The following is a 288358-nucleotide window of genomic DNA, read 5'->3' on the forward strand; positions in this document are numbered from 1 at the left end:
ACTTTATATTAAAGCGATTACGACATCCCTTTTACAAGTATGAGTATTATTGACCTCTGATGAGAGACTTGTCTCCTTTTAGGACCAGACTGCAGGTAGAACATACATGACAGTATCAGAGACTCACTATCCTCTTATTCTGTAGTAAAGAGTTCAGTTTACGAGGAATTAACCAGACTGTCCCCCTGCTGCGGCAGACACAGGTGCCTGGCCCCACTCGGCCCTCTGCTGGCTGGCCTCTGCACTGCGGGGAGAGCAGGGTGGAACATGCTTACAGGGCTCATCTGCTCACAGCTCCCTTTGCTCCCCGGAGGCTGTGTGGAGGAGCCTAGAGGACTGTGTCCACCAGGGAACAACAAGGGGCAGCTGTTCACTGAGTCTGACCATGAGTCATCATGTCTTTGAGCTCTCACAGTCACAGGCTGACCACTAGGCCTGCAAGTTCTGCCCTTTATTCTCTGTTCTGAGGCAGGGTTGAGGTAGGATCCATGGGTGGTTACTGTACTAGCAGAGGGGACCAGGGGCGGTAGGTAGCTGTCCCTGGCTTGAGCGGTGGTGATGGGTTCTCTGTTGCAGGGGTGGGAAGCCTCAGAGCTCTGGCTATGAGTCCTTGGATGTTTTTGTTCAGAGGTTTGGAGAGGGCTGGATACTCTGGTGTTGGGTGAGCTGCATGGTTGGCCTCTCATCCTGTCTAACGGAGGAGTCCTCCTTACTAGATGTACTACTAGTGGTGGACTGGGCCTGGTATGTGGAGGATGCAGTCTGGGGGCCACCACAGGGGTCAAGTGTCTCTGTGTCTCATCCGCAGACAAACCTGTCCATCCTATCGACCTGGGAATAACAACATTGCCATTAACACCATTCATGACAGCAAAGATCAACTAGGTTGCAATTAGCTACCGTAAATACTTTCACCAGATACTGTAAGTGATGACCTTGGGCTAGATTCCATCAGATCTGCGCTAGCCGACACCCGCTTAGAGGTTGTTTTGATGGTGTCAGAGCGCTCAAATCCACAGGCGGCCCCCAGCATTATACCTAAAGCGGACATTGCCATTGGCAGTCGCAATATTAGAAATCCCATGCAGCCTTGTTAACAAATTCAAACATTGGAATGTGAGACGTAATCTACACCTCAATTAGGCTGATAGAAATCCTAATTATTTTGTTGAATGATATTCAATTTGAGCGTCATTATCGTTATATACAGTTGATGTCAGAAGTTTACATACATTGAGGTTGGAGTCATTAAAACTCATTTTTCAACCACTCCACAAATTTCTTGTTAACAAACTATAGTTTTGGCAAGTCGGTTAGGAAATATACTTTGTGCATGAAACAAGTAATTTTTCCAATAATTGTCTACAGACAGATTATTTCACTTATAATTCACTGTATCACAATTCCAGTGGGTCAGAAGTTTACATACACTAAGTTGACTGTGCCTTTAAACAGCTTGAAAATTCCAGAAAATTATGTCATGGCTTTAGAAGCTTCTGATAGGCTAATTGACATAATTTCAGTCAATTGGATGTGTACCTGTGGATGTATTTCAAAGCCTACCTTCAAACTCAGTGCCTCTTTGCTTGACATAATGGGAAAATGAAACGAAATCAGCCAACACCTCAGAAAATAAATTGTAGACCTCTACAAGTCAGGTTCATCCTTGGGAGCCATTTTCAAATGCCTGAAGGTACCATGTTCATCTGTACAAACAATAGTACGCAAGTATAAACACCATGGGACCACGCACCGTCACACTGCTCAGGAAGGAGACACGTTCTGTCTCCTAGAGATGAACGTACTTTGGTGCGAAAAGTAAAAATCAATCCCAAAGGACCTTGTGAAGATGCTGGAGGAAACAGGTACAAAAGTATCTTTATCCACAGTAAAACAAGTCCTATATCGACATAACCTGAAAGGCTGCTCAGCAAGGAAGAAGCCACTGCTCCAAAACCGCCATAAAAAAGCCAGACTACGGTTTACAACTGCACAGGGGGACAAAGATCGTACTTTTTGGAGAAATGTCCTCTGGTCTGATGAAACAAAAATATAACTGTTTGACCATAATGACCATCGTTATGTTTGGAGGAAAAAGGGGGAGGCTTGCAAGCCGAAAAACAGCATCCCAACCGTGAAACACAGGGGTGGCAGCATCGTGTTGTGGGTGTGCTTTGCTGCAGGAGGGACTGGTGCACTTCACAAAATAAATGGCATAATGAGGATGGAAGATTATTGAAGCAATATCTCAAGACATCAGTCAGGAATTTAAAGCTTGGTCGCAAATAGGTCTTGCAAATGGACAATGACCCTAAGCATACTTCCAAAGTTGTGGCAAAATGGCTTAAGGACAACAAAGTCAAGGTATTGGAGTGGCCATCACAAAGACCTGACCTCAATCCTATAGAAAATTTGTGGGCAGAACTGAAAAGGCGTGTGTGAGCAAGGAGGCCTACAAACCTGACTCAGTAACACCAGCTCTGTCAGGAGGAATGGGACAAAATTCACCCAACTTATTGTGGGAAGCTTGTGGAAGTCTACCCGAAACGTTTGATCCAAGTTAATCAATTTAAAGGCAATGCTACCAAATACTAAATGAGTGTATGTAAACTTCTGACCCACTGGGAATGTGATGAAAGAAATAAAAGCTGAAATAAATCATTCTCTCTACTATTATTCTGACATTTCACATTCTTAAAATAAAGTGGTGATCCTAACTGACCTAAGGTAGGGAATTTTTACGAGGATTAAATGTCAGGAATTGTGAAAAATGGAGTTTAAATGTATTTGGCTAAGGTGTATGTAAACTTCCGACTTCAACTGTATATAGACTACACTTTCTCATTCTAAACTTTTAACGCGAGTGGGAAGGGTGTGGCTTCAAGACAATGACTGCAAGAGGAGCTGCTCACCAATTTGACGACTCCCAACGCAGTTACCTCCGACACCACCAAAACATCAGTTTTTTTCAGCTCTGCTTCTTCAGATCCAACTGGATGGCTCTCCTCTCTTCCTTCAGCTCTGCAAATCAACCAACACCAGGAGAAAATCACTCACATTTCTACAATACTATTCTGCGGCAGTCAGACAGATTGGAAATGGTGAGAAGACTGACAGCCTGGTAGGCCTGTTTGAAATAAGCACCAGCATCCAAAGTCCAAGATAACGGAATATTGAGAGGTTACACCTGTTGACGGAGTGATGTAGTTCAATTACCACTCTAAAGTGACATCTATTAACCATAATCTTTTTCACCCAATTATTTGTGTGCAATGTTTTTCAATATTTGTAGCAGATGAGAACTTGACAACACTGGAAAAAAGGAGAAGTAAAAAGTATTTTTGCAACAATAAACCACTAGATGGTAGTAAGGATCAATTGATCTGATTTTGTTCCAGATATAGGAGAACATGTCAGTCATTTATGTCAGGTCAATACAAGAAGAAAGAAAAGCGACCAACTGTGTTTTTTAGGAAGCTTTTTTGGTAAGTGTCGTTTTTAGGAAGTGTTCATTGAATAAATAAATGTATGTCGTTCTGTCCTTGTTATTTGTCTATTAATGTTCTGTATTATGTAACGTTGTGTGTTTTGTGTGGACCCCATGAAGAGTAACTGCTGCTTTAGCAGTAGCTAATGGGGTTCCTAATAAAATACTAACGTCAAAAGACTTAGGACACATGTTACCAATTTATTTGCCTGGCTACACAGACTCCTTGCTCCGGCCAAACGCTATGCCACGCCCACGGACATTAGTTTCTTCTCTGCAATGAGTCTGGATCTGAGTAACTCCTGACCCTTCACCGAATACGAACCCGTTCGGGCCGTCTGATGGGTCCAGAAACTGATGGGTTGGGCCAGAGCCAGAACACACGCGGGTAAAGTGGTGGTTTGAAAATGGATCATTGGCTTTGATACTCCTATTGATACTCCTACTCCTATACTCCTATATATAAAACAAATGTACAACACCCCTCGTGCCCCTCGCCACCACAAACGGCTTTAATGATGGCAGTCTCAGACTAAAGTATGTAGCGAACTACAGATCAGCAAAATAATTTAGTGTGAGTCGTCAGGCTACCAATTTATACCTCCAAAGGGAGCGATAGTCATTGTCAGTGCAGTGTAGTTCACAGGTTACTGAAGACACCAGAACTCATGAAACCATTATGGATCAGAGTACAGTCACCTCTATTAACTCTGGGCTCTGATGTTCAGCTGGCTCAATACAGATCAGTTATGTGGACCAGGAAAGTATATTACTGTTAGGTTGCAAAATGCTTTCCCAAAATGTCCAGGTTTTTCAGAAATCCCAGTTAGATGATTCCTGAATGTTCTTGCTTTTTACATCTTGATTCCAGGAATGTTCCAACCAGGATTTTGGGAAAATCTGGGAATGCTGGTAAAGGTATAGTAATTTTCCCACCCTAATACTGTATGACTGTACTGTAACTGTATCACCCACCTGTTACAGTTGGCTCTGGAGCCTCAGTGACATCACACCATGTCCGGTGTTCCTGTTCTACACTCTCCTGCAAGAAGCGAATCACAGACAAGACAAAACACCACAGAACAGGTCAACTACCGGAGACAGCTACTGGTGAGTTGGAGTCATGTACCCCAACGACACAGCTGACAAATGAGAAATAAGGAAGATGGTGGGAGACGGGAGGGGGTGTTAAGACGTGAGCGACGAAACGATTCAGCAGCAGCAGTGTTCGTTCCATGCGGATTTGGACTCTCGTTTTACATCTATATCCAGACTCAGGACATAAACCACAGCTTCAACCACCAGGCTCTTTTCTCCGCTGGCAGCCGGGTCATATCTGTCCTGGTTTTCCAATACCACTGGTAATAGATGATCATTAGCTAGGAGTCCCACCCACCCACCCACAAGCCCTGCTATTTGCTTTGAGGTATTTACGTAAAGTCTCACTGTCTGCCACTGGCATACCATGGAGCTATGCCTCGTCTCGACTCCCCACTGTGTAGCTAACGGAGGGGTGCCGAGTGCCTAGCGCCGCCAGCTGATCGTCTTGGTTTTTTGAAATGCAAACAAACAGAAGTGGAGAGTGATCTAGTTACAGAGGAGGGTATTAATTTTAGATGTGAGGTCTGACTGATGGAAGGGTGGTTAGACTATCCTGGCGCAGGCTGCTACCAAGGGAGACGGAATACCAGACTGGTTCTGCATCCCTAATGGCACTCTTTTCCCTATGTAGTGCACTACTTTTGACCAGGGCCTATTGGGGGAATATGGTGATATTTGGGATGGGGACTGGGAGCTACACAGCCCACTGCTTCTCAATGGAGTGTTGACTCAAAACCCAAACTTTGCTTCGCAGAAACGGCTGGCCTTTTACTCTGAAAATAAAACAGCCTATTTTTTCACTGTGGTGCAGTGGTAAAATGATAACTCTCCACACCTCCTTCTCAGTCTATTCTTTCTCCTACTTAAAGCAGTGTTATATGGGCTCTATTTGGGACCATGCCTACTAGTCTACAAACTTCCAAAGCTTGATAATAATGAGATATTGCGGTAATTTAGTCATTACCGTGGACTGCCTGACTGCTAAAATTGCAGATTCCTTTCCTGGTCCACGACCAAGTCTATCAATTAATTCCAACAACCCCCATTCGAGGAAATGGGACATTATACCTATGTTTGTAAAAATGGATGATTGATTGCTGCATGCTAAATGTGAATGAGATCATACAGTACTCTGGCTTGGTTCTGGCTGACTAGACTATGTTTCTGGCTGTAATGGGAAATTATTTGATTAATTGTCCTCCACAAGGAAATCTGAGAGGGAATTGTGGATCTCTCTCCGCCCGTTAGTACATTCATACATTAGTCACACTTTTATATCTCAGCCAAAATGTATTTTGACTAAACTTGCCATAGATATCCGGCATTTACAAAATTACACTGATTGGCCAAATGGCAAACTTTGAAAGGTCACACCTCTCACCCCGTTTCACCTAAAGTCATGAAATTGAGTGAATACTGCAGGTCCCTCACCTCATAAGGAACACATTTGCGTCAGGGACCCATAAGTTCTGCCATGATGGATTTTCCGCCATTTTGAATTTTCTGAAGAACACTTAAAAAGCTACTTTTCTGACACCGGATGACCAATCTGCACAAAACTTGATTTGTGATAGCTATGGACAAAGGTCCATAGAGGTCCAGCGCAATATTTTCCAGACTAGTACCTAAAACAATATGGCTGCTATTGACCATGAACATTCACGTGGGCGTGTTCTGGCACATAAATGCATATAAATTAGTCCAGGATATTTGTATTGTAACAAAAATTCAGTAAACATGTTGCAAACACTGTCAAGACTCAACATATGCAAGAACATTTATATCAGAGGCGCTATAGTAATCACATGTGATATCACCACTGGCCCGATTTTGACAAATCGCTCTCCCTCTCTGGCGCTCGAGGGCGCCAGGCTACCCTTCATTACGCACACCTGTCACCATCATTATGCGCAGCTGCGCAATATTGGACTCACCTGGACTCCATTACTTTGTTGATTACCCCCTCTATTTCAGTCTGCTCCTCAGTTTGTTCCCTGTGTCAGCATTGATGCCATTACTTTTCCCCTGTCCAGAAGCTATTCCTGTTTCATGTCTGTTGTTTATTAAATGTTTATTAAACTCTCTGTACCTTCTTCTCGTCTCCAGCGCCAATCCTCACATATGTGTCTTGCCATAGAGGTGCATAATTTACAAAATTACACGGATTGGCCCAAGGGTGGGTGCTGTATCATTCGTGGGGGATGACATGTTTACTTTTACCTTGTTATTTTCCTGTATTTCAGTCTATAATTATCTGTTGTAACGAAGTACTGATGTTCCTACCTTTGACCTGTTTAACTGACAGTATCAAACGTCTGCCAGTGTTGAATGTGATGGTTAAAGTTTGACGCCAGACGGAGCTGAGGTCACACTGATAATGTCTCTGTGACACTATGTGATTCTATAGCAGCTGAGGTTGTGACTTCCTACAAGTCTCTTGGGATGGCGTTTACAGAACATTCAGTGCTATGTGATTAATATAGAAGGGCCTTCACAGAGGAGGCCTTTAGACATTTTCTTTGCTGAATTCTTGTAATAAACCAGATGGATTTTTGATTTGATATTATCTACGACCGCTATCCTTTTTATTCACCTGAAAATCTCCTTTACACTGGCTAAGCATTTTGCTTCTGTTCATTATGCCTTTGAATTGCACTTTACATACTACAAAAATGCTAGTAGCAGAAACAGAAACATCCCTAACAGACACGGTGCAATCCCATCCTAGTCCCTACATCTCAGGAGACGCGAGTTGGAGATGTGTGACACGGCACATAAAAAGATCAAAATCAAATCAAATTTATTTGTCACATACACATGGTTAGCAGATGTTAATGCGAGTGTAGCGAAATGCTTGTGCTTCTAGTTCTGACAATGCAGTAATAACCAACGAGTAATCTCACTAACAATTCCAAAACTACTACCTTATACACACAAGTGTAAAGGGATAAAGAATATGTACATAAAGATATATGAATGAGTGATGGTACAGAGCGGCATAGGCAAGATGCAGTAGATGGTATCGAGTACAGTATATACATATGAGATGAGTAATGTAGGGTATGTAAACAAAGTGGCATAGTTTAAAGTGGCTAGTGATACATGTATTACATAAAGATGCAGTAGATGATATAGAGTACAGTATATACTGTATACATATGATATGAATAATGTAGGGTATGTAAACATTATATTAAGTAGCATTGTTTAAAGTGGCTAGTGATATATTTTACATCAATTCCCATCAATTCCCATTATTAAAGTGGCTGGAGTTGAGTCAGTGTGTTGGCAGCAGCCACTCAATGTTAGTGGTGGCCTTGAGATAGAAGCTGTTTTTCAGTCTCTCGGTCCCAGCTTTGATGCACCTGTACTGACCTCGCCTTCTGGATGATAGCGGGGTGAACAGGCAGTGGCTCGGGTGGTTGTTGTCCTGTATGATCTTTATGGCCTTCCTGTGACATCGGGTGGTGTAGGTGTCCTGGAGGGCAGGTAGTTTGCCCCCGGTGATGCGTTGTGCAGACCTCACTACCCTCTGGAGAGCCTTACGGTTGTGGGCGGAGCAGTTGCCGTACCAGGCGGTGATACAGCCCGACAGGATGCTCTCGATTGTGCATCTGTAGAAGTTTGTGAGTGCTTTTGGTGACAAGCCGAATTTCTTCAGCCTCCTGAGGTTGAAGAGGCGCTGCTGCGCCTTCTTCACGATGCTTTCTGTGTGGGTGTGGGTGGACCAATTCAGTTTGTCTGTGATGTGTATGCCGAGGAACTTAAAACTTACTGGCTTCCCCATCTGTTGGGCAGGGAACACCTACATCTGGTGTTCCGTTCTCTCTCCTTCAGTGCCAGAGGAGCAGGACAGAGGGGCAGCCAACCCAGCACCAGAGTATAGAGACTAGACTACTCAGTACAGTAGGAACTTGGACTGATTGAAAGAGGATCAATCTTGTGCAGCAGTGTGTTTGGCCAGATCCCTGGAAAGACTTAGTGCCTCTGGCCTCAGCAGTAACCTTAGATTGAGGCTTTGCAGACTGGGTGTACACAAGGAATAATTTGCAGATTGCCAACAGCGGTTGAAGGCAGAAGGTAATCAGGTCCATCTGAGGGGTGGCTTGGTGATGACTGTCCTAGGTCAACAACAGGTCACATTGGTTCTCGCTGTGTTAACCAGGCGGCTGTACGTGTCGGTAGCAGCCAGCTCTCGGTTTTTGGAGGAGCGAAAGGCTTGTTCTCTCTGTGGGGTCTTTCACATATTATATTATATTTTTCATGGCCTTGTCTATAGCTCAGACCCGAGGTGTTGAAGGCTTATTGAAGGACATCCCAAAGAAAACGCTGACAGAGAAGAACGGACCTTTTTACTTACAAGTCTTCCGTGAATTCTGTATCTCAGTCCAAGCACATAGGGTACTGCAAGTGCAGTATATTTTCTGAGAGCACAGACCAACATTTAAACTGGAACAATAGTGTGAATTTCCAAAATATCAACCTCTCTGGTATTTTGATTGGAATCAAACCCAACACTTACCTGCAGAAAGTCCACTTGGCTTTTCAGCACCTCGCATTCTTCAGTCAGAACTGATCTGGTAGTGAGGAGAGAACACCATTTTTAGGTTGAACTCTAAAACTCTTTTGCATTTCTTGACCTTTTACAAATGAGAATAGATTATAACACATTTTAGTAAAATTATTCAACTAAAGAAAATTGCATAGTGTTAAACACAAACCAATTCAAATGTATTCATAGCATGATATCAAGGTGCAATTTTCCAGGAACTCGGCTGCCGGTTTTCATCGAATACCGCCTTGAATCCTAAACAGGCAGCCAAATGCACAACAGCATGTACTACATCCATATCTATTATAGAACTTTTCTTATGGTATTGAGGGAGCCGTGGCCTATTTCTCTTTCTCGGTTATGTAACTATTGTAGACTTAATTCCCTTCTTTCTTTTTTTAGAAGCAAAGGAATCTTCTGCATGCTGAGGTCTGGTATTCATTTTCTTACAATGGGGGCTTTTGTTCTGTGCAGGGATGGAGAGAGGAGAGGGCTGGCTGGTCTCCATCCTCCGCCCTCCATCCCCTCCTCCTCTCCCCCAGCTCCCCACCAAGGCAGGCCCCGTGTTTGCAATCCCCTGCAGGCCTGGTTGGGTAGGGAGCTCCAGATGCCTGGCTCTTTCTGCCACAAGGCCAGGGGGAAAGGGAGCCAGGTTGGAGGACACAGGCGGGAGAGAGGAGTGCAAGACAGGAGAACAGGGGAGAGGAGAGAGGAACTATGACCAGGAGAGAGAGGGCAGGGATCTATTCACTGTAGATGACAGGACAGGAATACACTTTTATGGAGAGAAGGAGAAAAGAGGAAGGTAGAAAGAGACAAAGCAGGGTGATGTCCTCGTATCGTAAAGCTACCCCCTTTCTCTTTACTGTAATGCCATGTTTGTACAATGATGAGGACATGTCTGGTCTGTCCAAACAGGCAGATTGAGAGAGGGCCAGAGTGGCAGAGGTCTGAAGAGAAATCTGACTCTGCACAGAGGAATGTGTGAGGAGGAAAAGGGGTCCCATTCCCACAGTCCCACAGCTGTATTCATTTCATTACAGCACTTCGCTGACTGTGGCTCAAATTTACCCCATGGCTCATGGTCTTTCCTGTCTGGGACTCTTCATGGATGCAGACTAAGGTCTTGCAGTCACATATTCTGCAGAATTTCAACTGGCTGCATTTTATAGGGCGCATTACCGAAACATTAGTCTGTAATTGACATTTTTGGAAATGTTGCTCAGTGACATACTTGAGGTGGGCCACAACATCATCTATGTGGGTGACATTCAGCTTGTGTCTCACGCCATCAATGCCATCTTGGCTGGTAGTAGAGCTGACTGAGCTCTGGGAACAGGACCTGTCGGACCAGAAATGCATGTCTAAGATGCCTCCACGTGACTAGAAATACACAATGACAATGTATGTTTGCAACTGTCCTTTTCCCTCTTGTGTTGTAGCAGTTGTATTACAGTATGTGAATGTATGTATGTGAATGTACCTCCTAACAGTCAGACTAACCTTTCTGCATGTTGGCTCTGGCTGAATTGTATTCCACTAGAGGGAGGCCTACTATTCACAGTGTCACAACAGTTGTTATGGACACCCAAGGCGTAATTCACCACACTAGGACTGTACCGGAATATGTCTGCATCTCCATCCCTGAAAATCAATAGATACATACAAATAACCCCCAACGTAGTGTGAAGGAGTCAGAGAGGAGGGAATAAGATGACAAAGGAAGGAGAGAAATAGTGAGCCAATAATCTGGCCCCCCAGTTTTGACCCGTTTGGGCAACACAAAGTGAGTGTTGTATGTCTGTCAACCCCGACGGGCCGGGTGGCCAGCAGGCCTGTCCTGCTTTCTGAAGTCCCCTTGTCCTAATCTTAATACTACCACGCTGAAAATATTAAAGCAGTGGAGCAGAGAGAGAGATGGGGAGAGAGAGGGAGAGAGAGAGATGGTAGAGAGAGGGAGAGATGGAGGGAGAGATGGGGAGAGAGAGGGAGAGATGGAGAGAGAGAGAGAGAGAGAGAGAGAAAGAAAGAGAGAGATGGGGAGAGAGAGAGAGAGAGAGAGAGAGAGAGAGTAGAAAGAGAGAGAGAGAGATGGGTAGAGGGAGAGAGAGAGAGAGAGAGATGGGTAGAGAGAGAGATTGGATGAGAGAGAGAGAGATGGGGAGAGGGAGAGAGAGGTGGGATGAGAGAGAGAGAGAGAGAGAGAGAGAGAGAGGTGGGATGAGAGAGAGAGACAGGTGGGATGAGAGAGAGAGAGGTGGGATGAGAGAGAGAGAGAGAGAGAGAGAGAGAGAGAGAGAGGTGGGATGAGAGAGAGAGAGAGAGAGAGAGAGAGAGAGAGAGAGAGAGATGGGATGAGAAAGAGAGATGGGGAGAGGGAGAGAGAGATGGGATTAGAGAGTGAGAGAGAGAGAGAGCGAGAGAGAGAAGAGAGAGAGAGAGAGAATCAATGAGAATGGTACAACAGCAGCAGTCCTGCAGCCTCCAAGAGTCACCAGCCATGGAACAAGGCCTGTTGAATGAGGGGTGAGGGGGGTGAGGAGAACACCCCAGCAGTGTCAAAGTAGAGATATTATGTTACTAGGCTGAGGGATTTAAATCAGGAGGCTGGCGCAGAGTGGACACTCCCATTTAACTGCACCTGCCGAAACTCTTTTGATCTCCAGGAAAAAGGATGTTGCAGATGCTGGCCAAGGATGCCCAACCCTTTTTTAAATCACAAAGGGTTGCGTAATTACGGAGCGATACTGCTCAATCCAAGTGGAAAATAGGAAGATAGGCTACTCCCCCATGAAATGAAGGACCGGAAAAGCTTACAGAATGCATCCTCCCTTTTTGGTCAAAGCCAACATCTAGGCTATGGCCTGTTGTGGATAGCTAACTCTGACCCATACATCAGCAAACTTGATTATCGATGGAATACGAAATACTGACTGTATTGAAGCTTGCAGCTCTTGAGTCCCATGCCTGAGTCTTACACCACAGTGCACAACTTCTGGTGAACAAGACCGTGTGCAGGGTGAGTAGAGGTAAGAATCCCATTTCAGTGGCAGGCTGCTAGTGGAGCTACCGGGTCTAGCTGTAATGACAGGAACAGAGGCTACATTGTGAGGCAGTGTAGTACATATCACTAAGTAGCTTACTCCCAGAGAGAGGAGGAGCCCTGATCTCAGCTAACAAAGATGGCATAGACGCCTGCCGCAACATCAACAACCACACCAGACCATTCAAAAACTCCTCCTGTCCTGGAAGATTGATAAACTACAGACGTAAAATAAGTTACACCACAACCACAGTCACTTTTAACATTTCCCACTTCCCAGCTCCTCCCGCTCCAATTATTATGCTAGTTCCGTTCAGAGATTTAGGACGTCCTTGGGCCCGTTTTCAGAAAGCCTATTTATTCAGAGTACCTTTACTCACTGGGCATTCAGCGTACCCCCTATTTCTCTCCAGAATGGGACAGGTGCAGCTGCACTGAGGACGCCGACCACAAATAACTAAGACAATGGCATGGAGAGAGGACCACACAATGGGACAGGTGATCTGAAAAGTTGCCAACCAGCTCCATTAAATCAGTTCCCTTTCAAAGCAAGATTAATCTTAGCTGCTAAAGTCAGACACCCTTGTTCATCAAACCCCTCAGCTGTAGGGTATTTAGTCAACTCAACAGTTTCCTGCTTTGGGTAGGATCGATTGGTCAAGGATAAAGAGAAAGCTCCAAACCTGGAGCGATATTAAAGCGAAATGAGCCAGCAGCTTTGTCCTGAAAGCAGATCAGCTGATTTACAGTGAGGCCCTTAATTTGCTAATCAAAGAGAGGGGGATCATGGAGGATATACACACAGACTATATTCCAAAGGGTACCCTATTCCCTACATAGTGCACTACTGAGCCCTATGGGCCATGGTCAAAAGTAGTGCACTATATAGGGCAGTGGCAGAGACCAACAGGACCAACCAGCAGGCAGCAGCGTGGTTGGCACTTGGCAGGGGTTCAAAGCAGAACGTAGTATCAGGGATAACATGGTACTGATACCCAAAGTCTTAGCATTACCTTGTTGATTTGTCCACAGGACGTCTGGACGTGCCAGCAGAGTTTGTTTGAAGTGGGTTTAAGATGAAATCATTCCTGAATGATACACAGTCCTAGACTACTCCTAGTCTACCCTTTAATAGTCCCATAGTCTTAGCTAAATCTGATCTGATTTAAAGTAACAATAAAGCTATGAATGACAGTTTTTGTAAGATAGCCACTGCCAATACATTTCTAACTGGTGCATCACATTTATTGGATACAATCTTCAGTGATTTCTGTTTTTCCTGAATGGCAACAAAAACTCCAATTATAGGGGCAGAGTTGAGGCGGAGCTACATTCTTCAGAGCCTCCAACCAGTTGCTGAGGGACGGACACGCCTCCCCTTCAAATAGGTACCTGTAAATTACTGCCTTTTGTTGGACAAACGGGCTCATCCGGATGCAGGCCTAGTGTTGGGTGGGCAGTATAAAAAGTGGGCAGTATCTGGGTGATTTGTTGCTTTAGGCTACACAATATAAAACAATATTTGAATGTAGGAGATTGTGAAACCTCAAATTCTGCCTTGTGCTTTTACCATTAGGACCATAACATTTACAGCCATTTTGGAACCTGACTATCTTCTTTGATCTAATTATTACCAAACCATTTGTAACTGACTGAAAACACAGTAAGCATTTAAAGATATCATTGTTGAAGAAAACTAAAGGTACAAAGTGTGAAACAAGGGTCCTGACCCCTAGGCCCAACCCTTTCCCAGTGGAAAGAAAAGTCTCAATGGTTTTACTGGGGTCAGAATATTTATCACCTGGAACTAAAAGAAAACAGGCAGGGAGGGAGAGACAGGGAGAAGAAGCCTGGTCTGGGAAACGAGATCGACAGACATCCCAACAATGTTGGTCCTCTGTCTGATGAATGAAAACCTAAACATATATATGTTTTCTCTCAAAATTCAACCGTTAGGCAATCATGGCGTAAGAAGAAGTGTTGGTGTTTGACCATTTGATAAATGCTTTATCAATTCCAAACTAAATAGCAAACTAGAAGAGGAAGGGAAAGGAAAGCCAACAGGGTTATGGTAGTAGTTTCTTCCAAAACGTTTTATTGTTGCTGATATTCAAACAAGTTGCCACCAATGATTAATAGGCTACGTTGTATTAACATGTTGGTGTTGCATAGTTCTTAACTAACTGCTTTGTAATTGCATAGTATTGGCCTGTGTCCCAAAATGGCTCCCTATACCCTACATAGGGCACTACTTTTGACCAGAGCGCTATGGGCCCTGGTCATAAGTAATGAACTCTATAGGGAAAAGAATTCCATTTGGGACACAGGCATGGAGTTCAGTAATCACACAAGAGTCTTCTCCTCACCTGCCCTCCAAGGCTGCTCTCTCCCTCACGGTCGCCAGCAGCAGTTGGATCTCAGCTTTCAGCAGCTCCTTGATGGCAGGGGGTCAGCCAGGGGGGAGTGAGGTGTCTTCAGCCTGTTACCCAGTTTATGGCGCACCGTCTGCCAAATCTGCTGCCACATAGTGACCTGGAAGTAGGAAACATGGGGATACATGGGATAGGACATCAGGAGACAACGCTGTGTAACTTTAGGCTTATAATGAGTGATGAGTCATTATGAATGATGAGATATCAGAAAGACCTGTGAAATGTACATGACATTCAATTGAGACCCTGGCCCATCAAAATCTTATAATATAAGTGTTCTATTTAATAATGTCCCCTGGCCACTGTTGGGCATAGAACTACTGCATGTGTTTTTCAGTTGGCTGGTTTCCCCCAACAAGTTTGCACACTACTCTTTAAAAAAACTACCTTCAGGCAAAAAACTATTAAAGGGGCTACTGCTGAAGAAGAAAAAAGTGGAAGTGTTATGAAACTGTAGCCAGACAGGAAATAAGTGGAAGTGTTATGAAACTGTAGCCAGACAGAAGAAAAAAGTGGAAGTGTTATGAAACTGTAGCCAGACAGAAGAAAAAGGGGAAGTGTTATGAAACTGTAGCCAGACACAAGAAAAAAGTGGAAGTGTTATGAAACTGTAGCCAGACAGAAGAAAAAAGTGGAAGTGTTATGAAACTGTAGCCAGACAGAAGAAAAATGTGGAAGTGTTATGAAACTGTAGCCAGACAGAAGAAAAAAGTGGAAGTGTTATGAAACTGTAGCCAGACAGAAGAAAAAAGTGGAAGTGTTATGAAACTGTAGCCAGACAGAAGAAAAAAGTGGAAGTGTTATGAAACTGTAGCCAGACAGAAGAAAAAAGTGGAAGTGTTATGAAACTGTTGCCAGACAGAAGAAAAAAGTGGAAGTGTTATGAAACTGTAGCCAGACAGAAGAAAAAAGTGGAAGTGTTATGAAACTGTAGACAGACAACAACAAAAAAAGAGGAAAGAGAAAAAGTCAAGCAAATATTCTGGCTGACAGCAGAGGCACAGTGTTGGTGAAAAAGTTTAAAGTCTGGAGTCTATTCTATTTGTTCTGCACCTGGTCCCTGACATTCAGTGTCTATGCTCCATGGAAAGGTCAGCTTCAAAGCCCCACTGCTGTCCAGAGGAGAACGTTTAAACACGGTCGTTCCCTGTGTCTTTCAATCTGGCTGTGCCCTCACATACGCACACACACACACACACACTACCACTATGTCTAGCTGAACTCCAGCCAGGCAGCCACACACTGCTTCCCATAAAGCCCCAGAAAGCCATTCTCTATGCAGGTGTTTATGGTGTGAGCCCCCTAGGATGCTAACAACAGTAACAAGCTGTTCATTGTTTAATTCATCTCCAAGTGAAACCCATCAGATGACATGGGGAAGGAATTACAGTGTGGTTAACCTGAGTGGTTGACTCATTGCTGTTATTGTAACTTCACAATGGAGATTGAAGATCTGAAATGTGAAACGTGATAAACATTTGAAATAGGCTAATCTAATAATACATTATTCGTGTTTGCCATCCACAAACCAAACATTGACTGAATCCTATGCAATATCCAGTTGCACAGGCATTACTAATGTCCGGAGAATATATGATAGCTCAAACCCACATGGTTTGGCAGAGATCCAAGGAAACGTGCCCTGGCCTCCTCATATCCTGTGTTAAACTTAAAAGGAACTGCTGCAGACAATGGTGACCTTGATGGAGAGAAGGCCAGTCTGGGAAGTATTATTATGATTCTCATCCAGAGATTTAACGCTGAGGGAAAGCATTAATTTACTACAGGGTAGAAAGCAACAACAACAAAGAATACTGAGGGAAATGTAAGGCTGGTTGAGTGAATAGGGCTCTAGAAGTCCTTCCTTCTCTACCTACATGTACAAATGACCAGGACTAACCTGTACCCCCGCACATTGACTCGGTACCGGTAGCCTCGTTATTGTCATTTTATTGTTACTTTTTACTTTAGTTTACTTAGTAAATATTTTCTTAACTCTATTTCTTGAACAGTGTTGGTTAAGGGCTTGTAAGCATGTGACAAATAAAATGTGATAACTAAAGAGTTTTGAACCATTCGGCGCATAGAAATGATGTCATGTATATGCTCATAATGATCTTATCAACAAGTCAGGGTTAGCCCTCTTAACCCCTAGATTGGCCCCTGACGTGCTAAGCTAATTTGAGGGCCTGTGTCATTTTTCTTCTATTACGCAACTATTCCTGGGGTCTCCTTCATTAGATGTTTGTCCTGTAGAGTGTGACTGTATTTACACTACTGAACTGATCTAATATGGACATTTAAAACATGGCCCCTAGCAGAACATAACTGTAGGATGACATCACTGGGGAGAGTTAAGACTGGAGACCCAGACAGGAAATGGGTGGTTTCATACATATTTATTTTTCCTTTTTGAATATGAACCCTATATTATCTACTTCAATTGACGTTACTCCTGCATTGCTAATGGGGTGGTAATTCCCTAGCCAGCCTGGCATAATATTATGCAAATTACACATAGCCTGTTGACCTGTTGTATGCTACTTGATAACATTTTCAGACGGAGAAGTTGGCTTCAGAATAAACAGATTAAAGCAGTAGGTGGCACGTGGGCCAAATACGTCCCGTGGGTGATTTTATCTGCCTCTACCCCCCTATATCTGTTTGGGATTGTTGCTGTTAATTTGCAGTGTACAAATTATTTATATCTATGTTCCGGCCCCCAACCATCAGCTCAAGAAAAAAATTGGCCCACGGCTGAATGTAATTGGGGACCCCTGGTATGAAGAAAGTCTCGAGTCACAGTGTGAATGAGTTGTTTTGGAACAATCTGAGGACCTCGTCTTGAATGCATGCATAGCCTCACTTAACTAGAGCTCCTTGTGTTTTACACAACACCTCATTCTACATTGTGGAACCTATCTAAAGCTTTCATGTCTTTGTTGTGATTACTTGCTGTAATTGTGGCATGTTCACAGTTTAATGTAATCTATTTAAAGTACTAATGCATAGCATTTGCCAACTATATAATATTATCTAGTAGTTACTTCTATCTTGAGTTGTTAGGAGAGTTTATTGAGTCAAGGGAACTTGCTCAAGTGATTTCCAGTCCACCCTTATTGTTTTGGCCAAATGTAATGTGTCAGCTATTGCTGATTGCTACCTAAAGACAGATATTTGAACAATGCAGGACCATGGTTAGTTATTCCTCCAACATGAACAGCACCCGTAAAGTGACAACCAGAAGTTGAAACAGTAACAATGCTCTCCCCACCACTGTTTCGGTAAAAAGCTGAGGGATGGGGATGGATTTATGTAACCACTCTCAAATTAAAATTCATAGACAGAGCTATGGATGCAAGGAGTGACCATCCATGATATCAAAAGTATAGATTTAACCATATTTTAAAGCTATGCCGTTTTAGCTTACATTTACTTTGTTGGCAAACATTGGATTAAAACAAGTTCATATTCTGGGTTCTAGTGGGGTATGACAGTTGAACTAGCTAAAGCCATATGAGGCATTTAATAATCAATGGATATAGCTAGCTATATCATTCATGTATAAGTTTAAAAATGTATGTAGCAACTGCAGATTGTCCCTTTAAAATGACTTGGTCCTCACCTCAGTATGAATCTCTGTGTACATGTCAATCAAAGCATCTCCAAACAAGCCCCGGATGTCTGGGAGCTCTGGCGCCGGGACTTGCTCCACGATAACATTCCACACCGAGAGTGGACATTCGGATTCTTCCATGAAGACACCTAGGAGTTTAAACGGTCTAACTGAGGGGAGAATTGAAACTAGTCATTGACATATGTCTGGTCTAGAAGTCATTTGCTTCATAATAATAATAATTTGCCGGTTTTGCCAGCAGTAGCAGAAGTCTGCACGTCGTGGGTTGTCTGTCTCATTTGGCTGCTGTAGATAGCTAAGTTAGTTAACGTTAGCTATCTAGTTAGTATTTAGATAGCATCTCAGTAACATTAATTGAATAATTTAATGCACATTATATTTGTGCTTAAATTTAAAATTGTAAAACTTGAGAGAAATGTGAGCTCACCTGCTAGTTAGTAAATCAAAGACTAAACTTACCTCGTTGTTGCTTCCTGTATCCAGTGTAAACATTATTGTATCCAATGAAGACATATCGCGAGATCAGTATCCCTCCATCTCTGCTTAGAATAAACTATTTCTGGTGTAAATAAAATGTTGAATAGTTTAATTTTGTCGCCTGGAAAATCCATGGGAACATTATTTCAGCTTCATATTATAGTCTACAGTTTTATTGTTGTACTATTATTAGTGCATTAACCCGGTTGAATACAAAGTCAAACCAGATGTATTGTCTATAATAACCACACATTAATATCTTATTTCATACAAAGGAACGATAACAAAAAGAGAGCAATGTTAGTTAATCTTATCTCAAAGGCAGTTAAAATATTGTGTCTAGCTAACGAATATCCGTAGCCATAGTTATTTATATAGGGGAAAACCCCTTCTCATAATTTTGACTATAGTGAGTAGGAGGTTATAGCTCACAGGCAATTTACTAGGGGACGGACCAGAGTCGAAGCACTAAACTGGGTAGTCACGTGTATATTGAAACATAACCCCCGTAGAGGCGTAATAACTTTCCCTCTCTTTGCAAGTTTCAGCTTCGGATCTGTGCGAAAAAGGCTGGGCAATCGAGAATATAGCCTCAATTGTAGGCTAGATGCACATCTGAAAATGTTATGAGTATTTTATATTCTTCAACAATGTGGCAGAAACTGCTAAATGACCATAAACAATAAAGCACACTTTGTATTTTTTTTAAATCCTGGACACTGGAACAAACACAATCTCTTTCGTCTTGTTTTGGATATTTTTTTGGTCATAAAAATGGTTTCAAATCAGCACTATTCGATGGGGGTTATGCATTCCGCGTTGTCTCTACTGTTCTGTGTCCAGTTCGGTCTGTCTTTCTCTGTGGCTGGACATGAGAACACCTGTGATGCGAACGGCAGCGTCTACTATGTGGGAGAATGGTACTTTCTAGAATCGGACCACTGCACGCAGTGTGAATGCACCACAGAGGGGTCGTCTTGTGCACGGACGGAGTGTACCTCTTTGCCGGCCGCTTGCATCCATGTCAGCCACTATCCCACTGACTGCTGTCCAAGATGTGAGAAAATAGGCTGCGAGTACCGGGGAGTGGTGTACGAACTGGGACAAAACTTCCAGGTAGGCTACAGCAAGCATTATCCCCTACTTGGCACATATGATCAAGTTAAACTTTACCTGGAATGAATAAACATAATATGTATGTGATGTAATTTACTTCTCAAATGTCTATTGAGTTGACGAATATTGATTTTCCTCTTACTATAATAAGCGTTGTGCTACCTCCTGAAATCGTCTCTCCAAAGTCTCTCTGTGCGCAATTACGCATCAGCAATTATGGATATATTTTTTTCAAAAGTAACGTATTTGATTTACTGTTAACATGTCTGTTAATATATCACTGCATAAGCGTCTTATGACTCAGAATAACTGACAAGCAGCACATTTAATTAAATTAATTAATTAATTCTTTCTTTTCGGAAACATCTCTGGGCGTCGGACTGTTTCTGGCACTGTATGCAGATCAATTTTCGAATATGGCTAAATTGCGCCACCCTGTGGTTTGTTGTTGAACTACTAACTGCTATGAAATCTTGTTCTTTCAAGTTTCAAATCAAATGTTATTTGTTACATGCGTCGAATACACTCGGTGAATACTTTACCGTGAAATGCTTACTTACAAGCCCTTAACCAACAATGCAGTTCAAGAAATAGAGTTAAGAAAAATATTTACTAATAAACTAAAGTAAAAAATAAATAAAAATAACACAATAAAATAATAACGAAGTTATATATAACGGGTACCGGTACTCCCTGTATATAGACTTGTTTGACACAGTAGCAGCTGAAGCTTTTACTGACAGGGGTTGTAACTGGTGAAGATACTGCCACATGGGGGCAGTATGATACTTTTGAATGCTACACTTACAGCAAGTCTATTCAAGTGTGACAGTGCATATGTAAATTGAGAGAACAGATATAGATACAAATCCCTCTTTTGATATTGAGGTTCTTCTGGAAGCTCATTGTAAATATTTGTAAATACTTTCCTTCTTGGTCCTCAACCGTACTATTAGAATGAGTTTTTCAGTTATGTTTGCTGTTTGTTTTCTTCTAATTTACATCTGTGTTTCTTGTTTCTGATTATGTTGCTGTGCTTGTGATTACGATTCATGTAGTCAGCAGAGTCATTAGCCACAGTTCAACCCCCTTGAAGAATAAACTCAGCCCTCTGATTTGTTTCATTTGATTCAATGGATAGTGGAGACCAAAGCCAACCAAGCTAAGCAGTATTTTAAGACCCCCTAAGTCAATGAATTAGATTATGAAACAACTCTGGCAACAGAAAGCCACACAGAGAGATTGACTTGTGGCTCATTATCCTCTTGATGAAGTTATTATATAGGCCTCTGATACAGTACTGGATGAGCTCAGAGACATTTAGCCCAGGGCCTGATAGAGTTTTCTTTTTCCACTTCATTTAACCCACCCTCTGTATCTGAACCTCAGATATGCTGATAAACATCCAATACCACGACAGAGGAAAACATCTGGCAACAGTTTAAATGAACTGTATACCATAAAGCATATACTACACATATATAAGCACACCTTAAACATGGCATTATGGTTATATGTCAGACTTCTCTTTTTCAGATATATCTTGAAATGGGCTAAAGGCTAGCATCTGCACTAATGCTTATAGCTCAGGAAAATCAACATGCTGTCACAGTTACATTTGTCACAGTTAAACTGAAGGCACCTGCATAAGTCAATCTTATCGTTGTAGAATCAATCGATTGCCCTGTCTCTTTGAATGAGCACTTTTTTTCTGTCCAACTGCTCATGTTTAACAGTGATATCTGCCAGTGGCAGTCTAAAGAACACTAGGAGGCCAATGTACTGTATGTGGTTGCATCCCAAATGTCACAACATTCCCCTTTGGGCTCTGGTCAAAAGTAGTGCACTATAAAGGGAATAGGGTGCCATTTGGGATGAAGCCTCTGTCTCTGACAGCCTGTGTTTTGTTCTGTGTGATTGGCAGCCCAACGAGTGCGAGCAGTGTACCTGTGACAGTGATGGCATCGCCCGCTGCCTGGTGGCAGACTGCGCTCCCCCGCCCTGCATCAACCCTATCTACACCAAAGGGAAGTGCTGCCCAGAGTGCCCAGAGGGTAAGTAAACTGACCTGTATACATCTCATGGATGTTTATGACATAGAACCCCCCCGCCATACTCAGCAGAACCACCTTGTTAAAAAATCCTGGGGAAAACCCTGAGAAGTATTTCGTTCCATTCTATTCGAGCCAAAGGGAGATGAGAGAGGGCTAGAGACAGGGAAGATGATGTTCTGACTCCTCACATTGTCTATTCTCTTCATAATTTACCCCTTAGAGAGATGCATGCCGTTAGTTTTGTCACATTACTGTTGTCAGCACCACAAGCAACAATACATGAAGGTGATCATTTATCCAAACAAATGAAAGTAGAGGTAGTGGGGGGCAGAATTAGCAATTTATGCATGAAGTAATCCGCTTCACGCACCATTATCAATGACTGATTCTCTCTCTCCCGTTCTGCTGAGACACTCATTAGCTTTTAAAAGGAAGTTTATCGAGTTGGAAAATAGCCAAATGAAGATGCATTCATTGTTTGAGTTTAGGTGGTCTATGACCGCATAATTAGGAGTATAGTGTTTTTTCAAACACAGTACTTCGGAGGTAATCAATATTTGTCTGAAATTCAACTGATCATAAAACTACCCTCTCCTCTTTATGGTAGAGGTGACCGTTTATCCTCATAGAAAGAGAAACGCATTGGAAAATATCACAACCATATAGCAAGTTAACAGAAATGATTGTGTGTGATTCCCCAGGGCCCAACTGCTATGTGGATTCAACCCGGAGCCAGGTGATTCCAGGACATGAACCACTGTGGGTGGACTCCTGCACCAAGTGCCGCTGTCACGACTCAGGTGACGCTGGCTACTGGGAGGGCAACCGCTTGGCCACCTGTTCCCGCGTACGCAACTGCACCCCTGGAGAGACTAGCCAGAAAAACTGATTAAGTAGGACCAGTCATTTGCCCCGGTATAGGGTGAAGTTGCCGCTAGACACTGATCTTGGGTCAGTTTTGAATTTACCCCCACTAATGGTTAATGTTAAGATTGGAGGAGGGGAAGCTGATCCTAGAACTGTACCTAGAGGAAACTTCTCCCCAGAGCGATTTGCCCCTGAATGCTTGGTGGTTATCAGCAGGACGGTTAGAGTGTTGGGCTAGTAACTGAAAGATCACTGGTTCGAAATACCCAAAAGAACCGGTCGATGTACCCTTGAGCGAGGCACTTATCCCTCATTTTCTCCATAGGCACCATACTACTATGGCTAACCATGTAAAACAACACATTTCACTGCACTTATCCGGTGTATGTGGCAATAAAATATATTTTTACATTTGTACTGACATGTACTGTAGCATGTATCACAAACACTTCTACAGCAGAAAAATCCAACTGTAACTACTATGTGAATGTATTGTTCGCTCCCATTCCAAAGAGACTGGAGTTGTTTTGCTGGCATTATATTGCAATATTCATGTTCATGTATTATCAATCAATGAACATGTCAAGAGGCAGTTCACTCTCAAATCGAAGTTTGCCTGAGGTTTTCAGACTTAAAAAGTGGTCTAATGTCAAGATGAGTACACGTCCCACACCATCTGCTGTCAAGATCCAACAATCAGCCTCAAACTCAAATATTTCCTATTCATTTAAGATGGAAGCCTTTATCTGTTAGGGACCATCTCATGAATCTCTTCTTGATATTAGACCACTTTTGAGATCTGAAAACACATCCGCATAACTTTGATTTTGGAGTGAACTATCTTTTTAACATTCCTTGCCCAAAACATTTCCGAATATAGCTGAAGGAGGGGTGCAGTTTGACCCAACTGAGCCTGAAGACCTCTGCTTTCGTGTGTGTACTCTAAACAAGGATTACGCAGGTGAAGTAGCCACATATTTCTACACTAGTACAAATGTTTCAATGTGGTGTAGATGATAGGGACTATCCTACATTTTGGGATGTTATACTTCTCTAGTAGTGTTATTGGAAGATTTTGACCAACTTCGATGGATATTAATTGAGGTATACCGTCTCCATCTTATTTGAATTGGTCATGAATGGAACATTAAATATATGAAAATAATTGAGAGGCTCTGAAAGCTAAAGGCTAGTTAGTGTAAGCAACATTACATTTTTTGAATGAATGCTATAGGTTTGTAAACTATAAGCAACTCACTATCAGAATGTCCGAGATTCTGTTCACTTTCTTCCTTTACATCCGTTCTTAAGGGACCATTGCATGAAAACCATTAAAGGCAAGAAACCGTTCTTCTTGTGTATGTTGTTGTGTAGCATATTGGTCTATGCTGGCATGGATAGGATGCCAACATCCAAGCTTTGTCATTTCAGGCAAGGCTCTCATTACACTTCTCTAGTCGACTCTCCTAATACCGTGTCTCTTGATTATGTTATTGAAGATGTTGTATGTTGTTTATCTTTTATCCATACCTTTAGAAACTCCCTCCATCTTTCATAAAAAAAAACTATGTAAACTAACAGTAAGTGAAAACAAAGTGTCCTTGTGTGTCCATTAACTATACTGTTCACTACAGTGTGCTGCCATTGTTGTGTAGAAGGATGTTTGTTTATTACACACTGGATGTCTTGTCACTAAGGGGATGCCAGCGGTTCATTGTTCAATTTCCCCAAATCCCTCTTGTCGACAGTTTGGGGACAGCGCTCGCCCCTCAACAATAACTGTTAGGTTTTCTGTTCAAATGAGGGTTGGGGTAGATTTATCTCTGAGACAGTATGAACATAATTTAACACTGCCTAGAAAGGATCCTTTCTTTGTAATGCATCCACTGATGCATTTATTTGTCACATACACATGGTTAGCAGATGTTAATGCGAGTGTAGCAAAATGCTTGTGCTTCTAGTTCCTACCATGCGGTAATATCTAACAAGTAATCTAACAATTTCACAACAACTACCTTATACACGTGTAACGGAATAAATAAGAATATGTACATATAATATAATAATATAATTATATGGAGGAGCGATGGCCGAACGGCATAGGCAAAATGCAGTAGATTGTATAGAGTACCGTATATACATATGAGATGAGTAATGTAGGGTATGTAAACATTATATAAAGTGGCATTGTTTAAAGTGACTAATGATACATTTATTACATTTATTATCAAAGTGGCTAGAGACTTGAGACAGTATGTTGGCAGCAGCTACTCAATGTTAGTGATGGCTGTTTAGCAGTCTGATGGCCTTGAGATAGAAGCTGTTTTTCAATCTCTCGGTCCCCGCTTTGATACACCTATACTGACCTCGCCTTCTGGATGATAGTGGGGTGAACAGGCAGTGGCTCGGGTTGTTGTTGTCCTTGATGATCTTTTTGGCCTTCCTGTGACATCGGGTGGTGTATTTGTCCTGGAGGGCAGGTAGTTTGCCCCCGGTGATGCGTTGTGCAGACCTCACTAAATGGTGGGTGGACCATTTCAGTTTGTCCGTGAGGAACTTCAAACTTTCCACCTTCTCCACTACTGTCCTGTCGATGTGGATAGGGGGGTGCTCCCTCTGCTGTTTCCTGAAGTTCACAATCATCCCCTTTGTTTTGTTGACGTTGAGTGTGAGGTTATTTTCCTGACACCACACTCCGAGGGCCCTCACCTCCTCCCTGTAGGCCGTCTCGTCATTGTTGGTAATCAAGCCTACCACTATAATGTAGTCTGTAAACTTGATGATTGAGTTGGAGGTGTGCATGACCACGCAGTCATGGGTGAATATGGAGTACAGGAGAGGCCCCTTGTGGGGCCCCAATGTTGAGGATCAGCGGGGTGGAGATGATGTTTCCTACCCTCACCACCTGGGGGCGGCCCGTCAGAAAGTCCATGACCCAGTTGCACAGGGTGGGATCGAGACCCAGGGTCTCGAGCTTAATGACGAGTTTGGAGGGTACTACGGTGTTAAATGCTGAGCTGTAATCGATGAATAGCATTCTTACATAGGTATTCCTCTTGTCCAAATGGGTTAGGGCAGTGTGCAGTGTGATGGCGATTGCATCGTCTGTGGACCTATTGGCGCAGTAAGCAAATTGGAGTGGGTCTAGGGTGTCAGGTAGGGTGGAGGTGATATGATCCTTGACTAGTCTCTCAAAGCACTTCATGATGACAGAAGTGAGTGCTACAGGGCGATAGTCGTTTAGCTCAGTTACCTTAGCTTTCTTGGGACAGGAACAATGGTGGCCCTCTTGAAGCATGTGGGAACAGCAGACTGGGATAGGGATTGATTGAGGACGCGGTTAGGGATGCCGTCTGGGCCGGCAGCCCTGCGAGGGTTAACACGTTTAAATGTTTTACTCACGTTGGTTGCGGTGAAGGAGATCGGATCCCAGTAGGGGATCCAAAACAACGGCGCCGCAAAAGGGGCAGATGGAGCGATCTTCTGGTCAGGCTCCGTAGACGGGCACATCGCTCACCACTCCCAAGTGTACTACTCGCCAATGTCCAGTCTCTTGACAACAAGGTAGAAAATCGAGCAAGGGTTGCCTTCCAGAGAGACATCAGAGATTGTAACATTCTCTGTTTCACGAAAACATGGCTTACTCGGGATACGCTATCAGAATCGGTACAGCCACCCGGTTTCTTCACGCATCGCGCAGACAGAAACAAACATCTCTCTGGTAAGAAGAGGGGCGGGGGTGTATGCCTTATGATTAACGAGTCGTGGTGTGATCATAACAACATACAGGAACTCAAGTCCTTTTGTTCACCTGACCTAGAATTCCTTACAATCAAATGCCGACCGCATTATCTACCAAGAGAATTATCTTCGATTATAATCACAGCCGTGTATTTTCCCCCCAAGCAGACACCTCGACGGCCCTGAAAGACCTTCATTGGACTCTGTGTAAACTGGAAACCACATATCCTGAGGCTGCATTTATTGTAGCTGGGGATTTTAATAAGGCTAATCTGAAAACAAGGCTCCCTAAATTTTATCAGCATATCGAATGCGCGACCCGGGCTGGCAAAATTCTGGATCATTGCTACTCTATCTTCCGGCGAAAGCATACAAAGCCCTCCCTCGTCCTCCTTTCGGCAAATCTGAGCACGACTCCATTTTGTTGCTCCCAGCATATTGACAGAAACTAAAACAGGAAACACCCGTGCTCAGGTCTTTTCAACGTTGGTCCGACCAATCTGATTCCACGCTTCATGATTGCTTCGATCACATGGACTGGGATATATTCAGGATAGCCTCAGACAATAACATTCATGAATACGTTGCTTCGGTGAGCGAGTTTATTAGCAAGGGCATCGGTGATGTTGTACCCACAGCAACTATTAAAACCTTCCCCAACCAGAAACCGTGGATTGATGGCAGCATTCGCGCAAAACTGAAAGCGCGAACCACTGCTTTTAATCATGGCAAGGCAACCGGAAACATGACCGAATACAAACAGTGTAGCTATTCCCTCCACAAGGCAATCAAACAAGCTAAGCGTCAGTATAGAGACAAAGTAGAGTCGCAATTCAACAGCTCAGACATGAGATGTATGTGGCAGGGTCTACAGTCAATTACGGATTACAAAAAGAAAATAAGCCCCGTCGCGGACCAGGATGTCTTGCTTCCAGACAAACTAAACAACTTCTTTGCTCGCTTTGAGGACAATACAGTGCCACTGACACCATAGACAGAGATATGTATTACAGGTTTCTTTGAATGCCATGGCAACTGGACACAATGGAGGGAAGAAAGAAAGTATCAGCCCCCTCATCAGGATGGGTACATCCCAATGGTACCCTATTCCCTACATAGTGCACTACTCTTAACCAGAGCCCTATGGGCCCTGTTGAAAATTAGTGCACTATAAAGGGAATAGGGTGCCATTTAGGACACATTTGACAACTCAGGTGAAACATATTTTCTCATCTGGCAAGGAAAAACAAACCAATCACGTGAGTGTATCTCATTTACCATTAGATTTATTGATTGTATAGAAAAGGTTGGTTTGATATAACATTATGCATTCTATATAAGATATAACATTTTCAACATTCAATGTACAAAACCTAGATACAGTACATCTTTAAAAATGCACTCCAGCTTGAAGGCCCGAGGCAGTCAGTAGGTGATGTTCTCCAATGCCCTCATCCTATCCTGTTTCTCTTTCAGTTACCCACCACTTCCTTGAAATGACTGCTCTGACAGTGAGGGAAAATATTGCTTAATGGGCATTAGGTTGAAACGTATAAGTAGAAGGGGGAAGCCATGCAGTGTCTGCCAACAGATGGATGAAGAGAACTTCAGACACACTCCAAAGGGTGGACAGTACCTTAGTATGCCACCTGTCTGCTTTTCTTATTCAAGGATGCATCAAACACATGGTCAATAAAGAAAGCTGATGCCCAGCAATTATCAATTTCCAGGACAAAATTGAACACAATAATAGTTGACTGTGGGGAGGGAGGGTGCAGAGGGATGCATCCCATATGGCACCCACTTTCCTATAAGGGCCCTGGTCAAAAGTAGTGCACTAGATAGGGAATAGGGTGCCATTTGGGACGCAAACGAGGAGCGGTGCTTTATCACTGGTTTATAGCTGGCGAGCTGTGTGGGAGAGACACAGTCCTGGGCAGGATGCCTCTAAGCTTGTGCTGAAAGGTCCCCCTGTCAATACCATCATATCAAATCTGTATTATACAGTACCTACAATGTGACACCACAGTCACTATAAGTGGGGTAGTGGGGCAGAATATAGCCAATAGGCCAAACAAGATAATACGATGGATATACCAATATGATGTATGACTAAATGGATATAATAGTACCAATAGGATGGATTATTCCTGTACTAGCATACTTGGGAATGATCTCCATATAGATATCAAGTTAACAGAACAGACTGAGTTCTATTGGACGTTTTCTCTGTTCACAACACAAATGATATGGTAATGCCTGTTCATGCACCTGTAATACATGATAGCTAGCACTTGATGTCTGATACAAGTCTGATATGTACAGAAATCACATCCTGTAGTCTACTCTACAGTAAACCAAATATCCACCAATTGTACAGTAAGATCTTTGACTGGAGTTCTGATAAAAAGCCCAGTCTGTAGACCTAACCAGCCGATTTGACAATCACTGGCAAAAACATTGTTTTTATCAAAGCATTTCATTTAATGAAACCATTGACTAAAACTTCAGTACCAAATATTTTCAGGGTTGTGTGCTACTGCATCAGTAGTAAGCTCATTCTGCTAAGCAGATTTTAGGTAATGATGCTAGCTATATATAAAAGCTTCTTCTCACAGTTCCAAGTAGTATATTTAGCCTTTAGGAAAATGATTCCCTCAACATGGAACATAAAAGCAGGAGCTTGGCAGGATGATGAATCATACTGTACTGGGACCATAGGCAGTAATATGTCAAACTCTTATGGTCCACAGCCATCAGAAAGCAGTACATACACAGCATTCACCCATTTGACAGAAGTAATGACATCCAGAATGCAGTAGCGTAAAAGTACATTGGTCTCCAGTGTAGAATGAGGAGTAGAGTATTCTCTTTGCGAGGTGCTCTCACACCAGTAGTAGTGCACTCAAAAATGAAAAGGCAGCAGAATGAGATAGAGAGAGAGAGAGAGAGAGAGAGCAAGAGAGAGCGAGAGAAGAGTAATGATTTTTTAAGTCCTCCTGATATTTCGATAGAGGAGCAGTGTGCTTCAGACACAGCTGTCTGTGTATTCATCAGATGGTCAAGTACAGAAACACACTGTGGTGTTCACACAGACACACACGGAGAGAGGGATGGTAGAGCCAGGGAGTGAAATGAAAGGAAATGGAGGGTGTTGTAAAAAAACAAAAAAAGAAGGGAAATGCAGTCAATGCACTTGAAAAGGCTCTTTAAAATAAACAGAGGGGAAACGGGTTGGTTGGGGCATCTCTAAATACTCACTGTCTCAAGCCAGGCCAAGAAAACCATTGATATTACAAAAGAGAGATTTCCACATCACTTCACACAACAGAATGCAGCATTCCTTATCATTGCCCCTCATAACAATTCTGAAGGCATCAATTTGGTGTTTAGGCAGTACACAAAGGAAAAGGAGAAGAAAATGACAGAAGAAAAAGCTTACTGACGTTAAAAGGCTTTTATATATTGGTGGTGTTAATAGCGAATTATATATTTCATATTTTTTTTATTATATGTGGGCTGGTTTTCCATTTATTCGAGGGGACTCAATAAATAACTAACTTCAGTTCTGTTCTTATCACCTCAGTGCTTCAGTGCCTCTGATTTTGAATGGATGAAATGAATGCTACAATGCAAATATTCACCATACTAGACCGTCCTTACAGTATTCACAATTTAAACCACTAGGTTATCAATGCCTTATCATTTTCTTTTCCAAAAACGTGGATGGCATTTTGAAATAGAAATTAAAGAAAAAAGTGGAGCAAAGAGTCTTGTATTTGAGCAATAGAGGATCCTCTTCTAAAACTGTCTGGGACACATTGTCATACAGCAAACGTTTACACTTTCATCAGTATCTAATGTAACCTTCTCTGTGCGTGAGAACACGTCAACAAAATAGTCTCTAATAATCACCTGTCAGAACCATGCCAGAAGTCCATCTTCTCTTCTATTTGCTGGACCTTTCTCCTCCACAAACAGGTCAAAACTAGTTCCTTGAATAGCCATATCCATCCACTACCAGGTCTTTGTTCACTCAACCTTGATTCTCTCCACAGAAAGTCACACTTCTTTGTCTTAATAAAACGTGTTGGTGCACATTGTTGCTCTCCTCCAGCACCGTTTGTCAACGTCATGGGAAATGGGGAAAGCCTGCATTGGATGCAGGCACAGACAGTACACATTCATTTTGCGCCGATATAGTGTTCTGATTGACAGATTCTCACAGAGAGATCAGGGCAGTTCTTCTTGGTTCTGCTCAGAATCCCAAACCCAACCCCCAGTATATCAACAACCCAATATAATATGACTGCTCTTGAACCCCCGTTGCTTTGTGTTATCAGGACCGAGACACCAGTAGCACTGGACTTATTGCTGTGTGTTTCATGTACAGTGTGTGCATTTCCAGAGCAGCACTGTCGCCAGGGGAATGAATCTGAATCGAATCTGATATATCCTCTGTCCTCATCTATTCCTTAGAGCTAGTCAGTCAGTCAGGGTCCCAGCCATGCTGTAGGCCTTCCGTAACCGTCGAGCCTGTTGGCAGGGTGGGAGGGCAACGAGTGTGTACCAGTATCCCCACACAGACTGGGCTGTGAGAGGCCAGGGCAGACTCCTAGCGCAGGTCGGTGGGGGGTATCTGAGTCAGGCTGAGGGAGGTAGAGGAGGAGATGAAGGCTCTCTGCTGTGTATTATAGTTCTCTCCCCCATCTCCCTTCCTCCTCCTCCATCCTTCCCTCTCCATGTCAAGGCCGGGGCTCTATCTGTCTAGCCCCTGAAAGGCCGGGGCGGGGGCTTGCCGATCTCCACAGAGATGTTGGTGTAGAGAGGGTACTTCTTAAACTGGAGCACGCGGTATGTTAACGTGCTGATCCCGTCTCTCTTCATAGTGTTCTTGGTGTTCTGGATCTTGTTGAATCTGGAGAAGAGGAGAAAAATCATTATTATTACTAGGAAATGTTTTCATTGTAGCAAACAGTGAAATATTATTGCATGTTTTTTATCACAATCATCATGGCTAACATTTTGATTTTGCATGTTTCTTGTTAATCCCATATTGGCCAACAGGGGGTGCTATGAGCATGTACTGGAACTCAGAGGACAAATACAGGAATCATCCATCTGTAACAGTCATCCATTGTCCAATGCCAAGGCTACAATACCCCATGGTTTTCTCAGATTTCCTTTTACTGTTTGAGAAGAGGCAGGGATTCAGAGTACATAAACTGCTTCAGTAGCCAACAGTGCATATCCAATCTTCAAAGAGCAGTGAATGGATCAAACAAGATGTATTTTTATGTGCTTGGACATAAACCCACTACGACACAATCCAAGTCAACCTAAGAAGAACCCTGCAGCAGCACCTTGTCACTTACAGCTAAACAGAGATTTCTCTACACGCAGATCTAGTCAGGAATCTAAATTAAAGCTAAATTACTTTTAGACTAAGAGAGAAAGGAGGGGGTAGCGAGAGACAGAGAGAGTGAGAGGAAGGGAGAAAGAGAGGGGGAGGGAGAGAGAGATTTATCTATAAATCTATCAAGAGGAGAGAGGATTAAAGGCAATAGCCTGAATGTGCTCTACTACTATACTTTATCATAGTCTCTCAATGATCTCACAATGAGATCGGAGATATTCTCACGTATTACATAAATATGGACTGTAATAGCATGCAACTTTCAGAGTAAGCTTCCCCTATTCATGTTTTGGTATCAACTTACAAGACATCAGCCCCCAAAAAGCCATAAAACCACTATTTCAGCATGAGATGATGATTCATAATGCATGTTTGATGACGATGCTACTCTGTGGAAGGAGGAAGCCTTGTATTCATTGAGTTAATATGCATGAGTCCACGGAGTAAGGCAGTGCCAACTAATCTTTGGGAATAATGATGAATGGTAGTCTTTCTTCTTTTGACAAGCCTTATGTCTCATTATTATGCCTAAACCACATCTCCTACTTCCTACTGACCAAACAGAGCAGAATGGGTGGCAGTAACAGAGCTGTAGAGGTGGTCAACATTAATCATCAAAAACATGCGCTTTGGTAAACAGTAAACACTGGTCGTGGTAGGAGATTAGAACCACTCTCTCCTGGATACGCTGAAGAATGCCCTGGAATGTCTGGTGGGTAAGACTGGGTTTGCAACGGAAGCTGCATAATTATGGTAAACTAGGCTAATTTGTTGACCTAAGAAACATTTCTGGAGGCATAATGCGTTTTCCTACGAGGACAGATACAACATAATAATTAGAGTGCCAGGATAGAATAATTAGTTTTTTTTCAGGAAATAGGCTAATCCAGGTTTTTAGGACAGTGATTTGACACTTAATGCTCTTCTTGTGCAGCCTTTCTCTAAGTACTACACACATCGTGAGTATATGAGCATATTAGGATCTTTTAATTAAAGGGGCAGTGAAGTCAAAAACGTGATTTACCTTGTGGAAGAAGGGTGTCGCATCCCTCCAATAGAGTGCAAGACACTAGTAGAATCTATGCCAAGGTGCATTGAAGCTGTTCTGGCCCGTTGTGGCCAAACGCCATACCAAGACACTTTATGTTGGACTTTCCTGTATTTAGGCAGTTACCTGTATATTGCCACACTATGAGGTTGGAATGATACTGTGAAATTGTGAAAATTATGATCATGAACTTTTAGTGTAAGAGCTGTTTGAAAAGACAGCCTGAAATGTCAGCTTGTTTGGCTGGGTGGGGTTTAAGTTAATAGACCAATAACAAAGAGAGTTTTCCCTCCTTTATGCCAATAACAGCTAGTTTTCAGGTTACACATCCTTCCCACTCCAATTAGGCCCCTCGCTCTGACCACTCCCAGACTGTCCAAGACTTCTTTGAGAAATTGCATTTTTGCTAAGATGCTATTTTTGCTTCTTTTTGACCATTTTAATTGAAAACAATCACAGTAAGGTATTTAATTGTTACCCAGAAATAATTTGGTATTTAGATAACAAAGTCAGCATTGGACCTTGAAAACATCAGCGACCTTAATAACTTAACTCCAGGGAACCGGGCTAAAGGCCCTAACCATAAAATCTGCCGCTCTGCCCTTGAGCAAGGCAGTTAACCAACCAACAACACCTGCTCCCCGGGCGCTGATGACATGGACGCCAATTAAGGCAGCCCCCTGCACCTCTCTGATTCAGATGCGGAAGACACATTCCCCTTTCCCTTTCCCAATACGCTGTTAGAATTTTGAGAAGCGCTCTCTCGCTAAAAGGTTTGGCTATAAAAGCCCAGACCCTTCAAGGGCTTTCTACTTCCCTCTATTTTAAAACCCAAATGTATTATTTTATGAATCAAAACACTTCAAATAATCCCCAAAGGAGGAACAAAAAACTATTTTAGGGAGGTTTCCCTAATAGGGGTATCTCTGTCTATCTTTCCTCTTCCTGGCATTTATTAATTATTTATTGGCCCAAAATAAATTCTGTCCATGACAACTTTCGCGAAAGCCGAGGCTCATGGATCAGGCTGGAGAATAAAGTGCTGGAAATATCAGTCAAAGGATGAATCTCTCTCTCTCTCTCTCTCTCTCTCTCTCTCTCTCTCTTTCTCACACACAGCAAGTCAGCGACAGATTCCTTAAAATTAGTCCCTGATGTATTGGTTGTCATAAAGCCAATGGCACCGGATGTCGACCCTGCTCTTGTTGTCTATAGAACTCAACTGGTGTCAATTCAGCAAGTAATAACTCTGACCCATATTAGAGTAGCCTAGGTGACATGACACACTTTAATTTCTACAAAAACAAGCCTTGTAATTCATTTCTGATAGCATGTCCTATACTAAATGACCCAAGACTGTACAAACATCACAGTGTGTTCATGCAGGACAGCTACATATCTAAGAAATATGTTACAAGTGACGGTACATATTAGGCACATGTTAGGTTCAAGGCACCCTATTCCCTATAGTGAACTACTTTAGACCAGGCCATGTGGCAGTGCACTATAAAGGGAAGAGGGTGCCATTCGGATTCATGTTGATTGTGGATTGCATGGTAAGTACTTAGATCAGTATCTATCAACCCATCCACCTGCCACACAGCCACAAGCCAAACAGACAACAGCAAGCTTCCCTGGCTATGTCAGCACAGCAAACCCCTCTTACATCAACATGTTTCAATTCATTAGGCGCAGCAACAACAACTAATTCATTTACATTCTCCCATGGAAATTTGTTTATTAGGCTCTCGTGCTAGCCATGCACGGGCTCTTCATTGGTTCATTATTAGTATTGTCTGAGGCACTCATCAAAATGAGCGTTGTCTTCTGTGGCTGTTATCTTCACACACTGGAAATCATAGGGAGTGGGAGTTCATGGAAAACTAACAGAACCAAGATCAGGCCGAGGATGAAATGGCCTCCCCATGGTTATTTAGCCTTCAGAGCATGGTAAGAGGCAGCAACGGAGCTGGATGTGATCAATAACAGTCTGTAACTTCTACAGTGTGTGCACTCATGCTATGCAACAATAATGTTTTGCAAATTGCAGCTCAGCTCTGTAGGGTTCTGGGGTTTGGCAACAATCACAACTAACAGCGCTGCATATAGCCATGCAGTTATCGATCTGCTCTTTTTAGAGTCATTGATGGGCTGTCTATTCATGTATGAAAGAGCCCTCTTAGCAGTGAATAAACAATGATAATCCATTTCTATGATAAGTGTTATGAGTTGTTATTTTCCAGCCAAATCTATGGGATATGACATGGGGGATTCATCTTAGAGTGGCCTTATAACCGCGAGCTGGTATTATAATGTGTTGAGTGTGAGACAACCTTTATCAAAAAGACAACTTTGGAAACCAGGCAAACAACAGCTACAGTACCTGTACTTTCTGTACCTTCGGGAAAAAGATCCCAAGGAAAAGCCTGATCCCAGATCTGTTCTATGCTGTCATGACAACTCCTATGTCATTGTTGGCAAGACAGCACAAGCAGATCTGGAACCAGGCTTGTGTCTAGAGAGGAAAATATAGAAATCAAATACAAAACCTTTGTGGGTTGGGTTCATTGTGCTTGTCTCTTTCGTGTTTGATCATCCTGTAGCGGCCGATCCGGACGTCCGGTCGAACCACCTTCATCCCGTTAAGGGTGATCCTACAACAGAGTCATGGTTTAGAAAGGATCCGAGTTTTCATCCCAAACGGCACCCTATTCCCTACATAGTGCACTACTTTTGACCAGAGCCCTATTGACACTGGTCAAAAGCAGTGCACTACATAGGAAATAGGTTTCCAATTGGGAACCATAATCACACTTACAGCCATAGAAATATAAGTCATAACCGCTCCAAAACTGCTGTAGCAATGCCAGCCATGACCAGACACTGTCATAGCAAACTCAAGTTAAGCTTCAGCTGTAATGCGACAAAAATGGGTTAAAGCAAAGCACTGACTGTAGACAACCAGTACAAACTAAAGCCTATTCTAGAATTAGAGGGAGGAAAATAGGAAATGACTGTATATTCCTTTACGCAGTGATATGGAACCTTGTGTGTGTTTGGATGTTTACAATGTTAGGTTCCCAAGATGGGATGAAATGGTTTTACTTCTCTCTGTAATGCTCTGATTCATGCTGGATCTCCTGTGTTATTGGTGCAGCCAACCTTGATATTACAGTTTGTATCTGTGGGCCTCGCTCTTACTGACTGACAAACAACCAGCAAAACACATTGCTTCTGCATCCCGCCATCAAAGCCTCATTAGAACATATGAGAAGAAAATGCCAAGCGAGTCAAAAAAACATTTTTGAATACAAATTCAGTAGAACATATTGAAGAAAACTCAGACTCTTCCCATTAAGTGTCTCTTAGCGTTCCTGAAGGGACCAGCCAAAGCAGCCTTGCTAACTGTCTTGGAAAACAAAGCCATTTGTTTGAGTAAAATGCTGCTTCCAGCTGCTTGACTGCTTGAACAATCGGGTCATTATAATCTCCCCATTCGGCTCTTTATCTGTGTGGAACCCCTGGAGACAACAATCGGTCATGTGAGCATCCCGCTGCTCCAGCTTAAGCGATAGGCTAGCTGCTGCTTCCGTCTCTGGACCTTCCTCTTCCTTCCTAGTACATGACGGAGATCGATAACATAATGTCTGTCTGTCTGTTTCCGTGTGCTAGGGCTTGCAGGTTTTTTCTTCCATTAACACCAGCGAGGAGGCCTGGTAATGCAGAGAGTTGATTTGAAATAATCTCCTTGTGTATTCCTGACCCAGAAACAACATCACTAAGGATTAATTGAGGGAAATATTGGAGGAAAAAAACAGCCCGCATCCCAAATGGCACCCTATTCCAAGTTCTGTACACCTACATGATTACCATCCACTTCAGGCCAGTTACATACTAGCTGGAAACTGAACTATTCAGTGACTTCTTTGGCTTCAAGGCATTCTGCAGTGTTAACTGTGGTTTCAAGGTATCAGGTGGAAAAAGCTCCAACCAACTGCAGTGATTTCAAGGATATAAGAGGGCAGGTAGAGGGATGGGCACAGAGCTCAGTCTCAGCTCTATCTCTCAATCAATGGTTAGCCTCGCCTGGGTAATCCATGTGTGAGTTAATCAATACTATGGCACTTAGTTTGTACTGTAAGCTGAAGATATTGGGCCCAAAGGACTACCCTAGAGTTAAATTAAGACAAGTGTCTGGATGTACATTCAAAATCATTTATTTCACTCGATTCTTTCTAACAAAAGAAAATGTACAGACATCAGCAGGAGGTTAGGCATACATCCTTTTTGACCATTTCTTTACTTTAGGACAAGTTGAGGAGAAAGAAATATGACACGTTCCGGGAACATCCTTCACCAGAAACCTTGATTGATTGTAAGATGTGATTGTAGGATGTCGTGTCCATGACCTGAGATGTACTGTATGAGACAACATGGCTGTCTGACAGGATTCTTTGTCATCATTTACTGTTCTGTTTGGTCATACGCCATGGGACTCCACGTGGTGCTGCTGCGCCCTTCCATCCATTAGCCTGACTTCTTTCCTCCATGTTTTAACATCCTGCTGTCTCAGCCCAGTGAGCACACAAAATTGGCTCAATCGTATTGAACAGCGTTGTGTGCCAAGGATCTGTGGGCGCTTTCATTCCGAACCAGATTCCTTGAACTCCATCAAACCTTTTGAAACCAATCAGAGGGGGAAGGATGAAGCGAGAGTATTGAGCGATATAATATAATAATATAATCAAAAGCATTTCTGGAAGAAAATAGAGAGGGGAAGTCTTTGACCTTGCACAACAAAACTCTGAAAACGCTGAAGATTATTTTCAGATGTGATGTTAATTCCTCTCAGGCACAATGAGATAAAATTATCGTTGTTGAAGAGTAAGATATCTGTTGTCCTAGATTTTACATTGCCCTTGGTAACAAAGTAGTATTCAGGCTCAGAGAAAGGAGGAGAAACAGAAGTATGATTACATTGTCAGTTTTGTGTATGGTTGACAGTGGAGGCTGCTGAGGGGAGGATAGCTCATAATAATGGCTGGAATGGAGTGTAACGGATGGAATAGAACGAGTAGAATGGTATTGAAAACATGAAAAGCATGTGTTTGATACTATTCCCTTCAGTCCCTTCCGCCCATTATTATAAGCTGTCCTCCCATCAGCAGCCTCCACTGCTGCAAAATGGTTGCTCTCTCGCAATGCATACAGTACATACATTGCAATGCTTGTCCCTTCGTTGACTTCCTTACTATTCTCACATTGCCACTGATATCATTCACTCTCTATGTAGCTGTTAAATATTACAACAAACATTTAACAAGAAATCATTGTTTTCCTGAGGCCCAGTGGTAGTATTGATATGACTGTCTGGACAGCTAATTTGGCCTCGCGTGCCCTTCTGATTGGATTAAGAATGTCTCCATCTTTTTTTTTCATTTCTCAACAGTCTTTCTTAATTGCATTAGACTCTTGGAATCGAGGGGAATTGGAATCTGCGGCATCCCCTCATTTCACTCTGTCAGAGCCGAAATGAGAGGGATGCTGCTGAGAAAGAAGCCAGTGGGGAGAGACGAGGAGATGAGAGGAGCGAAGCTGAAATCGCTCATGTTGGATTGAGAGTGTGTTTGCACTGTCTGTGATGGTCTTGCTGACTGCGGTGGTTCTATCTCTCTGCTGCCTGCCAACCCTCTGTCCACTCCCTCCTGTCTCACTCTAATTAGAAATAGCCACACGAGGGCAATAGAGAAATGAGAGTCCTGCCAGGGCTGGCATTTTTCTCCTCTATCTCCCTCCCTCTTTTACAGACAGACCAAATGTAGACTTGATAGTCTGCCCGTGTTTAAAATAGAAAATATCACAATTTGAAATAGGCTATGACTTGGGATTGTATATTTCTTGAGTAATCTTCCTTGAAATTGTCTCCCCTCTATCTGTCTGTCTCTATCTGCATCAGTATCAGCTAGGTGTATATTTAGGTCAGGGAGAGCCTGTCTGTCTGTCACCAGAGACAGTCAGTCACCTAGCTTAGTAGTAGAAGTAAATATGAGGGCACTGACTGTCCCTCCAGGGCCTTGTGTTTCACTGCACAGATGCTGACAGTCAAGGAGTTGCCCATCCAAGACACTGGATGGATCTGCTACTCTTCAGTTGTACGTACATGCCCAAGAGGGGTGACAAAGACAGAGCTTTTTAAGTTGCATTCCATTCCGGTTGCTGGTCTCAGGGTGAATGGGCTCTAAGGGAAGCAGGGAAAACAGTGTCATCTATCTGTTTCCCTACTACTGCCAACATCACCTCCAGCTATTTCTGTCTACCCTCCCGTCCTTCACTCAATGAAACTGTATAGTGAGGACCTTCAACAAAGTTCAAGGTAAGCCCATCAAAAAAGGCTTGAAAATCACCACTTTTTTCCTCTTTAGCTGTTTATTTGGGTGGGGGGTAAATCAATCCAGACATATTTATGAAGAGGTACGATTGTTAAAAAGGGGTCATCGTTGTTGGAGAAGTTGGCACTGTCTGTAACGCGAGTTATTCCCTCCAAGCAAATCATAAGGGATTTTTCCCAGCAGGTTCTGACAGCATGGCACAGAACCAAAAACACTACAATAAACTCCCCACAATATTTTGTTGTCCTGCTTGCAACCTTAAATCAATTATGCAGTTCACACAAGGTTGTGTGTGCACTACCGCACCTCACCACTAATAGTGCTATACAACCACTGTAGTTACAGTATAGCCTATGCAAATAACCAAGATATGATGTTAAAAAAACATCAAATGCAAATATCACAAAATACACTTTGAACTCTTAACATATTCTAGAGCAGAGTGCATCATGATTCATGAAAAAAAAACTAATCCAGTTTAGTCTCTAGTCCTTACTGCTCTAAGGAGAGATTCTTGGTGACTGTCCTCTTCTGAACTACAGTGGGTCAACACACTACTCCCCTTAATCACTCTAATCCCAGTAAGCCTCCCTCTCATTGCTGGAAGATCTGTTGTGTTACATCACAATGTGTGTGAGGCATCAGCTATTATTACCATCTGGGATTGTGTGGCCACTGAATCGTACAGTCATTAAAGGAAGCACTCTCTCGCGCTTTCTCTCTCCACAAGTCATAGGTTAGCCTACATAGAGGATGTGATTTTAACACAAGAAAAGCCTGGCCTCAAGCCATCCCGTTCTGATCCAATGACCAGTCATTTTGACTGCAACATTCTAACAGTCTAATAAATACATGTATGTTATCAGAAAAAAATAATTGATGAAGGTCCTGGTGAACATTAGAATACGAAGAAAAAAACATATTTAAAAGAACACAACAGCATTTTCATTAGTTTATGTTACTGTAGGCCATGGAACATTAACTAGATTCAGCGGCGGGCCGATTTTTTCTTGAGGGGGCTGGTCGGGGGGCCTGAACATAATCACAAATAATTTCTACACTGCAAATTGACCGCAAGAAGCCCAAACAGATATAATATTTGACTAAAACATAACCACAATTCAAGTGTTAAATCCATCACAAAGAAAGTACTATAATTTTGTCAGGTCTTAGGAAACAAAAGAACAGAATAGCATATTTGAAGTTGTATTATGTTACTGGTCTTTGAGTAGTAGCCTGAGCTATATGCTGCTGCAAGCTCACGTGTGGAGTGCACCCAACAGCTGTTATTCTTGGAAAAAGTTATATTTTTAAATAAAACTCATCTCTTCAATTTTATATTTGGCAAAGGTAAGTGTTTTGGAAACCTCGGAATCTGATCTTTCTCTTCAAGGTCATTATAGTTTCGTTTTTTTATACTCTTTTTTATACTCTTCTCTTCGATTTTATTTGGAATTTAGTTTAGTTTCAATTAGTTTACAGACTTGATTTGCTAGTTGTTATTTAGATTCAGTTGTATAAAAAATATTTATAATTCGTTTTAATATGATTTAGTTTCAGTTTTAGTTTTAGTCTTAGCGACAGAAATCATGAGTGGGCCAGGCTAGAAGCAGTATTTGTTGCATAGTTGTCAGTGTGTTTGTTATGTCAATTCTTGCAACAGTAACAATACGGTGATGGGTCAGGTCATAGGTTAAATTAGGTTTAAAGTGGCAATCTGCAGTTGCTACATCCATTTTTGGACATATAAATTAATGATATGTACCCATTGATTCTTGAAGAATATAACTTAGAAATGCTTCTTGAGCGTAGCTCATGTGTCGTTCCCCATCAGAACCCAAAATATAAGCTTGTTTTACTCCAATGTTTGTAAAAACAAAGTAAACGGACACTGTAAAGCCTCAAAACATGGGGCTCTACTCCGTCTGTATCGCTGAAGCATTACAGATGGTACGATAGAAATGTAAAGGTAACTTCCGATTGAGTCGACATCCGCAGCGTTTATCGTGAATTCAGTCTACCAACATTGCCTTTACATTTCAATCATGCTGCGACGCTGATCTTCCGCGATATGGATTGAATACAGCCCATGGTTAAATCTTTTTTTATATCATAGATGGTTAGTCCTTGCAACAATACTTCTGTCTATGATATATTAGAGTGGTTACAAGTCAGTTAAGAACAAATTCTTATTTACAATGATTGCTGATTGGCCCTTTCAATTATAAACTCATTCTCAATGTGGCTTGGATTTAAAAGGAATAGCGCTGACTCTGGTGCAATAAATATGATGGAAGGAAACCCTATCTCGCCCTTGTTTACACCAATCCAAGTTAGCTACCTAGCCGATACTTTACCTGTTAGCTAGTGATAGTAATGTAGACTCGTATATTCCATACCTTGGAGCATCGTAAGCTAGGCAAATAAACCATCTGTCTCGAGAAACTAATAGTGATGCATAAACTAGCCCTATTTGTAACATCGCCATCTCCTGGTAGTATTTACTCACCAGATTCAGTAGCTTGAAAAAAAACAAAAAAAACATTTAAAACCCCATTACATTTTTGCCCAAATTATTTTATTTTACTTGACTAAATACATTTTTTTGTAATTAGTTTTTGTTTTAGCTTCAGTTTACTATAATAACCTTGTTTCTCACTTTCTCTACATAGATATAAAATGTCTTACCTGCTTGTGACTGTAGGAGGATTTTAAATGGTCACTTTTTGACGCTCCGTTTCCCTGCCTCTGTGCAATTCCAAGCTGCACTGGACCAAATCTTCAATTTGACAATTGATAATATTGTCATCCATCAGACTACTGTCAATTCCATCTTGTCTTTAGGCTAATTCTATTGTTATACTGTATGTGCGAAATTAGTTTCAATATGGTTAAGATGTAGTTTTGATGGGCCATCAGCTAACTGCCGGTGAACGAGGGGCAGGGGGGGACACGTCCTCTTAAAACTACTTTAAATACAAATTCTGTCCGTGACATTGAAATTCTAACAACATTAAATAGACTCATTAAGGAAAAGTCAAGGGTGGAGGGGGCATGATTTTTCTATTTTAAATTCATACACAATCAAAATGACTGCCTCGGTGCTTCTAGTGTTAGAGGGAAGAGTGCTGTCACTGACATCCCTTCACTCCGGCACCCATGGACCTCCGATCAACAGACTGTGGGCACGGCCGCATAGTACTCAACAGGGACATGGACTCCCGCGAGCTGTGATTGTGTTGGCTGGCCACAATTTGGGCGAAGATGCCGTGTATTGTTGCAGCGAACCCAGGGGAAGGAGCCAGTGGAACAAGAGAAAGAGAGACACTAGCAACAGACCCCATCACTCACACATCACCATCTCCCTGGGTGCTTGGGGAAGAGACCTTCACCACCACCTCAGTCACAGACCAGTTTGAGTCCTGCATCCCAAATGGCACCCTATTCCCTATATAGTGCACTACTTTTGACCAGAGCCCTATGTGCCCTGGTCAAAAGTAATGCACAACGTGTATAGGGAATAGGTTGCCATTTGGGACGCAGCCGGAGTCTACACACTGCTGCATGCTAGCCTAACACCAGGCTTCACCATCAGTCCCTGCCTGGCCATGACACCCAGTGTATATTCAGGGGCATTTCAAATTGCTTTATATAAAACAGCTTTAAAACAAGTGAGCCTTGAAAAGGTTCTGGATTTCAATGAAAGACAACCTTCATGCTCTTTTTATATGCTTATTTTGGTGTCTACAACGTTGACTTTAGCCTTCACACTCATGTATTGGGTGCAGCATGGGGCAGGATAATATCCCAGCGCATTTCACATCATCTACTGAAAGAAATTGGTCTGTTGAAGGAAGCATCTCTGGGGAAATCTTAATGGATCAACTCTACTGCAGCTACTATCAAGCTGTGAAAGATTTTACTCCCCCAATATCCTCCCTCCAATCATGTCTTCTCTTCAGATGTGAGGGCTCGGGGCAGACACACACAAAGAAAGATTCCTTTTATCGCATAACGCACATCCTGCCAGACTCTATCTGTGATGCAGTAATCACCCGTATACCGTCCCACATCCCACGGAAAGGGGCCAATTCCAAACACTCTATTTACCTATTTTGTGTTTTGTGTTATCACAACAGAGTTGGGTTCGTAGATGGAATGGTGGAAGTCACATATCTCGCGAGCTAGAGGGTAGATGATAGATGACATGAAAGAGCGATCTATTCTCCTCTAAAACAAGTGTCAGTAAAATGAGAAACTGCTGCTCTATCGTTTGACAAAAACGTGTACTATGAAATCGAGACCGTCTGCAAGCAGCACTGAGAGATAACGTGGTCGGGATGAACAATGACTTTCTGTCTTGACATTCAAGAAAAAAATCTACTTAAATGATAAAGTCAAATGACAGGCCAAGCATACATTCTGCGTTTAACAAGACATGTACCTGTGCCTACTTCACTCTTGTAATATATAATCTGTGCCTTTAAAATGTTATCAGCATTAAATAATTCAAAGCTTCTAAAGTACAGGCACTTTGTAGCAATGACTAATACTGGCGCAATGACCTTGGTAGTGTAGTTTTTCTGCCTAATATACAAACTACTGAATCAGCTACATGTATAATCGAAATGTCAACTATAATGACTGCATTCATTTTCTGGTATGGTGCTGGGATTGATGGGAGTTTTTATAAATGTTTTTTTCTGCCCTGCAGTCTTACCTGTTATAGATGTCGTCATCTTCTCCTCCCCAGCCCCAGTACTCGTTGGGGAAGCCATTGATCTTGAGAAACTGTTTTTTGCTCAGCCCGGAAACCCCGCCAAAGTACCCCGCATAAGGAAGCCTGCAAGAGAAAAGAACTGTCAAAGAATTGAGGCAGTTGTCAGTTTTGAATTTCACGACAGATCCTGGCATTTCAAAACAACAATCCTGTCAAATATGGATACTCTACTGTATTGCATTCAAGACAAGTGAAAATTAGAACAAGACATGTATTCGTGCATTTCATGTGCATAGTGTAACAATGGAACAGTATAAACAAAATACAAGTATATTAACAATGTATTGCTTCTACAGCTAGCTCAGATAGCTTTTTTTAAGAAGTAGGGAACAATCGCATGATGTGAAGCACTCTAGTTTACGCACATGACTTAAAGCTAACAATATATTGGGAAAGTGAGAAAGAGACTCAATTCCCTATGGGCCCTGGTCAAAAGTAGTGCACTCTATAAGGAATAGGGTTCCATTTGGGACACACAGAGCCTTTCTACAGAGCCCTTCTACAGAGCCCCACTGTAATGTTCCAGTACAGTGCTGAAGGTTAGCAGTGGCATGTCGGGTCCCTGAAGTCTGCCTCAGGCCAGTGGTGATTGGTGTGCGACAGGCAGCTTCATGTTTAAAGACGACAAGCACAACACTAATGAGGCCATCTGCTTTAGCAGCAGCCTTCACACAAACAGTGTGGAGAGAGAATCCTTCTGTTTGTGTGTGTGTGTGTGTGTGTGTGTGTGTGTGTGTGTGTGTGTGTGTGTGTGTGTGTGTGTGTGTGTGTGTGTGTGTGTGTGTGTGTGTGTGTGTGTGCGTGCGTTCGTGTGTGTCTGTGTCTGTGTGTGTGGGTGTGTGTGCATGTACACTACCATTCAAAAGTTTGGGGTCACTTAGAAATGCCCTTGTTTTTTAAAGAAAATCCAATTTTTGTCCATTTAAAATAACATAAAATGCATCATAAATACAGTGTAGACATTGTTAATGTTGTAAATGACTATTGTAGCTGGAAACAGCTGATTTTTAAGGGAATATCTACATAGGTGTACAGAGGCCCATTATCAGCAACCATCACTCCGGTGTTCCAATGGCACGTTGTGTTAGCTAATCCAAGTTTATCATTTTAAAAGGCTAATTGATCATTAGAAAACCCTTTTGCAATTATGTTAACACAGCTGAAAACTGTTGTTCTGATTAAAGAAGCAACAAAACTGGCCTTCTTTAGACTAGTTGAGTATCTGGAGCATCAGCATTTGTGGGTTTGATTACAGGCTCAAAATGGCCAGAAACAAAGACTTTTGTCTGAAACTCGTCAGTCAATTCTTGTTCTGAGAAATGAAGGGTATTCCATGTGAGAAATGTCCAAGAAACTGAAGATCTGGTACAATGCTATGTACTACTCCCGTCACAGAACAGCGCAAACTGGATCTAACCAGAATAGAAAGAGGAGTGGGAGGCCCCATTGCACAACTGAGTACATTAGAGTGTCTAGTTTGAGAAACAGACGCCTCACAAGAGGCTATATACAGGGGGTATTGTTACCGAGTTAATATGCGGGAGTACAGGTTAGTCGTGGTAATCTATAGATGTAGGTAGGGGTAAAGTGACTATGCATAGATAATAAACAGCGAGAAGCAGCAGTATAAAAACAAGGGCTGGGGGGGTCAATGCAAATAGTCTGGGTAGCCATTTGATTAATTGTTCAGCAGTCTTATGGCTTGGGGGTAGAAGCTGTTAAGGAGCCTTTTGGACCTAGACTTGATGCTTCGGTACCGCTCGCTGTGCAGTAGCAGAGAGAACAGTCTATGACTTGGGTGACTGGAGTCTTTGACAATTTTTTGGGCCTTCCTCGGACACCACCTAGTATATAGGTCCTGGATAGCAGGAAGCTTGGCCCCAGTGATGTACTGGGCTGTACGCACTACCCTCTGTAGCACCTTACGTCCGGATGCCGACCAGTTGACATACCAGGCGGTGATGCAACTGGTCAGAATGCTCTCAATCGTGCAGCTGTAAAACTTTTTGAGGATCTGGGCAGGTCGCAGCTGGGTTTCCCTTTGTAGTTTGTAACATTTTGCAAGCCCTGCCACATCCGACGAGCATCAGAGCCGGTGTAGTAGGATTCAATCTTAGTCCTGTATTGATGCTTTGCCTCTGATGGTTTGTCTGAGGGCATAGCAGGATTTCTCATAAGTGTCCAGATTAGTGTTCCGCTCCTTGAAAGCGGCAGCTCTAGCCTTTAGCTCGGTGCAGATGTTACCTGTAATCCATGGCTTCTGGTTGGGGTATGTACGCACGGTCACTGTGGGGACAACATTGTCAATGCACTTATTGATGAAGCCGGTGACTGAGGTGGTGTACTCCTCAAAGCCATTGAATGAATCCCAGAACATATTCCAATCTGTGCTAGCAAAACAGTCCTGTAGCATAGCATCTGCGTCATCTGACCACTTACGTATTGAGCGAGTCACAGGTACTTCCTGCTCTGGTTTTTGCTTGTAGGCAGGAATCAGGAGGATAGAATTATGGTCAGATTTTCCAAATAGAGTACGAGGGAGAGCTTTGTATGCATCTCTGTGTGTGGAGTATAGGTGGTCTATTGTTTTTTTCCCTCTGGTTGCACATGTGACATGCTGGTAAACATCTGGAAATGTGCATGTACACTGTTGCCCATCTACTGTTGCTAGCCCCAAATCTGATTCACTGATTTCTGCTCTCATAAAAGTCTGGGTTTTCTGAACGTTAACACTAGAAGCTTATTACCTAAAATGGATTAATTGAAAGTGTGGGTTCACAGCCCCAATCCAGATGTGTTGGTCTTTACTGAGACGTGGTTAAGGAAGAGTGTTTTGAATACTGATGTTAACCTTTCTGGTTATAACTTTTTTCGTCAAGACAGATCTTCCAAAGGTGGGGGAGAGGCAATCTTTACCAAGGATCACCTTCAGTGTTCTATTGTCTCCATCAAGTCTGTCCCAAACACTTTTATTTGCTGGTTTTAAGCATTAAACTTTCAAATAGCTCTTTGTTGACTGTTGCTGGGTGCTATTGTCCTTCATCAGTACCGGCCTGTACCCTACCTGCCCTAAGCTCTCTCCTGGCCCCTTAGACTAAGTCTGAATTTGTCCTGCTAGGTGACCTAACCTAGGACATGCTTTAACCACTGGGACATGCTTAAAGTCCTAAAGCAATGGGACTCCCTAAATCTTTCTCAGATTATTACCAATCCCACAAGGTATGACTCCAAACACCCAGAAAAGGCTACTCTCCGCGATGTTATCCTCACAAATAATCCTGACAGGTTTCAGTCTGGTATTTTCTGTAATGACCTGATCTATGTCAGATGGTTTAGACCCTTTCTTCTTAAAGGTTGCTGCCCCTATCATCGCCAAGCCTATTTCTGACCTTTTTAACCTGTCTCTGGGCTCCCATTGCTTGGAAGGCAGCCACGGTTCGTCATAAGCCTATTTCTATTTTGCCCTGTTTATCAAAAGTGTTGGGAAAACTTGTCAATAATCAACTGACTGTCTTTCTTGATGTCCATACTATTCTCTCGGCAATCTGGTTTCCGCTCAGATTATGGATGTGTCACTGCAACCTTGAAGGTCCTCAATGATGTCACCATTGCCCTTGATTCTAAGCAATGTTGTGCTGCTATTTCTATTGACTTGGCAAAGCTTTTGATATGGTAGACCATTCCATTTTTGTGGGCCGGCTAATGAGTATTGGTGTCCCTGAGGGGTCTTTGGCCTGGTTTGCTAACTACCTATTTCAAAGAGTGCAGTGTATAAAGTCAGAACATCTGCTGTCTCAGCCACGGCCTGTCACCAAGGCGTTACCCCAAGGCTCGATCCTAGGCCCCACGCTCTTCTCAATTTACATCAACCCCAAAGCTCAGGCAGTAGGAAGCTCTCTCATCCATTTATATGTCTTATACTCAGCTGGCCCATCCCTGGATTTTCTGTAAAACGCTCTACAACAAAGCTTTCTTAGTGTCCAACAAGCTTTCTCTGCCCTTAACCTTGTTCTGAACACCTTCAAAACAAAGGTAATTTGGTTTGTTAAGAAGAATGCCCCTCTCCCCACAGGTGTGATAACTACCTCTGAGGGTTTAGAGCTTGAGGTAGTCACCTAATACAAGTACTTGGGAGTATGGCTAGATGGTACACTTTCCTTCTCTCAGCACATATCAAAGCTGAAGGCTAAAGTTAAATCTAGACTTGGTTTGCTCTATTGTAATCGCTCCTCTTTCACCCCAGCTGCCAAACTAACCCTGATTCAGATGACCATCCTACCCATGCTAAATTACGGATACTTAATTTATAGATCGGCAGGAAAGGGTGCTCTCGAGCGGCTAGATGTTCTTTACCATTCAGCCATCAGATTTTCCCCCAATGCTCCTTATTGGACACATCACTGCACTTTATACTCCTCTGTAAACTGGTCATCTCTGTATACCCGTCGCAAGACCCACTGGTTGATGCTTATTTATAAAACCCTCTTAGGCCTCACTCCCCCCCCATCTGAGATATCTACTGCAGCCCTCATCCTCCACATACAACACCCTTTCTGCCAGTCACATTCTGTTAAATGTCCCCAAAGCCCTCACATCCCTGGGTCGCTCCTCTTTTCAGTTAGCTGCAGCTAGCAACTGGAACGAGCTGCAACAAACACTCAAACTGAAAAGTTTTATCTCAATCTCTTCATTCAAAGACTCAATCATGGACACTCTTACTGACAGTTGTGGCTGCTTTGTATGATGTATTGTTGTCTCTACCTTCTTGCCCTTTGTGCTGTTGTCTGTGCACAATAATATTTGTACCATGTTTTATGCTGCTACCATGTTGTGCTGCTGCCATGTGTTGCTACCATGTTGTTGTCGTGTTGGTAGCTTACCAAAAGGCAAAAGGCCTCCTGCAGGGGGGCGGGGGCTGGGATTAAAAATATATCTTGACAAGATATTAAAGCAATAGCTTTGTCCAGTTCAAGGTGAGTAATCGCTTTTCTGATATACAGAATCTCTTTTTGGTCATAAGAGATGGTAGCATCAACCTTATGCACAAAATAAGTTACAAACAATGCGGAAAAAAACACACAAAATAGCACAATTTGTTAGGAGCCCGTAAAACAGCAGCCATACCCTCCAGCGCCATTCTTAAAAAAAAATGTATATTAGCCTATAGTTGCATCATGCAGCCCATACTGTTTACGTTTTGATTTCTAAGTCTTTCTAGTGTTTGTATCATGCACACTAACATTGCCAAATAACTCTAAAACTAGTGTATAGGACCTGTTTCAAATTATCACTTTTACGCTCAACATAGCCACTTCATATGTGCATTTGCTCCATGATGTGAAAAATATCCTTTCTATTTTATTCAGCTAAGTTCAATTATATTCTTCTTAGCATAAAAAATAATATAATATAAAATAATCACACTGGACTGATAACATATTTTGTCAGCTAAAAGAACAAGCCTATGGCATGACACATAGCGAGATAGCATACAGTATGACAACTCATGTTCTGTTCTTCTGAAATACATTTTCTTCATATCATAATGTTTCTTTAAACCTCCCTAAAATGGAAGTGTAAGCATTAGACACTTGTGTCCCCACACATTGACTCTGTAAAGGTACCCTCTGTATATAGCCTCCACATTGACACTGTACAGGTACCCCCTGTATATAGCCTCCACATTGACTCTGTACAGGTACCCCCTGTATATAGTCTCCATATTGACTCGGTACAGGTACCCCCTGTATATAGTCTCCACATTGACTCTGTACAGGTACTCCCTGTATATAGTCTCCACATTGACTCTGTACAGGTATCCCCTGTATATAGTCTCCAGGTACCCCCTGTATACCCCAGGTACCCCCTGTATATGGTCTCCATATTGACTCTGTACAGGTACCCCCTGTATATAGTCTCCACATTGACTCTGTACAGGTACCCCCTGTATATAGCCTCCACATTGACTCTGTACAGGTACCAACTGTATATAGCCTCCACATTGACTCTATATACAGGGGGTACCTGTACAGTCTCCACATCGACTCTGTACAGGTACCCCCTGTATATAGTCTCCACATTGACTCTGTACAGGTACCCCCTGTATATAGTCTCCACATTGACTGTACAGGTACCCCCTGTATATAGTCTCCACATTGACTGTAAATAGTCTCCACGTCGACTCTGTACAGGTACTCCCTGTATATAGTCTCCACATTGACTCTTTATAGGTACCCCCTGTATATAGTCTCCACATTGACTGTACAGGTACCCCCTGTATATAGCCTCCACATTGACTCTATATACAGGGGGTACCTGTACAGTCTCCACGTCGACTCTGTACAGGTACCCCCTGTATATAGTCTCCACATTGACTGTACAGGTACCCCCTGTATATAGTCTCCACATTGACTCTGTATAGGTACCCCCTGTATATAGTCTCCACATTGACTGTACAGGTACCCCCTGTATATAGTCTCCACATTGACTCTGTATAGGTACCCCCTGTATATAGTCTCCACATTGACTGTACAGGTACCCCCTGTATATAGTCTCCACATTGACTCTGTATAGGTACCCCTTGTATATAGTCTCCACATTGACTCTGTACAGGTACAGGTACTCCCTGTATATATAGTCTATAGTATATAGTCTCCACATTGACTGTACAGGTACCCCCTGTATATAGCCTCCACATTGACTCTATATACAGGGGGTACCTGTACAGTCTCCACGTCGACTCTGTACAGGTACCCCCTGTATATAGTCTCCACATTGACTGTACAGGTACCCCCTGTATATAGTCTCCACATTGACTCTGTATAGGTACCCCCTGTATATAGTCTCCACATTGACTGTACAGGTACCCCCTGTATATAGTCTCCACATTGACTCTGTATAGGTACCCCCTGTATATAGTCTCCACATTGACTGTACAGGTACCCCCTGTATATAGTCTCCACATTGACTCTGTATAGGTACCCCCTGTATATAGCCTCCACATTGACTCTGTACAGGTACCCCCTGTATATAGCCTCCACATTGACTCTATATACAGGAGGTACCTGTACAGTCTCCACATCGACTCTGTACAGGTACCCCCTGTATATAGCCTCCACATTGACTCTATATACAGGGGGTACCTGTACAGTCTCCACATCGACTCTGTACAGGTACCCCCTGTATATAGTCTCCACATTGACTCTGTACAGGTACCCCCTGTATATAGTCTCCACATTGACTGTACAGGTACCCCCTGTATATAGTCTCCACATTGACTGTAAATAGTCTCCACATTGATTCTGTACAGGTACCCCCTGTATATAGCCTCCACATTGACTCTATATACAGGGGGTACCTGTACAGTCTCCACGTCGACTCTGTACAGGTACTCCCTGTATATAGTCTCCACATTGACTCTTTATAGGTACCCCCTGTATATAGTCTCCACATTGACTGTACAGGTACCCCCTGTATATAGCCTCCACATTGACTCTATATACAGGGGGTACCTGTACAGTCTCCACGTCGACTCTGTACAGGTACCCCCTGTATATAGTCTCCACATTGACTGTACAGGTACCCCCTGTATATAGTCTCCACATTGACTCTGTATAGGTACCCCCTGTATATAGTCTCCACATTGACTGTACAGGTACCCCCTGTATATAGTCTCCACATTGACTCTGTATAGGTACCCCCTGTATATAGTCTCCACATTGACTGTACAGGTACCCCCTGTATATAGTCTCCACATTGACTCTGTATAGGTACCCCCTGTATATAGCCTCCACATTGACTCTGTACAGGTACCCCCTGTATATAGCCTCCACATTGACTCTACATACAGGGGGTACCTGTACAGTCTCCACATCGACTCTGTACAGGTACCCCCTGTATATAGTCTCCACATTGACTGTACAGGTACCCCCTGTATATAGTCTCCACATTGACTCTGTATAGGTACCCCCTGTATATAGTCTCCAAATTGACTGTACAGGTACCCCCTGTATATAGTCTCCACATTGACTGTACAGGTACCCCCTGTATATAGCCTCCACATTGACTCTGTACAGGTACCCCCTGTATATAGTCTCCACATTGACTGTACAGGTACCCCCTGTATATAGCCTCCACATTGACTGTACAGGTACCCCCTGTATATAGCCTCCACATTGACTCTGTACAGGTACCCCCTGTATATAGTCTCCACATTGACTGTACAGGTACCCCCTGTATATAGCCTCCACATTGACTCTGTACAGGTACCCCCTGTATATAGTCTCCACATTGACTGTACAGGTACCCCCTGTATATAGCTCCGCTATTGTTATTTTACTGCTGCTCTTTAATTATTTGTTATTGTTATCTCTTACTTTTTTTTTTGGTATTTTCTTAAAACTGCATTGTTGGTTAAGGGCTTGTAAGTAAGCATTTCACTGTAAGGTCTACTACACCTGTTGTATTCGGCGCATGTGACAAATACAATTGGATTTGATTTGATTAGAAAGGGACATGATTGGGTTGCCCTTTGGACATCACCGTGCAATATGCACGTTGTCTGGAATCCAATGAAAGGCAAAGTGAAAGTTCATCTCAAACTCAGTCAAAAGAAGTGGAGACAGTACTTTTGCTTTTACTTTTGGTTAATTTCACCATTATATTCAGCAAAACAGGTTGCGTCATCCTGTAAAAATCATGTGTGCAGTCCCGAAAAAATATCTTCAAACTTTTATATAAGAACTATCCATTTAAAAGCATCCACCTGACCAAATCAATAAACATAAGATTCTAGGAGTTTGGAGAATATAGGCTTGAAAAACGAATAACAGATTTCACTCAGAGTAGATATACGTGTGAGTGACAGTACATAATAGAGTTGACCTACCTGAAGCCAAACTTGTCCATAGCGATGGCAAAGTGTCGTGGCTGGTCGTAACAGTGGTAGAGGTTACGGTCGTCCATAGGGATGAGGTCCACGTCGCTGAAGATGAAGCAGTCATACTCTGCATCCTTCAGGGCCTCGGTGTAGCCCACATTCAGGAGCTTGGCTCTGTTGAAGGTGTCCTCGCCAAGCTGCAAGATAACATAGAAAAAACACTGGTCAGAAACTGATGGACATACTGAGATCTACTGTAGGGGGATTAAGTTACATTTGCCATAGTTCTAGCAAAAATGCTAGACTTAACATATCGGGTTCTGTAGGTGGTATTTGCAAGCCTAAATAGCAAGCTTGTGCTGATGTAACTCACAGATCATTGTGTGTATCATGGTCACAGATCATTGTGTGTATCATGGTCACAGATCATTGTGTGTATCATGGTCACGGATCATTGTGTGTATCATGGTCACAGATCATTGTGTGTATAACACAGCATATTGACAAAGAAACATGTTGTAAAGAACCCCACAGGAACAATGGCCCACATCAGATATCCGACAACTAAGATTAAACTACGCTACGTTAAAAATACTGCATCACAACTTGCTTCCCTTATTTTGATAACAGAACCAATCACAGTGGCTCAGGTAAAGTAACGTATCAGTTTTAACATTTGAGCTCATAATGTACATCACGTAATCCTTTGTAATCCTGTAATACCTGAGATTCAAACAAATAATCCACAGGTAAAATGTTAAGGTTACTTGCGTAACCCCTGTTCTCTGATAATAGAGTGAGCTGTCTCACAACGGGAATTAGCTGGATAAGCAAACAGCGTCTGTCGTAGACAGACAAATCGTGTGGCAAAGGAGGGGGGGACCCTGCTCAATATAAGCAGAGAGGAAGAGGCTAAGCGAGAGGTTTTAATCCACCAAAAACTGACCATGTTTTTTGTATGAAGGTCAATGAGTGTGTAGAATTTGGTCAACAACATTTTTTATTGGTAATTTGCTACATGAGGTTTATTTGATTGAATAAAAGTTTCATAATGCTTAGGTTGTTAACGAATACACTGATATAAGTGGATGCACATGGCATTTCGGGCAACTTTTATTTAAAAACAATTATATCAGAGATGTGCCTGTTTTCATTAAGATAAGAGGGCTCATCATGGATATAACACGTTTTAGCATGGACATTGCCATTGAGGGCTTCCACCATTTTAAAGTGGTCAACTGGGTGGAGATTCCTATGAGTTGGGAGCAATCAGCCAATGAAGAAGAATACAATTGTCTACTTTAAAATCAAGATAGCCTCAATGGCACTTTAATGGCACAGAAACAAAGATGAGTCCTCTATCTATCTCTATGGCCTGTTGTCACACATGTCTGCCCTCTCATTGGCTAGAATGGTCTCACCTGATCTCGCCTCCCCCTGTCTGCCTTCATCTTTGAGGACATGTATTTCCATTGTTAGAGCGAGTGGTCACTTGACTATCTTGTCAATATAAAATACAATCTTTGATCTAAGGCACTCTGGTCATTCATGTCTCTCTTCCTTGAGGTCTTGAGAGCACTCTATTGTATGGGACCAAATTCTAAACTTTCAACTACTTTAGTACAATATAAGTGAATTTATCCAAATACTTATGACTATTTGAAACTTCAAATGGGGGAACTAGATATAAAGTGCTTTTATTTCTAAAAGGTAAATCAGATACGTATGAAAATACCCCCAAAAAAGTGACATTATGTACGGCCGCCTCATATAAAACATTTGCCAAAATGCAAATGAATATAGACACATTTTAAAAAATGTAGCTTGACTGTCCATATAAATACGGAGGGGGGTGTATATTGGCTTTATGCAAATCTTTATTTTTATTTTTTATTTTTTATTAACTGTAGCTTTTCTTCTTTATCCGAAAAACATACTGTACATCATTTAAAAGTAGGAGACTAAAACAATCTGTTTCAAAAAGTTTCTCATTCCACTTCCTGCAGGGGAGATGATGCATTCTGCATCCTCTGGTTCCAATCAATACTTATGTTAATTTGAATATTTTCAAAGGCACCAAGAAGAGAACATTAGAGACTTCAATATGTGCCTTTATCAGACCAACGAAGACAGATAAGGTGATATATCTATAAAAAAAACAAATTGCCTTTTTTCTCTCCAGTTGGTGAGCTCATTAAACATTATTGGAGTCATTTTTATTGCTTTAATAAGATGTGTTCCCCCTGAACCATCAGGCATCTCTAGCAAATGGAGCTGTACATCTTGTGTAATCACACGGCTGTGAAGAAAGTTCACATCCATAATAGGGATGATATGTTGACAACTACACACCCACCATTACAACACCACAGAATAAGAGAGCTGGTGTTAGGATGATAGGATTAGGAGACATGGGTTTCAAACAGATGATTTGAGAAGTTGAATGGGACCTGCTAATTAAGAGGTCTCATCCATCAGCACAACAGAAATTGGAAGACATTATTCTGGGTTATTCTTGAAATATTCATCCTCCATGCCTGTCAGCTTCAGGATGGAAAATATTTTGACATTAGGCTAATTATTGTGTTTTAAACTTCACCAACAGATATGTCTGCTCTACGTTGTGTTGCCAATCTACAACAAGACAGTATCCTTCCAAGGATGATGTCAAAGGATTCCATAACCACTTCCGTCATCATGAAGTGCTTTGAGAGACTAGTCAAGGACCATATCACCTCCACCCTACCTGACACCCTAGACCCACTCCAATTTGCTTACCGCCCCAATAGGTCCACAGACGACGCAATCACAATCACACTGCACACTGTCCTAACCCATCTGGACAAGAGGAATACCTATGTAAGAATGCTGTTCATCGACTACAGCTCAGCATTTAACACCATAGTACAATCCAAACTCGTCATTAAGCTCGAGACCCTGGGTTTTGACCCCGCCCTGTGCATCTGGGTCCTGGACTTCCTGACGGGCCGCACCCAGGTGGTGAGGGTAGGTAACAACATCTCCACCCCGCTGATCCTCAACACTGGGGCCCCACAAGGGTGCGTTCTCAGCCCTCTCCTGTACCCCCTATTCACCCATGACTGCGTGGCCATGCACGCCTCCAACTCAATCATCATTGATTACCAACAACTACGAGACGGCCTACAGGGAGGAGGTGAGGTTGCTCGGAGTGTGGTGTCAGGAAAATAACCTCACACTCAATGTCAACAAAACAAAGGAGATGATTGAGGACTTCATGAAACAGCAGAGGGAGCAACCCCCTATCCACATCGACGGGACAGTAGTGGAGAAGGTGGAAAGTTTTAAGTTTCTCAGCATACACATCACGGACAAACTGAAGAAGGCTCAGCAGCGCCTCTTCAACCTCAGGAGGCTGAAGAAATTTGGCTTGTCTGTAACGTTCTGGGTGTAGTGGGTGAGAAGTCAGGCGCAGGAAGCAGAGAGTTCAGGGTAGTGCTACTTTAATGCACAAAACAAACGGCCCAAACACGGGGACTTAAACTGTCCAGCAAAACCCACGAAATGGGAAAACACGTAACCCACAGACGTGCACACAAGTTACACAAAACAGAAGGTCACAATAATTAATCCCGCACAAAGAACCAGGCGGGCCGGCTGACTAATAAAGCCTCACTAATTATACCCAACTCAAAACAGGTGTACTCAATAAACACATAAGGAGGGGGAGGAAAGAATCAGTGGCAGCTAGTAGGCCGGTGACGACGACCGCCGAGCGCCACCCAAACGGGAAGGGGAGCCACCTTCGGTCGGAGTCGTGACATTGTCACCAAAAGCACTCACAAACTTTTACAGATGCACAATCGAGAGCATCCTGTCGGGCTGTATCACCTCCTGGTATGGCAACTGCTCCGCCCACAACCGTAAGGCTCTTCAGAGGGTAGTGGGGTCTGCACAACGCATCACCGGGGGCAAACTACCTGCCCTCCAGTACACCTACACCACCCGATGTCACAGGAAGGCCAAAAAGATCATCAAGGACAACAACCACCCGAGCCACTGCCTGTTCACCCCGCTATCATCCAGAAGGCGAGGTCAGTACATGTCCATCAAAGCAGGGACCAAGAGACTGAAAAACAGCTTCTATCTCAAGGCCATCAGACTGTTAAACAACCATCACTAACATTGAGTGGCTGCTGCCAACATACTGACTCATCTCTAGCCACTTTAATAATGACAAAATTGATGTAATAAATGTATCACTAGCCACTTTAAACAATGCCACTTTATTTCATGTTTACATACCCTACATTACTCATCTTATATGTATATACTGTACTCTATACCATCTAATGCATCTTGCCTATGCTGTTCGGCCATCGCTCATTCATATATTTTTATGTACATATTCTTATTCATTCCTTGTGTGTATAAGGTAGTTGTTGTGAAATTGTTAGGTTAGATTACTTGTTAGATATTACTGCATGGTCGGAACTAGAAACACAAGCATTTCGCTACACTCGCATTAACATCTGCTAACCATGTGTATGTGACAAATAAAATTTGATTTGATCTTTCCCTAATATCTTATAGTTTTACCCTGCCTGCTCCTCATATCCCTGGTGTCTCGTCTCTCTGGCAGCTATCACAGTTCTGCCAATCTCCCTGTAAATGGCCTGTGAGAGGCAATTAACCCCATTATCTTTATCTGATAATCAACAGGATAACTCATCAGGGCTCTCCCTCTATAGCGCCATTGTGTTGCCACGCTGACACCATCCAGTCTCCCCCAGCTGGCTGACCGACCGCAGTCAAGCTCAGACGTACCTGGGCAGTTGCTATGGAGACAGATTAGGAGCAACGCTTAGACCCAGCGCTGCCTGGCTCATCCTGAGTGATTGTATTCAGCGTTGTCGGACGGACTGCCTTGTGTCGAGTTTATCAGTCCCCAGCAGACTGACCCTATCACCCACTGCTGTTATCAACGCAGGGTGAGGGAGGCCACCAGTGAGAACTAAACTAGATTGAGGGCTGACTGTCTGTGTGTCTGAGTGTGTCTGTGTAAGGGGGTGGGTCTGTGTGTGTGTGTGTGTGCAGCACAGGCCGGTGGCACCTTAATTGGGGAGACGGGCTCATAGTAATGGCTGGAAAGGAATAATTGGAATGGTATCGAACGCATGTGTTTGATATCATTCCGTTAACTCCATTCCAGCCATTACTATGAGCCGTCCTCCCCTCAGCAGCAACTTGTGGTGTCTGTTCGTGTGTGTGATTTAGGTTGGGGGGGGTGGGGGGGGGTGGGGGTGCACATGTGTGTGTGTAAGGAAACAAGTAGCGTAATAAGGTGAAGCATCAGATAAAACTCTGTTTTCAGATGATACCGGAGCTCCAAGTCTAAGCCATGAGACTGCTAAACAGAGAATCAAATGGCTACCCGTACTATTTGCATTGCCCCCCTTTTTTATGATGCTGCTACTGGCTGTTTATCATCTATGCATCGTCACTTTACACCTATGTACATATTACCTGAATTACCTCAACATGTACCCCCGCACATTGACGCGGTACCGGTACCCCCTGTATATAGCCTTGTTATTGTAATTTTTTTTGTGTTACTTTCAATTTTATTTGTTTAATCAAAAATGTCAAAAGAATGTCTCTCCCTTTGAAGAGGGGGATGACCAAGGCAGCTTTCAAATCTTTTGGGGATCTCAGACGATGCAAAAGAGGGGTTGAACAGGCTAGTAATAGGGGTTGCAACAATTGCGGCTGATAATTTTAGAAAGGGAGGGCCCAGATTGCCTAGCCCAGCTGATTTGTAGGGATATAGATTTTGCAGCTCTTTCAGAACATCAGCTGTCTGGATTTGGGTGAAGGAGAAGCGCGGGGGGGGGGGGGCGGGGGGGGGGGTGCACAGCTGCACAGGGTGCAGTGCTGTTGGCCGGGTTAGGGGTAGCCACGTGGAAAGCATGGCCAGCCATAGAAAAATTATTAGCGTAGATTTATCGGTGGTGACAGTGTTTCCTAACCTCAGTGTCATGCACGTGATTGAGGACACAAAAGCGGTTTAACAAAAACAGAGTTCTTTAATGTCGAAACACAGGTAAGACATAGATCCTCTTCAAATGGATATGATGGCAAAATAAACAACCCGCAGAGAGGGCGACAAATGAAACATAAAGTCCTTCTGAAAATCACAGAAGAGTTCCCCTTCTAGCAGCAGAGGAGAATAGCTGGGTTAGAGTCCTCTTCTAGCAGCAGAGGGGATTAGCTGGGTTGTAGAGGACAGAGGTACCTGATCACACGTAGCCTCAGATGAACAGGCAGATTCCGACAGGACAGGACAAGGTTGAAGCAAACAAGACGATAGTTTGGTTCTGGCATGAGAAACTCAAACGAGAATCTGACAAAGACAGAAGCAGGAACAGAGAGAGAAATAGAGACCCAATCAGAGGGAAAAAGGGAACAGGTGGGAAAAGGGTGAACGAGGTAGTTAGAGAAGACAAGGAACAGCTGGGGGAAGGAGGGGAAGAGAAGGCAACCCAATACGACCAGCAGAGGGAGACAGGGTGAAGAGAAAGAACAGGAACAAGACACAACATGACAATACATGACACTCAGTGCAGTGGCCAGCTGGGAGGAAGTGCTCTTGTTCTCCATGGACCTTACAGTGTCCCAAAACCTTTGGGAATTAGTGCTTCAGAATGCAATTTTCTGTTTGAAAAAGTTCCTGACTTCCCTGAAAAATTGCATATCGCGGAGGCTATTCAATGCTAATACAGAACTAGATGTCTAGTTGGCTAGATGTCCTTTAGGTGGTGGACCATTCTTGATTCACACGGGAAATCCAGCAGCATTGCAGTTCTTGTCTGGCACCTACTACCATACCCTGTTCAAAGGCACTTAAATATTTTGTCTTGCCCATTCACTCTCTGAATGGCACACATGCACAATCCATGTCTCAATTTTCTTAAGGCTTAAAAATCCTTATTTAACCCATCTCCTCCGTTCATCTACACTGATTGAATTGATGAAGTGACATCAATAAGGGATCATAGCTTTCACCTGGATTCACCAGGTCAGTCTGTCATGGAAAGAACATGTTTTGTACACTCAGTGTACAGTAGAGAAACTAGTACTGCAAGTAGTATCTGGGACATTCCTACATAAGAGTCAATATCAAATGGCTTGACATACTGTAGCATTCAAACCTCGCAGTTCATCGTACAAAACATAAAACATGCATTAAAGAGACTGTGGCTGTGTACTGTGCAGGACTGCACACTGATAAACAAGCACACTGTAGAATTGTGTGACATGACAGCATACACCAAGTACACAAAAAATCAGAAACACCTGCTCTTTCCATGACCAGATGGATCCAGGTGAAAGCTATGATCTCTTATTAATGGCACTTGCTAAATCCACTGCAATCAGTGTAGACGAAGGGGATGAGACCGGTTAAAGGATTTTTAAGCATGGAGACATTTGAGACATGGATTTTGTATGTGTGCTATTCAGACGGTGAATGGGCAAGACAAAAGATTTAAGTGCCTTTGAACGGGGTATGGTAGTAGGTGCCAGGCGCACCAGTTTGTGTCGAGAACTGCAGCACTGCTGGGTTTTTCAAGCTCAACAGTTTCCCGTGTGTAACAAGAACAGTCCACCACCCAAATGACATCCAGCTAACTTGACACAACAGTGGGAAGCAGTGTTGTCAACATGGGCCTGCATCCCTGTGGAACGCTTTTGACACCTTGTAGAGTTCATTCCCTGACGAATTTAGGCTGCTCTGAGGGCAAAAAGGGTGCAACTCAATATTAGGAAGGTGTCTGTAATGTTTGGTATACTCATAGTAGGTCATATCAAATCACATTTTATTTGTCACATTGTAACGAGTGTGCTGAGAGTCGGGAAGCAAGTACAGGGTGTATTGATTAAGTGTATTAAGTGAGTGAGTGTGTTAATTAATGAATAAACAAACAATACATGAAACAGCATCAATAACACCTGAGGAAAGAACCAAGGGGACTGACAGATTTAGGGAAAATAATCAAGGAGATGGAGTCCAGGTGAGTGTCATGAGGCGCTGGTGCGCTTGACGATGGCGACAGGTGTGCAGGATAATCAGCAGCCTGATGACCTAGAGGTCGGAGAGGGAGTATACGTGACACACATGCACCAAAAACAACAGGTGTAGACTTTACCGTAAAACGCTTACTTACAAGCCCTTTCTAACGATGTCAGGAAAATAAAATCTAATCTTATTTGTCACGTCGGCCAAATACAACAGCAATACCTTACAGTGAAATGCTTACTTCAAGCCCTTAACCAACAGTGCTTAAAGAATTTGTAAGTGTTAAGTAAAAAATAGATAAGTGCAAAACAGAAAATAGAAAATAAAAGTAACAAATAATTAAACAACAAGCGAGGCTATATAAAGGGGTTTCCGGTACAAAGTAAATGTGCGGGGGCAACGGTTAGTCAAGGTAATTGAGGTAATATGTACAGTGGCTTGCAAAAGTATCCACCCCCCAGACATTTTTCTTATTTTGTTGCCTTACAACCTGGAATTGAAAATAATTTTGGGGGGGTTTGTATCATTTGATTTACCCAACATGCCTACCACTTTGAAGATGTGAAGCAAACAAGAAATAACACAAAAAAACAGAAATGTTGAGCGTGCATAACCATACCACAGATTCTCAATTGGATTGAGGTCTGGACTTTGACTAGGCCATTCCAAGACATTAAAATGTTTCCCCTTAAATCGCTTGAGTGTTGCTTTAGCAGTATGCTTAGGGTCACTGTCCTGCTGGAAGGTGAATCTCCGTCCCAGTCTCAAATCTCTAGAAGACTGAAACAGGTTTCCCTCAAGACTTTCCCTATATTTAGCGCCATCCTTCATTCCTTCATAATCTGACCCGTTTCCTAGACCCTGCCGATGAAAAACATCCCCACAGCAGGATGCTGCCATCACCATGCTTGGTGTTGTTGATGGTGTTCTCGGGGTGATGGGAGGTGTTGGGTTTGTGCCAGACCTAGTGTTTTCCTTGATGGCAAAAAAACTCTGTTTTAGTCTCATCTGACCAGAGTACCTTCTTCCATATGTTTGGGGGGTCTCCCACATGCCTTTTGGTGAACACCAAACGTGTTTGCTTAATTTTTTCTTCAAGCAATGGCTTTTTTCTGGCCACTCCTCCATAAAGCCCAGCTCTGTGGAGTGTACTGCTTAAAGTGGTCCTATGGACAGATACTCTGATCTCAGCTGTGGAGCTTTGCAGCTCCTTCAGGGTTATCTTTGGTATTTTTGTTGACTCTCTGATTAATGCCCTCCTTGCCTGGTCTGTGAGATTTGGTGGGTGGCCCTCTCTTGGCAGGTCTGTTGTGATGCCATATTCTTTTCATTTTTTAATAATGGATTTAATGGTGCTCCGTGGGATGTTCAAAGTTTCTGATATTTTTTTATAACCCAACTCTGATCTGTAAGTCTCCACAACTTTGTCCCTGACCTGTTTGGAGATTTCCTTGGTCTTCATGGTGCCGCTTGCTTGGTGGTGCCCCTTGCTTAGTGGTGTTGCAGACTCTGGGGCCTTTCGAAACAGGTGTATCTATACTGAGATCATGTGACACTTAGATTGTACACAGGTGGTTTTTATTTAACTTATTATGTGACTTCTGAAGGTAATTGGTTGCACCAGATCTTAGTGGCTTCATAGCAAAGGGGGTGAATACATATGCACGCACCAGTTTACCGTGTTTTATTTCTTTGAATTTTTTGACAACAAGTTATTTTTTAAATTTCACTTCACTAATTTGGATTATTTTGTGTATGTCCATTACATGAAATCCAAATAAAAATCCATTTAAATTACAGGTTGTAACACAACAAAATAGGAAAAACGCCAAGGGGGATGAATACTGTAAGTACAATGTGACTATGCATAGATTATAAACAGAGAGTAGCAGCAGCATAAAAGAGGGGTCTGGGTAGCCCTTTGATTAGCTGTTCAGGAGTCTTATGGCTTGGGGGCAGAAGCTGTCAAGCGGCCTTTTGGACCTCGACTTGGCGCTCCGGTACCGCTTGTTGTGCGGTTACTTGGGTGGCTGGAGTCTTTGATAATCTTTAGGGCCTTCCTCTGACACTGCCTGATATAGAGGTCCTGGATGGCAGGAAGCTTGGCCCCAGTGATGTACTGGGCCGTACGCACTATGCTCTGTAGTGCCTTGCGGTCAGAGGCCGAGCAGTTGCCGTACCAGGCAGTGATCCAACCAGTCAGGATGCTCGCGATGGTGCAGCTGTAGAGCCTTTTGAGGATCTGAGGACCCATGCCAAATCTTTTCAGTCTCCTGAGGGGGAATAGGCGTTTTCGTGCCCTCTTCACGACTGTCTTGGTGTGTTTGGACCATAATAGTTTGTTGGTGATGTCGACACCAAGGAACTTGAAGCTCTCAACCTGTTCCACTACAGCCCCGTCGATGAGAATGGGGGCGTGCTCGGTCCTACTTTTTCTGTAGTCCACAATAATCTCCTTTGTGTTGATCACGTTGAGGGAGAGGTTGTTGTCCTGGCACCATACGACCAGGTCTCTGACCTCCTCTCTATAGGCTGTCTCATCGTTGTCGGTGATCAGGCCTACCACTGTTGTGTCATCGGCAAACTTGATGATGGTGTTGGAGTCGTGCCTGGCCGTACAGTCATGAGTGAACAGGGAGTACAGCAGGGGACTGAGCACGCACCCCTGAGGGGCCCCCGTGTTGAGGATCAGCATGGCAAATGTGTTGTTACCTACCCTTACCACCTGGGGGCGGCCCATCAGGAAGTCCAGAATCCAGTTTCAGAAGGAGGTGTTAAGTCCCAGGGTCCTTAAGATAGGTTTGATGGCATGTGTCACTCAGATCAGCACACATCTCTAGTCATCCAGGCAGTGACAGGACTGTCCTTCAATCCCTGTGTGGTTCTCAAATGGCTTCTGCCTACATGTCCCGAAATTACACTGAGACCAGTAGCACTCAGGCCATGGGGAACAGGTGGAAACTGCCACATCGCAAAGCCAGGAGTCACAGGAGTCAGATGAGCCATATGATCACGGCGGTGGAAAGACATAATGTACTTGACCACTCCCAACAGGTTGACAGGCTGAGCCAAGATGTTCTAACTTGTTGCATTATTAGGAGGATGTCCCATGTTACCCGAGCCAGAACAAGATGCCTGTGGTTGAGTCTGGTCGTGGGTGATGCTTGGCTGAGTCACGCTTAGTGTTGATGGCTTCAAAATGTATTTGTATTAGGAGCAATGGGGCACCAGCTGCCTCCTAATAATACTGATTGAGGCTCCTCCAATCCCTGTCACTGTGAGTTATACCCCTGTTCTTTTGAGTTGCTGCTAAGAGAATAAGGTTGTGCCCCAAATGGCATTCTATGACCCTATTCCCTATATAATGCACAACTTTTGACCAGGGCCTACAAAGGTATTAAAGGGCATATTGTTAAACCTAAGTTGGGACGCAACCTAAGTTCATAAATAGGATTAGACTGTTTAAGCATGCACAACAATTTGATTCCGATGCATCTGTCCGGATGCATCAAGCATGAATAGCATGCAAAGACCGCTTATTCTCCCATTTACTTTTAGGTAGACTCTCCACATGCGAGCATGCCACAAAACACTTGGAAATATCATACCAACATTCCACAAAGAACCCACATTTTTCCCTGATGTATTATTGGTATAGGCTACAAGAGAGATATTAAATCAAATAAACCACTTTCCTACATCAGCAAATAATTCATTTCTTGGTTTTAGGTATGTGTGACAACTTTACAAGATTCTAGCCTAGCTTTATTGACCTCTGATAGTCAATGGAACATGAAAAGGCTTCACCCTCGTCAGAGAAACCTGCTAACATCCCCTTTGAGAACGAATTAAAGTATACTGTAGATGTAACATTATTGTCATCACATACGTATACCATTTCATTATCAACAGCAACATGATACATTGACTAAAGTATCATGAAAGAGCATGAAGGAAGCGAGAGAGTGAAAAGTACATTATCACATAGATTGATGCTTTTTTGCACGGCATTGTTGATTAATTAATTAATTAATTCATTATGCATACTTCTGGCCCTTCTTTGGACACTGTGTTAACTAACTTCCAGACGAGCTTCAACGCCATACAACTTTCCTTCCGTGGCCTCCAACTGCTCTTAAATGGAAGTAAAACTAAATGCATGCTCTTCAACCGATCGCTACCAGCACCTGCCCACCCGTCCAGTATCACTACTCTGGGCGGTTCTGACTTAGAATATGTGGACATCTACAAATACCTAGGTGTCTGGTTGGACTGTAAACTCTCCTTCCAGACTCACATTAAGCAGCTCCAATCCAAAATTAAATATAGAATCGTCTTCCTATTTTGCAACAAAGCATCCTTCATTCATGCTGCCAAACATACCATCGTAAAACGTACTATTCTACCGATCCTTGACTTCGGCGATGTCATTTACAAAATAGCCTCCAACACTCTACTCAGCGAATTGGATGCAGTCTATCACAGTGCCATCCGTTTTGTCACCAAAGCCCCATATACTACCCACCATTACGACCTGTAAGCTCTCGTTGGCTGGCCCTTGCTTCATATTCGTCGCCAAACCCACTGGCTCCAGGTCATCTATAAGTCTTTGCTAGATAAAGCCCCACCTTATCTCAGCTCACTGGTAACCATAGCAGCACCCACCCATAGCACGCACTCCAGCAGGTATATCTCACTGGTCACCCCCAAAGCCAATTCCTACTTTGGCTGCCTTTCCTTCCAGTTCTCTGCTGCCAATGACTGGAACGAATTGAATTGCAAAAATCCCTGAAGTTGGAGACTCATATCTCCCTCACTAACTTTAAGCACCAGCTGTCAGAGCAGCTCACAGATCACTGCACCTGTACATAGCCCATCTGTAAATAGCTCATCCAACTACCTCATTCAGATTTTTTTTGCTCCTTTGCACCCCAGTATTTCTACTTGCACATTCATCTTCTGCACATCTATCACTCCAGTGTTTAATTGCTAAATTGTAATTATTTCGCCACTATGGACTATTTAATGCCTTACATCCTTTATCTTACCTCATTTGCACACACTGTATATAGACTTCTATTGTGTTATTGACTGTATGTTTGTTTATTCCATGTGTAACTCTGTGTTGTTGGTTGTGTCACACTGCTTTGCTTTATCTTGGCCATAAAGGTGAACAAAAAAAAAGTGGGGGAAAAAAAACGGGCACAGGACAAGATACTCTTGAGAAGTACACAGCATAAAAGTTGTCAAGCGTCTACCATTCCCACTGGACATGTGATCTGAATATCAATCCAAACGAATTAAACCTATAAGTTATACCTGGCCTGGTTTGATTTCTTAACAGCCATCAGCAGCTTTGAGCAGGACTTATGGCTCAGTCTTATGGCTCAACTCATCGACTCGTGTGATTAATACGCCACAGCCTCCACTGGGGAGCACCCTGTTCCCTACATGGTGCACTACTTTTGACCAGAAAAGTAGTGCACTATACAAGGAATAGGGTGCCATTTGGGACATAACCTTGGTTATCAACTGGTCCAGTGGGGTATCGATAAGGCTTTTACTGGGCAGAGTGAACATAAATCACCTATTTTGAAATAAATGGGGTTGAGATGTAACAAAGAGATAGTGCTTGTATGATGTATTAGGGATTTTAAAGCTGTTGATTATTCATGGCCATACATACAATGCATGTTATTGAGACAGCAGCAGGTTCAGGGTTTAGGGTGAGCGGAGAGGAACACGCTGTATCATCAGGAGATAAACCCCACTCGCCATAACCTCAGAGGGAAGTATGGAAATGTGTGTGCATATGACTCATCGTCTAATAACGATGCCCTTGCCATGGTTTACCCTACATAGAAGTCACACAACATTTGACATTTTAGTCATTTAGTAGACACTCTTATTCAGAGTGACTTACAGAAGCAATTTGGGTTAAGTGCCTTGCTAAAGGGCACAGGCAGATGTTTCACACAGTCGGCTGGGGCATTCGAACCAGCGACCTTTCATTTACTGGCCCAGCACTTTTAACCGCTAGGCTACCTGCTGCCCCTAGAAGAAGAAAGTTCTCTCTTAACTTGAGAGTGGAAGAGGAAGATGGCCACATGGGGAGTGTGTGTAAATCTTAAATGTTGCCAGTCAGCCTGCCTGGCCGGCGGTAACTGCTGCTACTGAGACCTTATGTAGTCTGCGACCTGGTCAAACGTAGTGCACTATAAATTAATTAGGGGGTCATTTAAGACGCATCCTATCTCTCAGGATGCAATGGACACAAGTATAGATGAGGCTTAACCTCTACCAATACAGCAGCAATGATGTCTTGTCATCTAGAGAGGGGATGAGCGACCAGTGATGTTACTCAAATAAGTCCTTCATTTCAGGTTCACAGAGCATTGCCAACGCCACAGACTCATATCACACGCTAAGTCAAAGTGTGGCTTCAAGCAGGGCTAGGCCAACCAAATATGATGTTAGGCCAACCAAATATGATGTTAGGCCAACCAAACATGATGCTAGGCCAACCACACATGATTTCTTCCAGGATGGAAGGTGGAGAGAGGTGATGTGAGAGGTGATTGACTCCTGTCTGTGGTGGATGGATGGCTTGTTGTTAATCCACTGGAGTGTTCACAATCAACCATGATGTCCCCTGAGACAAAAACAACTACTCCGTTCTACTGTAGCATGTAGCCTAGATCGATGCTTCTGGTGACATGGGAGTATCTCTCTGCTGTCTTTCCGTTCGACGAAGATCCCTCCAAAGGGATTTCCTCCCTCTCTGTTCCATTTTCATTTTAGAGCAGAGTGTACCTGTAGCACAGATCCTCATGAGACATGAACATCTCTGGATCAACTACAGTACTGTTGGCACTTTGAATAATAGGCTTTGGCACCCTATTCCCTAAATAGAGCACTACTTGTGACCAGGCTTTGGTCAAAGGTAGTGCACTATTTTGGGATAGGCTGACATTCGGGACAGGCTGACATTCGGGACACAGACCTGATGCTAGTACTGTAGTATTCCCTTTGTTAATGAGAAGACCTCCCATAAGGCCTTTCATTAGGCCTGCCCATTCATTCCCCTTCACATATAGATGTAGGGGCTTAATTTGATCACCCTGTTGCAGGAGAGCTTTCCGGCAATGCAGGAAATGTTAAAAGTGTAGTGCATTTGAGGTTTTAAAAGGATTCTGAGGTTTGTAATTTCCACTTGTATGAAAAATGTATAAATTATAATCCACAAAATAATACAAATTTCCTCTTGCTGCAGGATTATTTCCCTGCTGTAGAAAACTGGCTCAAAGTAAGATCTTACATCTGTAGATAGGATAAATTAAATAGGACTGCCATTCTCCTAGATTAACCTTTTAATGGTAGGTTTAACTGTAAAAAAGGATGTCGCTATCCCCCACACTGACTCACATTCATTCTGGTAACAACTGTAGCACTCTTTTCACTTCAGTAAACTGGAGATATGACCTTACAAATGAACTGACTGTGGTTGGAAAATGTGCAACCTTCCTCCTTGTGCCTTGTAGGCTATGTACTGTAGCATAATTAGAAATGCAGCTACGTGTGTGAAAATAATCCCCTGGCGAGCAGCAGTCTTTGCAAGACCACATACTATCAGAATCATATGAATGTTAAAGAGTAATGTACTTCAACTTGGTCCTGGTGGTGAGTATTGGAACATGATCATGAGCCTTCAGAACTACCACTTTCATTAGTCCAAGAGCATCTGTCTCATCATGGAATCCTAATTCCATTAACAACTCGAGAGAACCTTGTAAGGAATCATGTTCATCAGCATATCCTGATGTGTTCCATTAAAATTTGATAGAAAAAGGATAGAGATGAAAGGATAGAAAACCACGAAACATCTAAGTCTAGTCAAATGGTACGCTGGTACACCTGTAAAAAACTGAATTTGAACTATATCAAAATATCTACCTTATTACTCTGAATTCAGTATTGTACTGTTGATTGAATGTTTGAGCCGGTGTATTTTTGTTTTTGGATTTACTCTGACTGGCAACATTTGCTTTGGCAAGGATACCGCGTGGGTTATATAAAACAGAAACATTCTGTACGGAGTACTCTGGGTTCATACAGCAACCGTCATAAAATATTGAACAAGTGAACAAGAAGCTATTGATGCATTTCCTCTGGGGTTGTGTGGTTGAGGAAAGCGTAGAAGGATTTTGTTCTGTTTTCTATTTCATTGCTTTGTAAATTGATTTCACCTGTATTGTGTCCATTCTCAGCTTTGAGGACTTCTCTGGTAATCTAGCTCAGGTCAGTGTATTATTAAAGCACACCAGAAGCTGGCCTCAATTTCACATAGCTTTAAAGGTCAAACACTATTTAGAACAAACCATGGATGTGTCCCAAATGACACCACATTGCTATTCCTTACATAGGGCACTACTTTTGACCAAAGCCTTTTTTAGTGCACTATAAAGGGAATAGGGTGCCCTTTTGGATTCAGCCCATCTCCTGGTGTGGTCTGTCTATAGCAACTCTCAGTATGGACAGTTCAGCTAGGTTAACCCCCTACTTCGCATTCTGTCCACCCACAGTAGACAACCTCACTGTCAGAATGGTAAGGCATGTTTTGCCTTGCCATAGAGAGAAGAAATTTGGCAATTCAAGAATAAGTCCTTAATTTCCTAAATTGACTTCATTCTGCTCCAGCCACTAGTAGTATGATTGTGTAATTTAAACTCTGGTGTTACACTGAATACAAAAACAGACACGCACACACAAACATTCAATTTAATAAATGGATGTCATGACCATATTCTAATTCCCAATTCTATGGGCATGACTCCACTTCTATCAGAGATGCTCAAGCATATATATATATAAATGACATGGATTCATGTACGGTTCATTTCATTAGTATAATTTAAATGGTGACTACCTTTAAAAAACAACGAATCCCTTTGAAAACGGCCTGTATGGCATCGATACAAGTCAGAAACAGTTATTCTAGTGTCAAAATGGACAAAAAAATTTAAATAGGATCATTTTGGTCATAAAGTCAGTCTCGTCTAAAACTGGGTTTGGAACATCCGTGCGTCACAACAGTTAAATTAACGTTGGGTTTTGATTTGACGATGTCCATTTGCCCACTAACATGGGGTGAACAGCTGCGGAGGATGTGCTCTATCCAATAGCATAGACAGGGAGACAGACCTGCTCAGCAGCTCTGACTTTGTTTACATAAGACATGTCGTAGATTTTGTTACTTGAGAAATACTGCACCAAAAACCTTAGTTAGACGCAAAATTGTGCAACTAAAACATCCATCGGCAAAAAACATCAAAATGAATGGCAGATTTCTTGAGTTATCTTAGATTCATTCTGAGGAGTTTGAAGAAGTGTCTCATGGGGGACAAACATCATTAACCAAACTGAATCGGTCAGAAAACACACCAAGACTGATATCACATTTTTTTTAAAGAGCAACAGAAGAGCACATGTGCCAATCAGCATGTTTGGTGGCTCTTTACCAACTAAGACCCAAAGTAGTACTAAGGAGATAAAGAAAGGAGATCCATCCGTTACAGACACGAGGATTTCATTAATTTCATCAGTATGACAACAACAAAAAACTAGACGATTGTATTATAGAGTTTTGGGTTTGTTATATGTGTCCTGTGTTGTGGAATAGATACAAATCCTGGGTCATTAAGACCAGACTTTGGATTATTGTAAGACTGAGATTAATTGAACCCTTAACATGGCTCCCCTAGAGCGTACCAGAATCTACCCGAAACATCGCAGGAAAACACTTCTAAAATACCTCCATAAACTTGAATCATTAATGCAGCTGTCTAGACAGAGACTATGGAGAACAAATACATGGACTAGGTTGTTTCTCTACCTTTAAAATAAGTCTCTGGTGAGTTTTAGTGGCAATACAGTCATTCTTTGTAGCTCCTTGAGTGTACAGAGATCTGTCCTTGATAGCTAGAGTGAATGTGTGATGTGAATACAAAAAAGTATGAATAGACTCATGTAGCCTATACTAAAAGCAGACATGAAATTGTTCCATTGAATATTGAAAGTTAAAGTCAGTATTTGAAAAGAGATGCTATTCTATTCTGCAGTAAAGCAAAAATATTTATTGAACTGAACTACCAAACCAGACAGTCAAGAGCAAATGTAGCCAATACTGAGATCATAACTGAGTTCCAACTGTATTGGGAGTTATCATCACTATCAAGTCCAACAGACTCCCTACAATCACAGTCAGTCATTCCTGACAGACATTTTCCATTACCTCTTGATATTTGTGACTTGTGTTCTCATTTAAGGGCTACCGACCATCAACACAACAGTTCCAGTATAGCAGACCAGATACTGGAGGTGTCCCAAACAACCCTGGTCAAAAGAAGTGTAATATAAAAGGAAATAGGCTGCCATTTGGGACAAAGATCCTGAGAGCATGATGAGTTAGGAGAATGGAATACAAGGCTCTCCTGTCATATCCTCTCCATCTCTCCTCTGTTGGTGCATGGTGGATTAGGTAGGCTGTGTTGGATCCAGTGGGCGAGGAGCCTTGTCCGTCCCTGACTGGCACTCCGATAAGCTCTGAAGCTGACGTTGTGGGGAGGGAGAGGAGAAGATGGGAGAGAGAGGAGAGGAGATACATCGACAGTTACACCATCCTCAGTGTAATTAATAACTTCACCATGATCAAAGGGATATTCAATGTCTGCTTGAATATTCTATATACCAATAGGTGCCCTTCTTTGCGAGGCATTGGTAAACCTCCCTGGTCTTTTGGTTGAATATGTGGTTGAAATTCATTTCTCAATTGAGGGACCTTACTGATAAATGTGTAGGGTACAGAGCTGAGTCAGTCATTCAAAAAGCATGTTAAACACTATTATTGCACACAGAGTGAGTCCATGCAATTTATTATGTGACTTGTTAATCACATTTTTACTCCTGAACTTATTTAGACTTGACATAACAAAGGGGTTGAATATTTATTGACTCAAGACATTTCAGCTAGAGGTCGACCAATTAATCGGAATGGCCGATTAATTAGGGCCGATTTCAAATTTTCATAACAGTCGGAAATCGGTATTTTTGGGCACCAATTTTGCTGATTAAAAAAAACATGTTTTTATACCTTTATTTAACTAGGCAAGTCAGTTAAAAACACATTCTTATTTTCAATGACGGCCTAGGAACGGTGGGTTAACTGCCTTGTTCAGGGGCAGAACGACAGATTTTCACATTGTCAGCTCGGGGGATCCAATCTTGCAACCTAATAGGTAACTTGTCCAACGCTCTAACCACCTGCCTCTCATTGGAGCCTGCCTGTTACGTGAATGCAGTAGAAGCCAAGGTAAGTTGCTAGCTAGCATTAAACTTATCTTATAAAAAACAATCAATCATAATCACTAGTTATAACTAACTACACATGATTGATGATATTACTAGTTTAACTAGCGTGTCCTGCATTGCATATAATCGATGCAACGCTGGGGGATGATTTAACAAAAGCGCATTTGCGAAAAAAGCACAATCGTTGGACAACTGTACCTAACCATAAACACCAATGCCTTTCATAAAATCAATACACAGAAGTATATATTTTTAAACCTGCATATTTAGCTAAAAGAAATCCAGGTTAGCAGGCAATATTAACCAGGTGAAATTGTGTCATTTCTCTTGCGTTCATTGCACGCAGAGTCAGGGTATATGCAACAGTTTGGGCCGCCTGGCTCATTGCGAACTAATTTGCCAGAGTTTTACGTAATTATGACATAACATTGAAAGTTGTGCAATGTAACAAGAATATTTAGACTTAGGGATGCCACCCGTTAGATAAAATACCGAACGGTTCCGTATTTCACTGAAATAATAATAATTTAGAAATTATAGTTTCCGGATTCGACCATATTAATGACCAAAGACTTGTATTTCTGTGTGTTATTATGTTATAATTAAGTCTATGATTTGATAGAGCAGTCTGACTGAGCGATGGTAGGCAGCAGCAGGCTCGTAAGCATTCATTCAAACAGCACTTTTGTGCGTTTTGCCAGCAGCTCTTCGCAAGCACAGCGCTGTTTATGACTTCAAGCCTATCAGCCTAATGGCTGGTGAAACCGCTGTGAAATGGCTAGCTAGTTAGATGGGTGTGCGCTAATAGCGTTTCAAACGTCACTCGCTCTGAGACTTGGAATAGTTATTCCCCTTGCTCTGCAAGGGCCACTGCTTTTGTGGAGCGATGGGTAACGCTGCTTCGAGTGTGGCTGTTGTCGACGTGTTCCTGGTTCGAGCCCAGGTAGGGGCGAGGAGAGGGACGGAAGCTATACTGTTACACTGGCAATACTATAGTGCCTATAAGAACATCCAATAGTTAAAGGTATATGAAATACAAATGGTATAGAGAGAAATAGTCCTATAAATACTATATTAACTACAACCTAAAACCTCTTACCTTGGAATATTGAAGTCTCATGTTAAAAGGAACCACCAACTTTCTTATGTTCTCATGTTCTGAGCAAGGAACTTAAACGTTAGCACTGTCACGCCCTGACCGTAGATTGCTTTCTATGTTTCTATTTTTGTTTGGTCAGGGTGTGATTTGGGTGGGAATTCTATGTTTGTATGTCTAGGTTTTTGTACTTCTATGTTTCGGCCGGGTATGGTTCTCAATCAGGGACAGCTGTCTATCGTCTCTGATTGGGAATCATACTTAGGTAGCCTGTTTTCCCACTTTTAGGTGTGGGTAGTTGTGTTTCTGTTTAGTGTTTGTTTCACCTTGCAGGACTGTTTCGGGTTTTCCTTTTGTTATTTTTGTATTCCGTGTTCAGTTCCTTATAATAAAGATGAACACGTATCCCGCTGCATTTTGTTCTGACGATTCCTCTTCTTCCGATGAAAGCCGTTACAGGCACATATTGCACTTTTACTTCTCCAACACTTTGTTTTTGCATTATTTAAACCAAATTTAACATGTTTCATTATTTATTTGAGGCCAAATGGATTTTTATTGATGTATTATATTAAGTTAAAAAAAAGTGTTAATTCAGTATCGTAATTGTTATTATTACACATTTTTTTTAATTAAATTGGTCGATTAATCGGTATTGGCTTTTTTGGTCCTCCAATAATCGGTATCGGCGTTCAAAAAAATCATAATCGGTCGACCTCTAAATTCAGCTTTTCATTTCGAAAAACATGATTCCTGTCACGTTCTGACCATAGTTCTTTTGTGTTTTCTTTGTTTTAGTGTTGGTCAGGACATGAGCTGAGTGGGCATTCTATGTTGTGTGTCTAGTTTTCCCATTTCTATGTTTGGCCTGATATGGTTCTCAATCAGAGGCAGGTGTTAGTCATTGTCTCTGATTGGGAACCATATTTAGGTAGCCTGTTTTGTGTTGGGTTTTGTGGGTGGTTGTCTTCTGTCTTTGTGTCTATGCACCAGATAGGACTAGTTCGGTTTTTCACATTTTGTTCTTTTGTATTTTGTAGTGTTCACGTTTATTGTCTTTATTAAACATGTTGAACATTAACCACGCTGCGCTTTGGTCCGATCCTTCGTCCACAGAAGAAAACCGTTACAATTCCACTTTGACATTATGGGGTATTATGTGTAGGCCAGTGACAAAATAATCTCAATTTAATCCATTTTAAATTCAGGCTGTAACACAACAAAATGTGGAAAATGTCAAGGGGTTTGAATACTTTCTGAAGGCACTGTAGGTCTGTCACAATCTGTTCAGACTATATTTTAAAATGTAAACCACTAGATAGGTACAGTACTAGGCAGGGGCGCAACTTTCACTGGGGACTTTCACTGGGGATGGGGACATGTCCCCCCCCCTCACATTCTGAAATTGCATTTTTGTCCCGCACAGTTTTATCATTGGAATGTGATACAAAACGAATGCAACCGTGTGCTTTAGGACCATGCAGACCCCTCTTGACGGGTAAGCTTTTTGGAGTGAAAATCCGACTGGATAAAAAATAATAATTATGTCCCCCCACTTCTAAAACTAATGATGCGCCCCTGGTACTAGGTAGGTTTGTCACAGTCTGTTAAGGCTATGTTTTAAAATGTTTTTCAATGAGGAGTAGTAGTCGAGAAACAATGAGTTTCTCTACAATGAAGTGATTTAGATTGTATAGTTGAGAAACAAACTGTGTAATATATATTACAATATATATTAAGAGACCAGAGAGGTCACTGAGGTGGGAGAGGAGAATGCTAAAGATCGAACATCTTGACAAGATGGACTTTGTGGTGTTCATTTTAATTCTTCATGAGGCAGACCGAGCTTGATCCCTGAAAGCAGAAACTGTGAAGGAAGGTCCTAGAGAAGAAGAATATCTGATACTACACCAATCAATATTTTCACTGAGAACTGAAAAGCTCTATTGACAAGAGAGCTTTTTCCTCACAGATTAGATATGGAGATTTGTCTCCCACCTTTACCATGAATTAGAATTTCTGACTCCACCAGCATACACATACAGGTATTATAGCAAGACATTTTTTGGGCCCCTGTGCCTCGACACAATCCTGTCTCAGAGCTCTACGGGCAAATCCGTCGACCTCATGGCTTGCTTTTTATTCTGACATGCACTGTCAACTGGGGGACCTTAAATAGACAGGTGTGTGTCTTTCTAAATCTTGAACTCCAATCAAGTTGTAGAAACATCCCAAGGATGATCAGTGGGAGAAGGATGCACCTGAGCTCAATTTTGAGTCTCAGAGCAAAGGGTCTGGATACTTACGTAAATGAGGTATTTCTGTTTTTCTAAAAACCTGTTTTCACTTTGTCATTATGGGGTATTGTGTGTAGATTGATGAGGAAACCATTTATTTAATACATTTTAGAACAAGGCTGTAACGTAACAAAATGTTGAAAACGGGAATGGGTCTGAATACTTTCTGAATGCACTGTATCTCATTGAGTTTCTACTGTCCTCAAGCTTTAGCTGTGGTGCAGAAATACAAATCTGCCGAGAGAGAGAGAGAGAGAGATGAAGACAACCTCCCAGCAAAGCACACTGTGCTAGGGATCAGATAGAATAGAGAGAGGAAGGAAGAGCACGAGACTCACCTTCCAACAACACAAAACAAAAACCGCAGAAGTACCAGCCAGTATGAAATGTTTAATCTTGCCTATTCTTTGAATTAAACTCCACAACCATCGGCATTACAGGGGCAGAGCATAATATGTTTCCTTCCATTATGTTTTATTTATGACAGGCACAATAGATGACCAATTGAGGAGGGATTCAATGCCTCGTCGTTGAAAGAGTGAGAGAATTGGTGGGTGCATTACAGAATCCATTAAGTTCACCCCCGGCGTACACAAAGCAACAGCACCATCAGCATGTTATGGTTTTCTGCTGTCACTCCGAGTGGCACATATCCTGCCTATGATAAGGCAGCTGGGCTGGCGGAGAACAACAGGCGACCCAGATTACATTAACATGATAAATTGGAGGCTGGAACAATGAATACACTTGGAATAAGACATTTTCACCAGGTTTTACTGTGATTTGTCACTGTCATGGAAATAAATCAGGATTTCTCTCTGCTCTTTTGAAGTGAGGCTGTTAGACAGAGAGAGAGAGAGAGAGAGAGCAAGAGAGGCGAGATTGAATATAACAAAAGAGGAACTATATAAATACCATGACATTTCACCACAGCGGGAATTTGTGGTGCAAACGGACAGGATTCATGAAGTAATTTCTGTAGTTAGCTAGATGGACTATGCATCTAATTACTTAGGCTACATCATAGCCTAATCCTTTGAATGTAGTTTCTATTTTACTCTGTTTATCGCTTGACTACCACATCTAATGGTATCCACATGTAGTCGTCTCTAAGATTCCTGGTCACACAATAAAATCGTTGTCTTGAGACTACCGCTTTTTGATAACCTCCCATTTTCATTGAGTTGTTAGTTTGTTTATTTTGTGGTTGACTAAACCTTGAGGACAGTGTTTTTTTTCTTCCTCTCTGCGTTCTGCCTTTAATGGGAGGAAGTGGTAAATAACACACTGTGAATGGGTCTTAATGGACATCTAAGTGCTCGGCCAATAAAGTAAAACCTCCATTACCTCTTCAATAATGCACCATATACTCAGCTCTCTTTAGTACCTTTTCGAAGCACATTTTTATTTATTTTATTTAACCTTTTTTTGACGGGCTGTCATGCTGAGACCAAGGTATATTTTACAGATGAGCCCTGTAATTACACAAAATATACATATCAATACACTATGAAAAGCAAAACAGAGATATAACATACTATCATAGAAAGCGAACACATTCTTCAATTAAAAGGTTCTCAATCAGCCGTCTGATTTGGGGTTCCGCCATCTGGAGGCTCATCGGGCATTTTATTTGTCCCTCTAAATTTACTGAGCCCCCCCCCCCCAGTGTTTTATGTTGGACATAAAACACTGTAAAAACACTGTTGTTCCAGAGATATATGTGATCGTGTACCGTGGTTTGCGCTCTACAAATTATTTGTAATTATGTTCCGGCCCCCTAACCATCCACTCAAGAAGAAATCGTTCCGCGGTTGAATCTAGTTCATAATCCCAAATCATCCAATTCTAGAGAGTTTTGGAGATTATTCGACAAGGTGCAAAAAAAACTAAAAATAGGTTTAAAAGTGATCTCCAGAGTTAGCCATCCCTGAGACTGGGTCTGGTAGCTCGTACGTCTGTAGGTTGACATTGAAGTAAGGTATGGCGGACATTTGTGCAAGCGTGCTTTATAAACCAAATGAGTGCAATGCATCGATCTAGGAGACTTCAAAGTGGCCAGCCTACATTCTGATACAGAAACCAGTAATGTGTACTGAACCTATCACCCGCTGCGATAAACTGCGCCCAAAGACTTCAATACAGTGGCAGCTGCATTCATATAGACGATATCGGAATAATCTATAACACGTATGAATGTTGACCGAATTATTTGCTTCCTGCTATTTAACAAAAGGCATAACATATTCCTATAAAGCAATCCCATTTTAATTAATTACTTTTTTAAACTAACCCATCAATATAGTGTAACGACCCTGGGTTTATAAGCGCGGAAATCGACCCTGCCGCACGATTATTATTTTGCGGCACAGTCGATAGCGCGCCGGACCTCGGGTTCGAGACCTGCTCCTTGCTGTTTCATTACAATACTTTTTGAAAGATAGCTACCAGGATATTTATAACCGGGACACGATCAATGTGGGCACCAATGTACATATGCATAAATCACCAGATGCATTTTTTGGTACCAACATACATCATCATCGAGTCCTTGGCCTTTTCTCTTCTTTTTAAAATAGTCAAAGTGACAGACATCCGCAGCCTTCAGTGCAGTAATATTGTGCCTGCTCCTCAAAGCCCAACAATAATTCTAAATGTTTGTTCTCTGTCATCTTTGAGAGTTATTCCCCTATTTCCTTCTCCGGGCAAGGTTCAGGGCTGTGCAGAGGAACGAGCAGAAGTTGCATTTTAAGCCTTCATGAATATTTAATTGCAACACATGCTAGCGCGATCTCAGCACCACTTTGCAACCGGGATCTAATGGCTGCCTGCTCGTTTGGTCGGAGAATATGACGCAAGTACCAGACGACACCGTCTGCTCTGCAAAACAGTACAAGTGTTTTTTTTAAACACACAGGAACACACAGTCACAGAGGGCAGAAACAGAGTTGTTCATAAAATCGATATCCTATTCTTGGTCAATTGCACAAACCTCCCTTTTTGCTTTTTCTACTCATACCAGTGGAGAGTGTGCCCGATGAAGAGCGTATTGCAATCCTACACTGGGTTATTCTACCTAAAAGAAGAAAAGGCACCAATAGAGGGAGGTAGCCTATCTTTAGTCTGAGCGGTTTATGAAGATTTCTTAACTCTGCCTGCAAACCTTCCTTGCAGATAATACAATTATGATTACCTCTTAAGGGGGGGGGGGGGGGGGGGGGGGGGGGGGGGGGGGACCTAAATGCTCATCAAAGGTAGAGACTAGAGTCAAAATAATTCACACTTTTTGCAATAAGCTTCCATTCTTTTAACATGCTAAAAGAAAGATGTAGGATCTAAATTTGATCACTCTTTTGTTGCTGATAATTTTCCTGCGCTTCAGCTTCGTGATTTACATAAATTCACTGAAAGTCCACACTAACACACGGTTATTTTAACATATTGCACTTTTCATGTAGCCTACTAATAGCCTAAGCACCGAGCAAGCAACATTATGGACTAAACGTTCAAAAAAGAAAAAAAAACACAATGAGTGTACAAAACATTAGGAACTCTCTCCTCCAGGTGAAAGGTAAGGTCCCTTATTGATGTCACCAGTTAAATCCAATTAAATCAGTGTAGATGAAGGGGAGGAGACAGGTTAAAGAAGGATTTTTAAGCCTTAAGACAATTGAAACAGGGATTGTGTATGTGTGCCATTCAGAGGGTGAAGGGGCAAGACAAAAGATTTAAGTGCCTTTGAACGGGGTATGGTAGTAGGTGCCAGGCGCACCGGTTTGAGTGAGTCATGAAGTGCAACGTTGCTGGATTTTTCACAGCATTTTCCTGTGTGTATCAAGAATGGTCCACCACCCAAAGGACATCCAGCCCAAATATTAGGAAGGTCTTCTTAATGTTTTGTACACTAAGTGTAGGTCAAATAAAGCTCCATTTAATTATGAAACTGATACTAAGTAATCTGCCTCTGAGGACCTCACTATTTCAGATGTGAGAGATAACCATGTCATGTGTTGATAATCATGAGTATAGGCTATAGCCTCAGCTTAGATAACATAGAGGGCAGCATACATAAAGCCCTCAGCAAATTGCAGTACTTTGTGTGATTATACTATGAACCATTACAACCCCCTTGGGTTGTGCCATGGCGGAGATCTTTGTGGGCTATTCTCGGCCTTGTCTCAGGATGGTAAATTGGTGGTTGAAGATATCCCTCTAGTGGTGTGGGGGCTGTGCTTTGGCAAAGTGGGTGGGGTTATATCGTTCCTGTTTGGCCCTGTCCGGGGGTATCATCAGATGGGGCCACAGTGTCTCCTGACCCCTCCTGTCTCAGCCTCCAGTATTTATGCTGCAGTAGTTTATGTGTCGGTAGTCTAGGGTCAGTTTGTTATATCTGGAGCACTTCTCCTGTCTTATCCGGTGTCCTGTGTGAATTTAAGTATGCTCTCTCTAATTCTCTCTTTCTTTTTCTCTCTCGGAGGACCTGAGCCCTAGGGCTATGCCTCAGGACTATCTGGCATGATGACTCCTTGCTGTCCCCAGCCCACCTGGCCGTGCTGCTGCTCCAGTTTCAACTGTTCTGCCTGCAGCTATGGAACCCTGACCTGTTCACCGGACGTGCTACCTGCTGTTTTCAACTCTCTAGAGACAGCAGGAGCGGTAGAGATACTCTTAATGATCGGCTATGAAAAGCCAACTGACATTTACTCCTGAGGTGCTGACTTGCTGCACTCTCGACAACTACTGTGATTATTATTATTTGACCATGCTGGTCATTTATGAACATTTGAACATCTTGGCCTTATTCTGCTATAATCTCTACCCGGCATCGCCAGATTAGGACTGGCCACCCCTCAGAGCCTGGTTCCTCTCTAGGTTTCTTCCTAGGTTTTGGCCTTTCTAGGGAGTTTTCCCTAGCCACCGTGCTTCTACACCTGCATTGCTTGCTGTTTGGGGTTTTAGGCTGGGTTTCTGTACAGCACTTTGAGATATCAGCTGATGTAAGAAGGGCTATATAAAAACATTTGATTTGATTATTTACAAACCATGCTGTTAGTTAAAGTACAGACTGAGACTGAAGCACCATGGGGACCATGCTGTCTATGGAGTTGGGGAATTGAATGATATCATTTAAGTGACTTCTAATACAAGTATTCAAATGTACAGTGCCTTGCGAAAGTATTCGGCCCCCTTGAACTTTGCGACCTTTTGCCACATTTCAGGCTTCAAACATAAAGATATAAAACTGTATTTTTTTGTGAAGAATCAACAACAAGTGGGACACAATCATGAAGTGGAATGACATTTATTGGATATTTCAAACTTTTTTAACAAATCAAAAACTGAAAAATTCGGCGTGCAAAATTATTCAGCCCCTTTACTTTCAGTGCAGCAAACTCTCTCCAGAAGTTCAGTGAGGATCTCTGAATGATCCAATGTTGACCTAAATGACTAATGATGATAAATACAATCCACCTGTGTGTAATCAAGTCTCCGTATAAATGCACCTGCACTGTGATAGTCTCAGAGGTCCGTTAAAAGCGCAGAGGGCATCATGAAGAACAAGGAACACACCAGGCAGGTCCGAGATACTGTTGTGAAGAAGTTTAAAGCCGGATTTGGATACAAAAAGATTTCCCAAGCTTTAAACATCCCAAGGAGCACTGTGCAAGCGATAATATTGAAATGGAAGGAGTATCAGACCACTGCAAATCTACCAAGACCTGGCCGTCCCTCTAAACTTTCAGCTCATACAAGGAGAAGACTGATCAGAGATGCAGCCAAGAGGCCCATGATCACTCTGGATGAACTGCAGAGATCTACAGCTGAGGTGGGAGACTCTGTCCATAGGACAACAATCAGTCGTATATTGCACAAATCTGGCCTTTATGGAAGAGTGGCAAGAAGAAAGCCATTTCTTAAAGATATCCATAAAAAGTGTTGTTTAAAGTTTGCCACAAGCCACCTGGGAGACACACCAAACATGTGGAAGAAGGTGCTCTGGTCAGATGAAACCAAAATTGAACTTTTTGGCAACAATGCAAAACGTTATGTTTGGCGTAAAAGCAACACAGCTGAACACACCATCCCCACTGTCAAACATGGTGGTGGCAGCATCATGGTTTGGGCCTGCTTTTCTTAAGCAGGGACAGGGAAGATGGTTAAAATTGATGGGAAGATGGATGGAGCCAAATACAGGACCATTCTGGAAGAAAACCTGATGGAGTCTGCAAAAGACCTGAGACTGGGATGGAGATTTGTCTTCCAACAAGACAATCATCCAAAACATAAAGCAAAATCTACAATGGAATGGTTCAAAAATAAACATATCCAGGTGTTAGAATGGCCAAGTCAAAGTCCAGACCTGAATCCAATCGAGAATCTGTGGAAAGAACTGAAAACTGCTGTTCACAAATGCTCTCCATCCAACCTCACTGAGCTCGAGCTGTTTTGCAAGGAGGAATGGGAAAAAATGTCAGTCTCTCGATGTGCAAAACTGATAGAGACATACCCCAAGCGACTTACAGCTGTAATCACAGCAAAAGGTGGCGCTACAAAGTATTAACTTAAGGGGGCTGAATAATTTTGCACGCCCAATTTTTCAGTTTTTAAAAAAGTTGTTAAAAAAGTTTGAAATATCCAATAAATGTCGTTCCACTTCATGATTGTGTCCCACTTGTTGTTGATTCTTCACAAAAAAATACAGTTTTATATCTTTATGTTTGAAGCCTGAAATGTGGCAAAAGGTCGCAAAGTTCAACGGGGCCGAATACTTTCGCAAGGCACTGTATCTTATAAGACCTCTGGCCAAGGCTCAAAGCCATCTCCATGTCACGACTAGGACAAGTAGCATAATCTGACCCTCACACACATACGAACACGAACCGAACATGTGTGCTCTTATACGCCCTTAAAAGACCTTCAGGTGAAAATCAGCAATAGAACTGTTTGTCCATTTTGAGATGCCATAGTCAGTATACCTCCTCATAATTGTCCGAATTAATCAAAGATAACTCAAGAAATCTGCCATTAATGTTGACGTTTTTGCCGAGATCTTAGTCCAGCAATTTTACATCTAACTAAGATGTTTGGTGCAGAATTTCTCATAACATCTTTTTGTATGAAAACGAGTCACCTCTCATTGAATGACAACAGACTTCATTGAAGAATCTCTACTGTTGACCAATCACTAATGGAGGGGCATATACTTCGGGTTTGTCTGAACAACCGGAAAAACGCTTACCGAAGTCCAAAACGAACAAACACGTCACAAATTGTCGTCATAATACACAGTATGCACAAACTCTTCCAAACTGTTTCAGCTGGGAAGCATGCGGACGCCTTCACTCTCACTCTCACATACATCCCAACCAGACAGCACTGCTTACAGGTTTCCAGGAATCATTTCACTGCTTACAGGTTTCCAGGAATCATTTCACTGCTTACAGGTTTCCAGGAATCATTTCACTGCTTACAGGTTTCCAGGAATCATTTCACTGCTTACAGGTTTCCAGGAATCATTTCACTGCTTACAGGTTTCCAGGAATCATTTCACTGCTTACAGGTTTCCAGGAATCATTTCACTGCTTACAGGTTTCCAGGAATCATTTCACTGCTTACAGGTTTCCAGGAATCATTTCACTGCTTACAGGTTTCCAGGAATCATTTCACTGCTTACAGGTTTCCAGGAATCATTTCACTGCTTACAGGTTTCCAGGAATCATTTCACTGCTTACAGGTTTCCAGGAATCATTTCACTACTTACAGGTTTCCAGGAATCATTTCACTGCTTACAGGTTTCCAGGAATCATTTCACTGCTTACAGGTTTCCAGGAATCATTTCACTGCTTACAGGTTTCCAGGAATCATTTCACTGCTTACAGATTTCCAGGAATCATTTCACTGCTTACAGGTTTCCAGGAATCATTTCACTGCTTACAGGTTTCCAGGAATCATTTCACTGCTTACAGGTTTCCAGGAATCATTTCACTGCTTACAGGTTTCCAGGAATCATTTCACTGCTTACAGGTTTCCAGGAATCATTTCACTGCTACTCTAGACCAACCGTGAAGTGTTTCTAATTAGTTTATCAATTACAATTTTGTTGATAATGGATGTACCTAGCATATGTTAAAAGCATAGCCAGCTATGTGTCTTCTTTTTTTGTTGTCCCCCTAGTCTGGGCCTCCTTCCAAGCATAATGGGGCGACAAGCAAACATCTGCAGCAGATACAGTAGACTCAGACCTCCAGCACCACAGACACCGTGTCCAGCCGCCCACGCAGAACATAACATGCCTTATTGCTGGCTGTCCTTGGTAATGTATGAATACACTACTGAGTCTCTATCTGAGATCAGGTAGAAGTCCACTGGGAGGGACGTGTAACCTCGTCTGACATTGGTTTTCCCACTGGTCAATTTAGGTCGCATATGATGCCATCAAGCCACCACATCCCTAAGCTCATTGCACAGTAATGGGGTTGAAGCACTTTGCTGCACCACTCTAACCCCAATGGTGCTTTTACCTGTGTCTGTGTATCTCCTGGAAGGGTTCACATGTTCAGAATCAGATCAGGAGCAGAGTAGACCTCTCTTCTACTGAGCAACACAGCAGGTTAGTACTGATGCTGCTGGCCTGGGGTATGGCGGGTGGAGAAGCTATATGTCTGTCTCTCTGACTCATTTCACTCAATAGATGGTTTATAGAACATCGTAGCTGATTAAACTCAACTCTACGATATACAATGGAGTTCAGCCGCGAGTCATTTTTTTTTGTTAATAAAAAAACGGCATATTTTAGCACCCAAAGAATAGATGTCGGAGCTCCAGTCCGCCCACACTCGTCGCTACCCAACTCCATTGTAAATCGTGGCGTTGAGTTTAAAGGACATGGCAGACATTATCTGCAAGCATGAATAAACTGGGAAATGATCACGTCTTTCTCCCTAACTTCCTCCCCACAGCTCTGAGTAAAATGCTCCAACTTACAATTATTTAACACTCTGGTGCGCATGATAGATTAAGTGTCCTCCTCCGAGAGAGGAGAGGAGGGGAAGATACAGCAGCACCAAAAAGGTGTGGATGGGACTACTGCATCAAAATCTCATCTCTTCTAGACCTGGTCTCTTTGGTCTCTTGGTGACTTTTTGATTGAAAAGGCTTCTCTCCCTTCTCTGGTTGTGTTGTTTTGGGAGGGAGTAGATCCCACTGCAGCCACAGTGTGAAGCTCCTATTATAGCAACAATTACAGAGCACCACTCACTATCTGACTGAGCCACACGGAGAGAGTTAACCTGGGGAAATAAAACTGCCATGATGTGTAGGTGTATAGTATGGACATAGTATTTCACAGCTCTCTCATGCTCAATACTAAGCTTAGTCACAATTAGGGCTGTGGCGGTCATTACATTTTGTCAGCCTGTGATTGTCATGCAAATAACTGCCGGTCTCACGGTAATTGACTGCTAATTAACATAAACAAGTTTAGCCTCTCCGGCTCCCATGCATAGCCTACAAGCCACTGATGCAGACCTTTGGAACATCAACATTATAAGAAGTCTAATAAATCCATTTAATATAGCCTACACCATCACAATAAATACATTTATTTTAGGTAGGTCTAAAGAAACATGATATGAAGAAAATGTTGCCAATTTCAGAAGAACATAATTGCATATTCTGAGTTGTCCTTCTGTTAGGCACTGATCTGGCTATGACATATGGCTGTGGGCTACACTAGTTCATTTAGCAGGCAAGATTTGCTTATAATTCCTGTGACATGTATTTTTCCCAAGGGAGTGCGCACATGCGGCTATTCTGTGTTGAGTGGTTAACAAATAAACAGGTCCTCCTATATGCTTAATTTAGAGTTATTTATACAACTTAGTTGTGATACAAACATGAGGTTATATGTTTTCATTTCTAATATATTCTAAGGCTGTATGATGCGACTCTAATGATGATTTTTTTTAAAGTCACATGAAAGGCATGCGCTCGGCTCTGTTTCTTGCGCAGGCTGCACACACTTCATCATTCTCTCATTCACAATTTGACAAGCACTTGATAATATTCTCACCCATCTGACTATTCTGGTCTTTACATATAGCCTACTAATATATGGGTTTCCGAGTGGTGCAGCGGTCTAAGGCGATTGGCTAATTGTTTGCGTAATGGCTTGTAAGAACACGTTTCACAGCTCTGTACGCTATGGGCTTACCGACCCGGTTTCAAGGGTCCTAGGCTTACAGGCTGTGTTTTGAGTTATTTGGCCACTTTAGTTGTAATACAAACCAAAAACATATACTGTAGGCCTATAGGCTAGGCTACATGATGCATGTGAATATGATTTGAAAAAGTAAACAAATATGCTTTTGCTGTTTCATGTCTTAGAATGCACACTCTGAGCATCATTCACAAGTGACAATATTCTCACCCATTAGACCATTCTCAATTTAATATTGTCTTTACATATACTAAATAATACATGTGTGAAATGAGTTTTGATTTAGAATGGGCCGTTATCATGCACCTGTCGAAACAGGGGCAGGTCAACAAAAAAAAAGAAAATAGTATGCACTTGAATAGCGAATAGTGTCACACTCTGATCTGTTTCACCTGTTCTTGTCTCCACCCCCCTCCAGGTGTCGCCCATCTTCCCCATTTATCCCCTGGGTATTTATACCTATATTTTCTGTCTGTCTGGGCGAGTTTGTCTTGTTTGTTCAAGTCAACCAGTGTTTTGTCTCAGCTTCTGCTTTTCTCCAGTCTCTCTTTTTCTCGTCCTCCTGGTTTTGACCCTTGCCTGTCCTCTGAGCCTGCCTGCCATCCTGTGCCGTTGTCCCTACTCTGGAATACCAAACTCTGCCTGACCTGACACTGTCGCCTGCATGCCGCGCTTTACCTTGGCCCCACTACTCTGGATTATCGACCCCTGCCTGCCTTGACCTGTCTTTTGCCTGCCCCTGTTGTTTACAATAAACATTGTTACTTCAACACATTCTGCACTTGGGTTGACCTGATAAATAGAGGACACTTTTCCGGCGGTTCATTTTCATGCCAGCCAGGTAGGCTACTCCGGTTTTAAAGCGAAGCAATGTGCTTAATATTAGGAAAGTTGAGAAATAAATATAGTAGGCCTAGCCTATAGAAAGCTGATGGGATCCTCTTTTTAATAGAGGCCATCAAAACTCTGTTTTCTCACTTAACCTCTTGAACCTATAGGGGCGCTGTGTCATTATTGGATAAAAAGACGTGCCCATTTTAAGCGCAATATTTTGTCACGAAAAGATGCTCGACTATGCATGGAATTGACAGCCTTGGAAAGACACAACTCTGACGTCTCCAAAACTGCAAAGATATTATCTGTGCGTGCCCCAGAACTAATGCAACAGGCGAAACCAAGATGATGTTTCATACAGGAAATGCCCCGGATTCTGAAGGCGCTGTGTTCCAATGTCTCCTTTTATGGCTGTGAATGCGCCAGGAATGAGCCTGTGCTTTCTGTATATTCCCCGAGGTGTCTGCAGCATTGTGACGTGTTTGTAGGCATATCATTGGAAGATTGACCATAAGAGACTACATTTACCTGGTGTCCCGCCCGGTGTCCTGTGTGCGTAATCAGTAAGTCCATGCGCGTTCCATTTCTTCAGAATTGAAAGTAAACTGCCACGATGGATTTTATCGTCGATAGATATGTGAAAAACACCTTGAGGATTGATTCTAAACATCATTTGCCATGTTTCTGTCGATATTATGGAGTTAATTTGGAAAAAAGTTTGCGTTTTAATGACTTTTTTTTCTTTTCTTTTTTTCGTGATGAACAAAACGGAGTGATTAGTCGACACAAATAATATTTTTTGTAAAAACGGAACATTTGCTATCTAACAGAGTCTCCTCATTGAAAACATCTGAAGTTCTTCAAAGGTAAATTATTTTATTTGAATGCTTTTATGGTTTTTTGTGGAAAATGTTGCATGCTGAATGCTAGGCTTAATGCAATGCTAGGCTATCAATACTCTTACACAAATGCTTGTTTAGCTATGGTTCAAAAGCATATTTTGAAAGCTTGAGAGCAAATAGATTAATTTCATTTTATTAGCCATTTTCATGAATAGTTAACGTTGTGTTATGCTAATGAGCTTGCTGATAGATTTACACAATCCTGGATACAGGGGTTTTTTCGTAGCTAAACGTGACGCAGAAAACGGAGCGATTTGTCCTAAACAAATAATCTTTCAGGAAAAACTGAACATTTGCTATCTGAGAGTCTCCTCATTGAAAACATATGAAGTTCTTCAAAGGTAAATGATTTTATTTGAATGCTTTTCTGTTTTTTTGTGTAAATGTTGCCTGCTGAATGCTAATGCTAAATGCTACGCTAAATGCTACGTTAGCCATCAATACTGTTACACAAATGCTTGTTTTGCAATGGTTGAGAAGCATATTTTGAAAATCTGAGATGACAGTGTTGTTAACAAAAGGCTAAGCTTGAGAGCTAGCATATTTATTTCATTTCATTTGCGATTTTCATGAATAGTTAAGCTCGTTGCGTTATGGTAATGAGCTTGAGTCTGTATTCACGATCCCGGATCCGGGATGGGGAGATCAGAAAGGTTAATTGCATAGCCTATTGAAATGTTGCGCAACATGGGTTTATAAATCAAATCAAAGTTTATTTGTCACATGCGCCAATTACAACAGGTGTAGTAGACCTTACAGTGAAATGTTTACTTACAGGCCCTAACCAATAGTGCAAAAAAAGGTATTAGGTGAACAATAGGTAGGTAAATAAATAAATAAAACAACAGTAAAGGCTATATACAGTAGCGAGGCTATAAAAGTAGCGAGGCTACATACAGACACACCGGTTAGTCAGGCTGATTGAGGTAGTATGTACATGGAGATATGGTTAAAGTGACTATGCATATATGGTGAACAGAGTAGGAGTAGCGTAAAAGAGGGGGTTGGCGGGTGGTGGGTGGGACACAATGCAGATAGCCCAGTTAGTGAATGTGCGGGAGCACTGGTTGGTCGGCCCAATTGAGGTAGTATGTACATTTTTTATTTTTTTATTTCACCTTTATTTAACCAGGTAGGCTAGTTGAGAACAAGTTCTCATTTACAACTGCGATCTGACCAAGATAAAGCATAGCAGTGTGAACAGACAACACAGAGTTACACATGGAGTAAACAATTAACAAGTCAATAACACAGTAGAGAAAAAAAAGTCTATATACATTGTGTGCAAAAGGCATGAGGAGGTAGGCGAATAATTACAATTTTGCAGATTAACACTGGAGTGATAAATTATCAGATGGTCATGTACAGGTAGAGATATTGGTGTGCAAAAGAGTAGAAAAGTAAATAAATATAAACAGTATGGGGATGAGGTAGGTAAAATTGGGTGGGATATTTACCGATAGACTATGTACAGCTGCAGCGATCGGTTAGCTGCTCAGATAGCAGATGTTTGAAGTTGGTGAGGGAGATAAAAGTCTCCAACTTCAGCGATTTTTGCAATTCATTCCAGTCACAGGCAGCAGAGAACTGGAACAAAAGGCGGCCAAATGAGGTGTTGGCTTTAGGGAGGATCAGTGAGATACACCTGCTGGAGCGCGTGCTACGGGTGGGTGTTGCCATCGTGACCAGTGAACTGAGATAAGGTGGAGCTTTACCTAGCATGGACTTGTAGATGACCTGGAGCCAGTGGGTCTGGCGACGAATATGTAGCGAGGGCCAGCCGACTAGAGCATACAAGTTGCAGTGGTGGGTGGTATAAGGTGCTTTAGTGACAAAACGGAAGGCACTGTGATAAACTGCATCCAGTTTGCTGAGTAGAGTATTGGAAGCTATTTTGTAAATCACATCGCCGAAGTCGAGGATCGGTAGGATAGTCAGTTTTACTAGGGTAAGTTTGGCGGCGTGAGTGAAGGAGGCTTTGTTGCGGAATAGAATGCCGACTCTAGATTTGATTTTCGATTGGAGATGTTTGATATGAGTCTGGAAGGAGAGTTTACAGTCTAGCCAGACACCTAGGTACTTATTGATGTCCACATATTCTAGGTCGGAACCATCCAGGGTGGTGATGCTAGTCGGGCGTGCGGGTGCAGGCAGCGAACGGTTGAAAAACATGCATTTGGTTTTACTAGCGTTTAAGAGCAGTTGGAGGCCACGGAAGGAGTGCTGTATGGCATTGAAGCTCGTTTGGAGGTTATATAGCACAGTGTCCAAGGACGGGCCGGAAGTATACAGAATGGTGTCGTCTGCGTAGAGGTGGATCAGGGAATCGCCCTCAGCAAGAGCAACATCATTGATATATACAGAGAAAAGAGTCGGCCCGAGAATTGAACCCTGTGGCACCCCCATAGAGACTGCCAGAGGACCAGACAACATGCCCTCCGATTTGACACACTGAACTCTGTCTGCAAAGTAGTTGGTGAATCAGGCAAGGCAGTCATTAGAAAAACCGAGGCTACTGAGTCTGCCGATAAGAATATGGTGATTGACAGAGTCGAAAGCCTTGGCAAGGTCGATGAAGACGGCTGCACAGTACTGTAGAGTACAGTACATGAATGTATAGTTAAAGTGACTATGCATATATGATAAACATAGCAGCAGCAGCGTAAAAAGAGGGGTTGGGGGAGGCACACAATGCAAATAGTCCGGGTGGCCATTTGATTACCTGTTCAGGAAACTTATGGCTTGCGGGTAAAAACTGTTGAAGCCTTTTTGTCCAAGACTTGGCACTCTGGTACCGCTTGCCGGTATTAGAGAGAACAGTCTATGACTGGGGTGGCTGGCGTCTTTGACAATATTTAGGGCCTTCCTCTGACACCGCCTGGTGTAGATGTCCTGGATGGCAGATAGCTTAGCCCCAGTGATGTACTGGGCCGTACGCACTACCCTCTATAGGGCCTTGCGGTCAGAGGCTGAGCAATTGCCGTACCAGGCAGTGATGTTCTCGATGTGGCAGCTGTAGAACCGTTTGAGGATCTCAGGACCCATGCCAAATCTTTTTAGTTTCCTGAGGGGGAAATAGGCTTTGTCGTGCCCTCTTCATGACTGCCTTGGTGTGTTCGGACCATTCTAGTTTGTTGTTGATGTGGACACCAAGGAACTTGACGCTCTCAACCTGCTTCACTACAGCCCCATCGATGAGAATGGGGGTGTGCTCGGTCCTTCTCCTGTAGTCCACAATCATCTCCTTAGTCTTGGTTACGTTGAGGGATAGGTTGTTATCCTGGCACCGCCAGGTTTCTGACCTCCTCCCAATAGACTGTCTCGTCGTTGTCGGTGATCAGGCCTACCACTGTTGTGAGATGGCCGCCTCGCTTCGCGTTCCTAGGAAACTATGCCGTTTTTTGTTTTTTTACGTGTTATTTCTTACATTAGTACCCCAGGTCATCTTAGGTTTCATTACATACAGTCGAGAAGAACTACTGAATATAAGATCAGCGTCAACTCACCATCAGTACGACCAAGAATATGTTTTTCGCGACGCGGATCCTGTGTTCTGCCTTACAAACAGGACAACGGAGCGGATCCCATGCAGCGACCCAAACAAACGACTCCGAAAAAGAGGGAAACGAGGCGGTCTTCTGGTCAGACTCCGGAGACGGGCACACCGTGCACCACTCCCTAGCATTCTTCTTGCCAATGTCCAGTCTCTTGACAACAAGGTTGATGAAATCCGAGCAAGGGTAGCATTCCAGAGGGACATCAGAGACTGTAACGTTCTTTGCTTCACGGAAACGTGGCTCACTGGAGAGACGCTATCCGAGGCGGTGCAGCCAACGGGTTTCTCCACGCATCGCGCAGACAGAAACAAACATCTTTCTGGTAAGTAGAGGGGCGGGGGCATATGCCTTATGGCTAACGTGACATGGTGTGATGAAAGAAACATACAGGAACTCAAATCCTTCTGTTCACCTGATTTAGAATTCCTCACAATCAAATGTAGACCGCATTATCTACCAAGAGAATTCTCTTCGATTATAATCACAGCCGTATATATCCCCCCCCAAGCAGACACACCGATGGCTCTGAATGAACTTAATTTGACTCTTTGCAAACTGGAAACCATTTATCCGGAGGCTGCATTCATTGTAGCTGGGGATTTTAACAAAGCTAATCTGAAAACAAGACTCCCTAAATTTTATCAGCATATCGATTGCGCAACCAGGGGTGGAAAGACCTTGGATCATTGTTACTCTAACTTCCGCGACGCATATAAGGCCCTACCCCGCCCCCCTTTCAGAAAAGCTGACCACGACTCCATTTTGTTGATCCCTGCCTACAGACAGAAACTAAAACAAGAGGCTCCCACGCTGAGGTCTGTCCAACGCTGGTCCGACCAAGCTGACTCCACACTCCAAGACTGCTTCCATCACGTGGACTGGGAGATGTTTCGTATTGCGTCAGACAAAAACATTGACGAATACGCTGATTCGGTGTGCGAGTTCATTAGAACGTGCGTTGAAGATGTCGTTCCCATAGCAACGATTAAAACATTCCCTAACCAGAAACCGTGGATTGATGGCAGCATTCGCGTGAAACTGAAAGCGCAAACTTAAACGTGTTAACCCTCGCAAGGCTGCAGGCCCAGACGGCATCCCCAGCCGCGCCCTCAGAGCATGCGCAGACCAGCTGGCCGGTGTGTTTACGGACATATTCAATCAATCCCTATACCAGTCTGCTGTTCCCACATGCTTCAAGAGGGCCACCATTGTTCCTGTTCCCAAGAAAGCTAAGCTAACTGAGCTAAACGACTACCGCCCCGTAGCACTCACTTCCGTCATCATGAAGTGCTTTGAGAGACTAGTCAAGGACCATATCACCTCCAACCTACCTGACACCCTAGACCCACTACAAATTGCTTACCGCCCAAATAGGTCCACAGACGATGCAATCTCAACCACACTGCACACTGCCCTAACCCATCTGGACAAGAGGAATACCTATGTGAGAATGCTGTTCATCGACTACAGCTCGGCGTTCAACACCATAGTACCCTCCAAACTCGTCATCAAGCTCGAGACCCTGGGCCTCGACTCCGCCCTGTGCAACTGGGTACTGGACTTCCTGACGGGCCGCCCCCAGGTGGTGAGGGTAGGCAACAACATCACCTCCCCGCTGATCCTCAACACTGGGGCCCCACAAGGGTGCGTTCTGAGCCCTCTCCTGTACTCCCTGTTCACCCACGACTGCGTGGCCACGCACGCCTCCAACTCAATCATCAAGTTTGCGGACGACACAACAGTGGTAGGCTTGATTACCAACAACGACGAGACGGCCTACAGGGAGGAGGTGAGGGCCCTCGGAGTGTGGTGTCAGGAAAATAACCTCACACTCAACGTCAACAAAACTAAGGAGATGATTGTGGACTTCAGGAAACAACAGAGGGAACACCCCCCTATCCACATCGATGGAACAGTAATGGAGAGGGTAGCAAGTTTTAAGTTCCTCGGCATACACATCACAGACAAACTGAATTGGTCCACTCACACAGACAGCATTGTGAAGAAGGCGCAGCAGCGCCTCTTCAACCTCAGGAGGCTGAAGAAATTCGGCTTGTCACCAAAAGCACTCACAAACTTCTACAGATGCACAATCGAGAGCATCCTGGCGGGCTGTATCACCGCCTGGTTCCTGCAACTGCTCCGCCCTCAACCGTAAGGCTCTCCAGAGGGTAGTGAGGTCTGCACAACGCATCACCGGGGGCAAACTACCTGCCCTCCAGGACACCTACACCACCCGATGTCACAGGAAGGCCATAAAGATCATCAAGGACATCAACCACCCGAGCCACTGCCTGTTCACCCCGCTATCATCCAGAAGGCGAGGTCAGTACAGGTGCATCAAAGCTGGGACCGAGAGACTGAAAAACAGCTTCTATCTCAAGGCCATCAGACTGTTAAACAGCCACCACTAACATTGAGTGGCTGCTGCCAACACACTGACACTGACACTGACTCAACTCCAGCCACTTTAATAATGGGAATTGATGGGAAATGATGTAAATATATCACTAGCCACTTTAAACAATGCTACCTTATATAATGTTACTTACCCTACATTATTCATCTCATATGCATACGTATATACTGTACTCTATATCATCGACTGTATTCTTATGTAATACATGTATCACTAGCCACTTTAACTATGCCACTTTGTTTACATACTCATCTCATTTGTACATACTGTACTCGATACCATCTACTGTATCTTGCCTATGCTGCTCTGTACCATCACTCATTCATATATCCTTATGTACATATTATTTATCCCCTTACACTGTGTACAAGACAGTAGTTTTGGAATTGTTAGTTAGATTACTTGTTATTACTGCATTGTCGGAACTAGAAGCACAAGCATTTCGCTACACTCGCATTAACATCTGCTAACCATGTGTATGTGACAAATAAAATTTGATTTGATTTGATTTGCAAACTTAATGATGGTATAGGAACACTTTCATTCCATGCATCAACCAGCTAAGAGGAGCTGGCTCTCACTACGCAACAGGTGATCCTATTCCACTCAAACTCCGAATGCCAGGGCTCTCATGAGGTGTTTGATTTGGTTTTTGATTGCATTTCCATTGACATCAGAGTGATTAGAGGGACAATAAAGCGCTGAGTACCGACCATTAGCGACCGGCCGTTAGCAAGTTTGGTAGGCTACTAGTGACCATCAGTGTCATCAGAGTGCAGTTTTGGAGAAGCCTAGTTACCGTGACTCAACGGTCACATGGAATTTGGCTGCGGTCAATGCCTCGTGACCGCGAGTGTGGCGGTAATACGGTCACCGTAACAGCCCTAGTTACAATGCTAATGATGTTGCACAAAGACCAAAGTCAGATATATCACAAAACACTCATTTGGGGGGACATGTATTGTAGTTATAGGTTGTATATAACAAAGGAACAACCATTAGATGCAACTACCAACAACTTAATGTAATTAACAGAAAAAATGTATACAAATCAAGGCTATTCCCTGCGGCTGCCATTTGGTGTCTTGGTGAGTCAATCCTCTGTCATCGTTTCTAATGGAAATTAACTCTACGTGGAACTGATGTTATATTTCATATAAATATGCTTCTTGGATGATAATATGTGCTTCAAGCATCTGACAGTTCAAATGGTGATATGCAATTCCATTTATAAGGCTAGATAAGATATGCCTCAAATTTAGTCCAAAGCCCAATAGGCAGGACACCGTTATTTACAGGTCTACAAACACAAAACTGTGAAAAGAACCCTGTTCTGCTCATCATCCAAACTTTTACTACAGTAGATATTCAGGGAGAATACACCAGATGGAAATCAAAAGGAGGAAACAGAAGCATTTCACCCACACGTGCGCACGCACATACACACCACACACTTTTGTCCGCTTCTTAGTTCCCATTGCAGAACAAACACCAGCGCTGCATTAATGATACAGAAGGCAAAGTCTCTGACATGGATAATAACGACGGCCAGGGTAGTCCTGGAGAGGATATGATAGAATTGGACATACAACAAGAGACACATTGAGCTAAGTTGAGCTGAGCAGGCGGAGCAAAACTGCCTGTTCCATGGAGGGAGTGATTAGACTTCGCGCTGCACCCACAGGACTGACTGACGGAAGACATCAGAGCTCATTACCCAGCAATCTCCACCTACGTGGTGGAGGCTTGTTGTGGACACTTCCATTCTCCCATGGTGAACAGGGGTGGGCATGGAAGGGCTGGGCCATTAGAACTAGCTGAATCATCATGCTTAATAAGATGTTCCTTTGCACCCTCGTGTAGCTCTTTGGGAATAAATATGTCACCCAATAAAGTATGGAAAAGCAGAATGCATTGGCTTTAAGGCCAAATTCATCTCATATTTGTACATAGTGGTATTTCAAAGATCTGTCTACCTTTTGGTTACAGAGTCAATAGCCAGAGGTCTTCCATTTTTAACATCAAGTCCCTTAAACTGTTCCAGGACTCAGTTCCTTGTTTGGCTAATAGCAATTTGTGGTAAAAGTTAGGTCCAGGTTAGAGGCAGCTGATCCTGAGTCAGTCTTTAATGACATGCTATATGGTATAACAAGTATATAAGGCCACATACTACATAAAAGCAGCCAGACTAATGGCAGTTTTTCCTGAAGACCTGCTTTCTACTGACCTGGGTGATGATATAGATGGCGTAGTCGATCTTCTGCCGTCGTAGGATGGGATGCAGGTAGTGCAACCAGTACTTGAGGTGGTTGTCTCTGTGTCTGAACGGGATAATGATAGCCACCTTCTGTTTGGCACGGCAGTCCGGTGGGGTGTACTTGCCCCCCTCCGTCACGTTTGGGTTCTCTTTCTGCACTCGTTCCATTGTCATCTGGGAGGCAAACTCGATGAGGAGGCGGCCCACTGCATGGAGAAAGGGGGAATACATGGTCAACATCAAAGCAGCCAACCAGCCAACCAATCAGCATGTTACCGGTGCTTAGCAAACTTTTAGAATAAATTGTGTTTGACCAAATACAATGTTATTTGACAGTAAACAAAGTAACAAACTTTCAGCATGCATATAGGGAAGGCCACTCAACATGCTGACAATGACTGATGATTCTGGTTTTGTTAGACTTTAGTGCAGCATTTGATATCATTGATTATAACATATTGCTGAAAACACATACAGTTCAAGTCAGAAGTTTACATACACTTAGGTTGGAGTCATGAAAACTCGTTTCTCAACCAATCCAAAAATGTCTTGTTAACAAACTATAGTTTTAGCAAGTCGGTTAGGACATCTACTTTGTGCATGACACAAGTAATATTTCCAACAATTGTTTGCAGGCAGATTATTTAACTTATCACAACTGTATCACAATTCCAGTGGGTCAGACATTTACATACACTAAGTTGACGGTGCCTTTAAACAGCTTGGAAAAATCCAGAAAATGTCATGGCTTTAGAAGCTTCTGATAGCCTAATTGACATAATTTGAGTCAATTGGAGGTGTACCTGTGGATGTATTTTAAGGCCTACCTTCAAACTCAGTGCCTCTTTGCTTGACATCATGGGAAAATGAAAATAAAATCAGCCAAGACCTCAAAAAAAAATTGTAGACCTCTACAAGTCTGGTTCATCCTTGGGAGCAATTTCCAAATGCCTGAAGGTACCACGTTCATCTGTACAAACAATAGTACGCAAGTATAAACACCATGGGACCACGCAGCCGTCATACAACTTGGGAAGAACTGTAACGATCGTCTGTAGTGGAAGAAGGTGAGGACCAAAGCGCAGCGTGGTAAGTGTTCATGTTTTTTAATAAAGTAATGAACACTGAACAAAACAATAAACGTGAAGTAATCAAACCGAAACAGTCCCGTGTGGCACTAACACGGAAAATAAACACCCACAACTCAAAAGTGAAACCAGGCTCCTTAAGTATGATTCTCAATCAGGGACAATGATTGACAGCTGCCTCTGATTGAGAACCATACCAGGCCGAACACAGCAATCGTAAATCAATAGAAAAAATGACATAGACAATCCACCCAACTCACGCCCTGACCATACTAAAACCAAGACATAATAAAAGAACTAAGGTCAGAACATGACAAGAACACCATCCCAACTGTGAAGCACGGCGGTGGCAGCATCATGTTGTGGGGGTGCTTTGCTGCAGGAGGGACTGGTGCACTTCACAAAATAGATGGCATCATGAGGGAGGACAATTATGTGGATATATTGAAGCAACATCTCAAGACATCAGTCAGGAAGTTAAAGCTTGGTCGCAAATAGGTCTTCCAAATGGACCACGACCCTAAGTATACTTCCAAAGTTGTGGCAAAATGGCTTAAGGACAGCAAAGTCAAGGTATTGGAGTGGCCAACAAAAAAGCCCTGACCTCGATCCTATAAAAAATTTGTGGGCAGAACTGAAAAAGTATGTGTGAGCCCAGAGGCCTACAAACCTGACTCAGTTACACCAGCTCTGTCAGTAGGAATGGGCCAAAATTCACCCAACTTATTGTGGGAAGCTTGTGGAAGGCTACCCAAAATGTTTGACCCAAGTTAAACAATTTAAAGTTAATGCTACCAGATACTAATTGAGTGTATGTAAACTTCTGACCCACTGGGAATGTGATGAAATTAATAAAAGCTGAAATAAATCATTCTCTCTACTATTATTCTGACATTTCACATTCTTAAAATAAAGTGGTGATCCTAACTGACCTAAGAAAGGTAATTTTTACTAGGATTAAATGTCAGGAATTGTGAAAAACTGAGTTTAAATGTATTTGGCTAAGGTGTATGTAAACTTCCGACTTCAACTGTAGGTTTTATGGATTTACATCCCCTGCCTTATCATAGATTGAGAGTTACCTATCTAATAGAACACAAAGGGTTATCTTTAAGGGAAGCCTCTCCAATGCAAATTCGGTTGAGTGTGGTGTACCGCAGGGCAGCCGGCTTGGGTCATTATTGTTTGCTGTTTTTATTAATGACCTTCCACTGACCTTCAATAAACCCTGTGTGTCTATGTATGCTGACGACTCAACTGTATACACTTCGACAGTAAAATACATAACTAACACCCTTAACATAGAGCTCCAGTCAGTTTTAGAATGGTTAACTAGCAATAGGCTGATGCTAAATACACTACATGGCCAAAAGTATGGGGATCCCTGCTTGTTGAGCATCTCATTCCAAAATCATGGACATCAATATGGAGTTGGTACCCCCTTTGCTGCTATAACAGCCTCCACTTTTCTTGGAATGATTTTCACTAGATGTTGGAACATTGCTGTGGGGACTTGTCTCCATTCAGCCACAAGAGCATTAGCGAGGTCAGGCACTGATGTTGGGCGATTAGGCCTGGCTCGCATTCGGCATTCCAATTCATCCCAAAGGTATTCGATGGGGTTGAGGTCAGGGCTCTGTGCAGGCCAGTCAAGTTTTTCCACACCGATCTCAACAAACCATTTCTGTATAGACCTCGCTTTGTGCACGGGGACATTGTCATGCTGAAACAGGAAAGGGCCTTCCCCAAACTGTTGCCACAAAGTTGGAAGCACAGAATGGTCTAGAATGTCAATATGCTGTTGGTTAAGATTTCCCTTCACTGGAACTAAGTGGCCTAGCCAGTAGCGTTCTCCTGTCATCAACCAAACACAAATTCGTCAGTCGGACTGCCAGATTGTGAAGCGTGATTCATCCCTCCAAAGAAAGCGTTTCCACTGCTCTAGAGTCCAATTGCGGCGAGCTTTACACCTCTCCAGCCGACGTTTGGCATTGCACATCATGATCAACTACTCGGCCACAGAAACACTTTTCATGAAGCTCCCAATGACTAGTTCTTGTGCTGATGTTACTTACAGATGTAGTTTGGAACTCGGTAGTGAGTGTTGCAACCGAGGACAGACAATTTTTAGGCACTACGTGCTTCTGCACTCGACGGTCCCATTCTGTGAGGTTTTGTGGCCTACCACTTTGCGGCTGAGCCGTTGTTGCTCCTAGACGTTTCCACTTCACAATAACAGCACTTACAGTTGACCGGTGTATCTCTAGCAGGGCAAAATTTTGACGAACTGACTTGTTGGAAAGGTTGCATCCTATGACGGTGCCACGTTGAAAGTCACTGAGCTCTTCAGTACGGGCCACTCTAACGCCAATGTTTGTCGATGGCGATTGCATGGCTGTGTGCTCGATTTTATACACCTGTCAGCAACGGGTGTGGATGAAATACCCAAATCCACTGTTTTGAGGGGGTGACCACCTACTCTTAGACATGTAGCGTATCTAAAAAACTCTAAACTCTAAACCTCATATAGATGTTTAATTAAATATCGTGGCGATTGAGCAAGTTGAGTAGACTAAACTGCTGGGTGTAACCCTAGATAGCAAGCTGTCATGATCAAACCATAAAGACTCAATGGTTGCTAAAATGGGAAGAGTTCTGCCCATGATGAGGCATTTCTCTACTTTCTTGCCATCTCAGTCAACCAGACAGTTCCTCCAGTTCCTTGTTTTGTCATACCTGGATTACTGCCCAGTTGTGTGGTCAGGTGCGGAAAATAAGGACATAGGCAAATTGCAGTTGGTCCAGAACAGAGCAGCATGTATTGCACTTAGATGTTCATCGAAGGTGAATGTCAATAACATGCATGTCAATCTCTCCTGGCTCAAAGTTGAGGAGAGATGGACCGCATCGCTATTGGTCTTTGTGCAAGGTGTTGATGTGTTGAAGGTACCAATCTGTCGGTTCAAGCAGTTGGAATACAGTTCGGACACTCATCGGTACCACACAAGACATCAAATCGAATCAAATGTTATCTGTCACATGCTTCGTAAACAACAGGTGTAGATTAAAAGTGAAATGCTTACTTACGGGTCCTTTTCCAACAATGCAGAGAGAAAAATATAGAAAATATTAACACATGGAATAAATATACAAAAAGTAACGCTAACTTGGCTGTATGCACAGGGTACCAGTACCAAGTCGATGTGCAGGGGTACGAGATAATTGACATAAATATGTACATATTACAGGTAGGGGGTAAAGTGACTTGGAAACACGATAGATAACAGTAGCAGCATCATATGTGATGAGTTAAGAGTTAATGCAAAGAGAATCAATGTAGGCAGTTCAGGGAGCAATTTGGTTAATTATTTATTTAGCAGTCTTATGGCTTGGGGGTAGAAACTGTTCAGGGTCCTGTTGGTTCCAGACTTGGTGCATCAGTACTGCTTGCCGTAGGGTAGCAGAGAGAACGGTCTATGGCTGGAGTCTGACCATTTTCAAGGCCTTCCTCTGACACTGTCTGGTATAGAGGTCCCGGATGCCAGGAGCTCGGTTCCAGTGATGTACTGGGCCGTATGCACTACCCTCTGAAGTGTCTTGCAAGTCTTTGTTGTGTTTTGATTCCTGTTTGGAGCCCAGGAAGCGTAGCCGCTGCCTCGGTAGCAGCTAATTGAGGATCCAAATAATTACTAAATACTAAAAGCAAACTGCTTGGTATGCCAAGCAGTTGCCATACCAAGCAGTGATGCAGCCAGTCAAGATGCTCTCAATGGTGCAGCTGTAGAACGTTTTGAGGATCTGAGTGCCCATGCCAAATATTTTCCACCTATTGAGGGGAAAGCATGCAACCAGAGGTCTCTTCACAGTCCCCAGGTCCAAAACGGAGGCTGGGAAACTCACAGTATTGACCACATGGAACTCTCTGCTACCCCAGGTAATTCAAGATGGCAATAAAACCAGATTCAAGAAACATATAAAAGAACACCTTACAGAGGCCTCCCCGAGTGGTGCAGCGGTCTAAGGCACTGCATGGCTCCAGAGTGGCGCAGCGGTCTAAGGCACTGCATGGATCCAGAGTGGTGCAGAGGTCTAAGGCACTACATGGCTCCAGAGTGGTGCAGAGGTCTAACGCACTGCATCTCAGTGCTAGACACGTCATTCCAGACCCTGGTTCGACTCCAGGCTGTATCACAACCGGCCGTGATTGGGAGTCCCATAGAGCAGCGCACAATTGGCCAGGGTTAGGGTTTGGCCAGGGTAGGCCGTCATTGCAAATAAGAATTTGTTCTTAACTGACTTACCTAGTTAAATAAAGGTTAAATAAAAAAACTACAGACTCGGGCTGTGTCACAACTGGCTGTGACCGGGAGTTCCATAGGGCGGCACACAATTGGCTCACTGTAGTAAGGGAAGGGTTTGGCCACGGGAGGCTTTACTTGGCTCATCGCGCTCTAGTGACTCCTTGTGGTGGGCTGGGCTTCTGCAGGCTGACTTACGGTCGTCAGTTGGACGGTGTTTCCTCCGACACATTGTTGCGGCTGGCTTCCGGGTTAAGTGGACGGGTGTTAAGAAGTGTGGTTTGGCGGGCCATGTTCGCATGACATGACCTTCGCCTGTTGGGGATTTGCAGGATTGAGACAAGATCATAATTGGATATCATGAAAAAGGGGGTAAAATACCAAAAAAATATATATAACTTACGGCATGACGGGGACTGTGAAGAGACACCGGTATTTTGCATTGTATTATGTATTGTATTATATGTGATACATTATTTTATTTGTTGTGTTTTGATTCCTATTTGGAGCCCAGGAAGAGGCTAATTGGGGATCCTAATAATTACTAAACACTAAAAGCAAACTGTGTATGTATAAATAAACATTTGCAGCAAGGTGAAGCATGATGTTGCCTCTAATGAAAACAGTATCCACAGCTCTGAAATGATAACACCTAAGACACTAAAAATAAAAAGACACGGGCTGCATCCCAAATGGTACTCCCTATGGGTTCTGGTCAAAAGTAGTGCACTATATAGGGAATACAGTGCCATTTGGGATACAACCATGAAAAGCAATTATGAACCTGCTATGCCCATCTAGAGCCACAACAACAACAATACACTTGGAGGGGTATAATGCAAAGCAGGATCAATGAGTTAGTCAGCTAACTTGCCTAAATATTTTGAAATAACTACAAATGGGCATCTTCTAATTGATTCAACAACCAAAAACACATATCTATGTTTAGCTTTCTTAATGAACCAGAAAATCAGTAGTTATTTATGGTTGTTTATCAAAGTTAGCTGGCTAACTCATTGATCCTGCTCTGTAGTATACCTCTCGGGTCTTATCATTCTAATTATCTGTCTGCAACAACAAACCATTCCTTTGTCTTCTCTGGACCCCAGAGTGAACGCTACCACAACTCTCTCATATCATGAGATAATCCATTCATAATTAATGTATGTACAATGTGCTGAAAAGACCAATCAATGATGCATTAGAAGAGAGTGTGATTGAAACTAACTGAATTATGTGGCTCATGTAGACAGACACTCCATATGACCTCTGAGTCATCGACAAGGCGAGTTAGATACCAATCTGTATCATTCTAGCATGTAACCTGTTAAGCCTGAATCCACTGACTAACAGGTCTCCAATGGCACCTTATTTCCTTATATAGTTCACCACTCGATAGGGGTCTGGTAAAACAAATAGCGCACTACATAGAGACTAAGGTGCCATTTGGGATACACAGCACAGCAAGCCCTCATCCCAGGTATGCTCTCCCTCCCTCATCATATTTCTCACTTCGTGCCCTCCCCTAATCCACTCGTTAGTGAATGACTCATTAATATGTGTAAAGTGGACATAGTAGGAGTGGATCTGAACTCCACTAATGGGAAGATAATTGGAACGCGCTGCGCACACAGTCAGTGCTCTGCACACACACTTCGCTCTGCACACACACAGTCACACACTTCACTCTGCTCACACACACACACACACTTCGCTCTGCACACACACAGTCACACACACATCCACTTCGGGCAATGTGGCTGTTTTTTGTTGGTGGTGTTGAGTTGTTATTGATGATGATGATGATGATATGCCCGTGTTATTCTATGAAGTCCTTGTTTTCCTCAACAGAACTATTATTGCTGTAACATCACCAGTATCTTAAGAAATACTTGGTTAGATACTATTGAGAAAATATGGAGATTGGATTTCAAGAATAAACATACATAAACATCATGCACTCTCAAAAAAGGGGTACGGTCAAGGTACATTAAGATTTGAGCATGTCCACTGCCAGTTTAGAAGTTTTTTTATAAAGGCTTACATAAGAGAATGTGACAATAAAAAGTTATTGTAGCAACCTTAACACAACATCTAGCGAATTTGTCAGGTGGTTTGGACCTGCTGGTGTAGCAGTTAAGGTGTTGGCTTGACAGTCGCTGGACCTGAGTTCGAGTCCTGGTTGGGGCTACCCCTGAATTAGCTACATGTATGTTAGAAGTGGGATTGCGCCTGTGAGGCCATCAAAGAGGTGTGTACACGTGAGTAGGGTTGCAAAGTTACCAGTAATTTACCAAAGTTACTGGAATCTTCAGTCATTTTGGTAATGAACAGAAAATCTATGGCAATCTATCGTAACTTTGGTCATTTATACTTGAATAACTTTTTAAGTATGATATATTGTATTCATTTATTGTATCTGTGTCCATATTGTCCATCAGTTTCTAGTAGACTGACCACATGGTCCAAGAGAAAACAGCCTAAAATGAAAAGGCATCTAATCAACAATGGCATTACTTTAAATTGACTCTGCAACTCTTCCAAATTATTAACTGTGTTCACAACTGTCACCAGTTTGATGTCAAAACATTGACAACAAATACATAGTGACATAGTAAAATGAAAAAAAGTGTGTAAAAAAAATATAAAGGATATTTCATGCTGAAACCCTCATATTAAACACCAATGTTTTCACTGGATTGATGTTTTATAATTAACCTTCCCTTTGCAACCCTACACGTTAGGGACTTGAAATAGAGAAGAGGCACATTTTTGCCACTTAAAAATAACAACTGGCTTTGTCACTGTGGTGGTACCTTTTTCTTTGTGATATTTTATTTAGCTTTTTTGCTTTTTTAAAATGTTTTTTTTTACAAAAATAAAAAACATATATAGACAAAAAATCTAAAACAACTTAACGTCCACAAATGTTAATGACATCACACTTGCTAAGACCCATATTCCCACCGTATCCATACCCAATGTTGTTTCTAATACTTGCAAGACATATATGACTTCAAATTGTGTTATGTTGTTTCTGTCTGTAGCTGGATAAAAAATATATATATTTAAATAATTTGATTCTTCCATTCTCTTAACGTTGGAGTATAATTTGTCTTCCAGTATTTAAGTAGTAGCTTCTTCAATATAAGTTAATATTATTTTTGTATCACACCGCACCCCCATATTCCATGTCTTGAAATATGCAGATAGACAGATAAAAGGCAAACTTACATTGTAAAACTTCTGACAGCCAGCTTTCTAACTCTGCCCATAACTTTTGGACTTTATAGCACTCCCAGAAGGTATGAATTATTGAGTCATTGTTAGTTTTACACTTAAAACATGACTCTGCCGTTGTGCTGTAGAATTTTGTCCCTTGTATAATACATTTAAAAAACTGAGTGTACAAAATATTAAGAACACCTTCCTAATATTGAGTTCCACAGGGATGCTGGCCGATGTTGACTCTAATGCTTCCCACAATTGTGTCAAGTTGGCTGGATGTCCTTTGGGTGGTGGACCATTCTTGATACACACGGGAAACTGTTGAGCGTGAAAAAACACAGAAGCATTGCCATTCTTGACTCAAACTGGTGCGCCTGGAACCTACTATCATACCCCATCCAATTAACCCTCTGAATGGTACATATACACAACCCATGTCTCAACGAGGAGGAGTAGTAGGAAGGATCGGAGGACCAAAATGCAGCGTGGTATGTATCCATAATATAATGTAATGAGACTGAATATAAAATACAAACGAACAAGAGAATCAAAATGAAAACCGAAACAGTCCCGAATGGTACAAACACTGAAACGGAAAATAATCACCCACAACTCAAAGGTGAAACCAGGCTACCTAAGTATGGTTCTCAATCAGGGACAACGATTGACAGCTGCCTCTGATTGAGAACCATACCAGGCCAAACACAGAAATACCAAATTATAGAAAAAATAACATAGACTGCCCACCCCAACTCACGCCCTGACCATACTAAAACAAAGACAAAACAAAGGAACTAAGGTCAGAAGGTCAACTTTATTTTTTTATTTTATTGACAATTTTAATTGTGACTTACTTTCAGGTTATCTAATAATCAATGGTTGATTATCTACAAGGTAATGGGTTGGATGACTGTTTGAATATTTCCCCAACTAGTGTCAAATTATTTGGGTACTGGTTATTGAGGGTTACTGAGTGTGAGAAATACTTTGTTATGCCTGCCTTCTTGAATACTGTTGAATACTGTATGTGGTTATGAAACGACTGTTTCTTTTTGAGTATTTAATGCTGATGGTTGGAGAAATCAGTCCACTGCTCTTTATTATTTCATTGAGTGTTTTCAGTCTGAAGCTATATCACTGTTATTTATTTTTTTATTTCACCTTTATTTAACCAGGTAGGCTAGTTGAGAACAAGTTCTCATTTACAACTGCGACCTGGCCAAGATAAAGCATAGTAGTGTGAACAGACAACAACACAGTTACACATGGAGTAAACAATAAACAAGTCAATAACACAGTAGAAAAAAAAGGAAACAAATCCATATACATTGTGTGCAAAAGGCATGAGGAGGTAGGCGAATAATTACAATTTAGCAGATTAACACTGGAGTGATAAATGATCAGATGGTCATGTGTAGGTAGAGATACTGGTGTGCAAAAGAGCAGAAAAGTAAATAAATAAAAACAGTATGGGGATGAGGTAGGTAAATTGGGTGGGCTATTTACTGATGGACTATGTACAGCTGCAGCGATCGGTTAGCTGCTCAGATAGCAGATGTTTAAAGTTGGTGAGGGAGATAAAAGTCTCCAACTTCAACGATTTTTGCAATTTGTTCCAGTCACAGGCAGCAGAGAACAGGAAGGAAAGGCGGCCAAATGAGGTGTTGGCTTTAGGGATGATCAGTGAGATACACCTGCAGAATGGTGTCGTCTGCGTAGATGTGGATCAGGGAATCGCCCGCAGCAAGAGCAACATCATTGATATATACAGAGAAAAGAGTCGGCCCGAGAATTGAACCCTGTGGCACCCCCATAGAGACTGCCAGAGGACCAGACAACATGCCCTCCGATTTGACACACTGAACTCTGTCTGCAAAGTAGTTGGTGAACCAGGCAAGGCAGTCATTAGAAAAACCGAGGCTACTGAGTCTGCCGATAAGAATATGGTGATTGACAGAGTCGAAAGCCTTGGCCAGGTCGATGAAGACGGCTGCACAGTAGTGTCTTTTATCGATGGCGGTTATGATATCGTTTAGTACCTTGAGCGTGGCTGAGGTGCACCTGTGACCGTCTCGGAAACCAGATTGCACAGCGGAGAAGGTACGGTGGGATTCGAGATGGTCAGTGATCTGTTTGTTGACTTGGCTTTCGAAGACCTTAGATAGGCAGGGCAGGATGGATATAGGTGACTATAGGTGACATTGACTATTGAGGCACCATACTGTTTCTTTTGTTTGGAGTGTTGACTATCAAGACTCTGGACTCTACCACTACTCCTAGTGGATGAACATTGTTTATGTGAAACATTCTATAATTCTAAAGGAAGAATAGAAGAAACTGATGGTTGGAATTAAACCAAACAACTCTAAACGTTTATCTGGACTCACCACATGGATTTATTAATAGAGACCATACTATTTTACTCTTGCACATGTGCTTCATCAATATGTACCCATTGTTCCTCTTTAGTGAATTTAACAATATGTTGTAAGTAAAAGCCTTGGGTGGTGAGTTGATGAGTTGATGAGTTGAATTCCAAATCTGGAATGTTAAAACCACCCTCAGATTTAGGGACATGTAAAACTTTCCAATTTATTCCATTAATTTTATTTGCCCATATGAAGTCTGTTATGGCAGAGTATACTTTTTTAAAGAATGTATTCGGTGGGGTAATTGGTAATACCAAAAATGCATATTAAAAACTTTGGAAGTAATGCCATTCTGAAGAGTTTTATTCTCCAGTAAAATGTATGGGGAGATTATCGATTTAATTAGATCTGCTTTTTTTGTTGTCACTTATTAAGCATCCTATTATTTAATATTTTTTGTGGTCCACTTAAAGGATTTCTGTAGATCATGAGTTATTTTATTTTTCCTATTACCATTATTTAAGTTTTTTCCATGTTAATTTTAGAGTATTCCAAAAATGTTTTAAACAAGGGGGGCATTGAGTTTCCAATATTAGTCAAGTACATCAGAAGATTGTTGGGAAATAATATATATCAATATTGATACTTGTTACGTTTGGGTCCAGTCTAATTATTTCTGCAAGCTTTCAAATGCCAGGGCAAACAGGAGGGGGGAGAGAGGACATCCCTGTCTCCACCCCTTTCTAAAGCAGTTTAATCAGATAATGCATTATTTGTGTATATTTTTGCTTTAGGATGTTTCTATAATATTTTTATGAAATGTATTATTTCAGCTGGAAAGTTGAGTGCCTCCAATGTTTTGATTAGAAAAGACCATTCAAGACGGTCAAAAGCCTTTTCGGCATCAACAGCCATTATCCAGTCCCTCCAGGATTCTGTGATTGGTTGATATTGCATTAAATTATGCAATCAGCGCATATTATACGAGAGCTCGCAATTTTGACCAATCGCCGCACTTTTAGTGCATAAAAGGGTCCAATCAAAAGCGGGTTCATAATTTTGACCAATTCATTTTCCGTGGAAAATGGCCCAATCCAACCACACGTCAACAACGTTTCCCCCCCCCCTGGCTCTCAGCATATACACATGCGAAGACGATGAGTGAGGCTGATAAATCAAATCAAACTTTATTTGTCACATGCGCCGAATACAACAAGTGTAGGCTTTATCGTGAAATGCTTTACTTACCAGCCCTTAACTCCTTTTGAACTGCATTGTTGGTTAAGAAAATATTTACCAAGTAGACAAAAATAAAAAGTTATAATAAAAAGTAACACAATAAGAATTATGAGGCTATATACAGGGGGCACCAGTACCGAGTCAGTGTGCGGGGTACAGGTTAGTTGAGGTAATTTGTACATGTAGGTCGGGGTGAAGTGACTATGTCACTTCGAATCAGCAAAGCATATGAGAATGTCAGAACAGTTCCAGCGGCAATTCACCATGACTGAAGTGGTTGCAGGGAAGACTGTGGCAAGCGCTGAAAGAATCAAGTTGAGTGGCGTTTTACTCAAACTTTTACTCCGCTAACCTTGGCTTTAGAAGGGTGGTCGGCACTCTGCTCTATAGAGAGCGCTGCTCAAAGCATTGAGTGCAATTTGTCAGCTTTGCCGTTTTAAACTCTGTAAAACGAAAACACAATCTTTCTGGATAAAAAACAATATGGTACTACTGCTTTAAAAGTGCATATCAACCACAATACTCTATTTTTATGTTTTCTGTTCTTTATCTCCCTTACGATCCTTTCAGAAATAAATCACAATCTGAAGTATTTTGAAGACAATTTATGCAAAAGAAATATCAATCCTCAAATTGAAAGCAATTGATCAGCTTTGAATCTATTTGGGGGGGTTTTGAGAGGGGGAATGGGAGGTGCATCTTGTGTTGATAGCAAGCCCCAAGCCTGATGGAGAGGAGAGGTGTGTGTGTGAGTGAATTATGACAGAGCTGTTTGTTCAGGAAAATAAACAAAATTGAGCACTTTAGATGTTTCTAATTGTTTTTGTTTTGAGCACACATTACTTTTTATTGCATTATATGAAATGAACGTGAAAAAAACCCATCGCAGAATTTCAGAAATTCTGCAGCTATAATCACGCATTTTTGGCTGCAGAAATAATTTTTTTTTTCGTGAAATCCTGGAGGGATTTTTGCCAGTCTGTTGCTTATGAGTTTTGTTATTATTTTATGACCATAATTTAATCAACTTATGGGTCTGTAATCGGCAAGGGACTCTCCAGATTTACCTGGTTTTAATATAACTCAAATAACTGTTTGATACATGGAACTCGGAGGCACTGAATTGAGTGACGTGTGTTGTCATTTGAGTAAATAGGGGCACTACTTAAAATATCAAATAAAATCTATGGGAAATATTGTGTCTAATATTCTGGATGATTTTACATTTTTAGTGATTCTTTTTTAATCTGCTGATAGTTGCTTCAGGGTTATTGGAGTATAGTGGCTGGTGGGGCTTTAACCTCTCTGCGATCGTTCGGGACGCTCGCATCCCACCTCGTCAACAGCCAGTGAAATTGCAGGGCACCAAATTCAAAACAACAGAAATCTCATAATTAAAATTCCTCAACCATACAAGTATTTTACACCATTTTAAAGATACACTTCTCGTTAATGCAACCACAGTGTCCGATTTCAAAAAGGCTTTTCGGCGAAAGTGGAACATATCATTATGTTAGGTCAGCAACTAGTCACAGAAAGCATAAAGCCATTTTCCAACCGAAGAGAGGTGTCACAAAAAGCAGAAATATAGATAAAATGAATCACTAACCTTTGACGATCTTCATCAGATGACACTCCCAGGACTCACTGTTACACAATACATGTATGTTTTGTTTTGATAAAGTTCATATTTATATCCAAAAACCTCAGTTCACATTGTTCAGAAATGCCTAAAAAACATCCGGAGAAATTGCAGAGCCACATCAAATAACAGAAAAGCTCATCATAAACTTTGATGAAAGATACATGTTTTACATTTAAAGATAAACTGGTTCTTAATGCAACCGCTGTGTCAGATTTCAAAAAAGCTTTACGGCAAAAGCACAATATTCAATAAGTGTTCAGCAAGCCATACAGTTACAAATTGTGGAGTCAACAAAAGTCATAAATAGCATTACAAATCTTCACTTACTTTGCTGATCTTCGTCGGAATGCACTCCCAGGACTCCCACAAGAAATGTTTGTTTTGTTCGATTACGTCCATATTTATGTCCAAATACCTCAGTTTTGTTTGCGCGTTTATTTCACTATTCCAAAGGCACAATGCGCAAGCGCAAAATCCAGATGAAAAGTCAAAAGAGTTCCATTACAGTTTGTTGAAACATGTCAAACGATGTTCATAATCAATCCTTAGAGTCTTCCATAATAAATCTTTAATAATATTCCAACCCGGACAATAGCGTATTCATTACAGAGGAAAAAGAAGTGACCGCGCAGTAAACAACTGATTGGCCACAGCCTAGTCCACGTTGAAACAGCTCCTATTCGACCCCCTTCCACAATAGAAGCCTCAAACAACTTCTAACAACTGTTGACATCTGCTGGAAGCCTTGGGAAGTGCAATCTGGCCCCATAGACACAGCATATTGGACAGGCAATCACTTAAATGAAACTACAAACCTCAGATTTCCCACTTCCTGGTTGGATTTGTCTCAGGTTTTCGCCTGCCATATGAGTTATGTTATACTCACAGACATCATTCAAACAGTTTTAGAAACTTCAGAGTGTTTTCTATCCAATACGAATAATAATATGCATATATTAGCATCTGGGACAGAGTAGCAGGCAGTTTACTCTGGGCACCTAATTCATCCAAGCTACTCAATACTGCCCCCGTGTCACCAAGAAGTTAAGAGTCCAAAGGGAGATGAGTGGAGGCACCACACATATTTCAGGGAAGTGTCTGATGCTCCCCCATCCCGATCCCTTGGATTGAACCCATCTCCACTCTTGCCAATAACCCCCATTGGATCTTAACTATTATGGCAAACAAGGAATAACAATGACTTGACCTCCTCTCTTAATTTGGCCAGAGCTCTTCTTAATTTTACAGCAGGTTTGCAAGTCACAAAAATAAATACAATTACATTTTAGTATAGATAAATACTTCCATCCCTTTTTCCCAATTAAAGTTTGTCCCTCTCCACCTCCCTCTCCCAGTTTACCACCCGCCCCTTGACCAGCCAAGCTTGTCACAACCTCCCATCCTTGCCCACCCTTACCCACCCAAGCCAAGTTTGTCCCAACCTCCTGTATTTTCCCACCCTCCCTTCTTTTCAGACACATTTACACCCATCCATACATCAACTTACTCATCCATTCTCCATCATTCACATACATATACTCTATGCATCTGCCATTTTCTACTGGTCTTCTACACATATTCATATTCACCCACCATATTCACCCACACTCCCATTCATATGCACAAACACACACACCCACACAAATCCATAAAATTGTTATTGACATGTTTGCTATATTTCCTCTTTTTGATTGTCTTTTCAGTGTGTATTCCTTGCGTTTTATCTCAGCCTATTAGACAGGTCCTGAAGTAATCAAATTAACTGGCCGTGAATGATTATTTACATTTTTACATTCACACTTTTTTCTCCCCAACCTTGTCCCATTGCTGCAACCCCTACAGACTTGGGAGAGGCGAAGGTCAAGAGCCATGTGTCCTCTGAAACACAACCCTGACAAGCTTGAAGATTACCATGCGAAGGTATTTAGCATTCTTTTGTTTCAATTCATCTTCTAAAGTTTACTTTGTTTCCAGAAGGCTAATTTTCTAAAGGAACACTTTTGTACCTGTGGACTTTATGTACTGTGATTATAATTTACAGCAGGCTTTTTTAATCACATAATTAGCGAGTATCAGTGCAGATCCCAATTACCAAGTCCTCCCATTCACTGAAGATGTTGAGATCTCTTTATGTTAGTACTGTATTATTAATTTGACCTGTTCTGTGTGCTCAATCTTATGGAATGTGCAGTACTGGGGTGTAATCTAGGTTTATTTTTGTTAAGTATGTTTTTGGTTTATACTGCACACTCTCAGAAAAAAAGGTACAGAATTGTACTTAAAGGGGTACAAACGCTTGTCACTGTAGTGGTACCCTGTAAGACACATCCATTGTACCATTGGTTATAGGTAACTAATTGTACCCTTGCAGTTTGTACCTTAACAGAGCTATATGTGTGCCTTAGTGACAACCTTTCTTACATTATTAATGTAAGATCTGGGATGTGGTCTGTACTTTGGGAGATTTCCAGATATTTTTATTTTTTTAACCTTTATTTAACTAGGCAAGTCAGTTAAGAACAAATTCTTATTTACAATGACGGCCTAGGAACAGTGGGTTAACTGCCTGTTCAGGGGCAGAACGACAGATTGTCAGCTCGGGGGTTTGAACTTGCAACCTTCCGGTTACTAGTTCAACGCTCTAACCACTAGGCTACCCTGCCGCCTGTGGAAGTAGTAAAGACACAAACTTAGCTTGCATCAAAACGGATCCAAATAAGGTAGCAGGTAGGCTATAGTTTACCATACACTATACAGAAGGCTATATAGCCACACTATTCTAGGATGCACGGTGTGCAAAAATTGGACTTTGTAATTGGAAAGAAACGAGGGCAAGATTGCATTCAGGAGTTGAACGTGTGGCATCTATTTGCAGCAGCCGTCCTTTGTTGCTTTTCCTCGGATACAGACTTGTGATATTGAAATAACAAAATCTGCAGCTCCTGGGTCACTTGTGGGAAGCATATTTTGGCTTTAATTTAGTTTTAATATCTGATGAGGCCTCATTTTCTCTGGCTGTGCTTGTTTCTCTCCCTCCCTCATAGTCCTGTAGTCTCCATGACAATATACACGTTCAGATGTTTGAATCTTATTACTTCTCTTTCCTTCTCCTCAACGATCCCACTAACAGTGCCCCCTCAGAGCGCTTCCGTACGCACCATCCTATAATTGCCCATTCTTCAGACAGAGAGCAGAGCAGCAGCAGAGATTGAAAAGGGCACTTTTTATGAGATGCAGAGGTCAGCCACCTAATTAGCAACCCTCTCGGCCTTTCCATAAATTCACCATACCACCGCTGTTCTCGGTTGCTGTCGCCACCGTGTTCCTGTTCATTCTCTATCTCTCCAACCGATGGCCCCTTTGAAGAGATCCCACTACAAAGGAAGATTGGATCCAGCGACTTTTAATTAGCTGCTTTATGTGAGAAAAGGCATGCAGTCAAGAAATCTGTAGAGTTATGGGAGCAATTGCTCAAGGGCACATCGACAGATTTTTTTCACCTAGGGGATTCGAACCAGCTACCTTTCGGTTACTGGCCCAAGGCTCTTAACTGCTAGGCTACCTGCCGCCACACAGAGCGGAAAATACAGTACAAACACTGCCATAACCTGGCAGCTCCCAATTCAATACACATAGCCTTGAAAAGGTAATAGCCTTGAAAAGCATAGCCTTGAAAAGCTAAGCTGAGAAATAGGAGGCAGGAGAGCACTGGTTCCTGGGCACATCTGTTAATTTGCCCTTGAGCAAGGCACTTAACCCTAATTGCTCCCGTAAGTCACTCTGGATAAGAGTTTCTACTGAAAGACCTGCAGGTTGATAAGGCTTTATCGATACAAACACAGTAGATAGACAGGGTTTGGTTTTGAGACAAAGCCAGTTCTCTGCTTCTCCTGTAGTACAGACCGTATCTCCTGAAAGCCAGCCTGGCAATAAGCACCGTTACCACCATGACTGTTCTGTTGTTGGGGCTCTAAATTGAGTGGGCTGATAGATTCGCTGCAGCTCTCTCTCTGGACAGAGGGAGCAGCAGATTATAGTATCATCCCCAGCCACTGGGGAAAAGCCTCAACCCCAGTGAAATAGATATCAACCTAGGCCTTTGTTTAGTTGTGCTAAACAAAGCTTAAAACACCAAACAGCAAGCAATGCAGATGTAGAAGCACGTTGGCTAGGAAAAACTCCCTAGAAAAGGAGTGCTCTACCATACCTGCCCCCTTCCTGTGCCCATTGTCCCCCTTCTCCCTCCTCTTATTCTCCTGTGCGGTGGCGTGCTGAGGGATGAGGTGGTCTGAGAGCCTGGAGCCATGCTCTTACATAACACCCACACAAATAATGTAGTGTGAAAGACAACACGCTGCGTGAGCAGAGGGAAAAAAATCCTGCCTGAACACTACAGTGCCGCTGTTGAGTGCATGGCTGCTACCATTACTACTTTATGAGGGACAGGAATAGGGGCTGGGAAAGGACAAGGTCAGGGACGGGGGCACACACTGGTTGAATCAACGTTGTTTCCACGAGATCTGGAAATCTCCTTTACCCACATCGAGACACAAGCAGGACAATCCAACCATACCTCTGCAAATGAAATCGTATTGGTTGTATACACAAATTTGCTATGTTATTGCAGGTGCAGTAACATTTTAGTTTTTCTAGTTCCAACAGTGCAGTAATACCAAGCAATCAAACATTTAAACAGCAAGTGAACATTATTGAAGTGAACAGTGCACTCAGAACAGCATCAATTCGTCGGGGCATGGACTCTACAAGGTGTCGACAGTGTTCCACATGGATGCTGGCTCATTTTATTCTCCAATGCTTCCCACGGATGTCCTTCGGGTGGTGGACCATTCTTTATACACACGTGAAATGGATGAGCGTGTTCTTGTCAGAAAACCAGTGCCCCTAGCATCTACTACCATACGCTGTTTAACGCACTTACATCTTTTCTCTTGCCTATTTACACCCTGAATGGCACACATACACAATCCATGTCTCAATTCCAAATCAAAATGTTTTTGTCATGTGCGCCGAATACAACCCGTGTAGACCTTACAGTGAAATGCTTACTTACAGGCCCGAACCAACAGTGCAGTGTTTATTTTTTTTTTAAAGTATTAGGTAAACAATAGATAAGTAAAATAATGTATAAACAACCACGTTAAAAAGATCATGAAAAATAACAGTGGCAAGGCTATATACAGTAGCAAGGCTATAACAGTAGCGAGGCTACAGTTGAAGTCGGAAGTTTACATACACTTAGGTTGGAGTCATTAAAACTAGTTTTTCAACCACTCCACACATTTCTTGTTAACAAACTATAGTTTTGGCAAGTCGGTTAGGACATCTACTTTGTGCATGACAAAATTAATATTTCCAACAATTGTTTACAGACAGATTATTTCACTTATAATTCACTGTATCACAATTCCAGTGGGTCAGAAGCTCGGAAAATTCCAGAAAATTATGTCATGCCTTTAGAAGCTTCTGATAGCCTAATTGACATAATTTGAATCAGGTGTACCTGTGGATGTATTTCAAGGCCTACTTTCAAACTCAGTGCCATGGGAAAATCAAAAGAAATCAGCCAAGTCCCCAGAAAAAGAATTGTAGACCTAAACAAGTTTGGTTCATCCTTGGGAGCAATTTCCAAATACCTGAAGGTACTATGTTCATCTGTACAAACAATGGGACCGTGCAGCCGTCATACCGCCCAGGAAGGAGACGCGTTCTGTCTCCTAGAGATTAACGTACTTTGGTGTGAAAAGTGAAAATCAATCCCAGAACAACAGCAAAGGATCATGTCAAGATGCTGGAGGAAACAGGTACAAAATAATCTAAATCCACAGTAAAACAAGTACTATATCGACGTAACCTGAAAGGCTGCTCAGCAAGGAAGAAGCCACTGCTCCAAAACCGCCATAAAAAAGCCAGACTGCGGTTTGCAACTTGCACATGGGGACAAAGATTGTACCTTTTGTAGAAATGTCCCCTGGTCTGATGAAACAAAAATAGAACTGTTTGGCCAATGACCATCGTTATGTTTGGAGTAAAAAGGGGGAGGCTTGCAAGCCGAAGAACACCATCCTAACCGTGAAGCACGGGATTGGCAGCATCATGTTGTCGGGGTGCTTTGCTGCAGGAGGGACTGGTGCACTTCACAAAATAGATGGCATAATGAGGATGGAAAATTATTGAAGCAATATGTCAAGACATCAGTCAGGAATTTAAAGCTTGGTTGCAAATAGGTCTCCAAATGGACAATGACCCTAAGCATACTTCTAAAGTTGTGGCAAGATGGCTTAAATACCACAAAGTCAAGGTATTGGGAGTGGCCATCACAAAGCTCTGACCTCAATCCCATAGAAAATTTGTGGGCAGAACTGAAAAAGCGTGTGCGAGCAAGGAGGCCCACAAATCTGACTCCGTTACACCAGCTCTGTCAGGAGGAATGGGCCAAAATTCACCCAACTTATTGTAGGAAGCTTGTGGAAGGCTACCTGAAACGTTTGACCCAAGTTAAACAATTTAAAGGCAATGCTACCAAATAGTAATTAAATGTATGTAAACTTCTGACCCACTGGGAATGTGATGAAATAAATAGAAGCTAAAATAAGTAATTCTGTCTACTATTATTCTGACATTTCACATTCTTAAAATAAAGTGGTGATCCTAACTGACCTAAAACAGGGAATTTTTACTGGCTACTCCTACCCCAGTCAACAGCACTGCACCCCCCACAACAACTCGCCCAAGCCTTCCCCATTTCTCCTTCTCCCAAATCTGCTCAGCTGATGTTCTGAATGAGCTGCAAAATCTGGACCCCTACAAATCAGCCGGGCTAGACAATCTGGACCCTTTCTTTCTAAAATTATCTGCCAAAATTGTTGCCACCCCTATTACTAGCCTGTTCAACCTCTCTTTCGTGTCGTCTGAGATTCCCAAAGATTGGAAAGCAGCTGCGGTCATCCCCCTCTTCAAAGGGGGTGACACTCTTGACCCAAACTGCTACAGACCTATATCTATCCTACCATGCCTTTCTAAGGTCTTCGAAAGCCAAGTCAACAAACAGATTACCGACCATTTCGAATCTCACCATACCTTCTCTGCTATGCAATCTGGTTTCAGAGCTGGTCATGGGTGCACCTCAGCCACGCTCAAGGTCCTAAATTATATCTTAACCGCCATCGATAAGAAACATTACTGTGCAGCCGTATTCATTGATCTGGCCAAGGCTTTCGACTCTGTCAATCACCACATCCTCATCGGCAGACTCGACAGCCTTGGTTTCTCAAATGATTGCCTCGCCTGGTTCACCAACTACTTCTCTGATAGAGTTCAGTGTGTCAAATCGGAGGGTCTGCTGTCCGGACCTCTGGCAGTCTCAATGGGGGTGCCACAGGGTTCAATTCTTGGACCGACTCTCTTCTCTGTATACATCAATGAGGTCGCTCTTGCTGCTGGTGAGTCTCTGATCCACCTCTACGCAGACAACACCATTCTGTATACTTCTGGCCCTTCTTTGGACACTGTGTTAACAACCCTCCAGGCAAGCTTCAATGCCATACAACTCTCCTTCCGTGGCCTCCAATTGCTCTTAAATACAAGTAAAACTAAATGCATGCTCTTCAACCGATCGCTACCTGTACCTACCCGCCTGTCCAACATTACTACTCTGGACGGCTCTGACTTAGAATACGTGGACAACTACAAATACTTAGGTGTCTGGTTAGACTGTAAACTCTCCTTCCAGACCCATATCAAACATCTCCAATCCAAAGTTAAATCTAGAATTGGCTTCCTATTTCGCAACAAAGCATCCTTCACTCATGCTGCCAAACATACCCTTGTAAAACTGACCATCCTACCAATCCTCGACTTTGGCGATGTCATTTACAAAATAGCCTCCAATACCCTACTCAACAAATTGGATGCAGTCTATCACAGTGCAATCCGTTTTGTCACCAAAGCCCCATATACTACCCACCATTGCGACCTGTACGCTCTCGTTGGCTGGCCCTCACTTCATACTCGTCGCCAAACCCACTGGCTCCATGTCATCTACAAGACCCTGCTAGGTAAAGTCCCCCCTTATCTCAGCTCGCTGGTCACCATTGCATCTCCCACCTGTAGCACACGCTCCAGCAGGTATATCTCTCTAGTCAACCCCAAAACCAATTCTTTCTTTGGCCGCCTCTCCTTCCAGTTCTCTGCTGCCAATGACTGGAACGAACTACAAAAATCTCTGAAACTGGAAACACTTATCTCCCTCACTAGCTTTAAGCACCAACTGTCAGAGCAGCTCACAGATTACTGCACCTGTACATAGCCCACCTATAATTTAGCCCAAACAACTACCTCTTTCCCAACTGTATTTAATTTATTTACTTACTTTGCACATTCTTCCATTGCAAAACTACCATTCCAGTGTTTTACTTGCTATATTGTATTTACCTTGCCACCATGGCCTTTTTTGCCTTTACCTCCCTTCTCACCTCATTTGCTCACATTGTATATAGACTTGTTTATACTGTATTATTGACTGTATGTTTGTTTTACTCCATGTGTAACTCTGTGTCGTTGTATCTGTCGAACTGCTTTGCTTTATCTTGGCCAGGTCGCAATTGTAAATGAGAACTTGTTCTCAACTTGCCTACCTGGTTAAATAAAGGTAAAATAAAAAAAATTAAAAAAAATTTGCACACACTGTATATAGACTTTTTCTACTGTATTATTGATTGTGCTTGTTTATTCCATGTGTAACTCCGTGTTGTTATATGTATCGAACTGCTTTTCTTTATCTTGGCCAGGTCGCAGTTGTAGCCTACCCGGTTAAACTTTTGGTGAAATAAAAATAAATAAATAAAACGACTGGTGCAGAGGTCCTGGATGGCAGGCAGCTTAGCCCCAGTGATATACGCGGCCGTACGCACTATCCTCTGTAGTGCCTTGCGGTCGGAGGCCGAGCAGTTGCCGTACCAGGCAGTGATATAACCAGTCAGGATGCTCATGATGTTGCAGCTATAGAACCTTTTGAGGATCTCAGGACCCATGACAGATATTTTAGTTTCCTGAGGGGGAATAGGCTTTGTCGTGCCTTCTTCACAACTGTCTTGGTGTGTTTGGACCATGATAGTTTGTTGGTGATGTAGACACCAAGGAACTTGAACCTCTCAACCTGCTCCACTACAGCCCCGTCGATGAGAATGGGGTTGTGCTCGGTCCTCCTTTTCCTGTTGTCCACAATCATCTCCTTTGTATAGATTATGTTGAGGGATAGGTTGTTATTCTGGCACCATCCGGCCCGGTCTCTGACCTCCTCCCTATAGGCTGTCTCGTCGTTGTGAGTGATCAGGCTGTTGTGTCGTCTGCAAACTTAATGGTGTTGGTGTCGTGCCTAGCTATGCAGTTGTGGGTAAACAGGGATTACAGGGGGGGACTGGGCACGCACCCCTGAGGGGCTCCAGTGTTGAGGATCAATGTAGTGGATGTGTTGCTATATACCCTCACCACCTGGGGGCGGCCCGTCAGGAAATCCAGGATCCAGTTGCAGAGGGAGTTGTTTAGTCCCAGGATCCTTAGCTTAGTGATGAGCTTTGAGGGTACTAGGGTGTTGAACACTGAGCTGTAGTCAATTAATAGGATTCTCACGTAGGTGTTCCTTTTGTCCAGGTGGGAAAGGGCAGTGTGGAGTGCAATAGAGATTGCATCATCTGTGGATCTGTTTGGGCGGTATGAAAATTGGAGTCTAGGATTTCTGGGATAATGGTGTTAATGTGAGCCATTACCAGCCTTTCAAAGCACTTCATGGCTACGGACGTGAGTGCTACAGGTCTGAAGTCATTTAGGCAGGTTGCCTTGGTGTTATTGGTTACAGGGACTATGGTGATCACACAGTCGTCTGGAACAGCTGATGCTCTCATGCATGCCTCAGTGTTGCTTGCCTCGAAGCGAGCATAGAAGTGATTTAGCTCGTCTGGTAGGCTCGTGTCACTGGGCATCTCACGGCTGTGTTTCCCTTTTGTAGTCTGTAATGCCCGTCACATAAAATGAGCGTCGGAGCCGGTGTAGTACGATTCAATCTTAGCCCTGTATTGACGCTTTGCCTGTTTGATGGTTCGTCGGAGGGCATAGCAGGATTTCTTATAAGCTTCAGGGTTAGAGTCCCGCACCTTGAAAGCGATAGCTCTACCCTTTAGCTCAGTGTGAATGTTGCCTGTGATCCATGGCTTCTGGTTGGGGTACCTATATATAGTCACCGTGGGGACGACGTCATTGATGCACTTATTGATAAAGCCAGTGACTGATCTGCTGTACTCCTCAATGCCATCATAAGAATCCCAGAACATGTTCCAGTCTGTGCTAGCAAAACAGTCCTGTAGTTTAGCATCTGCTTGATCTGACCACTTTGTAATAGACCGAGTCAATGGTGCTTGCTGCTATAATTTTTGCTTGTAAGCAGGAATCAGGATGATAGAATTGTGGTCAGATTTACCAAATGGAGGGCGAGGGAGAGCTTTGTATGTGTCTCTGTGTGTGGAGTACAGGTGATCTAGAATGTTTTTCCTCTGGTTGCACATTTAACATGTTGATAGAAATTAGGTAAAACTGATTTAAATTTCCCTGCATTAGTTCCCGGCCACTAGGAGCACCGCCTCTGGGTGAGCGGTTTCCTATTTGCTTATTTCCTTATACAGCTGACTGAGTGCGGTCTTAGTACGAGCATCCGTCTGTTGTGGTAAATAAACAGCCAAGAAAAGTATTGATGAAAACTCTCTTGGCAAAGAGTGTGGTCTACAGCTTATCATAAGATACTCTACTTCAGGCAAGCAAAATCTAGAGACTTCTTTAGATTTCGTGCCCCAGCTGTTGTTAACAAATATGCACAGACCGCCCCCCCCCCCCCCCCCCTCGTCTTACCAGTCTAGCCAGTGCAGCGTATATACAGTGCCTTGCGAAAGTATTCGGCCCCCTTGAACTTTGCGACCTTTTGCCACATTTCAGGCTTCAAACATAAAGATATAAAACTGTATTTTTTTGTGAAGAATCAACAACAAGCCACATTTATTGGATATTTCAAACTTTTTTAACAAATCAAAAACTGAAAAATTGGGCGTGCAAAATTATTCAGCCCCTTTACTTTCACTGCAGCAAACTCTCTCCAGAAGTTCAGTGAGGATCTCTGAATGATCCAATGTTGACCTAAATGACTAATGATGATAAATACAATCCACCTGTGTGTAATCAAGTCTCCGTATAAATGCACCTGCACTGTGATAGTCTCAGAGGTCCGTTAAAAGCGCAGAGAGCATCATGAAGAACAAGGAACACACCAGGCAGGTCCGAGATACTGTTGTGAAGAAGTTTAAAGCCGGATTTGGATACAAAAAGATTTCCCAAGCTTTAAACATCCCAAGGAGCACTGCGCAAGCGATAATATTGAAATGGAAGGAGTATCAGACCACTGCAAATCTACCAAGAACCGGCCGTCCCTCTAAACTTTCAGCTCATACAAGGAGAAGACTGATCAGAGATGCAGCCAAGAGGCCCATGATCACTCTGGATGAACTGCAGAGATCTACAGCTGAGGTGGGAGACTCTGTCCATAGGACAACAATCAGTCGTATATTGCACAAATCTGGCCTTTATGGAAGAGTGGCAAGAAGAAAGCCATTTCTTAAAGATATCCATAAAAAGTGTTGTTTAAAGTTTGCCACAAGCCACCTGGGAGACACACCAAACATGTGGAAGAAGGTGCTCTGGTCAGATGAAACCAAAATTGAACTTTTTGGCAACAATGCAAAACGTTATGTTTGGCGTAAAAGCAACACAGCTCATCACCCTGAACACACCATCCCCACTGTCAAACATGGTGGTGGCAGCATCATGGTTTGGGCCTGCTTTTCTTCAGCAGGGACAGGGAAGATGGTTAAAATTGATGGGAAGATGGATGGAGCCAAATACAGGACCATTCTGGAAGAAAACCTGATGGAGTCTGCAAAAGACCTGAGACTGGGATGGAGATTTGTCTTCCAACAAGACAATGATCCAAAACATAAAGCAAAATCTACAATGGAATGGTTCAAAAATAAACATATCCAGGTGTTAGAATGGCCAAGTCAAAGTCCAGACCTGAATCCAATCGAGAATCTGTGGAAAGAACTGAAAACTGCTGTTCACAAATGCTCTCCATCCAACCTCACTGAGCTCGAGCTGTTTTGCAAGGAGGAATGGGAAAACATTTCAGTCTCTCGATGTGCAAAACTGATAGAGACATACCCCAAGCGACTTACAGCTGTAATCGCAGCAAAAGGTGGCGCTACAAAGTATTAACTTAAGGGGGCTGAATAATTTTGCACGCCCAATTTTTCAGTTTTTGATTTGTTAAAAAAGTTTGAAATATACAATAAATGACGTTCCTCTTCATGATTGTGTCCCACTTGTTGTTGATTCTTCGCAAAAAAATACAGTTTTATATCTTTATGTTTGAAGCCTGAAATGTGGCAAAAGGTCGCAAAGTTCAAGGGGGCCGAATACTTTCGCAAGGCACTCTACCGCTAGCTGAATATCCATGTCCATGAATATCCATAAAGTATAAAGTAAATAAAGTATGTCATCATTCAGCCACGATTCCGTGAAACATAAGATGTTAGTTTCTGATGCCCCGTTGGTAGGATATTCGTGATCGTACCTCGTCTAATTGTCCAATGATTGTATGTTGGCGAGTAATACTGACGGTAATGGCAGCTTTCCCACTTTCCGTCTGCAGAGCCTTATGAGGCACCCCGCTCTGTGTCCTCTGTACCTGTGTCCCTTTCTCTTGCCAATGACAGGGATGTTGGCCTTGTCGGGTGTTCGAAGTACATCCTGGGCATCCTGCTTTTTGACGAAAAAATCTTTGTCTTATCCGAGGTGAGTGATCGCTGTCCTGATATCCAAAAGCCGTAAGATACGGTGGCAAAAACATTATGTTCAAAATAAGTTACAAATAACGTGAAAAAAACACATAGTACAATTGGTTACGCTCCTGTAAAACTGTTGCCATTTCTTCCGCCTTCCGCCGACTTGTGGTGACTGTTTAACAGTCTGGTGGCTTGGAGATAGAAGCTGTTGCTCAGTCTCTCTGCAAAACATACTTTCTTCAAATTCAGATGAGATTTTTGTTCAGTACCAGAGGGGGATCATGAGGCCAGAGTTTAGACAACTAGGCCCAGACTACCAGTTCTATGGGTCGATAGTACACTGGTAAGCAGTGCCCACAAGGGCCCTGTTGGCGATACTGCTAGACTATTATCACGAGGGTAGATCTCTGATGTGTAGAGGGACATCCTGTCGGTATGGTGCAGGGTGGGACAGATGAAGCATGGCAGAGGGGGAGGAGTGACGGGATGGAGGGATGGCAGGAGAAGCAGATGGAGGAAGGATGTAACAATGCTGCACCCTTGCAGCCGGGGAACCAGAGGATAGACAGAATGAGAAAAAGAGGGCAGAGGAGGACAGAAGAGTGTGTGATAAATGTGTTGTTTTGGCTACGCCTGATTAGACAGCTGAATTGTGACCTGTGGCGGGCAGATCTGGCCGTGCCAGGCAGTGCCTCTGGGACAGGCTTTTCACATACTAATCTGCCCTGACCCCCAGGCCCTTACAGGGCCAACGACAGGCGGGCAGCAGCATCTACAGTGGCCAGTAGATAACCCCCAACAGTAGCTTCCCTCCTAACAACACCCATGATGATACCAGGGCAACACATGTCATGTGGACTGGAGCTGGGGGGTAGACAGTAAGGGGTCTACTGGGATGATGGTTGTCTGCACCGACTTTAGTACAACCACCGTTCAAATGATACTCATGGAAGTGGAGGCTGATACAGTGGATTCTAATAATGTAAGTTTAATACTCTTTATCCCGACCAACATTTATATTTACCTCAATCTAAGAGCCAAACTGTTCTCGCACTCTTCTTTAACCTCTATCACTTTATCTCCCAACCAATTGCCTATCAGACCGTGGTTTTTAATGCAAGACTGTGCTTAAGGGTATTCAAAGTTAGAATTTCAAACACATCTAGTCCCAAAATGACTGACTACTTCAAAGGCTCCGTGTTTAGAAACAAACTCCTGCAGTGGTGGGCCTGGATTATTGGGTTATGGAGAGCTTGCCAACATAGTATTGGCCTAAGGGGCATTGCCATTCACGTAAAAGTGTGTGCCTATGCCTAATGTGGGATGCAGTAAAATATCAGGACAAAGTACTCTACCAGAAAATATGTAATGAGAGATAGAGAGAACGAGAGCGAGAGAGAGACATCCATCCAACAAACAAACAAACAAACAAACACTCGGGGGCAAGTGGCAGACACGTCTCCGACATGAGGTGATATCCACCTGCTCACCAGGAGGAAAATTGACAGACTGTCTCTTCCATGGGGGAGTCTGAGGCACCTGGGGTCTGTCACTACAATCTCCGTCTGTCTCTATAGAAGTCTGCTCTGCATCTCAAATGTCACCCTTCCCCCTGTATAGTGCACTACTTTTGACAAGGGCCCATAGGGCTCTGGGCAAATGTGGTGCACTATATAGGAAAATAGGCTGACATTTGGGACGCATCCCTGCTCCCCCATCTCCCTCACTCCCCAGCCAGTCCAAAGCCAACGATCCCTGAACCACTCAAATACTGCAACAGCAGGTGCAATTTCATCAAAATAGACCATAACTGTCAGCATCATGGAAAATGATGACGTCCATCTGTTAACTACAGTGTGTGTTATTTTGCAAGAATTGATTGTGGCACGTTTGAGGTAGGCTAAACACTATTATTACGTCTGATCCTTTCTTTCAGCGTTTGTTGGAAAGTGTCATGACAGGGCAATGAAGGTGTAACGGCACTTTTTTCTTCCTGACTTGGCCTCATGAGAATAAGCATCAGCTGAGTGTCTGAGTCACAAAGATCCTATTACATATCTATAGGTAATTCTATAGTCTGAGTAATGTAATTTACTAAAAAGAGAGAGGAAGTCAGACTCGGTGGAGGCTCCTATGAGGAGGAAGGGTATTCATAACTCAGTGAATTTCATAAAAGTTAAAATGCTAAAACATTGAAAAAGTTATCCTTTTTAGATAAAACTATACTAAATATATTCACGTCACCAAATAATTTATTAAAACACACTGTTTTGAAATGAAGGTCTACAGAGGCCTCAACAGCACTCTGTAGCATAGCACCATGGTGTAGCTGGAGTTCTCACCCCCTTCCATAGACTTACACAGTAATTATCACAACTCCTCCAACCTATCAGAGCTTAATTTCTTCAAAAATGAAGGAGAAGCAAGAGAGAGAAAAAGGGAGTGTCATTTTTTTCTCCGTTTCCCTTACTTAGCTAGCAAATGCAGCTGACTGGTTTAGTTACTCAAACACCCGGCTCAAACAGAGGGATGCTATGTCAGCTAGCTGGCTATGACAGTAGTTCTATTAGCTATTTTTTCACCTTTATTCAACCAGGTAGGCAAGTTGAGAACAAGTTCTCATTTACAACTGCGACCTGGCCAAGATAAAGCAAAGCAGTTCGACACATATAACAACACAGAGTTGAACATGGAGTAAAACAAACATACAGTCAATAATACAGGAGAAAAATACATCTATATACAATGTGAGCAAATGAGGTGAGATAAGGGAGGTAAAGGCAATAAATAGGCCATGGTGGCAAAGTTAATACAATATAGCAATTAAAACACTGGAATGGTAGATTTCAGAGTAGATGAGTGTGCAAAGTAGAAATACTGGGGTGCAAAGGAGCAAAATAAATAAATAAATACAGTAGGGGAAGAGGTAGTTGTTTGGGATATTTATAGATGGGCTATGTACAGGTGCAGTGATCTGTGAGCTGCTCTGACAGCTGGTGCTTAAAGTTAGTGAGGGAGATAAGTGTTTCCAGTTTCAGAGATTTTTGTAGTTTGTTCCAGTCATTGGCAGCAGAGAACTGGAAGGAGAGGTGGCCAAAGGAGGAATTGGTTTTAGGGGTGACAAGTAAGATATACCTGCTGGAACGCGCGCTATGTTGACTAGGATGCTACTTTAGCTAATATGGTGACAACGATGTAGACTGTGTGTAGCGGTTATGAAATGGTTTGGCTTGGAAATGTTTTTTAGTTCTCCAACTTAAAAAGATGAGAGAGGCCTGCAATTTTCATCATAGGTACACTTCAACTATGACAGACAAAATGAGAAGGAAAAAAATCCCGAAAATCACATTGTAGGATTTTTTATGAATTTACTTGCAAATTATGGTGGAAAATAAGTATTTGGTCACCTACAAACAAGCTCGATTTCTGTCTCTCACAGACCTGTAACTTCTTCTTTAAGAGGCTGCTTTGTCCTCCACTCGTTACCTGTATTAATGGCACCTGTTTGAACTTGTTATCAGTATAAACAACCTCAAACAGTCACACTCCAAGCTCCACTATGGCCAAGACCAAAGAGCTGTCAAAGGACACCAGAAACTAAATTGTAGACCTGCACCAGGCTGGGAAGACTGAATCTGCAATAGGTAAGCAGCTTGGTTTGAAGAAATCAACTGTGGGAGCAATTATTAGGAAATGGAAGATATACAAGACCACTGATAATCTCCCTCGATCTGGGGCTCCACACAAGAACTCACCCCGTGGGGTCAAAATGATCACAAGAACGGTGAGCAAAAATCCCAGAACCACACGGGGTGACCTAGTGAATGACCTGCAGAGAGCTGGGACCAAAGTAACAAAGCCTACCATCAGTAACACACTACGCCGCCAGGGACTCAAATCCTGCAGTGCCAGACGTGTCCCCCTGCTTAAGCCAGTACATGTCCAGGCCCGTCTGAAGTTTGCTAGAGAGCATTTGGATGATCCAGAAGAAGATGGGGAGAATGTCATATGGTCAGATGAAACTAAAATATAACTTTTTGGTAAAAACTCAACTCATCATGTTTGGAGGACAAAGAATGCTGAGTTGCATCCAAAGAACATTATACCTACTGTGAAGCATGGGGGTGGAAACATCATGCTTTGGGGCTGTTTTTCTGCAAAGGGACCAGGACAGCTGATCCGTGTAAAGGAAAGAATTAATGGGGCCATGTATCGTGAGATTTTGAGTGAAAACCTCCTTCCATCAGCAAGGGCATTTGAGATTAAACGTGGCTGGGTCTTTCAGCATGACAATGATCCCAAACACAACGCCCGGGCAACGAAGGAGTGGCTTCGTAAGAAGCATTTCAAGGTCCTGGAGTGGCCTAGCCAGTCTCCAGATCTCAACCCCATAGAAAATCTTTGGAGGGAGTTGAAAGTCTGTGTTGCCCAGCAACAGCCCCAAAACATCATTGCTCTAGAGGAGATCTGCATGGAGGAATGGGCCAAAATACCAGCAACAGTGTGTGAAAACCTTGTGAAGACTTACAGAAAACGTTTGACCTCTGTCATTGCCATTGTATATAACAAAGTATTGAGAAACTTTTGTTATTGACCAAATACTTATTTTCCACTATAACTTGCAAATAAATTCATTAAAAATCCTACAATGTGATTTTCTGGATTTTTTTCTTCTCATTTTGTCTGTCATAGTTGAAGTGTACCTATGATGAAAATTACAGGCCTCTCTCATCTTTTTAAGTGGGAGAACTTGTACAATTGGTGGCTGACTAAATACTTTTTTGCCCCGCTGTATCTCTCTATGATTTCCAAAATAAAAATTCAGATGTATAGTATCATACGTCTAACATGGTCTTACAATAGCATACGAATTGGATAATGTAACCAATCATATATCTTGGAGGACATATGGTATTGTATGTTTTTATCTGAGACCAGAGTGCCTGTTGAGTCGTAACAACAAAGGAGAAGCTGGTTGAGAGAATGCCAAGAGTGTGCAAAGCTGTCATCAAGGCAAAGGGTGGCTACTTTGAAGAATCTTAAATATAAAATACATTTAAATTTGTTTAACACTTTTTTTGTCTACTACATGACTCCATATGTGTTCTTTCATAGTGTTGATGTCTTCACTATTATTCTACAATGTAGAAAATAGTGAAAATAAAGAATATCCCTGGAATGAGTAGGTGTGTCCAAACTTTTGACTGCCACTGTACATTTAATTTGAACACATTTCAGCACATATTGATGTGGATGGTGGTGATGAGGACAACAATGATGATGGTAATGGTGATTATGGCCATAACCAACATTAGTCCCCGAAACACGCATGTGATTTGAGAATACTGTACATTGACAAGCAATGTGTCAGTAAGCAGAAATGTAAATACGGATGTGGATAGAGGTGATGATGATTATGATGAACATCTGACAAGCAGTGAATCTTGCCGTCACAAATAAATATTTGTCCTCGATAGAACCACATTTGCCATATTGAGAATACTGTATGTTTACAGGGAATTTGTCAGTAAGCATAAATGTGGAATAGGCTAAAGACGGCGATTAGGCTAGAGAAGCCGGCGAGGGATGTCAGCCCAGGTGCATTCTGGGATTGAACCCTCGCCATGGGCCCTGATTCAGCTCCATCCTGCATTAATTGAGTTTTTGCATTTCTCTACGATAAGACCCTGGCAACCGGATTCCATCTTCTCTATGGCCAGTGATACAGATTTGATTTCCAAACAGGCTGGAGCCCGGGCTACAAAAGAGGCAGCTGAAAGAGACTAAGGGGATATAGAAGGCTCCTTTTGTTTCAGACCGCCAGCTGCCTTCCCCCCCAGTCAACATGCTCTTTCATGTGGAGCCACAGAGAGAGAATGTGTGTGAGACACACAAAGACCGAGAGCGATAGGGATAGAGAAAGAAAGGGAGAGAGAGAGCCATGGACACATAATGCAGACAGGCCCCAGAGAGAGATAAAGAGAGAAGGAGAGAGGCTAGAGCTATATCCACCTGTATAGGTAACCTAACCGGATCTCAGCATCAACACATCCCTTTGATATGATGCTGTGCTGTACAACGGGACAAGGCTATTCATTCAACCTTGATTAGATGGCTGTGAAAAGTTTAGTTTTTTCCTACATGAAAAGGTCCTTTGACCGTTTGCAGTCAAATCCCTCTGAAAAAGGCAACAATTAGTTGTAAACATCTTAACATAATAGGAAGACTGGTCTCTCAGGTAGCCAACATGTCTGTTTCAAACAGTGGCGTCATTTCGGGCGAGTTATAACGTTGAAGCTCATTTACTGCATAAAAACACAATTTTAAAACTCTAAAATGCAATTTGGAGAACAGCAAAAACAAGCTACATTTACTCTAGCCATATCACCTTGGCTACTTTAGCTTCATTCCCCCAAGAAGTCAAACAGCAGTTACTTGGCCATCTACAGTCATCTTCCACCTCCGGACTTTTAAAAGAAAGTCGCGCTGTTCACTGCAGCTGCATCAGCTCGATGCGCTCTAAAGCCAGCCAGCCCCGAGGAGGAGTCCGCATGGTCTTAAAACCTGCCATCTATATCCGCTAAACTGCATTTGCCTTTTATTCAAGATTGGAATTATTTTCGTAGCCTATTTGAAATTGTTGCTGTAGAGCTAGGGTATAGCGACTGCCATACCCAATTGACAACCCTGTTTTCAAAGCGGATTAAAACATTCTGGTTTAGATGTAGTGTTCAGGTGGTAAATAAATCCCAAACTGGCTCTTACTGGCAGGAAATTAAGTTAATAACATAACTGAGATGCTGAATCAAAGCACTATTCAAACGGCATGTATTGCAAATACCACAGGGAATGCTGAAACTCTAAGAGAGGTGGCGGACATTGATAGAAGAAGAAAATGCATTATAAAAGACATCAAACTCATTTCCATATTCAGGTGAGTGACAATCAAACAACTGCCATCCACAATAACACTCAACTTAAAATAACAAAATTTGAGTTATTAGCCAGGGGTGAGACTATTACGCTTACATAGACTTTTAACCAAATGTGTGTTGGATTAGGGTCCTAGGCAAAGCCCTGCAAATAATAAACTCTGACAATGCTTAGCTTATATCAGCTTAATTTAAACATTTTGGGGCCCATACTGGAGAGGTGCAGTGGTGTGTAGATTGATAAACAGCAGGACAAACATACTCAGTGATTGATTGACACAAAATGAGAGCAGCAGACTGGAAAGAAAGAGGGTCGTAAAGAAGGAAAAACAAGGGAAGTGATGAAGTGGCCGTACACTCATCTCCTCAGCTCTGCCTCTCCTCTGGTCGGGTAGGTACTTCTCTCTCAGGGCTGGCTGTGAAACTATATAGCTTCTCTCTTGTGATCTCCTCTATTTCCCGACAATCTCTATCCAGCCCAGGAGCAAACCTCTGTGAAATTGTGTTGTTTCCTCTCACTACATCTAGAGCACCACAGAGCGAATGCTGCCTGCAACCCCCTTACTCAACGTAGCAGTAGTAGAAAGACGGCTGAGTGGAGTCCCCACATCTGTGTTCAGGAGAAACAGACGTTAGGTTGGAAATACTGTATCCCTGAAAACCGGAAACATCGTATCCCTGAAAACCGGAAACATCTGCTTTCTAACTTTAATGCTAAGGACAATAAAATGAAAAGGTTGGTATTCCAAATGGAACCCTATTCCCTCTTTTCCCTATTTAGTGCACTACTTTTGACCAGGTCCCATAGGGCTCCATTCGGGTGCGATTTAAGACGCCACACAATGACTGACTACAGAGTGGACCAATGACAGACAAAACTAATAAAGAGTGATGGTGACTAGGCTGTTTGATTACAATATATTTCACAACTATGACCAGGGATTAAAGAAAGGCAGTACCGGCAAAATAAATAGAGTGGGTACCCCGTATCGGCAAAACATTTAATTATCACAAGAATGAAAACAAAATATTAATAAAACTGTAGGCTATTACACCATGATTAATCATTACCGCATGTCAGAGGCATGAACGATGTGCGAATGGACTTGAAAACTGGTGGTATAGCCTAAGCTCCAAAATGTGATGTGGTTCGACTAGAACGCTGACATTTTGCCAAAGCAGAGATGAGTGACTAACACCGAGACGCACGCGTACAGCAGTGGACACAAATTCTGGCCTAATGACAATCGCCAAAGGTCATTACACTTTTTGATGTTTTTTGTAACAGATCCCTTTCCATTCACCACTGTTTGGAGGCTGGAGATATGTTACGAGTGGATGAACGTGCACAGGTAGCCTGGTAAAGGAGCACTTTGAAGTGATTGTCTGATGATCAGATGAAAACACCATGAACAGATATGCCATTTAACTTTTAAAATGTATTACATTTACGACTAGGCCCACAGAGATCCTACTGAATGAATTACACGCAAGCGCGTGCACATGTAGCAGGTCCCGTACCAGGAAGAAATGTACTCTACTTTCACCCCTGACTATGACTGACATAGCTATAACATATAGCCAATATTGTCAAACACTTGTCTAACTACAGAATACAGTATTACGGTTGTAGTGATAGGTCAGTGTGCTTAGGCATGTTTGTACTGTTCTTTCCCTATAAACCCCTTAAATGGTAGCTGAGTGAGTTGGATATCATACATTATTTTACAGCATTTCCCTCCTTCACTCTGAAGTTAAGCTCCCTCGGTGGAGGCACGGCACTCAGATGGTAAATTGGCACCAGAGGCTGAGATTAAGACAAGCCATTAGAAACGCATACAACTTTATCAGCTATTTGGGCTTCATCTTACCTCCTCCCAGCCCTATCACAAGGGACAACAAAGTCAGTTGGAGGGGAAACAGCAAGTTTTATTAGGGAAGAGTATTGTCATTAGTGTAAGATATAAGGCCAGCACTGGTCCTAAAGCAGTGATATGAGCATTTACAGAATGCTGTACTGCATCTTTCCTTACAGAATATTCAGAGCCAGACTGCCATGTCCGGAAGCTAAAACGCTTCTAATTAATACTTAGTGAGGCATCATTTGGCAAAGTTTAAAACATAATCCCAATTCCTCAGAGGAGGAAATGGCTTTCCACACATCTGCTGTACTATTTTGCATCGCATGATCTTTTTTCCCTGCCACCTTTGAGGTGGCAAGAAAAGCTGGAAGTTATAGCCAACCAAGAAAAGCTGGGAGTTATAGCCAACCAAGAAAAGCTGGAAGTTATAGCCAACCAAGAAAAGCTGGGAGTTATAGCCAACCAAGAAAAGCTGGAAGTTATAGCCAACCAAGAAAAGCTGGAAGTTATAGCCAACCAAGAAAAGCTGGGAGTTATAGCCAACCAAGAAAAGCTGGAAGTTATAGCCAACCAAGAAAAGCTGGAAGTTATAGCCAACCAAGAAAAGCTGGAAGTTATAGCCAACCAAGAAAAGCTGGAAGTTATAGCCAACCAAGAAAAGCTGGGAGTTATAGCCAACCAAGAAAAGCTGGGAGTTATAGCCAACCAAGAAAAGCTGGAAGTTATAGCCAACCAAGAAAAGCTGGAAGTTATAGCCAACCAAGAAAAGCTGGAAGTTATAGCCAACCAAGAAAAGCTGGAAGTTATAGCCAACCAAGAAAAGCTGGGACTTATAGCCAACCAAGAAAAGCTGGGACTTATAGCCAACCAAGAAAAGCTGGAAGTTATAGCCAACCAAGAAAAGCTGGGAGTTATAGCCAACCAAGAAAAGCTGGAAGTTATAGCCAACCAAGAAAAGCTGGAAGTTATAGCCAACCAAGAAAAGCTGGGACTTATAGCCAACCAAGAAAAGCTGGGAGTTATAGCCAACCAAGAAAAGCTGGAAGTTATAGCCAACCAAGAAAAGCTGGGACTTATAGCCAACCAAGAAAAGCTGGAAGTTATAGCCAACCAAGAAAAGCTGGGACTTATAGCCAACCAAGAAAAGCTGGGAGTTATAGCCAACCAAGAAAAGTCAGAAGGCAGCTCTTTACAACCTTCTTACAGCAGACTGCTTCTTCAGTGGACAGCAGACTTGGCAAACTCCTGAGTAATCAGGAATAACTGCATTAACATACTGTAACACAATATCCTCAAGCAGAGGTGGGACCAAGTCACTATTATTCGGTGTCACAAGCAAGTCTCAAGTCACAAGGTTCGAGTCTCAAGTCGAGGCAATTTCCACATCTATTGTTACATCCGTCTTAATCAGACCTAACGATATATCAACAACATGCAACAATCATTTTCTCTTATTCATAGTTCTGACTCCAAAGGGTGAAGTGCAGGCCACGTAGCTGTAATGAATACTCAGGGAGAAAAAGGTATAGATTCGCAGGAATCATGGTCGCAGGCAATGGTCAAGCAGGTAGGCAGTCAAAAACAACCATACAAACTGAAAGAACTGAACTGAATAGGGAGCTGATGAGCCCAGGTGAGAAACGAACACAGGTGAAATCAATGAACAAAAAAATGAAAGACAGTGCTACGTTCCAGAACACAAAGAAAAAGAACACAAAGTTGACGAAGAAAAGAAAAGCAGAACCAGTAGCCTATTTCTATGCGCACTGAGGTGAGCGTGCTCCTATTACGCACATCCAAATTGACAGAGACACGTGGAACTCTGACATAACCCAGGAAATATGAACAAAGGAAACCATACATTGAATGAAAAGTATTTTGCGAACATTCATGTGCACAATAAACATTGTGCCCACTCAGAGCAGGGTTAGAAATGGTTGGCTATAAAAGGAAAATGTATTTTAGGCCTATCAAACATGAAACACAAATAACTACGTGTTGGAATAAACAGTACGGGGATGGAATGATAAAACGCAATAATCATTGTAGTATTAAATGGAATGTAGATTTACCACATAGGACCTATTCATTAAACGTGTAAAAGCAGCAGCAAACATGTTTAAACAAGAGAAAGAAGCACTCTCCACTCCTATGGTGCATCTTCGCCAAAGTAATAACTAATTTTAACAAAAAAAATCAAAACGCAAGCTTCATAAGTAAATTAGCAGTTTCAAGCAATTGTTACATACCAAAAGACCAGTAGGCCTATGCTAGTAATTGTTGCCCCATTGTTGGTGAGCAGTTCATATTCTTGATCGCCAAACAATTTTTGGAGCTGCATATTTATTTATTATTGCAAGTTATTTTAAGTTATTTTATATTACACAATTTGTGACTCGAGTCTAAGTCATGTGACTCGAGTCCACAACTCTGTCTGAAAGTGTTTTGAATTGTGGAGCGATGGGAAGCCAAAACATAGACTCATTGTAGGGCACCCACCAGAGTGAAAAATAGAAGCCAAACACTCATGACAAGTCCAAGAAAAGTGAAAAGCACAGCCTTGGTTAGCTTCGATTTTTTGCCATCACACTGGCACAGTACGCTAAACAGTAGCTGGTGGCTACAATGAAAGACCACTCACTCACCTGTTCATTAACTTCTAGAGCTTGAAAATATTAGTCAAACAACATTGCAAAAAGGACAAACATAGCCAAGTACGGCATACGGAGAGAGAGATGATAATGGGTTGACAGTAACATAGGAGACTGTGGTTCTCTCCCAAAGACAGTTGGCTGAATCAACCAACCAGTCTCTGTCTAATTGGGGCAGAGGACATAAGGTTTGGGCCCTCAGCGGGCCAATCCCTATAAGCCCATGGCCACGGCAGACAGGCAAGCAGCGATGGAGGTTGAAATGGACCACATACAAGCCCTGTGCCTTGCCAGCTGGATGGGTATCTGAACAGAAGGGCCTGTACCAGCAAATAGCTTGACTGCCGGCCCCAAACTGGACCTTTGATACAAGCAGCAATTCTGGAAATTAATCCGATGCAGGATGTTTTATAAAGAAGACTGAGGAGAGAGTGCTGTTTGTCATTGAGTTAGGATAAAAAACGTACTGTCCGACTATTCTTGTGTGTGATTGAAGTAGACGGCCATAGGCTAACGGGTCGCATTAACAGCATGTACAGTACTATACATGTCCAATAGCAAGAACAGTGCTATTCTCTGTAATTACATATCACATTTAATGTCACATTTCTAATCTCTAATATCTGACAGTCAATGTATTCAGATGAATTAGATGGAAGACATCAGGAGCACTCAATAACATTTCATGATTACAAGCAGCAACATTAAGGAACCTCAACTTTTTTCATTTTGTAAGTGACTTGACGCCATAGCCTTTTTCTTGTCTGGCGCCTGCCACCAGGAATTCTCTAACTAGTGCATCACTGCTACTTATTCAATGTGTAAATTAAGAGGCTGCCAGTGCAGTTTTTATTGTACAGTGTGGCCTTAGCAGTGTCTGAACATGAGCAATACCAAGGATACTGCTGCTGGGTTCCTCAACCTGTTACGTTCCAAATGGCACCCTATTCCCTATATAGTGCACTACTTTTGACCAGAGCCCTATGCAATTTGAGATGCATCCGTTGACCTACTTATACCAGGAAATGCACTATATGACCAAAAGTATGTGGACACCTGCTCGTCGAACATCTCATTACAAAATCAGGGGCATTAATATGGACTTGGTCCCCCCTTTGTTGCTATAACAGCCTCCACCCTTGTGGGATTGCAATAGGCTGATGCTAAATACACTACATGGTCAAAGTATGGGGACACCTGCTTGTTGAACATCTCCTTCCAAAATCATGGACATTAATATGGAGTTGGTCCTATAACAGCCTCGACTTTTCTTGGAATATTTTTCACAAGATGTTGGAACATTGCTGCGGAGACTTAATTCCATTCAGCCACAACAGTATTAGTGAGGTCGGCACTGATGTTGGGCGATTAGGTCTGGCTCGCATTCGGCATTCCAATTCATCCCAAAAGTGTTTGATGGGGTTGAGGTCAGGGCTCTGTGCAGGCCAGCCAAGTAATTCCACACCAATCTCAACAAACCCTTGCTTTGTGCACAGGGGCATTGTCATGCTGAAACAGGAAAGGGCCTTCTCCAAATGGTTGCCACAATGTTGGAAGCACAGAGTCGTCTAGAATGTCATTGTATGATGTAGCACTAAGATTTCCCTTCACTTGAACTAAGGGGCTTAAACCGAACCATGAAAAACAGCCCTAGACCATTATTCCTCCTCCACCAAACCTAGATTTGTCCGTTCACCACTACCAGATGGTGAAGAGTGATTCATCACTCCAGAGAAAGTGTTTCCACTGCTCCAGAGTGGTGAGCTTTACACCAATCCAGGTGACGCTAGGCATTGCGCATGGTGATCTTAGGCTTGTGTGCAGCTGCTCGGCCATGGAAACCCATTTCATGAAGCTCTGATGAACAGTTATTGTTCTGATGATGCTTACAGAGGCAGTTTGGAACTCGGTAATGAGTGTTGCAACCGAGGACAGGCGATTTTTACACGCTACACGCTTCAGTACTCAGAAGTCCCATTCTGTGAGCTTGTGTGGCCTACCACTTCGTGGCTGAGCCGTTGTTGCTCCTAGACATTTCCACTTCACAATAGCAGCACTTATAGTTGACCGTGGCAGCTCTAGCGGGGCAGAAATTTGACGAACTGACTTGTTGGAAAGGTGGCATGCTATGACGGTGCCACGTTGAAAGTCACTGAGCTCTTCAGTAAGGACATTTTACTGCCAATGTTTACCTATGGAGATTAGATGGCTGTGTGCTCGATTTTATACACCTGTCAGCAACGGGTGTGGCTGAAATAGCCGAATCCACTCATTTGAAGGTGTGTCCACATACTCTTGTATATACAGTTGAAGTCAGAAGTTTACATACACTTAGGTTGAAGTCATTAAAACTCGTTTTTCAACCACTCCACACATTTCTTGTTAACAAACTATAGTTTTGGCAAGTCGGTTAGGACATCTACTTTGTGAATGACACAAGTCATTTTTCCAACAATTGTTTACAAACAGATTATTTCACTTATAATTCACTGTATCACAATTTCAGTGGGTCAAAAGTGTACATACACTAAGTTGACTGTGCCTTTAAACAGCTTGGAAAATTCCAGAAAATTATGTTATGGCTTTAGAAGCGTCTGATAGGCTAATTGACATAATTTCAGTCAATTGGAAGTGTACCTGTGGATGTATTTCAAGGCCTACCTTCAAACTCAGTGCCTCTTTGCTTGACATCATGGGAAAATCAAAAGAAATCAGCCAAGACCTCAGAAAACAAAATGTAGACCTCCACAAGACAGGTTCATCCTTGGGAGCAATTTCCAAATGCCTGAAGGTACCACGTTCATCTGTACAAACAATAGTATGCAAGTATAAACACCATGGGACTGAGCTAACTGAGGGCAGATCGACAAAAATGTACATAAATGTACATATGTACATACAATTTGGTATTGCCAGTGTTCTTACTCTTGCAATGATGCAAAGCTTCTGGCTTTTTACAGCTCATCTGCTTTCTGGCAATCATTAGAGTCAAACCAATTGATCTACCTAAGTAGATCTTTGGATACACCCTGATCTTTGGATACACCCTGAGACATACAGTATATCTCTATCTGTGGTTCTGGATACACCACGAGAGGTCTTGCTTCTACAGTGATTTTTTTCTGCACAATTTTTGACTTTTTCGTCTTGCAGTTATTCCCCATTCTGTCCGCATTCTGATGTGCTATTCTAATTGCCAACCTTCACAGCCTTCATCCCAGTCTACCAAAATATCCAGATTATGTACAAAATGAGCTGGCCTTTGAACTGGTGGATGTCTTTCCCTAGACTCTCTCAATCTACTGTAATTACTGTAAACTGTTCAGCTGGAGCTGAAATTAACAAGCTCTGGCAATATTGCAGCCTGAGCGCTTGGAGCAACAACCACCAAAAACAACGTTTGCTGTTTACTTTGATTGTGACTAAGGCAATATAGAGAGGAAATCTTTTGTCTAAGCTACTTTCTTACGCTTAGCGAAAACAACAAAGCACAACAATCGTCTAAATTGTGCTGGCTTTGTTTGAAAGGTGCAAATGAAATTGGGCAGCTTGAAATGGGGGAAATGTCTCTATAGCATCTGTATGGGTTTTGTTTGTTTAATTTGTCTCTAGCTCTACAACTCTTGACAGCACCCTCAGACATTCAGCCACTTTAACATAATCAACAAAAATATATTCTTCAGATTCAACCTTCAAAAATATTTCAGTCTTGACCAGAAAGAAAAAGTACCCAGTTACAAAACGTACTCAAGGTAAAAAAAGTATTTAATTCCTCACTTTCAAATGGACCTAAATTGAATCCAATCTGAAGTTTTTAATCGAGCAATGTTGTTGAAACCAGGATTATGTTTGTCCTTGAGCAGCTAATCAAGTGTTGTTACATGTTTTAAACTGCATTAATTCCAATTAAATTAATCCTCCAAAGCCTGGGTCTGTCACAAATGTTGCTCATGATTACATAAACAGCATTTAAAATGTAAACACCTTCTGTCAACCATATTAATGGCTAATTTCCAGATTAAACAATATTCCAAAAGTCAAAGACAACTGTCAAGCAACCGTCAGGGATTATCCGTTGCAAACATCATTGGTCTACGTTGGATTAGCCAAGACAAGGCACAGAAGGGGCACGGCATCATTTTGGCATGTACTGAACATTTTGGGGCGGTTGGTACAATATGCCTGCCTGCTTCATTTTTCACCTTTGGTCTGTTCACTCAGGGCCAATGGTTCACACGCACACTGCTGTCAAGGCAAGATGGCTCCACAACGAGGATAAATAATGACAGATTTGATACAGGACGAGATGAGGGATTACAACTAAATTTAGACATGGGTTGAAAAAGACCACTTGCTTCAGTAAAGAGCCTAAAATGACTCAAACGGTTACGTCATCATATCTACAGTAAAAAATAAAATGTATAAAATAAAACTTCACTATTACATGGCCAATTGGAAAAACTTTAACAAACAACCACAGTTTATTCAGCATTTACAGTGCCTTGCGAAAGTATTCGGCCCCCTTGAACTTAGCGACCTTTTGCCACATTTCAGGCTTCAAACATAAAGATATAAAACTGTATTTTTTTGTGAAGAATCAACAACAAGTGGGACACAATCGTGAAGTGGAACGACATTTATTGGATATTTCAAACTTTTTTAACAAATCAAAAACTGAAAAATTGGGCGTGCAAAATTATTCAGCCCCTTTACTTTCCGTGCAGCAAACTCTCTCCAGAAGTTCAGTGAGGATCTCTGAATGATCCAATGTTGACCTAAATGACTAATGATGATAAATACAATCCACCTGTGTGTAATCAAGTCTCCGTATAAATGCACCTGCACTGTGATAGTCTCAGAGGTCCGTTAAAAGCGCAGAGAGCATCATGAAGAACAAGGAACACACCAGGCAGGTCCGAGATACTGTTGTGAAGAAGTTTAAAGCCGGATTTGGATACAAAAAGATTTCCCAAGCTTTAAACATCCCAAGGAGCACTGTGCAAGCGATAATATTGAAATGGAAGGAGTATCAGACCACTGCAAATCTACCAAGACCTGGCCGTCCCTCTAAACTTTCAGCTCATACAAGGAGAAGACTGATCAGAGATGCAGCCAAGAGGCCCATGATCACTCTGGATGAACTGCAGAGATCTACAGCTGAGGTGGGAGACTCTGTCCATAGGACAACAATCAGTCGTATATTGCACAAATCTGGCCTTTATGGAAGAGTGGCAAGAAGAAAGCCATTTCTTAAAGATATCCATAAAAAGTGTTGTTTAAAGTTTGCCACAAGCCACCTGGGAGACACACCAAACATATGGAAGAAGGTGCTCTGGTCAGATGAAACCAAAATTGAACTTTTTGGCAACAATGCAAAACGTTATGTTTGGCAACACAGCTCATCACCCTGAACACACCATCCCCACTGTCAAACATGGTGGTGGCAGCATCATGGTTTGGGCCTGCTTTTCTTCAGCAGGGACAGGGAAGTTGGTTAAAAATTGATGGGAAGATGGATGGAGCCAAATACAGGACCATTCTGGAAGAAAACCTGATGGAGTCTGCAAAAGACCTGAGACTGGGACGGAGATTTGTCTTCCAACAAGACAATGATCCAAAACATAAAGCAAAATCTACAATGGAATGGTTCAAAAATAAACATATCCAGGTGTTAGAATGGCCAAGTCAAAGTCCAGACCTGAATCCAATCGAGAATCTGTGGAAAGAACTGAAAACTGCTGTTCACAAATGCTCTCCATCCAACCTCACTGAGCTCGAGCTGTTTTGCAAGGAGGAATGGGAAAAAAATGTCAGTCTCTCGATGTGCAAAACTGATAGAGACATACCCCAAGCGACTTACAGCTGTAATCGCAGCAAAAGGTGGCGCTACAAAGTATTAACTTAAGGGGGCTGAATAATTTTGCACGCCCAATTTTTCAGTTTTTGATTTGTTAAAAAAGTTTGAAATATGCAATAAATGTCGTTCCACTTCATGATTGTGTCCCACTTGTTGTTGATTCTTCACAAATAAATACAGTTTTATATCTTTATGTTTGAAGCCTGAAATGTGGCAAAAGGTTGCAAAGTTCAAGGGGGCCGAATACTTTTGCAAGGCACTGTAAATAAAGATTTTCTGTCATTTATGGAGCTCATCTCAATGACTGGTAACTGATGGGTAAATACTAACAACTGTGTTGAACATTGATTCCTTCGTTCTCCTGGTATTGCACCACAGAGAGTTCTATATGGACACGTCAGAATGTAATTGGAGGAGCTGAGGAGTTGTAATTGGGACTCTGGACTCCTGAATGAAGGAGTCAAAGGTTCAAGTCTCAAGTGGGTCTCTGCTAGACACTAGACACTATATAGATTGAAAGGTTCAGCTGTGATTCAGCCACTGATAGTACTGTAAATGAGACTTTCAAGGAGGTTTGTCTGAGGCACTGTACAGCAATAGTGTATTTTAATTAGTTCTGACTTTATCCAATGCATATTACTGAACCGCCTTTCAGCCCTACACACACACACAAAGTATCAGTGGTGGAAAAAGTACTCAATTGTCATACTTGAGTAAAAATAAAGATACCTGAATAGAAAATGACTCAAGTAAAAGTGAAAGTCACCCAGTAAAATACAACTTGAGTAAAAGTCTAAAAGTATTTGGTTTTAAAGATATTTAAGTATGAAAAGTAAATGGAATTACTAAAATGTACTTAAGTATCAAAAGCAAACCAGACGGCACAATTTTATTTTACATTTTTATTGACGGATAGCCAGGGGCACACTCAGATATAATTTACAAACAAATAATTAGTGTTTAGTGAGTCCACCAGATCAGAGGCAGTAGGGATGACGAGGGATGATCTCTTGACAAGTGTGTGAATCGGACCACTTTCCTGTCAACATGTAATGAGTACTTTTGTGTGTCAGGGAAAATGTATGGAGTAAAAATTAGTAAAGTAAAAGTAGAAGTTGGCAAAAATGTAAAGTACAGATACTCCAGAAAACTACTTAAGTAGTACTTTAAAGTATTTTTACGTAAGTACTTTACACCACTGCAAAGTATACAACCTTATAAATCAATCAGGGCATTTATTTTCTTTCAAAGGAAAATACTGTTTACATTTCTGCTAGAACTCTGAGTAGATCTGTCAGTAAGATATGCCCATGATAGACAACACCCTGTGTAGAGCATAACATGATGAATATTAATTACTGTTTTGACCTAATACATCATGGCTCATCAGCCCTGCAAAGGAAAAATTATTTCACGAAGACAACTGTCTTTGGGGATATCATTGGATACAAACATTGAACACTAACATCCACATCATTGGTCTGTGTAGTCCACCACAGTGCCTTAATTACATAACGCAGATACTAGATGATATAGCTGTAAATCCTCTAATATGCTCCACCCGGCCGGTCCACTCAGGCCCTGTGTCTCTGTTGCTCCATATGACTTTCTAAACGCTTCTATTTCCCCACAGGGCCTGAAACTGATACAGGCATTCTGCCTTTTCTCACATTAGGACTGCCTCCTTTCTCCCTCCCCTCGCCCACTCTCATATCCCCTCTCTGAATGCGTCCCAAATGGCACCCTATTCCCTGGCTTTATAGTGCACTACTGTTGACCAGAGCCATATGCACTATGAAGGGAATAGGTCAAAAGAAGTGCACTATAAAAGGTATAGGGTGCTTTTTGGGATACACATTCTGTCTTTATTGTTACGTCCTGCTGGCCAGAGGCAGCATGAATCCTCCAATGGAGACCATCCCTGGCGCACATGATGCACATTTAATTTGTCGGAGTAGGATGGAAGAGAAGAGAGGCGAGGTCTGTGGGGTCAGGGCTTTGTGTGTGTGTGTGTGTGTGTGTGTGTGTGTGTGTGTGTGTGTGTGTGTGTGACACACTGCAGGGCCAAAAGACTCTCCAACCCCTATCCATCAGAGACCACTGTAACGCCAGTAATCCTTTTAACTAATCCATATTAAATCTTTCAATATGGTAATCCGCTAGACATGATGCCCAATGGCACTTATCAGTAAACATTTCACTTATACACCCTTATGACATGAATAATTGAATCCAATGGAAAATAATTGCAGTATCCAGGGATAATGACTATTAACTATTGATGTAGTAAGGGGCTGTGGTGGCAGTACCTAGCTACAATGCGGTACATTATGCATCTACACATCACAGACAAACTGAAATGGTCCACCCACACAGACAGTGTGGTTAAGAAAGCGCAACAGTGCCTCTTCAACCTCAGGAGTCTGAAGAAATTTGGCTTTTCACCCAAAACCCTGACTAACATTTACAGATCCATAATTGAGAGCATCCTGTTGGGCTGCATCACCGCCTCGTACGGCAACTGCTCCGCCCTCAACTGCAAAGCTCTCCAGAGGGTGGTGGGGTCTGCACAACGCTTCACCGGGGGCAAACTACCTGCCCTCCATGACACCTATAGCACCCGTTGTTACAGGAAGGCAAAAAATATCATCAAGGACATCAACCACCCGAGCAACTGCCTGTTCACACCACGCATCCAGAAGGTGAGGTCAGTACAGGTGCATCAAAGCTGGGACCAAGAGACTGAACAGCTTCTATCTCAAGGCCATCAGACTGCTAAACAGCAATCACTAACTCAGAGAGGCTCCTGCCTACATTGAGACCCAATCACTGGCCACTTTAAATGGATCACAAGTCACTTTAAACAATGCCACTTTAAATAATGCCACTTTAATCATGTTTACATATCTTACATTACTCATATGATATGTACAGTATATACTGTATTTTATACCATCTACTGTACCTTACCTATGCTGCTCGGCCATCGCTCATCCACATATTTATATGTACATATTCTTATTCACCCCTTTAGATTTGTATTTATTAGGTCGTTGTTGTGGAATTGTTAGATGACTTGTTAGATATTACTGCACTGTAGGAACCAGAAGCACAAGCATTTCGCTACACTCGCATTAACATCTGCTAACCATGTCTATGTGACAAATAAAATTTGATTTGATTTATGAACTGGATGGTTCGAGCCCTGAATGCTAATTGGCTGACAGTCGTGGTATATCAGACACAATACTACGGGTATGACAAAACATTTATTTTTACTGCTCTAATTACATTGGTACCTGTTACCAGCAATAAGGCACCTCGGGGGTTTGTGGTATAAGGCCATGGTATATTGCCATATACCACACCCCCTTGGGCCTTATTGCTTAACTATATACTAAGCCCAACATTAATGTACTGTATGCTGACACTGATGTGAGATACATTGTTAAAATACAGAACTCTCGTCATGTTATGATCATGTCCTGAACCTATGGCAGAGCAACACTAGTAAGTCCAGTAACTATAAAGAGATATGTAGGCCGTCCACACAAAGTACAACTATAACGACAGAAAAATCTAAATCGCTCTAATTGAAGTGAACAGGAGTGTTCACACTACAATGATAACTACAAAAAGACTGGAGAACGATAACGAGCTATCGTTTAGATCACTTTATGAGCTATTTTTTTCCCTCCGGCGATAAAACATTGACAACCAATCACAAAAGTGTTCTATTGAAGCCTTCTTGGTTCTAGGTGCGCGAGACTACTTGGAGAGGAGAGAAGGCAGAGCACATGGTAAACTTGCCTGAATAAATGAGCATGTGTGAGCATATTGATGGCCACGTTAATTATAAGACCAATCGGGAGAATGAAGATCCACAAACACAGCATGAGAAGGCCATTTTTTCCGATAGTATATGTTAATGTCGATACATCCTGACAAAATACACACTATGACTAGCATGCTAATATACCTTTCTGGACCTTGTAAACTGTTGAATAGACCATTAACTCATCCAAATGGTTGCATAATAAGGCTGTATGGAGTTATTTTGGCACGAAGCATTCAATACAGGACGTTTGAGCGGTTATTCAAATGAGCCTACATCACTACAGCTTACAGCCCTAGACAATAATTGTGTACTCACTTGATAACAATAATACTTTCCTCATTGCACTGTGTTGTTGTAGCCTAGGTAGAATAATGTTATTGTCTAAAAAGGTAGGCCTAATCAATAGTGGAGCTTTGCATGTCCATGGCTGAAGAGCGCAGCCGGGAAGAGCGCACTTTGACCGATTCCTATTTAAAGCCCTACTATTTAACTAATGAATGACATACTATTGAGCTAATATTTAGCTTCTTACTTCGTCTACACATCTCTAGCCTCTCTTCCAGTTGTTCCTGTGCGCTATTCCGCTTCGCGTGAAAGTTCAGGAAAAGCTATAGGCTACAAAATCTATAGGACATGTATTTATTTATTTATGGCTTTTTTATACTAATACCCTGACTACACCGTTCGCATCGCATGCGCGAGCGCTGCAAAATACATTTAGGAATCTATGTTATTCAATTATTGCACCCACATTGCTTGCACACGTCAACGAGCGTCTGCGTTGCCAAGGGCTAAAATAGAAGTCATTTCTATTTCTGACGCAGATCGCGCTGCAAGTCCTGTCTCTCCCATCTCCTCATTGGTTTATAGAAGCAGGTACCCACGTGCCATCTCCTCATTGGTTATACCCACATGGGTGATTGAAAGATGAACTGTTGCCGGTTGTCGTGGTAATACTATGAACGTTTAGATGTCAATCACCATAAATTCAACGATGAAAAAGCCTGGAAGGAGGAGATTGACTAGAAACGGTTCGGTTGACCGTTTTATGTGTGGATTAATTGTCGGAGTAGAGGACCTAAAATAACAACTCAATGTTTATATCCCAGGGCAAATTAGCTAGCAACAGCAAGCTAGCTAAATAGGACAAATTAGCTAGCAAGTGCAAGCTAGCTAGCTAAATTGCCATACATGTTTAATGCTTTTCGACCTGTTCTCCAAATTAATGTAATTGGTTCAGAGTTTGTTTTGATATTTTAACCTGCGTGTCGAGATCGCGTTTGGTGTGGGGAGACAAAATAAATGTATGCACGATGGTGCTCGCGCGCAGCCGGTTTGGGTTTTCTGGAGAGAAGAAGGCTTGCTCTTGCTAATTGCTGAATGTATAATAGGGCTAGGTCAAATGAAGTGTTGCACAAGACAGGCAGAGAGATGAGCACAATGAAAAAGAGGATCCAAACTAATTGACAACCATTAGAAAAATGGAAATGACTTGAATTGCTACATTTAAATGATTTTTACATGTACATTTTACATGTAATTTTTCATTACATGTACATTGAAGTATTATTTGCAGTTGTCACGATGACAGTGAACACCCTGAAGCACTGATGAATGGTCTCTGTTATCATCTGATTAATAGGCCTACAGTGTGCAGTAGGATGCATTGATCAGCTGATTGAAAGATAAAAAGATAAACGGTCCATTGGTTATTATAGTTATCGTCATAGTTATCCTTGGTGTGGATGGCCCTTAAACCTGACCTTTTCAGTCTGCAGTGTCCCTTCATTCTGAGGCAGATTGTCACTCAAACAATTCTTCATTTCATTTTATGCTAATATATTTTAAAAAACAAAAACCTTAATTGAGGTTTCTATTTTTAGCTATATGCCTGACTAACAGTTTCAAAGTCCAACGGGATTGTTTAATTGGAAAGGGAATATCTGCTGTCACATGATGGGAAAAGAAACGGCTTATTACTGTATGTCTTTCCTCTTGTCTCCTAAAGCTATCTTGTTTTGACATTGAGGACATTTTACATTGAGGATACAGTGATATTACATCTTATTTGACTTTCACAACCTTCTTTCCAGCTACCTTGGCAGTTTGTCTGCTTGTTGAAACTACACTAATCAGACAGTTGATGATAATTGATCAAAGCTGCCACTCTGTCAAACTGTGACATGCTACAGCCAATTTGACTGACTTAGAATTATAGCTCTCAACCAAATATAAAAACGTATATTTTACAACACTCTGATGAAGCAATACTGCAAATGAGTCATGAGAGGTAGGGGAGGGTAGATATTGCTATACTTGATCGAGGATACATACAATATGAAACTAGATCTATATTCTCAAACCAAAAATATCCACATAGGAATCCTTGGTCATAAATTAACAAAATAAATTGATCATGGTCGCAATAATGGCAAGCTAACATAATGTGAACTTCTAAAATGTCAAAGCACAGCAACATCAAACTATAATGCATCATACCATCTGTACAGTGCCAGCCAAATCACTCATACTATTATTTATAGTTCATGACCATCCAGCTAAGCTTATTGTATTAACAGGTCCAGGGTTAATCCAATAGGGCTGTCTCAAATGCTCTGATCTTTTTCATGTGCAATGTACGTACAGGTTAAAACTGTCATTCTGCATACCTCAACATGCATTAGAGACAGTATATCATAAATAAATAGATCAATTATAAAGCCAAGCCATGTCTCTACAATTCCTCTTTTTGAGAACAATACACATGCAATATGGTATTCTATATGAAGTTATGCAAGCAGCAAGATGAACATCCACAACATCACACCTGCCCTGACCCACCTGCTCACACCCCCATATCCAGCGTCCCCATCACTCTCCGCCACATGGCCTGAAGCTGCACCATTTTGTTTCTCTCAGTCGCCCACACACACTGTCAACATTTAGATAATAAATAATTGTATCTCTCCATTGTGTTACCAATGGAGGATCGGTTGATTTCCAGTTATTAAGTATACGATTTTTCAAGATGATTGACGAGAAAAGTATCATCCAACCCATCAGGTATCTCACTACACCACCATATGCATGTCTTCAAATATGCAGACAGGCAGATTAAAAGTACATTTACAGTGTAATATTTCTGACAGCCAACTTTCTTATTCCGACCTTAACTTTTGGACTTTATAGCATTCCCAGAAGACATTGATTAGTGAATCATTGTTAGTTTTACACTTAAGACATGACTCTGCCGTTGTGCTGTAGAGTGTGTAATAAATTATATACATTAGTTTATACTGGATTAAGCGTATATTTTCGTTAAATGTAATTTTGTTAGTTACATTTCAACATTCCCTCCATTGTGCCAATATATCCTGAACAAAAATATAAGATTTTACTGAGTTACAGTTCATATAAGGAAATCAGTCAATTGAAAAAAATTCATTTGGCCAGAATCTATGGATTTCACATGACTGAGCAGGGATGCAGCCATGGGTGGGCCTTGGAGGGCATAGGCCCACCCACAGGGGAGCCAGGTCCAGTCAATCAGAATGAGTTTTTCCCCACAAAAGTATATGTTCTTTTTAAGTCTTCGTTCCAGCTGTTTAGATTTTTTTTGAAGAGATTGTCAGTTGGATAGGCTATCCGCAAGGTTTTTCAAATATTATCTATCGTATGAATATCCTTTTCTGACTCAAATATGATTCCCTTAAAATCTCTCTGATGTACACGAGATTTAATATCGACATTTCTTGATATGAAACTTTTAAGTTGCATTTATATGAAAATATCTACATTTGTCAGTCCAAAAAAGATTTTTAATTCTGCTATGGAAATAAATGTATTTCCTATTAACAAGTAATTTATGTGGACCAATTTCTTGGTGAATTCTGAAAAGCTATCTAAGGATATTTTCATAGGGTTATGTTTTTAGGGAGTAATATTGGTTCTTGTAAAATACATTTCATTTTCTTCCTTATTGTCATTGTGTTCTTAACTATGAAGTTGTTCATGTTCTTAGCTTTATCCTTTGAAAATAGACACATAAAAAGATTCTGAGGATGAGCATGTGCTTCATCAACATGTACCCATTGTTCCTCTTTAGTGAATTGAACTATATGTCTCAAGTAAAAGCCTTGGGTAGTGAGTTGATACCATTCCATGTCTGGAAGGTTAAAACCATCCTCAGACTTAGGAAGATGCATAACGTTCCTTTTATCCCAGGATGGTAAGAGCAGCAAAGATACTCAATGTATGGAGAAAGTTTGTAACCTTTGTAACCTTTGTTAAAATGTTGTAACCAATCCAATTGTCTGGCTTTCCCTTCTGTTGCTGTGGCTTGGTGAAAGAGCGACGACGAGAGAGACTAAAACAATTCTGTAGCCTTGCAGATGACAATGTCATGCCTCTGTTTTGTCATGGATCATTTAGAGAGCAAACTAGTTAGGCCAGGCACATCTTAATGGTTTCCTGGGAGTGGAGGAGGAACGGAGGGGGTGGAAGCTATTTTCAATCCCCCTAAGACACACAAACCCGGAGCCTTGCTTTGGTGTTCATTGATTCTGTATCCACTATTGTCCACGAGACACTGACCTGATGCGACAATCTTAATACCGACGCCCTATTAAATATCTGGATACATATATTTACTGAATCCTTGGCTGTGATAGGATGAGGATAGGAAACCATCTCATGTATATGCAGTTAAAGCACCTGGTATGCTGTTATGGTGTCCAGAGCACATTAGTGTCAGGGTCATTGTGAATCATTGTGGATGTCTGGCTGGGTAATTGACAGTCACAGTATTATTGAACACATTGCAGTTTGTGGAGACAATAAACTGTTCACTTTTCAGAGCTCAGTAGTTTTCTTTTACAGTACATATGTCATAACCCGCTTCCGAATTCACCTTCTGGGCTGAGATCGATGATGGTCTAAGTTTGCTCCAGGAAGCCCTTACAAACCGGTACAGTATTTACTCATATGGAATGTGAATAGATGGAACAAATGAATAGATGAAACATTGCCTTCTGGTGGAACTCATAACAGCCCCATACCTCAACTATTCTCTGTTCTAGGATGAGAGGGCAAACTAAACGGAGACCACACTCCTAAAAACAGTGTTCTTTCTAGCCACCCAGAACATACTATTGTTCTTAACAAAACCGTGCAGCCCCCTTTCCAACATTACCGTATTAAACTTATATGAGGGTGCTCATGAAATATACTGCATCATGAACTGAATATTCACTGAGCATTCAGAAGGTAGCATGCAGGAGGCTGGGGGGTTAAGGGGTAGAAGTTGAAAGGCTGGGGGGGGGTTGAGGGGTAGAAGGTGGGAGGCTGGGGGGGTTAAGGGGTGGAAGGTAGCAGGTGGGAGGCTGAGGGCTTTAGTGATGATGCTCAGCAGCTATTTATACCTTCCTTCCTTATTGAGAGAAGCCCTCTTCCTCAGAACTACCCTGCCCTACCCCAGCCCCAGACAGGGAAACACATAAATACATGCAAAACCCCAGTGTCACACCACCATTATTACGGGAAAAGACTACAATTAAAACAGTGGGGGGAAAGAGGATGAAAGAGGCAGGAGAAGTTTGAGGATGAATAAGTAAAGAGTTCTCCTCTTCCTGTCTGAAGCGCAAAGGAGCAGTGCATACAGCAGACAGTCACTTACCGTACACTGTACTTTACTGTGACGGGAGGTACCATCACTAATGGGGTCACTATAACCTATACTGAGAGCTTTAGTGGTGAATCTACTGTATGAGCTGGATATGCTGGATATGGTGCCATGCACTGAACCCCAAAGTAATGCAGTATGCCAACTTTTGGCCTGGAAGCTAAATTCAGATGTAAAAGCCTTAAAGATTTGAAAACCACCACTGTGTAAGCACAGAAAAAGTCCATTATTTTATTTGGATTTGATGGAAGCAGGTAGACATTCCGGTACAATGGTGTCCTTTCTCAAAGCAGTGTAATAGCTTCGTTCAACTGACTTCCCAGTAGATATAGGCTATATGTCATCCCCAGACCTGGTAATTACTGTATGTGCTAAGCAAACAGCCATCCATAGCATCACCTTTACCCTCTCTCTGAGCTGTGCTCCTCCTTTTAGAAAGCAACACTTCCACAGCAGTGTGATCCCACGAGGAGAAATCCAAATGAAAAGCCAGGGAAAAGGACTAGAGCTGTCTCCTCTATTGGGGCGAAGTGACAACCCAGCAGCATGCTACATTAAGGTTGGTCCAGCGCCCAGTGGCACTAAGACTGGTCTTAGTATTAGTACAGCAGGGAAGTATGACCTCTTTCTACACAGATCAGTGGTTCTGAGCTTCTGAAGACAGGAGGAGCAGACCAACTTATGACAATAACCTCAGCACAAAGGCTCATTGAGGATACTGTAGGTGTGTGTTCAAGTTCAGTTTTTAACCTAAAGTAGACAACTCACTCTTTCCCATCTATTCCAAACCATGTCAACATATGAGTTAAGGGGTTTTGACGGCATTATCGGGAAAAAAATATAAATTAATCAACCTATGGGTTGGACACCAACCCTAACATGGGCTAAACACCAGCACTGCACTGAGTGGGTACTATTCCAGCAATCATAAAACACTGCTCTCTCTACAACTCTGTGGTCCAAATATTCCAATATACTGCCACCATGACAGATATTTCCTTCCTCATGGAGAAGAGACGTTTTGCCATTACAATTTCTTAATTTGGTCGTTAGGGGTTGTGGAGATTGCAGACCCGTATTGACAGCTGACTTACTGCCATTAATTCCTCCTCGCCCACAAGAGAGAGAGAAATAAGAGCGTGAGAGACAGAGAGAGAGAGAGAGAGAGAAATAAGAGTGTGAGAGTCGGTGAGAGAGAGAGACAGGGAGAGGGAGATGGAGAAAGAGAAGGCTGAGATGGGGGAGGGCGTGGGCGTCCATTCCAAAACAAGTAGCACCTGTTAGCTGGGTTGGGAGGCTGGAGTCTCCCATATCTCCCCTGGCCAAGGCCTCCTCTCCCTGGGGCCTCCATCCCTACCTCTACCCTCAACCACCATCTATCTATATGCACCAGGCTGTGACTAAAACAGAGGTATTCTGCACCCAGGCACCTACTCCACGGAGAGGAGAGGCAGGGCAGGGAGGCAGCTAGCTACCTGGGCAGGCCATGATGCACAACACCATGCAGCCTCCTCTAACTCCATGCTAGGGAAAGAGCAGGCAGTCGCAACACTATATCAAATCTAATTCAATAGAAATAGTCAAATTAGAGGCCTGGTAATACAATGCATGATGTACACTATGAATAGTTGATTCAAATTAATCTGGCTATAATGAACCCTTATTCTTATTTGGGAAATTGGTTGACGACCACACATTCTTTCTCCATCCAAAAATGTAGGCTATCAACTGGACTTGTAAAGATAAACATATTTATTCATTTGAAATGGTTGGTTCAATTACCATAATTTGCATAAACAGTAATCATTTCTGTATTCAGGCCCAAACTATAGATCCATGATACTTGGTCAACGGAAGCATCCACAAAGTGTGAGAACACTTTCCAAATATGCTGAGCTCAGCAAGAACAGTTCAGCCACAACTTGATAAGCCAATCATCTTGTTCATTTTTTCCACTTTGAGCCTGTCATAGTGGGGTCATTAAAACAAACCACCCAGACAACAGTAGATAAGCTACTTAAGCCTAACTACAGCAGTTTCTTCAGGCAGACATTTCTTTAGGAAAGTGATTATCTGAGAGAAGCTGAGGTAAACCGACAAGAACAACACAACACAGCTCGAAGCTTGCATCTATCTAGATGGACATAACATGAGGTAACGAATGAAAGTCAACGTTGGAGCTCTCTTATTTGACATACATATGGATTGCGGTTAAGCCCATGCTTTGTAACAGGCTTTAGAGCAGGTCCATCAACCACTCATTGAGGTCGGGTGGGAGGGGGTGTGTGCGTGCTTGTCTGCGGAGTGAATGGCAACCCCTCAGAAGTTCTGATGTGGCTCCCAAAGACATCTCAGTCAACAACCGAAAACTCAGTGGAAACCTCAACCCAAATAAATAATAGGGATGCACATGAGATAAAAAGTTGGTTGCCCACAACTCCCTCTCCAGCTCTACTTAAAACTCATTAGCAGGAGCTGCGTGGCAAAGGCCTGGTGCTCACATGCATATACTGTATGATTGCATAATTAACAGGAAAGGCCTCACAATGACATTTGTAGTGAATATGAAGGAATTATTCCTAAGGTAACTAGTATTGCAATAGCTTTAAATTAAGTCTGCTGGAAGCCTGAAAGCATTGGAATAACTCAAACGCCACACAACTATATCTTAGTTGACTGTGTTTTCCTGTATTTGAAAGAATACTGTTGTGTTTGTCAGTTATACTTTAATTTGGACTACAGGTGTTTCTTTAGATGAACTATTACAGGGGAGAGTGCTGATGTGAAACCCATTGTATGTTTCACCCGGGTGGGACAGAAAATCCTACAGAAACACTAGCTTTTACAGTAATTGGAGAAAACATTCCATCCACCACGTTTTAGAATGGAAAGTGGTTGCCAGAGAGAGTCTGCTGCTCGAAGACATGCAGGTCTTCTATTCATCTATTTTCAGATTACTACACACTATACTAATTAGAGTAATTAACTGTTACCAAATCCATTTTTTCAGATTGAATAATGATTATGAGCTGTAATTAGTTTGCTGGCCTGGTTAAAGCCACACTAGGACAATGTAAAAAAGTATGACTATCACAGACGCAGGTTTGATCCCAGGCTGTGTCACAGTCGGCCGTGACCGGGAGACCCATGAGGAGGCGCACAATTGGCCCAGAGTAATCCGGGTTAGGGGAGGGTTCGGCCGGACGGAATTTACTTGTCCCATCGTGTTCTAGCGACTCCTTGTGGCGGCCGGGAGCCTGCAAGCTGACCTCCGTCACCAGCTGGATGGTGTTTCCTCTGACACATTGGTGCGGCTGGCTTCCGGGTTAAGCAAGCAGTGTGTCAAGAAGCAGTGCATCTTGGGAGGGTCATGTTTCGGAGGACGCATGGCTCTCGACCTTCGCCTCCGAGTCTGTAGGGGAGTTGCAGGGATGGGACAAGACTGTAACTACCAATTGGAGAGAAAATGGGGTAAAAGTACAAAGAAATTAAACACATAAATACAAAATTAAACATGACTATTGCCCTGTAGCACTCACATCTGTAGCCATGAAATTCTTTAAAAGGCTGGTCATGGCTCACATCAACAACGTCATCCCAGAAACCCTGGATCCACTCCAATTTGCATACTGCCCCAAAAGATACACAGATGACACAATCACTATTGCACTCCACACTGCCCTTTCCCAACTGGACAAAAGGAACACCTACGTGAGAATTAGGGCTGACCCCATTTAGTCGACTGGTCAATTGTTTGGTCGATAGTTTGCTGGTTGACCAATATTTCTTTAGTCGATCAGTAGCCGATCAGTAGCAAAAATAAATAAAAAATGAATGGTGTACAAGACACCTGTCTGATTCACGCCTGTCTGAGTGGACTAATCCATTATGGAGGCTGTGGGGATGGCACAGTCCATCAGTCTGTGCTACTGAAATTATATATGGTTATATTACGTAAGAACAATGGTGCAACACTAATAAAAATAATATTACTTTATAACAAATGCATTTTCTCCTGCGTTGGATAGTGGTTGCTGTCCGGGGTTCTGAAACACAGTGCGCTGTTGACTTGGCACCTTTTCCTAGACCATGTTGCTATGTGCATATTAGCAAAGTTATCCAGCATATTGGTGTTCTGAATAATGGAGGAGGAGGCAGCAGCCCTTGCCTTAATTGACAAAGAAAAGTGAGGAGAGAAGAAATTCCAACTTAATTAGGTCTATAATCAAGAGCCTAAGTGTGAAATGAGCCTGTCTTTATAAATCATCCATGTACAGTACATGTATACTGTATCTACAGAAATACGACAGATCTTGCTTTTGTTGCCTCTGAGTGTTTGTTTAATAGCCTACTGGTTCCATGAGCACCAAGCCTCACGCAAACACAACATGTCGAATAAACAATTTCACAAATTCAACTGTTTTTAATCTTTTCTATGCTGTAATAAAGGCTTTCCACTCTTTTTTTTCCATTAGAACAGCCTCTCTGGTATTATTTCTAATTTATTTTGTGTTGTTTACACTGTTTCAAATTGTCTGAAAAAGAATATTTATAATAATAATAACAACACTGTTCCCCGGGCGCCAAAGACGTGGATGTAGATTATAGCAAGCCCACGCACCTCTCTGATTCAGAGGGCTTGGGTTAAATGCGGAAGACACATTTCAGTTGAATGCATTCAGTTGTACAACTGACTAGGTATCCCCCTTTCCCTTCCCTTAGTAACAACAACCCTCCCTTTTTCTTGATCTTCTTCTTATTGTTATTATTAATATTATTATTATGATCATCATTATAATAAGTTTCCTGATCATAATAATAAGTCATGTAATTATCATTAGTAGGCTTAGTACAGCAGCCTTGGGTCCCGTGTGGCTCAATTCGTAGAGCATGGCGCTGGCAAAGCCAGAGTTGTGGGTTTGAGTCCCACTGGGGACCAGTTTGAAAACTTATGAAAAATGTATGCAATCACTACTGTAAATCGCTCTGGACTAAAATGTAAATGTTGTATAACCACAATCAAGCTGTAGGCCTAAGAGCAGTTCTTCGGGCTCCCTCTAGTCATTTGAGTGTCTTAATTATTTCATCAAACAGTGCGCTTAAAGCATCAGACAAGCTCAGTGCATATAGTAGATTTGAGTAATACACAAAATGTTGACCAATAGATTGGTCAAAGGACAGACAACTTATTTTTTTTTGTCGGGGGCAGCCCTAGTGAGAATGCTGTTCATTGACTACAGCTCAGCGTTTAACACCATAGTGCCCTCCAAGCCCATCACTAAGCTAAGGACCATGGGACTGAACACCTCCCTATGCAGCTGGATCCCTCAACACGGGGGCCATTCAGGGATGCGTGCTTAGTCCCATCGTGTACTCCCTGTTCACGCACGACTCCAACACCATCCTTAAGTTTGCCAGTGACATGGCGGTAGTAGGCCTGATCACAGACGACAATGAGACAGCCTATAGGGAGGTGGTCAGAGACTCAACAACCTCTCCCTCAACGTGAGCAAGACAAAGGAGCTGATCGCAGACTACAGGAAAAAGAGGGCCGAGCATGCCCCCATTCACATCAACAGGGCTGTAGTGGAGCGGGTCGAGAGCTCCACAGTCGTGAAAAGGGCACGATAACGCGTATTCCCCTTCAGGAGGCTGAAAAGATTTGGCGCGGGACCTCAATTCCTCAAAAAGTTATACAACTGCACCATCGAGAGCATGGTTGCATCACCGTTTGGTTTAATAAGTTCTCGGAATCAGACTGCAAGGCTCTACAGAGGATAGTGCGTAAGGCCCAGTACATCACTTGGGCCAAGCTTCCTCCCATCCAGGACCTCTATACCAGGCGGTGTCACAGGAAGGCCCTAACAATTGTCAAAGACTCCAGCCACCCAAGTCATAGACTGTTCTCTCTGCTACTGCACGGCAAGCGGTACCGGAGTGCCAAGTCTGGGACCAAAAGGCTCCTGAACAGATTCTACCCCCAACCCATAACACTGCTGAACAGTTCATCATATGGCTACCTGAACTATTTGCATTGGCCCCCTTATTTTATTTTGATTTAATACCATTTTTTTCATTGACTCTCTTGCATAGGCTCGATGTACACTCACTGGACTATAACTACACACTCACACATACTACACTGACACTTCAACACACACACACACACATGCATTTTGACGCCACACACACACATAAACATACATTCACATTCCTTCACACTCTTCACATAAGCTGCTGCTACTCTCTGTTTATTATCTATGCATAGTCACTTTACCCCTACCTACATGCACATATTACCTCAATTACCTCGACTAACCCGTACCCCTGCACATTGACTCTGTATATAGCCTCGTTATTGTTATTTTATTGTGTTACTATTTTTCCTTTAGCAAATTTTTCTTACTTTATTTAAACTCTGCATGTTGGTTAAGGATTCGCATGTAAGCATTTCACGGTAAGGTCCATATACCTGTTGTATTCGGCACATGTGACAAATGCCATTGTATTATATTTGATACAGGTACCCCGTGTATACATCCAAGTTATTGTTACTCATTGTGTATTTATTATTACTTCTATTATTTCTCCATTTTCTTTCTCTCTGCATTGTAAGTTAGTAAGAACTTCACTGTTAGTCTACACCTGTTGTTCATTAAGCATTTAACAAATCAAATTTGAATTGATTTGAGTATGGTTTGGGTCGGCACCCTAATGTGAAAAATGTACTACTTCATTAGTCATTAGTGTAAAGGGGGATCATCACCTACCCAGACCAGGTGGTATCTCCGGGCATGGTGGTATAGGTTTGGTAGTTGGTGGCGTGTGATTTCCCTCAGGTCGTCCACTGGGCAGCAGCTGGTCTGCAGTGGCCAGGTAGCTGGCGAAGGTGGCGTTGGGCCGGCTGAGGTTGTAGTAGTAGTGGTGTCCGTTGCGGCTGGCGTTGCGGCCGTTGTTGAAGCGGCTGAAGATCTGGTCAAAGCGCTGGCTGTAGACGTCGAAGTAGAGGATCATCATGATGACAAAGTGCACCAGGCAGAGCAGCAGGACAGCCTTGCAGATGCGCTCCAGGGTCCGGCCTAACATCAGCCGAGTCATGGTTGAGCCTGCCGCCCCTGCCGCACAGTCTAGGGCATCCGCTCGGTTGGTCACACCCCTGGGCCTGGGCTGGCCTGGACAAATGCTGCACGCTGCCTCACTCTATCACCTGTGGGAGGGCCAGGGAACAACATTACATTATGTTCACACTAAGTAAATTTAAGTAAATTAGGCCCAACACAGGAAATGAGAAGCAAATCACAGTATCCGTATATGTCATGTACAGTGGGGCAAAAAGTATTTAGTCAGCCACCAATTGTGCAAGTTCTCCCACTTAAAAAGAAGGAAAAAAATCACATCCTGAAAATCACATTGTAGGATTTTTTATGAATTTACTTGCAAATTATGGTGGAAAATAAGTATTTGGTCACCTACAAACAAGCAAGATTTCTGACTCTCACAGACCTGTAACTTCTTCTTTAAGAGGCTCCTCTGTCCTCCACTCGTTACCTGTATTAATGGCACCTGTTTGAACTTGTTATCAGTATAAAAGACACCTGTCCACAACCTCAAACAGTCACACTCCAAGCTCCACTATGGCCAAGACCAAAGAGCTGTCAAAGGACACCAGAAACAAAATTGTAGACCTGCACCAGGCTGGGAAGACTGAATCTGCAATAGGTAAGCAGCTTGGTTTGAAGAAATCAACTGTGGGAGCAATTATTAGGAAATGGAAGACATACAAGACCACTGATAATCTCCCTCGATCTGGGGCTCCACGCAAGATCTCACCCCGTGGGGTCAAAATGATCACAAGAACGGTGAGCAAAAATCCCAGAACCACATGGGGGGACCTAGTGAATGACCTGCAGAGAGCTGGGACCAGAATAACAAAGCCTACCATCAGCAAGGGCATTGAAGATGAAACGTGGCTGGGTCTTTCAGCATGACAATGATCCCAAACACACCGCCCGGGCAACAAAGGAGTGGCTTCGTAAGAAGCATTTCAAGGTCCTGGAGTGGCCTAGCCAGTCTCCAGATCTCAACCCCATAGAAAATCTTTGGAGGGAGTTGAAAGTCTGTGTTGCCCAGCAACAGCCCCAAAACATACCTGCTCTAGAGGAGATCTGCATGGAGGAATGGGCCAAAATACCAGCAACAGTGTGTGAAAACCTTGTCTAGACTTACAGAAAACGTTTGACCTCTGTCATTGCCAACAAAGGGTATATAACAAAGTATTGAGATAAACTTTTGTTATTGACCAAATACTTATTTTCCACCATAATTTGCAAATAAATTCATTAAAAATCCTACAATGTGATTTTCAGGATCTTTTTCTTTTCATTTTGTCTGTCATAGTTGAAGTGTACCAATGATGAAAAATACAGGCCTCATCTTTTTAAGTGGGAGAACTTGCACAATTGGTGGCTGACTAAATACTTTTGTGCCCCAATGTACATGTTTCCAAGAAAATAAACATCAAGGAATAAACCAAAAGCAACCTACTCCACCCAACAACGTTGAATGTTGAAAAACATTTATAATAAAATGGCTTGACTGGACTCTCTGTTCTCTCCCCTGGCAGAATCACAGGTGGAAACATCATGGGGAAAGCACCAGATATCAAAGATGACTGCCTGGCTCTAGCCTAGCAGATAGATTACCCAGGTGCAATGTGGAGGGAGGGCGGTGGGATGGAACGCCACTGTCAATGTCAGACCCAACTCTATCTCACCAGGCCGGGTCTCACTCATTGATTTTCTCACAGACAAGCACACAAAAACAATACAGTGTGTTTAATGAGGGGTTTTTAGATGGCGCATAGACGTAGGATCTTAATTTGATCACCCTGTTGTTGCAGAAAATGTCCTGCTGAGCAGGAAAGCAAACTTGTTGTGTAATCAAGGTTAAATGCTTCTAAAGTTTAATTTCCATTTGCCCTAATTTCCATTTGCCCCAACTAAAAACATATCAACAACATTTTTAATTCATTAAAATCCACACAATAATTCACCTTTCCTGTTGCTGCAGGATTATTTTCCTGCTGTGAGAAACTGGTCAAATTAAGGTAGCGTACCTGTTAGGTCAGTAACCAAAAGGTCGCTAGTTCGAATTACCCAGCCAACAAGGTGAAAAATCTGCCAATATGCCCTTCAGAGCAAGGCACTAAACCTAATTGCTCCAGGGTCGCCATTGATAATGGCTGACCCTGGCCGTGACCCCAATCTCAGAAGGTGTCTCAGGGGAAGTTGGGATATGCAAAAAAACACATTTCCATTTTACACATACGTATAATACACACTCGTGCATGTGTAAAACAGAACAAATCTAAGCACCCACCAAATTATTAATTATTTGACTGACCTGTGTAGTTCCAAGTTCTGTGGTAAACTGACTTGACGAAGAGCCTCTATTTCAATTTGAATGGCAAATGCTGTTTCAAAGTGCAATAGTCCAGTACTAATACTAAAATATTAATTAGAAAGAGACTGACCTCATAGAGGACAAGGCTAGTTGGTGAAAGCTTTAGATGCCTTTTCATCTCTACATTAAGACTCAATTATGACAGATACTGCACCACACTGTTAACCAGCATGACGTCAAAAACAGATTATAAACTGGGTGGTTCGAGCCGTGAATGCTGATTGGCTGATATCATACCGTAAACCACGGGTATGACAAAACACGTATTTTTACTGCTCGAATTAAGTTGGTAACCAGTCCACAATAGCAATAAGGCACCTCAGGGGGTGTGGTATATGGCCATTATACCACGGCTAAGGGTTATATCCAGGCACTCTGCGTTGTGTCGTGCTTAAGAACAGCCCTTAGCTGTGGTATATTGGCCATATACCACACCCCCTCAGGCCTTATTGCTTAATTCACCTTTTGAAAGCCCACACACTAGTTTATCAGTTTGCTCACTAACATTAAAGACAAGCCTACATAACGTACACAGTGGCCTATATGTGCAGTGCAAACCAGGCCTTAGCATTGGAGAATATCAACATGGGACCAAGATGCTTGTTTAGAAACGGCTGGTGTCTAGTGAATATTTAATTCCATATTGGACACTAAATCCCTTGGACACTAAACTTATCCCTTGGACACTAAATGGATGCTGAGAACTCTTTTCGATTAAACCGACACACCAATAAAGTAAAGTCCTGGAAATATGGTGGCAATAAATGTGTACAGCATGTATGTTCAAATTTTAATAGTGTGCTGGCTCTTGATGTGGCGCCCAGTTAATCTGTCGGTGCATAATTCATTATGGGCTAGTTAGTCTCTCTACCAGACCCGTCTCCCCTGTGACAGCTATATTAAGACTAAACTAAGCCATAAACAACACAATGATAATGGCCAGTATTAGTTGTATACCACTTTATTGGCATCGGCATATTTGGCAGCAATTTTTTAATCCCTCTCATTTTTGTTTGTGGTGTCACCTCCACTCTGCATACATTACTGTAATCAGTCACAGCTATCTTAGGCCAGTACAGTAATGTTACAATGGATGTGTTTCAACTTTAGAACAGGGGTGGTTGATTTTGCAATTTTTTTTAAATGATTATTTTGGCTTAAAAAAACACTACAGGCCACAGTTGAACGTCTAAAACTGTATAGAAACTATGTAGAAATGATAATGGTCCTATATATTTTTTTAAAAACTGCCCTTTATCTGGCCCGCAAATTGATTTTGTTGAACAAATCAGTCAAAAGAAATCTGTGCAGCCCTATGTTGGACCCTTCATGGATGTGGAATTTCCCAATGTGGCCCTTAAGCCAAAATGTTTGCCCAACCCTGCTTTAAAACAAGCCTTAACACAGAGCCAGAGCAGTAGCCCCAAATCATGACAACTTATTTGCCAATATTAGGTGAGTCATCACTTGCAGAGTTTTTTGCGATCCAACGTAAACCAAGGATTTGTGGCTGACTTCTTAGTAAAGAGACATATAGATTAACAATACTCAGTGGTGACAATTTTTTATGTAACATTACATAATGATATAAAAGCAAAGGCAAATCCTAAGCAGCAGAGAGACGGTTAAGTAGTAGATATTTAGAGTACAGCCTTTAAGCAGTAGAACTTCACTGTTTAATCGTTTTTGTCAACACAGCTGGGGAAATGCTGATGCTGAAAGAAGAACTAATAGATGAGTGACTATGTTATTTTTGTCTTTATATTATCTTTCAAATGGTAATGAGAGGTTGTCAGACAGAGAAATGTGTTACAGCATCCCTGCTGTGATGGAGATCTCCAAATGCTGCGTTTTAAAGGGGAAACACTTGGGTAGGACCCTAGACGAGCACTAGTTTCTCTTTGCTCTACTCTAAGGCCACGGGCCCTAGCGCAACCCACCAACCAGCCCTCATGGCCTCATCAAATATGCATTAGATATGCTACACTTGATAAAATTGGGCAAAACTGTAGCCTTCGAGCATTTCTAGCTTGACACCTCAATAACATACAAACCATGCAGTGCTAGTGTGTTTTACCAAATGTATAAATCTGTCTAACAATCAATCTAAAACTTAGGCTAATCGTTAAAAAAAGCTTTAACATTGTGTCGTATATCAGTTTCCAACAAACAAGTCCCCATGCATTTATGAGTTCCTGCTCTTCCCATGACCAGGTGAATCCAGGTAAAAGCTATGATCCCTTATCATCTCTTCATCTCTTGTTAAATCTACTTCAATCAGTGTAGATGAAGGGGAGGAGACAGGTTGAAGAAGGATTTTTACTCCTTTAGACAATTGAGACAAGGATTATGCATGTGTGCCATTCAGAGGGTGAACGGGCAAGACAAAATATTGAAGTGCCTTTGAACGGGGTATGGCAGTGTGGTTCCAGGCGCACCAGTTTGAGTCAAGAACTGGAACGCTGCTGGATTTCATGCTCAACATGTTCTCGTGTGTATCAAGAATGGTCCACCATCCAAAACACATCCAGCCAACTTGACACAACTGTGGAAAGCATTGGAGTCAACATGGGCCAGCATTCCTGTGGAACACTTGACACCTTGTAGAGTCCCTGCCCCGAAGAATTGAGGCTGTTCTGAGGGCAAAAAGGTGGTGCAACTCAATATTAGGAAGGTGTCTGTAATGTTTGGTGTACTCAGTGTACATTATATGCTCAATGAGGGGAAAGAAATGTATGGGTGGATTTACATCTTTCTGATGCAAACTGTAGGTCCCATGTTCTTCACAGAATCACATTTTACGTTGATAACAGTGCTGAGCTAAATTCTCTCACATGATCTGTGCAGTAAAATAGGGTGCACAAAATACAGTACCTTAGGAAAGCATTCAAGCCCCTTGACTTGTTCCACATTTTGTTACGTTACGGCCGTATTCTGAAATTGATTAAATTGTTTTGTTTTTTCTCATGAATAAAAACCATGTTTTTAGAAATGCTTGAAAATGTATATAAAAAAGAAAATGTAATATCACCTTTACATAAGTATTCAGACCCTTTACTTAGTACTTTGTTGAAGCACCTTTGGCAGCGATTACAGCCTTGAGTCTTCTTGGGTATGACGCTACAAGCTTGGCACACCTGTATTTGGGGAGTTTCTCCCATTCTTCTCTGCAGAAGCTCTGTCGGGTTGGATGGGGAGTGTGGCTGCACAGCTATTTTCAGGTCTCTCCAGAGATGTTCAATCGGGTTCAAGTCCGGGCTCTGGCTGGGCCACTCAAGGAAAGGTCCCAAAGCCAATCCTGCATTGTCTTGACTGTGTGCTTAGGGTCGTTGTCCTGTTGGAAGGTGAACCTTCGTCCCAGTCTGAGGTCATGAGCGCTCTGGAGCAGGTTTTCCTCAAGGATCTTTGCTCCGTTCATCTTTGCCTCGATCCTGACTAACTTCCCAGTCCCTGCTGCTGAAAAACATCCCCACAGCATGATGCTGCCACCATGCTTCACCGTAAGGGTGGTGGTGCAAGGCGTGACACGTGGCATTCAGATCAAAGTGTTTAATATTGGTTTCATCAGACCAGATAATCTTGTTTCTCATGGTCTGAGAGTCTTTAGGTGCATTTTGTCAAACTCCAAGCGGGCTGTCATGTGTCTTTTACTGAGGAGAGGCTTCCGTCTTGGCCACTACCATAAAGGCCTGATTGGTGGAGTGCTGCAGAGACGGTTGTCCTTCTGGAAGGTTCTCCCATCTCAACAAAGGCACTCTGGAGCTCTTTCAGTATCACCATCAGGTTCTGGAGGTGACACTGACCAAGGCCCTTCGCCCCTGATTGCTCAGTTTGGCCGGGTGGCCAGTTCTAGGAAGCGTCTTGGTGGTTCCAAATGTCTTCCATTTAAGAATGTTAGAGGCCACTGTGTTCTTGGGGACCTTCAATGCTGCAAAAATGTTTTGGTACCATTACCCAGATCTGTGCCTCAACACAATCCTGTCTCTGAGCTCTACGGACAATTCCTTCGACCTCATGGCTTGGTTTTATCTTTGACATACACTGTCAACTGTGGGACCTTATATAGTCTGGCGTGTGTCTTTCCAAATCATGTCCAATCAATTGAATTTACCACAGGTGGACTCCAATCAAGTTGTAGAAACATCTCAAGGATGACCAATTAAACAGGATGCACCTGAGCTCCATTTTGAGTCTCATAGCAAAGGGTCTGAATAGTTATGTAAATAAGGTATTTCTGTTTTGTAGTTTAAGTACATTCGCAAAAATCTCTCACCTGTTTTCACTTTGTCATGATGGGTTGTTGTGTGTAGATTGCTGAGTTTTTTTTTTTATTCAATCAACTTTAGAATAAGGCTGTAACGTAACGAAATGAGGAAAAAGTCAAGGGGTCTGAATACTTTCCGAAGGCACTGTATATGTGTCGTGTGACAATGACGACTGATTATCATGTTTATAGCATAGTAAAGACAGTAGCAATGCTGTAATGTTTTGTATTAATTACCATACACAATCATATCCGTAGTTTAGGGGTGGAGGGGCTTTATCGGTTCTCGAATAAAGGCTGATTAAAGGCCCAGTGCATTAGTTTTGTGAAAAAAAGTTTTGTTTAAAAAATATATAATAATAATAAATATATAGAGTGCATTCGGAAAGTATTCAGACCACTTTACTTTTTACACATTTTCTTACGTTACTTTTCATTATTCTAAAATTTATTAAATAATTTACCCCCCCCCCCCTCATCAATCTACACACAATACCCCATAATGACAAGGCAAAAACAGGTTTTTAGATGTCTTTTAACTAATTTATAAAAAATATCAAAACATTTATCAGAATTTTACATTTACATAAGTATTCAGACCCTTTACTCAGTACTTTGTTGAAGCACCTTTTGCAGAGATTACAGCAATGAGTCTTCTTGGGTATGACGCTACAAGCTTGGCACACCTGTACTTGGAGAGTTTCTCCCATTCTTCTCTGCAGATGCTCTCAAGCTCTCAGGTTGGATGGGGAGTGTTGCTGCACAGCTATTTTCAGGTCTAGAGATATGGACAATTCCTTTGAACTCATGGCTTTGTTTTTGCTCTGACATGCACTGTCAACTGTGGGACCTTATGTAGACTGGTATGTGCCTTTCCAAATCATGTCCAATCAATTGAATTTACCATAGGTGAACTCCAATAAAGTTGTAGACATTTCAAGGATGATTGGAAACAGGACGCATAATTTGTAATATATTTGCAAACGTTTCTAAAAACTTGTTTTTGATTTGTTATTATTGGGCATTGTGTAGATTGACGTGGGATATGTTTTATTTAATCCATTTTAGAATAAGGCTGCAACGTAACAAAATGTGGAAAAAGTCAAGGGGTCTGAATGCACTAAGTGCTCCAGCACTTGGCGGTCCCGTTCTGTGAGCTTGTGTGGCCTACCACTTCACGGCTGAGTCGTTGCTGCTCCTAGACATTTACACTTCAAAATAACAACACAGTTGACCGGGGCAGCTCTAGCAGGGCAGAAGTTTGACGAAATGACTTGGTGGAAAGGTGGCATCCTTTGATGGTGCCACATTGAAAGTCGCTGAGCTCTTCAGTTAGGCCATTCTACTGCCAATGTTTGTCTATGGAGATTGCATGGCTGTGCGTTCAATTTTATACATCCGTCAGCAACGGGTGTGGCTGAAATAGCCGAATCCACTAATTTTAAAGTGTTGTCCACATACTTTTGTAAATATAAGGTATGTTTTACAATGGTGGGGGAGTGCCAAGATGGAGGTGTGGTGGCTTCAACACAGCGCCCCCTGTCAGTCATCTAGTGTATATAGACACAGTGCCTTCTGAAAGTAATCATACCCCTGGACTTATTCAAAATGTTGTTGTATTAAAGCCTAAATTCAAAATGCTTTACATATTTTTTTTTCTCTCACCCATCTACACACAATATCCCATAATGACAAAGTGAAAACATGTTTCTAGAACATTTGCACATTTATTGAAAATTAAATACAGAAATATCTCATTTACATAAGTATTCACACCCCAGAGTCAATACTTTGTAGGAGCACCTTTGGAGTTGATTGCACCAGTGGAGGCTGCTAAGGGGAGGACGGCTCATAATAATGGCTGGAACAGAGTAAATGGAATGGCATGTGGGTGATGTATTTATTTGATACAATCCACTTGTTCCGCTCCAGCCATTACCACTAGCCCATCCTCGCCAATTAAGGTGCCACCAACCTCCTGTGGATTACACATGTGGGTCTTTCTGGGTAAGTCTCTAAGAGCTTTCCACACCTGGATCTTCTTTGCGAGGCATTGGAAAACCTCCCTGGTCTTTGTGGTTGAATCTGTGTTTGAAATGCACTGCTCGACTGAGGGACCTCACAGATAATTGTATGTGCGGGGGACATAGATGAGGTAGTCACATTCAAAAATCATGTTTACTAAAAATCACTATTATTGCACATAGAGTGAGTCCATTTAACTTATTATGTGACTTGTTAAGCACATTTTTACTCCTTGCAATAAGAAATACTTATTGATTGAAGCCATTTCAGGTTTTCATTTTGCATTAATTTGTAGAAATGTTGAAAAACATAATTCCATTTTGACATTATGAGATATTGCATGTAGGGCAGTGACAAAACATATACATGTAATCCATTTTAAATTCCGGCTGTAACACAACAAAATATGGAAAAAGTCAATGGGTGTGAATACTTACTGAAGCCACTGTAAATCATTGTACACAATGCAGTGTAATTGAAAATGTGTTGGCAGGAGTCATTCCTAAACACAAGGATTGACACTGTTTTGGTAACACGTCAAAACACAGGCACTGCAGAGATCTGAGTCACTCAAAATACCATGAGTAGATTTGATCGAAATGTCCACATACTCCTGATTGCATGAGATCTCTAGATTTATAAAAAAAAGATAGTTGAAAATTGATTCCACCATTATGCAGTGAATCACCACCTGATATGGGTGTGGATTGGATAGAATAGAACAGAACAGAACAGTGTGTGTTGGTTTACAAAACGTGCAAAGTACAAAATGTAAAGGGGGAGTGGGGCATATTATTCTAATGAATAACACGTTGCATTTGAGCTATTATTTCAGTGTAATAATGTGCTTCAATGATATGCCACCAATGTATATAAGCTCATAGACTTACATCAGCATTCTGCATTCATAGAGGCATACAAAAACAAACATGAAGTAAATCAACACCTCACAAGGCGAGACATCACGCTAAAACAACACATTTTCCAGAACATCTAATAAGACTATTGGTCCAAATTGGCATAGCTTTGTGTAAAATGTAACGTCACATTGTTGGCTCAAGGCCCATAGAGTCAGTCCTACAGGAGTCAGAGGTGTTGCTTTTCAAAAGACTAAGAGACTAAAGACTAGATAAACAAAGACAGTACGGGGTGTGAAGGGCAAACTGTGTGTCACTGCCCTCTTGCCTGGAATAGCATTATGCTCATGCTAACCACTCTGAGAAAGGAACACCCCTCACCTTCTGACTGGCACACACACACAGACACCTCTCTTGGGGGGGGTAAACTAACAGCCCTGTACAAACGAGATATATTTAATAATATATATTTTATTTCTGGAAAGGAAAGTTGTGTGGATACTTGGGCTTGAGGTATTACTAGGAGTTTGTTAAGAAAGAGGGTTTCTTTACAAACCAAACAATAACTATCATAGCACATATTTCTTAAGTGCCATGCAGTCATGAATAGTTTGGTTTGAAAAAATTGGCCATGGTGGCCAATACCAATACACTGACTCAGAATAATAAAACCAAATCATTCTCCTTCACCAGCACCCTCATCGCAACACAGATTAACACAGAGGGGTAAAGAGAGTGATGCCATTTAAGGGGAACAACCCTTAATAATCCATGTTGTGTAACACCACATAACAGACATGTTCTCACAGCTGGAGGAGAGAATCCCAGATATCAGACTTCACACTCATGCCCGGTTACCACCAACACTGTGGAGCAGAGCACACGCACAGTTCAGTCTGCTGACCCTTGTCAGAAACACTGCGTGTTTCACATTTCAACTAATGGAAAACGGATAGACACTCTTGTCAAGGAAGATCTGTGATGCTTCTACTATCAAATCCCAATCAAATATTATTCATAGGCTACATGCCAAATATTCAAGCCAGAAATTAAATAAATATCTGAATACTAAACAAGGTTATTTATGCATCAACAAAGCTCTACCATTGTACAGTTGTGGCCAAAAGTTTTTACAATGACACAAATATTAATTTCCACAACGTTTGCTGCTTCAGTGTCTTTAGATATTTTTGTCAGATGTTACTATGGAATACTGTAGTATAATTACAAGCATGTCATAAGTGTCAAAGGCTTTTATTGACATGGACAACATGAAGTTGATGCAAAGAGTCAATATTTGCAGTGTTGACCCTTCTTTTTCAAGACCTCTGCAATCCACCCTGGCATGCTGTCAATTAACTTCTGGTTGGTTTTTGTTTGTCCACCCGCCTCTTGAGGATTGACCACAAGTTCTCTTTGGGATTAAGGACTGGGGAGTTTCCTGGATATGGACCCAAAATATCGATGTTTTGTTCTCAGCGCCACTTAGTTATCACCTTTGCCTTATGGCAAGGTGCTCCATCATGCTGGAAAAGGCATTGTTTGTCACCAAACTGTTCCTGGATGGTAGGGAGAAGTTGCTCTCGGAGGATGTGTTGGTACCACTCTTTATTCATGGCTGTGTTCTTAGGCAAAATTGTGAGTGAGTCCACTCCCTTGGCTGAGAAGCAACCCCACACATGAATGGTCTCAGGATGCTTTACTCTTGGCATGACACAGGACTGATGGTAGTGCTCACCTTCTCCGGACAAGCTTTTTTCCGGTTGCCCCAAACAATTGGAAAGGGGATTCATCAGAGAAAATGACTTTACCCCAGTCCTCAGCAGTCCAATCCCTGTACCTTTTGCAGAATATCAGTCTGTTCCTGATGTTTTTCCTGGAGAGAAGTGGCTTCTTTGCTGCCCTTCTTGACACCAGACCATCTTCCAAAAGTCTTCACCTCACTGTGCGTGCAGCATCTGCCTGCTGCCATTCCTGAGCAAGCTCTGTACTGTTGGTGCCCCGATCCCGCAGCTGAATCAACTTTAGGAGACAGTCCTGACGCTTGCTGGACTTTCTTGGTCACCATGAAGCCTTCTTCACAACAATTGAACCCCTCTCTTTGAAGTTCTTGATGATCTGATAAATGGTTGATTTAAGTGCAATCTTACTGGCAGCAATATCCTTGCCTGTGAAGCCCTTTTTGCACAAAGCAATGATGACGGCACGTGTTTCCTTGCAGGTAACCATGGCTGACAGAGGAAGAACAATGATTCCAAGCACCACCCTCCTTTTGAAGCTTCCAGTCTGTTATTCGAACTCAATCAGCATGACAAAGTGATCTCCAGCCTTGACCTTGTCAACACTCACACCTGTGTTAACGAGAGAATCACTGACATGATGTCAGCTGGTCCTTTTGTGACAGGGCTGAAAAAAGTGTTTCTTTACAAACCAAACAATAACTACCATAGCACATATTTTTTAAGTGCCATGCCGTCATTTATAATTTGGTTTGAAAAAATTGGGCTTTGCAATACAATGCAATTAATGATTACTCCTATCTGTATTGATCCACACTATCCTTATTTTAAAGTGAACCTCTCGCTCTCAGACTGTAGTTTAATCAATGTATGCAAGGACACATCCTTTGAGATTTTGAATGAAACACAATTTACAGCTCTGAATAGGCTGGGTTTTAGACAAAACACCATGTCAATTTATAGAGCAAAGCAGTCCTCTCCAAAAGCCACCTTTGTTGCTCAGGTCTGGCTGTTCCCATGACAACAAAACTCAACATTGAATTAACCTGAAAGAATAGAACACTCCTTCGCAAACAAACTGCCAGGAACAATCAACATTTCAATTGTAGGCATCCTAAGAACAAAGCACTGGCTTATTCTTTACACGGAAGTCAAATGTAATTCATTTCAACTTTAAACGTGCACGGTCATTAGTTCAAGTATGCTAAGGGTCTATCAAACACATATCCAAATTCTTACACAACTGGATATTTGGCTATCCAGTTGTGTAAGAAACAAGTAACATTAAGTGAATGGCAGTCCTAAGGAAGTAGTCACTCCTCACCTGCTTTCACAGACTGGTCACATAAACTAGACGTAACATAGTACACGAAAATACAGGACCCTCAAATTAGTATGACATCTTACGTTTGTTATGGTTCCATAAGATAGAAAGTTACTTAAGACAAAAAAAAAAAAGGAGGGTGGTTGGTTGGGGTGGATGGGTGGTCATATAATCCAGATGTCTAGCAACCCAAAGGTTGTGCGTTCGAATCTCATCACAGACCACTTTAGCTGATTAGCAACTACAACCTACTTTTTTAGCTACTTTGGAACTACTTGTATGTTAGCTAAGCCTAACCCTTTAGCTAACCCTTCCCCTAACCTTAACCCTTAAACCTAACCTCTAGAGGTAACTATAGCTAGCTAGCTAACGTTAGCCACCTAGTTAAAGTTGGCACAACAAATTAGACTTTGTAACAGAGTTGAAGTCGGAAGTTTACATACACTTAGGTTGGAGTCATTAAATCTCATTTTTCAACCACTCCACAAATTTCTTGATAACAAACTATAGTTATGGCAAGTCGGTTAGGACATCTACTTTGTGCATGACACAAGTAATTTTTCCAACAATTGTTTACAGACAGATTATTTCACTTATAATTCACTATATCACAATTCCAGTGGGCCAGAAGTTTACATACACTAAGTTGACTGTGCCTTTTTAACAGCTTGGAAAATTCCAGAAAATTATGTCATAGCTTTAGAAGCTTCTGATAGGCTAATTGACATCATTTGAGTCAATTGGAGGTGTACCTGTGTATTTATCTCAAGGCCTACCTTCAAACTCAGTGCCTCTGCTTGACATCATGGGAAACTCAAAAGAAATCAGCCAAGACCTCAGAAAACAACTTGTAGACCTCCACAAGTCTGGTTCATCCTTGGGAGAAATTTCCAAATGCCTGAAGGTACCACGTTCATCTGTACAAACAACAGTACGCAAGTATAAACACCATGAGACCATGCAGCCGTCATATCGCTCAGGAAGGAGCCGCGTTCTATCTCCTAGAGATGAACGTACTTTGGTGCGAAAAGTGCAAACCAGTCCCAGAACAACAGCAAAGGACCTTGTGAAGATGCTGGAGGAAACAGGTACAAATGTATCTATATCCACAGTAAAACGAGTCCTATATCGACAAACCTGAAAGGCCACTCAGCAAGGAAGAAGCCACTGCTCCAAAACCACCATAAAAAAGCCAGACTACGATTTGCAACTGCACATGGGGATAAAGATCGTACTTTTTGAAGAAATGTCCTCTGATCTGATGAAACAAAAATAGAACTGTTTGGCTATAATGACCATCGTTGTGTTTGGAGGGAAAAGGGGGATGCTTGCAAGCCGAAGAACACCATCCCAACTGTGAAGCTCGGAGGTGGCAGCATCATGTTGTGGGGGTGCTTTGCTGCAAGAGGGACTGGTGCACTTCACAAAAAAGATGGCATCATGAGGGATGGAACATTATGTGGATATATTGATGCAACATCTCAAGACATCAGTTAAGTTAAAGCGTGGCCGCAAATGGGTCTTCCAAACGAACAATGACTCCAAGCATACTTCCAAAATTGTGGCAAGATGGTTTAAGGACAACAAAGTCAAGGTATTGGAGTGGCCATCACAAAGCCCTGACCTCAATCATATAGAAAATGTGTGGGCAGAACTGAAAAGGTGTGTGCGAACAAGGAGGCCTTACAAACCTGACTCGGTTACAACAGCTCTGTCAGGAGGAATGGGCCAAAATTCACCCAACTTATTGTGGGAAGCTTGTTGAAGGCTACCCGAAATGTTTGACCCAAGTTAAACAATTTAAAGGCAATGCTACCAAATACTAAATGAGTGAATGTAAACTTCTGACCCACTGGGAATGTGATGAAAGAAATAAAAGCTGAAATAAATCCTTCTCTCTGCTATTATTCTGACATTTAACATTCTTAAAATAAGGGGTTGATCCTAACTGACCTAAGACAGGGAATTTGTACTAGGATTAAATGTCAGGAATTGTGTAAAACTGAGTTTAAATGTATTTTGTTAAGGTGTATGTAAACTTCCGACTTCAGCTGTATCATACGTTTTGCAATTTAGTAGCATATTGTACAAATTGTAATTTGTTACATACCGTAACTTATCATTCCAAATGGGGATTCTCAGATTTACGTACAGAATAATACAAATCGCTCTGTGGCTTTGGCCACCCTGGAGGGTGGGCTCTCAAGCTACATTCATTGCTATACACAAAGGCTATACACAAAGGCCACTGCAACAGGGTGCACAAACCAAAATCAGATAGTGCTCAACATATTATTCCTGATTATTTTGTGATTTGTTTATGATCATCAGGAGGGATTTAATTGGAGCAAAGTAGCCCAACTGTGCAAAACACATTTCCACCACTGTTATTGTGGGTTCCATTCATTTATCCTGAGCCCGGAAAAGTTCATCATGACCCTGTCATTGACTGACTGAAGTGAGGTCAGTGAAACCACTTGTACAAAATAAGAGTTCAGCGAAGTGAATGCATCCATGATCAGTTTTGCCCTACAAACACTATCGCATCAATGCACATAATGACACAGAAGCATTTCCAAATGGGTACATTTTACATGGAAAACTAAGCTGAGGATACATAGCATTGATGTGAAAACCAGTTTCTGATCAAGATATAGCGATCTCTACTTACACTATGTAGGCTATATAGCTTGTAGCCTAAAACTTCAGCAAACAATGTAGGCTGCATCTTGATCTCACTTGAGTTTAACTGTTGCCTATAGAGCTAGATGAAAACAGCCGTATAGAAATAGCTCTGTATTTCGTGAGTTATTATGTAGATAGTAAATAATAATTTGAGCAACTTGTCAACATCTTATAACTAACTAGATAACAGTTGGCAGAATGAGAGCTTCACTGCATGCTGCCCGGGTGGATCGTTCCATCGCTGATCAAAGGACCTTTCAGCTTGTTGAAATATTGTCGAACGTTTGGATCACTTGAAAAAAAGGGATGTTGCAAATGCATGTAGAATGGCGGGTCTAGCAGCAGCATGCTTCAGCAAAATGTGCATGACAACAAAGCAAATTGTACAATAAAACATCAATAACCACCAGTAAACATATACATGTTGATAAATGCAGATGTATAGGATAATAAAGAAGAATCCAAATGGCAGGCTAAATGTAAAAATACAAGAACAACTAAAGAACGAAATGTGATGAACAAATGAAATATAATTTATTCTTACCTTAAGGTAGCAAGCAATCCTCCTCTCCTATGAATGCATGGTCTTTGTTGTTGCAGCAACCTTTTTACATGAAATCTGTAAATGTCATTTTAAAAAATGAAATAACAAAAAGTCCTCACGAAAACCTGCTCTCTTTCGTTAAAAGGCACGTAATATCCACTTAATAAAGCCTGGAGTGCGTTTCATTTATTTCTGATTATATAAATCGGTCATTTCATTTTTCGTGCAGACACATTGATCAAAACGTTTTGCCATATAACAGACATGGGAGATCTGAATGCCTCATTGTTTGATTATTTACGGAGGGCAAATATAGGGTAGTAAATCTTCTACCTTCCTAATTCCGACAGTCCGTTACGTTTTAATGTGGCTATGAAGACAAAAAAGGAGTCTATAGCAGTTTTCTCTCGCCGAAGATTATCATTATATTGACAAGATGGTCGACTGGCCGCTCTAACAATGGAAATATATGTCCACAAAGGCGAAAGGCAGGCGGGAGGAGGCGAGATCAGATGGGAACATTCTAGCCAATGAGAGGGCAGATACGCGTGTGAACAAGTCACAACTCCGATATGAAAAAATGTTTTATCCAAATGTCACGCGCATTACACTTTAATCGGTACACTTGTAACAACCTAAGCATGATCAAATTTCAATTCAATCAAATAAGCCTGAGCTATCAAAATATCAATTCACTTTTATTTTCAACAAATTCGACACTCATTGCCCCCCATACAAAAACTCCCCAAATTGGTCTGCTTAACTCTCATTTTCGCGCGGACAGATTTTGGGCGCAGTCGAGCCTCTCTTTTTCCGTCTTCCTCTCTGGTCTCGCGCTCTTCAGTACGGGATCTCTGAGTCTAAACACCCGTGTATTCTGCCACTAGAGGGAGCTTTAACTAAGTCCTATTATTGGACAGCACATCTCTAGTAGTCTGCAGTTAAAAGCTAGGACTACAGTAAATATAAATAATTACCTCACTTGTGAGGTACAACTTGATATTTCTAAAGTCAAGAAAAGTAATTGAATTAATATGCCAAATGTAGCATCCCCCACTTTTTCAAATGTTGTAAATGAGCATTAAGGGAGAGGCATACGCTGTGATAGGTCCCCGGTAAATATAAAAAATACTTATCTAGCGCCATCTAGTGGGTAACAAATATTTACAAAGAGTGGGACTGGGACATAAATAATATAACAGAACCACACACAAAAAAATAAACTACTCACTGTACAGCCAGAAATGGACTGGTCACCACCCGGCCCTCCCCAAGGCTGGTCCCACTCTAGGTGTCTTCCCTTTGGGAGTTTTTCCCTGGCCACTAGGCCCCATATCTGTAAAGCTATTTGTGACAACAGTTGAGGTAGAAAGGGCTTTATAAAATACATTTGATTAATTTGATTGAACGATCAGGTTGGAATATTTTATTCTTTCAAGGACAATTATGAAGTAAAGAGGACCCACTTTTACATGTCAAAACAATGGATTTACCACATCAACATATTAAACACTCACTGAAGTATGATCTAGAAATCTTCCTTTACATTAGGAATGACACCACTACAATAGGCAGCCAACCAAGGACCTAGAGGGCCTCAATGTAAGCCATTGGCCATCTTTCAAGCAGCATACTTTTAAACCAACAAGTTGGACTTTCAATCCAAATGTTATCCATTCAAGTTAAACCCTTCAGCACTGAGGCTCTTCCAAGACCAGGATGGCCAACCCAGTATTACACCAAAGGTCCATTTAGAAATGCTCAAAAGTAATGAACAAAGCTGAATCATTGTATGAAACCCATGCCAAATACTATTTCAAATTATCTTTTTGGGCCTTTTGCCATAGGGATCAGCCAAACGATCTTTCATCTCCATGGATAAATACCATTAACTTTTACATACATTTTTTAAAACAATAATACTATACATGTACGGTTGGTGAGGACAGGATGGAACACTCAGTTGGAGACCCCCATAAGTATACAGTCAAATGCATCCCAAATGGAACCCGATTTCTTATAATGCACTACTTTTGATCAGGGCCCAAAGGGCTCAGGTCAAATGCAGTACACTACGTAAGAAATAGGATGCCATTTGGGACAAACACATGGTCACAGCAAGTTGGATGTTATGAACATTAAAATGGAAGTCAGACTCTAGGGTTAATTTTAATTTAAGGGCTCAAGCTAATTGTAATTCATTAGATAAAATTTAAAAAAAACTAAAGACAAACAAAATCACAACTAAGTAAAAGGCCAACTGGTCTGAGAAAGTTCTTATCGATGTTCTGTTCGAGTACCATCTCTCCAAAAGAGTATGCATATCAGCCCATTCACAGCAGTGGAAAGACAAGGAGCTCAGATCATTTAAACTCAAAATTACAACAAAAAAAACTGGAAGAAAAGCAGAAAATGTACATGCAGCGTTTCCCCTAAGATTTTTCAGCAGTGGTGGCAGAAGTAATGGGTTGGGGTCTTCAGCAGCGGTGGCAGAGGTAGTGGGAGCAGGGTGTCGTCTTGGGGTATATATATCTACATTATAAAATCTCTACGGTGCGCCGCTGCTAAACGGATAAAGGGGGAAACACTGACGCGGATAACTGGTCTTGAGGAAAACATCTACATTTCACTCTCCACAGATGGATAGTTTACAGGGGATTACAGACCTGAGAAGGAGAAAACAGACATTATCTATGGTCACTTGAAATCAGATAATACTTATATTCATCAGCAACAGTTCTCACCGTGGATAAAGACCACTTGCATCAGAATGGTAAACACCCTCATGCTTCACAAAGAAACAGACATGTGCCCTTTATATATATACTGTACACACACACACACACAACAATTTACAATTCAAATGTTTAACCAATCAGGACTGAAGAGTGCCGACCAAAATGTTATGCATACATCAAAACAAGAGTGAATAATGACAGCTGACCAACTACAATTTCAGTGTAATATCTCCTTAGAGCCCCCTTGTACCTACACATATTGATTCATTCTGTGTTACTGCAGAAAAAGGTTACTCACACCAGTCATGGAAAAATATACCGTAACTGAAACTAATGGAAAAAAACACAGATTACATCAGTCATAAATATAATCATTTGCTTTGTTATACATTACGACTTTTGCATACAAACAGTTCAAATACATTTTTACAGGCATTCAATAAAAATTACGACATTGTCGAAATGTTTCACTTCCATGTAATGAACAGAACAACAAGCATGTCCACCACCAGAGAAACCATATGCGTGTCAAACCAAACTTGGGAACCTTAGATGTTAAATAGTGGCATTCCATGATTGATCACGGGTAACAAATCCTATACAGATGTTAATGAAATCAAATATAATTTGAAAGAATGTCCCTACTATGAAATACATTCCCTAAATGTCTAGTGACCCTTTCAATTGTGATAGATTGATACAACAGTAAACGTACGTGGGGAAAGCCATGAGGTTTTCTAGAGATTAATTATATGTACCACTATACTACGAAGACCAATTGTATTCAAAGGGGACAGGATTTTGTCTTAAACACCTGCAGTTTAATCTAACCATTTGGCTGCATTCCTTTAAGACAAAATGGTGCAAATATGTCACTCTTCAGCAAATTATGGTTCAAAACAATCAGACAAAAAATACATTTAAATAATTTACTATGTATTTACACAATCCATCTGCTTGTCCAGCTTTGTCTTCCATTGATCTTGTCATATTGAAGATGAATCTTCTAGTCACCCATTTTTACTTTCGACGTCTACAAGAAAAGACATTTGATCAAGTATGTCATAATAAAACAAAAAATGCAAACATATACTTGGTTGAGGCAATCAGATACGGAATATGATAGAATGATGCTATTCAACCAATCAGGGGGGGGGAAGAAAACCATGTCAAAAGAATGTCAGTTACCTGCAAGATGGCCACAATCACTCCAAATAGCCCAATTGCACTGCCGAAGATTTCCACAATAAGGATTTTAACAAAGAGGCTGCCATTCTGAGCATCTGCCAGGGCGGCCCCACTACCAACGATGCCAACACAGATGCCACAGAAGAGGTTGGAGAATCCCACAGTAAGACCAGCGCCAAACATAGAGTAGCCTGTTAGGAGAGAACGCAGTCACAAGAGCACAGCATTTCCTTCAGCTGTATTTTATCATTGCACTGTTTAACTAAGCCAATGGCAAGACGTGCCTACTTTACTTGTGCCTGCCTTTATCCTATTGGACTTTAAGGACTGGTCCCAATCAAAACCTCGCCTGGGCACCAGTGTGTTTGTGCCATCATGCCAACTCGTCATGCCAAACAATGCTGTGATTTTCAATCTTAACAATGGAGTTGGCAAGAGGAGACAGATCTGGGACGAGGCTAAGCAACACCCACCAACCATTCATTTCTTACCTGCTTGGTAGTTCCTTGCCCCAATGGTCTCTGGTGTGGTGCCACTAAAACTCTATAAAAAGAGATGTAAAGAAATAATTACATTTGTGCTATCTACTACATTATCACACACCAGAGAGATTCAGAGCTCTACTCCAAGATGTCCTATGTAAAAGGTTACAATTAGGAGCCACAAGTTCAGTCCCAAATAGCACCTTATTCGATATATACAGTCGTGCACTGTCTGACCAGGCTCTCGTCAAAAGTACTACACTCGGGAATAGGGTGCCATTTGGAATGCAATCCCCATAATCACTAGTGAAAATGTAAAAAGGGCACAAATGATGATCAAAGTATGCCATCCCGCTCTTGCTTACCTCAGCCATGTTACTTATAACGATCGCCATGATGATCCCATAGATGGCTACAGCCTCACAGAAGATAATGCTTTGGATGGGAGGAGACAACCACAGCATAATTACATTTGTAGTATATTGATCGGAAAGATGCAAACTTAATACAGTACGCACATACAGATATACAAGTTTTATGTCTACACTGAAAGCACACAAGGCCTGTTTCTTAGATCCAGACATGGACTAAAAAGCATTTTCCATTGACTGTGCTTTTTAGTCCAGGACTAGGTTTAATCTGGGTCTGTGAAACCGGTCCACAACACAGATTCTACATTTTAGTCATTCAGCAGGCGCTCTTATCCAGAGCAACTTACAGTTAATGCATTCATCTTAAAAGCCCAATGGAGCTGTTTTTATCCCAATATCAAATCATTTCTGGGTAACAATTAAGTACCTTATTGTGTAGGCTTGAGTGGTAGACCATATAGCAGGGTATTTGGAAATAGTCCCAGTATTGTTTTTCTATACCTTCAAACCTATTTATTTGAAGTCTTAATACACATGAATATTTGTAGCTACTTTTTAAGTAAATACCTGCAGTCAACTTGTTCAATACGTTAGGAGACATAGAAGATTGTGTTCTTCATTTCAACTGTTACATAATTTTTCATTATGAAGTTTACCAGTAGTCCTCAGTCTCGTGGTGTTTGTTTACAAGCACACAATGTCAAGAGACCCGTGAGTCACTCACTGTTGTGCAGCACATGCCAGGTGATCTAGTTACAGTATAGAAATCACAACTAAATGTTTACCAGCTAGATATCTTAAAATTATCAAGTTAACTGTCTAAAATGTGTTAAATGCTCTGCAGTTGTGCATTTGGTTTGCTATTTAAGCACTTAGCTACATGGCCATCTTCTTCCAAAACCAAGCGTCACTTGGTAAAAGCAGAGAATCCTGGATCAGGAGCCTCACGGCCTAATATTTGTTTTGTGCATGCAGCAAGCTGAGTAGCATTTTTTAGTTACTTGTTTAACTTTATGGGCTGCGATGTCTGTCCTGCAAATACTTAGGTCAGAAACTATACATTTTCACAATGTGTTCATAAGCATTCTCTATGGGATTTTACTTGTAAGCATTGCTAACCTTCTCATTTCAAAAGCTCTGTAGGGTTTAAAAATGGCACCCCTGTGTTCAGTGCCAGTACTACCGAATATATCTTCAAGATGCACTATGCACACATCTCTCTGCCATTTCCTGGTTGCCTAAATTCAAATAGTTCACATAATTTCAGTTTGTGACAAAACAAGCAGTCATTGTTGTAGAGAATCATTGTACCATCTAAAACACTGAAATATATTTTCCAGAACCAAAAGTGTATATTCAGCTGTTTGAAGCTGGTGTACAAAACCAAAATAGATGCAAAAACAAAACTTCAGAACGGGAAGCACAGAAATAGCACATATAGAACAGGTCTCCCTTCTTAGACTTGCTTAAAAAAATATAACTCACATTTCAATGTGAATTTGGTTAGGTCACCCCAAAAGTTACATATTGTAGCTTTAAAATGGTCAAAAAGAAAGAAAAAAATGCTTCTTAGCAAGTGCAAGTTCTCAAGCAAGAATTTTGATAGGACTGTCTTTAAGTGGTCTGAGTAGGGAGAGGGAAATAGAAAATTAGCTGTTATTGGGGGAAGGGGGGACTGGTTCCATTCCCTTTTTAATAGCTTACCTGACCAGATTCTTTGTTTTAATCCGTGGTGCTTTTACACCACCTCCTATGATGCTGGAACCTGTGATGTAAATGCCCCTGTAAAACAAGGACACAATTCAGTATACAGTAGGGCAATAAAGAATTTAATCAGCCACCAATTGTGCAAGTTCTCCCACTTAAAAAGATGAGGCCTGTAATTTTCATCATAGGTACACTTCAACTATGACAGACAAAATGAGAAGGGAAAAAAATCCAGAAAATCACATTGTAGGATTTTTTAGGAATTTATTTGCAAATTATGGTGGAAAAGAAGTATTTGGTCAATAACAAAAGTTTCTCAATACTTTGTTATATACCCTTTGTTGGCAATGACAGAGGTTAAACGTTTTCTGTAAGTCTTCACAAGGTTCACACACCGCTGCTGGTATTTTGGCCCATTCCTCCATGCAGATCTCCTCTAGAGCAGTGATGTTTTGGGGCTGTTGCTGGGCAACACAGACTTGTTTGGGATCATTGTCATGCTGAAAGACCCAGCCACGTTTAATCTCAAATGCCCTTGCTGATGGAAGGAGGTTTTCACTCAAAATCTCACGATACATGGCCCCATTAATTCTTTCCTTTACAAGGATCAGCCTCTGCAGAAAAACAGCCCCAAAGCATGATGTTTCCACCCCCATGCTTCACAGTAGGTATAATGTTCTTTGGATGCAACTCAGCATTCTTTGTCCTCCAAACACAACGAGTTGAATTTTTACCAAAAAGTTATATTTTGGTTTGATCTGACCATATGACATTCTCCCAATCTTCTTCTGTATCATCCAAATGCTCTCTAGCAAACTTCAGATGGGCCTGGACATGTCTGGCACTGCAGGATTTGAGTCCCTGGCGGCATAGTGTGTTACTGACAGTAGGCTTTGTTACTTTGGTCCCAGCTCTCTGCAGGTCATTCACTAGGTCCCCCCGTGTGGTTCTGGGATTTTTGCTCACCGTTCTTGTGATCATTTTGACCCCACGGGGTGAGATCTTGCGTGGAGCCCCAGATCGAGGGAGATTATCAGTGGTCTTGTATGTCTTCCATTTCCTAATAATTGCTCCCACAGTTGATTTCTTCAAACCAAGCTGCTTACCTATTGCAGATTCAGTTTTCCCAGCCTGGTGCAGGTCTACAATTTTGTTTCTGGTGTCCTTTGACAGCTCTTTGGTTTGAGGTTGTTTATACTGATAACAAGTTCAAACAGGTGCCATTAATACAGGTAACGAGTGGAGGACAGAGGAGCCTCTTAAAGAAGAAGTTACAGGTCTGTGAGAGCCAGAACTCTTGCATTTTTGTAGGTGACCAAATGCAAATTATGGTGGAAAATAAGTAAGTAAATTCATAAAAAATCCTACAATGTGATTTTCTGGATTTGTTATCTCATTTTGTCTGTCATAGTTGAAGTGTACCTATGATGAAACTTGCACAATTGGTGGCTGACTAAATACTTTTTTGCCCCACTGTAAACATTAACAGAACATGCCATACAAGAGGAGAAATATAGCCTACATGGAATGGGGAATAGGATGGGGACAAGACACTAGTTGCTATTTCAATTTTCAAGTCTAATTTAACAACTTCTCTATTCCAAATTCAAAATGGGACTAATCTTTTCTGAAGAAACACTCAGGGGGAAATAAAGAGTACTCACCAAGCAGCTCCAACAACAGAGAGGGAGATGGCCAAGCCAATTCCAAGGTTCGCCCACATGAAGGGCGAGGTTTCTGTCAAAAACCTGTGGGGGAGAGAGCACAATTTCACCATGAAAATCAAATGTTCCATGATCTAGCCTAGGCTAAGATTTCTGGGTGGGGGGGGGGGGGGGGGGGGGGGGGGGGAAACACCCAACTGTTTTCTGAAATGTTACCACCAGTAATCAGCACCAGGCTCAGAATATAAAACAGATTTCTATTCGTACGTCTATAATATGATGTTCTAAGACATGGGATTGTGTGTCATACTAACCATGCCACATCAAAGCGGAATCCAAGGTCGAAGATCGTGTAACAAATACCTGAAAAAATGCACCAATCCAGGTTATGCATTGCAAAGTATGCAAACATTTTCATTGGTTTATGCATTTGTGTGTGTTGCAGTACAGTTCAGTAACAGTACACACAAAGCCACAGAGCTGCAGAACAAAAATGTGTCAGAAATGATTAAGTGTCAGAAGATAAGTGTGATAGCTCACCCCCACATGACAAGTGTTTCAGATCCCATTTTCCTTACTCTAGCAGCCAAGCAAGTGAGCTAGATAACTATGGCAACTATAAATTATGTAACTAACAGAATGTTCTATACTTAACAGTATGCTTTTAAAAAGTTTTAGTGCAGGGTAGCCTTATGCAGTCGAACATTAGCTAACTATCTGGCTCTCTAGTCTGATTAATCATGCTGTACTACACAATTAATTGTGTACATATGGCCTGAGGTTAATGCCTACCAAATCGTGTAAATGCTTACAAGGCAGAATGTCGAATAAAATGACTGTACATTTAAAAACTTACTCTACGGGTTACGTTCATGTGGCTATTTTGTTTCAAATTTCGAGTAGTTGAAGGACACCCGGTAGAGTAAGTTTAAATGTAATTGTATTAAACGTTCTTGCCTGTAACGAACATTAACCCGACTTCGCATGCATTAGCGTCAGGCTGTCTATACACCAATGAATTGTGTATAACAGTCTGATTAATCAGACTACTGACTCTGCAGTGATATGCTAGCTAACGTTACTTCCCATACACGTTTAGTCGAATTCTTACATACGAATAGCTAGATAATCTACCTTTTGGACGACAGTGCCAAAGGTGCACGACATATAATTCAAGGAAGTTAGTTAGCTCTATTTGTCAGGCAGGCTAGCTATTACCAAGCTAGCACATCACTGCAGACCCAGATGAGTTTACGCCGTTGCCGCTAGCTATCGCAACAGGCTTACGTTAGCTGGCAATCAGCACGGCCTGTGAAGCACGACACAAACATATACAATCAAATGAATGAAAGGAATATATTTACAAAATGCATTATATATTTACCATCATCATTAACCCCATTACCCTAGCTAGCAAATGTTGCTAAAACGTTCTTACCGACGATGAGAATGGTACTCCAGAAGGCCAAAGTGACCCCGGTGTAGAGAATGGCGTGTCCGTTCATGATCACCCAAACCGCGATATTTTCCGGACTATCGCACTATGCTACCTTCAGTTTTGTCTTTACAATTGACGTCGAACGGTCTGAATAACCCCAAAATCTTTCAACTGAAGAAGGGAACTCTATCCATCAAAAGGGAAGGGATACAGTCAGCTGATCGAGGTTGACTTGAGCATGTGACCGTGACAACAAACGTAATTCCACTTCCTTCTTCTTCTTCTTCTTCGTGCCAGTTTCCGCGGGAGCTCCCAGGCACAGACGTAGGATCAGTTGTACATCTAAACTTTGTATTACTTTTTCATTCACAGGTCATAACGCAAAACGGACCTTAGACCAGCACTTAGGCAATCTACACACTGTAGGCTACGGTTATTTATTTTAATTTAATTTTAGGCTACGGTTATTCTCTTGTATTTTATTGTTGCGATTTTTGTTGCTTCTAAGAAAATGTAGTTCCGCAAGTAGAATAAACTGTACAGAGGCATTATAGAAACATAAAATAGCATGTTGATCTCATGATGTAAGCTAAATTCCAAAATACAAACTTGAGTTCCTGGTTTGTCTTTCAACTTTCACAAATATATAATTATATCCAGCAAAGATGTTGGTATATACTATGGCTTCACCTCTTTCTCTCTGTTTCCAGTTAGCAAAGACGGTATAGAAGTAGTAAGGTGCAAATTACAGGTGTTTGTAATTCAGCTCCTTGCAGTGTTAAACCATGACCACATGATGGCGCTACATCACTGGTTAAATGTGCACATGACTGGTGACAAGAACCCAAAATTAAACGTTTTGTTCAGAAATGAAGAAGCCGAAAAAAAGTGACGCATTATTATCCGCACATTTCAAGTTCAGTCTGGAATCAGGAATATTTGCTATTTGAGCGATGGACCTACTATGTAGGCCTACGTAAAAAATAAAAATAAATATTCTTATCTTTCAATATCATATTTTAGTCATTTAGCAGACACTCCTATCCAGAGCGACTTACAGTAGTGAGCTCATACATTTTCATAATGGTCCCTCATGGGAATCTAACCTACAACTTGGTGTTGCAAGCACCATGCTCTACCAGCTGAGCCACATGAAGCTCACTGCGCGAGACAGATGTACAGGGACTCTCACTCCCAGAAAAACAAAAGTCAGACAAAGAAAGGGTAGTGTAGACCCTTTGCAGATCTTTTCACATTTCAACCCTTCAGGCAGATCATGCACAATTATTCAGGGGTTGTTGGAAATGTCAATAGTTTACACATTAAAAACTTTGTTATTCTTCCACAAATACATTCATATTCCTTTAAATCTGAAGAAAAATTGTTTTTATGAATAAAGTGCCAATTTAAAGAATTCAGGGGAAATCAAGGCCCTTACAAGGTGCAAATTAAGGTGCAACTGTTTCCTGGTGACTACTAACTAGTCTTGATCAGAGCCCTATCTTGGTGTAGTGCCCTATATGGAATAGGGTTCCATTTGGAACATACACAGTATCTTCATCTACTGATCCGACAACTTGCACAGTACAGTGCATGCAGACTGATAAATCACTATATAGCCCAAACCAACAGACCCCTCTGATGTCAAAACTAACGACCGGTATCCCTTCTTTCTTTTCTTTCCAAAACACTTGACCATGCTGTCTCTGACCAACTCTCGTCATCTCTCTCAGAATTATCTTCTTGGCCCTAACCAAGGCGGCTCACTCAACTGAGACCGCTCTCCTCTGTGACACAGAGGCTCTCCGCTCTGCCAAAGCTGCAGTGGAGATTTTAGCATGTAAATCTTTGTGGGGCAAAAAAAAAGTAAGGTAAGATGCGCATGCCAGCAAAGCCACAACACAACACAACACTAAATACAGTCATTGGGCCTTCATAAAGCTGTCCCAACAGCAGTCCTAACATCTTACCACTGCTACACCTGGCTATCAGCAGAGCCTTGTCTGGCACCGAAACAGTTATTTCAGCCTCATTTACTGCCTTAAAAAAAACATAGCTTATATGGCTGACTTTTAAACAAATGTGGTTTCTAATGACAATTGAGATGTACAAACTATGGCATAAGGGGACGACAAGAGGCAATCCGTAATTTAAATTAAAACATTAATGAGCGAGCTAGGGCGGATGTAGTCAATATAACTATTTGTTTAGCGCTTTTGAAATGTACAGTGACAAAATTCAGAACATGGGCCGTTCTTACAGTGTTCTCCCTGTACACAAAGTCAGAACCGTAGGATAAATAAAGGGGGCATATAAGCAGCCAATGAAAGCTCTTACAATATTTGATTATTACATTTCTCTAAAACAGGTTATAGACTACATGTGCACCACCAAGTCAGAACAGTAGGTGAAATTAAGAGGGGTAAATAGACCAAATTATTAGGGTGAGCACATGGGCTACTAACATCTTACTTCACAACATACACTTAGTATTACTTTCTTAGCTACAATATACATATCTCCCTGGCATATTACATCATTTATTCACCTTGTTGTGGTGTTCTCACTTGAACAGGAAGGTGGCGCGGCGGTCCTTCATGGGCAAATTTAGCCATCAAAGTCTGTTATTCTCTGGATTTATGGTGATTTGGGACAACACAGCCACCCTACTGAATAGCAGGCTCGTGATTGCTTTGCAATGCTTGTAGTTAGCCAATTTTATGGATTCCTTCAAATCCACTCATTGTTGAATTTGCGTTTTCCAACTTGTTGTGTAATGTTTATGTCCAATGGCCAATGAGCACCGATACGTTTTATCTATAATTTCTCTTCATTATTTATCTTCATACGACAAGGATTAAAAATGATTTGCCAGTAGATTGTCGACTTGATTCATGATGATGACTGCTAGCTAAGATTCTGCAAGTATGATGTTGACATCAATCCAATCAAAGCTACTGTACATACAGTATAACGTGATTTGACATCATTTTATCTGTGGCCAATAACCTTGAGCCTTCTTGGATGGGCACTTCTAATGTAACTCTGACTTCTGTTGACTCCAACATGGCGGATATCTGTTTGGCTTGATTTGTTGTCTGAGCGCCGTACTCAGATTATTGCATGGTTTGCTTTTTCCGTAAAGCTTTTTTGAAATCTGACACAGCGGCTACATTAAGGAGAAGTATATCTTTAATTCTGTGAATAACAGTTGTTTCTTTTATCAATGTTTATTATAAGTATTTCTGTAAATGTATGTGGCTCTCTGCAAAATCACCGGATGCTTTGGAAGCAAAACATTACTGAACGTAACGCGCCAATGTAAACTGAGATTTTTGGATATAAATATGCACTTTATTGAACAAAACCTATATGTATTGTGTAACATGAAGTCCTATGAGTGTCATCTGATGAAGATCATCAACGGTTAGTGATTAATTTGATCTATATTTCTGCTTTTTGTGACTTAGCTCTGACCTAACTTAATCACATGTTGTGCTTTCGCTGTAAAGCCTTTTTGAAATCGGACATGATGGGTAGATTAACAAGAAGTGTATCTTTCATTTGGTGTATTGGACTTGTTAATGTATGAAAGTTACATATTTCTCAAAAATATTTTTGAATTTCGCGCACTGCCTTTTCAGCAGAATGTTGTCGAGGGGTGTCGCTAGCGGAATCCCTAGCTGAATTAATGAAACTACTAGATCATCAACTAAGTTAGGTCACTGTTCAGACACATGCATTGATCTGTGAGATGGCACCGGAGCAGAAGAAAGATGTTTTACGTGCCCCCAACCGGTTGTGTTTTTTTGTTTGTTTATCTGTGTTGTTTGTAACTTATTTCTTTACCCATTTTGTACATAATGTTGCCGCTACCGTCTTTTATGACCGAAAATAACTTCTAGACATCAGGACTGCGATTACTCACCACAGACTAGCAGAATCATTTTTCTTCTTTCACGACTCTGATGAGCCTGTATTCCTGTACTCCCTGTTCACTCATGACTGCACGGCCAGGCACAACTCCAACGCCATCATTAAATTTGCCGATGACACAACAGTGGCCTGATCACCGACAACAACGAGACAGCCTATAGGGAGGAGGTAAGAGACCTAGCCGTGTGGTTCCAGGAAAACAACCTCTCCCTCAACATGATCAAGACAAAGGAGATGATTGTGGACTACAGGAAAAAGAGGACCAAGCACGCTCCCATTCTCATTGATGGGGCTGTAGTGGAGCAGGTTGAGAGCTTCAAGTTCCTTGGTGTCCACATCACCAACAAACTAGAATGGTCCAAACACACCAAGACAGTCGTGAAGAGTGCACAACAAAACCTATTCCCCCTCAGGAGACTGAAAATATTTGGCATTGCTCCTCAGATCCTCAAAATGTTCTACAGCTGCACCATCAAGTGGTTGCATCACTGCCTGGTATGGCAACTGCTCGGCCTCCGACCGCAAGGCACTACAGAGAGTATTGCGGACGGCCCAGTACATCACTGGGGCCAAGCTTCCTGCCATCCAGAACCTCTATACCAGGCGGTGTCAGAGGAAGGCCCTAAAATTTGTTGAAGACTCCAGCCGCTCTAGTCATAGACTGTTCTCTCTGCCGGTTTGTGGGTGTACTATTTTTTCATTTTAGTAGAGCATTTGATTTAGTGGATCATGAAATCATTTTGACAAAATTATTGCATTATGGGTTTAAGGAGGCAGCATTGAATTGGGAAACAGTCATATTTAACTGACAGGAAACAGTCCACCTATATCAATTGGTCGTTTTCTTTCCCTCATGCTTTAAACTGTGGAATACCTCAGGGCAGGTGCTTTCGGCCACTTCTTTACTTAATATACAGTGGGGCAAAAAAGTATTTAGTCAGCAACCAATTGTGCAAGTTCTCCCACTTAAAATGATGAGAGATGCCTGTAATTTTCATCATAGGTACACTTCAACTATGACAGACAAAATTAGAAAAAAAATCCAGAAAATCCAATTGTAAGATTTTTTATGAATTTATTTGCAAATTATGGTGGAAAATAAGTATTTGGTCACCTACAAACAAGTCAGATTTCTGGCTCTCACAGACCTGTAACTTCTTCTTTAAGAGGCTCCTCTGTCCTCCACTCGTTACCTGTATTAATGGCACCTGTTTGAACTTGTTATCAGTATAAAAGACACCTGTCCACAACCTCAAACAGTCACACTCCAAACTCCACTATGGCCAAGACCAAAGAGCTGTCAAAGGACACCAGAAACAAAATTGTAGACCTGCACCAGGCTGGGAAGACTGAATCTGCAATAGGTAAGCAGCTTGGTTTGAAGAAATCAACTGTGGGAGCAATTATTAGGAAATGGAAGACAAACAAGACCACTGATAATCTCCCTCGATCTGGGGCTCCACGCAAGATCTCACCCCGTGGGGTCAAAATGATCACAAGAACGGTGAGCAAAAATCCCAGAACCACACAGGGGGACCTAGTGAATGACCTGCAGAGAGCTAGGACCAAAGTAACAAAGCCTACCATCAGTAACACACTACACCGCCAGGGACTCAAATCCTGCAGTGCCAGACGTGTCCCCCTGCTTAAGCCAGTACATGTCCAGGCCCGTCTGAAGTTTGCTAGAGAGCATTTGGATGCTCCAGAAGAAGATTGGGAGAATGTCATATGGTCAGATGAAACCAAAATATAACTTTTTGGTAAAAACTCAACAAGTCGTGTTTGGAGGACAAAGAATGCTGAGTTGCATCCAAAGAACACCATACCTAATGCGAATGCCCTCATTGGAGGGAGTTGAAAGTCTGTGTTCCCCAGCAACAGCCCCAAAACATCACTGCTCTAGAGGAGATCTGCATGGAGGAATGGGCCAAAATACCAGCAACAGTGTGTGAAAACCTTGTGAAGACTTACAGAAAACGTTTGACCTCTGTCATTGCCAACAAAGGGTATACAGTGCCTTGCGAAAGTATTCGGCCCCCTTGAACTTTGCGACCTTTTGCCACATTTCAGGCTTCAAACATAAAGATATAAAACTGTATTTTTTTGTGAAGAATCAACAACAAGTGGGACACAATCATGAAGTGGAATGACATTTATTGGATATTTCAAACTTTTTAAACAAATCAAAAACTGAAAAATTGGGCGTGCAAAATTATTCAGCCCCTTTACTTTCAGTGCAGCAAACTCTCTCCAGAAGTTCAGTGAGGATCTCTGAATGATCCAATGTTGACCTAAATGACTAATGATGATAAATACAATCCACCTGTGTGTAATCAAGTCTCCGTATAAATGCACCTGCACTGTGATAGTCTCAGAGGTCCGTCAAAAGCGCAGAGAGCATCATGAAGAACAAGGAACACAACAGGCAGGACCGAGATACTGTTGTGAAGAAGTTTAAAGCCGGATTTGGATACAAAAAGATTTCCCAAGCTTTAAACATCCCAAGGAGCACTGTGCAAGCGATAATATTGAAATGGAAGGAGTATCAGACCACTGCAAATCTACCAAGACCTGGCCGTCCCTCAACTTTCAGCTCATACAAGGAGAAGACTGATCAGAGATGCAGCCAAGAGGCCCATGATCACTCTGGATGAACTGCAGAGATCTACAGCTGAGGTGGGAGACTCTGTCCATAGGACAACAATCAGTCGTATATTGCACAAATCTGGCCTTTATGGAAGAGTGGCAAGAAGAAAGTAATTTCTTAAAGATATCCATAGAAAGTGTCATTTAAAGTTTGCCACAAGCCACCTGGGAGACACACCAAACATGTGGAAGAAGGTGCTCTGGTCAGATGAAACCAAAATTGAACTTTTTGGCAACAATGCAAAACGTTATGTTTGGCGTAAAAGCAACACAGCTCATCACCCTGAACACACCATCCCCACTGTCAAACATGGAGGTGGCAGCATCATGGTTTGGGCCTGCTTTTCTTCAGCAGGGACAGGGAAGATGGTTAAAATTGATGGGAAGATGGATGGAGCCAAATACAGGACCATTCTGGAAGAAAACCTGATGGAGTCTGCAAAAGACCTGAGACTGAGACGGAGATTTGTCTTCCAACAAGACAATGATCCAAAACATAAAGCAAAATCTACAATGGAATGGTTCAAAAATAAACATATCCAGGTGTTAGAATGGCCAAGTCAAAGTCCAGACCTGAATCCAATCGAGAATCTGTGGAAAGAACTGAAAACTGCTGTTCACAAATGCTCTCCATCCAACCTCACTGAGCTCTAGCTGTTTTGCAAGGAGGAATGGCAAAAAATGTCAGTCTCTCGATGTGCAAAACTGATAGAGACATACTCCAAGCGACTTACAGCTGTAATCACAGCAAAAGGTGGCGCTACAAAGTATTAACTTAAGGGGGCTGAATAATTTTGCACGCCCAATTTTTCAGTTTTTGATTTGTTAAAAAAGTTTGAAATATCCAATAAATGTCGTTCCACTTCATGATTGTGTCCCACTTGTTGTTGATTCTTCACAAAAAATACAGTTTTATATCTTTATGTTTGAAGCCTGAAATGTGGCAAAAGGTCGCAAAGTTCAAGGGGGCCGAATACTTTTGCAAGGCACTGTATAACAAAGTATTGATATAAACTTTTGTTATTTACCAAATACTTATTTTCCACCATAATTTGCAAATAAATTCATTAAAAATCCTTTCAATGTGATCTTCTGGAGAAAAAAAATCATATTGTCTGTCATAGTTGAAGTGTACCTATGATGACAATTACAGGTCTCTCTCATATTTTTAAGTGGGAGAACTTGCACAATTGGTGGCTGACTAAATACTTTTTTGCCCCACTGTATACCAACGACATTCTTTATCTGAAACTCAAGCTACTATATTTGCAGATGATACTACAATTTATACAGCAAGACAATTGGTTCAACTGGTAGAGCAAGCTCTACAAGTAGATCTGGGAAATATTAGGGATTGGGTTTGCCGGAACAAACTTGTTTTAAACACCAAGAAAACCATGGTCTGTTCCACCAGGAAAAGGCCAACACAGCATGGGATGCAATTAAGTATGGGGGGAGTACGAATTGAGGAAGTGGTAGAAACCAAACCACTAGGGGTGCAGCTACACAACTGATTATCATGGTCGTCTAAAATAAGTAATCTATGTAAAATAAATGTTACTGCCTGCATGATCAGAGGGAGAGCTAAAAATGTTTTAAATCCAGTAAAAAAAATTAAGTAAACAACCCAAGCATTAATTGAGAGTCAGGTGAACTACTGTTCTGTGGTCTGGAGAAATGCATCAGCAAGTGAATGTAGAAGGCTGCAGATTGCACAGAACAAAGCAGCAAGGATTGTTTTAAGGTGGAGATATGGTTATTCTGTTGTAGTCATGCTCAATGCTCTTGGTTGGTCATCAATCTACAAGATAATTGAAAAAAACATGCTTATTTCATTTCCCCATGTGCACCATTTAAAACGGCCAGCCTCTATTCACAACAGTTGGTAAGAGACAGACATTCAGTAAATGGGGGTGGCAAGTAGCCTAGTGGTTAGAGGATTGGGCCAGTAATCGAAAGGTTGCTGGATTGAATCACCGAGCTGACAAGGTAAAAGTTGTTCTGCCCCTGAACAAGGCAGTTATTAACCCACTGTTCCCTGGTAGGCCGTCATTGTAAATAAGAATTTGTTCTTAACTGACTTGCCTAGTTAAACAAAGGTTCAATTAAAAAATTATAAACACATAAATAAATACTAGAAATAGATTGTCCACGTGTTATCCAGAAAGAAAAGAGAAATAGGCAAAATAACATTTCCATTTAGAGCAACAAAGAAATGGATTAACTTATCTGAGCAAATAAGGAACCTTTCAATATATAAATTCAAACAATCATTTAGAATCGTTTAAATATAATAAATTGGAAGGTTGTGCGGGACTATCTATCTTTTCAGACTGTTTTTTATCTGGTCAATATGTCAGTGTAACCGTGTGTTATATGTGAAAATGTGATAGTATTACAAATTATATTTTAATGTTTAATGATTCTTGGAAGATAAGCAAAATAATGACTAAAAGAGATCGTAATAACATCTAAATCATATATGCATATCTGTGTACGTAGCCAATAAACTTTGATTTGTTTTGATCTTTAATTCCCTATTCATCAGAACTTACATTTAACCTCTCATCTGTTAAGGCTAGGGCTGATTTCAAGGTTTTACTGCTAATCTACAAAGCATTACATGGGCTTGCTCCTACCTCCTATCTATCCGTTTTTGGTCCAACCATACATACCTACACGTACGCTACGGTCACAAGAGGCAGGCCTCCTTTTTGTCCCTAGAATTTCCAAGCAAACAGCTGGAGGCAGGGCTTTCTCCTATAGAGCTCCATTTTTATGGAATGGTCTGCCTATCCATGTGAGAGATGCAGCCTCGGTCTCGACCTTTAAGTCTTTACTGAAGACTCATCTCTTCAGTGGGTCATATGATTGAGTGTAGTCTGGCCCAGGAGTGTGAAGGTGAACAGAAAGGCACTGGAGCAACGAACCGACCTTGCTGTCTCTGCCTGGCTGGTTCCCCTCTCTCCACTGGGATTCTCTGCCTCACACCCTATTACAGGGGCTGAGTCACTGGCTTACTGGGGATCTTCCATGCTTTCCCTAAGAGGGGTGCGCCACTTGAGTAGGTTGAGTCACTGACGTGATCTTCCTGTCCGGGTTGGCGCCCCCCCTTGGGTCCATGCCATGGGGGAGATCTCCATGGGCTATACTCAGCCTTGTCTCAGGATAGGAAGTTGGTGGTTGAAGATATCCCTCTAGTGGTGTGGGGGCTGTGCTTTGGCAAAGTGGGTGGGGTTATATCCTGCCTGTTTGGCCCTGTCCGGGGTATCGTCGGGCGGGGCCACAGTGTCTCCCGACCCCTCCTGTCTCAGCCTCCAGTATTTATGCTGCAATAGTTTGTGTCAGGGGGCTAGGGTCAGTCTGTTATATCTGGAGTATTTCTCCTGTCTTCTCCGGTGTATTGTGTGAATTTAAGTATGCTCTCTCTAATTCTCTCTCTTTTTTTTGCTCTCTTTTTTGCTCTCTCAGAGGACCTGAGCCCTAGGACCATGCCTCAGGACTACCTGGCCTGATGACTCCTTGCTGTCCTCAGTTCACCTGGTCGTGCTGCTACTCCAGTTTCAACTGTTCTGCCTGCGGCTATGGAACCCTGACCTTTTCACCGGACATGCTTCCTTGTCCCAGAACTCTCTAGAGTCAGCAGGAGCGGAAGAGATCTTTTATATTTGAGATTTTTTCAAAGTAGCCACCCTTGGTCTTGATGAAAGCTTTGCACACTTTTGGCATTCTCTCAACCAGCTTCATAAGATAGTCACCTGGAATGCATTTCAATTAACAGGTGTGCCTTGTTAAAAGTTAATTTATGAACTTTCTTTCCTTCTTAATGTGTTTGAGCCAATCAGTTGTGTTGTGACAAGGTAGGGGTGGTATACAGAAGATAAAAAGAAAAAGAGTCCATATTATGGCAAGAACAGGTCAAATAAGCAAAGAGAAATTACAATCCATCATTACTTTAAGACATGAAGGTCAGTCAATCCAGAAAATGTCAAGAACTTTCAAAGTTTCTTCAAGTGCAGTCGCAAAAACCATCAAGCACTATGATGAAACTGGCTCTCATGAGGACCGCCACAGCAAAGGAAGACCCAGAGTTACCTCTGATGCAGAGGATAAGCTCATTAGAGTTAACTGCACCTCAGATTGCAGACCAAATAAAAGTAACAGAAACATCTCAAAATTAACTGTTCAGAGGAGACTGCGTGAATCATGCTTTCATGGTCGAATTGCTGAGAGTAGGTGAATGGATTATCTCTGCATGTGTGGTTCCCACCTTGAAGCATGAAGAAGGAGGTGTGATGGTTTGGGGGTGCTTTGCTGGTGACACTGTCAGTGATTTATTTAGAATTCAAGGCACTCTTAACCAGCATGGCTACCACAGCATTCTGAAGCAATACACCATCCCATCTGGTTTGCGCTTAGTAGGACTATAATTTGTTTTTCAACAGGACAATGACCCAACACACCTCCAGGCTGTATAAGGTCTATTTGACCAAGAAAGAGAGTGACGGAGTGCTGCATCAGATAACCTGGCCCCCACAATCACCCGACCTCAACATAATTGTTATGGTTTGGGATGATTTGGCCTGCAGAGAGAAGGAAAAGCAGCCAACAAGTGCTCAGCATATGTGGGAACTCCTTCAAGACTGTTGGGAAAGCATTCCAGGTTAAGCTGGTTGAGAGAATGCCAAGAGTGTGCAAGCTGTCATCAAGGCAAAGGGTGGCTACTTTGAAGAATCTCAAATATAAAATATATTTTGATTTGTTTCACACTTTTTTTTAGCTACTACATGATTCCATGTGTTATTTCAGAATTTGTAAATATTCATTATCATTCTACAATGTAGAAAATAGCAAAAATAAAGAAAAATCCTTGAATGAGTAGGTGTGTCCAAACTTTTACTCAGTTCAACCTACATAGCTGGGTAGATCAATGGAGATTGCTTAGCAATAGAGAAAAATAGACATCTTGAATTGTAATCAGTACATAGGTGAGATTTATTCATTCAGAGCACAGTACGCAAACTCAGATCCATATAGCGAAAAATAATGACATTTTGCAGATGAAAGTCAATGAGTGTCATGGCCAAACCAACATTATTGACTGCTTGTGGAATAACAACAAAAACAAAGAAAGCATCCTGTGTGGAAGAACATCACGTGTTATGGTGATACTTATCAACAGATGAAGAGTGAACCCCTGGATTCAGATGTACAGAAGCGGTAGCTATGTTAATGACAGAGCAATTGATGCCAGCTAGCTAACATTACGTTCTCTTCCAAGTCATCACGTATTGTTAGCATCTCAGTGTGTTCTGTTATCAATCTGTGATGTAAGATTCAATCATTGATGCATGAGCTCCCATGTGCCACAAAAATCAGTGGGTAATTTACCTTTGTGGATGCTAGCCCAAGCCCATCCCACTGCAATTTGTCATTGAGAGAACATGTCCCTTTTAGACTAATTAACATATTCTGAACATAGGCAGTAAACCTATTTATTCCATTTTCCAACCAAATATATAATTGGACTATTCTCACCGAACAACAATTTTATTTTCTTCCTCAGAAGTGTTGTAGGACTGCACACAGTTACATAGACATACAAACAAGCCAGGCCTAGAAAAGGGCAACATTTACAAGTGAATGCATGGCATAGCTGACATTATACCCTTGTATTGCAGAAAAGACTAGATTAAATAAAGATGAAATATTAGCGCTGAAATCTTATAAAAAAAACAGCCCATACGTCAGCTACTTTTTTTTCAAGTTTCTATTTTATTACATGAAATACTTGAATCGAAGCTTCTAGTACACAAATTCAGTGAGAAAATGTTTTCCCTTTAAAACTTGTCATTTTAAGATGAACCTTTCCACTTCCCACAACTTTTATTTCTGGATGACAAATTTGTTATGACACATCAGCATTCAGTATTCTACCGGTAGAATGGGATTTATTTCCAGGTTGTCCCCATTAAAAGTTAATTAAGGACTTTTTCATCTTGGTCCAGCACTATTGAGTTTGGTCTTCTAGAATCTATTGTGCTTTCAATACTGTACATGGGGAGAAGACACATCCTGGGAACAGACCATTTTGATTGGAACAGTTTACAGATTCCCCGCAATCATGAAACACCAATGAGATAAGACTCAAGAACTGTCAGACACGCGAATAAACCTTTTTGCCCATCAAGACCTGAACCCAGACAGCTGTCGGGGTCTGCTACGATCATTTCAGCACTGGTAAATCAAGTCTGATCGATTTCGAGTTTATTTGAACTGTTATGCTGTGGGATTCTGTATTTTACATTATAGCCATTACCATATATATGATTAAATATTATCTGATGTTGGCTGTGTGAGGTATCTGCATTTGTGCACTTGAGCATCATCATGAGATTAAACAACTGCTTGCTACGTCTACTTGCCTGTTTGTGTGTGTGACAAGAACTGAGTAACATGGTGTGACCTGCATGTTGCAAAACTGTAGATAACAGCCCGGCAGATGCTTTGTCCTTGTGTTTGTATGTGACAATATTGAGCACATGGTGTGACTTGCTGTATCTTACAAAGTTGTGGTTAATCAGGTATAGGGAGGGGTGGTCATCACGAGGTTTAACTCAGATGGAAAAATACTGAACAACACAATAGCAGGAACTGAGCAACTGTTATAACTAGGGACAGTGAGAATCTATACATCGACAGAGGGTGGACTCCAAGAAGAGCCAAGAGGCGGGGACCAGCCTGAGCGCCTGCGATAGGCTGAGCAAGTCTAAACCACGCTCAGCCTCTACTGTGATAGGCCAACAGACGGGTTGGAACTATGTCTATCACAGTATAAGAACAACTGTTTACGTACATACTGTCAGTTCCCTGTTCTGCCCTGCGTGGTATTACAGTGAGCCCGTATATACGAAAGTTGCATTTGCCATTTATTGCTTAGCTAATAAAAGTACATAGAGTACAATCAGTGACTCAGTGTTATAACTTGGTTCTGATACCAGATTCGGTTCTGATACCGAAACGCAAACAATGCTAACCAGGCGTTAACAGCAACACAAAATTAGCCTAAATTAGCTAGCTAGATAGTTTGTAGTCTAGCTAGGGAGTGAGTTTCACATTTTGGGGAAGCAATTTTTTCACCACAAAAAAAGGCACCTTTATAACAAATGATTGCATGCCTATATCATTGCATTTGCAGACTAATGTAAGCCTACTGTTCCTAATGTGATGAGTAGATTGGATAGTGATAATTTAGGCTATTAATAAACGCGTAGTGGCATAGGCTATATCAGATAAATGTATTTCCTCTGCACAGGGAAAATGTGGCCTTTGATAATCGTGATGCAATTCTACTACACTTTATATGACCGGAGACATTAGCAGAATATTTTTTAATACGATAGTAGCCTAGGCCACCTCTGACACTGACAACATATCAATAAAAACGAAGTTGTCTTGAATGCAACCATTTCATTTGACAAAATGCTGGATACCTTCTACCCATGACCATGAAAAAGGGAGAAGCAAATTATACAATATGACGTCCATATCGCCTGGAGGAGGACATTGTCCAAAACAACTCCAATGGTGATTAAATATTGACATGATAACCAATTGATAATTTTCTGAGAACTTTATTCATAAGAGGGAAAATGGATGTACATTACAGCATAGGACAAAGGCCTCAATGGGATAGGACAACCTGCTGTGTTGACTATTGTGTGTTCCAGGTCAACAATAGATTATCTTTATATGATACTAAAACCCCAGAATGAATTAAACACAACCAAACAATTTAAGAGCCCTGGTGGTATAGGTGACCCGAAGAAGTGCTATTCTAACATCTGGTGTGCTTCTCATTTGTTTTATGTACTGTAGGTTCACCAGCTGACCTCTATCAAGACACCCATGTCAACTGGATTCCCACTGTGAAGATGAGCAGTACTGCAGCAGCAGTTTCTACTTCTACTACTTTGTCCTTTTCCAGATATGAAAAGAGACATCCCTCAGTTATATGAGATGGTAGTTATATGCTGTGCTTTGGTCAATCTGAATGCTTCTGTTGTGCAATTTGAAAAGAGCACCTGTTTTAACTAGGGAAGCCAGTTAAGAACAAATTCTTATTTACAATGACGGCCTAGGAACTGCCTTGTTCAGGGGGAGAACGACATATTTTTACCTTGTCAGCTCGGAGATTCGATCTAGCAACCTTTCACCTTGTCGTCATGATAAAAGTGCCCCCTTAAACCGTATGAACATTTAAAAAAATATTTGGAACGTGTAAAATACTATTGCTTATGATATTGTAAACATACTGTACTTTAATAATAGGCTAGCTAGTATATGGGTGAAATACAAAAGTAATGTCATCTCTGCTTTGCCTAGCCCCATTGAATAAAAAAGTATTTCTTATAGCCCAACTATTTTTTCTCATTTACAATTTAAACACATTAAGCATAGACCATGTAACTGTTGTGGTAGTCTTTGGCAAACCATCTTCATTATCACAGTGGCACCTCCAAGTGCCACTCAGACCTTCTGGGAGAAAAGTATCTGGCATTGAACTTGGTGGTAGTAGTTGTATGTTTGAAGAGAAGGATCCCATCATCTCCTACTTCCAGACGTTTCACCACCTAGATTCCTTAGGGTTGGATTTGCACTAAACAATTTCATGTCAGCACAAGGCATGTACCAAATCTAGTATAATGATTAGCCTCATACATTATCAACTGGTATTGGTTTTAGACTGAGAACATGTAGCTAAACAATGTGCGAGTTAAGCTATTCTCTACTTCATATGCACAAAGTCAAGAGGTGCATTGCAAATGCCTATTAAGCTAATGCCATCATACTGTAGGGCAGTGGTTCCCAACTCCGGTCCCCTAGTACCCCCAACAGTAACCATTTATTGTAACCCCGGACAAACACACCTATTTCAACTTGTCAACTAATCATCAGGCCCTCTGAGTTGAATCAGGTATGTTTTTCCGGGGCTACAGAAAAAACATGTGCTGTTGGGGGGTACTCAAGGACTGGAGTTGGGAACCATTGCTGTAGGCCTATGGCTGCATTGGCATTGCATTCCATTATCAGCTGCAAGATGGGTTCACATGGCTGATATCCTGACAAAATAATGACATTCAAATTAAGCTAATTGGAGAGTTTATGACTGAACAAAAAGGTAATGTTCATTTGAGAATACAACACAGAAACAGACATTGGAGACCGATTCCCTTCCTCTCTTTATTGCAAGATTGTGATGTGATTAGTCAACATCGACACTAGTTTAAATACTTAACTTCGAAGAAGCATCACTTTAATGTCATTTAAAAGTGTACAAGTAAGCTGATTCATATGTAAAGTTGAGACATTTTAGTAACAAATAGGTTGTTATTAGTAAATAATAATTTCAAGTGAAAGGTCAATACCAGAGGTGGCCAAACACTGATCCCTGATCTACTGGGTGAGCAGACTTTAATTCCAGCCCAGCAATAGCACACTTGATTATTAACTAATTAGGTTTGATTGATTGAATCTGGAACAGAAGCGTGCACACCTACCAGGGTTGGCCTGTTCCAGTTGTAATAGGTTTATACATTGTGTGACTTAAACTGTATTTTTGTTCACAAAATGTACTAATATAGGTACACATATAATCCATGGTATACAAGGATATACCCTTATTCTCTTGGGACGTTCATTGGGACCTCTTCATCTGCAGACAGGGTTTCACAGCTCTGTATCTGAGGACAGAAAACGTCATAAAGAAACCTTATACTCAAATTAGACAGCACTGAATATGATGTTGCTATATCTCTCTGTACTTAATTTTTCTCGCTAGGGATTGGAACTGGAGAATATTTTCATAATGTCCTCCCACAAAAGTACCTGCCCTATCCAGGGTAGCCTACCCTCCCTTCTCTGACAGATCGAACTGATAGCTAATACTTTCACCCTCTTCCGTGGCTGTTAGCTAGCTACTGCTACCGAGCTACAAATGCATTTAGTTACAACGATAAATACATCAAGATAGCTAGCTGACATGAAATTCGCTAACTGGTGATATTTAATTTACTTAGCTAGCTAACTTACACATTATGTAAAGTTAGCAGCTCATTCGAGTTAGCTTGCACACAACGTTTATGTAGCAAGCCAATAATACATGGCTTTTGATCATTGTCGAAATGTATTTATTTACTTGAATACGTTCTCTCTCTGCGTCCGTTTTCTGTGTCCTTACAAAAACGAAATAATGGGCATTCTTCAAGTTCTTTCCGGTGGTAGCAAAATGCAGCCAACCATGTGGACGATTGGAAGACTTCCAACATGGCGCTGGTGCGGTTGCTAGGTGATTTATGACGCAACTGCAAGCCCTTTATAGTGCATGATCGTCTTCCTTCCTGCAGCTGTCTCCTTAGTCTTATTCAAAGCCTGGCCTTTGGGAATTGAAAGTCGATAGATACCACTATGTAGTCTTATATAACATGTCCATAACAAGTTTGTGGGTAAAAGCCTGTGTGGTGTTAAGAGGTCAGCAAAGAGTCACTGTATGTGTCATTTGAAAAACCCTGTGAATCGAAATCGGTAGCAAGCCCTCAGCAGAACATGATGTTTACAGCCTGACAGGCTATATGGCTATCTATGATACATGATTTGATAAAGGCTTTGAATAAGGCATTGAATTCAATGGATGGCATTTCTATGAAAATATCCCTCTATGTAGTCTTATCTGTCATCATTACTCGTGTATATGTTTGTTTTCTTACATTAGCTTGCTGAATAGCAAAATGCATTAGTGGACTACTCAGCACTAATACCACCAAGGCAGAAAACACAAGTCTCTTCAAATGTAATTCTTCAAGGCTTTTTGTCAGTTATGTAAGTACTAATGATCAATATGGTTGGGGTTTTTAAGTCAACAATCTCAGTATTTTTGGTCTAAACACCACTGTACATCACTGTAGGCCTACATACAGTGCATTCGGAAAGTATTCAGACCCCTTGACTTTATTCACATTTTGTTACGTTACAGCCTTATTCTAAAATTGATTAAATTAATTATTCCCTCATCAATCTACACACAATACCTAATAAGGACAACGTGAAAACAGGTTATTGGACATTTTTGCAAATTTGTTAAAAATAAAAAACAGAAATACCTTATTTACATAAGTTTTCAGACCCTTTGCTATGAGACTCGAAAGGTGCATCCTGTTTCCATTGATCACCCTTGAGATGTTTCTACAACTTGATTGGGCTCCACCTGTGGTAATTCAATTGATTGGACATGTTTTGGAAAGGCACACATCTGTCTATTTAAGGTTCCACAGTTGACAGTGTTTGTCAGAGAAAAACCAAGCCATGAGGTCAAAGGAATTGTCCATAGAGCTCTGAGACAGGATTGTGTCGAGACACAGATCTGGGGAAGGGTACCAAACAATTTCTGCAGCATTGAAGGTCCCCAAGTACACAGTGGCCTCCCTTGTTCTTAAATGGAAGAAGTTTGGAACCACCAAGACTCTTCCTAGAGCTGGCCAAACTGAGCAATTGGGGGAGAAGGGCCTTGGTCAGGGAGGTGACCAAGAACCTGATCGTCACTCTGACAGAGCTCCAGAGTTCCTCTGGGAGATGGGAGAGCCTTCCAGAAGGACAACCATCTCTGCAGCACTCCACCAATCAGGCCTTTATGGTAGAGTGGCCAGATGGAAGCCACTCCTCAGTAAAAGGCACATGACAGCCAAAGGCCATGGACTCTCAGACCATGAGAAACAAGATTCTCTGGTCTGATGAACCCAAGATTGAACTCTTTGGCCTGAATGCCAAGCGTCACGTCTGGAGGAAACCTGGCACCATCCCTACGGTGAAGCATGGTGGTGGCAGCATCATGCTGTGGGGAAACTAGTCAGAATCAAGGGAAAGATGAACGGAGTAAAGTACAGAGAGATCCTTGGTGAAAACCTGCTCCAGAGCACTCAGGACCTCAGACTGGGGCAAAGGTTCAGCTTCCAACAAGTCAACGACCCTAAGCACACAGCCAAGACAACGCAGGAGTGGCTTTGGGACAAGTCTCTGAATAGCCCAGCCAGAGCCCGGACTTGAACCGATCTAACCGATCTTCCATGGAAGCAATCTGGAGAGACCTGAAACTAGCTGTGCAGCGACATTTCACATCCAACCTGACAGAGCTTGAGAGGATCTGCAGAGAAGAATGGGAGAAACTCCACAAATATTTTTATTAATTTATTTAATAAACCTTTATTTAAGTAGGCAAGTCAGTTAAGAACAAATTCTTATTTACAGTGACAGCCTAGGAACATTGGGTTAACTGCCTTGTTCAGGGGCAGAACAACAGATTTTACCTTGTCAGCTTGGGGATTCGATCTAGCAACCTTTCGGTTACTGGCCCATCACTCTAACCACAAGACTAACCGCCCCGTGTGCCAAGCTTCTAGCGTCATACCCAAGAAGACTCGAGGCTTTAATCACTGCCAAAGGTGCTTCAACAAAGCACCGTGTGATGGGTCTGAATACTTATACTTATGTATATTATATATATATATCTTATGTAATTTTTTAAATTTTATTTACATTTGGAAAAATGTCTAAAAATCTGTTTTTACTTTGTCCTTATGGGGTATTGCGTGTAGATTGATGAGGGAAAAAATATTTATTCAAATTTAGGATAAGACTGTAACGTAACAAAATGTGAAAAAAGTCACGGGGTCTGAATACTTTCCAAATGCACTGTACATACGATTACTATCTCGCTTTAAAAAATAGTCTGTTTTTGACACAAAGAACAACTGTCAAGAGTGTTCTAGATCTTCTACAGTAAATGGCCCATTGGTTGTTTCTAATATTACACATAGTGATTAAAAAGCAATGTGTGTGGTAGTGAACTGGTTTTAGGTGATGTTATGTTCCATTATGGTGCCTTCTCATGCGGAAGGGTTAGTCGTGATAATCTTCATAATAATTTACATTTGAATTAACAGGACCATTTCAGGTTTTCTGGAGGAAGATGCTTCTAAGGAGCTTTTGTATGAAGACTTAAAGATGATGCTGTCTTAAAGAACAGTTACATTTTTTTTTTTTTATCGACCGGAAAGATATATCCATATTTTGTTTTGTTATGTTTTGACATCTCCTTTTGTCTAGTATTCAGCCCAACTTAGCAGCTTCAATTGCTGGAGAACACTGAATCCAGCAAATATCTATTTGAGGATCAACCATCCATCAATTCTAGAGTAAGAAGTATCTTCACTGTATGATGCTGAATAGTCTTGTTGATACATTTCAATGTAAAACACATTATTTTAAACATTAACACTACAATTTAAATGGCTGCTGCAGTTGTGCAGTTGCATCTCCAGTGATGCAAAAATTGATGTCAAGGAAAATGAGACCTGGTTGTGGGACAAAATGCCCCAAAGATGAGTTAAACTTTTTGAGGTCTTTTACCCCTCAATTGGTAGTTAAAGTCTTGTCCAATCACTGCAACTCCCCTACAGACTCAGGTGAGTCTAAGGTTTTGAGCCATGCGTCCTGTGAAACACAACCCTGCTAAGCTGCACCACTTCTTGACACACTGCTCGCTCAACCCGGAAGCACCACTGTGTCAGAGGAAACACTGGCGATGGCGACCGAAGTTAGCTTGCAGGCACCCACCACAAGGAATTGCTAGAGCGCAAGTAAATGCTGGCCTGCCAAAACCTCCCCTAACCTGGACAATTAATTGCACACCGCTTCAAGCGTCTCTCGACACCTGGGATCGAACCCGGGTCTGTAGAGACACCTCAAGCACTGCAATGTAGACCATTGCGCCACTCGGGAGTCCCTTGTTTTATCTATTTTATCATGGAGAGAGAAATCCTGACTAAGGAGGAAGCCATAGCCAACCCCATTAAGGAGGAGGAGCTCTACCACAGTCTCATACATGAAATTCATCCAAACCACTTGAGGTCAGTACAGAGAGTACCTGCACTCTGGAGTATATACCTTCTCAGTAAGGAAGCATGGGCAAAGCTTCTGATTAGAGGAATGACAGTCAGATGAAAACATGTTGTGTTCAAACAGAATAATCCTTTCAGTTTGAAGTCGCATGTCTGACCAGAACTCAATTCAGGATACAATTAAAGAACTACCTGAATCAGCAGATGATAGTGTTGTGACTGAGTTTCTAGCTAAAACTGGATGTAAGGTGGTGGGGAGGGTGATGAGGTGCATGATAAGATACAAGGGTCAACTCACAAACTGCTCATTTTGTGGATGTTGAAGCATCACTCATATAACACGGTCTAAACATAGATTGGCCCTCACTGGATCAAAGTATTTTATGATGGACAAGGCCCTGCGTGTAGACAGGACTGGCTGACACAATCTCACTGTAGAGGGGGTCAGGAGATGGGGATCAGGAGATGGTAGAGTACAGTCCGTGCTTCTACATCTGCATTGCTTGCTGTTTGGGGTTTTAGGTTGGGTTTCTGTACAGCACTTTGTCGTCTCGGCTGATGTAAAAAGGGTCTATAAATACATTTGATTGATTTATTGATACTACACTGGACAACATAAGGTACATAGAGGAAACTGTTTCCCACTACATGTATGTGCAGGACAACAATCCTGTCCCCATGAGTAGGGCAGACGTATCACATATCCCAGCTGAAATGAACGTGAGACTGAGGTTGAAGAGGATCATTTCTCAGCTCCCAAGGACAAAGGTGCAGTGAATGAAACACTGGAGTTGGTACCTGGTGAGGCAGAGTACAACAATGACAGCGCATTTCAAGAAAAATATGAAGATTACGAGGATTTTTGTCAGTGGCTACTGAGACCAGTGACAATCATAACCCAATAGAAAACTATAATATAATAAGGGGCACCAAAGGCTGTGTAACTCTCTGGGGAATACAAAAGAAGGCAGCCAAACATCAATGCTGGCCTCATTCAAACAATCCGGGAATCAACAAACACCCAAGCAGCCCAGGGTACCAAGCTCATCATCAGAGTCTGGAGTTAGGACACCTGCAGAGAAAAAGGCTAATATGGAGGAAGTAATTCTGGGAGAAGTGGAGAAAAGTCTGCCTATTTAGCCATCCAGACAGAAATCATTGATGAATGGTGGCACATGAATGATTGAAATCATCTAGATTTGAGTAGCCTATATTATCTGGTTCAGAGAATTACATCCTGTGTATGTGAGAATAACCTCTGTCACTGACATGGCTTTTCAAGTGAATGAGCAATCTGCAGATAATCTCATTTTAATGCAAACTATTGATACATGTCGCAAACAAAACTCGCCTTGGAGACAGAAACTCAGTTCCCTTAACCCAGCTATTAGAAAACATTGTACCATGAACCTTATTCAAACCGTTAATCTGGCAAACATTCTCTGGGACCCTTCTTCCAAGCCTAAATGAATATTAGGAGGTCATCTGAATATTCATAGCATTATTTCTAAGAGTGAACAGGTGGAACATTTACTGAATGTTGATGTTTTTTTTTTTCTGTTTCTCTGAGACATGGCTGAATAAATCTTCTCCTATTTCTGCCTTTAATGTTCCTGGATATTCCATAATCAGGAGGTACAGGGGAGAGGGCAGAGGGGGTGGATTGTTTATGTACATGAAAGATAACTTTAAATGCAATCGTATCATATGGAAACATGCCAATGACCTTGAATGTATGGGGCTGACTGTCTTCCTCTCCCCTCAAATGTTTCTCGCTATTTTGGGATTTGGGATTTTTGCTTAAAGAATGTGATCATAAGAAGGAGATCATCTTCATGAGCGATTTCAATAAAACTGGGAAAACAAAACTTGCAGGATAAAGAAAATTACTGAGGTAAAAGTGAAAGTCACCCAGTAAAATATCACTTAAGTAAAAGTCTCAAAGTATTTGGTTTTAAATGTACTTAAGTATCAAAAGTAAAAGTATAAATAATTAAAATGTGTTATATTTAGCAAACCAGATAACACAATTTTCTTGTTTTTAAACATGTATTTATAGCCAGGGGAACAGTTCAACGCTCGGACATAATTTACAAAAAAATCATGTGTGTTTAGTGAGTCTGCCAGATCAGAGGTAGAAGGGATAACCAGGGATGTTCTCTTGATAAGTGTGTGAATTAGACCATTTTCCTGTCCTGCTTAGCATTCAAAATGTAACAACTACTTTTGGGTGTCAGGGAAAATGTAAGGAGTAAAAAGTACATTATTTTCTTTAGGAATGTAGGGGAGTAAAAGTTGTCAAAAATATAAATAGTAAAGTACAGATACCCCAAGTACTTTACACCACTGCTAAAAAGAGATTTAAGAACCATATCAATGTGCAACACTACGATAAACAAATCACGAAAAGTGAGCAGAATAACTACGACGCAGCTAAAAGTCAAAATGACTGGTCTCATCTGTTAAGCAATGAAGACCCAGAGGCTGGATACAGAACATTTATGTCAGCTATCTCTTTTACCTGGAAATTTCAACATCAGCCAAGATGTAAAACCTCTCTACCATGGCTCAATGAGGACCTCCTGAGGCAGATGAGAGAACAGGATCATTCCTTGAAAAAAGCACTGAAGTCAGAATGATGACAGATTAATATTTGCATCACTGAGAAATAAGGTGGTAAGGATTTTTTTTTAAAGTAGCAAAAGCAGAGTTTTTCTTCAGAGTGATCAATTAATTAAAAAGAAATGGCAAAGTGATTTGGGAGAATCTCAAACTTACAGGGAGAAGAGCTGAAAAGTCCAAAAACGTCCTGAATTAAAGGTTAATGGGATTCTAATTCAAGACACCAGTTTCATATCCACCCAATTTTAAAATGTTTTTGTTGACTCTGTCAGGGAACTAGTTCAAAGATTTTTAACCAAGAGCACAGTTCTCACTCCAATGGATAATAATGAACCAATATTTACAATTCCTGAAATCGCAGCATCAGCAGTGGACAGTATTATAAGCTTCTTCAGGAGCTCTACAAACAAAATCTGTATTTGGATCATGACACTGTATTCCGGAAGACACAAATATTATCTGATTGCCCCTATTGTAGTGGAAAGACCGATGCCGGAGATGAGAAGCAGGTACGGGGAGTTGAACATTTAATATGGAACAGACAGGTAACAAGCCAGGAACAGCGTCAGCACACGGGTAACAACGACATACGAACATTAATGCTGAAGCAAGGAACAGAGCGGGGAACCAGACATATATAGGGAAGGTAATGACAGAGGTGATAGAGTCCAGGTGAGTCCAATAATCGCTGATACACGTGACGGGGGGAAGGCAGATGTGCAATGATGGTGGCAGGAGTGCGCAATGCTGGGGAGCCTGGTGCCCTTGAGCGCCAGGGGGGAAGAGCGGGAGCAGGCGTGATATATAGTTAATCTGCCCATCAAATATGAGTTCTTCCCCAAGGCTTGGAAGTCTGCTGTAGTGATGATACCTGTTTTAAAATCTGGTGACCCAACACTGGTGGAAAATTACTGATCTATAAGCATTCTTGCAGTGCTATCAAAAGTTGCTGAAAGATGGGTGGCTGATCATCTGACTGATTACCTCATTCAGGGCAACTCCATACATCAAATGCCATTTGGATTCAGAATGAACCATTCTACCGAAACAGTCAATTGCTATTTTCTAGAGTGCAATAAATCCAAACTGGAAATAGGTGGTGAAGTCGGAGCAGTCTTTTTGGATCTTAAAAAGGCCTTTGATATTGTCAATCATGAGGTCCTCTTATCCAAACTATCCTCCCTTAATGTGTCCATTGAAGCCATTGGTTGGATGTATTCCTATCTGACAAATAGAATCCAAAGGGTTTGTCTGGGGGACACTCAGTCAGATTCTTTTTACTATAACATTGGGATCCCACAAGGGTCAATATGAGGCCCCCTTCTGTTTACCAAATCAAATCAAATTTTATTTGTCACTTACACATGGTTAGCAGATGTTAATGCGAGTGTAGCGAAATGCTTGTGCTTCTAGTTCCAACAATGCAGTAATAACCAACGAGTAATCTAGCTAACAATTCCAAAACTACTACCTTATACACACAAGTGTAAAGGGATAAAGAATATGTACATAAAGATATATGAATGAGTGATGGTACAGAGCGGCATAGGCAAGATGCAGTAGATGGTATCGAGTACAGTATATACATATGAGATGAGTATGTAAACAAAGTGGTATAGTTTAAAGTGGCTAGTGATACATGTATTACATTAAGATGCAGTAGATGATATAGAGTACAGTATATACGTATACATATGAGATGAATAATGTAGGGTATGTAAACATTATATTAAGTAGCATTGTTTAAAGTGGCTAGTGATATATTTTACATCAATTCCCATTACTAAAGTGGCTGGAGTTGAGTCAGTGTGTTGGCAGCAGCCACTCAATGTTAGTGGTGGCTGTTTAACAGTCTGATGGCCTTGAGATAGAAGCTGTTTTTCAGTCTCTCGGTCCCTGCTTTGATGCACCTGTACTGACCTCGCCTTCTGGATGATAGCGGGGTGAACAGGCAGTAGCTCGGGTGGTTGTTGTCCTTGATGATCTTTATGGCCTTCCTGTGACATCGGGTGGTGTAGGTGTCCTGGAGGGCAGGTAGTTTGCCCCCGGTGATGCGTTGTGCAGACCTCACTAACCTCTGGAGAGCCTTACGGTTGTGGGCGGAGCAGTTGCCGTACCAGGCGGTGATACAGCCCGACAGGATGCTCTCGATTGTGCATCTGTAGAAGTTTGTGAGTGCTTTTGGTGACAAGCCGAATTTCTTCAGCCTTGCATTCGTAAAGTATTCAGACCCCTTGACTTTTTCCAAATGTTGTTACGTTACAGCCTTATTGTAAAATGATACCTCACAATGACAAAGCAAAAACAGGTTCAGACATTTTAGCAAATTTGTTACAAAAACGTAAGCGTAACTATCACATTTACATAAGTATTCAGACCCTTTCCTCAGTACTTTGTTGAAGTACCTTTGGCAGCGATTACAGCCTCGAGTCTTCTTGGTTATGACTCTACAAGCTTGGCACACCTGCATTTGAGGAGATTCTCCAATTCTTCTCAGCAGATCCTCTCAAGCTCTGACAGGTTGGATGGGGAGCGTCGGTACACAGCTATTTTCAGCGCTCTCCAGAGATGTCTGATCGTGTTCAAGTTTGGCCTCTGGCTGGGCCACTCAAGGACATTCAGAGACTTGTCCCAAAGCCACTCCTCGTTGTCCAGTTGGAAGGTGAACCTTTGCACCAGTCTGAGGTCCTGAGTGCTCTGGAGCAGGTTTTCATCAAGGATCTCTCTTTACTTTGCTCTGTTAATTTCTTTCCCTCGATCCTGACTAGTCTCCTAGTCACTGCTGCTGAAAAACATCCCACAGCATGATGCAACCACCACCATGCTTCACCATAGGGATGGTGCCTGGTTTCCCCCAGGCATGCACTTGGCATTCAGGCCATAGAGTTCAATCTTGGTTTCATCAGACCAGATAATCTTGTTTCTCATGGTCTGAGAATCTTTAGGTGCCGTTTAGCAAACGCCAAGAAGGCTGTAATGTGCCTTTTACTGACGAGTGGCTTCCGTTTGGCCACTCTACCATAAAGGCCCTTCTCCCCCGATTGCTCAGTTTGGCCGGGCGGCCAGCTCTAGGAAGAGTCTGGTGCTTCCATACTCCTTCCATTTAATAATGATGGAGGCCACAGTGTTCTTGGGGACCTTCAATGCTGCAGACATTATTTGGTACCCTTCCCCAGTTCTGTGCCTCGACACAATCGGTCTCAGGGCTCAACGGACAATTCCTTCAACCTCATGGCCTGGTTTTTGCTCTGACATGCACTGTCAACTGTGAGACCTTATATAGACAGGTGTGTGCTTTTTCTAAATCATGTCCAATCAATTGAATTTACCACAGATGGACTCCAACCCAGTTGTAGAAACATCTCAAGGATGATCAATGGAAACAGGATGCACCTGAGCTCAATTTCAAGTCTCATAGCAAAGGGTCTGAATACTTATGTTAATAAGGTATTTCTAGTTTTGTTTTTAATACGTTATCAAACATTTCCAAAAACTTGTTTCGCTTTGTCATTATGGGGTATTGTGTGTGGATTGCTGTGGATTGTTTTGTTTTTAATCCATTTTAGAATAAGGCTGAAACGTAACAAAATGTGGAACATTTCAAGAGGTCAGAATACTTTCCGAAGGCACTGTATACATGCTATGATTTTCTCACATCTGAGATATTGCCTCACATGCTGGTCACAAGCAGGAGCTACTATTCTGAAACCAATTGAATCACTCTACAAACAAACACTTCAGACAAAACAAACCAAACGGTTACCACCATTGTCACATCATTCACAAACATCATTTATTCAGTCTGGACAGCTTGTAGTCTGGACAGTATGTAGATGCAAGCCTTGTCTTTAAGATCCTGCATGGTCTGATTATTGTACTTTTACATTTAATTTGAAAACATGGCTAAAATCTATCCAAATCTGTACACATGAGTTATCTATGGTTCCTCATATATAAGACAACAGTTGATGATAGTGTTTTTATTTGACAAATAAGTTGTTGTTGTTATAATGATATATTATTGGATGTAATGTATTGTATGTTGTATTGTTTTAGGGAGTATGTGTATTGTGGTTGTGTAATGGTCCTTACCTGCCCTGGGACTACAGGTGCAAATTATCTTGTGGCTAAACCCCATCACATTAACATGGATGTTGCATTATTGTAATATTGATGTTGATTAATGTGTACCGTCCTATAAATAAATACAGTCAGGTGTATTACAATGAATATGACTTATTATGTAAGGTAGAACCACCATTTCCTCCACTGTACTTTACTCCAATGTACTGTATTTGACTGTACTGCATCTGTCAGTTTATTTGTGAAAACTTTTTTCCCCAGCATTGCTTTCTCAAGTTAAGATTTGAACCTAAAGATAAAATGTGCGAATGCCTGTTAATTATACAAATTGCTCTTCCATCTGTTTAAACTCTTAGGCAGTGAATTCAGCTAGACAATTATAACAATGTTTCATTTAAACTTCTTCTTCACTTTAGGGAAACATTTAAACCATTAATAATATGCTGTTTTAATTGCTTATACTGCATTAATGCACTGCAGCACTCTCTCTGCCTTCCTTCCATATTTATTTTGTGATTGGCGTGATCTCAGGGCAATTCGTATTATTCTGTACGGAAATCTGTGAGACGGCATTAAGTATTCTAGGTTATGTTATGTTACATTATGAATGGAATAGCGGTCATACCATATCACACAACTTATAGGATGTATACTGTACTATTGTATGTCTTACCCAGTCGTACAACAGCATAAGAATTGTATGAAGTAACTTATGATACATCTTGGAGGATGTATAGTATTATACATCTTTCTCTGAGACCGGTCTGCTTGTTGCTTTGTAACAACAAAGGACAATTACAGGGATAATTTACATTGGTGGTTAGGTGAACTAACAAAAAAGGTTAGAATAATTTACGTGTAAGGTTAGGGGAACTAAAACAACAAAGGAATTTAAATAGCAGGTCAGGGGAAGTGGGTTATGCTTAGAATAAGGGTTAGGGGAAGGGTTAGCAAAAATGGTACAGTTGTCCCTGACGTGACTCGAACATGCAGCCTTGCTAGAATTGCTAGATGGTTGCAGATTACGCCCACCCATTCTCCTGACCAACCTCCCTACTTTTGTTTCTGGCTAAAGTAACTAGACTCTTCTTCTTCTTCTTCTGTGGGTTTTATAGCGGACTACAACCCCCAAATATGTACTGCCACCACCAACTGAGCTAGAGCATTAGTAGGTATCATATGTCTTGTAGGTGCTCAGAAATACTTGAAGTATATTTCGTATGGCTCTGAGGCCAGGCTGGGTTGACATCAATCAAATTCAATCAATCAATCAAATTTATTTTATATAGCCCTTCGTACATCAGCTGATATCTCAAAGTGCTGTACAGAAACCCAGCCTAAAACCCCAAACAGCAAGCAATGCAGGTGAAGAAGCACGGTGGCTAGGAAAAACTCCCTAGAAAGGCCAAAACCTAGGAAGAAACCTAGAGAGGAACCAGGCTATGTGGGGTGGCCAGTCCTCTTCTGGCTGTGCCGGGTGGAGATTATAACAAAACATGGTCAAGATGTTCAAATGTTCATAAATGACCAGCATGGTCGAATAATAATAAGGCAGAATAGTTGAAACTGGAGCAGCAGCACAGTCAGGTGGACTGGGGACAGCAAGGAGTCATCATGTCAGGTATTCCTGGGGCATGGTCCTAGGGCTCAGGTCCTCCGAGAGAGAGAAAGAAAGAGAGAATTAGAGAGAGCATATGTGGGATGGCCAGTCCTCTTCTGGCTGTGCCGGGTGGAGATTATAACAGAACATGGCCAAGATGTTCAAATGTTCATAAATGATCAGCATGGTCGAATAATAATAAGGCAGAACAGTTGAAACTGGAGCAGCAGCACAGCCAGGTGGACTGGGGACAGCAAGGAGTCATCATGTCAGGTAGTCCTGGGGCATGGTCCTAGGGCTCAGGTCCTCCGAGAGAGAGAAAGAGAGAAGGAGAGAATTAGAGAACGCACACTTAGATTCACACAGGACACCGAATAGGACAGGAGAAGTACTCCAGATATAACAAACTGACCCTAGCCCCCCGACACAAACTACTGCAGCATAAATACTGGAGGCTGAGACAGGAGGGGTCAGGAGACACTGTGGCCCACTCCGAGGACACCCCCGGACAGGGCCAAACAGGAAGGATATAACCCCACCCACTTTGCCAAAGCACAGCCCCCACACCACTAGAGGGATATCTTCAACCACCAACATACCATCCTGAGACAAGGCTGAGTATAGCCCACAAAGACCTCCGCCACGGCACAACTTAAGGGGGGGGGGGGGGGGCAACCCAGACAGGATGACCACATCAGTGACTCAACCCACTCAGGTGACGCACCCCCTCCAGGGACGGCATGAGAGAGCCCCAGTAAAGCCAGTGACTCAGCCCCTGTAATAGGGTTAGAGGCAGAGAATCCCAGTGGAAAGAGGGGAACCGGCCAGGCAGAGACAGCAAGGGTGGTTCGTTGCTCCAGAGCCTTTCCGTTCACCCTCCCACTCCTGGGCCAGACTACACTCAATCATATGACCCACTGAAGAGATGAGTCTTCAGTAGAGACTTAAAGGTTGAGACCGAGTTTGCGTCTCTGACATGGGTAGGCAGACCGTTCCATAAAAATGGAGCTCTATAGGAGAAAGCCCTGCCTCCAGCTGTTTGCTTAAAAATTCTAGGGACAATTAGGAGGCCTGCGTCTTGTGACCGTAGCGTACGTGTAGGTATGTACGGCAGGACCAAATCAGAGAGATAGATAGGAGCAAGCCCATGTAATGCTTTGTAGGTTAGCAGTAAAACCTTGAAATCAGCCCTTGCTTTGACAGGAAGCCAGTGTAGAGAGGCTAGCACTGGAGTAATATGATCAAATTTTTTGGTTCTAGTCAGGATTCTAGCAGCCGTATTTAGCACTAACTGAAGTTTATTTAGTGCTTTATCCGGGTAGCCGGAAAGTAGAGCATTGCAGTAGTCTAACCTGGAAGTGACAAAAGCATGGATTAATTTTTCTGCATCATTTTTGGACAGAAAGTTCCTGATTTTTGCAATGTTACGTAGATGGAAAAAAGCTGTCCTTGAAATGGTCTTGATATGTTCTTCAAAAGAGAGATCAGGGTCCAGAGTAACGCCGAGGTCCTTCATGACACAAATCCACAAACCAAAAGACATTGCTTGTTTTGTCACAAACTTAAATTAGGCAAACTATTAGAATTTTAGCAACCAGGAAATGGAAGAGCAATATCTGCATATTGCACCTTTTAATATTGTCTGATTTTGCACCATGCAGTAAAGGGATTGACAGTTTAAGATGAGCTATGTCCAGGAATGAGGAAATCCATTGCTCATGTCATGTGGCAGAGTGTGTGGGGCTTGCCATCGTAAGGCAACCATTCTCATGGCTGTTAGGCCAGCAAGCCAACATGTTCTTTACCTGTATGTTTGGTTCAGTGAAGAGTCATCATTAAGCAGTTGGAATTGGAAAGACATGGGATGGCTTTAGACAAAGTGCTTGACATTAAAGCCACAGATTGCCAAAAGGAAAAAAACTCTTCCTTCCATCTTTATCAAGCTTTTTTCTGCAGACCAAGTAAAGACCAAGCTGGGAAAAATGTGCATAATGATCAGAGCTGCAATTATGGGATGTAATACCACAGCACTCTCTGAAATGTTTCTCTCTCTGGGATAGTTCAACTCCCCAGGTGCTGCCCAAACTGTTGTTTTTCTTTTCTTATAGTGGTTATTACGTTGAAGATCTGACATTGTTTCAAAGGTACAAATTCAACATATTTTTACATGTTGGTTGCCATGATGATATAATCCTGTTGTTGAAATTTTACACTCAAAACAACACTTTCTGTTGAAGACTTTTTGCAAATCCAATGTATTTTCCACATAGATTCCACGTCACAATAGGTTGACAGATTCCGTTGACACAACGTTGATTTAACCAGTTTGTGCCCAGTAGGATGAAACATTTCTTATCTGTTTGCAAAAGTTACATTTTCATTGCATTTCCTCTAGTTAAGTGGCACCGAATAACGTTCCCAATATGAGATCTGTTGTTCAGGCCTTCTTGTACTAACATGCTTTGTGTTTATTTAGGGACGACTATTGACATCAGAAGCGCATCGCAGATGCAGTTTGTACATCATGTTTTGTCCTCTGACTGCACCTGCTTTAATGTTAAGAACATGAGGACGCTGAATAGTAATTTTCTATTGGAAATACTTACTTAGCCTACTTACTAAAAAATATATTCTAAATGCGTCACTGCTTTGGAAATTACACGTTATCCAATTTTTTTCCATGTTTACTCATTTCATAATCATGGTATTCAATTGAACTTCTCGCTAAGGTAATGGTTCACTAATGGTTCTTCTATTCATTAAACTTTCTTTAGATCTCTTCTTTCCTTGTCAGGAAGGGCTCTGTTTAAATGTGATGCTCAATCATTTTGGTGGCATAGGCAACAAACTCACTCTCACAGAATATGGTTGTGTTAAACATCACTGATGGAAAACTTATCCAATTACATGCCCATATCATATTTTGTCACCATTTACTTGCTGTTCACTGATCCTGAATGGCTTCATTTCCTGGTTATGAAGGATTATCACAGTTCAGTCTCCATTTGTATTTTGACTGACCAACCATGCACTGAGTACAGACGAGCAGATGATGCAGTGCATTTTAAACCAACTCTGCTACAATGGGAGGACTTGACCATGGTTTGTTTAACCTATTGACATTCAGGTCTTGTGTATTACTTATGATTACTTATTTGGTGAGATACTACTACAGATATACTTGAGATTATTGCCCAATAGGGAACAATATCAGTCGATGCTTTGTTGATCTAGTACTTTTAACCTTAAAGATGCAGTCCAGGATCTTAAGCACATATACATTAAATCAAATATTGTATGAACTGCGAAAATATATACAGTAACAGTCAAACATGTGAATCATGTAGTAACCAAAAAAGTGTTAAACAAATCAAAATATATTTTATATTTGAGATTCTTCAAAGTAGCCACCCTTGGTCTTGACGAAAGCTTTGCACACTTTTGGCATTCTCTCAACCAGCTTCATGAGGTAGTCACCTGGAATGCATTTCAATTAACAGGTGTGCCTTGTTAAAAGTTCATTTGTGGAATTTATTTCCTTCTTAATGTGTTTGAGCCAATCAGTTGTGTTGTGACAAGGTAGGTATACAGAAGACAGCCCTATTTGGTAAAATACAATCCAGAAAATGTCAAGAACTTTGAAAGTTTCTTCAAGTGCAGTTGCAAAAACCATCACAGGAAAGGAAGACCCAGAGTTACCTCTGCTGCAGAGGATATGTTCATTAGAGTTAACTGCACCTCAGATTGCAGCCCAAATAAAAGTAACAGACACATCTCAACATTAACTGTTCAGAGAAGACTGCGCGAATCATGCTTTCATGGTCGAATTGCTGCAAAGAAACCACCACTAAAGGCCACCAATAAGGAGAAGAGACTTGCTTGGGCCTAGAAACACGAGTAATGGACATCAGACCAGTGGAAATCTGTCCTTTGGTCTGAGGAGTTCAAATTTGAGATTTTTGGTTCCAACCTCTGTGTCTTTGTGAGATGCAGAGTAGGTGAATGGATGATCTCCGCATGTGTGGTTCCCACCGTGAAGCATGGAGGAGGAGGTGTGATGGTGCTTTACTGGTGACACTCTCTGTGATTTATAAAGAATTCAAGGCACACTTAACCAGCATGGCTACCACAGCATTCTGCTGTGATACGCCATCCCATCTGGTTTGGGCTTAGTGGGACTATAATTTGTTTTTCAACAGGACAATGACCCAAAACACACCTCCAGGCTGTATAAGGGCTATTTGACCAAGAAAGAGAGTGATGGAGTGCTGCATCAGATGACCCGGCCTCCACAATCACCCGACCTCAACCCAATTGAGATTGTTTGGGATGAGTTGGACCGCAGAGTGAAGGAAAAGCAGCCAACAAGTGCTCAGCATATGTTGGAACTCCTTCAAGACTGTTGGAAAAGCATTCCTCATGAAGCTGGTATAGAGAATGCCAAGAGTGTGCAAAGCTGTTATCAAGGCAAAGGGTGGCTACTTTGAAGAATCTCAAATATAACATTGTTGAAGGAATTTAATTCCTCTGTTTTAATTCCCAATTCAAATTAAACACTCTGTCAATTCAGAAGGATTTGTAAGACCCTTATTTTATAGGAATGAACAGAGTCCCGGTCTTAAAGTCAAGTAACAGCCTTTATTCAAGAGAGTACTCAGTTCATACACATTTTACCACAGGTTATAAACTGAAAATGACGTCAGCGTTTTCTAAATGTTCTGTCTCTTCTTGACACTGGTAGAAAGGCCCTATAGCTCCCAAGTCTTCCCTCCTCGCCTAGAGCCAAGGTCAGTCAGTGTAGATAAGCATTCTAGACAGTCTGGAGATAGTTCATTCATTTGTACCAGGGAACAGACCGTCATTGTTCTAACTTTTGCCCACGTTCACACACACACATTATTTTCAGTACTGGGATCAAGAATGAAAACTCATACATATACAGTAACATTTAGTATTCTGATTAGTACATGTATAGTAACATAATAGTATTCGGATTAGTCAGTCCTGATTGAAATGTATACATAATTAGTCATCATTGATAAAAATTCCCTTAACAAAAATATATTTTGATTTGTTTAACACTTTTTTGGCTATTACAAATCAAATCAAATTTAATTTGTCACAAACACATGGTTAGCAGATGTTAATGCGAGTGTAGTGAAATGCTTGTGCTTCTAGTTCCGACAATGCAGTAATAACCAACGAGTAATCTAACCTAACAATTTCACAACAGCTACCTTTTACACACAAGTGTAAAGGGATGAAGAATATGTACATAAAGATATGTGAATGAGTGATGGTACAGAACGGCATAGGCAAGATGCAGTAGATGGTATCGAGTACAATATGAGATGAGTAATGTAGGGTATGTATACATTGTATTAAGTGGCATTGTTTAAATTGGCTAGTGATACATTTTTTACATGTATGGCAGCAGCCACTCAATGTTAGTGGTGGCTGTTTAACAGTCGGATGACCTTGAGATAGAAGCTGTTTTTCAGTCTCTCAGTCCCTGCTTTGATGCACCTGTACTGACCTCGCCTTCTGGATGATAGCGGGGGGAACAGGCAATGGCTCGGGTGGTTGTTGTCCTTGATGATCTTTATGGCCTTCCTGTGACATCGGGTGGTGGGGTGTCCTGGAGGGCAGGTAGTTTGCCCCTGGTGATGTGTTGTGCAAACCTCACTACCCTCTGGAGAGCCTTACGGTTGTGGGCGGAGCAGTTGCCGTACCAGGCGGTGATACAGCCCGACAGGATGCTCTCGATTGTGCATCTGTAAAAGTTTGTGAGTGCTTTGGGTGACAAGCCAAATTTCTTCAGCCTCCTGAGTTTGAAGAGGCACTGCTGCGCCTTCTTCACCTCGCTGTCTGTGTGGGTGGACCAATTCAGTTTGTCCGTGATGTGTACGCCGAGGAACTTAAAATGTTCTACCCTCTCCACTACTGTCCCATCGATGTGGATAGGGGGGTGTCCCTCTGCTGTTTCCTGAAGTCCACGATCATCTCCTTTGTTTTGTTGACGTTGAGTGTGAGGTTATTTTCCTGACACCACACTCAAAAGGGCCCTCATCTCCTACCAGTAGGCTGTCTCGTCGTTGTTGGTAATCAAGCCTACCACTGTAGTGTCATCTGCAAACTTGATGATTGAGTTAGAGGCGTGCATGGCCACGCAGTCGTGGGTGAACAGGGAGTATAGGAGAGGGCTCAGAACGCACCCTGGTGGGGCCCGAGTGTTGAGGATCAGCGGGGTGGAGATGTTGTTACCTACCCTCACCACCTGGGGGAGGCCCATCAGGAAGTCCAGTACCCAGTTGCACAGGGCGGGGTCGAGACCCAGGGTCGCGAGCTTGATGACGAGTTTGGAGGGTACTATGGTGTTAAATGCTGAGCTGTAGTCGATGAACAGCATTCTCACATAGGTCTTCCTCTTGTCCAGATGGGTTAGGGCCGTGTGCAGTGTGGTTGCGATTGCGTCGTCTGTGGACCTATTGGGGCGGTAAGCAAATTGGAGTGGGTCTAGGGTGTCAGGTAGGGTGGAGGTGATATGGTCCTTGACTAGTCTCTCAAAGCACTTCATGATGAGTGAGTGCTACGGGGCGGTACTCGTTTAGCTCAGTTACCTTAGCTTTCTTGGGAACAGGAACAATGGTGGCCCTCTCGAAGCATGTGGGAACAGCAGACTGGGATAAGGATTGATTGAATATGTCCATAAACACACCAGCCAGCTGGTCTGCGCATGATCTGAGGACGCGGCTGGGGATGCCGTCTGGGCCTGCAGCCTTGCTGCAGCCTCTCCTTCACAGTCTGCTGCAGTGAAGGAGAGTCTGCAGGTTTTGGTAGCGGGCCGTGTCAGTGGCACTGTATTGTCCTCAAAGTGAGCAAAGAAGTTGTTTAGTCTGTCTGGGAGCAAGACATCCTGGTCCGCGACGGGGCCGGTTTTCTTTTTGTAATCCGTGATAGACTGTAGACCCTGCCACATACCTCTTGTGTCTGAGCCGTTGAATTGCGACTCTACTTTGTCTCTATACTGACGCTTAGCTTGTTTGATTTCCTTGCGGAGGGAATAGCTACACTGTTTGTATTCGGTCATGTTTCCGGTCACCTTGCCCTGGTTAAAAGCAGTGGTTCGCACTTTCAGTTTTGCGCGAATGCTGCCATCAATCAACGGTTTCTGGTTTGGGAATGTTTTAATAGTTGCTGTGGGTACAACATCGCCAATGCACTTGCTAATGAACTCGCTCACCGAATCAGCGTATTCGTCAATGTTGTTGTTTGACGCAATGCGGAACATATCCCAATCCACGTGATCGAAGCAATCTTGAAGCGTGGAATCAGATTGGTCAGGCCAACGTTGAACAGACCTGAGAGCGTGAGCTTCCCGCTTTAGTTTCTGTCTATAGGCTGGAAGCAACAAAATGGAGTCAGCTTTCCCAAAAGGAGGACGGGGGAGGGCCTTATATGCGTCGCGGAAGTTGGAATACTAATGATCTAGGGTTTTACCAGCCCTGGTAGCACAATCAATATGCTGATAGAATTTAGGGAGTCTTGTTTTCAGATTAACCTTGTTAAAATCCCCAGCTACAATGAATGCAGCCTCAGGATATGTGGTTTCCAGTTTACATAGAGTCAAATAAAGTTTGTTCAGGGCCATAGATGTGTCTGCTTGGGGGGGAATATATGCGGCTGTGATTATAATCTAAAGATAATTCTCTTGGTAGATAATGCGGTCGACATTTGATTGTGAGGAATTCTAAATCAGGTGAACAGAAGGATTTGAGTTCCTGTATGTTGTTATGATCACACCACGTCTCGTTAATCATAAGGCATACCCCCCCCCCGCCCCTCTTCTTACCAGAAAGATGCTTGTTTCTGTCGGCGTGATGCGTGAAGAAACCAGCTGGCTGTAACGACTGCGATAGCTGTCTCGAGTGAGCCATGTTTCCGTGAAGCAGAGAACGTTACAGTCTCTTCTGTCTCTCTGGAATGCTACCCTTGCTCGGATTTCATCAACCTTGCGCCCTCAGAGCATGCGCAGACCAGCTGGCCGGTGTGTTTACGGACATATTCAATCAATCCCTATACCAGTCTGCTGTTCCCACATGCTTCAAGAGGGCCACCATTGTTCCTGTTCCCAAGAAAGCTAAGGTAACTGAGCTAAACGACTACCGCCCCGTAGCACTCACTTCCGTCATCATGAAGTGCTTTGAGAGACTAGTCAAGGACCATATCACCTCCACCCTACCTGACACCTCCAATTTTCTTACCGCCCAAATAGGTCCACAGACGATGCAATCTCAACCACACTGCACACCGCCCTAACCCATCTGGACAAGAGGAATACCTATGTGAGAATGCTGTTCATTGACTACAGCTCGGCATTCAACACCATAGTACCCTCCAAGCTCGTCATCAAGCTCGAGACCCTGGGTCTCGACCCCGCCCTGTGCAACTGGGTACTGGACTTCCTGACGGGCCGCCCCCAGGTGGTGAGGGTAGGCAACATCTCCTCCCCGCTGATCCTCAACACTGGGGCCCCACAAGGGTGCGTTCTGAGCCCTCTCCTGTACTCCCTGTTCACCCATGACTGCGTGGCCACGCACGCCTCCAACTCAATCATCAAGTTTGCGGACGACACAACAGTGGTAGGCTTGATTACCAACAACGACGAGACGGCCTACAGGGAGGAGGTGAGGACCCTCGGAGTGTGGTGTCAGGAAAATAACCTCACACTCAACGTCAACAAAACTAAGGAGATGATTGTGGACTTCAGGAAACAGCAGAGGGAACACCCCCCTATCCACATCGATGGAACAGTAGTGGAGAGGGTAGCAAGTTTTAAGTTCCTCGGCATACACATCACAGACAAACTGAATTGGTCCACTCACACAGACAGCATTATGAAGAAGGCGCAGCAGGAGGCTGAAGAAGTTTGGCTTGTCACCAAAAGTACTCACAAACTTCTACAGATGCACAATCGAGAGCATCCTGGCGGGCTGTATCACCGCCTGGTACGGCAACTGCTCCGCCCTCAACCGTAAGGCTCTCCAGAGGGTAGTGAGGTCTGCACAACGCATCACCGGGGGCAAACTACCTGCCCTCCAGGACACCTACACCACCCGATGTCACAGGAAGGCCATAAAGATCATCAAGGACATCAACCACCCGAGCCACTGCCTGTTCACCCCGCTATCATCCAGAAGGCGAGGTCAGTACAGGTGCATCAAAGCTGGGACCGAGAGACTGAAAAACAGCTTCTATCTCAAGGCCATCAGACTGTTAAACAGCCACCACTAACATTGAGTGGCTGCTGCCAACACACTGACACTGACTCAACTCCAGCCACTTTAATAATGGGAATTGATGGGAAATGATGTAAATATATCACTAGCCACTTTAAACAATGCTACCTTATATAATGTTACTTACCCTACATTATTAATCTCAAATGCATACGTATATACTGTACTCTATATCATCGACTGTATCCTTATGTAATACATGTATCACTAGCCACTTTAACTATGCCACTTTGTTTACATACTCATCTCATATGTATATACTGTACTCGATACCATCTACTGTATCTTGCCTATGCTGCTCTGTACCATCACTCATTCATATATCCTTATGTACATATTCTTTATCCCCTTGCACTGTGTACAAGACAGTAGTTTTGGAATTGTTAGTTAGATTACTTGTTGGTTATTACTGCATTGTCGGAACTAGAAGCACAAGCATTTCGCTACACTCGCATTAACATCTGCTAACCATGTGCATGTGACAAATAACATTTGATTTGATTTGTTGTCAAGAGACTGGACATTGGCGAGTAGTATGCTCGTGAGCCTACGGAGATGTTGCTTTGGTTTGCCGGCTGGGATCCGATCCATTGTCCTGGTGGGTAAAACACAGGATCCACTTCGGGAAAGTCGTATTCCTGGTCGCAATGATGGTGAGTTGACATTGCTCTTATATCCAGTAGTTCCTCCCGACTGTATGTAATAAAACCTAAGATTACCTGGGGTACCAATGTAATAAATAACATGGAAAAAAACAAAATACTGCATAGTTTCCTAAGAACGCAAAGCGAGGCGGCCATCTCTGTCTGCGCCGGAAGTCACTCCACTACAATACATGATTATATTTGTATTATTTCACAGTTTTGATATCTTCACTCTTATTCTACAATGTAGAAAATAATATGAATAAAGAAAAACCCTTGAATGAGTAGGTGTGTCCAAACCTTTGACTGGTAATGTATTTTTTTAGGACTTAACATATCATAAGAAATGGATAATTGTGCACAATACTCTGAGCCCCTTTTGCTTCAAGAGCACTACTTTCAAAACTGCTGGCTGAAATTATACAAAAGCTCTGGAGCATCACTGTTATTCAAGGACATCAAACATGATTTTGGCGCTCTTCAAATTTAGTCAACAAACACACCATTATCCATGATTCAAGACACATACCATCTTAAATTAGTTGCTAGGAGACTGCATCAGGCTTCCCACACACATTATTTTACACATTATCAGAGTTTTCACTTCTCTTTTGCTTTACTGTATCTCATTATTTTTTTCAATACAATATATTTGTATTATATGCTGTGAAACTGTGTTTATAGTTTGGGTTTTAAACTAACAAAGACAATTCAATGTTGCTAGAGAGAAGAGAGATTTCACAGTATGTTAAATCAGACATCATCTTTGAATAACATGCAAATGGGGTAGGCAAATGGCATGGTATGGATGACCATTCATGGAAAATAATAGCAAATGTCAAATTCAATCATGCCATTATTGTTCTTGTTTCTTTATCCATAAGCTTTTGTATAAAATAATAGCACTTTATTTTTCACACCAACTTACCTTTAACCAATTGTATTATATGTTTTAGCAATCTATCTGAAGAATCCCTATCTACAGTAATTCCCTGACAAATGGGGAAGTCTTCCTTCTGTAGCTAGCTACATTGACGGTGGGTTGTGAACCCCAGACAGCCTTGTTAACACCAAAGCTGTGCTCCCTGTATCTTAAAGTTCAACCACCTACTGCCTTCCAAATGTCGACAAGCATCAGGGGCAAATCAGGGGCAAATCGCCAGAGAGCATGTACAATTTTACTTTGGTACGGAGCTTAACCTGGCTGGAGGGAGAAGCCATGTGGTTACTGTAGCCTATCATATGGCTTGAGGTTGTATTTTATCAGCATTTGTCTTGAAAAAAGAATGCATACCTCAATGCATATTTCATGATGACATACTACATCAATATAACATGACAAACCCTGTGGTAATATACAGTACAAATGCTAATTTCTATGTATGTAGTGTACATTTATATTTACTATCATTGTTCACAGGTAAATCTCTAACCGCAAGCTTCATATTGTTGATCTCAAGGATACAGCAGAAAGAATATAGAAAGGCTCCTTGGCACTAAATTGCAGGGCACTGTCACTACCTCAATCTGAATACTATTCAACAGTAAGTGCTGCTTATCCATGATGGCACTCTATTTCTTAGAGGTTACTGTCTTGATTAGCAAGATATCATCTTTAAGAGATTGAAAACTGAGATTAGGATTAACTGTGTGTTTAATCCACTCCAAAATCTAATGCCACGTTTGAATCGATTATCATTGGAAGTGTTATCTTAATACATTGATATTTTCATTCCAATTGAAGAGGCTGAACCTATGACATCTTATCTTTAAATGATCATTTCACAGTTGATGTTATTTGAATGTAGCACCATGTTTACATAACTACATTAAATAGTACCTGTAACAATAGTAAAAAATAACTGCTGACATAGACTTACATACAATATTGTATGATAAGGCAGCGTCTGACAGCATTGAATGCAGATGGTATGAGGTACCAAATTCCAGATTGGGAAAATGTTGCTAGGAGACCTGACATCAGCTATTTATTCCACAATCAGGCAGTATCCCACGTGTGTCCCTGCTCAGTATAAAGCCAGTGGGATCTCATCCTTTGCAGATTTTGCAACGAGGTTAGAAAAGTGTGAGCTCAACAGAGGTCTACCCTACTGTCAGACCCATTCTAACCATAGAAAGATCCCAGAACTCATCACCAGCTGAACCATTATTCACTTGATCATGACGCCCCAATGTTCTCTGGACAGATCAATTTCCTTCTCAGTAGTTCAAATGAATTTATTATACACAAGTTATCACCCCAAGGCTACATTTGAGGTGAGGGCCATTTGAAGAGCTTTTCACACATCAAGATGTTCCCTCCAGACGTGTGGAATTCTACGGACCTGATGTGGTTCAATGCGTCTGAGTTGAATGCTTCTCTGGAGGACCCGGAGGAGGGGGACCACCCATTCCTGACGGACGCCTGGCTGGTGCCGCTCTTCTTCGCCCTCATCATGCTGGTAGGGCTAATTGGGAACTCGCTGGTCATCTATGTCATCTCCAAACACAGGCAGATGAGGACGGCCACCAACTTCTACATAGGTGAGCAAGACTAAGGGGTTTCCCTTACAGTTACAAAGGGTCTTCCACTTATAACACACTGAACCTCATTGTTCTTGTGGATTGTCATGAACTGGAAAGAAACGTGTTCTTTGTGTGTGACTGTCACAGTCAATGTTATGTAAAGTATGTGGATCAGAGAAATAGTTTATTTCCACTGTAAACTAGGACTAATGACTGTATAATCTTGCAGCCTTACTGTATTTTTTTTTTTTAATGACGACTGTACATGAATATTGTGGATAGTAACCTTATCCATTGTGTCTGTATGTGTCTGTCTGAATGCATCTATACAATACAGTACTGTAGCCTATACTAACAAACAACATATGAAAGGGATCATGTCTCTAAATTAAATAACAGATCTTGTTTGACATTGGAAATGTGTGTGTGGAGTGGAGATGTGCAAAATCAATGGATTTTGAAATATTATGAATTGACCAAGAAGGTGGACAGCACATCTTTGTGCTCATAAATAACAATGATGGTATCAACTTGTGTGTGTGTGTGTGTGTGTGTGTGTGTGTGTGTGTGTGTGTGTGTGTGTGTGTGTGTGTGTGTGTGTGTGTGTGTGTGTGTGTGTGTGTGTGTGTGTTTGAAATGACTGACTGATATCTCCCTGGCCAGCTACACTGGAACCTGTTTTTAATATTGAATCATATTGGTTTACTACTTCCACCTCCTGTGGACAACAACTCTCGCCTCTCAGTTGTTGCTATAAATGATGCAAGTCCATTCAGAAGAGAGCACCATTTTAGACAACTTTGGTACAATAAATCTATGTAATTTTATTACAGCTATACAACTAATCTGAAAGGAACATAAGTCCTATTGTGGCAGATGTCCTCACTATACCCCTGCAGGTCCTGTCCACCTGTATTACTAATAAGACCTCTTCTACATGTCAGTGAAACAGTAATATCTCACATCATTTCAAAACAATTATGTTTTCTCCCACGTTTCATGTAACCCCCCCCCCCTCCCCAATGTGTATTTGGCTTTCGGGAATTTTGTGAAAACAATTGGCTCTTTGAAGCCCATGCCAAAATACACTGATTTGGTGACATGCCTTTGAATTTTACAAAGCAAGTAATTTATTCAAATTAATAACTTTGACTCACAGGTTCAAATGGTTATTTTATGTTGCAAACGTTTGTTCATCAGAAAGAAATGAAAGAGTTCCCTTCTAACTGAGCTTATTTCCACAGCTAACCTGGCTGCGACAGACATCATCTTCCTGGTGTGTTGTGTCCCGTTCACAGCCACTCTCTACCCGCTCCCTGGATGGATATTTGGGAACTTCATGTGTAAATTTGTTGCTTTTCTTCAGCAGGTAAATCATTTGAATAAAACATATTGCCTCTGGTCACAGACATACAGTATCTGTTTTTATATTTGCATATTAATGATGGCTTTTCTCACCACAATGCAATTTGGGTATCATTGCCCTCAACTGGATCCCTGAGATACTTTCTAGTTCTATTAGTCTGAAAAACTGTTCTGGTGCCTGACTGTACCCAATTAAATTACGTAACTGCAATATTGAATTTGAGGTGTCATTTAATTTATCCAGTAGAGGGTAGAGGTTCATGGTCATTTTTTATGGGCAACTTTGTATTTTTAAATGCAATTTGAGTACCAATATGTGTATTTTTTCATATAAAAACAATCCATTTGAAACTCCCAATAAATCTAAATTCAAGGCTTATCTGAGCATCATTCACTGTGGCCCTACTCCATTTGGCGAGACCTCATTGGTTAAGACTGGTTGGTTATGACTCATGACATGTAAGGGATTGTTGCAAGTGAGTGATGAATCACTGTCTATATAAAGAATGTCCTTTTTCCATTTGAAAAAAAAAATAGACAATCAGTCCATCAGGCTTCTTGCGATTAACTACAGCTTCAATCAAGCAGGTTCGAAAGATTAAAACTAATCTGTTGGGTTGGCAAATGACTAAAGCTCTGAGCATACTGTAGATGGACTCCTACGCTAGGATCCAATCTCAGAAGTCATCAAATCTCAGATGTCACGAGTGTTTCAATTTCACCACAGTAAGGAGAGGGATGAATACTTGTCAGCACACTGCACAACATGTCTCTAGACTCTGAAGCAGTCAAGTACGGTGAAATGCCTTTCTTGCAAGCTCTTTCCCATCAATGAAGTAATTCAATCAAAGTAAGCAGTAAGTCAATCAAAAATACCTTTAAATGCATAGTGCAAGGTGCAAAAATAGACTTATGATTGAGCAAGGCAGAAGAGAGGTGTCAGCATCATGCAGTATGCTATAGTCAGAGCTCTCTCATCTTCATCACGTGAACCATCAGCCACCAGGGGGATCTTGTGAGCTTCGATAATACCCTATGTCAATACCACACATCCTCTCAGTAAACCATGGCTTTCACTGACATTGGAATAAGTCGGTTATTGAGCCACAGGATGTGACCAACACATTTCATTGAACTGAACTCCATTGAAACAGAACTTGCCATTGGAAATCTATCTGAAATGTGTCAATTTAAAGCACGGTCCCCCAACTGCTTTAAAAATAAAAATATACATTGTTGGACATAAAAGCCTAAAAATACCAAGTGATTTTAATTTTGGAAATCTGTTCCCAAGTTTTCCCATGTATAATAGAAAGACAGGTGATCGTATACAAATGATTGTGTTTCAGTCAAACATTATACCTATTTGGGCGGTCAATTTGCAGTCTACAAATTATTTGTCACTATTTTCCAGACCATCCACTCAAGACAAAATCATCCCGCAGCTGAATCTAGTTGATAATCTTTTGGTATGTCAGCATTGTTTTGACCCATCAATTAAAATATATAAGGTTGAAGTCGGAAGTTTACATACACTTAGGTTGGAATCATTAAAACTCGTTTTTCTACCACTCCACACATTTCTTGTTAACAAACTATAGGTTTGGAAAGTCGGTTAGGACATCTACTTTGTGCATGACACAAGTAATTTTTCCAACAATTGTTTACAGACAGATTATTTCACTTATAATTCACTGTATCACAATTCCAGTGGGTCAGAAGTTTACATACACTAAGTTGACTGTGCCTTTAAACAGCTTGGAAAATTCCAGAAAATGATGTCATGGCTTTAGAAGCTTCTGCTAGGCTAATTTACATAATTTGAGTCAATTGGAGGTGTACCTGTGGATGTATTTCAAAGCCTACCTTCAAACTCAGTGCCTCTTTGCTTGACATCATGGGAAAATCAAAAGAAATCAGCCAAGACCTCAGAAAACAAATTGTAGACCTCCACAAGTCTGGTTCATCTTTGGGAGCAATTTCCAAACCCCTGAAGGTACCACATTCATCTGTACAAACAATAGTACGCAAGTATAAACACCATGGGTCCCTGCAGCCGTCATACCGCTCAGGAAGGAGACACCTTCTGTCTCCTAGAGATGAACGTACTTTGGTGAGAAAAGTGCAAATCAGTCCCAGAATGACAGCAAAGGATCTTGAAGATGCTGGTGGATACAACTACAAAAGTATCTATATCCACAGTAAAATGAGTCCTATATTGACATAACCTGAAATGCCGCTCAGCAAGGAAGATGCCAATGCTCCAAAACAGCCATAAAAAAGCCAGACTATGGTTTGCAACTGCACATGGGGACGAAGATCGTACATGGGGACAAAGATCGCACATGGGGACAAAGATCGTACGTCTGATGAAAGAAAAATAGAACTGTTTGGCCATATTGACCATCGTTATGTTTGGAGGATAAAGGGGGAAGCTTGCAAGCCGAAGAACACCATCCCAACCGTGAAGCACGGGGGTGGCAACATCATGTTGTGGGGGTGCTTTGCTGCAGGAGGGACTGGTGCCCTTCACAAAATAGATGGCATCATGAAGATGGAAAATTATGAGTATATATTGAAGAAACATCTCAAGACATCAGTCAGGAAGTTGAAGCTTGGTCACAAATGGGTCTTCCAAATGGACAATGACCCCAAGCATACTTCCAAAGTTGTGGCAAAATGGCTTAAGAACAACAAAGTCCATGTATTGGAGTGGCCATCTCAAAGCCCTGACCTCAAACCTTCAGAAAATTTGTGGACAGAACTGAAAAAGCGTGTGTCAGCCAGGAGGCCTACAAACCTGATTCAGTTACACCAGCTCTGTCAGGAGGAATGGGCCAAAATTCACCCAAGCTTGTTGAAGGCTACTCGAAACATTTGACCAAAATTCAACTATTTAAAGGCAATGCTAACAAATACTAATTGAGTGTATGTAAACTTCTGACCCACTGGGAATGTGATGAAAAAAATAAAAGCTGAAATAAATCATTCTCTCTACTATTATTCTGACATTTCACATTCTTAACATTAATTGGTGATCCTAACTGACCTAAAACAGGGAATGTTTACTAGGAATAAATGTCAGGAGTTGTGAAAAACTGAGTTTAAATGTATTTGGCTCAGGTATATGTAAACTTCCGAATTCAACTGTATATATCATTTACTTGGCCCTATTACTCTTCCATATCTTGAAAACTTGATTGCTGACATGCAAAATGTTTTGGGAGAGACAAACAGTCACATTTCATTTAATAAAGAAATGACATGGTTGCAAAAGCAGTCTTATGTGAAGGTTAGAAAATGACTGATGCTCAACAAAACTTCTACACAGATTCTAGTCCTCTGTTTAGATTTGTATTTTCATCAAAAGGACCAACTCTCTGTATGCTGTGTATTTTTGGTAGACTAATTGATAACTCACTCCCCCACATATTCATATATCACTGCTGCTGTACAGTGTGCAAGTGGGAGGATTCATTAAATCAGACTTTGTGAACTCATTTTAATATCCGTTGTAATTCTCAGCTTAATTTGTTTATATATATATATATATAGATGTTTACTATTTTCTTAAATCCTTTTTACTTGTTCAACCCACACGCAGTGCTCCTCTTCGTTCAAGAGACTCCTGCATTCTGTCCCTACATTATGACAAGAGTAGGGCACTTCGGATCAATGATGTACACCTGGTCAGTCTCTCTTTCGCACTTCAGTGAGAAACAAGGGCGTTGGATAGATCTCAAGTAGTGTAGTTACTGAACTGGGGTCACAAATCCTACTCTCCAACAGCATTATGTTGTTTAGAACCTGCTAATCTGTTATCACGGATGGTAACCAACTGTCAGAGGTTTTCTTTTTAATCGGGAAAGGATTTCAAACTCAACATTATTTTATGAATTATGTGTGAAAGAAACTTTATGGTTATATTTTTATCCTGGAAATGGGACAAAAACTATGGGCATGACACCTAACCCAGGAGGACGAGTTAATAATGTTTTGAGATAATGTCTTTCTAAAGTTACATTTTCTCATTATGCTCATCATTAATCATTCCTTCCCAGTGTGATGGCAGGCAGGTGCCATTTATTTACATAACTTTTACAGCATGTCTCTTATGTAAAATTGTTAATATGGTTTCACCTGTGAACAACCCAGAATGAAAGTCATTATTTTGTTCTTCTTTTTTCTTAGGTGACTGTTCAGGCTACATGCATCACCCTCACTGCCATTAGTGGGGATCGCTGCTATGTCACAGTGTACCCTCTAAAGTCCCTACGCCATCGCACTCCACGAGTCGCCATGATCGTTAGCATCTGTATATGGATCGGTAAGTCACATGCTAGCATTCCTGAACCAATTGCAAACCATTGATTTTGGCTCAAAGCATCATGAACACGTCTACATTTTCTATAAAGTTAAACTAATTCAATGTTTGTCTTTTTTTAAGGTTCCTTCATTCTATCCACCCCGATCTTCATGTACCAGAGGATTGAGGAGGGCTACTGGTATGGACCGAGACACTACTGCATGGAGAGGTTTCCCTCTAAGACCCTGGAGAGGGCTTTCATCCTGTACCAGTTCATAGCTGCCTACCTACTACCTGTCATTACCATCTCCTTCTGCTACACACTCATGCTGAAGAGGGTGGGCCAGCCGTCAGTTGAGCCAGTAGACAATAATTACCAGGTATGGAGAGACTATTACTTTGGGTGTTCTTCTTTATGACTTAGTTTAAAACATCAATAGGTGCACTCCTTTGTCAAGGTTACACAATGAAAGCATGAGTTCATATTTGGATCCCTTCCAAATTGCAGGTATACTACAGTATGTCATTAAAAACCCTCAGCCGGTGACCATGTTTTGAACTACATACAGTGTAGGTCATTTCGAAGCCCGTCACAGTAGTAGTGAGTTAACTTCAACATTTCTACCACAGGTCCACCTGTTGTCTGAGAGGACCGTCACACTGAGGAGTAAGATCTCCAAGATGGTGGTGGTGATTGTCCTCCTTTTCACCATCTGCTGGGGGCCTATACAGCTCTTCGCCCTGTTCCAGTCCTTCTACTCCAACTACAGGGTCAACTACGCCACCTATAAGATCAAGACCTGGGCTAACTGCATGTCCTACGCTAACTCCTCCATCAACCCAATCGTTTATGGCTTCATGGGAGACAGTTTCCGCAAGTCCTTCAAAAAGACTTTCCACTTCCTGTTCAAACACAAAGTGAGAGACAGCAGTGTCACGTCACGCACGGCTAATGCAGAAATCAAGTTAGTTGCTGCAGAGGAAGGCAACGACGAAGGGAAATGAGCCTTGGGCTGAGTGAGCTGCTGAGGGGGCAAAGCTGAGTGAGCTGCTGGGGGGGCAAAGCTGAGTGAGCTGCTGGGGGGGCAAAGCTGAGTGAGCTGCTGGGGGGGCAAAGCTGAGTGAGCTGCTGGGGGGGGGGGGGGGGGGAGCTGAGTGAGCTGCTGGGGGGGCAAAGCTGAGTGAGCTGCTGGGGGGGGGCAAATCTGAGTGAGCTGCTGGGGGGGGGGGGCAAAACTGAGTGAGCTGCTGGTGGGGGGGCAAAGCTGACTGAGCTGCTGGGGGGTGGGCAAAGCTGAGTGAGCTGCTGGGGGGGCAAAGCTGAGTGAGCTGCTGGGGGGGGGCAAGGCTGAGTGAGCTGCTGGGGGGGGGCAAAGCTGAGTGAGCTGCTGTGGGGGGGGGGCAAAGCTGAGTGAGCTGCTGGGGGGGGGGGGCAAAGCTGAGTGAGCTGCTGGTGGGGGTCAAAGCTGAGTGAGCTGCTGGGGGGGGGGGGGGCAAAGCTGAGTGAGCTGCTGGGAATCAGTTCACATTGGCACACAAACAGAAAAACACATGATAGACTGCTGCGAATGCACACTTTTCAGAAGGCAATGACACCCTGCTGGGAGCAGCATTTTAAAATGGCATTTGATGTGTTGTTTGCTTGCAATTCTACAAAAGCTGACTGATCCTGCTCTGTTCTGATATCACAGACAATGAAAGGACATTGTAAAAAATGTATAATGTTCAACACCTAGGCAGACTGCTCAGAATAATATGAAAATAATACAATTAGAACAAAAAAAGTTACTGGAAGTCACATACATGACGTGAAATCTAATAGACACTATGGTTACAAGAGCAGTCCAAGGTGACCTCAAAATGGGTTTGTGGACATTTTGTTATCAGATGTGCGCAGGTTGTTAACACGTTGTTAACACGTTGTTATCATTAACTCATCTCAAAGCTGTGAAGTGATTGCACCCGATATATATTTTTCAATGGAGAGATTTATGATGGTAGCTAGGAATTTCACATGAATGGCGTTACAAACCACTCAGGAGTTAAATTCCAGGCCAGTTCAATGGGTGTACAGCCAACAGTGATGTGTAGGAGCTTGCTCAGGTAGGGGCATAGTCAATGAGGCGTGGTGAGTGTTTACTTTACTACTATGTTCCAGACACACACTTACACCTCCCTTTACACACAGTGCACAGGTGGCGGGGGCCAGCCCTATCAGACTTTCACTGGCCAACCCTACATTCCCACAGCATTATCTTATGCGACTTAGTCACCCGATCGTTTCCTTTTCCTTTGACAGCGACGCTGTAAAAAAAGGACACAATCTGTGACTGACTTGTCCTGACAGTGCCTCCTCCCAATGTGCCGTGACTGTCTGTCCTTGTTTGAATTGCGGATCGAAACATCTGTACTGTTGGAAGTATCTGTGTTCTATCTGGCCCTACTTTAGCGTTGAGTTGAAAAGTTGACTTGAAAAAAGAAGAAAGTGTTTAGAAAGGTGGGATGATGAACAGAACTAAAGACCTTGGAAACAACGGAAAACTTTGAACAGATTTAGATTGAATTCTGTACAGAATGTTTTACTGCATACACACTTGAATGCAGTTTAGTCCATGTTTGATTGTAACGCTCCCTGTGAAAACATGTATTCTCTTCAGGCATTTCAGATGTCTGCACATTTTGTTTTGGTAATCACTCCACTTAAGTGTTTTATTATAGACTTTCCCTACAGTATTTGCACTATCTTTATTTATGAATAATATATTGATCTTACCCTAAGCTCTATGAATCTTGTAACATTCCCTGTATTGTAAATGCCTAACTACTGTAGGCCTACATGAATATCTACAGTACTGTGGATTTAACCACTGTGTTTGATTATTCATTTACTTTTAAGCTTTTTTGTGTTTAATCAGAAATGTGAAAAGTACATATCATTGCCTTTGTTACTAACACAGAATTCTACATTATTATACTTTTTATTTTTATTAGAAATGTTGCAGGATAAAATCTCTTCATGCACCATCTCCTTTTCAAGAGTGTCCCAAAAAATAAATACATATTAATAATAAAAATAATTAGTCATACTGTCTATTAATAATAATAATAAAAATAATTACATAATAATAATACATACAGACATATTTATATTTACATTTGAAAAAGGGCTTTCTTAAATTCACTGTGATTTAAATGCCCTGATTTCTATAGGTAAATGATTCCAGTCAGTTGGGTCTTTGTATCTGAAAGATCTTACTCTAACCTCATGCTGTACCCTTGGAATGTGTAATGGCTGCTGTTGTCTAAAGGAGTAGTGTGAGTCTTGCAAAGTTGGATGTTCCTACAGGGAAATGTAAACTGATACATTTAAAACGAAATTGGTATCAATGCAGTTGTCTTCTGTTTGGGAGTGACAGACAATTTACTGATTCATACGCGTGGTGTCTTATAACGGCATCCAAGAATCAATCTGCAAAGATTGTTATGAATCGAATTCACAGAGTAATGTCTTGGTTGTGTTTTGACAGATGATGTTGCCATAGTCTAAGATAGGTAGCAGCAGTTGGGTTACTAAGGTCTTTCTAATGGGTCTTTCTTTGTTTTATTTAAAAGCACATTTCTTGCTAGAAAACATTTTTGTAAAGTGTTACTAGCAACTCTCCAAGATGATTTTATCTGGAAATGATTTGAACCTGATGTATAGAGCACTCTATCATCATCACAAAAGTGAACATGGGTATTCTGACGAATTTGAGGCAATTAATTTATGAATATACAGAATTGTACATTGGGGTGGCAGGTAGCCTAGTGGTTAGAGCGTTGTGCCAGTAACTGAAAGGTTGCTGAATCGAAACCCTGAGCTGCCAAGGTAAAAATCTGCTGTTTTGCCCCTGAACAATGCAGTTTTCCCACTGTTCCCTGGTAGGCCGTCATTGTAAATAAGAATTTGTTCTTAACTGACTTGCCTAGTTAAATAAAGGGCCAATTAAATTTTGTTAAATAATAATAATATATATAGAGGAAAGGGGGGCAATACTGAGCCTTGAGGTACACCTTTTGAGGTATACCTTTCTATGAGGTACGCATTTTGTACAGCAAATACAGACAAGCAGAAAATAATGTACTGTAGCTTTAACACTGTTAGTTGTTCATTTGTTGCCCATAGTTTGCAACTTGGCATACAGTATACTGTACACAATAAAATGGATTGCTGTGTGTATTTTATTGCAAGATAACCAATGGAAGCTTTCCCTGGGCACATTTGTAACAGACCCAATATCTTCTTATGTCTGGCTAGATTTGATTACCTACCGCTTCAAAACCATTGAAGGATATACAGTTGAAGTCGGAAGTTTACATACACCTTAGCCAAATACATTTAAACTCAGTTTTTCACAATTCCTGACAGTTAATCCTAATAAATATTCCCTGTCTTAGGTCAGTTAGGATCACCAATTTATTTTAAGAATGTTAAATGTCAGAAACATAGTAGAGAGAATGATTTATTTCAGCTTTTATTTATTTCATCACATTCCCAGTGGGTCAGAAGTTTACATACACTCAATTAGTATTTGGTAGCATTGCCTTTAAATTGTTTAACTTGGGTCAAATGTTTCGGGTAGCCTTCAACAAGCTTCACACAATTAGTTGGGTCAATTTTGGCCCATTCCTCCTGACAGAGCTGGTGTAACTGAGTCAGGTTTGTAGAGCTACTTTCTCTCACACACACTTTTTCAGTTCTGCCCACACATTTTCTATAGGTTTGAGGTCAGGGCTTTGTGATGGCTACTCCAATACCTTGACTTTGTTGTCCTTAAGCCATTTTGCCACAACTTTGGAAGTATGCTTGGGGTCATTGTCCATTTGGAAGACCCATTTGCGACCAAGCTTTAACTTCCTGACTGATGTCTTGAAATGTTGCTTCAATATATCCACATAATTTTCCTTTCTCAAGATGCCATCTATTGTGTGAAGTGCACCAGTCCCTCCTGCAGCAAAGCACCCCCACAACATGATGCTGTCACTACCATGCATCATTGTTGGGATGGTGTTCTTCGGCTTACAAGTCTCCCCCTTTTTCCTCCACACATAACGATGGTCAATATGGCCAAACAGTTCTATTTTTGTTTCATCAGACCAGAGGACATTTCTCCAAAAAGTACGATCTTCGTCCCCATGTGCAGTTGCAAACCGTAGTCTGGCTTTTTTATGGCTGTTTTGGAGCAATGGCTTCTTCCTTGATGAGCGGCCTTTCAGGTTATGTCGATATAGGACTAGTTTTACTGTTGATATAGATACTTCTGTACCTGTTTCCTCCAGCATCTTCACAAGGTCCTTTGCTGTTGTTCTGGGATTGATTTGCACTTTTTGCACCAAAGTACGTTCGTCTCTAGGAGACAGAACGCATCTCCTTCCTGAGCGGTATGATGGCTGCGTGGTTGCATGGTGTGTATACCTGCGTACTATTGTTTGTACAGATGAACGTGGTACCTTCAGGCGTTTGGAAATTGCTCCCAAGGATGAACCAGACTTGTGGAGGTCTACAATTTTTTTTTTTTGAGGTCTTGGCTGATTTCTTTTGATTTTCCCATGATGTCAAGCAAAGAGGCACTGAGTTTGAAGGTAGGCATTGAAATACATCCACAGGTGTACCTCCAATTGACTCAAATGATGTCAATTAGCCTATCAGAAGCTTCTAAAGCCATGACATCATTTTCTGGAATTTTCCAAGCTGTTTAAAGGCACAGTCAACTTAGTGTATGTAAACTTCAGACCCACTGGAATTGTGATACAATGGTTAATAAACAATTGTTGGAAAAATGACTTGCGTCATGCACAAAGTAGATGTCCTAACCGACTTGCCAAAACTATAGCTTGTTAATAAGAAATTTGTGGAGTGGTTGAAAAACTAGTTTCAACTGTATGTACTGAACAGATACCTGCAGATAATGTAAGACTGACATAAGCAAACAACAAAATGGCAAACAACTGACTGAAAAGGTCACGTTTGCACTTGACCTGACTACCTTGATAGCATTGTTACGTGCCCGTTTTGGCCTTGCAGTCCTCTTATTGATAATCGTTATCCTGTTCAGTGACTTTATTATATCATAGGTAAAACATATTGTATGTACTGTAACTCCCCAGTAAGACAGTCCACCAATATCTCATGACTGATTTGTGATCAGTTCCACAATGACTCGACAAGGAGGCACATTCAGAGGGGTTGGGTTAAATGCGGAAGACACATTTCAGTTGAATTCATTCAGTTGTACAACTGACTAGATATCCCCCTTTCCCTTTCTATAGTCTTCATATAAGCAGAGAAAACACAACATTTAAAAAGTATACACCAAGCACTCTCCCTACTTGCTCGCACAAGTTCTCAACATTCTTTTAGGCTGACAGACCGTTTGGCTACTCCCAACACTGACTGCCGGCCGGTATTGTTATTTTCACAAGACACATGAAATATGCACGATATGCCACACCTCTCAGGTCATGCCCCACAGGTCATGCACTTAACAGACTTAACAGATAAGCCCTCCAGGGTGTCATCCAATCTGGACGATAGGGGTAGCATGCCAGGTGTGGCAGCACAGCAAGAGATGCAGCAGAGCATCTCTAGCCAGGTACGATGCTAATGTAACAAGACCGGATCTGCGAATCATCACCTTTAAATCAAATCCAACCAAATGTTATTTGTCAGAGTTATAAAAATAAATGTAGTAACACAAGATTAATAAAATTCACAAGAATGGAGCTAAACGTCCCTTTTTCAGGACCCTGTCTTTCAAAGATAATTCGTAAAAATCCAAATACCTTCACAGATCTTCATTGTAAAGGGGTTAAACACTGTTCCCGTGCTTCCCACAATTAATGAACATGCACCTGTGGAACAGTCGTTAAGACACTAACAGCTTACAGACGGTAGGCAATTAAGGTCACAGCTATGAAAACGTAGGACACTAAAGAGGCCTTTCTACTGACTCTGAAAAACACCAAAAGAAAGATGCCCAGGGTCCCTGCTCATCTGCTTGAACGTGCCTTAGGCATGCTGCAAGGAGGCTAGAGGACTGCAGATGTGGCCAGGGCAATAAATTGCAATGTCCGCACTGTGAGACGCCTACGACATCGCTACAGGGAGACAGGATGGACAGCTGATTGTCCTTGCAGTAGCAGACCATGTGTAACAACACCTGCACAGGATCAGTACATAAGGAACTTCACACCTGCGGGTGTGGCAACAACAACTGCCCGAGTTACACCAGGAACACACAATCCTTCCGTCAGTGCTCAGACTGTCCACAATAGGCTGACAGAGGCTGGATTGAGTGCTTGTAGGCCTGTTGTAAGGCAGGTCCTCACCAGACATCAGCGGCAACAACGTCGCCTATGGGCACAAAACCACCGTCGCTGGACCAGACAGGACTGGCAAAAGTGCTCTTCACTGATGAGTCACAGTTTTGTCTCAACAGGGGTGATGGTCGGATTCGTGTTTATTGTCAAAGGAATGAGCATTACTCTGGAGCAGGATCGATTTGGAGGTGGAGGTTCCGACGGCGGTGTGTCACAGCATCATCGGACTGAGCTTGTTGTCATTGCAGGCTTCCTCTTCCCTCATGTGGTACCCATCCTGCAGGCTAATCCTGACATGACCCTCCAGCATGACAATGCCACCAGCCATACTGCTCGTTCTGTGCATGATTCCTGCAAGCGGAGAATGTCAGTGTTCTGCCATGGCCAGCGAAGAGCCCGGATCTCAATCCCATTGTGCACGTCTGGGACCTATTGGATCGGAGGGTGAGGGCTAGGGCCATTCCCCCCCAGAAATGTCTGGGAACTTGCAGGTGCCTTGGTGGAAGAGTAGGGTAACATCTCACAGCAAGAACTGGCAAATCTGGCACAGTCCATGAGGAGGATATGCACTGCAGTACTTAATGCAGCTGGTGACCACACCAGATACTGACTGTTATTTGCTGAAAATAAACGCAGTTGACAGTGAGAGTTTATTTTTTTGCTGAGTTTACATACAGGGAGTACCAGTATCAGATCAATGTGGAGCTATATACAGGGAGTACCAGTACCAGATCAATGTGCAGGGATACGAGGTGTTTGAGGTAGATATGTACATGAAGGCAGGGTAAAGTGACTAGGCATCAGGACAGGTAATAATACTAGTAAAATAGAGAACAAGAGTAGCAGCAGCATATGATGAGTGTAAAAGTATGTGTGCGTGTGTATTTGTGTTGTGTCGGTATGCGTGTTTGTGTTGTGTGTGTGTGTGTGTGTGTGTGTGTGTGTGTGTGTGTGTGTGTGTGTGTGTGTGTGTGTGTGTGTGTGTGTGTGTGTGTGTGTGTGTGTGTGTGTATGTATGTGTGAATGTGTTTGGGTTTTGCGTGAGAGTGTCAATGTAGTGTGTGTATATAGTGTGTATATACAGCAGGTAGCCTGGCGGGTAGGAACGTTGGGCCAGTAACTGAAAGGTTGCTGGATCGAATCCTTGAGATGAGAAAGTAAAAATCTATCGTTCTGCCCCTGAGCAAGGCAGTTAACCCACTGTTCCCCGGGTGCCGAAGACGTGGATGTCGATTAAGGCAGCCCTCCACACCTCTCTGAGTCAGAGGGGTTGGGTTAAATGCGAAAGACACATTTCAGTTGAATGCATTCAGTTGTACAACTGACTAGGTATCACCCTTTCCCTGTATAGTCTTGTGGTGAGTGTGCATAGAGACAGTTCAAGATAGGGCCAGTGCAGATAGTCTGGGTAACTATTTAGCTTCAATCGTTCTATGTGGAAATAGAAACCAGTATAACGTGTCATTTTTGGTATATCAACAACAAAAAAGGTTAAATAAAAAAATATACATTATCAGTCAAAAGTTTGGACACACCTACTCATTCAAGGGTTCTTCTTTATTTTGTACTATTTTCTACATTGTAGAATAATAGTGAAGACATCAAAACTATGAAGTAACACATATGGAATCATGGAGCAAACAAAAAAGTGTTAAACAAATCAAAATAGATTCTTCAAAGTAGCCACCTCTTTCTTTGATGACAGATTTGCTCACTCTTTGCATTCTCTCAACCAGCTTCACCTGGAATTCTTTTCCAACAGTCTTGAAGGAGTTCCCACATATGCTGAGCACTTGATGGCTGCTTTTCCTTCACTCTGCGTTCCAACTTATCCCAAACAATCTCAATTGGGTTGAGGTCGGGTGATTGTGGAGGCCAGATCATCTGATGCAGTACCATCCCTCTCCTTCTTTGTCAAATAGCCCTTATACAGCCTGGAGGTGTGTTGCGTCATTGTCCTGTTAAAAAACAATTTTTTGTCCAACTAAGTGCTAACCAGATGGGATGGTGTATCGCTGCAGAATGCTGTGGTAGCCATGCAGGTTAAGTGTTCCTTGAATTCTAAATAAAGCACCCCCACACCATCACACCTTCTCCTCCATGCTTCACGGTGGGAACCACACATGCGGAGATCATCCGTTCACCTACTCTGTGTCTCACAAAGACACGGGGGTTGGAACCATAAATCTCAAATTTGGACTCCTCAGACCAAAGGACAGATTTTCACCGGTCTAATGTTTATTGCTTGTGTTTCTTGGCCCAAGCAAGTCTCTTCTTCTTATTGGTGTCCTTTAGTAGTGGTTTCTTTGCAGCAATTTGATCATGAAGGCCTGATTCACGCAGTCTCCTCTGAACAGTTGATGTTGAGATGTGTCTGTTAATTGAACTCTGTGAAGCATTTATTTGGGCTGCAATCTGAGGCGCAGTTAACTCTAATGAACTTATCCTCTGCAGCAGAGGAAACTCTGGGTCTTCCTTACCTGTGGCGGTCCTCATGAGAGCCAGTTTCATCATAATGCTTGATGGTTTTTGCGACTGCACTTGAAGAAACCTTCAAAGGTCTCGACATTTTTCAGGATTGACTGACCTTCATGTCTTAAAGTAATGATGGACTGTCGTTTCTCTTTGCTTATTTGAGCTGTTCCTGCCATAATATGGACTTGGTCTTTTACCAAATAGGGCTATCTTCTGTATACCACCCCTACCTTGTCACATGACAACTGATTGTCTCAAATGCATTAAGAAGGAAAGAAATTCCACAAATTAACTTTTAACAAGGCACACCTGTTAATTGAAATGCATTCCAGGTGACTACCTCATGAAGCTGGTTGAGAGAATGCCAAGCGTGTGCAAAGTCTCCATCAAGGCAAAGGGTGGCTACTTTGAAGAATTTGAAATATAAAATATATTTTGATTTGTTTAACACTTTTTTGGTTACTACATGATTCCTTATGTGTTATTTCATAGTTTTTATGTTTTCACTACTATTTTACAATGTAGTAAATAGTAAAAATAAAGAAAAACCCTGGAATGAGTAGGTGTGTCCAAACTTTTGACTGGTACTGTGTATCTAAGAATGGATTTGGAAGAATGTGTGATTCCCACAGGAAACTAAACTTTGTTTTTGAAGGGTAAGAAGAGGAATAGTGAAAATGGGCGGAGAGTAGTCGTCTCCCTGAGGATCACAGAACTGAGGGAAGCAGTTCTGGTCTGACAGCAATAGCCAGTAGCCTAAATTAAATGGTTGGAAATGTATTTTTGAAGTCAAACTGTGACAGGTATTGCACTCCCTGCTAGCGATGCATGTTCAACAGACAGGACTACAGTATAATTTCCACCCATAGCATTCCACCAACTGGGCACCCACTGGTTTCACGAAATTACATTGAACCAACGTGGAATGGACGTTGAATTGACATCTGTACCCAGCGGGCAGCCTCACTGTGTGTTCTACAGCAAATAAAGAGATACTCAAGTCATTCTAAGTAAACACTGACAGAGTAATGCAGGTGGGAAGATGAAACTCTTGTTGATGATGACAGTGGTGCTGTTCAGGGGAAAAATTATGATGATTCTGCAGTGAAAATATTGATATTGTTGCTATGGGGACTCCACAGCCAACAGTTGTTCTATATATATTTGTGGATGGACAAACAGTGTGTTTATCATTTACCGGGTTAAACAAATGTCAACACACTCATCTAATCAACCATCTAAAATAAATCATTAACGGTTCAGATGTGTGACACTGGAGTAGAAATACCATGAAATGAAACAATGCTGACAGCAATCAAAGACAATAGCCATTTTGTGCCGCTAATAGATTTCCTGGTTTTGTGACTAGACGATTACCCAGAACTCTATGGCATAGCTACTCTACATGTACTGTAGGAACATTGGCAGATACACCTGAGAATGTGATTGTAAGTAATGGATTGACCCATTCAACTCTGGACATTTTGGCATTTCCCAGAAGCCATTGTAGTTACTGACTACAGTCAAAACATAAGTCAAAGTGCATTACCCATGGCACTCTACAATGGCAATTGGGCATATTTATATTTAATGACATGTGAACTAGGTCCTTAAGAGAGAGATATCCTCATTCAGGGTGACAGACCATGAATTTAGGGACAAATAAGTTAATTGTCTTCTTTCCTGGGGCTTCCTGATGAGGGAGGCAGAGAGCCAAAGTAACTTCGGGACATTGCCCAGTGTTGAACAGCAGTAAATCACTTGGAGAAATAATAGGCGCAAAATGACCTGCTGAGGAGGCTAATCTACCGTAGGGGTTTTCTTGGCAAGACAATGTTCTTCGAGAGAGAAAAACACACGTTTAATTCATGTTTTTTGTGTTTTTAAAAGAGAGTTGGCTCATCTTGGGGACTGGCTCTAACTGGGAGAGAGACAGACAGTGCTGAGAGGACTTGTGTGGATATCACTCACTGCTGCTGTGCTGGCCCCAAAACCCACAACAGACTGATAGGGACCCAGTTGGATTGGGGGCCCTGTGTAGAGTAATAGACGGAGAATGAGAAGCGTCACACTCCTACTGTTCCTACTGTTTTTAGAATGGAGACTTGGACTAAAAATGTGGCTTGCTTTTTTTATTTTCATGACCACCCCCTTTCTCAAACAGCAGCCGGCAAATATGTCGTCTAACGGGGAGGAAAAACATTGTCAGACTCAGAGCTGGAAAGAGGAAAGGCAGCGTTGCAGCACAAAGAGCCCATTCTAACGGTCCGGGTGCCCCTCCACCCTGTGTCACAGTCAGAACACAGGCAGGAAACCAGTGTGCCTCTGGCACTGTGCGGGCCAGGCGGTGGAGGGCAGGGAGGGGCGTCAGGGGGCCCCTGGCTGGCTGCTGGCTGTAGCAGACTTAATGAAACTCTATAGTGAGGTTGTTTCAAAATAAACTCACCCGGCCATGTGGACATAAACAGAACAATGTATATATGGGGGAGGGGAAATTCTTGTTTTTATTTCTCCTGTTTATTTGGGCTGAATTTAATATTGTGCCCCGAAATATGAGCTGGACTCCATTTGGGCATTGCGTCTCTTAGTTCCTACAAATGCCTGCTGAGTACTGGCCTATTAAAATTGTGGTTAGAGCCATTCTGGTCTGATTAGCACCATCTTTGTTATTACTAGTGGTAGTAAATTTACGCTGGTGTGACCAAGCTAGTGAACCAACTGGGGCAAGTGTGAAATGTGAATAGTGCTGGTCGTATATTGCCAATCGCTGACCATGTTAGTTTCTTCCACTGCGACTTTGTCAGTGGCTCTGTGTTTGGGACTCATTGCCTTACCTTACTGTGTATTTGCAGCCCGGAGGCCGCCAAGCCACCTGGAGCAGGTATTATTAATGTGGGTGCCAGGAGACACTTAAAGTGCAGCCGCTCTGTCTAGCACAAACACGCCTGTCTGGGTGGAGATCACACATGGACACCTGCCTGACACACACACTGACGGCTCAGCCAGGGAGTCGGGCAGGGACGTTCCAACAACAGAATAGGGAGAGATCTTGCTACTCTGTGTCGGTGCCACTCCTGAAAAACTCCCCCTCATCACACTCTCTCTTTCCACTTGTTCTTTCATGTTTCAAACAGAGAGAGAACCACTGGAATGAAGGGCCGTGTTCATTTCACCTGGGAGGTGTCTAATTGCCACAGCTTCAACCGGATACATTGCCTTCACTTACAATCAAACAATGAACTTGGCTGGCCATTCTCTGTAAGAACTAGCATTACCTCTCAGAACATGCTGAGTTTTGAACAAAGGATGATAGCAGCATTTTGAATGAAAAACAATTACTGTAGAGTAGACTGTAGAGTATGTCAGACTAGACGCCCACAGAGAGTAAAGTGAGTTTTAAGCTTGTTGGGTAGTTCAATATGTCCGAGTTAATTAAGAGGCTGGTATACGGTACCAGTAATTATCTGCAGACTAACTCTGAAATTACCCAGACCCAAACAAAGTGACTAGGCCCCAATAGTGTTGCACTGTTCCCTTGGAAAGATTACGACATTTTCATCCCCCAGTGGATAATATTTCTTTCTTTCTCAAGCGTGGTACAAGTCTTTGTGTGTGTCCCAAATGGCACCTTTATAGTACAATACTTTTGACCAGGGGCAAGTGGGCTCTGGTCAAAAGTAATGAGCTATGAAGAGAATAGGGTGCCATTCGGGATGCAATCTTTGACTTCCTGGTGCCTTACAGTAACAAAACACTGAACATAGGACAGATATGAACTAAAACGGAAAACATGGCGCTGTCGAGGAAATTAGATCATTCTATATTTGATAACAATTCAAGATGTTATGACATGAATTTTGAAAGACATAATTAAATGTATCAAGTAATGAAAGTATGCCTGAATGTAACTTCATACCTTCTACTTGCTTACACACACAATATTAATGAAAACACTTTTAGTGTGATATCTGCCACAACCCAATCAAATTCTGTATTACTGTATTAAAGTGTAAAAAAATATAATAGTCTAACAATATTTAATTTCTTGCTACAATGTCACACAGCAGATTGTTCGAATTAATTGCTTTTTATTGAAGATCTCTACTGTATTAAAGAGCATGTAATTCCCTTTATTTTCAAAACCTAATAAAATAAAAATAATGAAATGTATACAACTGAACTTGATTAATTTAATGACAAATAAACACCATATGAAAGTAGAAAAGTATCAAAACTATCTTAGACAGTTAATTACAAATGATGTGTAATGACAACACCCAGTGTTATAAACATAAACCTAACTAACATCATCCATAATTTAAAAACTTTTAAAAGTTCTGAATTAATACATAATAGTTCTGAATTAATAATTGATTTATTAAATATGCTAATGGTGAGGCATTTTGATACGTTTCTAATATTGAGTAGGACGTCTTTCCACAGTGGCACAGCGGTCTAAGGCACTGCATCGCAGTGCTAGAGGCGTCACTACAGCATTACTCTCCACCTCTGTACCCTGTCATAAAGTCATTGCACAAAACGTAACGTAATAAAACAAGCTACGGCCATGTCCCAACTAATCCCGGTCGTTTCATGGAAATAACTAAACTGATCAGACTGAGCTAAGTCAAAAATATATATATTCCTACTAATGTGAAAGAATGGAACCAGTTAAATGTGTTCTTTGATCTGGTGGACTTACTAAACACAAATGCATATTTTGTAAATAATGTCTGAGTGTTGGAGTGTGCCCCTGGCTATCCATACATTTTAAAAACAAGACAATGGTGCTGTCTGCTTTACTTAATATAAGGAATTTGAAATTAATTATACTTTTATTTTTACTTTTGATACTTAAGTGTATTTAAAACAAAATAGTTTTAGACTTTTACTCAAGTAGAATTTTACTGGGGTACTTTCACTTTTACTTGATTAACTTTCTATTAAGGTAACTTATACTTTTACTAAAGTATGATGATTGTGTACTATTTCCACGACTGTTACCCATAGATAGAGGGGCTTGAAATGTTTTACCAATTTCATTTTTTTTGTGAAGCTTGCGTTCAATTGCCACTCCCTGTTGCACACAACAAGCTTCCATTCCCCCAGTCATGAGGGGATTTATGGCTCATTTAAGATGAAATCATCAACCCTGTTATGGTCAAGCCTGTTACTTTATTTGGCACTTAATTAATAGGCACTTAGAGGGACAAAGATCGAGTAGAGGTTAATAGGAACTTACTATAGTATTTTTTACATTTAACCTCATGAGATGGGAAAACATTTTTATTAAGTTAATCAGGTGCCCTTTAAGAGAGAACGTACAAATTTGGTGAAATTCAACATATTTTTTAATATATATATATTTTTTTACAATTTACTCTTCTCAAAAGGCAACAAATTGGTGGAACGACCCAGTGGTCAAAGAAAAGACAACCTGATTGCACCTGAAATCTGTACCATCATTCAATACACAGAATGTACAGCCAAGCAAGTCCATTTTCGAGCTTGTGTTGGTGTGTATAGCCACAACAAGTCAAAAGGTTACTCAGTACAAATACATACGGGGGTGGATACATTACAGTTTGATGGAAATTGTTATTTTCTTTAATATGAGGATGGAAATAAAATAAGATTATAGCCTATTGCAAAGTCCCCTTTCCATGGAGTCATTCATGATAATTTCTGAGTGTGGATTACATCTTGAGCACTCAGGATGTACTAAGAAGACGGCTTAATTGCTGATCAGAAACAGTAGCGCCACATTAACCTGAACACAAAGCATGTTTATTCAGTCAACACAATTATTCTGATTTATTGTTAAAGAGTGAAAATCGTAAAATGTTAAGATGCCAAAGCAGCATGACTTGAATAGCACTACGCTTCTCATGCATATGACAACACAGTTCTGAGAGTGGTTTATTTTCTGTTGGCAAGACAAAAAGGCACAGCAGTCTCTCCTTCAAAACATTGTCACCCAAAACATTCCTCCACCTAAACTTGACATCTCACTTCACCCAGACTGAGACCTGGAGCAGGCATTGAAACACGGTTTAATGGGCAATTACTTGATGTCAATTATCTCTGGTTTCAGAAACACGGTATATGGGCAATTACATGATATCAATTATCTCTGGTTTCAGAAACACTGGAGAACAAGATGATCTATATATTTTCTTCACCTTGAGAGCGACACAGCATCACTCTTCATTTGAGCCCTTATTTATTGGCAATTGCCAAACAAGCCCCTTGGAATAGCAGGAGTGGTCACACCATTCCTCTTTGTTTTCATCTTCCTGTGTGACTCACGGCAGCATTGTGGCACACTCAACAAGTGCCTCATTACCAGCTACATGTTGACATATACATCCTGCTTCAAATGGACCTTTATTTTAATACTCACGGTGTAAAATATGTTTCATAAAAACCCCAATGGCAACTTAACCTCCATGTTCCAAATGTATTTTGATTTGTATTTTTGCGTAAGGTGGCTTTAATTACGGTGGTGGTGGTGGTAGAGGCAGAGGCAGAGGGGGAAGCATATCTATTGGAACTAAAGGAAGATCCCAGCAGGCCTCAGCCCTGTGCTGTGAGTCATTCACCTTGAACAAGAACATAGCTGATCACTGAGTCACCGTGGGTTACACCCCTCCAACATAGCCCCAGCCCAGTCACACAACCAGTTATCTCTCTCACAGTCACATACCCAAGCTACCCCACTCCATGTTGAACCAAATCAATGGCCTTTTAGTGGAATCATAAGCCACCCTATCATTCAATATTGTATTCTGAGTGTAGTTTAAGGGCCAAATATAATAGAAAGCCAGGCTGTAATACTAGACCCAACACTGCAAATGCGATTGCAAATGCACACACTTCAAGACATGTTTCCGTAACATCAGGCACTTATGATTGGAGGGACGCAACTTCTGATCAAATCCATCATGTACTCTATGTACTGTACGCCTGCCACTAGGCCTACATTGCAGGATTTCAATATAAATGGCATATTGATGTTGTTTCCGTTAGCAATTTCAATCTGTAATGTAGCCAACATCTAGGCCTATATACTGTAGGTACTGAGCTGTTTCTCGTAAAGCTTTTTTTTGCTACAGTAATCCCCTGGACTCAATACAAACTGTACAGTATGTGATTGCAATGTGTGGAGACACATATCAGTCTTGAATCACGTTCTGATTTCCATCTGAATATACAAATAGAAATACTGAAAACAACACAAATCCTTGAAACGCCCGCCTTGTCAAACACTCAGCTTTAAATGCCAACCACAGTTTGGAAAATAATATTATTCAAAATGTATTTTTGGATGACCCTGTCAAGATGCAACCATCAAGTCATTACAGAACCTCCTACTAACCGAATTCATATCCAAGTTCACAAGATGCCTTCATACTGTATAAAACAATGAATTAAAATGATGGGTGGATTCGTTTTTTTACTTGGAAACTCCAGCAGGTCTTTTCTTTGACATCTCTGTGGAGCAATACGAGCACCAGACCCACAAGACAATTCCATCCTGAACCAAGTTTTCCACATGATGGATGTGGCTATTCCAGTAAGAGACTGGCATCACTCGCATATTTTCCATTTTACAGACTTAGAGGAATTAAGGAGGGAGAGAAATGCAATGACGTGATTTAAGGGTGTGGACAGCGGGTGATAAATGTGTTTTTAGGTCACTAACTGTCGCTCCTATTAAGTTGTCTCTAGTTTTACTGAAAATATTGTCTGACAAAATAATGACACTTCTGTTATATATATCAATGTACATTTTCTAAACCTTTGTAAAAACCCATTTAACAGATGCAATACATTGAATCTGAATACAACATTAGGATAGCTGTATCGTAAAGCGTGAGAACATTTCAGAATTGTTGGCTTTGGTATTCCACAAGGAATTTTTATATTTAAAAATATCAATAGTGGACAATGTGGTTCTTTGTGATATGTTCTAATTTAGAGATCACATGCTTGTGAATCATCAAGCCTGGGTAACACACTTACTTAAGCAGGACATCATTTATTCCATAAGAGCCGTGTTTTCTGTGCCAAAGACCCAGAATTGAGGTCTGACCAGAAGTTTCCTCTGCTTAGTTGCACTCGGTGACGCGCTGCACATGAATGATTCTGGGAACTATTATAGAGTCCGAGAAGCACGAGGCTAGGATGAGGAGTTAACACTACCAAGTAAGTCAGTTCCACCTTTGTGTTCTGTGCTCTGAGACACAGAATCACTATGTGGCACATGGCTATTACCTGGTGTAACAGTTCAGTCAACGTCAAACAGAGTTTAGCATTGGCATGCCAGTCTATGGAGTTAAAAAAATGTTATCATGAGAATCATAGTAAAGGGAAAGGGTGATACCTAGTCAGTTGTACAACTGAATGCATTCGACTGAAATGTGTCTTCCGCATTTAACCCAACTTAATCGACGTCCATGTCATCAGCACCCAGGGAACAGTTGTTATTGGGGGTTTACTGCCTTGCTCAAGGGCAGAAAGACAGATTTTAAACTTGTCAGATCGGGGATTTGATCCAGCAACCTTCCGGTTACTGGCCCAACACTCCTACCCCTCAACGCATCCAATTCTACCCAGTTTTACAGATCAGAGAAAAACACAATTCTGTGCATGCAACTCTAATGTTTACAATGTTCTTGTCAGAACCAATGTTCCAACATCAAGGGTGTGCTGGCACCAGGAATACAATTTGCCTGTGTGTCTGGGGCGGATCTCCTCTACCTCCCTGTAATGAGAGCTGACTTGAGGAAGAGTACTGCGCTCTGGCTAACGTTACCCTGAGGAACTCTATACCATTCATTATGCATTGACAATAAAGATGAAACAGTTAACTGCCTCTGCGGGGTTGGCACTCTCATGACCACCCAAATGAACGCCAATATCCTAAGTGTTGCAGCTGCTGCACTGTAATCTTAATGATGATAATGGCAATTTCTCATACTACGGGCCGGTTTCCTGGACACCAATTAAGCATAGGCCTGGAATAAAAAGCTATTTTAATGAAGATTCTCCAGTCCTTGACTAGGCTTGATCTCTGCCAGGGAAACCACCCAGGGATCCACTCTGAAAACAGACAACTATCATACAATACCACACCGTGATAAGTGGACCCACTCCGACAGCTTGCTACTAATCCACTGAGACAGAGAACATGACATGGGTCCATCCCAAATGGCACCCTATTCCCTATATAGTGCACTAATTTTGATGGGGGCCTATTGGGCTTTTGGACGCAAACCATGTGTTTACAATAAGCCAGGTAGTGCTAATGAAAACCAGGTAGTATGTTATTTTACCCGCTACTCCTCCACTGTCTGACACGTTTGGAAGTGATCATTTATCCCAGTAACCTAGTTAACCTAACCTATCCGTCTGCCACACAGTAGGCCAGAAATGTCACGGTTCAGACAGCCCTATGGGTAGTGCACTATAAAGGGAATAGGGTGCCAGTTGGGACGGATAGAGAGAACAATGTGGCTCTAAAAGGAGGAAGGGTGGACATGCTTCATTCAGATCAGAGAGGCCATCTCAGGTCATTAGGCCTCTCCCTGTGCAGAGGTAGACATCTTAAACTGTCATCTGAAAGCCCCTCAAGCCCACTCTGTTGAGTGTTGAGTTGTTATACTGTTTCTATACTACTATGATCTCCCACTGTCTCCCCTGTGTCTTCTCTAAACTTTTAACCCACATTTGATTTCATGTCTGTTCTGGAAGTCTTAGTCAGTCACCGCTTGATCCCCGGTCCAAACCACACGGTGACTCATGGGGGAAATGAGTGAGCGGTGAGTGGAGGACAGAAACCGATATTAAGTCGGGGGAACGATTTGGGGGTGAGAATCAAAGAAAGAGAAAATGAACTGTAGTACTGGAGAAACGGTTCAGCGAGGAGCCTGGAACGATAAATTGGAGCTGTCAGATGAGCATGGTGGTCTGACAAAAATTGCATTTTAATTTAGCTTAGTTTTTTGGGAGAACCTCCAGTATCCTGTGAAAGTATCATATTATGAATGATAAATGCTGGTGGTGGATTTTTAAAACAAGCTTTATTTTCATTCACATTAAATGAAAAATACATATATTTATTATTCATAAGATAATTACTTACTACTGTATAAGGCACATTATTTTGGCCTTTGTTGGTTTCATATTATCCACTTCAAGGTTTTCATTAAATAGTGAATTCATATTTCTCTATATGATACGCAGTGTAGAAAGAATGGCATACTACAAGATCACATTATATCTCGTTATTTGAATATTATCCACAGAATATCTCCAGAAACTTTACATTTAAATAGTCCTGACTAAAGGTATTTTGTCATTCATTTAGAATTAACAATAACTTTCTGTTAAAGTGTGTTACGTTCCAGTGTGTGCTTTTCTATATGGCTATTTTTCCTCTGTCTGTAACTACATGTTTACCAATTTTCTTTTTCAAATATTAATTGAAACCAGTAACTACCCTCAATGTTCTCTCTGAACATTTAATGACTCTAGGACCAAGAACATTTATTCAAAATAGCTTCTGAAGTTTCATAATTCTATGTTTGTTAATGGGAAAATATAGTCATTTCTTTGGCGATGAGGTTTTCATCAGAAAGCGACGAGAGGCTACTGCAAATTAACTGTAAACCTAAAGCCCTGCTTACACTCTCGCAGTCAATACATTCTCATTTCATCACAAAGGAAGCTAGGCGTAATAGGCCAGGGACATTAGTGATGAGGGAGAGAGAGAGAGTTATCCTTCAACACTGGGCTTTGTGCCTTAATCACAAAGGAAAGAAAGCAGAGACACCAGTCACTTTAGACTCATTTTTACACCGGATGTCATGTAACTTTAATGTACACAACATTGCTTTGTTCACCTTGCCAGGTTGAGATGTTCAGCTGTAGAGACTAGTCTACGCATTTCAGCTGGCCAAACAAAGGACTACGTGATTCATCATTCTAACTAAAAGGTGATACTACTAAGCGACACACTTTAAACAAATATGACCTATAGACTCTCTGAGCTATAATAGCTAGCTGATATAAGAGCTATAGCTGATCAATGGAGCTATAATGTAGTATTAAGAATCACAATCTTGTCGGTTGCCTTAGTGACCAGATCATTATGATGAATGCCTTCTGTACAGCGACAGCGTGGGCGTTCCACTTTGAAGTCAGTCTCTGTGCGCCTTATGAAATTAGGCCATTGTCTGAGGGGTCAACGGAGGTAGAGGCCTATGACTAACTAACTGAGGATGCACAGCTCCACAGAAGCACACACCATCTGGCCATTATCAGTGAGAGCGATGGCCTGTTGATAACGAGGCCCAGCTGTCTACCATGCCAGACCAGAGGAGGCTAGGGTCTGAGACTGAGTGTGGGAAAACAACATGGTTGTAGCAGCCCTGCCGCTCTCCGCTCTGCTTAGTCCGGGGCATGGACAGTGGCCATAACAATAGTCTACTTACAGTGTAGCCCACACCAGCCAGCCATAAAGAGTTGCCTGCCCCAGGGGCATGACTCATGGTTTAAGCCTTCCTGCCTGTGACATGGCCAAAGGAAATCAGATCCACATGCCGAGATATATCCATAGACACATGGCGGCAGGCTCACACGGCAGGCTCACACGACACACAGACCCTCAGCCCGCTCCACTACACTGAACAATCTGTGCCACAGACAATGTCACCAGCGAAACTTGCTATATGCCCTTTTGGCTTTGTGTTTTTGATTAATATATCCCAATTAGTTTATTCCAATGTAAAATGCCACTGATCTGGGTCAGGTGCATTTCAAAGGGATGATCTGGGATGGATGCATTTTAATTTGGTGACGATAGTTGCAGTACAATTCCTGGAAGAGAGATTACCCAACTGAGTCACGACAGCAGATTTTTTTCCTGATACATCTCCATTGACGTAATAACATCGGATCGAGGTTGTCAATGCCAACAAGGGAACAAAACAAAGAATGAGGTGTTCTTTCTAGTCACACTCTGGCTGGTTTCATCCCCAGAGAGAACAGGCAAATTGCAAGATCTTTTGACTCTGGACTCTGGGTTCTGGACATTGTCATCCTTGAAATTGGTCCATTTCATCGCTATTGTCATATTGGATATTAACTTAGTGCTGTGAGACTTTCATCTTCATCTTCCTGCTCTCGATGTACCCAATGATCTTTAGACAAATGACATTGAACAACACAAAGTCTTCCACAGACTAACAGTACTGCAATCATTCAATACAAAATGGCAGCTATTTTTGTATAGAGTATATTCAATGCAGAGGCACAATGATACTTATTAGATTAATGCTCCCTTTCGTTAAAACAGAATTAGATTTTTTTTGGTTCATGCAGAATGTAACACGAACAAGTCACCAGGATCATTTCTGAGTAGAAAATCAATCTTCCATGAACACTGTTTATTGAATTTGTACCTGGTGTACACTGGGGTGAACTGAAGACTAACCAGTGTAAAAACAAGTTGCTTGTAATGCAGGATAGAGGCAGAGGGGTCCTTCACCTGTAAAGGTTGCCCTTTACCCACACTGTACGTGTAGATGCACGATTTGAGAGCCTCCATAAAATGTCAACGAAGTATAACTCGAGGCAGCGAGGATGAAACAAATAAAGGGGCAACACCCGGCTATATCACATTAATAATCATCCAATGAATGTTGCCTTCAAAATGTTTGTCCACGAATCTCTGGTAATTTATTTAGCAGAGTATTACATCCCAATGGAATCTATTAAAAATAAAAGCACCTAAATCAAAGACAATTTAGAGGATGAATGATGATCAACCACAGCTGCCATGTCTGGTTTTATCCTTTGTCATGAATTATAAGGAACAAAGTGACTAGACCTATAATGACTAGACCTATAAGTTTATCTTGACGAGACCTATAATCAATGTATCTTACTGTGGTTGACATTATCACAGAAGATATACCTTAGCGGTGGGGGATTATTAGCAGATATAGTGAAGATATGGTTTTGTGAAATTGTTCTACATTCTCGTTATATTATAATACCGTATACCCTATGTTTTCTACTAAACAATTAGTTTATCTTCAACCTCTGGGTTCAAACATCATCTTGAAGAATGCAGACAGTGTGGTTATGCAGTTCATGGATTTTCCTGAGATGCTTGAATTAATTTATTAATGAAGCACATTATTTTTTCAGACCTAGATTTGTATGGAGAATGCGTCAGAACCAATCTTGATATATTGTTTGCTTTTAACAAAGTCACCACAAACAATACATCTATATAATACAACACAAGAATAAGAACATCAGGAATTTTGATCTGTTACCTTAAGTTGAAGTTATGCTCAAACTATTATATTAACAAACTAAGATCTTCTACAATAATTATCCATTACCATTTGAAACCTAGCTGACGTTGAAGTGTGAGCCAGAAACAAGTATTGTATTACAATAGAGGTAGTATTCTGTCAGCCAGTCACGGGTAAATTGGTCCAAGTTTAAAGTCGACGACCCCTGCTATTGTTTGTTCAGCATGGTCTCTTTAACTTGACATGTGCCCTCATGTGAATAATTGTGAATAATTGTGTTTGCATTTTCCTCACAGTCTTATTTTAGATCTTATAACTCGTCCCACAATAGACAGATAATCAATCAATCAATACAATTAATTTTTATAAAGCCCTTTTTACATCAGCAGTTGTCACAAAGTGCTATACAGATACCCAGCCTAAACCCCGTAGAGCAAGTCAGGGTAGCGTCAGTAGGGCGTGGCTAAGACAAATGACACCTCATTCATTGCCATCATCACCATAATGTTGAAACGTGTCCACTCAGTTTAGCTGCTAATTCCTTACTTCTGCATTAAGGTTGAATATGTCCTTTGAGTAGATGGCAAACAAGGCATTTTTTTCTTCATATAGCTGATAGTGAAGCAAATACTACAAAGGTGTGTCTTTTGTCTTATTCACTCACAGATTCAACATGCACTCTTTATTCATTTTGGTACACTGGATTAGCCAGAAAACAACCACAGTGACGACACATCTGGAAGTAAAACTCCTCAAATGTGTCTACATACTGTACCATAGAACGCTTGTGCAATGTTTACACATCATTCATAGCTATATATTAGCATAGACAGCTGCAGTAACTTCAAAATGATATTAAATCTAGTTTTATGACAAAGCGAATTGGACCTCAATATAAACAAAAATAGTCATAGCGGGCTTTGTGGACTGCGGTTGTACACGTCTGCTGGAGCACACAAGCCTCTGTTTAATTGTTTCCATATTGCCAGCCTGCCTTGAAGTTTGATTTTACATTTGACCTCTGCCTTACAATCCACATAATGGAACATCTACTGTGCTGTGTGTGCACTCAGGCCATGTAAACTCAAGCAGCCTCATTTTGTTTATGTATTTAGTGCGTCTGAGCATAAGAGACTGTTGTGATTCGGATAAAGAGCAGCAGTGTGTATCCATGCAGTATAGTTCATTCATTTAGAAATGCTAAAGCAAAGATGAATGCCAATGAACTCTTAATTAATGGGTCAAAATGAGACACAAAGGCATGCAGATGTGGATGGCAGGCTAAACTGAATAGAAGGGGGGAGGAATGGATGCTATAATTTGGCTCAACTCAACCCACATGAAAAAATACTATAGTATACTACGGTATAAATACTATAGTATTCACTGTAGTGTTTTTCAGACTTTACTGTAGTATTCACTGTAGTCCACAAAAATAATGCAGTTGTAACGGTTTTCTTCGTGAGAAGGAGAGTCGGACCAAAATGCAGCGTGTAGATTGCGATCCATGTTTTAATGAACAAACGTAAAACACGAATCAATACAATAAACTTAACGAAAACCGAAACAGCCTATACTTGTGGAACCTAACACAGAACAATGACACTAAGGACAATCACCCACGACAAACTCAAAGAATATGGCTACCTAAATATGGTTCCCAATCAGAGACAACGATAAACACCTGCCTCTGATTGAGAACCACTTCAGACAGCCATAGACTTAGCTAGAACACCCCACTAGCTACAATCCCCATACATACACACCACATACAAAAACCCATGCCACACCCTGGCCTGACCAAACAAATAAAGATAAACACAAAATACTTTGACCAGGGTGTGACAGAACCCCCCCCCTAAGGTGCGGACTCCCGAACGCACCTCAAAACAATAGGGAGGGTCCGGGTGGGCGTCTGTCCATGGTGGCGGCTCCGGCGCGGGACGTGGACCCCACTCAATCAATGTCTTAGTCCCTTCTCCTCGCGTCCCTGGATAGTCCACCCTCGCCGCCGACCATGGCCTAGTAGTCCTCACCCAGAACCCCACTGGACTGAGGAGCAGATCGGGACTGAGGGGCAGCTCGGGACTGAGGCAGCTCGGGACTGAGGGGAAGCTCAGGCAGGTTGATGAATCTACCAGATCCTGGCTGGCTGGCGGTTTCGGCAGATCCTGGCTGACTGGCAGATCTGGAAGAGTCTGGTCGACTGGCAGATCTGGAAGAGTCTGGTCGACTGGCAGATCTGGAAGAGTCTGGTCGACTGGCAGATCTGGAAGAGTCTGGTCGACTGGCAGATCTGGAAGAGTCTGGTCGACTGGCAGATCTGGAAGAGTCTGGTCGACTGGCAGATCTGGAAGAGTCTGGTCGACTGGCAGATCTGGAAGAGTCTGGTCGACTGGCAGATCTGGAAGAGTCTGGTCGACTGGCAGATCTGGAAGAGTCTGGTCGACTGGCAGCTCTGGCTGCTCCATGCTGACTGGCTGCTCCATGATGACTGGCAGCTCTGGCTGCTCCATGCTGACTGGCTGCTCCATGCTGACTGGCAGCTCTGGCTGCTCCATGCTGACTGGCTGCTCCATGCTGACTGGCAGCTCTGGCTGCTCCATGCTAACTGGCTGCTCCATGCTGACTGACAGCTCTGGCTGCTCCATGCTAACTGGCAGCTCTGGCGGCTCCTTGCAGACTGGCAGCTCTGGCGGCTCCTTGCAGACTGGCAGCTCTGGCGGCTCCTTGCAGACTGGCAGCTTTGGCGGCATCCTGCAGACAGGCAGCTCTGGCGGCTCCTTGCAGACTGGCTGCTCCATGCAGACTGGCAGCTCTGGCTGCTCTATACTGACTGGCAGCTCTGGCTGCTCCTTGCAGACTGGCAGCTTTGGCGGCATCCTGCAGACAGGCAGCTCTGGCGGCTCCTTGCAGACTGGCAGCTCCTTGCAGACTGGCAGCTCCTTGCAGGCTGGCAGCTCCTTGCAGGCTGGCAGCTCCTTGCAGGCTGGCAGCTCCTTGCAGGCTGGCAGCTCCTTGCAGGCTGGCAGCTCCTTGCAGACTGGCAGCTCCTTGCAGACTGGCAGCTCCTTGCAGACTGGCAGCTCTGGCTGCTTCATGTAGACTGACAGCTCAGGCTGCTCCATGCAGACTGACAGCTCCTTGCAGGCTGGCAGCTCCTTGCAGACTGGCAGCTCAGGCTGCTCCATGCATACTGGCAGTTCTGGCTGCGCTGAACAGGCGGGAGACTCCGGCAGCGCAGGAGAGGAGAGAGGCTCCGGCTGCGCTGAACAGGCGGGAGACTCCGATAGCGCAGTAGAGAAGAGAGGCTCTTGCTGCGCTGAACAGGCGGGAGACTCCGATAGCGCAGTAGAGAAGACAGGCTCTTGCTGCGCTGAACAGGCGGGAGACTCCGACAGCGCATGAGAGGAGAGAGGCTCTGGCTGCGCTGAACAGGCGGGAGACTCCGGCAGCGCAGGAGAGGAGAGAGGCTCTGGCTGCGCTGAACAGTCGGGAGACTCCGATAGCGCAGTAGAGAAGACAGGCTCTTGCTGCGCTGAACAGGCGGGAGACTCCGATAGCGCAGTAGAGAAGAGAGGCTCTGGCTGCGCTGAACAGGCGGGAGACTCCGGCAGTGCTGTAGAGAAGAGAGGCTCTGGCTGCGCTGAACAGGCGGGAGACTCCGGCAGTGCTGTAGAGAAGGAAGGCTCTAACAGCGCTAAACAGGCGGGAGACTCCGACAGCGCTGGAGAGGAGGAGGGCTCCGACAGCGCTGGACAGGCGAGGCGCACTGTAGGCCTGATGCGTGGTGCTGGCACAGGACGTGCAAGGCTAGGGATGGGCACAGGAGGCCTGATGTGTGAGACTGGAACCAAATTCACCAGCCGACTAAAACGGACCTCAGGACGAGTATGGAGCGCTAACCCAGGTGCCATCAAATCCCTGACACGTTCCGTCAGGCGAATTCTATGCAAAATGCACCAACACAGCAACTCCCTCATTTCTCTCTCCTCCAATTTCCCCATTAACTCCTTCACAGTCTCTGTTTCGCTCACCTCCAACACCGACTCTGGTTCTGGTCTCCTCCTTGGCTCCTCACGATAAACAGGAAGAGTTGGCTCAGGTCTGGCTCCTGACTCTGCCACACTCTCCCTGAGCCCCCCCCCAATACATTTTTTGGGGTGACTATGGGGCCTCCGTCCGCGCCGCCTTGCTTGCTTCGCAAACTCCATTCTCATATATCCTTCCGCGCACTGCTCCATCGAATCCCAGGCGGGCTCCAGCACTCTCCCTGGGTCGGCCGCCCACCTGTCGATCTCCTCCCAAGTCGTATACTCATTACTGTACTCCTCTTTGGGCTGCGCCTGTTGTTTCTTCTCTCGCTGCACCTTTGGGCGGCTACACTCCCCTGGTTTAGCCCAGGGTCCTCTCCCGTCGAGGATTTCCTCCCATGTCCAGAAATCCTTATTGCGCATCTCCTCGCGCTGCTCCTGCTTGTTGACACGCTGCTTGGTCCCTTTGTGGTGGGTGATTCTGTAACGGTTTTCTTCGTGAGAAGGAGAGTCGGACCAAAATGCAGCGTGTAGATTGCGATCCATGTTTTAATGAACAAACGTAAAACACGAATCAATACAATAAACTTAACGAAAACCGAAACAGCCTATACTTGTGGAACCTAACACAGAACAATGACACTAAGGACAATCACCCACGACAAACTCAAAGAATATGGCTGCCTAAATATGGTTCCCAATCAGAGACAACGATAAACACCTGCCTCTGATTGAGAACCACTTCAGACAGCCATAGACTTAGCTAGAACACCCCACTAGCTACAATCCCCATACATACACACCACATACAAAAACCCATGCCACACCCTGGCCTGACCAAACAAATAAAGATAAACACAAAATACTTTGACCAGGGTGTGACAGCAGTGAATACTGTAGTATACTGTAGTATTTACAGTTAAGTATAGTATAAATAATGTAGTAAAAGAAAACTATAGTATGTACTATTGTATTTACTGTAGTGTTTTTGCGGACTGTAGTATACTGTAATCCCCCCAAAAAATATTGGTCACATACACATGGTTATCAGATGTTATTGCGAGTGTAGCAAAATGCTTGTGCTTCTAGTGCTAGTAGTATTTACTGTAGTGTTTTTGCAGACATTACTCTAGTATTTACTATAGTGTTTTTGTTTTATTATTTTTTACATAGAAATAGAGGCTTTCTCCTTGAGGTAACCTACTGAAGAAACACTAAAAGAACAAACCTTCCATAATCTATATGTAGGTAGAACTGGGGTCTGAATGGATAGTTCAGAGCTTCTGCTCTTTTCTATAACCTGTGGGGAATACAATGTATGGTCTATATTTGGCATGTAGGTTTCTCAGTTATTGGTGGCACAAATTGCGAAATGGAGGGAAATGGGCAGGGTATATGCAAATTAAATACTGTAGTACTTACTGTATAATTAAAAAGTGTAGTGTTTTTGTGGACATTACTATAGTATTTACTATAGTACACTACAACATTCTGTAGTAAGTACTACACATGATCGAGGGATACTACAGTTAGAATTATATAGTAAGTACTGTAGTATTCTATAGTAAACTGTAAAAAAAATAATAATGTGGAAAGCAATTCTAAAACTGAATATCTGATGTTAGCGCAGGCAGCCACTCGTCCATTGGCATGTTACTTCAGACCAACCTACAGTAATGTTACCCATTAAAGTAAAATTAGGGGGACTCACATGACCCTATTCACTTGATATCCTAGCTGCTACACTGGTCTTAAGTTATCCGCTTTGAAACTTCAAAGAGACGTCGGAGCATAAGAGCATATTCATCTCTAATTGGGAACAGGATTTATTGGGACTACACTAGTGCCATAACAGCCCGGACTTCGTCTCTGACGCTATTTTAATGTTACCATGATTTAATTTCACAAGCAGTAAGGCCTCCAAATGACACATTGAAAATCGGTTTTGCAAAAAACATATTCTGCTCGGAGCAGGGGCCTCCATCGCAGGGCCCCACGTAGGATCAGTACTGCAACTGTCCCAGTAGCACTGTGGTAACAGAACCTCCCTGCTAGTCTGATCATTGTAACACTTCATTCTGTCAAGCTGTTACTAAAAACAGCCATACAAACAATCCTCCTAATAAAATAATCCATAATAATGTTGACAGATGTGCATGATAATAAAGTCTTTCACAGAAGTCTGTGAACATAGGGGATAACACATTCATAGAGTGTATCATCAAGTTTAATTTCTTTGAGTAAAGACAGCGTCAGACACATCAAAAGTGTATGCTTCTTGTTTATTTCAGAACATTTAGATATCCCACAGCGGTGTGAGATACTGTAGATCACATCATGGCCACAGAAAAATATGTTTTCTCTTTTCTTGCTTTTTCAAAATGGCATTTGAACAAAGAGTGCAGTTGTCTGAGCAGCAGTCCTTCCTTGGGAGAGGCTAACTGACAGTTGCCAAATCTCCCGCCAACGCAGGGTGGGGTCTGTTCAGGGCTATGAATCATACTGTACATCCACACACGCACGCACGCACGCACACACACACACACACACACACACACACACACACACACACACACACACACACACACACACACACACACACACACACACACACACACCGACAGCATGCACGACTTCCTTAGCTCTGACTTTCCTATACAGTGAGATTCAGGTGAAAGTGTTCCCTGTGTTGGTCTGGCAGTCTGTGTCTGGTTGCCTGTCTCAAGTCAAACATAGGGAATGCGTAGGCAGCCTTTGTTTTCACTTGCCTTCTGGGCAACCTGCCGGACCAAATTCCACATTTTATAGTTTGGTTCTAGACTCCTCCTTTGTCAACCTGCTTTTACATCAATTTGTTTGGTATTGTCTATTTAAATCAAATTATTCAAACGGTTATTTGGGATTATAAATGGCTATTCAGGACATAATTTCAACTAGATAAAGTCATAGAAGGCAGGGTCAGGTTGACTTTGAAAGAACATTTAGTTGTTTATTGTGTAGGCTACGTCAAGCTTTCTTTGTTGCCACGGTATTGTGTACCGGAAAGAACATGCAAAGCAATATGCATCCCAGATAATGGGAAACATTTTTTATCCTGATTTGATTGATTAATGTAGCGCTGTTCCCTAGCAACATAACATTATCCTGTAAATAGAAACTAGTAGACAAATACTGGTACCCCTCATAAGCTCCAGACCACACCTTTAGTTTGGGTGCATTTGTAAATGATTAGTCTTGGGGGGTAAGATAACAGACTTGGATGTAGTTTTCATGACAATAGACTGTATTGTCACAAATCCTTTTCATGCTCACAGACAACACTTTAAGGTCATGTTCATTTGGCACTCATTACCCCAAAGAAACACAACATTTGTTTACAAACTACAAATCACTCATTTCATATGATGGATTCCACATATCCCTTATAACAGAGCGTAAATCACATGTAGCAATGAGATTACACAGCAAACACAAAAATGGCAGCGCAAGTTGTGCTACAGAAGTGGTGTTCTTCTTTGTCCTAAAGAGATCCATATGTATGAAGTGGGAGGAATGCTACGTGCTGCCCACTTCACAGAGGAAAGAGGTGCAGCTGGTTGTCATCAATGACGGAAATCAGGATGAAGAGAACCCTCAACTACAGGCCCATGTGTCTACACACACACCAACACCACACACGCAAAGGCAGACATAATTGTATATTCAATTATCACTAGACACTATGACCTGAGACCATATATCTCTATTATCCACAGTTTAAAGCCAGAGCTCACCACACACCTACTTCTGTATTTAAAATAGAACCTCTAGCTGAATAAAATAAACATCCTGAAAATCACCACTGCGTCATAATCTTCTTTTCAAAACACAACCTACTACATGGTTATTTGAGGGTTCGGCTGGGCAGAAAACAGGAGTTTCCTCCCTTATCTGGGGTTATTTAAGGAAAACTCAAGTGTTTCCCCTCCTCTCCATGCAGTTCTGGGTGTGGTTTTGAAACTTCTGTGAATGATGTGTATGCCTTTGACTCAGTCCTTAACTGAAGGAGGGGAGGAGGAGCGTATTAGTTGGAGCACAGTTTGAGCTTGGGGTTGCATTGGAGCTAAGGAGCAACTTGTATGATCTGCTGTATTCTCTGTTTAAGCAATGGCTTTAGGATCATCACACTAAGGGCATATAAAGACAATGGGGCTTTAAATCAATCCCAAGTGAAAGCTGGCAGTACTTTTGTGTGAGTAAGACAGTGCTTTTCTTCAATCTTGACATTTCTAGTTTGTGTCTAATGTAGAAATTAATTCTTATAGCAACCGTCTAACTACGTAAAATAACTTCAAGATTTGTGTTGCAAATGGAAACTATGATCGTATGATATATGCTACAGTATATACTACTTTTCAGTGAGTACTTGGTGGACTTCTTGATCCTTCAGAGCGGTTTGGAGCTCCAGCATGTGTAATGTGCATTCGGTTCTCCCTTGTATTTCCTCTCTGGTCCCATACAGGGAATGAATGAAATGTTATCCGCTTTCAGTCGACTTTGTACTATTTTTACATGAATTAAGATAACCTTTTAGATAAACCTATGGTATAACTGATGTAGTACCATATAGGTTCTGAAAACACCTATTATATACTGTATATGACCTGTGGAGGGAAGAGATTCAATAGCAATACAGTGTTTTTCTTTAGACTTAGAAAGAATGCACATGTCAATCTGAAGATTAATGCTACATTGAATCAAAGCCAGAAACTTTAGGATTTGCTAGTCCCCAATTAATACCTCTACTTATTTTTTTTTATCCTCAATAGTTAGTTGAGTTATCAATAAAAATATTCCAAAAAGGAAAATACTTTTGTCACTATTCAACATGATGCTGTTGTTTCCCTGTGTACTTTGGACAAGATCGCACTTTTTGTATACTTCTAACAATGGCCTGGATATTCTATGGGACACATTTTGTTTCAATGTGTTGCAGATGTACTTGAAATGGGATCCACAACGACTATAGTTTATTTTGCTTTCTGATGGTTGCAATCAGGGAAGGAATTGTACCAACATATCTCTTTTAGTGCACCTCATTCAGAGGACCCCAATCCTTTTTGTATTGATGGCGGCATAGAAGTCTCATAGGAGGTCTATTTTCAGTACGTGTGCCAAAGCCCTTTTTTGTTGTAGCATGCATATGGCTTTAAATCAGAAATTTTTGTAGCCACATCTAACAATATTGCTAGAATCAATTAGATGTGTTTACGTGAATGTAAACCTCCCCTGTTTCGTTGCTTATATGGCTCTCCTAAAAAAATAATCAAATATGAGAGGAGGAAGGAGGGAGAAATTAACAACTAGCACAGGCGTCAGAAGTTAGAAAGCTGTATAATGAATAAGAAAGACGGGCCATATGCCTTGCCTTCCATCTCTCTCTCTCTCTCTCTCTCTCTCTCTCTCTCTCTCTCTCTCTCTCTCTCTCTCTCTCTCTCTCTCTCTCTCTCTCTCTCTCTCTCTCTCTCTTCCCTTTCTCACTGGGCTGGGTGTTGGTACTGAGGGAGGAAGTAAGCCGACTTTTCTACCTAACATCACTAAATGATTAGAACGACACCTTGATTCCCTGTGCAGACAGTTGCTGGCCAGTTGGCCATTATACTATAACAGGGTTCTGGGGTTCTTCAGCTAGCATTAAACATCTTACAGAGATTCTCCAGCAACAGTATTTCACTGGAGGGAAATACAACTAACCTACTGTACATACTCTTACTGACTGTAGAGATATATTTTTTAAAGATACTGTCCAGAATAAATGTCTTTATATATATATATATCACTACCAAAACAAATATTATATGGTCACAGTATATGGTTATATACTCACTGAGATCTGCTCTGAAATCTAACTTCATGTGTTATTAATATGTCTATGGAGATATATCTGAACCATAGAGAGTGAACACGGCCTGTACCAAACCATTATGTTGTCGGTATTATTTCCAATGAGTTCTTATTGACGGAAAGCCTTGAAATCTGGACTTCAACTGGGCTCATAATAACTTTTAACATTTCATTGTAAGAATCAGGAAATTACACAAATGATCAATATTGAAAATTAATTGATTGAAAGGGAACTGATTCTACAAAAAGCGTCATATTATGGCACAATGTGTAAATGTAATCATTCAATATCAGATTATTTTGAAAGAAAATCATTGATGGTCATGAGTAAATGGATATAAAACATAGCATATTGAACAGAATAAATACATGATAAAAAAAATGACATATCCTCTATCATATTTTTATTGAGATATTGCTTATTTATTATTTCTTTAATCCTAAATAGAAAGAGATAATATGTGTTTATGTAACTGCATGGTGTTACAGGTGGAATGTATGTACTTGACTAGCCATGTGTCACGGTTTAATATGGCCTAATGTATAAATCTGATCCTAGATTTCATTTTGGATGACAAATCTACAGAATAATCAGATCTTATACTGAGCTAATAACAAAAAGAAGTTATGAAATAGAAGCATATAGTATATTACAAACTATACATGTATAACTATATAGAATAAAGTTAACAATCACAGCACTGTCTAACCCTTACTCTTTACATCAAAGCTATGTTAGCTACCAAGGACACCATTCCATGCAATATTATGAAGTAAGCAATATACTGCAGAGATATTTTAGAAGGGAACGCCAAAGAGAGAGAGTGAGAGAGAGAATGAAAGGAGACAGATAAGAGAGGTCGGTAGAGAGATAAAAGTAGAGTAGGTGGACAAAGGGAAAGAAGAAAAGAAAGGTAAATTACTGGCGAGGAGCTAGCGTGAGAGGTTTTGTTCTCCAAATCTTGTTTACAGGAAGTCCACCAAGGTTCAACAGATGGGTGCATTCACAGAAATACATTTTATTGCATTTTTCCAAGCCTCATAAAGTCTCCAAATTCTGCCTACCTTAATATGTGTGGGAAAACAGCGTTGTTGCTTCTACTTGTCTTAACGCATCTATTCGGAAAGTGATATATGTGGGTACTCATGACAGGTTCATTGCAATTTTTTTACATTTATTAATGACACAAAATGTGTATTTTCTATAGAGTTTAGTTTTCCTCTATTTTGTTTGGGCTGCCATGAAAGCTCAGTCATGTCATGCAACACCCAATTGGAAAAGCATGTACACACTTCATCTATTTTATTTCTCTCAAATCTTTTGCATTTTGACTACTTTCTTTGGCAGTGGTAGACTCTGTTTCGTTTACTTTGGCCTGAGCCTATTTTGATTCAAGTTTGTGTCCTTTAAGTGTTCACCTGAACATACTCACTGGGTCCATGTTGTGAAGTAAATAATGTTCAGGGTTATTTTGCTTCCTGGGGTTAACGTTCTGTAAGACATTTAGTGACTGAAGAGATTTCCATGGAAGTAATTTGGCAAATGCTGCTAACCTCAACATAATTATGTTTTGTTTACTCCACACACAAATGTAAAACATCCCAGGGAGTTTGAAATAAATACCTTTGGGCTTGTTTTTAAAAAAAAATTCTGATGATTATGATGATGATCACTACACTGAGTAGACAGGGGTGTTATCTATGAGTGATTAGTGTACATCAAACAATTTATGGAATTATTAAAGGTTCACAGCAAAGATATGAAACCTATTGTTATTCTTAGATTTATTTTTCTTCTAATTTGGCACACAGAAACTAATGTAAAAAATATTTTACGTGTCCACTTAAACCCCGTAAATCCACTCCACAGTAGACTATCAACTTAAAACTTGTCATCGCAATAATTGACGTCCCTAAGATGAACCACACTGAATTTGCACACTTCACATATGTAATGCTAATGCTCAAAATTATCTTCTCCTTATGAACCATACCTCAGATTCTCTCCACATCTTGTATTTAGACTCATGATTGCACAAGAAGGAAGATAGTTCCTACAGATAGAGTGCTTGCTTTGTTATCCAACTTACCAAAAGTATGTGGACACCTGCTCGTTGAATATCTTATTCCAAAATCATGGTCATTAATATGGAGTTGCTCCCCCTTTTCTGCTATAACAGCGTCCACACTTCTGGGAAGGCTTTCAACTAGATTGCTGTGGGGACATGCTTCCATTCAGTCACAAGAGCATTGGTGAAGTAGGGCACTGATGTTGGGCGATTAACTCTAGTCCATTGTTGGCGTTCCAATTCATCCCAAAGGTGTTCGATGGGGTTGAGGTCAGGGCTCTATGCAGGCCAGTCAAGTTCTTCCACACGATCTCGACAAATGATTTCTGAATGGACCTTGCTATCAATACATTTAACGAAGCTCCCAACTAACAGTTATTGAGCTGACGTTGCTTCCAGTGGCAGTTTGGAACTCAGTAGTGAGTGTTGCAATCGAGGACAATTGATTTTTAGGCACTACAGCACTTGGCGGTTCCAGTCGGTGAGCTTGTGTGGCCTACCACTTTGCGGCTCAGCCATTGTTGCTCCTAGACGTTTCCACTTCACATGCATGTTCACGCCCTGATCTGTTTCACCTGTCTCTATGCTTGTCTCCCCCCTTCCAGGTGTCGCCTATCTTCCCCATTATCCCCTGTGTACTTCTACCCGTGTTTTCTGTTTGTCTGTTGCCCGTTCGCCTTGTTTGTCAAGCTTACCAGCGTTCGTCCTGTCAGCTCCTGTCTTTTCTCAGACTCTCTTTTTCTTGTCCTCCTGGTTTTTGACCCTTGCCTGTCCTGACCATTGTACCCTCCCACCTTACCACTCTGCCTGACCCTGCCTGCCGTCCTGTATCTTTGCTCCTACTCTGGATTATCGACCCCTGCCTGCCTCGACCTGTCGTTTGCCTGCCCCTGTGGTTACAATAAACATTGTTACTTCACACAGTCTGCACTTGGGTCTTACCTTGATTCCTGATATTAACAACACTTACAGTTGACCGGGCAGCTCTAGCAGGGCAGAAATTTGATGAGCTGACATGTTAGAAAGGTGCCATCTTATGACGGTGGCACGTTAAAAGTCACTCAGCTCTTCAGTAAGGCCATTCTACTGCCAATGTTTGTCTATGGAGACTGCATGGCGATGTGCTCGATTTTATACACCTGTCAGAAACTCATTTGAAGGGGTGTCCTGCGAACCCCTTTCATTGCTGCATGCAGCTTTCATTTTTTATTTTTTTTAATACATAATAATTAGAACCATTGTTTTTGTATTGTTAAATCTTTATAACAAGGATGGTAATATGATCATATTGTTCTGACAACATCCACTTATGTTTTCTGTTGCAAGTTCTATCAAATGTTTTTGCTATTAACAGATTCTGAAGTTTCAGATGTTTTAGGTTTGATAAATGTACAAACAGGTATAACACTTGTGATTTGTATGAACATAAGGTTGATGAATAGCAATGTACTTTCTTTCTAGTTCCATTTACTCTCAGTAAAGAAGAAACAAAAAAACAAACAATTTTTACTGTTTTGCTCTGAATTATAATCATAATATTGTTGGGAACCTCGCAGTTCACTTTGAATGACAGGTATTTCCATGTTAACATAATTTCAAGTTATTGCTATCATGTTGATTTGAGTAGAAAACGTGAAATAGGTGCCATTTAGTATCTCCTATTTCTACTGAAGGTTTGTCTGCCATTTTAGTGGTCTAGTTGGGTGGTTGTAATCTAGCTGTAGGTGATTTTGGCCTGGCAGTCAGGACAGGTCCCTACACTCCCTAGTCGAGCCCGAGGCCTAGTGTTTGTGCCTCTTTGTTCTCTTGTCTCCAACTGAAGTTATCAGTGCTGTTGTTTGCCTACGTCATGGCTCCTCTGAGTGACCCACACCTACCCTGCCAAACAGCCAAAGGCCCACTCTGATCTGCTCACTCCCTATGTCCTGTCTGGGCACAAAGTCAACTAGATCTGCAGCATCAGCCTAGGTCCTGGAACCCGCCCACACTTTCCCAATATGCAATGACTCCTTTGTCCGCTGCTGTGTTTCCTCTCCGGCAAGGACACAAATGGCTTCTGACTAAGGGCCAGACCAATCACGTGCTGTCCTGTCCTCTGGCCTGCCCCCAGAGTAGAGTAGTCGTCTAGACACAACAACTGAGACTGTGAAAATCATGGGCAATGAAGGAGAATGGTTCTAGCACTACTTAAAGACTAGGAGATGAACTCCATGATTGTCTGGCAGTCAGTAGCAGTAGGACTGTAATGCATGAGCAAATCTCAGTGTTGAGTATTGGATTCTAATGCTGGAAAGTGAGGTGCCAATGACTGGTCTCAAATGGAAGTGATTTAGCCTAGAGAGAGAGCTTCTGCAATTCTAGACATGTTTCAGACATCAATCTTAAAAGCGGGTACTATGGGGAAAGACATTTTTTTCATCCAACTTTCATCCAGGAATCTGAAAGCACTCTTAGCCGTAGCGTTCATTTCCCAGAAAGATGTGTCAGCAGACAATTTCCATTTTGATCTAGATAGCATTTCGTTTTCCGTGATTTAGAGAGACTGGCCAAGTACAAACTATCCCCGAACATCAGAGTACGACATCAGATGTTCCCAGAGTAGGTGAGTTGATTAAAGCAGACTAAAGCTTGTTAGCGTGTATGGGGAAGTTTGCACAGTATAAATGTAAGTGTTCTTCGTGAACTAATATATTATGAAGCGGTGTTCACAGCACAGGGCTGATCTTCATACAGACATTGGGGAGGGATCCGACCAAGGCCATTATCACAAGGCTTTGTGATCTGTCCATAGACTTAGAGCAGCGATACTCTCCAATTTTGTGGACAGGCTTATGACATCAAGTAAAATCTTCAAATGTTTTGACAATCGACTTTTAGAAGTTGAAATAAGTTATAATTGACTTGTGGTGAGAATAAACTTGCAATAAATAGGTCTCTGTATTATATATACACAGTTGAAGTTGGAAGTTTATATACACCTTAGCCAAATACATTTAAACTCAGTTTTTAACAATTCCTGACATTTAATCCTAGTAAAAAGTCCCTGTCTTAGGTCAATTAGGATCACCACTTTCTTTGAAGAATGCGAAATGTCAGAATAATAGTAGAGAAAATGATTTATTTCAGCTTTAATTTCTTTCATCACATTCCCAGTGGGTCAGAAGTTTACATACACTCATTTAGTATTTGGTAGAATTGCCTTTATATTGTTTAACTTGGGTCAAATGTATTGGTTAGCCTTCCACAAGCTTCCCACAAGTTGGGTGAATTTTGGCCCATTCCTCCTGACAGAGCTGGTGTAACGGAGTCAGGTTTGTAGGCCTACTTGCTCGCACACGCTTTTTCAGTTCTGCCCACAAATTTTGAGGTCAGGGCTTTGGGATGGCCACTCCAATACCTTGACTTTGTTAACCTTAAGCCATTTCGCCACAACTTTGGAAGTATGCTTGGGGTCATTGTCCATTTGGAAGACCAATTTGCGACCAAGCTTTAACTTCCTGATTGATGTCTTGAGAATTTGCTTCAATATATCCACAGAATTTTCCATCCTCATTACGTCATCTATTTTGTGAAGTGCACCAGGCCCTCCTGCAGTAAAGCACCCCCACAACAGCACCCCCGTGCTTCAAGGTTGGGAGGGTGTTCTTCGGCTTGCAAGCCTCCCCCTTTTCCCTCCAAACATAACTATGGTCATTATGGCCAAACAGTTATATTTTTGTTTCATCAGATCAGAGGACATTTCTCCAAAAAGTACGATCTTCATCCCCATGTGCAGTTGCAAACCGTAGTCAGTTTTTTTATGCCGGTTTTGGAGCAGTGGCTTCTTCCTTGCTGAGCGGCATTTCAGGTTATGTTGATATAGAACTTGTTTTACTGTTGATATATATACTTTTGTACCTGTTTCCACCAGCATCTTCACAAGGTCCTTTGCTGTTGTTCTGGGATTGATTTGCACTTTTCACACCAAAGTACGCTCATCTCTAGGAGACAGAATGTGTCTCCTTCCTGAGCGGTATGATGGCTGCGTGGTCCCATGGTGTTTATACTTGCGTCCTATTGTTTTTACAGATGAACGTGGTACCTTCAGGCGTTTGGAAATTGCTCCCAAGGATGAACCAGACTTGTGGAGGTCTACAATTTTCTGAGGTGTTGGCTGATTTCTTTAGATTTTTTTTAATGTCAAGCAAAGAGGCACTGAGTTTGAAGGTAGGCCTTGAAATACATCCACAGGTACACCTCCAATTGACTCAAATTATGTCAATAAGCCTAGCAGAAGCTTCTAAAGCCATGACATCATTTTCTGGAATTTTCCAAGCTGTTTAAAGGCACAGTCAACTTAGTGTATGTAAACTTCTGACCCACTGGAATTGTGATACAGTGAATTATAAGTGAAATAATCTGTAAACAATTGTTGGAAAAATTACTTGTGTCATGCACAAAGTAGATGTCCTAACCGACTTGCCAAAATTATAGTTTGTTAACAAGAAATTTGTGGAGTGGTTGAAAAACGAGTTATTGACTCCAACCGAAGTGTATGTAAACTTCCGACTTCAACTGTATTTTTTGGGGTGAAAATGTCTGAACATAACAGCTCACACATATCAAAGTCGTTAAATTGAAAATCTGTTCTTTCTTACTCAGCCCCCCCCCCCCTCCATCCCCTCCCAGTTTGAGATGGTCACTGCTGTTAGCCTATATAAAGTCAATCCACCACAAAGTTCAAATGAAAACATTTTCCATTTCACCCATTATTAGCCCCGGGGGCGGTCAGTCAGTGACGACCACTGAAGTGTGAAAAGCCGAGAGCAGCGGAAAGAGATAACCACACGCTGTAAACGATACAGGAAGATTAGTGTTTATTCTGGATTGGACAGTCGTATTTCCTGTTCAAGAAATCACTGTGATGGAATAAATATTTTCAGAGGCCATTTTTTGCCCTTTGATTATATTTTTGGACTGCTTGTCCACTGTTAGGGAGGAGATGTCCCCTGCTTCTGAGCTGTGTGAGAAGTAGGGCAAACCTTTAGTCTCAGTCCATCAGAAATAGCCACTGCTGCTCTCTCTGTATCACGAGGTCCATGTAGATGACTGTAGCCCCTGTAATTCTATCTGTCTGAGTATTTTATACTCATCTAGGTTATTATGTGTATATTCTGTGGCAAAGTGAGGAATTGAGTTAGTTGTGAGAAAATGTAGTAGATATTGTGATTCTCTATTCAATCACATGTATTTATACAGCCCTTTTTACATCAGCTGATGTCACAGGTGTAGAACTATGGTGGCCAGTCCTCTTATGGCTGTGCAGATTATAAGAGTACATGATAAAACCAGATCATTCTTCAATATGTTCAAAGATTACGAAAAGGGTCAAATAATAATCCGTGGTGGTAGAGGGTGCAACAGGTCATCACCTCAGGAGGAAATGGGACTGTGTTTTCCATATATAAATAGAATGGTTGTCCATGCACAGCACTAGTACTCATCTGTGTATGTTATTTGTCCTTCTGCAAATGTCCACAATCATTTTTCCACCTGGAGAGATAGGTGAAGTCGACGTCTATAGACATCAATTATGGATAGGCTCTGTTGCACAACAACAACAACACCCTACATATATTGCAGTTACTGATACTTTGTTTAATCTACTGAGTCTTATAGGTCTCACTGGGACAAATGTGTAATGATTGAAGGACGGCTAATTATTCTCTTTTTCTCCCTTTATTTTTTCATTAATATTTGTATCTCTGGATGAATTATTCTCTTTCACTGTCTTTACAGTAATGATCTCAGAGTTTTAGAAGACTTCCAACATACACAGCATCCTAAAGGTGAGTATATTTCAACGTGTAGTGAGCTGGACAATAACTTTTAAACGTTGATGTGGTTGATTCCGTAATGACGTGCTAGGTAGTATCTAATATAAGTACTTCCACTGCGTGGCAGTGAGTAGCTATTGTATGTAAGGTCATCTAAATGTATGTAGTGCAGTGAGGACCACAATGGAAACAAGTATTTTGACTTTTTGTGTATATAATCCTCTGAAATGTTGGTACATGTATTTGCGCCTGGTGTGGCCTCTTTATGTATTTTTAAATAAAAACATCATGTGACACACATACATCTAAATTACATAATCATTCATTTGACATCATTTGTACTGTATGTATGACTGTGAATATGCAAAATAAGTGAATTAACGGTACTGGTCATATGGTTATCAGAAAGCATGTGGACAGAATAACTACATCCAGTCCAGTGCGAGGTTCTAAACAGGCATGGAGTGTGTGTTTGATCAGGTGCATCAGTGAATGTGAGCCCCCCTCCTACAGGACTGTTCCTCTGTCTGCTATCTGCCTGTCTCTATGTCAGTCTGTCTGTCTTTCCATCAGCCTATCTGCCTGTCTCTCTCTCTCCCTTTTCCTCCCTATTTCTCTCCCCCTCTCTCTTTTTCTCCATCCTACATGGGGCAGCCAGTGGGATTCCTGGCAGAGTGATTTGGTATTGTGTCATAAAATCACATTGCCAGGGATTTCCAACCAGCTGCGTGCCACCCACTTCAACATCATCCCCATCCAGGAGCCTGTTGTCTTCCTCAACCTTTGTCCACCGTCTCCAAGCTACATTTTCTGTCAGAAGCTCACCCGGGATGAGGATCATCACACTACTGAGGCCAATGACTCTCATGGTCAGGATGTACTGTCGATAACGGCCTCTTACTTTCCTCAGCATTTTAATAATGCCACAGACAAGCATTATTTTCTACAAATGTGAAATGTTCCATAACATCTAATTGTGGTTTGCCAGTCCCTTGCTCAGTCTCAACACCCCGCTCAGAATTGGTAAATACACTCTAGAACTTTATTCAGGCGGGGATAAACCAACAAAGATATTGTCCATAAGCCATCGTCACCAAATATCTCCACAAGTGAATGTAACTCAATGGTGATCCATATCTGAAAACTTGTACTTTTTTAGAATAATAAGAAGAAAAAACGCCAAATGGAAAAATGGATACACAAGAGAAATGGAGGACATCTGGATCTAGTGATACAGGATTCAGAGTTTCCTGAGGTGCAGGACTTAGCCAGCTTTGTGAACAGATCTGTGAAAGCCCATGTTCACAGTGGCTAAGTTCCGCTCCTCAGAGGCCATCTCTCATCAGCAGTGAAGTAAAACCCTGGACATGATGGAGGGGCGAGCAAACACTGTGGGGAGGGGAGGGGAGGGGGCAGGCCAGGGTCTCATACAGGAAGGAAACACAGGAAATGTCCCATTGGGAAAACCAGTAACAATCTAATTGTCCCATTGGGAAAACCAGTAACAGTCTAATTGTGGACCATGCTCCCATTTTCAATCAGGTTGGTCAAGTCGAGGGGCAAAGCCGTTCTAAATAGCTCTGGAATTTAGAGTGATAAACACTCTTTATCATGCCGTGTCTTGGTTGTGTTTCGAAGTGGTTTATTTTTCAGCACAGCCTATTTATCCCAGCATGTGCAATTTATTTGTAACTTCTAAGAAAATTAAATATGTCATTGCGTTATTATTTTTTGCAGTAATACCTACCTTGTGTGATTTTGAGACTCATTATTAACTACACATGTTGTATAAATAATCTACTGTGACATTGCGGATGTAAGCACTATAATCATGACGACTGCTTGTTGGAATGACTATTCCACCAGATCACACATGGACTCAGCTGTATGTATGTATTTGGACAAAGGAACTGTCCATAAAAACTCCCCTCACCTTGTAGGTGTGCCTCCCTGTGGTGAAAATGGAGCATTGTGAGTTACGGGGCTCAACCTCCTGTGCCTACTGAGCTGATAACAGTTTGATATAATGAGCACTGGCTCAGTTCAGCAGAAACCGGAGTTATGCCTATTAACAAAATTAAACATCAACATAATGCATTTACATAATAATGATAATCAACCAACAGAAAGCAATCAGCAATCAAGGCAGAGAGAAGAAGTTGGTTCACCCCAGTCATCCACTAGATGACCCGAGACCATGGAGGAATACTGCTCCTGTCATTTGTCCTCTAAATAGATTACAGGAGCAGAGTTTTTCCAGATGTATTTTCTACTGGAGCGTCTAGTTTTCTACATCTTGACTTCTACGTCTACTTAATGTGCAATGTTTTTTTCTCTGTGTAAGAAAGGCCCAATAAAACAACCAGTCTATGCACTAAGATAAGATTGTATGGTTCCAAAAATAAACTAGTATACATCAAAACTTTGCCTCCCCCTCTTTTTGCTTCTCAAAAGGTTATCATAAGGCCTCTAAAATAATCATAATCGGAAATTAAGTGGAGGCATATGCCAACTATCTGTCTTACTTAAGATGGTGGTTGATGACATTAGTGCTCCTTTTTAATCCAACGGCATGCTATACACTCTTAGAAAAAAAAGGTTAGGAGAACCCTTTTTTATTCCAGTCAGAACCCTTTTTGGTTTCAGGTAAAACACTTTTGGGTTCCATGTAGAACTCTCTGTGGAAAGGGTTCTAAATGGAACCCAAAGGGGTTCTACCTGGAACCAAAAAGGGTTATTCAAAGGGTTCTCCTATGGGGACAGCTGAAGAACCCTTTTAGGTTCTAGAAAGCACATGTTTTCTAAGAATGTACGGACAGACGGAGTGCACTGCTGTCTGACTCATAATCTGTCGGCACAACGTGGTCTCAGAGTATTATTCTGTACGTAAATAAGAGACACTCCATTTAGTATGATATGTTTCGTATGGTATGTATTAATCCACCATCCATTTAGTATGATATGTTTTGTATGGTATGTATTAATCCACCATCCATTTAGTATGATATGTTTCGTATGGTATGTATTAATCCACCATCCATTTAGTATGATATGTTTTGTATGGTATGTATTAATCCACCATCCATTTCGTATGATATGTTACAAATCGCAATTTGTACATTATGTTACGAATTTCGCAAAACATACAATATGTTAAGAATTTGCAAAACGTATGATATGCTACAAATTCCAATTTGTTGTGGCTAAAGTTAGCTAGGTAGCTATGTGGCTAACGCTAACGTTAACTAGCTCTAGGGGTTAGGGTTAGGAGTTAAGGTTAGGGTTAAGGTTAGGAGTTAGGTTAAAAGGTTAAGGTTAGGTAAGGATTAGCTAAAAGGGTTAAGGTTAGGGTTAGGGGAAGGGTTAGCTAACAAGCTCAGTAGTTGCAAAGTAGCTAATTAGCTAAAATGATGCGATTCTAAAATGCAACCTTTGGGTTGCTACACATTCGCGTTATACACCCCACTCCCCCAACCCTTTTGCTTTTGCCTTAAGTACCCTTCTATCTTATGTAACCATACCAAACATAACATATCATACTAATTTGAGTGTCTCGGATTTACGTTTACTATGCTACGTCTAGTCTGAGACAAGTCTGGTCGGCATCATGAGGCGTTAGATTCATCACAGCTGTCTTAACCTCCACACAGTTACATAATGTCAGTTATGAGGCGGCCGGGTGGGCTGCGTGCGACTGGATCATATTTTCCTCATCTTCTCCTCATGCTCTGAGAAAAACTAGGGATTGTTGCCTCTTTGTTGTCATGATATGCAAGATTGGAGCCAATTTTCTGTCTTCAAGTAGAGTAAAAAAAAAAACAAGTACTGTACACATACAGTACATACTGTATGGCCGCTCCATGATAGCAATTCATATAGATTGCTGTGACAAGACTCTGAACCATGTCAAATTCAAAGCTATACCTCATGTCCGATACATGATAGATTTGATAGACATGGTATTACAGTAGGGGAGAAGACAGATCATGATGAACCACTAATAAATATGTCATAGTTGGACCTCAGAAGGCAACCGTGCCAAAAGTGAAGGGCTTATGTGTGATTTACAATGACCTAATAACCCGTCTACCTGGACATATTGACATGTAGCATTTCACTTTGCTTGACACAACGCCTACGGGTGAACTTTCTGAAGGAGCCTTCATGAACAATTATACCCTTTCTCATTTACTGTAGATGTATGGTCGTGTGAGAGGAAAAGTGAAACAGAGGAAGTACTGACATTGGCTTTTTAAAAACTTTTGGGGGGCATTGGAGAAATACTGATGATCATACTGATAGATTGCGTATGTCTTTAGTTCAGTAGTTATTTTCTAGGCTATACGTGTGCTAGGACAGATTTAATTATCAGACTCACCGGTCGCCACAGAGCATCAGTGACATCACTTCGGCAGAATGAACTTCATTTTTCACAGGGGCCTCAATGTCTAGTCAATATTCTGTACCTGTATTAGAAATTAAATGCATTCAATTTAAAGTGATTGATGCTGTTTACAGCAAACTGTGTCTAAAATGCAAAGCTTAAAAGGACAAAGAAATGGTAAATAGGGATATAAATCATTGCCATAACGTGGAAATCCTTTTTCTGTGTGCATGTTAGACTAAACATTGTTTTGACCTGTGTGACTATGCTCTGACCCAAATCAGTATGGCTCTATCCTGTTTATGTCAGGTTACGATGTAGGGATAAAGTATTCTCTATCCAGTAATTAATGTGTAATTACTGTGTCAGATATTTTTCTGTGTGAATACCTGTGGCAGGTAGGCACACATCTTACCATTAGCTTGCTATTAGTTTTACTGTTTCACATGATCTCACATCAGATTTCCATAGACCTAGCATCTGTCACAGGCTTTCACCTAGGCATCCGAGACTAAAATAGACCAGACGTTTTGAAATGTAGCTTGTATAACAGTATTTTGCACATTTACATCGAAATGAAGGTAATGTATAATTAAGCAATAAGGCCCATGGGGGTGTGATATATGGCCAGTATACCATGGCTAAGAGCTGCTCTTAGGCACGATGCAATGCGGTGTGCCTGGATACAGGCCTTAGCCGTGGTATATTGGCCATATACCACAAAATCCTGAGGTGCCTTATTGCTATTATAAACTGGTTACCAACGTTATTAGAGCAGTAAAAGTACATGTTTTGTCATACGCGTGGTCTATGGTCTGATACAACACTGCTGTCAGACAATCAGCATTCAGGGTTTTAACCACCCAGTTTATAAATGATAATATAACCATGTTCTGAATGTACTTTAATATCTCTCTATTTCTAATAGACATCCTCACTCACTAGGCAACCACATCCAGTCTGATTTTAAAGTGCCTTTAAAAAGGCTGTTGCGTAATCTTTAAAAGCCAGACATTTCAGCTTTTAATTTCAGATTAATTCAAAAAAGTATTGTTTTATTCCTTTAAGTCTGTGAAATAGTGTCCAACAGTCCATGAGTCATGAAATGTGTACAAGAAAGAGATGTGTATAAGAGAGAGTGGTTGGGGGAACATTGTCTCATGTGTCTTCCAAACGGATCTGTATGTAACAGTATAGACTTTACGTCCGTCCCCTCGCCCCGACCTGGGCGCGAACCAGGGATGCGCTGCACATATCAACGGTCACCCTCGAAGCATCGTTACCCATCGCTCCACAAAAGCCGTGGCCCTTGCAGAGCAAGGGGAACCACTACTTCAAGGTCTCAGAGCGAGTGACGTCACCGATTGAAACGCTACCAGCGCGCACCACCGCTAACTAGCTAGCCATTTCGTATCGGCTACATGTACATAAGCATGATCCTGCAATTTTCATTGCCTCTAATGCCCTCTTTTTGTGGCGAGATATCTGCCTCAAGCTTTACGTGTAAAGACATAGTTCAATATTTTGTTTATGCAAATATTTAGCCTAAGATAAATTAAGGTTGGATAAAACTGACAGCTAAAATTATGGGGATACGATTTCTCTTGCTTTTTAGCAAGTGTACTTCCCCTTTCTGGAGTCTTATCATTCTCCTCAAGGATATTGTGTTTTGTTGATATTCTTAACCATCGACTGAAATTGATTCCAGTGCTTCAAAAATCTGCGGGCCTAAGTCAATTAAGAACTTACACTTTGTCAGAACATGGTATGCTTCAGTGAGTTGGCCCAACTAATCACTTAAGCCTTCATAACATTATAGAAGGAGTTTTTGGCAGCTGCATAGGCCTGGTGCCCATTTAGACACATAACCTCTTTTGATCTATCATAAGACAGAACTGTAATGAAAGAACAAGTGTCGTATTTCTTGGTCACAAAAGTGCACTAAAATGAGATTAAGATTCATGACATCACTGGTTCTGCATGGGCAATCAAAAATATTCCACTTCTTGTATGTACTTATGTCAATGAAAGGAGCCTGAGCAGAACCCCTTGTGTTTCTACTGTCTTGTGTGAAAATGCTTTTTCTTAGCATCATTTTGGCATAGCGTGCTGGGACTAAACCCATTATAAGACACAGCAGTGAGTCCTCAGAACAAATGAGCTGTTCATGTTCGCAGGGTTTTGTACGGTTTATTTACACCTCTTTGGGCATCAGGGTGACTCATCGTCTGCGTTGCAAATGGCACCCTATTACTTATGTAGTGCACTACTTTTTAACTTGAGACCTATGGGCCCTGGGCAAAAGTAGCGCACTACATAGTGAATAGGGTGGTATTTGCAACGCAACCATTCTCTCTCAGTTTAGGCTCTACCCAAGAAAACATACTCCCTCCTCAGCAGGAGTGGTGAAGCATCAACCCCTGAGAAATGATGTTGCACAACACTTGTTACACCTATAGCATGACATTTATTTATTTATTAATACATTTTTTTAACCTTTATTTAAATAACTAAGTCAGTTAAGAATAAATTCTTATTTACAATGACGGCCTACCCCGGCCAACCCTAACCCAGACATTGCTGGGCCAATTGTGCGCCGCCCTATGGGGCTCCCAATCAAGGCCAGCCTGGAATCGAACCAAGGTCTGAAGTGTCGTAGACCGCTGCGCCACTCGGGAGACGTTACCTCACAGAATACAACACTTCCTTATTCACCACTTTTTTCTACAAACAACAATATTCATGTTTTAGTAGTCATTCATGTGTATGTCATTCTTCTAAAGATAGAATTGAATCGATTTTCCAGTTAACTTGAAGTACTAGTAGACTAGAGGAAGTGAAGTGGTCATACACTATACTAACTAGCTTGAATATTTCAAAGTGACATTTCAATGGGTGTGGTCATTTCTCTAGATATCCTCTATACCTGGACTATACGCCTGAATCAGTAAGAGAGTGACTCACACACACACGCACACACACATGCACACACACACACCCTGCCAAGGCCAACGTAGATACCTACTCCAAATGGCATGACGGGAACAACAGATCTTGGCTGTGACCACACTTTACTGCTGTTACTTAGGCTTTCTTTCCATGACTGCACTGACGTCCTGGCACATCATCTCAGACTGTGCTCACACACAACCCACAGCCATCATAGCATCCCAAATGAAAAACACTACATCTTATGCATGGACTGTTTCTGACTGACTTACTAGAGCGAGTGAGGGTGTGTGTGTGTGTGTGTGTGTGTGTGTGTGCCTATGTGCATGTCTTTCTGCATGCATGTGTGTGTGTTAGTGCCGATTAAATGTTTTCAGACTGCAGTGAAAGAAGTAGACTTTTTGATGTTGCTTCATAATCAGGGACTCTAAATCTTGCTAGAAAAAACAGCAAAGGTGGTGGCAGAGGGGGGATTTTAGTAACATAATCTTCTCTTGGATCTTTAGAAAGATATTGTGCTAGACAAAGAAGAGTTAGAAACTTTTTTTATTTTTTAAAAATTTTTACCCCTTTTTTTACCCCAATTTCGTGGTATCCAATTGTTGTAGTAGCTACTATCTTGTCTCATCGCTACAACTCCCGTACGGGCTCGGGAGAGACAAAGGTTGAAAGTAATGCGTCCTCCGATACACAACCCAACCAAGCCGCACTGCTTCTTAACACAGCACGCATCCAACCCGGAAGCCAGCCGCACCAATGCGCCGGAGGAAACACCATGCACCTGGCCACCTTGGTTAGCGCACACTGCGCCCAGCCCGCCACAGGAGTCGCTGGTGCGCGATGAGACAAGGACACCCCTACCGACCAAGCCCTCCCTAACCCGGGCGACGCTAGGCCAATTGTGCGTCGCCCCACGGACCTCCCGGTCGCGGCCGGGAGAGCGACAGAGCCTCCCTCAAAGTCAACAAAACGAAGGAGCTGATCATGGACTACAGGAGACAGCAGAGAGAGCCCGCCCCCATCCACATTGACGGGGCCACAGTGGAGAGGGTCAAAAGCTTCAAGTTCCTCAGCGTGCACATCACTGACGACCTGAAATGGTCCCTTCACACAGGACTCAACCACAGGAGGTTGAAGAAATTTGCCTTGGCCCATAAGACCTTCACAAACTTCTACAGATGCACCACTGAGAGCATCCTGTCGTGCTGTATCACCACCTGGTATGGCCATGGCACCGTTCGCAACTGCAGGTCTCTCCAGAGGGTGGTGCGTTCAGCCCAATGCATCATCAGGGGCACACTGCCTGCCCTCCAGGACATCTACAGCACCCGGTGTCACAGGAAGGCCAAGAAGATCATCAAGGACCTCAGCCACCCGAGCCACAACCTGTTCACCCAGCTACCATCCAGAAGGAGGAGACAGTACAAAGTACAGGTGCATCAAAGCTGGGATCAGCTTTTATCTCAAGAAGTTAAACAATGACCACTAGCCAGTCGCCGCCCAGTACCCTACCCTGAACCTTAGTCAGTGTTAGTAGCCGGCCACCATGCAGTACTCTACCCTGCACCTTAGAGACTACTTTGCCCTATATACATAGTCATTGAACACTGGTAACTTTAATAATGTTTACATTCTGTTTACCCACTTTATATGTTTATACTGTAACTACTGCTGTACAAACTTTTCAATTAATATACTGTCCATGCTGTCTACACACACCATTATACATACAGTCAAAAATGTTGTCACACCTACTCATTCCAGGGTTTTTCTTTATTTGTACTATTTACTACATTGTAGAATAATAGTGAAGACATCAACACTATGAAATAACACATATGGAATCATGTAGTAACCAAAAAAGTGGTACACAAATCTAAATATATTTTATATTTGAGATTCTTCAAAGTAGCCACCCTTTGCCTTGATGACAGCTTTGCACACTCTTGGCATTCTCTCAACCAGATTCCTGAGGTAGCCACCTGGAATGCATTTCAATTAACAGGTGTGCCTTGTTAAAAGTTCATTTGTGGAATTTCTTTCCTTCTTAATGCGTTTGAGCCAATCAGTTGTGTTGTGACAAGGTAGGGGTAGTATACAGAAGACAGCTCTGCTTGGTAGAAAGACCAAGTCCATATTATGTTAAGAACAGCTCAAATAAGCAAAGAGAAACGACAGTTCATCATTACTTTAAGACATGAAGGTCAGTCAAAATGGAACATTTCAAGAACTTTGAAGGTTTCTTCAAGTGCAGTCGCAAAAACCGCTATGATGAAACTGGCTCTCATGAGGACCGCCACAGGAAAAAAAGACCCAGTTACCTCTGCTGTACCTCTGTTCATTAGAGTTACCAGCCTCAGAAATTACAGCCCAAATAAATGCTTCACAGAGTTCAAATAACTGGCATGTCTCAAAATCAACTGTTCAGAAGAGACTATGTGAATCAGGCTTTCATGGTTGAATTGCTGCAAAGAAACCACTACTAAAGGACACCAATAATAAGAAGAGACTTGCTTGGGCAAAGAAACATGAGCAATAGACATAAGATCAGTGGAAATTGGATGATCTTTGCATGTGTGGTTCCCACCGTGAAGCATGGAGGAGGAGGTGTGATGGTGCTTTGCTGGTGACACTGTCAGTGATTTATTTAGAATTCAAGGCACATTTAACCAGCATGGCTACCACAGCATTCTGCAGTGATACGCCATCCCATCTGGTTTGCGCTTAGTGGGATAATAATTTATTTTTCAACAGGACAATGACCCCAAACACACCTCCAGGCTGTGTAAGGGCTATTTGACCAAGAAAGAGAGTGATGGAGAGCTGCATCAGATGACCTGGCCTCCACAATCACCCAACCTCGACCCAGTTGGAATGGTTTGGGATGAGTTGGACTGCAGAGTGAAGGAAAAGCAGGAATGTGCTCAGCATATGTGGGAACTTCTTCGAGACTGTTGGAAAAGCATTCCATGTGAAGCTGGTTGAGAGAATGCCAAGAGTGTGCAAAGCTGTCATATATTCCTACTTCGAGGAATATAAAATATATTTGGATTTTTTTGGTTACTATATGATTCCATGTGTGTTATTTCATAGTTTTGATGTCTTCACTATTATTCTACAATGAAGAAAGTGGTAAAAATTAAGAAAAACCCTGGAATGACTAAGTGTATCCACACTTTTGACTGTACTGTATACATACAGTATATATATATATATATATATATATAGCAAACAAAAATGTAAAAAATATAAATGCAACATATTCCAGACTCTGACATTACTGGTTCTGATATTTCTTAATTTTTTACTTTTGGATTATGTGTCTATTGTTTTATATTGTTAGCCACTATTCTGGCCAGGCTATGTTGTGATTGAGTCTAATCCACCTATAATCTAGACTCATTAGGTTTTCATCCATTAGTTGAACTCAGGGAAATATGTTTTCATGGTCTGTAACCTTGCCAATCTGTATTAGCCTATCAATTGAAACACTTTTTAGGCCTAATGCGAAACTGAATGACTCATTTAGCATTTTCAAAGCCCCCTACAAATGAAAGAACAAACTGTTAGTTTTTTACCAAATTGTCCAATGATTGTATTTTCGCACAAGCTGGGTTAAATGGCATATAAAGTAACTATTGCTCTTCCCGTAAAATGGTGTCACTTATCCTCCATCCACACAAATCAAGTTAATGATGTCCTCAGGCTGGTCCCAGGAACATCTTGGGGGGCAGGCTGGGCATCGAAAGAAATGATGGAAGGTATCAAGCTCAAATCATTGATTACACTAAATAACATAATGAGTCACAGTAACAAATTGTTGAATTTGATTTGAGAGTCATAATATATTAGGGTGACCACATTTAAAATACCAACATGCAGAACAACAGGATGTTATTGTGGGACATTCGCTGGACAGTTTAGTCTATATTAATACAAGTATTTGGCAGTTTTGGGCAGATGATACTTTTTGTGGACTATTCAGCTAACCATCCTAAAATCTCATTCGATATATAACTTATAATATAACTTTCCTAAACGAGCACAATGCACCATTGTGAGATGTGGCGGATAACAATGTATACATTCATTGGTCATTTCAGAGGTTAAAAAAAACATGCCATGTAGCTGGCCGGCAGCTCGATGTTCCAAGGTGGTAGCTAGCTACTGCCACACTGTGGTTATGCATGTCATTGCATCATACACCCATATTTAAAATGGGAAATGCAAGCAATATGTCAAAAACGACATTAGTTCAAGTGAATGGTTTCTATTAAAGGTACAAAAAAAAGACTACCACATACTTATTCAAATGGATACGACACCTGCGAAGGTAACCTGCAATAATGAAATGTGTTTTTCTTCTATTTGTTTCTATGGCTAGAAGGGATACAGCTTTGGTCAAATTAAAGTCAAACGTTTTAGTTTTTTGCATTTTAGCTAACCTTAATCTAATCATCTCAACCTGCTATGTTATTTATCCTAACCTGGCAGTGCTGCGTAAATTCTCCTGACCTGCTACGAAAATTCAAATCTGACATTAATTTGACAAAAGCTGGAGTCCTAGCCACGACGACGTTCACGTTACAACTGTGTTGCCAATCTTGCCGAGCCATCTTGTCACAAGAGGACCACAAAGGAAATACGTCCTAGACTTTGCGTGTTTTCCTATATGATTTTACTAATGTGCATATGACATGGGTGTCTTTTTAAAGTTTTATGTTTGCTTGTTTTTCAAATTGTCGAATTAGATAAACCATCCTAAAACTAAACATCATTGCCCACGACCAATGAGCATCGCCTTTTTCTACTTCTTCCGCTGACGTGAGACGACTTTCAAATCTTTGGCGGTTGACTGGCGTTTGATAACTTTTCTACATAATTCAACTGTTTACACGAATTAACATGGATTCAGCTATGGCAAACCTTCTTGTTGGGTTTCCAGTCAACATCCAAAGAAGCGACGGTAAGCTGTGTAGCTACCTTTTTATTTGACTAGGAAATACATATTGAGACGTTGGCTAGGTTCCTTTTTCAAATGTGTCCTGCAATACAACACGTTACGTTAAGGTGGTTAGCTAGCGTTAGTAAGTTAGATTCGCCTCTCACATGATTTCGCTTCTTAGTTAGCAAACATTTACGTGGGTTATGCATTTGGCTGTTATTTGTTATATTAGCTAACCTTTTTGTTGTTGCGTAAATCAGTTAATGTACAGGTGAATGAGTTGAACTCAGCTAAAGTTAACGCGTTAGCCGAATTTACTCAACACAACGTTAACTGCGAATAGCTAACATCGTTACCTGTGTGGTTGTTGATTTACAGTAACTAGCTAATAGTCTTTCATTATTCCAGGTACCTACTGACTTTAAATAGTTAGCTATTGTAGTTAAAGAAACAAGACGGCTAAATATTTTAGTAAATTTTGCTAGGTACAGTATTTGACTTAGCTAACGTTAGTTGGATAGGATAATGACGCCATCCGTTGATTGTTGGTTTTAATATTATAACGTTAGTTAGCTAACGTTACCCTTTTGTAGAAATGGGTGACTACCGTTACAGTGGAGTAGCTAACGCTGGTCCAGGCAGGGCATTGTACTTTGATTAACTGACTGAACTCTACGGTGAAGGAAGTTTCTAATTAACTCCACCAACTTCTTCCCCGTGTAGTTTAGTCGGCTAGGCATTGGTGTGAACTTGCTAACAGGTGGTGTAAAGTTACTGATGGCTGAATGTGTTTTATAGGGCGAGTGCATACTGCAAACATCAAAACGGTTGATTCCACAACATCTATTGTAAATGTTGAATGGTTTGAGAAATCTGTATGCAGGGGAAAGGAGGTAAGTGGTTCAAGAGTGCCTTGTCTATGTTACAGAGAACAATTAACTTAGTGCTTTTAATCTTGACTGATGCATTTTTGGGACCATATCAACAGTGGACTAATGAACAAAATACTAACATGTTTCTTTGAGTGAAATATCACCTTTTATACTAGTTTGAGTGACATGAAATACGTTTGGCTATGCTATGTGCTGCAACTTTTTAAATAAACTGATGTTTGTTGACATACTGCTGCTATTCCTGTCATTTAGCTCGAAATAAATGAATTATGGTCCCTGAATGAAGCGCTTTTTGAGCACATGAAATCCGCTACTACACCTGCTCCCCCAGAGAAGGTAAGCATACTCTAGGGGTGGGCCTAGGAGCTTGAGGTTCAAAGTGTATTACATTTGAAAGTTGATGATCCTAAAGTCAGGAACAATGTTGCTTACGTGTGTGATTTTTATTTTCTCCAGAAATATGAAAGCCGTCTCCGTTCATCCAGGATCCCTGCTCCTTCCAATCGTAAGTGACTTGTCTTGAGAAGTTATTATGCTAAGTTAGAACATGTTTTTTTTTTGTGGAGGGGGGTAGAAAATATTGTAGATTCAGCAAAAAATTAGTTTAGTTTATGAAAATCTGTTAATTTAGGAAATCTGTTCAAGTATTGGCCATGAATAAAAAAAGATGTGATTGTGTTATCAATGTATGAAATTATTGTTATTTTCAAATATATTTTTGGTTTTAGTTGCGGACAATTTGCAGTGAACTAATCACTGTAATTATGTTCCGGCACCCCACCATTCGCCCTGATAAAAATCTGCCTGCGGCTGAATATAGTTGCCTACCCCTGTCTTCTAAGTGTTTCTTTCAGTGGTGTGTGTGAAAGATAGTTAATTATGGATATTTTCTTTATAAGGTTCTGCTCAAGTGGGTCCTCCTGAGGAGACAGGTTTGCATGCAATGCATGTTCCTCTCTAACCAAATCATATGCTAAATTGCTTAATATGAGATGGAATCCCATATAGGGCTGTTTTCCTCAGTTATACCTTGATTTGAAGATAAAATCACATTGGCCTGTATCTTCAGTTGCATAATAACTCTTTAATCAATGGTGCACAATAAATTTACCCACTTGGTGGTTAGTGGAACTGCCCTTGTAGTGGGACAGTATGTAATCTGTACATAAATAATTGATGAACTATTTGGTATGTGATGGCTACCAATCATGTACAGAGAAGACCTATACCATACTGTTTACAACTAGAATTCCATTTTGTGACAATAGGTTCCAAAAGGTCTTTGTTCAGTATTATATCAGCCTACTGTGGTTGAAACTATATAGACATACACTGAGTATACAAAACATAAAGAACAGCTCCATGAGACTTACCAGGTGAAAGCTATGATGCCTTATTGATGTCACCTGTTAAATCCACTTCAATCAGTGTAGATGAAGGGGAGGAGACCAGTTAAAGAAGGATTTCTAAATTTTGATATAATTGAGACATGGATTGTGTATGTGTGTCATTCAGAGGGTGAATGGGCAAGACAAAATATTTAAGTGCCTTTGAACTGGGTATGGTAATAGGTGCCAGGCGCACCAGTTTGTGTCAAGAACTGCAACACTGCTGGGTTTTTCAAAAATGGTCCACCACCCGAAGGGTATCCAGTCAACTTGACACAACTGTGGGAAGTATTGGAGTCAACATGGGACAGCATCCCTGCGGAATGCTTTCAACACCTTGTAGGGTCCATGCCCCAATGAATTGAGGCTGTTCTGAGGGCAACAGGTGGGGGTGCAACTTAATATTAGGAAGGTGTTCCTGATGTTTGGTATACTCAGTGTATTTGTACTGTAAAGTGACCCTAAGCAGTTTTGTTAAGGGTACTAGCACTCTTTCTAGTTCAATGCATTCCACAGAGGGCAGAGTCTGCCGGTTTTTACCTTTCAATTAAGACCTCGACAACCAGGTGAGGTTGTTTTAGGATCCCCATTGTAAGAGTAGCTGCTGCTTTCGCAACATGTGTCCACATGAAAATGACTTAAGAACATTATTAGACAAGAACAGCTCAAGTACAGAACTACATACATGTAAAAATGGCACACAGTGTGTAGGTATGGATATGTAGACAATATCTAGGGGAGAGGCATTGTGCCATGAGGTATTTTGTCATTTAATTTTTTAAATTTATAAACCAGGTTTGCTGTTCATTTGAGCAATATGAGATGGGAGTTCCCTGCAATGTCTCTATATAATACTGTACGCTTTCTTGAATTTGTTCTGGATTTGGGCACTGAAAAGACCCCTGGTGGTATGTCTGGTGGGGTAAGTGTGCGTGCCAGAGCTGTGTATAAGTTCACTGTAAACAATTTTGAATTTTCCACATGTTTCTTATATAAAGAAGTGATGCAGTCACACTCCTCAACTCTTAGCCAATAGAAACTGGCCTGCATAGTATTTATATTAGCCTTCTGATTACAATGAAGAGCAAGACGTGCCACTCTGTTCTGGGCTAGCTGCAGCTTAACTAGGTATTTTCTTTTCACCACATGACTGGACAATAATCAAGATAAGACAAATAGAGCCTGCAGGACTTGCTTTTTGAATTGTGGTGTCAAAGTCGAGACCTCTCCACATCTTTACAACCATTGAATGTATATATTTGACCATTTAAAAGGTAACAAGGTAACACAAAGTAATTGACATGGCATTCCTGATTCGCCCAGCTAAAATTGAACACATTGAGAATTAGTAGTGGAAAAGGAGCTGGCCAGCTGTTTACTAGGCCTACGTTGAAATCATGATATTTATATGGTTTGTCTAGTGCAATGGTGGAGAAAGTACTCAATTGTCATACTTGAGTAAAAGTAAAGATACCTTTTAAGGAGCGGACTTTTTTTCTTTTTTTCCCCCCCTTCAATTTTTGCCTAAAATTACATACCCAAATCCTAAGACAATTTTTCTGTTCTGCTAGGCAGTCAAAATGTAACAAGTACTTTTGGGTGTCTGGGATATTGTACGGAGTAAAATGTAAATTTTCTTTTGCAATGTTGTGAAGTAAAAGTTGTCAAAAATATAAATGGTAAAGTACAGATGCCCCAAAAACTACTTTAGTACTTTCAAGTATTTTTACTTACGTACTTTACACAACTGGCCTAGTGTTGGGATCAGAAGGATGATGAACAAGTTATTAATCATACAAAAGACTACTCAATACAACTGTAGTGGTTAAGGTGTTAGGCTAACTATACTCTTCTACTCAGTTCCACTTCCTAGAAAGTCCATACGGCAGACATGCTTGTTCCGGGCCCCTGCTCCAGTCTCTGAACCTGCTAAGACTAAACAAGACTTCCTGTCTTCAGAGTATCCACCCTCTGTCCTCAAAGCTTCTGGTGGGGGTTGCTTCTCATTTTGTGCTTTCTGATTTCTTGCCTATCCCATATATGCTGCCCCCAGATCTGTTTGTGCTCTTGCCAACTCCATTGCAGTCATTGTTTAGTGACAGGGAGTTGGCATGACACAAACTGACTGGCGCTCAGGCTATATTTCTTACTTTCATTCAAATAATGAATTCCATTACCCTCAATTTTTTTCCCCCTCTGTGTCTTCTTGATATTCAACATACTTCATTTTCCAGGTGTGCCCAACCGAGTGGGGAAGAGGAACAATCAGAGGCAGACTGTTGTCCTGCCGCCAGTCAACGATACCAAGAGTGTCTTAGTCACCTCAAGTGAGCTTTAGGAACTTTGAGTCACATCACTGTTTATCGCTCTGGACATGTATTCATAAATAGTCTTAGAGGAGTGCTGATCTATGATTAGTTTTGCCCTAAAGATCACAATTAAAAATACATTAAATGGACTGGGGGGCATGATTCTAGACTCTGATGCCCTGCTATCTTCGTGAGCATCATTCATCACATTTGATAGCTTCTCTTTCAGACAAACGGAGATCTGTGGTACCCACAGACATGAGCAAACCAGTGAACAAAAGATTGTCCCATGCAGTCAAGAGTTCTGACATGGTGCCCAAGAAGGGAAAGGTATGAGACATTGTATAATGTTTACATGGTACTATTGTCCTATGGAAATTAGCTTTTGTGAAGATGCAGACCAGTAGGTCTATAGCTAACTTACCGTCAATTCCCCCAATTAAGTTCTATTGGAGATGCACCGACATTACATTTTTTACTGATATCTGAAACTTTTCTTGACAAAGAAAGATACAGATTTTTATATATATATTTTATATGTGTGTATATATATTTTTTTTTAAAATATTTTTTAATGCCAAAAATTAGTGGCTTTTTAAGCATTCTAGTACCGTTAGAGTTAAAACACACGCACATGGACACAGAGGTCTAAGGCACTGCATCTCAGTGCAAGAGGCGTCACTACAGTCCCTGGTTCGAATCCAGGCTGTATCACATCCGGCCGTGATTGGCCCAGTGTCCTCCGTAAATAAGAATTTGTTATTAACTGACTTGCCTAGATAAAGGTTACACACACACACCACACTGACCAAAAGTTATTTTGTTGGCATTTACATATGTCCCCATTACCAGTAAAACATAATCAAAACCTATTTTTCACTTACTTGCTGTGCTGTTTCATTGTTCAGTCGTTTCATTCTCACATTCTCAACCAACAACGTCTTGTCCAGAATATGACTGCACATCACATATTAATTTAAGATTTTCATACTTTTTTTACGTAGTTATTACACATTGATTACACGATCACTCGTGTTTCATGTCACATCATTCATCGATACGTATGCTATGATGCTGGTAAAGTTGTCTCGCGCACCGTCAGTCCTAGTCAAAAAAAGAAAAGCTAGCTAGCTCATGGATGCAAACAATGTTCTTCCTCAAACATAGCAAAACGACCATCTGTTTCAGTAGCGATAGCTAGCTAACTATTTAGTTAGGTATCATCTAAAATAACCCTAATTTATAAGATTTCTTATTTGATTAATGGTGGTCAGACCCCATCTATGTGAAGCTACCCACAATAAGAATTAACCACAATGTGGACATTGCATTTAGCCTTCTAAATAAAAGTATGTCAGACAGTGATGCAAAATTAATACAAGTATAATTATGCCATAATTGAATAAATCATGCTAAACGAGGTTGGAATGTTGTATAAAATCAACAAA

The 288358-nt window shown here is 41.8% G+C and overlaps 5 protein-coding genes and 2 long non-coding RNA genes across 17 annotated transcripts in view; 3 read left to right on the forward strand and 4 right to left on the reverse strand.

The window, feature by feature from the left end:
• Positions 1-2718: 2718 nt before the first annotated feature.
• Positions 2719-19154, reverse strand: LOC110508727. Its single transcript, XR_005040291.1, has 6 exons — positions 18712-19154; positions 18241-18401; positions 14550-14715; positions 9111-9165; positions 4463-4529; positions 2719-3021 (listed from the first exon to the last, which is right to left on the reverse strand). It is a non-coding gene; the product is annotated as an uncharacterized LOC110508727 (long non-coding RNA).
• Positions 19155-19180: 26 nt separating this feature from the next.
• Positions 19181-24350, forward strand: LOC110508728 (von Willebrand factor C domain-containing protein 2-like). The gene is made up of 3 exons (XM_021589481.2): positions 19181-19845; positions 21770-21899; positions 22601-24350. Exons 1-3 carry the CDS (start codon positions 19399-19401, stop codon positions 22786-22788), a joined length of 765 nt encoding a protein of 254 aa, XP_021445156.1. The 5' UTR covers positions 19181-19398; the 3' UTR covers positions 22789-24350.
• A 3400-nt stretch (positions 24351-27750) lies between these two features.
• LOC110508729 (beta-1,4-galactosyltransferase 2-like) lies at positions 27751-172962 on the reverse strand. Its single transcript, XM_021589482.2, has 7 exons — positions 172509-172962; positions 156379-156815; positions 95993-96228; positions 53028-53215; positions 44081-44203; positions 35521-35625; positions 27751-31425 (listed from the first exon to the last, which is right to left on the reverse strand). Exons 2-7 carry the CDS (start codon positions 156704-156706, stop codon positions 31275-31277), a joined length of 1131 nt encoding a protein of 376 aa, XP_021445157.2. The 5' UTR covers positions 156707-156815; positions 172509-172962; the 3' UTR covers positions 27751-31274.
• Positions 172963-173911: 949 nt separating this feature from the next.
• LOC110508730 (V-type proton ATPase 21 kDa proteolipid subunit) lies at positions 173912-182369 on the reverse strand. 7 transcript variants are annotated; one of them, XR_005040284.1, is made up of 10 exons: positions 182097-182369; positions 180973-181021; positions 180659-180742; positions 178992-179069; positions 177282-177351; positions 176926-176977; positions 176435-176625; positions 176191-176279; positions 175545-175576; positions 173912-175174 (listed from the first exon to the last, which is right to left on the reverse strand). XR_005040284.1 is itself a non-coding variant. In XM_021589483.2 (8 exons), exons 1-8 carry the CDS (start codon positions 182161-182163, stop codon positions 176253-176255), a joined length of 618 nt encoding a protein of 205 aa, XP_021445158.1. In that variant the 5' UTR covers positions 182164-182367; the 3' UTR covers positions 173912-176252. The 7 variants fall into 7 exon arrangements, 1 of the variants encoding a protein (XP_021445158.1); XR_005040285.1 differs by having other exon boundaries at positions 175501-175576; XR_002471354.2 differs by lacking the exon at positions 175545-175576.
• A 13923-nt stretch (positions 182370-196292) lies between these two features.
• Positions 196293-199014, reverse strand: LOC110508732. Its single transcript, XR_002471355.2, has 3 exons — positions 198877-199014; positions 198357-198421; positions 196293-197311 (listed from the first exon to the last, which is right to left on the reverse strand). It is a non-coding gene; the product is annotated as an uncharacterized LOC110508732 (long non-coding RNA).
• Positions 199015-222962: 23948 nt separating this feature from the next.
• On the forward strand, positions 222963-230118 carry LOC110508183 (G-protein coupled receptor 54). Its single transcript, XM_036966928.1, has 6 exons — positions 222963-223422; positions 224649-224773; positions 228961-229096; positions 229217-229455; positions 229616-229618; positions 229706-230118. The coding sequence occupies exons 1-6, from the start codon at positions 223191-223193 to the stop codon at positions 230078-230080; spliced, it is 1110 nt and encodes a 369-aa protein (XP_036822823.1). The 5' UTR covers positions 222963-223190; the 3' UTR covers positions 230081-230118.
• Positions 230119-281672: 51554 nt separating this feature from the next.
• Positions 281673-288358, forward strand: part of LOC110508733 (kinesin-like protein KIF2C) — an 18184-nt gene continuing 11498 nt past the window's right edge. The window contains exons 1-9 of one of the 5 annotated variants that reach the window (XM_021589485.2): positions 281693-281708; positions 282127-282341; positions 283119-283213; positions 283466-283549; positions 283670-283718; positions 284113-284145; positions 286462-286590; positions 286836-286928; positions 287128-287240. In XM_021589485.2, the coding sequence (XP_021445160.1) occupies positions 282281-282341; positions 283119-283213; positions 283466-283549; positions 283670-283718; positions 284113-284145; positions 286462-286590; positions 286836-286928; positions 287128-287240 (657 nt within the window). In that variant the 5' untranslated portion in view covers positions 281693-281708; positions 282127-282280. Of the gene's footprint in view, positions 281709-281968; positions 282342-282443; positions 282463-283118; positions 283214-283465; positions 283550-283669; positions 283719-284112; positions 284146-286461; positions 286591-286835; positions 286929-287127; positions 287241-288358 lie in introns of those variants that run through there. The other 4 variants (XM_021589489.2, XM_036966478.1, XM_036966479.1 and 1 more) reach the window with 4 other exon arrangements.

Source organism: Oncorhynchus mykiss, chromosome 28, assembly GCF_013265735.2.
Source record: "Oncorhynchus mykiss isolate Arlee chromosome 28, USDA_OmykA_1.1, whole genome shotgun sequence".
NCBI classification, from domain to species: domain Eukaryota; kingdom Metazoa; phylum Chordata; class Actinopteri; order Salmoniformes; family Salmonidae; genus Oncorhynchus; species Oncorhynchus mykiss.

Bases quoted from the DNA above. Each gene is read 5' to 3' on its own strand.
- LOC110508729 (XM_021589482.2), bottom strand. From the start codon at position 156,706: ATGACTCGGCTGATGTTAGGCCGGACCCTGGAGCGCATCTGCAAGGCT. The intron at 96,229-156,378 runs GTAGGTGATGAT...TTCTCCATGCAG, and splicing joins GGAGATACCACCTGGTCTGG to TGGGCCGCCTCCTCATCGAG. The intron at 31,426-35,520 runs GTTTTGTATTTG...CCTCTTCTCCAG, and splicing joins AATGAACCCAACCCACAAAG to ATTCAACAAGATCCAGAACA.
- LOC110508183 (XM_036966928.1), top strand. From the start codon at position 223,191: ATGTTCCCTCCAGACGTGTGGAATTCTACGGACCTGATGTGGTTCAAT. The intron at 223,423-224,648 runs GTGAGCAAGACT...TTATTTCCACAG, and splicing joins GGCCACCAACTTCTACATAG to CTAACCTGGCTGCGACAGAC. The intron at 224,774-228,960 runs GTAAATCATTTG...CTTTTTTCTTAG, and splicing joins TTGTTGCTTTTCTTCAGCAG to GTGACTGTTCAGGCTACATG.
- LOC110508730 (XM_021589483.2), bottom strand. From the start codon at position 182,163: ATGAACGGACACGCCATTCTCTACACCGGGGTCACTTTGGCCTTCTGG. The intron at 176,626-176,925 runs GTAAGAAATGAA...CTCTCCTAACAG, and splicing joins GGCAAGGAACTACCAAGCAG to GCTACTCTATGTTTGGCGCT. The intron at 176,280-176,434 runs GTAACTGACATT...CTTTTCTTGTAG, and splicing joins TGATTGTGGCCATCTTGCAG to ACGTCGAAAGTAAAAATGGG.
- LOC110508728 (XM_021589481.2), top strand. From the start codon at position 19,399: ATGACCATAAACAATAAAGCACACTTTGTATTTTTTTTAAATCCTGGA. The intron at 19,846-21,769 runs GTAGGCTACAGC...TGTGATTGGCAG, and splicing joins AACTGGGACAAAACTTCCAG to CCCAACGAGTGCGAGCAGTG. The intron at 21,900-22,600 runs GTAAGTAAACTG...GTGATTCCCCAG, and splicing joins CTGCCCAGAGTGCCCAGAGG to GGCCCAACTGCTATGTGGAT.